Below are 288,358 nucleotides of genomic sequence, written 5' to 3'. Positions count from 1 at the left end.
AACAAACTGGAAGCTCATTTCAAAGTAATTAAAAAGTACAACAAAAACACATATTAAACACATCAGACACTTTTCTACACTTTCTTTATTATTTTACTTGTCAGTTGATGATTTATTTTTGCCTTATTTTGCATCACAAATTAAAATATTAGCTTGGGAAAAAGAAAAATGTTCGTAAAATTTGCGCGCAAAAGGTTTAAAACTGTTTTATAGTCGATGTTTTGCTCTTGTCGATGATACGACTACTAACATTCGGGTCGACTTCGATTATTCCGTGGCTTTATCGACATTTTCGACTTTTTCCTTAACATGAAAATGAACGGAATCGACGAAACTAAAACTGCACGTAATTAGCTGTTACAACATCGGCACCATAAACACCATTCGCAATTTCAGCGGTCTGACTTGCTTTTGTCAAAGAAAAACTGTAAAGTGTACCGAATTTATTCTTCGTTGACTTCAATTGTTAACACCCTGTAACTGAATAGAACAAACAAGAACAGCAAACTAATTTTTTTAGTGTAAAATGTCAACGAGCATAAACTTTAAATTATTTGATCGATACTTTTCGAGAAAATAATGAATTTTTCCCCCCGTTTATCGGTGGTACAAAATGTTCTCAGAAGGCTAAGAAGATGTGAACGACGAAAAGCGTGGCAGACGCCCGAGCACTTCAACAACAGACGAAAAAATGTATGAAGTGAAGAAAATGGTTGTGGCCAATCGTCGAATCACCGTTAGAGAAATTGCTGAGGATCTAGACATATCGATTGGCTCGTGACATTCGATTTTTTTTCAATGATTTGGACATGATACGGGTCGCTGCAAAATTCGTACCAAAACTGCTCAATTTCGACCAGAAGTAGCATCGCATGAACATTGCTAATGAGATGTTGGACTCAGTCCGCGACGTCTCGAATTTGCTCCAGAGGGTCATAACTGGTGACGAATCGTGGGTTTATGGCTATGGCGTGGAAATCAAAGCTCAATCATCTCAATGGAAGCTGCCGCACGAACCAAAACCGAAAAAAGCGCGCCAAGTTCGTTCGAATGTAAAAGTTTTGCTTACCGTTTTCTTCGATTGCAGGGGCGTTGTGCATCATATGCTCTTGCCACAGGGTAAAACGATCAATAAAAAATATTACCTGCAAGTTATGCGCGGAGGAGCTGATTTTTTGAAGTTTTTCGAATATTGGAAAAAACGTTGGCACAAGTGCACAATATCTCATGGAGATTACTTTAAATGGGACAAAGTATCTAGATATTAATGAATAAATAAATAATTTCTGAAAAGCCCAAAATTCGCGATAATATTTGAACACACCTCGTATATAATGTCATAAATCGCGCTGAAAACGATGGCAGGCTCAAGCCAAAATGTTGGGGGGGTTCTAAACTAAAGATGTGCAGAGCGCTTATTGCTAGAGAGCAGGATAAAAATCCTCAGATTTCGACTAGAACTCTTACGAGAAAACTCAAGTAGTAGCACCAATAATGTTTCTCATGGAACTGTACCCTAGGTCATATTGCATCACAGACACTCTTCACGACCTGCACGAAAAAACCCATTGCTTTCTACACAAAATATTGAAAAGGACGCATCTTTTGTTACTATGTTAATATCTGACTAACCAATTGGCCATTAGGATGATGTCATATGTGACACGTCATGGTGAGATGAAAATGATATTATATTATATTACGACGACGAACCGAAAGGAATGTGGCGCAAAGCATTCTATTGGTAGGTAGGTCTGGTGGCTGCCAATATGACTCACTTGGACCTCTCGAGGTCCGTTGCGATACCACAAGAACTTCTTCCTTACGCTATAGGAACCCTTACGCTGCGGCTTTTATACACAAGCTTAACTTCGTTAGTTTACGATGCAGTATTTATATCCGCAACATATGTTAAAAATGCACTACCTAGCGTGTAAAGTCTTATTCTAGCGAATCATTCACACTAACAAAGGAGGTGCCTTCTGCAATAATCGTAGTATAGACCAAAGCATTAGCAGTATTAAAAAGTCGCAACGGAGTAGGGTACATATATAGAAAATACGATGGACTCGTGTTGGTAAATTTTGAACAGGCATTTGACGAACAGTCGTTTAAATTTGGACTGATTAGCAAAAACATACCGTATTTTAAGTTTCATCAAGACAACAATCAGAAGAATAACGAGCCTATGGTGCGGTTGTGGCATCTATATAACTGCGGCAAGGTGATGGAGGATAAGGTTGCTAAAAGACACCAAAAATTCTAACAGCACTTAAAACTGCAATACTGAAAGAATGGCAGGGCGTGCCAGCAATTATTATTATTATTTTTTTTTTTTTTTGTGGGTGAGGTAGGGTTCAAAATGCCTTCGCACTTACAGCGACCGTCGCCTACTGCCTCTTGTGGTGTGGTCACTAAAACAATCCCTCCTCTCCTACTGGGGAGACACCCTTCCCGGAACTGCTTTCTATACAACTTTGGGAGGCGCCAGAACGGCATCCATAAAGGACCAATTCTATTCACCCACGTCTGAGTCCACCATATTTGTAGCCAGCTTCCATGCTATAGGCTCGTCTTCTTCTGTCTCTATCTGTGCGTCTTCACCGTGTTGCACTGTGTCGATGTCAATATTTTTATTTCGTAGTACGTTCTCGATGTATTTCTTTACCGCGTTCCAGCTGTCCCCGCGTTCGAGCATTTTGCTGATTATGTTGCTCGATGCGATGTCGGCAATCTGCTCCCTCAGAGCATTTCTTTCCACGAGCCATCTGTCACAACTAAAAAACGTGTGTTCAGCGTCATCGCTCGGTGCTTCGTATACTTGGAATCGGTTACCTTGCCCATGCGTTATAGGTAACTCCGGAAGTATCCGTGGCCCGAGAGGAACTGAGTTAAGAAATAGTTCACTTCTCCGAAGTTTCTTTGCATCCATTTGTCAATTGATGGAATAAGTTTCGCCATCCATCTGCCACTCGGTTCAGTGTCCCACAGGCTTTGCCACCGCTGCATGGTTTAGCATCTCCATTCTGGGAAGCTAGTGATGACGTGTTTCTTCTTGGAGTCCCACGCATTCATTCGTTCCCGATGGGTATCTGACCGCTGATCACGAAAATTGCAGCGCCTGAGACAGTGCGATAGGCTGAGACAACTCTGAGTGCCGCTGTTCGTTGCAAAGCCTCCAGTGCTTTGCTCTTGGCTTTGCAGTTTAGCACAATTCCCCATACTTCGCTGCCGTACAGGAGAATTGAGCTTTTGCCCGCCATAATTAGCTTTCTTTTGCTCTGTGTTGCCCCACCGATGTTTGCCATTAATCCACTTAGCATACCTGTGATCTTTGCTGCTTTGGTACCGCATGCCGTATCTGGGCCCAGAAAGTAAGCCTGCAGTCAAGTTGAATACCTACTTTTTGGGTCACTAAGGACGTGTCGTCTATTTGCATGCTGACCTCGAGTGGCATGTGACCTCGTGTCATAAGGATGACTTCGGTTTTATGTTTGGCGAGTTCCAGGTCGTGGTATAGCAATTATGACCTGGCGAAGTTGGTTCATTCTGTGAAAAAACTCCTACAATTTATGATAGATGCTAAGAGTCCCGACACTAAGTATTAATTTTGTCACAAGGTCCAAGTCATTATTTGAAACCTTGCAAATAACATCACTTGCCATTACCTGGGAAAATAGTTATTTGACACCTAGAAAATGCAGAGATATTTATTCTTGTTGTATTTTATGTTTTTCTAGTGAGTTTTGGATTGTGTTTATGCAATTATCATAAAATGCTGTTTATAATTATAATTGAAACAAACACTAGGTTTTATAAAAATTGCAAAATAAAAAATTTGGATGCGAAAGTGGTAACACTGAGTTTATTTTTAATTTGTAAACTCATGCTTGACAAAGTGAAAAACTCCCTTGTATCACTTGTAAAACCCATAGGAAGCAGGAAAAATATTTGCAATATTCACAAGTCCGAGTGGGTATCTTGCTTTTATAGATTCTTGCATGGCCAATAAATTTCTTAAGGCTATAAAATTGAGTATCTACAATCTTAATGCTTGTATGTGTGTGTGTAAGCAGTTAATGTACAATGAAGCTCAGACTGAGCGGGGCTTGTGTGATGTTGTTTTCGATTTCAACACCAAACCAGTTCCCATTCAAAATACACATCCATCTAAACTCACATTGCGTATGTGTATGCACACTCGCACATATGGCCGAATGCAGGTTTTGCCATTTTTCCTTTTCTATGTTAGTGGTCAAGGTCTAAGGAGCAGACAACATAAAGGAATCGAAGAAACACGAGAAGGCATAAACATTTTAACTTATACATCTGCACATATGTATGTAAGTGCACTAGTAAAGGTGTATGTGTGGTGGTGGCACCAAGCCCAGCAGCGAAGTTATTACTTTCAACATTTAGTGCCACGATGACAAGGTAAGCGATATATTGACTCTCAAATAGCTTCCCGTCATGCAACAGTTCGTTCTTGGCAAAAGCGGCAAATTATGCTTTGAGCGATTGCCCACGGCACACACTTGCGATTTTTGTACAGAGATGCGGAAAAAAGTATACATCCCAAAAAATATTTACATTTTTACTACTAACGAAGTTGTATATATTTGTGTATGAAAAGAACATGTTTATAAACTATTTTTAAAAAAATTTTAAAAAACAATGTTTTTTTTTAATTCATAAATGTTTTTTTTTTATTCATATAAGCCAGCAAATATTTACGCACAGGATACATGTAAGTTCATAATTCTGAATTACCCTCAAAATGACAAAACAAAATTAAAAGTGTTTCGTTATCATTATGCACACACTAGAAAGCGTTTAGTTATTATCATTGCCAAAAAATAATCAGTGGCGCCTGGTGGCACCTGCAATTGATTAAAACTGAAAGAGACGCTATTAAGCAACACGTTGATACTAGTTTCTGACCGTAGGTAAATGTAGCTCAACTTGCAGGTCCAAGAATATGAAGGAATATGATTTTTTTTTTCGTAAAATTAATTATAAATAGAATTCAAATGCTTGTTCTTCCGGCTAAAATATATAAAAATATCGTACCCTAAATGAAAAATAAAAAATTGGAAGTCGGCTCAAGCAAAAGGAAAAAAAACACCTTGGGCTTTGAAGTTTTTTCTTAGTCAGTTCAATACTATAAAAAAATTATACTTATATATAAAAAAAAATGTAAGTCGGAGTTTAGTAATTCTTTTTGATTTTATTGTTGGTTCTATTCTGGAATTTAGAAATACCATTAAACATTGCGTAGGTGGTATGTTGCAAATTTTACTTTCTTCCGCTAAATCCCCAGTGTGCGGCACCAGTGGAGTTTCCAATACTAGAAGTATTTAGAATTTTATACCTGTTTACAAGTACTTTGAATGAAAATAGGGGAACCTATTTTAATTTTGCTTTTATAAAAACAGTTATATTATTTACTTATTTTGTCCAATGACTAGTCGTCAAGCCCATTTAGGCATTTACAATTTTTTTTTTCGCACTACCATACATCTGTGACTGTGAAATTTGTAAAATTTCTAATTGTATTACCGCATAGCGTTGCACAGGGTGGCAGAAATGTAGATTATCATTATGGCAATGGGCTGACGAACGCTTGATCGAAGGTGAGCATTTTTACCGGTGGGGAATTATTAAAGGGCATTAAATCATATTTAAGCACAAATGTTATGTAAGGATTCAGTCTCGAAAAGGAAGGATTAGTACTTTATAATCTAACTTCGAATAGCTTCATTAAAATTAACTTAGTTAAGGTTAAGGATTTTCCAAACACAGGTGTTATTTTGATATTGAAAGAAAATTGCTATTTTTTTAATATAAATGATCGGATGTTTATTTCATTATAAAGAGGAAGATATGCCGTTAATAGTGGAAAATAACATCAGGCAAATGACCACCACGACCACGCTTACAGTACAATATCCTTTTCATGAAATTGTTCATAACCGAATTGCAAACTGGCTGCCCTATGTCCTCGATAGCCTCACGAATTTCATCTTTGAGGTCTTGAATCGACCCTGGGCTGTTGGCGTAGATCTTCTCTTTCATGTGGCCCCAAAGAAAAAAGTCACAAGGTGTTAAATCACCAGATCTCAGTGGCCAATTGTGATCACCTCTTCGAGAGATAACACGGTCCGGAAACTTTTCCCGTAAAATATCAATGGTTTCGTTGCTTGTGTGGCACGTAGCGCCGTCTTGTTGATAATAAACGTTGTCCAGATCAATACCATCCAAATGACGATTATTCGGCACAAAAACAGACATTTTTACAAAACTAAAAGTATATGATACCAAAACAAAATCACTAATATATCGAAGCAGTTTGTTTACCATTTGTCTAAGCTTGGTTTATGACGTTTAAGTTATGTTAGAATCGACAAGCACAAGCTGCTGGCGGCATCTATTGACAAACAGCGAGAACTTAGTTGCGCACCTAATATTTTGGATGAGAAAAATATAATTTATTAAAAACTCAAAGGGAAGCGAAAATAATTCAATAGTAAAATGCCAAGAAAAAACTCTGTCATGTAGTCTGCATTGTAATTACGAGGCGCTAATGGCAATCGAGGTGTCAATGTTTTATTATCGATATGTAGATATATATCTCTCACAACTAAATTTTTAGCGATTTCAACTGTTTTTGAAATTAGCGCTAGTTATTGTAATAATTTACCGTATAAAATTATAAAAAAATTTGCACAGCAGAATCTTATCTTTTTGCACATTCACCTGTATAGGTTAGGTTAGGTTAGCCTGGTTGGCAATAAGTCACGCATGGACCTTTTGGTCCCTAGCGATACCAGATAGAGACCGACCTCTATGAATACCTAAAGTAGACATCATGTAGGATGTCAGCGCTTTTGGCGAATCTAAGTAGGGTTGGGAGTTCCGATTTTGAGACGTCTTCCAGACCCTCAAACAGTGGGGCTCCCAGGCATCTTAGTCGGGTTTTTAATAATCCCGGACAAACGCACAGAAGGTGTTCTAAAGTTTCCTCAACATCCTCTCTGCATTTCCTGCATTTGTCCGTGTTAGCAATCCCTATCTTGTACGCATGTGCAGCCAATAGATTGTGACCTGTTAGCATACCTATGATAGTTCTGCATTCCTTTCGCGAGAGCGTAAGTACGAATTGAGTCAGTTTTTTGTCGTTTGCATGTGGTCCGGTTAGTCCACCTAGCTTCCACTTGCCTTTTCATGTGGTCGTCCATTTCGTTGTATATTGTGTTTAGCGGTGTTGGTATGTCGTTTTCTTGATCAAATGGTAGCCTCACAGCACTTTTTGCTATCTCATCTACTATTTCGTTCCCCATAATGCCTTTGTGACCAGGTACCCAGTAGATATGCAGCCTAATGTTTCCGGCTAGCCTTTCTATGGCCTCCCTGCTCCGTCGAATATTTTTGGACTTAATACAATATGAGCTTATTGCTCTTATTGCTGCTTGACTATCCAAGTATATATTAATTGTTAAGTTCTTTCTTGTTCTAGTGTAGGCTAGCTCCGCAGCCTTCCCCTCAGCAAAAACTTCCGCTTGGAAAATACTGCTGTGGTCTGGCAGCTTGATAGGCTGCCTTATTCCTAGTTTTGAGCAGTAAATACCCGCTCCCACTCCGTCTGGAGTTTTCGAGCCGTCTGTACAGATGTGAAAAGTTCTATGGTCAGGCTTCATGCCTTTGTGCCATCCCTCCTCTTCAATTGTAGAGCGAAACCTTCTCTCCCAATTAAAGTACGGAGTCATGTAGTCCGTGCCACCTGAGCTCCACTTTCCTATTGAGCTGTGAATCGCAGCCATTAGCCTCCAAGCGGATTTCGCTGCCAGGTTTTCCGCCATGAGGTCAATAGGTGGCATGCTGAGTATCATTTCCGGCGCCGCCGTTGGAGTAGTCTTCATCGCTCCTGGTTTGCGCAGAGCAGGGAGTCGTTGAATCCCTTGTGCATCTGCATAAATATAAAGTAAATTAACCTTTGGATGTTCTATACCATACCAAAACCAGAATACCATGCGTACAAGGAAACCACGAATACTTTTTTGTATCAGAAACCAAACCTAATTTTTGTAGCAAATTTGCATAATAAACCTATTCAGAAGTTTCACAAAAATACAAAAATAAAATTTCGTGGGCATGCATTTTATTTATGATAAAACTGTAGCACCGTAGAGTCTTCACATTGAACATTTCTTCAAAAAAAGCATATTATAATATAGAATATTAAAAGGCCATTTTCAGAATCATTGATGGGACATGCGTAGAATGAGCTTTTGTACTACTCTTTGTCGTGTCCATATAAATTAACATAAACTGATGCCTAAGTTAAGCAGATAGGGCTTTTATTCTACTTATTGCAAAAAATACTTTAATAAAATAAGGCGAGTATGAATTATAAAAATTAACGCCAGGGATGTCGAGACTTTATTTTAACTATCGCGAAGTACTGGGACTGGTGCTGGAAATGATCGCTAAATATGCTAAATATGCAGCTCTAATACATAACATTTATTTGCGTACAGAATAATGCTTCTTAGCAAGCTGGTTTGGTAGAACTCACGCTTTGTTGTCAACAAAAAACGAAATGTAAGAAAACACTTCTTTCGAAAGATACAATACAATAAAGGCAGGCCTTAAACCATAAATTTCGATATCTGAGACACCGGGGCTGCTGCAATCTGACGGAGACTTGGCTTACGGCTACACTTGTTTCGGTGGCCAGAGCAATGGAGAATATTCGCTTTTTGCAGCAACTGTGACAGCGAAGTGCCCATATTTGTGGTTGCTGCTTTTTAATTGAATTTGTCCTTTTAGTTTTCTTTCGCTTTGCAAATGAAAACGAGATGGAATGCCATGATAGCGACGAAGGTTGTTTTGCAATTGTTGAACAGGTTCCTTTCGGCACATTCCTTGTTTTGTCGTTTTTCATAATTTTTGCTACACTTTTTGTAGCTTTCGTCATTTATGTATGTATGTGTATGTGTGTGGGTATGTATGCCTGCCACATCCACACATGTTTCGTTCGTTTATGTTAAGTATGCGCGAGCAGGTACTAGCACACATACATACATATATACATCTACGAAGTGTGGTGTATATATTTTCATTTTATTACCTGCCAATTTGGAGGAGAAACGGGGCAAAAAGCCAACTTTGCCGGCGTGGGGACAAGTTTGAATGGACGCAGTGGACGTGCGGTGCCCATCATTCCAATTTATGTATGTGTGTTTTATATTTAGACTATACCAGTCATATAATTTAACAAACATACAAACATACTTATTCACATAAGTACAAGTGCACACAAATTTCATGCTGTATGAAAGGCGAACAGTTGAGATATACATACCTTCATACATAAAAACATCCACACAGACACACTATTCAGATATTTGGAACAAAGCAGGTAGCCAGCATAATCTCACCTAATCCACTTGCGCGTATAAACAACTTAGTAATAATAAAAAAGAAATTAGTAAAAACAAAAGCGGATCGCCACTTACAAATCAAGAATTTCACTCCACAGCACGCGTCATTTCTAATGTAAATCCTCTCCAATTCACTCTGAACACCCGAGTTACAACTAAGTTCGAGTGCTGATATGGGATAATTTTTCGAACCGCTCGCTCCCCTTTCGACTTTGCACATTCCACTTATTTTCATTGCTAGGTTTTGGCAGTCAATTCTTTGTAATGAGTTTGTTTTTTTGAAAATAAATAATGTTATGAGCACGAAAAACTGGCAGATAGTCATGATAATATTTTTTGTTTAGTTCTTTCGTTGTTCGAAAATCAGCGACCGCCAATTTTTTTCGAGTTGTTGGTTGATTTTAATTAATTCACCAAAATTACATGGCCTATCGCGCTCACATCGCGTTTATCGCACGTATTTCCTTTACTTTGAGCTCGACATGTATATAAGTATGTGCTTGTACATATGTATGTGTACATGCAAGTTAGTGCGGGTCGATCTCTTCACTGCCTGTAAAAAGATCTCTACAGCTCATTTAAGATACTAAAGAAACTATTGCAGTCTATGACAAAGTGACAAAATGGAACCGGAATTTCTATCCTTTGAGCTAGTTTATTTTTGAGGAAATTGTATAGGGTGCGCCATCTTTTATGTCGGTATGTAAACGCTGAATAACTTTGTCATTTACCAACCGATCGACTTCAACATACATATTTTCGATACGTCAATTCAGTACAATTTCAACCATGGATCGCTTTGCACCGAAACAACGCGAAATAGTGACGCTATACATCGAAAATAGTCGTTCTATTGTTCTAACTCAACGCGCATATCGCAAAAAGTATCGCGGCAAACAGTTGTCGTCGTTTGGTGTCGAATTTTTTTGGTCACGAGACAGTAGGAGATCGTCAAGATGTGCCGTTCATCAACGACCAAGACGCTCCAATGAACTTGTTGAAGCAGTGAGGGAGAGCGTTGCCCAGGAGCCAACAGAGTCGTATCGTCGTCGCGCTCAGCATTTTGGCGTCAGTGAAACCACAATGCGGCGCATTTTAAAGGACGATTTAAATTTGTTTCTGTATAAAGTGCAATTGACACAAAGAATATTGCCGACAGACCATTCACGTCGCTTGCAATGCGGCTAAACAGTCGCTCGAATGATTGACACTGAACCCAATTTTTGAAGAAAATTTTAATGACTGACGAGGCACATTTTAACCTGTCTGGCAGCGTGAATAAACACAATTGCCACATTTGGGGAACTGAGAATCCACACGAGATCCATGAAACGCCATTGTATGACCGGAAAGTAACTATTTGGGCCGGCATTTGCGTTAAAACCATCATTGGACCATATTTTTACCGAGAAAACGAAACGGTCGATGGAAACCGATATCGATGGATGTTGACTCATTATGTCTGCCCGCAAATGCGTGAGAAAGGTTAAAGGGTTACTGGTTTCCACAAGACGGTGTGCCATGCCACACTGCCAATGCAACAATTGAATTTCTGCGACAAAAATTCCCGGGACGTCTGGGGTCAGAAAGAGGCGACATCAACTGGCCGCCCACTATTGACCAGCTCAAGGCAAACATTCGTGCCGAAATCGATGCTATAAAACCCGAAATGCTTGACAAGGTGATGACAAACGCAAAGAAAAGATCGCAGTTTGTGATTGCTAATAAAGGCTACCACTTGATTGATATTGCATTCCAAAAATAGTTTTTATAAATTGTATTGTAAATATACAAACAAAATAAAAATACCTCCCTTATATGTATGTACAAATCAGTACACTTGTACAATCGCATTCCACCTTTCGGTTCTTACAGCGATCATTTCATTATCGTTCCGCCCTAATGTACGCACAATCTCACATGCGAACAATGTTGCCCCTATCTCTGCTGCCACCTCTCCCAAAATCACTTGAGCGTACTTCCTTCCTTCGGTTGCCGTTAATACCAAGCGCTGCTCTATACAGCACCACGTCCAATGGTACTGCAACCACAACCGAAAACATTTTCCGCTTTCTTTTTCATGCTCTCGCATATTACATTAAATTCTGCTGTTTTGGCTGTCCTAACTTTTTGTTGTATTATTTCTTGACATTATTATAGCCCTGTAAAAGGTAGGTAATGATTTTTATTATTTCGTCAAGTGTGTGCCGCAGCATTAATTATTTTTAATGAAGGTGTTAAGTGGATTAGGTTGCGAAGCACAGGAAATACATTTTTTCTCACTTTGAGGATTTATAATTTTATTTAAACAACTGACAGTTTAACTGTGTGACTATTGCGATTATCCATTTAAAAAAAAGTAACATAGAGTGGTGATTCCGACAACTGGCTGATAGCTCGGGGGGTAACTATGCGCAGGCTTAAATGCCTGGGATGCGACGCTAATACTCGTAACACGCGCTTTGATTCTCGTTGCGATAGACACGGAGAAAATTTAACCACGGAATTTGGCTGTTGAAAAATCGTTAATCGCAAAAAAGTTTCCATTTGAAATGTCAGCGAAGGTTTGCTTTTACTTTGCTACTTTTCTATACGCACATCAATTATCTATCGTGGATATCCATTGATTCGGGGGCACTGCTTGCTGGGGCATGTCGCTTATACGTATTCCAAATACTATGTAGGGGAAAAAAGAGTTTTAAAATTTGCGTTTAAAACTTATGTTAAGAGAATATCTTTAAAACGTGCCGAAAGACAATTTTTTTGCTACATTTGAGCTATACTCCTTTTTTAAAAAGGTAGTTATGGTTTCTTCTGTATTATCTCGTATTTTTTAGTGTGTGTTTTTTTTACTATAACTGCACGTCTATGCCTTTAATTCATATTCAGTAAGCTGGAAGATCTTTTTAAAATTTATAAAAAGGGCTTAAACATTAAGAAGAGTTGAGTTCAAATATTCATGCGTAACCTCAAAAGAAGCAAAAAATGAGATTTGCACTTTCAAAACAACAAATTTTATAAGAGTCAACAATTTTTCAATAGCACTAAATTTTCTCAGCGTGGCCTTTTAGCCTTTTTCTAATTAAACAATTCTTTTTCTTAACTTACAGTTTTGGTAGCTTCAAATTAAAAAAATAAAGAAACACCAAACTCAAAAATTGCCGCATTTTGGGCATAAAAAAGCACCAAATTTATTGGCATGGACGCAATTTTGCTTCTATCATTCTCGTTTTAGAACATCATTCTCCAATTTTTCTCAGCAGAATTCGAAATGTGCATCTAAAAATTCTCTATGCCACTGCCGATTTCAACATCTAATCAGTTGCTGCAAATCATTCCGACTCTGTTAAGCTCGCATAAGATCACAAAAATGTTGCATTGTTTCCTTCCCTTATCCTTTTCTATTTTATTCATAATTGTCGATTAGCCACTACTAACCAGCGCTTTGAATTTGTATGTAACCATCATCTACTCATTCAAATATTTTTAAGAAATCTTTTCCAAATTTTTTTAAAAGTTGGCCTCGCAATTTTATTGCAAAAAGAGCAACTTAACACAAATTTGATTACAAAATATGACTTTCAGGTTAAAGATGTTTACATAAACTTTAATAAAAAATTATTTTTAACTAATAACTTATTTTTTTAGAAGTTAATAAATAATAAAAAATATACAGCTTTTCAAGGAAGTGTTTTGACATCTAGAGATCTGAAACATCACATCAGACATATTGCTCAATAATCTTTGGTTTAATTTGACTAATATACATAATTCATAACCCAATAAAGTAAAACACTCCAATAACAATAACACAAAAATAAAAAGCAAAAACAAAATATACTTAAAACACAGCTGTTAAGAAAAATGTTTTACCTTTGCAGTTTATAGCTTTAGGTTTAAAGAATAAAATGTGTATTTCATATCAGTATATCATAAAAATCAATATTTCATATGACTACACCGAGCGTTCATAACTCCTTGTACAACCAATTTTTGAACACCGTTGTCCTAGGGTATCTTGGGGCATCTCTCGAATATAACATTTTTGAGCTTTTCTCGACTTTTTGAATGTTTTTTGCAGCTTTATTCTATAAATATATTCACAAATTTTTTATTAGATTAATATCCGGGATTTGGGGCAATACTTTACTGCAATAAAAAGAAGCCACATTTTGACCATTAGAGCTTTATGTTTTGAATCATTGTATTGGTAAATTTATTTTTTTAAGTTTTTGTTTTTTTTTACTGTCACAATGAAGCTAAATTTTGTTGCACTATTTGTCAAATGCCATTGAAGAATATTCAAATATTATCGTGCATCCGTGACAGAAAGTTTGCCAAATTTCACTGTCGGTAAATATTCCACCTTTCTGTTTTTAATCGCTGCGTCTACACTTGAATGGGTCCGTCGTTGTAATGCAGCATGATTTTAGTGTCATCGCAGAATATAACATCATACCAGTAGCTATGAGGCTGGGCTAGGTACGTTCGAGTGAAAGATAACCGCTTTCCAATATGCTGCGTAGAGCAAAGGCTTCTGAAGAAGATGATTCCACCTCGTCCACATATAGCTTCTTCCATTGATAGAACTTAAAGCAATCCCAAGCCTCACCGCATGGACACCTAACGGAGAATGTCCGGTAAAGATATCAACCTCCCTCGAGCGCTCCTTACCTACTGTGGCCAGAAGGATCTTACGGCTTTGCGCGCTTGCGCTCTAGCCCAGCGCTCGCTGAGTTGACGTGAAGCCCATCTTTCCATCTAAATTTCAGCTTGATCGGAAGCTCCTCGCAGAATGCTCCCCCACCAACTCTTCCGTCCAACTTCGTGCCATCCGTAAACATGTTTGTCATGAACAATGGGATGAACTCAAAGTTTTTAATACTAGAGTGTCCGTAGCTTAAGTCTAGATTATGGCTCGAACACCTCTGATTGCGGCGTGTACAGCAACAAGCGGTGAGATGCCTATCTTTATACACCGGCAAAGTTCCGCCATTCCACATTGGCTGTGATTCACATCGCTAACAGAGCGCTCCTCGTAAGGTTCCCAAGATCTCTGAAGCTTAGACGGGCGAAGCAAAGCTTTTGTGAAAGTGGAAATGAGAGTTTGAAATACATACCTATGCACATACATATAATATAAAAAAAAAAATAATAATTGGCGCGTACACTTCTGTTAGGTGTTTGGCCGAGCTCCTCCTCCTATTTGTGGTGTGCGTCTTGGTGTTGTTCCACAAATGGAGGGACCTACAGTTTCAAGCCGACTCCGAACGGCAGATGTTTTTATGAGGAGCTTTTTCATGGCAGAAGTACACTCGGAGGTTTGCCATTGCCTGCCGAGGGGCGACCGCTATTAGAAAAATGTTTTTATTAATTTTGCTTTCACCGAGATTCGAACCAACGACCTCTCAGTGAATTCCGAATGGTGATCACGCACCAACCCATTCGGCTACGGCGGCTGCCATGCACATACATATAGGTTTGTATAAAATAAAGCCAACACTAGTATACTCGTACATATGCAAATTTACAAATATATGTACATACATATGTACGTAAACAACTTCCTCCAAAAGCAAAGTTTGGTATATTATATTAACATCTGAGGCCTTTTTAAATCTAAAATTGTTACTTACGCCTACATATGCGTGTGCTTATATATACATACATACAAACATACATATGACTGTATACTGATATGTAACTTGCCAGCCAGAAAACAATACAGTAGAATCCGGGTGGAGTAAACTAATTCGTGCAAGGCCTGCTCACTCAATCAGGATTGTTCATAGAACTCAAATCAGGAATGTAAAGACAATTTGAGTTAATTCATAAAGGCATTTTATTTAAAAAACAATATTACCTGCAAGCATTTTTATAATGTTTTTCCAAAAAAATCTTTAACATTTGTTTCCTCCTTTTCCCCTACAGAGTACTCAATGAAAGAAATTTGATGCTCACTCGATCGAGGAGTTCAGTTAAGCCGGGGGCTTACTGTATTTATTTGGAAGACCTTGAAATTTTATCGTATAAAATAATACCAATAAATGTCCAATATGATGCATTTTCAATATGAAACGTGATTGCAACTGATAACAACGTCACGATTTTGTGCAAATGAAAGAATTTCCAACAAAGAGGACAGGGAAAACAGAAGGGCGGTGAAGAGCTTAAAATAGCAAGGTGCAGAAAATAGTGAGTGCGACTAAGTTGCACACGCTTATACCACGAATGTGTGTAAGTGCTTGTGTAAACATTCTAGGCATAATGCATACAAATACAAAGAAATGGCAACATATTTCAATCGAGAGGTGAAGAAAATGGGAAAAAGCAGCAAGACAAACTCATACAATGGTTGGAATTTGGCTGGCGATAAAAATAATTAAACGCCTATTGTGTGCGGCCGTGGTCCAAGGTCCAAAGGTGCGGTGAAACCAATGCAAAAACGAAATGAAGAACAAGGTGTATGCATGTGGCACAAGCAACCCAACAACTCAGCTGAAGAGTTGCAGTGCAGCGATGAGTGAAGCACCGCGTTGATGTGGCGCAAAGCGGCTTCGTTGTGTGGTAACAATTGCCGACAAACCTCCTGCCTTACTTTAATCTCACTGCTCCTTTTTTTTTGTGCCACATGGCTCGCTTTTTTGTTCTTATTATAGGGCTGACATACTGCCACCACTGGGCCGTGGCCGTCACAGCGTCGTCGTCGCACCTATGAATGCATTTAACTTGGTACAATTGCATAGTTTCGCAACAATTTGGTCTGCTTGGATGTTGCGCAGTTGCTGCAGCTGCTGTGGCACTTTTTAGCAACACGAAGAGATTGTTGTGCAATCAACGAAGCATTGAAAAGTGAAAAAGTTCCGAAGTAAAGCAAATAAAATAAAAAGCGAAAACGAAAACGAGCAAACAATGAAATGGATCGAATGCCGCATCACTTCAAGCGAAACGCAATGTCGGGATCAGGGACGATGTGATGACCGTGACGAGTACGAAACACCGCCTCGTATTCCAGCGAATAGGGTAAAGTTTTGGCAAAAGTGGTGCGCGAACAAACCATGCCATGCGTCGTTAAAATAGGGCTGCCATATTCTTCCGTTTTCTGGGTATTTTGCCCCTACATTTCCGTCTACATCTATAAAGACTCCACCTAAAGCAATAGCCTTTTTTGAAAAAGGTGTCCTTCAATACCGAGTTAATCTACAAATTAGCCGCTGTTCATTAGATTACTTTCCACTGGCCATATAGCAAAATGAAAAATTGTTTTGTTTTATGTTAATTTTATGTGTTTGCTAAGCATTTTATGTACTACATTTCATTATTTCAGAAAATTATATCTGTGTTTTTTCAGTGGAAGTGGTGTAAGTGTCTCCGTTCTGAACTTGAGGCTTATAGCAGCCCTACGGCAGCAGTATTGATACACCGCTGCCACCGAGATAAAACCACTTTCCGCAACAAAATGCTATTTTCATTGCCCGAAGCAGCAGTGAGAAAATGTTGCTCCCACTACAATGATAACAGATGATATGTAAAAACTTGTTACTCTAGAAAAAGCTCTCAGGTGCGTACGACTTTGTGGCATTTCACTAACACTCTGGAAATTTACATCCATGCTTAGGGGCTTGCAGTGGCGGCCAATACACTTAACATTCTACATACACATACATACGTACTTTTACATACATCCAAGCTTATAAATTTACTTACATATAAACGAATGCACGTCTGCTTTTCTTTGGCGTTGCTGCACCATTCATCCGATTGCCAGGAAATCTTATTGCGTTGTTGCCGATATGGAATGGTTTGTAGGTTCAGTTAGATCAGCTAGGTGACGCTGAAGTCTGGAGGTTTATAAAAATCGCACTTACTGTCCAATTTGGCTCATATTCAGAGTGTATAATTTAGCGGCACAGGAGTAGAGAAAATTATAGAAATTTTGATTCGATTTAATTGGTCTTCAAGATATTAATTACAGAGGTACGTAGTAAATACTACTTTTTGCGAACATACATAGGCTCACTAAGTGATAGATATATGGTCCGAAATTGAGACTCTACTGCTGTGAACATGAAAAATAAGTATTCAGTATCGTCAATGGCAAAAAAAATGTTTAGCGCCTAGTGCCCTTTTTAGAATTTTTAGATTACTCAAACGCAATTTATATGCGTTTTTGATGTATAGATAAAAACATGAAATAAATATTCGCTAGATGTCAGTAGTGAATAAATCCTAGACGGTACCTTTTTTATTGTGTAATCTTTGACATTCGTCAAGTAGAAAGATATGAATTTTTATGCGATAGAACAACGCGTTGAAATTATTGAAACTTATCAAGAAAGTGGAAGATTTTTCAGAAAATAATATCGCGAAATTCGTAATTTTTTGGTAGAAATAGTGTCCGAATGTGTAGGCAATTTAAGGGTGTGGACAAAATGCCAAGAAACTGGTGCTGTCCAAAATAGGAAAAGAAGTAGCAGATCAAAAATTATACGTTCTGTTGAGAATATTGTTGCTGTGGCGCAAAGTGTTGTCGAACAACCTCCAGCATCGAAAAATCATCTCAAATGATTAACGAGTTTACACTTAAAAACCCTGCATAAAAATTAAAAAAAAAAATTCAATAACAGAATGAAATTGTTATATTTACCAAACATAAATAATTGGACAAGACGGGTTAATTTTGCGTAAAAATGGCGAGCAAAAGCTTTTCCGATAATGAATTAGAAGTCTAAGTCGGTCAAGATGTATCTTCCAAAATAGTCCAAAAGGGCATTGCTTTCATTCCATTAATTAAATTGTTAGCCATTTTTATGCAAATCTTATAAGCTTAAACTCCTCTTTAACTGAGGTTATTTTTTGGAAAAATTGTTTGATAACTAATTTCATTTATACAAACAACTAAGTTTTTGTGAGGTTCTGCTCACATAACATTTCAGAAATACATTTCTTTAGAAATACGTTGGTGGATGTCTTAAAATATAATACATTTTATATTTCCCGTGAAAAAACAAAACTTACCAAACCTAATTTACAATATGGTACAGAGAGATGGATAAATATAACAACGGGGAGTCTAATAGAAAAATTGCTTTCATTTTTGGACATGGAGAAGTCAAAAGGACGTTTAAGAATAAGCGGATAATCCCTGTAAAATTACCAGGAGTAGCAGCGAAAGGAATTGTGAAAAGAGCTAAAACAATTTCAAACTCAAACCCACTAACCTTAGCTCCGGAAATTCGTCCTAAATTTCAAAACGGCCGCCATAAGCTTCCTGCGACTCAAGCCACTCGGAAGATTTCACGAAGCTGGTAAACATGGACACATTGCAAAGGAAGTCCCATAATAAGCAAAGTGAATACGAAAAAGGAATGGCCTTTACCCAAACAAGCAGTAAGGCGACCACAATTCCGGATGAATGTGGTGGTGCATTATCGAGGTAAAAAGGTACCTTTTTTTCGCCAAAAGCCGGCCTTTCTCTAAAAAAATCATGAGAATGATGCCGTTCGCATTACAAAAAATTGTCGGCATGACCTTTCCGGCCGATGGGACTGTCTTCGCCATCTTTGGAACAGATTCACCGGGAGGAATCTATTGTTTTGATTGTTGTTTGGTTTCATCAAACACTATTGAAGCGCCCTCGTACTTTGAGCAGATGAATCAGCGGATAGGGTCGACTGTCTAATAAGAGCACTAAACCCACATTTAAGGCCGTTGAAAAGGGAGTTATGGTTAAGGGCAAATGGTCCAGGAAAAATAGTAATGTTGGAAGGAAAAGTAAGCACCGACATTTACTTAAAAACGTTGCAATAGCTGAAGGAATTTTTATACAACAGGACAACGGTACGATCCCTACCACCAACGAAATCCCAAAATATTCAGAGTAAATTTTAAAATGATTCGCTTGAGCAATTTATGATATTTTCTATGTGCAGCAAACACCTCAAAACTAAACAAATTGGAGAAGTGCATTCAACTTGGGAAAACATTTGTATACACTGGATGAATGTTAAAAGCTTATCAATGCGTCAAATAATCTTCCATTAATGGAGGCCATTGCATCTACTAATGTAAATGGCAATTTACTTATGTAACAAATTTCACGTGTCTTTTTGTTTATATTTAAATTTCTAGTAGTTTTAAATACAATGATGCTTATGAGTTTAATTAATCAAAATACATATCAATTCCTTCATGTATTAAAAAGGTATACATATATGTACATATATTTTAATGCATTTTGGGTTGGTGGAAACTTATTTATATGTTATACTGTGCATACCTGATTTACTTCTTATAACCTGCGCCTGTTCCGCACAGAATTTTTTCTAAGGCATTTGTGTTTAGTTGTAGTTTATTTGGTAGAATAATTGAGGGTTTATATTTCATGATTGCAGAATTAAAATGATATTCTTTTAAATACACAAAAAATGTGCATTTGTTTTTATTTCAAATTTTGTGTGTTATAAAATAGGCAACTTTCACTAAATTACGTATGTATATTTAGATTTATACCTACACAAATTATGGATATCTTATTTTAAAGCCAGCTAATTCGTTTAAGACCTCCAGCCTTAAGTAACAAACAAAGGAAAGCTCACTTAGCTACAGCTTCAAGTTTTGTCCCATTTTTATTTTCTTACATCAGCTTTGGTCTTTAAACATAGCTTTGTGCTAGTTTCCACCTCATTATTTCTATTTAAAATTTAAGATATTTGCTTTCACCCCTTTCAGTGTCAAATTTTTGCATTCATCTGTGCGCTATTCGAGAATTGTTTTTCTTTCTTCCATCCAAGCAGTTCTGAATTCAACGCCTTTTCCAAGCGTTTAACCCCATTCATCCAGTGACATATTTCCATGAAAAGTAGCCAAAAACTTTCATAAAAAACAACAAACAACTGACGTTGCTTGCGTCGCTCAACACGGCCTGGTGGCATATTTTCTCAATTAGGCCTTTTAAAGATTATCGTAATAAATCATTTTTATAGCGCGTTGAAATATAGGCGACGCACTGAAATAAGCAGAGGAAAATAAGTGCGAAGTAAAAATAGAGCGAAAGTAGAGGAAGATTGGCTTGCTCGTTCCACACTTTGCCGGCTTTAGTTGTTTTATGAAAGCCATCGAAATCCGTGTTTTTTGTACCAAATATGCAATTTTTGTGGAAAGATTGTCGCTTTAATTTTTAAAACTAATTTCTACGCGGCGTTTTACCCTTTGATGTGTTTGTATGTATGCGTGTGAATGGACCAAGTTGCTCAACCCTTCTAATGGAGTGGTGGCTACTCAGAAAAAATCAACCCTACCGAAATTGGTGTGATGCCAACTGACTTTTTGTTTTCTTTTTTTCGTTTCAGCAGGTTTGCTTTTCTTTAATTTGTTTTGTGTTTTGTATTTTTTTTTTCGGTAGAATTTCGATTTTTACACAATTTCCAAATTGAATTTTCATTTCAAGCCTACTTTTTTGCTGTTTACATTGTGTTTATAACGGCGAATGTTTAGTTGGCGGATAGCTGCGGGGGCTTATGTTGCTGCAGCGTACTTTGTTGCATGCCACACGACTAATTTGCAGCCAGCGCGTGTTATTTCTTGCTGAGGTAATTAAAAATGCGAAATTTTTATATGAAAAGGCAATAGAAAAAACGGAAAATAAGTTTCAACAGTGCAACTGTTGGTGACTAGGCAACAAAGGCAAGCCTTTACCTTTCGCTAACAGCAACACACAGCAGCATTGATGATGCAGTACATTTTCCACTTGAGGAAACCGCAAAAGTGCTGAATCTATAAATGAAAAAATGCCTGAATTTGCATTTGTCTGTTTAAAGCCCAAAAAAATGTATTTTAAATGCGACATTTTGTAAAACAAAATGTTGCTGCCACCCACCGTGCGCCAGAACGCCCAAAGGGAGTCGCAACAATTTGTCTCCTGGGTGTAATTCATCAAAAACAACATCAAAGTTGGTGCATTTTTTATGGAAGTATTTTATTTTTAATTGGAAACAGATACAAGGAAGGGTTAAACAAAAAGAGGTTAAAATAAAAAAATTCAAGAAAAATTTTATGCAAAATCGAAAGTGGCATTACACAAAAAAAATATTTCCGCTTGATTTCTTTCCTCAGAACAGCTGGCGCCACGCATGAAGGGGTGATTAAGAGGGGGACCTCGCTGTGCGTCTCTACTAAATCATTTTCTAATAAGCATTTGAAGCTAGAAAAAACATATTATTGCTTAACAAAATATTTCCTAATTAATTTATGGTCCAACTTGACACAGCGCTTTTATTGGTGTTTGATAAAATGTGTCAAAGCAGCTTTCGACAACTTAAGATTACAAAGAAATATGTATTTTTACAAACAACAGATACTCGCGTCCAAATCCATTTTTTTGCTTATGTGTGTGTGTGTATGCATGTGCTTGAGCCCCTCGCACAACAAACAGCTTTGTGTTTCTTCCATCCTCGACACATTTATAAGTACAAGTAAGCTGGATGTGTTTTTAATTCTCATTATTATTAATACCAGTATGTGCGAATGTGTGTGTGCGTGCGTATTATTCCATTCCTTTAATTTATTACGATTTTTAATGAGCTCCAACATGTATGTTTTCTGTCACTTGCTCAATGTGCCGATGCACATAGCTGCGGACATACATACACACATACATATGGTACATCCATACATATAATATGAACATACATACCAGCATATTTGCCACATGTTTCTCGTATCTTCCCGCCCAAGTGTCTGACCAAGTGTTGTTGATTCCAAGCTGCTTGGCGGCGCTGGAGTGTTGGATTGCGCGAGCGTTGGTGGCCTGGTGCCTGTCTGCTCTTTTTTGTGGCATGTCCGGATGGGCCAAACACATGTGACAGATTTCGAAATATCTCATTTGCCAATATATTTATATCTTCTCTGTATTTATTAATCTCTGTCTGTCCATGTAGTCAGAAGCAAAAAATACCAAAAGTCTCTTTACATTTGCATGACGTCATTTCCTCAAATCAATCGCAAATTCATTCCATATATGTATAAAAACGCAATTCAATGCCAATATATTAGTAAATATTTGAAACATAATGGATGATAGAATCTAATAAGTTAATCAATTTATATAAAACATTCAGTATATCCCATCCACACTCGAGTTGTTGATACTTTCCTTCACCCTTCCTGGCTATGAATTTATTTGCCTTTAACTTCTCGTTGTTTTAATGTTTCTAATTTAGCTTTATGTGGAATGCCTTTTTTAGCGGAATTTTATTCCAAGGATTTAATTTTAGAAATGGTTTCTTTAAGTTATATTAATATATTTTCTTCTTTTGTTTATTTGTAGACTAAAAGATTTTACTACGTGGCAGAATTAATCAGAAAAAAGAGTGGCGCATTACATTATCTGTAATTCATTATTTGTATTTTCAAGAAAAATATTTTACATTGGTTTTGGTGAAAAACTAGCAATTAAGTTCTTGTAAACAAGAAAACAGAAAGCACTAAAAAATGTAATTAATGACGAAATTTCCATTTTCAAACGTGAATCATTTATAAAAACATATTAAGTCATTTGAAATACAACAAATACTTATGCAGAAAACTTGCTTCAGTTTTTATAAAAGGAACTACTACGACAGACAATTCCCATATGAATGTGCTTATATATGTACTTAAATAGCTAAACATAAATTCGTCGTAAATATTTTTGCCTTGCTTTCCATTCTCCAAAAATGTCTTTTGTCTTTTACCACTTCGATCAAACAATTTTCGAAACAACCGCGAGGTGACGCCCCAAGTCAACTGATTTGAGTACTGTGTTTTTTTTTATTAACTTGCTACATCTGTGATTAATATTGCTACCAAAATTGTATGCATTTTACAATTTAAAAAATGGACTTGAGTTTCCAACAAAGAGTTTGTGTTAAATTTTGAGTTAAAGATCGATTCATTGGTGCGAAAACTTCAGAAATTACCAGTTGGGAAACTGTATCGGTACAGATATTTTAAAGAAAACAGACGTTTACGAGTGGCATGAACGCTTCAGAAGAGATCGTGAGTCCATCTAGAATCATGAGCGCCGTCGACAACGAAAACTGATGGAAACATCAATAAAGTTGATCAATAACCGCAAATGAACCATTAGACAACTGGCAGAGGACTTGAACATTGCATATGGATCCGTTCAGGACCTGGTAGTGAATGAGTTGGGTTTGCGTTCAAGTGGGTCCCAAAGGACCAAAGAATCTGAATTTCACACAAAACAGGGGCTACGTTGATATCGCCATAAACATGGTTTCCAAAGCCGACTCCGTCCCAACATTCAATCAAATGCATCATTACTGGAGACGAGACGTGGGCTTATGAGTACGACACGCAATCCAGAAATCCAGTTATGAGGCGAATGTGTGGGGAGCTCCGAATGAACCAAGACCAAAAGAACCACGTCGTTTTCAGTCAAAAAGAAGGGTCTCGTCTACTCTTCCTTTTCAAAGCAAGTAACTCCCCTTCCTTTTGTTCGTTTGTTCATGGGCTCTGACGACACAGCGAATTCCGAAAGCGCAACCATGTATTCTATCAGCCTTGGGTGTTGTACACCACGAACTTTTGCCAGAAGGCCAGTATGAGACGTTTATGTGAAGCAGTTCGCCAAAAGGGAAAGGATTTGTGGGAAAAGAACGCTTGTTTTACACCATGGCAACGCACCGTCGCAAACTGCCGTCATTATACGTGGAATTGTGACCAAGAACGAAACGAGTACCATCCACCCACTATAAAATTCGTCTAATATGGCTCCCTGCCATTTTTTCTGTTTGATCGAGTCAAAAAACCACTACGGGGAACAGGTTTTAACAGCCGAAAGGCTTTAATGGAGAAATTGGGCAAGGATATACCGAAAATAGAAATATAAAAATTTAAAAAATTATTCTAAAATAGTCTAATATTTCCATTCGTTGTTAAATGTTTCCTCTGAATATTTAAGAAATGGAAATTTGTTTTTTTCTAACTCTTATTCATTGCAGCACTTTTATTTTTTCTAGTTTTAATTAAAAAAAAAGAAGTTGTCTGTGAAGTCCGTTTACTGACCAAAGAAAATACTGATGTAATGGTTGCAATTTTCAAAAGAAAATTTTAATTAATAGGTCTATGAATAAGTTCGTGCGGTTTTTTTTCGAAATTTGAATTTCGGATCATTCCCATGGCTTTTAAACGTTTGGAAATGGTTGATTGATCAACTCCCAAAGTTTTTGCAACCTCTTCTTGCGTTTGAGCCGGATCTTGATCGAGCAATTCCTCCAATTCGGTATCCATGAACTTTGGCGGCGCGGCCAAAATCACCACTTTTAAAGCGTGCAAACCACTTCTGGCACGTTCGCTCAGCTAGAGCATGCTCACCATAAACTTCCACCAAGATACGATGACTTTCGGCTGCTTTTTTCTTCATATTAAAATAATGAAGAAGAATTCCCCGCAAAACACATTATTTGGCACGAAATTCGACATTTTCAAGTGTGGTAAAAATATTGTTGTTTACGCTTCAAATAAAAAACTTATACTGACGTTTGTGCCTTACGACAGTAGCTCTCCAATGAATGTTTGGAAATGTGGATCGATGGAATAATAATCAAGTTACGTCATCTGTTGTAAAACCGCACGAACTTATCCATATTATATTTGTTTGATAGATATTTTGTATGGATATAGGGAAGGAGGTAAATGGAATCGCAATGGAATTGATCAAGTTACATTTACACAAACGTGAAAAATGACGAGACATTTATCAAATTCATGAAAGATATGTTCAATTTCGATTGTGCATCAGACGTTAATAAGTCAACAACACTAAGAGGCAACATCACAGATTTGCCTTTTTCAAGACACATTACACTCAAAACACCCCCTTCATTTCCTACTTTCAAAAAGCATTGATAGAAATGGAAATGTAGTGATAGAAGTCCAAACACGGCGATCATTGTCTATTTTACCTCATTATGTTGAACAAATTTCTTGTCGGGTAATATAATAAGTCCTAAAAGAAACCTCAACGTTTCCAGGGAAGGTATTTTTAGAGTGAGAAATCAAACAGCTGCTAATAAAAGTCAAGAGCATTACATTCTATAGGAGTAGGAACTCAGCAAACCCTTCTGTGATACCACAATTAGCTAAACTATTCCTCCTTGAACCATCCAGTCTGCCCGATGCATCGCAACAGTTGATATCTACCCTCTGATTTAGACTGATTAAAAATGGAGCGCCGAGGAGGGACAACACAGGAGTTGGGAAATCGATCATTGCTCCTGCACTCGCAGGATCTTCGCAAAGGCACATCCAGTCTTTCTGCGTGCTTGCCTATTAAGCAATGTCCAGATATTTGCCTATTATTTTACCTGTTATCATACTCCTATAAAATGTCATTTGAAAGTCAGTTAGAAGGGATGTTTTTTTTTAATGTTGTATATGTGAGACCAGAAAGATAATTGCGATGTGAGACAGGATATAAGCTGGAAATAACACAATAACACACTTATCAGAGGTGTAAGTCTTATCAGATACGTTAATTCGCAAAGAATTCGATGGTGCGGTCAGATTCTGCGAATAGTAAAGATATAACTGTGAAAAAGATCTGCGAAACAAATCCACAAGGTGACAGAAGAGGTCGGCCGAGAAAAAGATGGAGAGATGACATAGAAGAAGGCACACGAACTATGGGCATACCTGTTGTCAAAAGAAAGACGTAATGACGTAGGCAAATTGTAAAGGAAGCAATGGTTCGCCCCGAACTGTGATGCTATGATGATGTTGATATGTATGTACAGGCCAAACACTTAGGAACAATTCCACAGGATGCCTCAAAAACACTCAATACCAAAAATTTATTTTAATTTAACGAAATAATCTTGTACTCATATAAAATGCCCATACGTATGAAGTTACGATTTTCAGAAGTCTTGAATTATTGGAGTTCATTTATCGAATATTTGCACTCATGGCACGAAATTTCGATGTCAGGAATGAAAGAACTCTGGCAGCTCGACAGCCGTGCAGTCGCTCAATCGTCTCAGAATCGGCAAACTGCTGGCCGACAGAGGGATCAAAAAAACGACAGCCCCAATGATGATGACGATACCATCACTTCATCACTTGACACACCACACCAGTTCCAAGAAGCACTACACCACACGAATCAATGCTTGTACGAGTACTCGAATGCGTGTGTGTGTTTGAATAAATATTTGATTAGTGGTGTGCAGCATAAAAGCGGTTTGGCCTTGAAAATGCACAAATACAGTACTTTTTGCAATGCCATTTTCAGCTGAGCGAACGCATGAATGCCCAAGCAGATATATTTTTACACATACATACATACATGCTCATGCGAATACCCTGCAGAAAAAAATAAGAGAAAGACACTGGTGATATAATGCGGAATGTGATGTATTCTCGTGGAGTCAATATTTTCCCCAGTCCGTGAGGCTTACTAAAAATGTTAAGGTTTTGTTGATTGTAGATGCTCCGTGTATTTATTATTAAAAAATTAAAATTAGTGTGTAATCGTACAAAAATTAATACTTGCGGGAATTCCGTTAGAGCCATCGAATCAAATACTTGTCGCAAACTATTGGCAAAATCATGCATCAGATGGACAACTGGCGCTGGCAGAATATCGTACATGGATATAATTCATTAGCAGGTATCATAGTAGTGTTGCCACTTTGTTTCTTTTGGAGCTAAATTTATATTTTTTTTATTTATAGCTGTATTCAATTGCGTTAGCTATCTTAGGCTCCCAAATTTTAAAGTAAACCTATATTTTGCAATCCACGAGCTTTTCAATTGACTTGTTTAGGGCTTCCATCAAACTTTACTCTAGTTTGTCTGTGAACAATGATGTGGCAGTGCAAGGAAACATAAAATAGAAAGGTAAGCGTATGCTTCCAAGTATTTTAAGGCATCATTTTTTACATATATTGGACAACACATCCAGCTAAGTGCAAGCAACAGCAAAATGTGATGAAGTACAGAAAACAAAATAAAGCGGTGAAAGCTACGAGCTATACTCTAAAGGTTATGATCCTGATGATGAAAATGCTCCGAATGAGAAAAACCATTATAGAGGAATACAATAAGACTTCTTCAAGACGAGCCCGAATTAGTGAAGTTTAATTTTTTATTAAGGATTTAAATTAACAAATACTTTATAATTTTAGAAATTATAGTACGAATTTCTACGTGCACACTGTTTTTTTTTTATTTCCTGTTCTTATTAATTTTTAGAAGCGCATAAAATAATAGTAAAGGATACTAATAATCAATTTCCCTTTGATTATTTAACTTGTTTTAGGAAGCCTTTTACAACATAATCGCTACTCCCTCTCCCTAATAGCTTCCGGGACACGCTCAAATTAATACTTGAACAAAAATAATGTTAATATCGTTCCGCAAGCACCGTATTCGCCTGATATGGCTCCATGTGACTTTTTCCTGTTTCCCAAGCTCAAGTTGCCGCTCCGTGGAAAACATTTTGAGACAATTGAAGTCATAAAAGAGAATTCGAAGAACACACTCGAGCTTGACTTATTTACAGTAGCACAGAAAACAAACTATGTGACATATCTCGCTGAAATTTGCCATGGAAGCTTACAACAGTCCTACCAAAAAACAAAAAATTTATTTTTGCCATATGTCATCCGCGAACCGTTTTATTGATAACGTCTCGTTCATATTTGAGCAGAAGCTATATAAACTGCGGAGCTATAAGGCCTGCTACCGCCTATCTTTGAGAAGAATTCAGCTGAAGTAAGCTGGATGCTGCATCGTGGCATGATTTTTTAGTCCCTGTTTGTGAGTTATGACAAATTACGTTAAATTCGTTACTTCTGCCACAGTTGGTAGGTCAAAATTGCGATAAAGGTGTACATACTATACTCTGCAGGATTTTGCTTTGCAGACGTTGGATAGAGTTGCATCCCCAAAATTGTATACCGAAAGCCCAAACTGGTATTAACGATTAGTTGTGCACAAGCTTAAGCGCCTACCAATGAGGAAATTTAGCTTATTTAATTTCAAGTCCAGCTCTTCTCATTTTTTCTTTGCATCTACTTTCCAGCGCAGTTTGGCATCAAATGTTATGCCCAGATATTTGGCCCTGTCGACGTATGGGATTATCGGAGCTCTTCGCAGTACTGAGTTGGCAGCATGACCTTGAGCCCTTCGTGCCATGCTTTGTCGAAAGCTGGCGATACATCAAGAAAAACTGTTGAACGTGTTTTTTTTCTTTTCGACTCTGTGATTTTGATCGAGTATTAAATAATGCTTCTGAAACCAAATTGGTGAAAGGGAATCACATGTATATTTTCAATGAGTGTAGATGTTTAAAAAAACAAAAAAAAGAGTGTTTGAGAGAAAGATTCTGCGTAAGATTTTTGGACCCTTGCACGTTGGCAACGGCGAATATCGCATACGATGGAACGATTAGCTGTATGAGCTTTACGACGACATAGACATAGCGCAGCGAATAAAGATCCAGCGGCTACGTTGGCTGGCTCTTGTCGTTCGAATGGATACAAACGCTCCGGCTCTGAAAGTATTCGATGCGGTACCAGCTGGTGCTAGTAGAGGAAGAGGAAGACCTCCTCTGCGTTGGAAAGATCAGGTGGAGAAGGACTTGGCTTCACTTGGTGTGTCCAATTCGCGCCGGTTAGCACCATAGCACTTAGTTGCGTACGACTCTGTGATTTTGATCGGGTATTAAATGATGTTTTCTAAAACCAAATTGGTGAAAGGGAATCAGATGTCTATTTTCAATGAGTGTAGATTTTAAAAGTATTGTTTCATAAAGCTACGATATGGTACATGAAACATCGTTTTGAATGTGAATATAATAATAAAATGAAATATAATGCAATTGTTGTTGGACACTTTTGTCAACTTTTGTGCTTCAGAATATTTTAGAGTTCATTTTAAACTACATTCGTATTCACCCCACCAAATTTCTTCTCATTTTCCGTAGAATTGATTCAAATTGTCACGATTGGATCACTCTAATTATGAGTACCCCTTCAGATCCAAATTATCCGAAACACGCGCGAGATTCGTGGCTTGCGGCAAAACCGTGTAACATGACATATGTACACACAGATATGCATGTATCTTTAATAAAAAGTTATCTTAAACAAAAAAATTGTGAGGGCTACGTTTAACACCCAATAAATACATCTAACCGTCAGAGATCCCCGAAACCACTTAACCATAAGCAGCTCCTTTCTTTAACTACATTGCGTGTTAATATATATATGTATACATGCACACATGTGTATTGATTTTTAACGAAAAAAGAAAATTTCGCGCCAACACCAACGCCCGTGGACACCGTCATTGTTTCATAAGCGAACACATTCGCATTCTGTGTGGCGTCGATGCATTTGAAAAAGTAAGAATGCCATTCTTCTGCGCTGTACTTTGCAAGCCTTTCTTGTGCTTTTAATTTTTTATGCAAACGTCCAGGCGACTGCAATTGTGACTGCGACCGCAACGACTTGTTGCCGCCAGAGCAATTCTTCTTACTTGAACACATTTGAGCGCGCTGCAACAATCAAGATAAGAACCATCACAAAAGCTGTGTGGCAAATGCGAAAAGTCGGCGTGGACGGCATATTCGGCAAGACATTTTCACAGCATTTCGCAGCCAAACTCCTTGGCTGCAAGATCGCAAAAATGATTTATGCCCACAAAGCCGCAGAACGACTGACTGGTTGCACCGAGACCGCAGCAGACTGAGTGCAGCAGCAAACAACCATCTCAAGCCACACACATACACACATTCGACAGCGCGTACTCGTACGTGGGCGGGCTGAGCAACACTCCAAACACCAAATTCGGTGTACTGCGGCGCAATTGTGAATAGTTAGAAGGAACTTTGTTCGTAGGGCTGTTTACGGCATGGAGCAGCACGAAAATCAGCAAAAGTTTCCATTGTCAAACGAAAACGAACTCTGGATCGTCGCCACATCTCTGTGCGAGTATGCAAAATGATTTGTGAGTGCGATGGAATCAGTTAATTAGAATTTATTATGTCACAGCAGATATCGAAAAATGTTCCTTTGAGGGACGACAATGATCAGCAAGCAGGAAAAAATAAAAATATGAAAGAGAACTACCAATATTGAACTACAAATATAAGCAAAAATCAAGCAAAATATCTGTCTGTGCAATTGACGAAATAACAAAATGTTAAGATTTGTATCAAACCAATAGATTTTTCTTATTCTGCGCAAATATTGATGAATCTGAAAGCTTTAGGGCGTAGCGCTCTTCCTTACACTGTGGTAAAGATGTTTAGTATGGAATACAGTCCTCTACAACGTAAGTAAATATGAGTAAAACGATGAGTTTTTAGTTAAATATAAAACAACATTTACAGGGAATCAAAACACGATCATCACGTCAAACAAAAACTTTGCATAAACACTCGACGAAAATAGATCACATACAAACTTCTTAAGTAATTGGCAATATATCTATTTTCGTAATTTCTTCTTTATTTAACAACAACAATAAAAATCAAATATCTTCTTCCATTTTCGCAAAATAGTTTACCCAACTTAGTAAAATAATCAAATAGTGACAATTTACCAAGAAATGAGTTTCCTATTTATGGCACAGAATACCGAAATCTTTATAAAAATTAATCTTGGTAAAAAAAAACAATATGTGGAATTTTGCAAGTGTGCGTGAGGGTGTTTGTATGTACATAACTTGATAAAATTATATACAGACCAGGATTTTTTCCAAGGATTTTGTTTAATTTCCTTTAAATCCCCTAAATAAGAAAGCTATAATAAACCAAAAAACGAAAAATAAAAATCCAAACCACAATGCAACAAAGCCGCATGAAAACAATCACAAAAACTATAATTTAATGTCGACTCGTCACTTGTTTTCAGCAAATGATTACCCATCTCCCATGTCGTCAGTATCTAAATTATTTGAAAAAATTGTTAAAAAAAAATACGTATTTTGCAGTTAAAAGTATCATATCTCCATACCAGCATGGCTCTGTTTGGTAGATCCACTGTTTCCATTTTTTGTTGCTTTCTCAGCAATGCAGCAAGTCGACTAGGTTTATGCCAACTTCTCGAAAAGCGTCCGATTCACCTATAACTGGGGTTTCTCTCAGTTTTTCTAGTTTGGATGCGATCTTACTTATGTAACAAACTTTTTGTAGTTTCGTTTGATGGCGCCTCGTCTGCACCTTTTCCGCAACCTCTGGTGTATTTCAAGTAAGTATACGAGGCCCTCTGCTTTTTGTTTTATTTATTACTAACGCCCTCTTCGTAACTTACTTCTGTTCTATGGGGATAATGTGAGAACTAACTATTCTCTCTTATCGCAAGTATGTTCGTGACTTTGACGCCATTAGTAATAGTGTCTTCCTTGACTTTTCTGTTTGAAGAGCAGCTTTTTTTAATATTTTCAATTCCGCCTTTTAGTTTTTTAAATTATTACATCCAATTAGTTCTATGTTGCGTTCTGATATTCGCAGTCTGTAAAATTGTAAATTCTTAGAATAAATAAATAAATAAAAACTTAATAAAAATTGGCAAAAAGAAGGGTGTTGCGTTTCATCAAAACAATGCCGTCTCGTTCATATATCTAACGACGCAAGCTTGAGTTGCTCGCTCGGCCGACTTTACTTTTGCCGAAACAGCAAAAGGACAGAAATCTTTGAATTTAAATTAATTTTGAAATATTGTTAACTCATAGAAAAATCACACTGTGGCGGCGTTTTATAGACATTGCAAAATCATTTCTTTCTAAATTATAGCAGTATTGGTCTTCTCCAATAAAATTTCAATTTTAGTCGATACCAAAATTTGTGCAAACTCGCATGCTTAAGCAAATATAATAGATTAATTATAACAGGGCACACATGAATGAGTGTTACATATACATATGTACATATCCCATGTCATATAAGCCTTACAAAAAGCAACTACTATTTTTCAACAACACATCAACCTGATCAACAAATAATCAAACGAAAAAATAAGACAAAAACTGCTGCGAGTAAGGGGAAAAAATTTGAAAGCGCAGCAAACAACGATCCACTGTCAACTTGCTCGATATATCTGACCTTAATCTGCATTGACATTTTCTGAAATTAGATAACCACCAAGGAATACAAACATACGCGGCAGCAAATTGTACTACCAAAAACCATTTATACTCAGAACTAGCCCATTTGAGTACTGTACTGGTCCCCGCTAAATCTCCAGCAAAAGCGTTTAATGTACGCATAAGTGCATTTATATTCGAATGCACATATATACATACGTATACCCGTATGTATGTATGTATATCACTGACAAAATACTCGTAGGTTGAATATTTGGCGAGCATCACAGGATAGAAAATGCCGGCAATGCCAAATCTCCGAGTGCATTTGTGACCTGAAACAGCTTCTCATAAAAACTAATCCACCGTTTGGAGGCGACACCTATTTGTTTGAAACTATTGCACCCCCTCTTGTATGGAATGCTCGGCCAAAATCAAAAAAGTCAGCATGCGCCAATTACAAATACAGCAGAAATGTACGTAATTAAATTATTCCTACTTCGACGTGGTGGAATTTATGACGAAAGACAGTTACAACTTGGCCATACGCAAATATTGCGAAAAGTAAAGATACCAGGTGTCAAACTCGAAAAACTCGAGTGAAAAAAGTTGTTTCCTTCAAGAAAAGTATCGAGTATTTAATTGCTTATACTTTTTAAGCACAAATACACAAAGAGTAACGCCTTCAAATGGAAGTAACCTAAAAACCATCAGCAGATATTCCTTTTATGATGGATAGGTACTTGTATGCATTGAGATTGTATGTATGAGTGAATTCTAATTCTTCAGAAGTGGTGCCCTTAGTTACATGGCCTGTTACCATGCAAAACTCTTGGCCGAATATTTGAAAGAGTATTTAGGAATTCTGTGCGCAACCTAATTTACTATTGGGTTAGTTTTATATGCTGCTGCTCAACCAGAAATGCGCGTGCGTGCGCGTAACCCCCCAACAAATGTGACTTACACATGCGTGGCAGCGTCGGACTGAATTTAAAGCCGTGCCCATACAAAAGGCCGCTTTTATGCGGCAGCATCTACAACAATAACATATGAACTTTATAGGTAAATTTCAACTAATAGATACGCATTTTGTTATGTCTTCTTTCAGCGCTTACCTTTTTTGCTGAGTGCAGCTCATGTATTTACTTTATAGAGCAGCTGGGACTTTGCCATACCAAGCATAAATTAATCCAATTAATAAGAGTGGGGCCATTTGCTCATAAAGAAACGTTTTAAATTGTTTTTTGTATCTTTTTCCATATTTGTGCTTATCGCCGAACACAACGAGGGGTGAAGATAAATTACAAATACGCAATAGAATATCGAAGAGCTTATGGGACGGTTTAGAAAAATTAGAAATTTCAAAATAGTTTATGTATAAGTATATATAGTCAATAGTTCCTAGATGGTACCTTAGTTTTATGACTTCTTTCACATTTGTCAAGTAGGCGATATACAATTTTAAGCGACAGAAAAACGCGTTAAAATTATTGAAACTTATAAAGAAAATGGTCGATCTTTAAGAACAGAATATTGCGAAATTCGTGCCTTTTTTTGTGGAAATAATCGGTCGGATGAGTTGACAAGTTAAAGGTTAGAGGAAAAATTTCAAGAAAATGGTCCTGTCGAGGATAGAAAAAAGACCGACCAAAAACTGAATGTTCTACTGAGAATATTGCTGCTGTAGCGCAAAGTATTGCTGAACAACTCACAGCATCGATATCTCGACGTTCTCCACTATTAGACATCCATGAATTGACTGTATGGCGGATTTTATTTGTAGACGTGCTTATGGTGGACATCTAATGATTTCATTTTTCACATATAATTGTTAACAGCCGTATTTTGAATACAAAATTAAGATACAAATAGAATAATTCAAATTAGAGTTAAAAGCGTGGGATGCATTTTGCTACTGTCGAATCTAAATGAGGAGACATCTGGTACCAATACATGCACCAATTTTAGTCCATTCTTCAAACCTTTTTTGGGGTCGGTATTTTATTTTTCCGGGTACATCCGTTGCTCGAACTATGAGTACCTTTGCTTTTTTTAAAGAAATATCGAGTACTTTTTTTTGTAAAGTGTATATGGTTATTGACCGATTTCGCCTATTTACAATAGCAAACTACCATAGCCAAACAGTGATGCGCCAATTTCAATGTATTTTGAGTTATTCATGTTTGCTCGAGCTAAGATGAAATACTTTCGATGTTGCGCAGAAAAAAACATGCGTAAATATTTTCCTAAAGACAAGACCGAGCTTGACTTGTTTACAGTAGCACAGAAAACAAACTATGTGACATATCACGCTGAAATTTGCCATGTAAGCTTATAACAGTCCTACCAAAAAAACAAAAAATTTATTTTTGCCATATATCATCCGCGGACCGTTTTATTAATACCGTCTCGTTCATATTTGAGCAGAAGTTACAACCGTTAACTGGGCAATACTGTGATACCACTTTGAAAAAACGTGCTGAAAATTTAAAACAAAAAGTTCAAAATAACAAATCCAATTCTTAAAGCAGTAATTACAATAATTTTATTTAACTCAATATAATATACTTGAAAATGCAAAGGTAATTTTGAAATACTTATTTTAATTAAATACCATTAAAATTATTAAAAAAAATATATAAAGCAAATATAAAAAGGACTGAAAAAGCAAAACTTTTAAGAGTATTTATTACATTTTATAAAACAAGCATCGTTTATGGCTATAAAGTTATCTCTCTAAAAAAAAATGTGTATTATATTGACGTATGTTTATGTACATATATAATTAACTGCAACTGAGACTGCTGAATTTTTTGAAAAATTCGCTTTCATCCTCATTATCTATAAAATGCCACATCGGTGGGATGTGAGTTTTGCGACATACATACATGCCTATATACATATAATATGTATACATGCATATTTACATACACGCATACATACTCGTATATATGCAAGTACGTGTTCTCAAATACTTATTCATTTATTTAGTCTATTTAGCAACTTTAATGCGAACTCGACGAACAGACGTTTGAAAATGAAAAGTCAATAACTCTTAGAAAAACCGAGAAGCTGAGCAAACATCCAAACGCATATGCTCGTACATATATAAATACATACACGCACACATACGCCTATCAACCCAACACCCCATTGAGGCATCCGCCCAGCAACGACCGTGGCAAGCCAAAGCAAACACCACAAAGTAATTACATCTTAAATAGGGGCATCGAGCCAATACGGCTGGTGAGGCAGCTGAACGGCTGGAGCAGCGGGAGGTTGAAGAAAATTATATGTGACACGGTTCATGCACCGGCCACACTCAGGAAGCACAAATTGGCAACGCACTTGGCGTAGGCATAATTCCGCACCTACCACTAACGAGTTGCAAGAAAATGTACATGAATCCTCTTAGATTTATGCACTGGCGCACACATTCCTGCAGACTCGCATTTGCTTAGTTGATTCATTTGCATGCAGAGGCACATTTGCAACATGACATTAAATGGAAAAGTGTATTTTTGTTTGCTTGTGTACTCATGCATATACAAGTGCTGCGTTCATACGTTGCTGAGGCGTCCACCCAGCCGTGCAGACCCAGCAGCATGAATTTGAGCAGCCTCGTGAACGGGCTAGTTCCGCACTACATCTGCAAAACTCCACTCTAAAACTAAGTTTTGTATCAGGTATTTGATAAAGTCCTTCATTTTAAGCCCAAGATGTATTATCTTTATTTCCAACGACAAGTTTTCTTTTCTACTTTATTAGCGATCTGATTGTTTTTATGGAAAAATTATTAGAAAGAATTTCCAAATAAATTAAGGCTTACCTTAAAGGGGATTTGGGTGTGAAGTGGGTTTTAGGTGGGGTGTTAAGGGGGGTTTTTGAGGAATAAGAAGTTTTGGGGTATAAAGGGGTTTTACAAATGCTGAGCTAGCTGCTACCAGCAATCTAATTCCTCTATTCCTACTTTCACCTCCCTGAGGTACATCCTGGTAACCCGAGCAACCATAAGGAAGATGAGGTAACCCAGCCATATGGGAGGTACGTTGAGGGCGAGGGACGAGAGAAGAAGCTTCCGGAGGCCTAATTCATTATATATGGTTTAAAAGTTCCCCGAAGTTTTGCAACGTCTATCTGGGAGTAAGCGGCTGCAAAAGGCGCCAGTTCCTCAGGTTAGAGGCGGCTTCTTTTTATAGATTATCTGGTTATTTTATAGCTGGAGCTTACCAGATGCTACGGCAGCATGCACATCGAAATTGGAGGTGCAAAATTCATGCTCAAAAGGAAATGGAATTGGTCGGAGATGACAGGAGTTGAGAAGAAGAAGTAAAATAAGACATTTCAAGCGATTATCGATCAACTATTTTTTATGAATGTTTTCCCTACCTTGGCAGCCAATTAAGCTCCTTCGGGGTATAAAATAACTGAAAGGAATAAAGAATTGCAGCCCTGAGAATCTACAATGCCTATGCCAGGATCATCCAAATTTCACCAAACACGAAAAACACTTCACTTCAATCGTGAGTCTTAATAAATACATTTCTAAATTAAGATATTTTCGTATAACCTTTACGATGTGGCAAAAAAACGATACATACATTTTTTCCTATTAATGTATATTTAAGAAAATTCAAAGGGAGACATGGTGGACTAGTGTTGCCTATCACAACTTTGCAACGGTGGGTAGCATTGCATATAAACTTTCGTTGCAAAGAAAAAATATCGATTGCCAAAATATGTTATTACTTTAATACAACGCAAATTTTTTCGGAGCGTACAATTTTGCAGTGGTTAAGGAAAATGGCCGCGACTTGGCTACTATAATTTATTACGTTAAAACAACGATGTTGCCACATGTTGCTTTTACGAATGCCGTTCTCTTGTGGGCCTTGCAGTGTTGCCATCGAATTTACGCAAATATTTTAAGTGTCTCGAGAGATCGCGTTATGGGTGCGTATGGTTTTTTTTTTTTTTTTGTATTGGTTGCTGCTGTTTGCGGTGGCATCGTTACACCAAATGTTGCAACATACATACAAATATAATATATAAGTATAACAATTGAAAGAGCAGACTAAAAGCATACCCACCTACATCCATGCGAGTCATATTAAAAATAAACCGAAAAAAATAAAAACAAAAACCAAAAACATTAACAATAACAACTGCAACTGCAACAACATTAACATTCGTAAGACCAACAAAAGGGACAGCAAACATTAATGGATGCAACCACAACAATTGCATTGTGAGCAACAACTGCAAAAACAGCAGAGAGTACAACAATTGCAATAATGCAATAACAATAGCTCGCTGTCATTGTCTTTGACGTTGACCATGAAAAGTTTATGCACCCCAACAGCAGCGACAGCTTAACAACTCCAACATCGCCGCGGCCGTTCGCATTAGGTGCGGAATAGACAGAAAACGGAGATATGCACATAAGCCCACAGACTTTCATTGCCTTGTTGAGCTTCGTGGAGCAGACTATCCACGGCCTCGTCGTTGCCGTACACGTAATAGACAAAATTGTTGTTGGCTTAGAAGCATTGACGACCTCTAAGTGCAACAACGCCAATACATTTAACGACAGCAAATTAAACAAAAACGAAGTACTAAAGAAAACGAGGCAGAGCGCTAGTTTGTTCATGTGTATTATGCGCGCTGTTGTTGTGAAGTGAAAAGTGCATTGGATATCAACTTTGCTTCGACTGTTCGCTCGAACAACTATTGTTGTTCTTATTGGTGAGATAATTTGTTGACAACTGGCAATTTGTCAATGAGCAAACACCGAAGACAAACGAAGGTGGGTCAAGTCTCATTGGGAAATGGATAAAAGCATGATTTTATGACTTAAAACCCATACATATATACATGCGTTAGTATGTATGTGCATATCTATTTGTGTCTAATTGTACTCGTACTTCATTCAGGATATACCGTCGAATTCCAATGAGTTTGGCACAAACATTCATATAACAAAAAATGTGTACCGAATACAAGAGCAATTCCATGTCAAGGCACGCAAGTATTTTGCGCATTGCCGTATACGAGTATTTTCCTGAAAATTTGGTATAGAGCTTCGTAAAGTGAATTATTTTTGGTTCTTTTTAACAGTTTTACATTTTTTCTTTGGAATTTTATAAAATAAAGTACGTTGTTGTTGTTGCTGTCGAAGAGTAGTTTTTTTGTTTTTTGAGTCAGATCCATTTTGTGAGCTTCAAGTAAAGCAGCAAACTTTTTATCTCTATGCCCGAGATTTCATAAATTTTCTGTAAGAAAGGCTTACCGAAAAAGCGAAGTCTGGATCTAATTAGACCAGGAAATTCGCAAGATAATGTATACTTTTAAAAAAATTTTTTGGAGAACATTTAGTTTTTTCGCTCAAAATGTATGAGAAAAAAATTTTTTTTTATAAATCCCATCTTAATATTTTCATGAAGTGCACTGTTTCGCTGTACGTATTTGAATTCGAAAAGTTATAGAAATTGCGCTATATAATTTTCAGGAATTATTAACCATAATCACAGTTATTAATTAAAAAAATTAACTCATTGCGGGCCATTCCTGTTCACACTTTTTTAAACGACTTCTTTAACCATTTTAAATTGCAAACTGTTTAATGTTTGTGGACTACATAAACTCGTCCAAGAGGTAAATAACTTGACAGATAGTCAAAATATACAGTCGGATACAGATTGCCTTTCAAAATTGGTGTTTATCAAACCATTTATTTCTGAATGTCAATAAAGAAAGCCAAATTTCTTTTCTCCTAACTATAATCAATTGAATTCTAAGTCGGAAGTGACAAATGAAGTATATTTGTATCAATTTTGATACTACTTATACTTATACTTATACTTATACTTTTGCATACTTATACTTTTCCATTTGTAAATTTGGTTCGATGGTTTATCCCAGAATAATATATGCTTATCCAGCCAAAGAGCTAACTCGCCAGATTGGACTTATGGAGCGATGTTGACGATGGATCTCCTGAAGTGAAACCAGAGGATTTGGATCGCATGTGAAAGGAAAGCCATTGCATTAAAATCTGTGTATGAAGCTAAATGAAGTCATTCACGGCATGGCTTGGGTTAATTTTGACACTCTGTAAAACGCTGCCACAGCCAAGTGAGAGGTTAATTTGTTTGAAAGTTATTTTGACTAGTATAGCGCAGATGTGTTGAGTGAAAATTTTTTTTATAAAATTGTAATATTTATATACATATGTACATATAAATATAAAGTTCCTAGTGATAAGTGCAATGATAAACCTATTGCTTTACTTTTAGTTCAAACTTCGCTTCTTACTATAATATAATTTTCACCCTGTCCATATAAATCCGTGATCTCCTCCTGGAAAAGCTACTTATTTTTTCAGAGTAAATTCTAAAGAAAAAGTTCTCAAAATCATAGAAATGAAAACTTGTGTGAAACTGTTTTCGTTGTGCCACAAATCGTGTACAAAAGGGGCTTTAAGTTTATTGATGCCGCGGCACTTCATTAAAACCAGGCGGCAAAGTTTGCGAGATTAAATCAGATCGAATTTCGAGATAGGATCAAATCGGATACAGGCGAAGTTGTCTAGTGATGTTGCTCCGATGCCTATCGGAATTTTGCATTACTACAATGAGCCTGAGACGTTTCACCTTTTGGTTGACGCTGCTACGCAAACTGAGTAAATCCTTTTTTCATTCAAAAGTGTAGTTTTATTTAAACGAATTGTGATTTTCATCATATACTGATGTGTTTCACCTGGAAAAAGCATTGGCCCTTCTTAAGAACGACTTGTGAAACTGGATAAATTGAAATCCCAAGTCAATCAATTCTTTCTGTCGGGCATATTAAAAAGTTGGAAGGTCCTACTAAAACAATTCATTGAGCTGGTCTGATAGGGCCCAGTCCATTTCCAAAATTCGTACATGGATTAACAAGGGATTTGTGAGAATGGGAAAAATATATTTTATTGTGGGAAACTTTTAGTTTTTAAAATAGAGGTTGTCAAAGCTTTTGCGAAACATACCGAAAGTTGCAGATTGTTAATATGTGAAAAATTCACGAGAACCATTTATAAAACAATTATATAATTTGAAACTGAAATTTGAAAAGGTCGAGGCAAGGAGCACCAGAAGGTTTGGTGGCTCTAAAACACTCAGGCTAAAAAGCCCATTGTATTTAAAACTCTGGAAAGGGGGTAGATAGCCAAGGAGGGAAGGAGAAACGTATGAGAGAAAGAGATAGGAAAGAATAGAGAATTATATAATTACTCTATGGGGATAAACTTATGGCCCTTTTCCCCTTACTTTCAAATTACTTCAATGGATTAAGTAGCATCTGAAATCAGTTGTCAAAACTTTACACAACCTTTTATTATTGAATCATGACTCAAACCTACAAAAAACTCAATTTTCAGAAAAATGTGCGACGATGCCGGAATACTTGGTTCATTTGACAAGTAATCACCTCTGTGAATGAACTTTACAGTTTTTAACAACTGTTGGGATCCCTCTATTTTGGCAACTGCAATACTCTGTATTCTTGCAGCACGGAATTGAAGGCAGTTCCGGAATACATAGTTATTCTTTCTTATGAGAATGTGCCAACTTCAATGCAGGCATTATAAGGCCACCGGGTGACGACTGTGAGTTATGGCATTCAAAACGCCTCAACACTGCACGCCGATATTTGTATCGGAAATTATATATGGCTATGCGTTTGTATGTATGTATGTATGTATGTATGTATATGCCGTATATTTGCTGCTGCCTATCTTTATGACAAAAAACGTTTAAAGAAATATAATATTTGCGAACAATTTTATTTATTTATTAACAGATATTGAAACTGATAATGATTGTCTGATGCGACTTTTAAGCGATTAGAGCTTTTATCAATGCCAGTGTAAATCAAATTGAAAATGCCCAGGCATGCACCTACATACATACACACACAAGTACGTATTATAAATCTAGCAGGCCTTGAGTATGAAGTGAGGGCGTTGAATTTTAGAAGGTTTCCTCAATAATTTAATTCAATAAATATGCACACTTACATACATATGTATGCGTGCATGTACTTTTACGTTGTTTGCAATATTTGAAATTATCAGTCAAAAATGAAAATACAAATTTTCACAAGAAGCAGACTACCGTTCGTGTATGTATGTGTGGATAAGTAGATTCGCATGCATAGCAATGACGAAAAGTGTATCTTTCACATGCTAAATGCCTGCCAATTGAATAGTTATTTTAACTTCACAAGAACTATTTTTCTGGGAATTTCGTCAATCCTCAAAAATTAATAAAAAAAACGCAGGCAAGCAGCAAACTTCCTATTAATAAATTAAAGTCTATTAAAAATTCTGCTTGGATAGCGAGGTCTTCATAGTTTGTTTTTGTTGTTATGTTATTCTGGTATGCCATTAAAAAAAGGTCACGTTCTCAGCACAAAATGTACAATGCCAAGCTAAATTATTGTATTTATATGCAAAGATTACACAAAAGCGGCATTTATTAAGAAGAAAAGTGAAACAAGGCGATTGCTGATAGTTTTTCGTGCTTCTCGGGTTTTTTTTTTGTGGAACCTACACACCCACACCTACTTATACAAATAAAAATATTTTTTGGATATGTGTGACACACACACATACATACATATGTAAATGTGGTAAAATGGGTCCGCTTCAATAAAACTATGGATGATACAATTTGTTAATTTATTTTTTAATAGGCAATGCGAATTAAAAACTGTTGAAAGAAATGAATTAAAGGAGTCCCATACCTAGCGTACGATGCGGTCAAAGTCGTCAAGCTCAGCTTGTTGAATGGGCAATGGGCAATGCAAGATATGGGAGCTCAGATTTATCGTATGCGTGAGAGGTTGGGGATAGATCGCGGTCACCAATTACCTACTACGTATGATTGTATATAAGCATGTATGTATGTATGTATGCATATACAGGCAAATGGTACATAAAATGTAGATTTTTCCATGCGATTACGCCAACTCTGCCGATCTCTTATGAATTTAAATTTATGAAGCATTCAGCATTTGTATGATTTACGAGTATTTGTCGAATTAAAAATGCTTACAACATCTCAAACAGCTAAGGGAACCAGCCAACAGCGGAGAGTTGTTGAAAGTTAACAAAACGAAAAAGTTGTAAATGCCGTCATATGTACCTACTTATGACCAGTTGAATGAAGGCGAAAAAATTGAACCAAATAATATGGAATACATAAATACTAATTGTCTTTAAACACAGCCCAGCAGGAAAATGCGCAGGCTCCAAAGTGATTATTCACCCATACAAATCATTGATGAATTTTGCATGCAGTGACACAAAGTCAAAATACAGTTTCAATGTTGTCTACTTAGCTCGAAGTTTTTCAGTCTGCATAGACACATTGACGAATAAGTTGGTCGTAGTGGCGTATGAATTGCCACTTTGATATTGAATTATGCAGGCCTTTAGGAAAAAGCTTAAATTACATGGCAAAACACAAAAAAACAAATACTTTTATACTCTCTTACCCCCTCAATTGTAAAAGCGGAATATTTTGAATTTCAAAATACATAGGGATAGAACTCCGGCCTGCTTCACTTCTGATGAAATAGGCAATCTTTTTCATGAGGTTTGTTGATTCGTGAGCGGTCACTCGGAAATGATCTAATCCTTTAGCTGTAAACTGAATTGGGGCCGTCCTTTTTGGGATCAAAGATCAAATCTCTTGGATCTTGCTGCTTTTCCAGTAATTGCTCCAATAATTTGACCACATTTTCAGAACTATTTAATACATTGCGATGAATGTTACAGGATGTTGAATACTTCTGCCTGTTTTTTGAAAGCACTTCTTGCCCATTCCTTTCTTCACTTGAGGGTAATTGTTGTATAGACCTGATCGACATATATAGCAATTACAGACATCAGAATTTGTTCGTAGTTGGCATAGTCTGTAAAAGTTTATTATTTATTTGTTTATTTACAGACGTGAAATAATAATACAATTATGCTTACATGAAAAAAAGGATCACTGGCTGCCAGGACCTTCGGCTCGCTGATGTAAAAGTAACAGATAGTTAGCTTAAAGGTCTTACATGTAAAACGAGACTAGAAAACTTAATTAATTAAGACTATGGTAAAAATATAAATAGTAACTATGTTAGAGGAGCAAACATTTTTGACGTGATAACGTCTTATAATTCGATTTAACAGGCTGCACGCACGAAAAAATGTGTCGTTACCTTGCTCATTTGTCGTTACCTTACTCATTGCCGTTAACTTGAATGAACTGCAAGCGAAAGCGCGGAACGAACGACAAAGCAAACAAAGCAAACGAAAGGCAACGTTCGACATCTTCCTCTCTCCTACTTAAGTGAGCGTATAAATGTATGTATATGCGCATTTGTATATAAATTCACATACTTGTATTTGCATATGCCTTCTTCCTGTGTGCATGGTAATGAACCATTTCTCTGTTGAGAATAAACGGTGATAGGGAAAATAGGAAATGAAAGGGAGTGTTTCAAGTGTAAAGTGTCTTGAGAAAGTCAAATCGATGATGATGCCTCTTAGTGTTGTTGACTTATTAACGTCTGATGCACAATCGAAATTGAAGATATCTTTCATGAATTTGATAAATGTTTCGTCATTTTTCACGTTTGTGTAAAGGTAACTTGACCTATTCCATTGCAATTCCATTTACCTCCTCCTCTATATCCATACAAAATATCTATCAAACAAATAAAATTAAAATTTTCTTTTGAAAATTGCAACCATTCCATCAGTATTTTCTTATGACGTTGTCACGTTAAACTATCGTCAGTAAGCCGACTTTACAGACAACCTCTTTTTTTTTGAATCCTGATTTAACTAGAAATTCTAAAATGTTTCTTATATTTTCTGAGGAAGTAGTTCTTAAGAGTGTAGAAGGTCTTTGGTTTCGGAAGATACTTTTCCTGACTTGTTCAAAATGTGGGCAGTCGTCGAGTAGGTGGCAGACCGTTAAAGATGGTGAGTGACAGTGTTGGGAGCATGGAAGGCTGGAACCATTAAAGACGTATGAATGTGTGGCGATTGTGTGCCCTAGACGAAGGCAGACAAATGATTTGATATAGTTGCAACGGTAATTTAATGGGTAGTTTGAATTTATCCTGTTTGGATTATTTACGATATAATGATGGGAAGAGGATAAAAGTTTATTAAATGCTTTCTTTTCTAGGTCAAGAAGAGCTAGTCGATAAAATCCGCATGTACCCAATGGAAATTAGGAATTCGTAGTACAAAACTTTGTATTAATAAACTTCTTGGTCAGCTTTTCACATTTGTGATAATAGATTGCGATTTTTGTGTACCAAAGTTAATTTTTCGGCCACACGGAGCGCACACTTTTAATCTATTCGCTTTGTGATCATATTTATGCATTACGTCGCCTATTGTCGGATGAATTTTATGCACCTACTGATGCTGTACTTGTTCAGTAAATTGAGAGAATAATGATGAAAAATGATGATTAAAATTCTGACAATATAAATTATTTTTAATTTCGAACAGTACGAAATATTCGTCATTTTTGGGTTTTCACAAAAAATTAGATATTTTGAGTTGAGATGTGCGTAGAATTTCAAACTAAACTGATTTCACATATATGTGTAGCCGGTATCAAAGCCCCGTTGGCCGTTTCGTATGATTAATTGGGTGGATTAAATATCAGGTCAGTCCATAGGTTCGTGCGTTTTTTAAAGGTGGTTTCAAAATTAATATATCTTCCTTCATTACTTACAATGTCTTCCCAACGTTTAGACAAATTTTTAATACCCTGTTAAAATTTTTATTTCTTGGAGCCAAAATACGCTTCGATATCCCTTTTTATAGCTTCTTTTGAGGAGCAGTTCTTGTTACTCATATGGGATTGCAGTCCGAGGGAAAGGTGATAATCACAAGGTACAATATTCGGAGAGTATGGTGGATGCGGCATTAGCTCCCACCCGCGCTCGTTCAGCTTGCCTAATGTTTGCCTTGCTGTATGAGGTCTTGCGTTGTCGTGGTGAAACAAAACTTTGCGTATATTCACTAAAGACGGTCGATTTTTGTTAAGTGCCTCATTCAGGTTTGATAGCTGGTGGAAATAATAATCAGCAGTTATCGTCTGGTTTGGTTCCATAAGTTCATAATAAACAATACCACCCATATCCCACCAAATAGACTGGAGAATCTTCTTGGGGTGAAGGGCATCTCTAGGGGTCGGTTCTGGTGTTTCATCTTTATCTAACCATTGGTGTTTGCGAACAGGATTATTGTAAAGGACCCATTTTTCATTATCAGTAACGATACGGTTAAAAACACTTTCATTTTCAAGCCGCTGCAGCAGCTGAGAACACACACTTACTCTCTGCTGAAGGTTGGCGACGGAAAGTATATGCGGAAGCCATTTTCCCAGCTTTGAAATCTTTCCCAACTGAACCAGGTGATTGTGAACTGTTCCCAGCTTCCACGAGTTCGAGCAAGGCGTCGGAGTTAAATACTTCAGGACGACCAGCGCGCGGGGCATCCTCCACGTCGCAATTACCACTTCGGAATTTTGAAAACCACTTTTGCGCAGTTCTTACACTTACGGTATCCTCTCCGTGAACAGTGTTTATATCTGCAGCAGGAGTTGTTGCATTTTTACCACTTTTATAAAGAAATACAAAATATGCCTCTTATACGCCTTCGAAGATTCCATTTTATTTTTTCACAACACGTGCTTCTATCCGCGATTAAAATCACTTGTTGAATGCACAATATATCAAAGAAAATATAAATAGTTCCGTTATATTCCGCGGAAAGATCTTTTGGTGAGCCATCCTAATGTGGCATAACTAATGTATGCAATATCCATACGCCATAGCATTTATTTCTCCCTCTCATTTCTCTGATTTCAAAAAAATTTTTTTTTTTATTTCTCGCTTTATATATGTATGGAAGCAGTTATGTGTGTATGTATGCGCACACATTAGAGCCCGAATACATTTTGAAGTCGAAAACTACATATTTTTTATAGTTTTTATTTCACCTGCTCTCATCTAAAATAACACCGTTAAAATTTCCTCATATAATTGCCAATCGGGTTAGTGCGAAAGTTTTATGTGTTTTCTTTCCTTTCTCCTTTGGGAACCATTACCATAGCATTTTCACTCCGTTTGCGGTTATTAGTTCTCATCAACGGACGGTCATGGTCTGATTACATTGCTGGTCAACACATTTTGCGTGACCACAAAAAACTGCATGTACGTAGTTGGTTTCACCGCATTTTTTGGAAGGGTTGCTTTGACGAAATTTGCGCCGGCGATACAAAAGCGGTGCCTACGACTACTGCAGCAAAGGACTGGCTAGTCGGCTGTTTGGCGTTTTTTATTGTTGGACCAATGATGCCAGCGGTGACCAGCAACGGATGTAACGGTTGACAAACAATGCACTAAATGGACGGATTGCTTGGTTCGCAGCCATTGCAGGACGGCAACCATCCACGCCATGCACTTGATTCGCTCCAGCGCGATGTGAAATTTTCGCAAACAAAAGTCCAAATCAACTCTTCTACTTCGGTTGATGTAATTTATTTTTAGTTTTTTCTTTTGTTGTGTGGTATTAATGCAATCTTTTTAATTGTCATTGTTTGCTGTGCATTTTAATGCAAAATATTGCATTTATTCATCCAATTGCACAGTTCAGTGCGTTACGAGGTGAGCTTTCATACATACATACGCACACGTGTTAATGCCCAATATTGTATGTGTGTGGGTTTGCGTTTAGTCAAATCGTACGGCTGAAATTTGGTTAATTTCTCTGAAAAACTGTCGAGTCATAAAATACAAATAATTCTGCTTTTAGTTTTTTATGATTTCCGCTATTCTCTGTAGATTCGGGAGATTCCAGGTATAGTCCAATTTAAGAACTTGGTATTATAAATATGATACATACATATGATAAGAATGAATGGGAAGGCATCTGAAGATCTATGCCCCACTCAAGACGAATGTTTACTCTGGACAAGGCCGCAATAGAGAAAATCACCACCCGGAAACCCACTCCCATTTAACCAGACGTATAAATATTAATTAAATAATAACTCTCTTTTATTTCTTATACTCTTCTGCAAGAATATGAGTATCGAAATTGATTTCCAGGATCTTGATCGCCATTGCCCATTGATCATTTTTCTTTTAGGTTAGTAAACCAATCCATTCGTTTATGCCCCTTTTCCATGGCAATTATTCGGACACAAAGCAGTGAATTTTGACATAAAAAATAGAGCTTTAGGCACAAGTATTTGCATGGGCAGATACCTTTAAAAGCTCTTGCTCCGCTAAATGGCCTGAAAACAGGAATCACAAATCCACAAACAAACTTCTAACGCAAATATGAAAGAAGGTGAGATTAACTAAGACTGCAGGCATAGGCCGACTGAGCAGGCAAGCACTGGAAACGGAGTTAGAACTATAGTTAGCCAGTTAGTCAGTCAGTATGTGGAATCGTCAGACAGCAATCTGCCGTGGAATGGAGTGAGAACACATCCAGTTAACAGCACGAGCATTTATAGCCAGCATACAGATACAAAAAGCTGCAATCAGCCCCCTTCCCCTTCAATACTCTGGAATAGGATGTTGCTGCCATTGATTGAGCCCAACTCTCCAAGCCACATCATCGATCCCCTCAAACCGCCAAATCTGCTGGAGCACATGCACACATTTAAGCACACATACACATACACACAAATGTGCACCAACACTAGCAAGTATTTATAATGGTAAATGCCCCATAAGCTGCGCGGAAGCCGTACAAAAGTCTCACCATAATTAGAAACCGAAGAGGAAACCAGCGTGGCTGAAAAGAAAAACATAAAACACTGGGCATGTAAACACACAAACGAGCCTGCAGCAAAATGAAGAAGAAGAGTAGGCCAGAAGAAAAGTGAGTAGCAAATATAAATGGTCGTGCAGAAAAACGCAAAGTTCTATGGCTGAGCGTGGAGTCAGTGCGAACTCGCTACTTCATGCAACCCCAAATGCAACAATAATGGCACCAACGCCACCACCTTCATCATTATCGTTAACACGAGAGATCCGGGACGCCAGCAAATCCATTAAAACTCCACTTTGCAGCGACGCCGGCGATGACGGAGCAAAACAATTTCCCTTTTACTTGCTGCAGTGCAGCAAAAATTCACGAACACGAGTACTCCGCACATCGACGCAATTGAAGTTATGCACTTGTGGTGGTGTTGCTGCAGCCGGCGGTGGCATGCCACCAGCCATGCGAGTATGTATAACAATTTCAAGGTTTCAAGGCCCAGTAGCATAGAAACTCACGATCGAGAACATGGAAAGTTTGCAGCCGACAAGCACAGACACAATAACAGCAACAACAGCAACAACTGCAAGAACAACCAACATGCCACATCGACGGCAGTCAGGGATGTGGCCGTATGTTCATGGCCATGGCAGTGGCAATGATATTGATAATGCCTTACTTTGTTGGTGGCAAGCACGCAGCACTTGGCAGTCGTCCGTTGGCGAAACAAGTCGTTTGTAGCCCGGCGTGTGAGGTGTGGCAACTGCAGAAGTAGCAGCTCCGCTGGAGCTCGTCGTGCGCTATGCGACTTCTGCACAGACTCTATTACGTTCCCAGCAACCAAGTGAAGTAACAAATATGTGCATATGATTGCATGGGTGCATATAGATGTGTGCTGGTGTTGCATGCAATGCGTTTGCGCAATGAGAGTGCGGTATGCTCTCATCACGTTCTCAAGTCGACAATTATGTTGCATGCAATGCAGACACACACACACATATATGTATATATATATATATGCACATGTGTATGTGTGTTCGACTAGACTGTTCTAGTATATAGACTAGCGAAATGGTACTACTACCACCAATTCGAGACCTTTAATGCACGACTGTGTGTAAGTGTTGCGCTGCAAGTGAAACTTTAGAAAAAAACTATTTTAAAATGACCCAAAATTGATAGATTAGATATGTTGGAGCTGCGAAAACGCATGGCCTGATATACCTACCTAAGAGTCTGTGTAGTTTAGAGTAGCATCCTTGCGGCAAGTGGTACATAGGACTCGGAAAACGTGAACTTACACACATACATATGTACATATGTAACTAGTTACATTAGAATGCAACTGATTACGTCAACATATTTAGCTTGAATTTCAGGCTCAAATATCCCAAAAATTCCGGGAATCAATGAACACTTTTAGGTTAAGGGAATTGTAACAAATTGTGGTTTGGGAAAGTTTTGCAATTTAATCTGTATAATGGTTGCGGTTGCGCCTAGTTGAAGGTCTGGGTTTTTATTCAGTAACTACATCAATTTTATGGCATCTAAATTATATATTGCGATGGGCTGTTTGCTTCGAAATAGTTTTACTTTAAGAGATTGCTGCACTCTGAAATTACTCTATACATCTTTTGTTTGTGCAAAGCTTGAATATGCTGCAATCAAATATGCCCTTTCTTCTCAAAATTTCTCCACTCCCATTCCTCTGTACAATTCCCGCCCCTTTTGATTAGTCTTAAGTCCCTCGAAAGCAGAAGCGCTGTGCTTTCCTTGTGTTTTGTGCATGGCCATGTAAGTGGTGTAATCGATTGTCCCGCATTACCTTCAGCTATTCAATTTCTATTCATGCGAGAACACTTCGTTTTAATGTTACTTTTTGCCTCAAATTCCTCACTGCGAATTACGCAAGAAATACCCCTATCTGTGGATCCACTTCCAGAACTCAACGAGACTTCGAATTCTAATGTGGTTGATTTTTCTTTGCCTAAGAATGTGTTTTCTAAATTATTGAATTCAATTTTATTTGTGTGCTTTCTGCACTTTAGTTCTAAGTTAGCGTTTTAGGCAGTAAAAGCCTTTGTAGTTTATTGACGTTTTGAAATAAATAAGAAATAAAGGCCACCTGACTACTGCAGCTGGTGCTAATACACTTTAGTTCGGGTTTCCGGAGCCTCGAGCGGATCTTTCGGAACATATTGCTGAAGGCGAGACTCGAAATCAGCTAAACAACTGCTGAACACGTATGTAGATATATATTTAATTTTTGCTTACGATTTAAGCTTTAAGCTTGATAATATGCAACAAGAGTACAGAGTCGATAGTTCATTTATGTATTCAATAATTCATCCGTTAAAGTACAACTCAAATACAGTAGACTACTAAAGCTTAATTACAATATAAGCAATACGGCGAGATGCATTAGTCACAATTCCAAAAGTGTATCTCCAGATTAAGTTTTGACTTAAAACTGTCTCGTGAGTTAGAAATGTTTAAATTTGTAAAAAAGTGGTTTGTAAAGGTAAATGGAACATATTTCTGGGTCTAAAGTTTCGAGTAGTGCAATCGAAAAGTATTAGCTCCAGCAAGAAGTGACATTTGATATGAGTCGTGGTTATGTCCCTTGTAAACATAAATGGTCAATTTTTTCTCCGCATTCCTAGTTTTGGTAATGCTAACAAAAGTCATTTACTTTTATAAGCAGGCAAACTACAAGGCCAACGAAGGGAATGAACTGCAAATATAGTGAAACGTTTTTGCCCCTCCTCAATTTTTAAAGATGAACCCGTGTAAAATTTCATCCTAGACTATGCCCAAATACTCGACGTTTGTTCTAACAAGAGAAAAATACAAATTCTTCAGCATTGAAAGATCCTTAAACTCTTTTGGATTTCTTACTACAAACCCGAGCGTAGATCCAGATTTGGCAGTCATAACGTCTATTAGAACAGCATTTTCGATGCAAATATTATATACCCCCAAAGAATTTTTCTTTATAAATTTTTGTGAGGGCGGTAGTGCCAACTTGTAATCGAAATCAAACGCAACTTTGCGTCTACTGAAGGACAAGTGGTGGCATTTACCAGCATTAAGAGGTGAGGAGTTATCATCACACCAAGCTTCCAATCTTCTTAAGCAGTCTTGAAGTCTCATGCAGTCAGCTACGTCCTCTATACGACTGTGAATTTGTAAGTCCTCTGAATACATAAGACAACGCGATGGGAAGAAAACTTCTGGAATATCAGTACCAAAGATTAAGAACAATAATGGCCCAAGCTGGCTGCCTTGAGGTATACCAGAGGTAACTTTGATGACGCTAAATTTTATATTGTTAATACGAACGAATTGAGTTCCATAGCCGAATGGTTATTGCGTGACTACCATTCAGAGTACGTAGGCTCGAATCTCCGTGCATGACATACCAAAATGAAGAACAAGCGTTTTCTAAAAGCAGGCAATGACAAAGCTCCGAGTGTATTTCTGCCATAGAAAAGCCCCTCATAAAAAATATCTGCCGTTTGACTAGGCTTAAAACTGTATGCCCCACCATTTGTGGAACAACACCAAGACGCACACCACAACTAGAAGGAGGAGCTCGGCCAAGCACCTAAAGAAGTGTACACGTCAATTATTTACTTCGTCAGACTCTATAGAACGCTTTCGAAAAGTCCGTGAATATGACCGACCTCCAATTGATGGCCTGTTTCAAATTCTTTAAAGACGAAATTTGCAAATAAACTTAAATTCGTAGCAACAGACCTACCCTTAACAATGCCGAGCTGATAGGTGATATGAGATGGGAGAGATCAAATCATACACCAGTTTCCAAAAAGTGTAGATATACTAAAGATTTTGCAGGCCGGGCGATAATTTTGACAACCGACTTGCTTCCAGACTTATGTAGCGATATGATAAAAGATTTCTTCCAATTATGTAAAAATCCAACCAGAAGCCAGCGATTTATTAAAGATTATGGCTAACGGATGGGCCAACGACGTAGCACAGTTTTTTAATAAAATAGGAGGGAAGCCGCCTTCTCCAGGAGTCGGGTTATTTGTAAAGGCCGAAAGGCCGCCTAGTACATCATTAAATGAGAGCTGGAAACCTTTCAATGACAGTGCGCTGTTAAAAGTTGTATGAAATTCAGTTAGAAATTAATGAATTTTCTGTTTGAAACCTAAAATTTTATCCAGGTGGAGTTTCCAGTTAAAAGAAGGTTAGTTTAGGCTAACTTGGCTATTCAGCAATGACCCCATGACATACAAAAACTGGTTCCTAGTACTTATTGCGAAGAGAGAATACAAAAGCCAAGACTTCGGAAGCTTTAAATTACAGCAGGTTCTTTGATCTTGACCTGCTAAATACTAGGGGTAGCCCAGGAGCTGCTACATGTCATACATGTCGATTTTTTTTGCTCAACAAACATCAAATACGGATTTTGAAACCTCTGCTTCTCTCGAAAATGCTCACCTCTTTTCCATGTTGCCTCTTTCCAGTAATCGCGTACATTATCTTAATTTTACGTAGACGAGTTCATGAAAATCTCAGAGCTGTAGTTGTTGTAAAAGTTCTGCATTATTAAAATTTCAACATACATAATTCTTAAAATCTTATTTTTTAATCCTTTCAAGCAGCTCGCCAAGGATAAAATTATCCGAAAGCGAAAATTTCGAATGAATTTTTCCAATTACTCAATAAATTTGTTGGCAAGTTGCATAAATGGCTCAGCGCAAATGCGAAAATTGCATAAATAATTAAGGAAGAAAAACACGTTTCAGAAATTGCATAAAGCGGTTGAGCAAGAATGCAACAACAAAAACTCCACCAGCAACAATTTCATGACCAAACAACTTTGCTAACCACCAGTGTGGACGGAAAAAAATGCAAGAACAGGAAAAGTGGGCGACTAAGTGACATAAAAATGCAAGAAAAAGATGAAGAAAAATCGAAAACAAAAAAGAGCAAAAGGCAAAACCAGAAGAGTTAAGTATGTAAGAAGGATGCAGAAATTGTTCACTGAGGCCATGAAAACCACTTCTTTCCCTCTGCTGCACCGAAAGAGCAAAAGTAAAACTGGCATTTGCCTATATGTACACATACATGTGCATATGTCCATATGTATGCAGCAAGAGGCGCGGTGAGGTTAGCAGAGGAAAAAGAACTGCAAAGCAGTCGCACAGTCGAAAGTATCCAGATGAAGCCGCAGTGCCAACTGCAGCAAATGAGTTTGTAAATTTGTGTGTATTATAAAATTACAGATAGACTGGGTTGCAGGCACAGAGCGCGCAGCAGAGAGCACGCTGCAAATACACAAATGCACACGCACACCAATGCAGTGGCCACGAAGTAGCTGCCGCTTCGTACATAGTGGAGATGCAAGTTGTCATTGTTGTTGTGGCGGTTGTCGTTGTTTGTTGTACATAAGCAGAAGTGGTTTTCAAGGTCTGGGTCCGCATGTTGCAAGCTGGTTTCGTGCAGCATTCTAGACGCGCATTGCCGTCGCCGTTCTGTATGTGGCAGCATGAACTAGCAGCTTCGCCAGCAGCAACTGCGGCAGCAACATTCATGTTGTGCAACCAACTGCAAAAGGCATGCAGAAGTGAAAAAGTTCGTTGCAAGTGGAGTTGCGGCGAGTTGTGGCGAGTTGCGCCACCGCCTTGCCCTTGGACTTGCACTTGAATTTATGACTCGTTTGTTTTTTGCACTTTCAACTGCAGCTACATACATACATACACACATTTACGTGTACGGATTTACATATACAACAACGACCGTAGTTGTTGCAACATGTCACCGCGCAGCAGAAGCCGAGGAAGCATCGTCGTCAAACACGTTTCATGCTGCATGCGCGCTTGTGGCTGCTCGTTGCGTTGCCACTTTGTAGTTGTTGGGTTTTTGTTTTAATGGCAGCTGTTCCCATGGATAAGGATGAGGTGCAGTCGTGCGACGCTGCTTTTCCTTTGGCTGCACAGCATGTGTTGTTTGTTGCCAGTGAAGTGGGCTGGCGAGGAGTGGAACGGCGGTAGGGCAAGTGGGTGGAGAGCTGGAGAGCAGGAGGGTCGGCTGGTGAGGATTATGGTTTTATGCCTTTTGCTTCCTGCTTTGCCTACACAAGTACTTTGGCAGGCGAACGAACGCAATGAATAAGCGTCTGACTGACTATCTGACTCTCTCGCTGTGCGACTCAACCTTCCGCCCTCCCCAAACTCTCGACCGCCGTCCAATTCCAATTGTTCTGCCATATCGGCCTATCACCCTGCCGCAGTGTTGCTGGAAGAAGTCAGCATGCAAAGGATGGCAGCGCGGGCAGCCGGTATTAAACATGCGAAATTTCGTGTTGGTGTGAAGTGAAGTGTATCTACCATACATACAAGCAGAGTTCTGTATGCCCATACACAAACACACACGCATATATATTGTATATTAAAGGGCGTGTGAATGTGTTTAGATACATTTCACCCGGCATAGGCTGCCAGCGCGCTTGGTGCGGGCAATGGTGTTGCAATTGTTGAATTGCTGCTTGTTCTAGCTACTCTTATTTGCATTGCTCTCCTGAAGCAGCAGCAAAAATAAAATCGGCGTAGAGTTAAAGGCGTAGAGGCGATATTCAAGCGATAGGTGGCTCAACTCAAACTCAAAGAATTGGTGTTTTACTAACTTTCCTCACTTTTCAAAAATTTTCCCACTTTTGATTTATTTTTTTTTTGGTGTTAGAGTTCCTGTTTTATGTACATAAATACACATACATGCATATGTATAAATGTATGTATGTGTGTTAGTATGTATATAAATCTATAAATTTAGCCTCCAGTTTCCTTGTTCGACATACTCGTATTACATAATTTGATGTTGAAGGTCAATTTTTTTATAATTTTGTAAAAGCCTATACAAACATACATAAATACATAGGCACATAAGTACATACATATATGCCGTGATAGGTCTCCTCGTTTTTCAAGGCTTTTGGTTATACTCAGAGTTCTCTCTTTGCGGTACTGAACTTGGAATGACACTTACACTGACTTTCAGTCTGGGGGGTATTTGAATTTAATTTATTTACAATTCTCATTTTACCCGGTATTTTTTACACGGTTGAGTAATACATTTTTTTACACGAAATTGTCGTTTTTGCACGAATCTCAAATCAAAAAAATTTTTTCTGACCAAAAAATAATTGCTAAGAGAACGCCTTATTAAGTAACAATTTCGTATAAGATTCCGTAAAGATACATTCATATGTACATAAGGTTAGGTACTTATGATTGCCCAGAGAGTGGGCCCACTTGGTCGAAGAAGTTTGGTTCATCCTTTGTGATACCATTGCAAAAGGGGGAAAAGAGGTGAAGGAAAAAAGAGGACGAAAGGGAAAGGGATGGGGAAGGTTGAGTGTTTGTAGACTACGAACGGTGTCTAGTCTGCGGTTGTGTTAACCTCTTTATGTTGCTGATGAAGTTCATCAGATTTTTGTTTGTAATATCTGCTATATCAGCAGGTGCAGAAAAGAAGTGAGAACCAATATGCTTGAATCTTAGTCCCGCAAGAGCTGGGCAGCTCCATACAGCTGACGCAAAAAGGACTCGAAGTAATTGCGAGTCTCACGGCATGTATACCCCGCGGACAGTGTCTTGTGAGGATACCCACGAAGTTTGAGAGATGAGATTTTATCATCCTCAGAATATCCCTCGAACGTCTCCTATCCAAACGTGGCCAGAAGGACTTCGCGACCTTACACGTTCGTGTAACTAACCAAGTCCGACTGTGCATTAAATTTTCAACGTAATACTTAGGTCGCACGCAGCTGAATAATAAATATTGTACCAGGTGGCGCTAAATTAATCCCCCAGTTCTTTTAACAAATTTTTGTACTGAATGAAAAAAAATTATTTTTAAATAAAAAATATTATTTTGAGTAATGGAAATCTTTATTTGACCTTTACGCGCTCCATTCCTTATCTGTTTCTATACTGCAGCTGTCTGCTTCACAAGGGTCACATAAGGCTCAATTTGCAAAAATTATAAATATTCCGATAGGGTTATTAATTTTGCGTCACCTTGTATCAGTCGCGAATAACAGAATTTTTACAACGAAAAAACCAACAGAAGCCGTTAAAGATCTGAATAAAACCCGACTGATCTGACATATTTACTGATGATAGCAGTTTTGGTCCAGTCCGCGTGAACGCTGGTTACCAAGAAGCTATGAATGGTTGCAAAATTGATTATTTTTCCTTGAATTTTTATATGTTTCGTGCTTATGGATTGAATTTTGACTCACTTTTCACTCATTTTAATTTTTTTGTAGTAAAAATTGTTTTTGTTTTATAAATACTTAGGTAATATATCGCTCCAAATTAGTCAGGACATTCATTCATTCTGAGCTTCTCTACCAATTCGAGGATTCCGACTGGGTGTTACCCTGCAAATGGAGGAGTTTATTCCGGGGCTATTTGCTTTCGATTTCGAACGCCAAATGGTATTCGCGGGAAGCTTTTACATGGAAGAAATGTAGTCGCAGGCATGTCATTACCTAGGCGAACGTTACTAGAAACAACTCTTTCTATCATTTAATATTTCGTGTTCACAGGGAGTTTCGAACCACTGAATGGCAATTACGCTCAAACCCATTCGGCTACGGCGGTTGCCATAACGTCCCATATTTGTATGTATATACATACATAAATACAGGTGTAGCTGTGTATTTCCTGGAATCACTGCATTATCAATATGCAACACAAGACAGCTTATTTTGATACCGTACACCAACAATGCCATTACCTACTCTTTGGCGCAACCGATACTCTCTAGAATATTTGGCATTTCTGTCAAATCCGACACTGTTTGTGGTAAATATTTGTATTCAAGCATCAAAACACTGCCAATATGATGTTTATGAGCGTATATGTATATGTGTGTGTAAATGTGCAAGAATATTTCGAGATTAATACCGTTTCTGTACAGACACCACCTCGAAATATTTGCTTTCCCCAAATGTAACTATGTATAATATATATGTATGTATGCACGTGCATATGCATGGAAACAAGTAGCTGCGTTTATAGTATGTCTTGAACTGCAAACCAATGCACATATATATCTACATACATACATACATACATGGACATGGCATGGTCGTGATAATCGTATGCTTTGACGAGCTTTAATAGTGCGGGCATACATGAATAGTTCGCCTATGAACGTACACATATGCCTGTGCGTATGTATGTATGAAAGCAGGATTGGTATCAATTAGTTGCAGTCTATGTAGATATGTATGTATGTATGTATGTAGGGGTCCTCACTAGACAGAAACTGCATATTCCGACGCATTATTAGGTGTAAACATCACACAACAGAGTAACTAATTTGAAAAAATGATTTTCTAAAATTCATCAAAGATCAAAATTCAGGAGCTTTATCGACATACATACATACATGCTCTTGAGAACACATATAATAATTAACTGCTTGAAGTACAACTTTTACAGCATTCGCTATACATATTTTTCTTGTTACATTTATTCGTTAATTTTTATGAAAATGTTGTGTACATGTACTCGTATATACGTATATACGTATAGTATATGAACATGCATCACCGTCATCATTGTTAGATCAGCAACCCAGTCCGGGTTTTGGCTTGCTGTAATATTTGTCTGCAGTTCGATTTATCCCTCGCTTGAGTTCTCCAACAAAGTATATCTAGTAAATAACTCACCGTCTCGATCTATGCCATCCAACCAACGGACTTTTTGTTTACGTACGCAGTAGGAACCCAACGTACACGACCAAGCTTTATTGTCGCGACAATATCCGAGTGCTTATTCAGTCTTTGAAGCTCGTGATTGAATCGTATTCTCCATGCCGTTTTCACAAACAGCACCAAATATTTTTCGTAAGATTTTATGTTCAAAAGTTTGAGTTTTTGCTCATCAGCCCTGTTTAGTGTCTAATAAGAATACAGTAATTTGTTATTTTGGCTGGTCTTCCAAGAATGCGACATTCTAGGTGTCTTTGTAATACAATGGCAAGTATTATTTGATCAATTTCCGCCGTATGTACATACATATAAAACAAAGAAACTTATAAATCAATGTTCCAAACTTTGTACAAAATTTACAAAAATTTAAAAAATTTCAGAAAGCATTCATCAACATTTTCAACTTTTTAATCAGAATTCATAGCCAACTAAACTTTAGTTAATATAATAAATGTTTAGGTAGGTAGGTTTGGCAGCCGCATCGCACATAGACACAACGATGCCACTTAAACCACGGAATAGGTCCGTTGTGAGCCGCGGGGGCTGGGCTAGGATTTTAAAACTCGGTTTCTGCTTCTGGCTAGAGCCGGGCATGTGCAAAAAAGGTGTTGAATTGTTTCCAATTCCTCCTCATTTCTGCAGCTACGACAGAAATCATGCGTGTATACGCCTAATCTCCTTGCATGATTTCCTATGAGACAATGTCCTGTGAGGGCCCCTACTAAGGTCCTGATTTGAAGTCTACTCAGTTTTATAATACTCTTGGACAGACGTAAATTTAGCCTTGGCCATGTTTGCCTAGCAATTTCGCAGGTGTTAGCGCTAATCCATCTCTGATTTGCAGAATTGATTAGTGCGTCCTTAATGAGAAGCTTACAAGTTGCGAGAGGTGTCTCCATAAAATTACTTATGTCTGGCATACAGGTACCTTCTCTTGCAAGTTGGTCTGCCCTACAGTTCCCTGGTATATCTCTGTGGCCTGGGACCCAGCATAATATTATACGATATTGTTTGGCCATCTCATTTAGAGATTGGCGACAACGTAAGACACTCCTTGATGTTGTTTGGAATGCATCCAGGGCTCGTAAGGCAGCTTGACTGTCTGATAGAAAGCAGATATCCGTTGATGATATTCTGTTTATCTTTAACCATTTTAAGGCTTCATGAATAGCGTTTATTTCCGCTCGAAAAACGCTACAGTGATCCGGTAATTTAAAGCATTCACTAATAGAAAGCTCTTCGCAAAATAACCCTGATCCTACACCAGTGTCCATTTTAGATCCGTCCGTGTAGATCTTAACGGGTGTGTTGGGTGTTGGATCTTCTTCCAGCCATTCCAGTCTAGAAGGGATTTTCATTAGGAAATTCCTTTCGAAGCAAAGAATGGGAGGGTGATAATCACAGTCGCTGGGTATATCTGTGTACGAGTCTAAAATGGTTGAATGTCCATGTGTGACAGTTCTCCATTGTGAGCTCGCTTTGAGCCTTAAAGCGGCGCAGGCCGCTGAGTATTTGCAGAAGAGATCTAGGGGTGGCAGATATAGCATGATGTCCAAAGCCATGGATGGCGTGGTTTTCATGGCGCCACATATTGCTAGTTCCGCTGATCTCTGCACCTTATTCAATAAATTAGAATAGGTTTTTTTCTGCATAGCACACCACCAGACAACATTTCCATATAGAAGAATGGGTCTGACGACAGCAGTGTAGAGCCAATGAGCAACCTTAGGTTTAATTTCCCAGGTCTTACCTAAAGCTCTCTTACAGGCCCACCGATTCCTGTATTAACAGAAGTTTATTTACAACTTTTTTTTTTTTAATCAAAGTGTATAAATAAAGTGTGCCTAACTCGCATTACGCCTTCTTTTGTTTCTGACAAAAAACATCAAATTTTAAATATTTTTGTCAACGCTTTCGCAATGGCCAGGAAACTAAGTTACTTTTGGGTTAAATGACTCAGCCACCTCGTTAAGAAATGGGCGCCATTTCACGGGGGGGCTCGTGAACCTCGTTATCGCAGGCAAAGTCTACCAGTCCGAGAAGCTTCAAAATAAAGTTAAGATAATATCGCGGCCGCGGCCCGTGTCTTGCTATCTATTTAAGGTGTTCTATGTTATTGCAAAACTGCAAGTGAAAGGCGTATTTTGCCTTTAGATCTTCTGGAAGGAGGTTTAGATTTCATAATCCTTTCGATGGCGTTTGTTTTCGTTTTTCGTTTTCGTTTTGGCATTACACCGGTTATGAGAACAGTCCACACCCTTCTTAAAGACATTCTGCCACACCATAGTATAAAATTGGCCTAACTACCGCTGTTTAGAGCCAGGGTTTTATTCTGGGTTGCATCCCTCATTTTTTTCCTAATTGACCTGCTGTTCACCGCCATCATTGCTTTGGGTGCTCTATCTACAACTTTCCTATCCAGCCTTTTCCTTTAATCTAAGGGGTTTTTCCGCTAGGTATACTTGTTCAAAAACAGGTATTTTATGTCTCCTGTTAAAAAGCCGGCAGCTTTTAAGAAGAGGGTATTTGTTTTGGCTCAGAGGGTCATTTAACCGAAGCGAAAGGTAATACACAAGTCTAATTGGTCGCGAGTAGTTGATCTATGTATCATCTGCATACGGGTGATTGTTAGCATTTTGTTTGCAGTTGACAATGTCGTTTTCAAAAATACTATTTTAATAGTATCTTGAGCAAAAATTCCATACTAAGCATTCAAGAAGTGATGGCTTTCAATGCTTTATTCAATTAACAAATCTAATAGCCATAGCGACGGGATTGCTTAGTATGGAGTTCTAGTTGTATGCTTTCTTGTAGGAAGTACCTGTGCAAGTATGTCGAGTTCTAAAGATCGGTTTCAAGCCCACTAACATTGAACAAGTACATTTATGTACGAAGAAAACAATTGATCTGAAGTTATATGGAATGCAGGTTTTTAAATAATTTTTTTAAGTTAATATCAACGTCCCCATCTGTGGAAGTATTGAACTGCTACTATTTTTACTTATATTATTATTATATTATTCGTCAACAATAGCAACAAAATTCTCTCCAGCATAAGACTCCATTGCTTAATTTTGTTACTCCATATAGGTATCTTCGCAGACCAATAAATGTAGGTATATCTACCTTTTCCACAGCGTATGTACTTAAGTAGGTGCATAAATATGTATGTATGTATATACAGCCATGGTCATATAAATAGCACATTTAGACTTTGAAAGCAAAGAGTTGAATATGTTTTTAAATAATTACTTTTTACTGGGAAAAAAGCAACATAAACAATAAAAAACTTATTTACTTCCACTTTAAAACAAAAAAATGGTCAAAAGGACACATAAATAGTACATCCCAAAAAATTCCAAATAAAAGCAAAAATAGCAAACAAATCAGATAGTTAAGTAATAATATTGTTTTACCAGATTAGTATTTTGTACTATATCCACCGTTTTTGATTACTTTTCCGTCGCTCCATGCTTTCTACAAGTTTGTGGCATCTTTCCTTTGGAATCGAGTACCAAGCCTCCTCAGCTGCGGCCCACAAATCATCAAAATTTTTAAACTTTTTGTTAGCGATTTTGACCTTAACGTCATTCCAAATATTTGGTATTGGATTGAGATCAGGGCTCTGCGCCGGCCAATCCAGTACATAAATTTTTTCTTTTCTGAGCCATTGCTTCACTGTTTTTGCGGTATGCTGTGGATCATTGTCCTGCATAATTGTCCAATTTAATGGCATAAACTCAAACACAAATGGCTTCATTTTATTCTGGAGTATATCCATTTTACCAATCACGCGAATAATCGGCCCAGCACCATGCCAGGGAATAGCTCCCCAAACCTTGATGCTTCCGCCGCCGTGTTTAATCGTCTTTTTTGTACGTCAAAGTACGTTTTTTCAAAACTGAATAGATTTGTCTTTGTGGGCTTTTGCAAAGGCAAGTCGGTGTTTGATATGTGTTTTTGAGAGGAGCGTTTTTTTCTGCCTATGCGGCCAAGCAGCTGGGCTTCGTTAAGTCGCCTTTCCACAAGCTTTCTGGATACCTGTAGACCAGATTCTTGGTTCATTTCAAACATTATTTGCCGCACCGGCTTAAAAGGATCTGCTTTGCTATTGCGTATTATAGTACCGTCCAGATTAACATCAGTTTTTCGCGGCTTTGGTTTTCTTTCCGTTTTTTGCTTAGATGGGATGAATCTTTCTTACCTAATTTAATAGCATTGTAAACCATTTCCCGAGAGCACATCATCATTTCAGCTATTTCTGCATAGCTTTTTCCGTTTTGACTCATACGGTATATAAGAGCTCTTTTCTCCGGCGTGCAATGTTTTCCACGTCCCATTTTTAGTAATTACTTTAAAATTTTATTTAAGAAACAAAAAATTATACTAAAACTCGCTGAAATAACATCAAAGTTTTACTCTCCGCTGCACAAGTTAAAATGTGCTATTTTTGTGTCCACTTCAAAACAAACAAATTTAGTTGATCAAAGCAGAGTTCGTACTAAAAACTTAACTTAACAAATAAGGTTCACATTTGTGCCATTTATCTATCCATGGCTGTACATCACTAAACTGAAAACTATCATTCATGTACTATATACATACATATGTATGTATGCATGCAGGTATTTACCTATCTAGCAAAATCCAACAAATGAGGAATCCATCCTTTGGCATTCTGTTACACACTTCGTTGCTGCTGTTGGTGTAATTTTAAGCAGGTTATGCTGGCAACGCATAGATAAAAGGATATTGTGGGCGGAGTTTTTGTTAATGACATTGAAAAGGATGTGATCGCTATGTAAACAAACATGTTTATACGTACGTGCTTAGATGTGTGTATGTATGTGTGCAGGAATATTTATGTAGGGTGAACAAGTATATAGGGAACATTCGCATGCATACAAAATTGAATGGGCAGGTGGCATTTACAGCATACATACACACACACATACATACACACATATTACATGTGAGTATATACATCGAGTGACTCGAGAGAGAAACACGTGCCGGAGCATGATGCGCACCGCTGCACGCCAAAAGAGAGCGGCAAAAATAGAGAGTTGAAGAAGGTGTTACAAAAATCGAAAGTACTCTCATTAAGATAGAGTTTAGGGAAGGAAAGCAGTCAAAAGTGGTTTTTTTTTAATAACTGATTTCTAACTAAAATATGTATTCTTCGATTCTCTATTATTTCGTTGCTTCTTACCGTTATTGGATATTGCTCAAAATTTTTTCAGAGCAAAAAAAAATATATATATATATTGATATAAAAACTTAACTTATGTTCGTATGTATATTTACTTCAGAAACTACAAAAAATAAAACCATAAATACCATAAATAAAAAACCATTTATAAAATATATAAACCATAATATAAAACCAATACATAAGCTGTGAATATTAAATAAATTTTAACTCTAGAATTGTATTCGATCCTTTCTCGTAACAACCCCAAATTGACTGCAAATTATTGGAGAATTGGGTGATTTAAATTTATTTATCTCATAGTCTTATCAGCTTTCTACCAGTTCTGTTAAAAGTTTGAAAAAGTCTCTTAAACATTTAATGGTTGCTATTGAACGCAAGCAAACAGTTCCAAAACATCAGTTTGTTTCAGGATGGTTCCATAGACTCGTCGGAAAAATACGAACAGCACTTGACCAAAAATAATATTTTTCAGCATTTTTTTCTTGGACATATCAAAAACGTTCGTACGGGGTTGGCTCTAATGTCTACTCTATAAACCCGTGCCTGTTCTATAAAAACATGAATATGCATGCACCAATTTACAATACTTCAAAGTTGGGGTCCCACGATGCGGAATATTAGGTCCAGTTTTGTACCAAATTTTTACGAACGACCTGCCAACCACAAATGGTAGAACACCGGCACTTTTGCTGCTGATTCTGCTGTTATGACGAAAGCTCTACATCGGCATAAATAAAATCTCCAAATGTATGCGGAGCTAGCCTTGAAAGTGAACGAAAATAAATGTAACCTTCACCACAAGGAGAACCAATTGGCCACAAATCGACTAAAATCCTACCTCGACCCTGCAGTGTGATTTGGATAAACACCTTAGGTGAAAAACGCATATCTTTGACAGAAGGCAAGCCCTAGGATTAATATTTGGGAGCATAAATTGGCTGTTAAACCTTAAAGCCCCCCCTCTCAATGGGCAACAAGCTTACCCTTCACAAATCTGTGTTCAAACCAGTCTGGACTTATGTTATCCCATTGTGAGGCACAGCATCAAATTCAAATTTGGAAATTCTACAACGCTTTAAGTCCAAGACCTTACCCACCCGTGTTACGTGATGAATGCCAAATTTATCGAGAATTAAAAATTCCTTTAATAAAAGAGGAAATAAAAAATCCAATCAGCAATACCAAGATAGTCTTCAGTCGCACCCAACTAAACTGGTCTCTACTCTCATGTAACTCCCATCCAACTCATTTAAGAGCTTATCTACAAAATATTATAATTGTTGACTAGAATGGATATATCACAGTATACAGAAAATATCCTGTTACTTAAATTAATGCCTTTTCTTAAATGAATTCAAATATTTGTAAAAGGTCTTCTATGAAGTATAGACAGGATACAAAATAAAGTTTAAATAGAAAAGATAAATAAATAAATAAAAATATATTTACATAGTTATATATATGTACATACATACATACAGAAGAGAAAAATATTGGTGGAAATATAAATTAGTATTAAAGAAATTTTAGTTGTATTACTCTACCAAACACCCTGTATAAACACATTTTACATATATGTCTGAGTTACATGGTGGTAAGTACACAACTACACACACTTCCAGGCCTTGTGTTCGTGTATACGTGTGTATGTATACGCCCTAATGTTTATCACCCGCAGAAATCGCCGCCATAGACAGCGGGCAAGTCGAAAGTATCCCTCGCTTTTGTAACAGTCCACACACACATTGACAGGAAAGGAAGCGAATGGAAAGTGCGTGAGCCTGTCAGAGATACCCTCAAAAGCGGTCGAAAGACAGTTAAAGCAGCCAGGAGTTAGGCAGGCAGTCAGGCAGACCGATAAACAAAGACAAAGTCAAAATGAAAATGAAAACGAAAATGAAATGCGATTTGGAAAAACGATAACAATAACTACAAGGCAACAAAACACTGAGCCAAGAGCAAGAAAGAAAGTCCTTTTTCCTTTTCCTTTGCTCGTGCGTTTGACTGAGTGAAAGCGATGTCAAAAACCCACACATATGTACATACGTATGTGCATGTTTGTAGCTGTATACAGGACAACCCGGGCAAAGCAGGCAGAGCTACGTAAATGGAATGGAAAACAGCCACCATTGAAATGTAGCCGCAGCAAATGAAATACAAACCCACACACACAAGCATATATTTCAATACATATGTACACAAATGTGCGTGACTCGCGTGTATATGTGTATGTTTTCCTTTCATTTTTTTTTTACTTCTTTTTCTTTCTTACTTTCTCAATTTTTATATGGTGGCAATACAAAGGTATATCTGAAAAAAAAAAGAAAATGATTTTCACATTTTCCGCCCAGCGTATCTTTAATGGCAGATGCCTGGACTAATGCGTTCCTTGTCGCTCCTGCGCTGCTCAAACCCGCAGTGCGTGCAAAGGTAGCGAGGCAGTGAAGAGTATGGGAGGCGTGGAAAAAACTGCTATAAAATGTGGGTGTCTAGTTTTCGTGCACGGAAATAATATATAAGACTCTTATGATTTTTGGAGTTCGGCTGCGCGTGTGAATGTATGCGTGTGTATATACGTAGCGTGCATAGAAATGCAAGTCAGTCGCACAAGCTCGCAAGAAGAAAGTTAATTGTATGCAATGGTGTATGTATGTATATATGCATGTAAGTTTACAGGGAAAAGTATTCCAGACTTCAAATGTGATTGTATAGGTGCGCATTATGTTCCACTCATTTTCAAATATCGTAAATGGCTTTTTCCGCTTCGATATTCGTAAATTCGTTTATGTATGTAAATACAGCAAATGGGTATGTAGGCCATCTCATGCTTTGTTTCGCGTTCCACATTAAAAAGCTAACCTAAAAATATACTTACATATTTACCCAGCGAGTATGTACGTCTATGCACGTGTATGAGTTGGTATATAGGTATATGCACATATAAGGGCGGATATTTATGTATTCTGCAAACCCCTTTTGCTTACCAAAATTTTCCACACTCCCAACCAAGTACTCGCCTCAAATCACACATGCCGAGAAAATGGCATTCGCAGCAAAAGAAAAAAGTTGCAATAAAAGTGGCCTGCTTAGCAGCTTACGCCGCCGCTCCGTCACCATGGCAGCAAAAACATGGAGTTTGAGTTTTGACATCATTTCAGCTGTGGCCAAATAAAATTACAACACCCTCTAGCAATGTTATAAAAACGACCCGCAACGGCAAGGCTCTCCGCACCGACCCATCATTCGGCGGCCGTAATTTACTATGGCGATCGCCGTTTCGTCGCATCGTCTGTCGTCATATTAGTGCGAGTATGTCGGCAAAGTCTAATATTGCGTTGGGTTTTTGGGTTTCAAAGCGGCTTTCTGATTGGGCCGTCTTTGTGGTATGGGAAATTAAAAAAATTGTGGGCTACGCATCCCAATTCGTACTTATGTGACTATAAGCATTGGACACACATACATATATACATGCCATATGTATATATGCGCATACACGTGCGTAAATATGTACATCTTGTATATTTGTATGGAGTTGCGTGTAGTGGGTTATGCAAAGACTCGCTTAGATACATATTTTTTGCGTAGAAGATTCCAGACTCACACACACAAATATTCACTTCAATAAAAATTATTTCGGCAGAGTATTTACGACGCACATTTATGCGAATGGACATATTTACATATAGAGACTGGCATAGAAACCATTTTATTAGTTTTTACACTGATACATACAAATCCACAATACATACATACATACAAATGTTCATAGGTGCATAGTCGTACTATGTTTACGGAATGAACAGGGCTGACTTGATTTCTCGTGCGTGAACATTGAATTTCCTAATTCTTTTGTTTGATTGGTCTAAAAGTAGAATGGGAATGGAGAGAGTTTGGTATTGGATTGGCGTAAGTTGCTTACCTACTTGGAAAAGTTACCAAGGCGTAATTTTGATAAACAATTTTACACTAAATTTCGAGTAGCAACGATGAGCTCCCACCAAAAAATACGCTTTGTGCGTTTACAACGGTTGGGTCCACAGATTGTCAAAAAGTGGGCTGAATAAGCCTTACGGTGGTATACGATCTTGATCAAAAACTTCCCGAAATATATTCAGAAAACTCAAAGTTCAAGTGCATTTCTCCAAAGTGGTATAATCGCCTACAAAGTACTCTTCAACAACTGCAACGCATTGATGCCAGGGTTTGATCCAGCTCTCGAAACAAGTCTGAAACTATATTTGCGGTACATCCATCAGAGCCGTCTTCGATTTTTCCATTACTTTCGGCTATTAAAATGCATTCCCCGTATAGGATTTTCGGCTCAATCAAACAGAAAAAATGGCAAGGGCTCATATCAGGTAAATTCGATATCGATGACTGTTAGATATAGGGTTCGGTATCCGAAGCGTATCCAACTTCAGACCGCTCGCGTGACTGGATGGCTGGAAAATCGCGATTGTTCGTGAGCTCAAGCACCTTAAAGTAAGTAAAGATAAAAGTACTCATTACAATTATACTGGTAGCACCACGAAACGTCATAGAGGTGCAACGTCACGTGAAATGATTCAAAAATTGAAGAAACGACTTAAGCGAAATCCCCGACGAAGTAACTGTTAAATGGCGAAAGAATTGAAAAATGATCTCAAAGTCAAGCCTTACAAAATCCAAAAGGCGCATGATTTCACACCAAAGCAGCAACAAGTCAGACTTGAGAGAGCGAAGGAGTTGCTCCGCTTGGCCGAAAGCGGTAAATTACCGAAAATTGTGTTTTTTGACGAGAAAATTTTCTAAGTTGAGCAATTCGTAAACTCCCAAAACGATAGGGTTTATCTGACCGACCGTTCATGTGAGAATTTGAGACATCGATTGGCCACCAGGAGGCAGCACCCGCCACATGTAATGGTTTTGGCAGTTGTAACCACAGATCGTTTTCATCGAGCCTAGCGTCAAGGTAAATGTGAAATAATATCGGGAAAGTATTCTGGAGGTTGCTTTGAAGCCGTGGGGAGGCAAACATTTCGGTGGCAGACCAGGGCCGCTTCGACAGGACTCGGCACGTCTCGTCAGGACTCGTTCCGAACTTCATAACACCCACACTATGGCTATCAAATGCACCAGACGCGAACCCGATGCATTATTCGCTTTGGACCATTTGGAGAGCAAAATCCGAACTAAAAGATTCACCAGTCGGCGCTGAAAAAAGCCATTGTCCGCGAGTGGACCAAAATACCTGCAAGTCACATTCGAGCAGCTTCCGATTCGTTTCTGGACCGCCTGAAAGCCATAGTCAAGGAAAAGGTATTATGTGTTGTATTATTTTTACACATTTTTTACTTTTAATTGAATAAAAGTAATTTTCCAAATTAAATTTATGACCTTTTTAATTAGTTACACTTCGAGTGCGGACCCTGTAGCATTCGTTTTGTTCTTGGCCAAAAATTAACTGATAATAATGGCGCTCTGCGACGGTGCGTTGTCATGGTGTAAAATCCGTGAGCTGTTTTCCCACAAATCTTTTCTTTTTTTAGCGAACTGCTTCACGTAAACGTCTCATAATGCCCAAATAATAGTCCCTATTAACTGTCTGACCTTCTGACAAAAGTTCGTGGTGTATAATACCGCTGTAATCCCCAAACCCATGAGTATCGCTTTCTTATTTGACTGAAAGTCTGAACAGCGTAATGATGCGTTTGATGATTGTTGGAGCACCTGATGAAGGTTCAGCCTTGGATATTATGTATTTTTAAATATCAATGCGGTCATTTTTTTGCATAAAATTCAGGTAATTTGGGACCAACTTTGCAGCAACACGGCGCAAGCCCAAATCATTAACAGCCATGTCCTGAACGGATCCAAAAGCAATGTTGAAGGCCGCCAACTCTCCGAATTTGCAGTTACTGATACATTTTTCTTTCGCTTTCATTAGTTTTCGATGTCGACGACCTGCCTCTATGTTTGTGATCCTCGATGGGTTCACGATCTCTTCGGAAGCGTTCAAGCTACTCGCCAACGACACCTTTTCTAAGGTTTTCGCCATTGAATTCATTTTTAACTCAAAATTTAATACAAACTCGTTGTTACAAATTCAACTCCATTTTTAAAACTGTCAAACTCGAAAACACGTGCAGAAGTAGATTTACTCAAGACGGCGTAACTTCAAAAGAGGAACTTGACTTAACTAAACGCGTCCAATTGATGCAAATTTGGTCAATTAGTCATCTGTAAAAAGATAAATGAAATATTACTTAAGTGATAAATATATTTTCTAGTATCTTACCTTAGATGGCTTAAAAACTGAAAACGACAGAAATGTCAATAATACACAAAAGTAGTTTTGCTAGTACCGCACCTGGTTGAAAATTCGGCGAATAACTATTCCTGTGGTAATTTCTAGTTGATTTATCTTTACCTTTACCTCCTCATTTTTATCTCTATCCCTCCTATAATCACTATCTTAGTCTCTGTTTATATCCCGTTCTTTATCTTTACCTTTTTCGTCTTGTCTTTATTTTTAATATTTTCCTTATATTCCGTATTTAAATTTTCCCTTATCTTTGTCTTTATCTTTAGGTATATTTTCTTTTTATTTTTACCATTACCTTTATCCTTATCCTGTTCTTTATTTATCTATTCACCTTTACTTTTTACCGTTTTATTAATTTCCATCAAAATGTTATTTAATTCAGTGTCAACAATAAAGGATACATTTAGGAGGCATATTTACATACATGTTTCGGCATTTGAATTAGTGTCATTTTTGAATTGAATGTTTCACTTCATATTGAACTAAAGGGTTTTCCAATAACAGGTGTTATTTATATATATAAAAGGCTATCGAGATATGATTCACGATTTTTTACGGCCGGAATTGGATGGTATTGATCTGGACAACGTTTATTTTCAACAAGACGGCGCTACTTGCCACACAAGCAACGAAATCATTGATCTTTTACGGGAAAAGTTTCCGGACCGTGTTATCTCTCGAAGAGGTGATCACAATTGGCCACACCTTGTGACTTTTTTCTTTGGGGCCACGTGAAAGAGAAGATCTACGCCAACAGCCCAGGGCCGATTCAAGACCTCAAAGATGAAATTCGTGAGGCTATCGAGGACATGGGGCAGCCAGTTTGCAATTCCGTTATGAACAATTTCATGAAAAGGATATTGTCCTGTAAGCGTGGTTGTGGTGGTCATTTGCCTGATGTTATTTTCCACTATTAGCGGCGTACCTTCCTCTTTATAATGAAATAAACATCCGATCATTTATATTAAAAAATATCATTTTTCTTTGAACATTTTGAACCTTTCGAATGATATATAATTCAATAGTCCTTAGAAATATAATACGAAAATAAGATATATTTACATAGCTAACGTCCTAAGCTTGACCAATCCGTCTACAATTCGTTAAGTGCCACATCAAATTTGTAGAAGAAGCTCTGCTAGTCACGCACGCCCAATTGCACATTCTGCTTAAAGAAATACCTGAAATTGGTCAACAAAACAAGAAATATTAATTTTTTCACTCATTTAAATTTAATCAAGTGCCCCTTTTGACAATATAAACGAATACATTTAAGTGTTACATTTAAGTGATAATTATACTTATAGTTATAGAAAGGGAAAAAAGGCGACCGGAGACATATAAAGTGAATGCGTGTGTTCGATGATATTTCAGAACCAGAATGATAGCCTTTCTTGACACTTTCTTGAGTGTATACGTATAAGTGAAAATTAACTTAGGATGCCACAAAGCGCAAGATGTGGATTCGTAGGGGTCGTATCACCAGTCACCAGAAATCCGAAATACATCTTAACAAAAAAACGATTTTCGAGGGTCTAAAAATACTTATCGGATGTTTTTTAACTCCTTGAGAAGTATAGATATCGATGACTCTGATTTGACGGCTGAGAATGGCAAACTGTGTTGACATTTCTGTTCAGTAAGGTGTGGCAAGAAATAAAACTAAATCTGTTCGCTAAGTTCGAAGAACGCTGGCGGCATCATCGATTTTTTTGGGTATCGTACGGGTCGGAATTAATTTTCGTTGAAAGAGCAGTGATACATAACATATACGATTATGAAGGATTAACAAGAATTATTAATTCTAAAAATAAATACAGGTGGGGTGGTTGATAGTAGGCATACGACCGCAAAGGGTTGATCAGCTAAACATCGATGACATTTGGTTGCAACAAGACCGCGCAACTCGCCATACAGCGCGCTTAACAATCGATTTATTGCAATATTCAAGCTACCATTGACGCCACACGGCCTTACGGTAGTAAAAAATTGGACTTACTGAATGGACCATGTAACTCGTAGCCGCGGCGAACATACATATGTCGGATATCATATTCGAAAATAATATGATAAAGTATAATAAAGTAATACAAAAATAATAATTGCAATAAAAAAATCAATCCAACATTTCTGTTGATATGCCACTAAAAACTGATGAGTGCATAGATGCTCGCAACGGTATGTGGTTTTTATTTCAGTAAAATCGGAAGACTCAAACGTTTTAATTTTCACCCATTTTCGTGATTTTGACTTCAATCCGAGCTTTATTTTTATTTATTTAGAATATTTTGATTTATTCTTTAGGCTATTCAAATATTGTTGTAAGTGTAGTATTTTCTTACGTCCTAGAGTTTTTTAAATTTTTTAGAGAATTTGAAACCATAACTAATTATTTTCTAACTGTATGAAAATTCATGATATGACTTGTACGGTAGTCCGAAAATCACCGAAATACATTTAGGAGTTTATCCTCATGAATACCATAATTTATTTATTATACTAAAACATCACTTGCAACAATAGACAAATGTTGTTGTTGTTGTAGCAGCTGCTGAAGTGACAGTCCTTGGCCGGATATAAATCCGGGTCGTTCCGGTAACGTAGAACCGTCTGTCATGGGAACTACAATAGACCAATACTCTAATATGGTTCACTAATTAGGAACCCGTCTAGCCAAATTTACTCAAAGAGGCTGGAATATATTGAAACCAATTTTTAATTTGCCTTGAGGAATTTTCCAAAGAACTCGCTATATGATCTTCCCCCTTACAATGGTCGTTCATCAATCTTCATATTCTTGCTAGTCGTAGAAAAATGCTAAAAAGATTGAACCTTGTAGATCTCTTGTCCGTTTCTTTTGACGGAAGTTAACCTTAATGTTCTCTCATGAATTTCGAAAGCCCCTTAAACAGCTTCTCGAAAGAATGTAAAAGAAATTACAACCTTAATGAACCATTTCGTTTCTTATTTCAAGATTATAATTTTCATCCCAGTAAGATTTGTCGTACTCGATTTTAACTATTAAGAAGATTATGCTACACACATTGGTATATGTATGTAAATTTAAGTTCTTGTACGAGTATGGCTATGGTAGAAGTTGTCTAGATGAGGACAAGGAAGAGACAATCTCGCACTGTCCTGCTCTATCCAGACCCAGCCTCACTATTCTGGTTAACATTTTTTTTAATGAGTTGGAAGATCTCAGTTCTGCAGAAATCAGAGATATTCTAAAATTTTTGAAGAGCTCACACTGACTTTATTAGAGATAGGGACAATCTTCTCACGCGGTATCTCAATGAGCTATGAGCTAACCTAACCTATGGCTAACCTAACCTATCGTTTGAAAAATCCGCGTAAAAATAAAAACTTTTTTATTGTTTGGGATATACTTTTTTTATTTTTTGACATAGTCTCCTTTTAGGCTTATGCACTTCGCCCAACGCTATTCTAGTTTGTTTATCCCTTCCGAATAAAAGTAAATATTTGTCCAAGTCTGAAAAATAGCCATTCGTTTCTGTAATCACTTCCTCGTTTGAATGAAATATTTCTCCTGCAAGAGAATATGGGAGATGGGAATCGAGTTGGAACCCTATTTCCAATAATTTTGCGACTTCACCTGCTGAGCCGTGAGCTGATGGAATGAAGAAGACAATCACTCGACTTCTTCGTTTCTAACGAATGCCAAACACAAAGAAATAAACAGATCTGGCTGAAACTTAGTGTGTGTCCATCCAAGAGATGCTACTAGCTAAACATACCCTCCATACGCGCTAGTAGTGCCATCCCGCTGACTTTGCACGGTCTTCTCAAACGACCCTCGTACTTGCATATGTACATAAATATTCTGAGATACTCCCAAGCAAACAGTCAACAAAATTGGTATCGAATATAAAGAGTATACATCGGCTTTATTTCAATTCCTGTGCGTAAATTTGTGAGCATAAACATACATACATATATACACTAATATATATGTACATATGAACTACAAACAGATATATATACGCCCAAATTACACAAACTCTCCAAACAACCCTTAAAGAAAACCTAATCATATTTTATTCGCACTGGAATGAGGATCTATAGATGGATGAAAGCATGAGCTAAAATATTATACATATATACCTACATATACATACAAACATATGTATGTATTTTTCCAGCGTCAAATAAAACGCAAAAGCTTGTAAGCGTATTTATCTCAAGGTTGCGCAGTTTTATTGGAAAGGGACTGGAGGCCATAAGGGACAGTTTGCGAAGTTGTTTGGAAACTTGCGTCTTAGACGGTACAGCCCCAAAGAATACGGAAATGCTCACGGCAGCCGAAAGCTAAGACGCAATTTATCACGCAAACGCGAAGAAGAGGGAAAGGTTTTGAAGCCAAGCCACATCACACTCACGCAGGACTGGATAGCCAGGCACGCATAGGAAGACATAACGAATCGCAAAAACCAATGCGACACACATACATGCATACGAATATTTCTATCTACCACATACATATGTTTGTCATGTAGTGGCAGCAGAAGTGAGATGTGGGATATGGGATGTGACTAACAAAGTGGTGAGTCAATAGCTGCGTGCCAAAATTGTGGTTACGTTGCCGCATAGCCCACAGAGGCTGACAAATTTGTGCGCAGTTCACGAGCAAAAGCAATGGGAAGGAAAGAAAATTTTACTTTTATTTAATATGTATGAGCTATCGCAATTTTTTCTTAAAAGTTTTAATATGGGTAAACGTTGCTTAGGGCAGAATCTGATTTGTTTTGGCTCGCTCTTGGAAATGGCGTTAATTTAATCCCTAATCTCACTTCTCCAAGCTTTTCTTTAAAAGTACGATTCTGCACGATTTTGGGAGTCGAAAAATGGGAACAGCTGAATAGTAAATATGCATGCCACCGATCCTCATGCCACCTTTCTTCTTGCTGCCGTACGCACATCTCTGGTAAACTTTTAACGAAATGTAAAATTTTCATAATTCAATTTGGTTGTACCCAGTAATCAAATGAGTTTTTAGAGCGTGTCAAAAAATAATTAATGAATGATAATATAGTGCGCGTTCTTTTGCACATATGCATGTACGTGTATGTATATGTATGTATGTATGTATGTGTTAATATTTAGTGGGCGCTCGAGGGAGTCGACGGATGCGCAGCCGTTGTACGCAACTCTGACTGAGGGTTAAAACTTAAAAATGAATTGAAAACGCGCATGTGTATGTATGTGCACACGCATCTACATACATATATACATATTTTACATATACGATTGCATGCCCACATTTTAATATAACATAAAACTGGGATCTTCGCATGTCCTCTGAGAGTTGAGTCTTCAGCTGAAGGTGTTATTTTAATAAAACCGTCAATGACTTGTTCGAGTATCTACGAGTATGTAAAAATCTATGTATGTATGTAGATATGCACAACACCAACACATATAGAAGAATATTATATATACCTAGCGTTTACAGAGCAGAATAACAACTTTTTTATTAAACTTTTTGCAAAGGGTGCATAAATTTTTGCAGGTTTTGCATAAAAAATATCAATCCACGCACCCTTCCACACTTTCATACAGTTTCACGATAAATGGCACGCATATGCATTCTCATAGGCCTGCACACTCATGCGTACATATGTGTGAATGGCAAAAGTGTGTGCAATTCAGATTTGAAGGTCAAGCGCGTGAATCACCACTCCCTATCAGCTGCAAAAAGGGGTTGTATTTATAATGAGTTAAACTCTGCAGCATCTACGAAATACTGTAATTAAACGTGAAAGCTCATACTCCTAAAGTTATGTGTGTATATGAAACTCTGCGTCCCAGATAGCATCTGCGCCTGCTGCAACTTTATTTGTAATCAAGAATTGTAATAAAATGTGAATCACAGCTTTATTTGGAATTCAGAGCATTCCAGTTTTTGCGGGCAAGTGGGGCACTAAACCAATGAGAAGAGAACCTTTTTACTTTTAGGAATAATTTTACAATCTTGGATTGCTGCTTGCAGTAGAACAACAAAGAGATTGCGATATTTGTGTGATAGATTCCTTCGTGGGATCTCTTTGGTATTCTTTTGATTCTCGGTTGGATTCTTTAAACATATGTACGTAGTGAAAATAATATCTGCTAGTGAAGTGAAGTAAATAAATTTCTGTATTATTGTTAAGTGGTCCCGGTGGTCTGGAGAACTGCAGAGTATTTTCAGGAGTTTTTTTCAAAAAAAAAAAAAAAAATAAAAACGATATTTGAATTTTTAGGCTTTTTATTTAGCTTCTTCTACATACAAAAATGATTTTTTAATTTTAATAATTTTAAAAATGGCGCTGAAGTTGACCCTCCCGAAATATTGGACCTGGACGGTGTTGTCCATTTTGGCTCTTCTATTTATCTGAAACAAAAAAAGCAAAAAAATGATTAATCACTATGACTGTAGCTATGTTCCGTAGAATAAAAAAAAAAGAAAAAATTTGACAAAATGGAGCGGTTTTGAATTTGAGACTCTAAAAATCGGGGTTTTTTCAATTTTCTAATCAGAAAAATACGAAATAATTTAAATAATAATAGGATGCTAGTACGGGCGATAGCGATTGATGTTGCGAAGAACGCATTAAAATTACAGACGATTTGGTTGAATAGTTTTGTTTTTGACAACACCAGACCGAAAAAAGTGGTTTTTCCATTGATGCCGCCACGTGACGAACCTGACTCCACCTGCTAAAACGGCTGTAGAATTGAAAATACTGGGAATATCCTTCCAAAAATTTGGCAGTATATTCTTAAAAGCCTATACCTTTGAAATATAAAAAAAGCGGGAGCCCTTAATTTAGTTTTTCGGCTTCTAAATATTTTTTGGAGTGAGCACGTAAAAATGTCAAACCATCCTTTTTTGTTTGATATTTTGTATTTTATTTACTCTTTGAAACAATTCAAAGAAATACAATAATCAATTACAACCTGTGTTTCAAAATTGGTGTACAACTTTTAAGATGTGCAGCTTTTAGTTAGAGCATAGGGCAAAACAAACTGCAACAACCTAGGCTTCCACACTCAAGGTTATGCTGATTCACTCGCAGCATACGTAGTAGGCCGCTGTGAAGAAATCATCTCTATTCGCGTGCTGCAATCCCTTAGCAACATAAACAAGTGCACCAACCTGTCGAAATATCCTGTTCTAAATGAATCAATTCTTCAAGTCTCTACAGAGGCGAACATCTAATCACCAATCTTGATACTTCTCGTCTTGAGAAAGCACTGCGAAAGTCACAAGAGCATTCTTTGCCTGCACAAGGGTGTTTGAAAAACATGAGGACTGAGCAGAATGACTTACTGGACATTCACTACAGTTGTTAAACCCATAGTCACTTACGCTTCCCTAGCATGGTGGCCTAAAGTTAAGCAGCGAAAAGCGCTAAACGAACTCGATAAACTGTACCGGCTAATCTGTGTCGGTATAACAGAAGCAATGAAAACATGCCCAACTGACGTATTAGGTGTGCTCTTAAGCCTATCACCGCTTCCCACTTTTATTGAAAAAGAAGCTTGTCTGATCTTTAACGTGGGGATATGAAAGGGCATTTAAAGCTTAGCTGATACCTTAGCACCCAAACCCATTCCCTTCAGGAACTTTCAAGTTCTTACTAATGAACGTGTGGCAGGGAAAAATAATTCTATCATCTTAGAGCCTGGCTCCTAGATATGGTTTACTGATGGGTCGAAATTAGAATATTGAAGAACAGGGGCGGGAATCAGTGGGCCTAAATTTAAAAGTTTGATTCCAATGAGATTTTACCAATCAATTTTCCAGGCAGAAATACATGTATTCGATATAAGTGAAAGAGAATGTCTCTGTGGGAAAATGAGAGTCGACTTTGAAAGCCTTCTTTCTATCAACTCTAATGACCTAAAAAATTGTATATGACTGCCTAAGCCTTCTTAAGATGTTAGGGAACTTCAACACATTAGTTGTAGGTTGGATTCTTGGACATGAGAGATATGAAGGAATTGAAATGGCTGGTTATCTAACTATCATAAAAAAGGGGCTCACATTCGCTAATTGGTCCTAAGCCTTTCTGTGGACATACAAAATGCCACATTAACGAATTTGTAGGGGAAGAAATTCGGTGAACACTGGCGGAATTCTATCGGTCAGCGATAAGCAAAACAATTTCTAATGCCGAAGAGAGGAATTTCTAATAAGCTACTTTCGCTCAGCAGGGAAGGCTTAAGACTTTTAACTGCTTACTTTACAGGCCACTGCAGCCTGAAATATCACTTAAACAAAATTGGTCTATCTTCGGTCATCAACTGCCGATTCTATAAAATGAGCAAAATGTCTGCACTAGGTCTCAGAGTACAGTAGCCTAATAATAATAAATAGAACATAGGGCGGAAATAAAAGGTACGCTAGTATAGTACATTGAAAACTTATGTAAGGACGATAGTACAATTTTGACGCAGGCCCTCGCAGTCCAATGCGGACAGAACGAAACTTTAAAAGCTTTTTCTCGAAACTAAATTCTTTTTTCACTTTCGCTGAATTCATGACAAGCCTTGACTGAGAGCCTTGAAGTTTTCACTGCATATTCATTTTTACATTCGATAGAAGTGCAGATTTTTTCGATGTACATTTGTGTGTATATACTAAGGAGTTGCTCTAATAAAAGAATATTCTGATGATTTTTTTTTTAATTTTTTTTGAAAATGCTCTGTTGTTGTGAAAATCAATACATTTATAAGTGTTTATTTCTGCAATTCACATAAATTATTTTTTGCCGTAAAGAAGTTACTTATACAGACAGCTTGAATAATAAAAGATACCTTTCGGATTTTAATTTATTTTCTTGTCTCGGTGAACAAATTTTCATAATATCTTTATTTTTCGACATTACACTGGTCCAAACCTTTAAATCAAAGCATATATGTTGATTTTTCAGCATTAAATTCAAAGATGTATTTAAATACAAGCTAACCTAATTTGCTTCATATGCTTCAGAGAATTTATTTATTTTTGCAAGTCAACCCAAAATATATTTACTGTATGTTTCAATTTCAGGTGTAAGGTGATAAAATTTGTATTCCTTCATGTTTGACTCAATTTAATGTTGAAGCCACATAGAGAGCCACTTTTTTATCCATTCCATTTATATATATTTTATATATAGAGTCACTCATCATATTTTAGAGTCATCATCTTTCATGGCTTTTGTGCATCGGCATTTTTAATTGTTTACTTCTATTCTTCCGCTCAATGGAAACCATCAAACAACAAAAGAAGAAGTTCCCTTAATGAGTAAAACTCGTGAGTCCCCTAGTGCATTCTTTGCTGTTGTATGTATATACATATGTACACATATCCAAGCATACATATGCACGACTCTGAACCCCAATGAAAGGAGTGCAAGGTAGGTAAAAATTAGGTCAACCGTGGCAAGTAAATGCTGATAAACGCGTATGTTTGTATGTATTAACGCACACACATCAATGCAGAAGTATTTTTTACAGGTAACCCTTCAAGAAACTATGTTTACATTCAAGTATATATGACTAAATAGCGCACTTGCCACCTTCCAGCCATCGCTGCTATGTGGATCGCTTCCCTACTTAGACTGTCTTTTCCTAGATCCTTCATTCCAGCTGCTGCTTAAAGCTCGCGCGCTTTGGCCTCTGCGTTTGACGTTCAGTGGAACAAAGTTACGCAATTCGCTACCTGCCACGTTTGTTTATAAATGTGCAGAGAATCCCAAAGAAGTGTGGAAGAAAATAAAAAAGAAACATAGCACACACATACACACAAACGTACACAGAAACACATTAGAGGCAACTCGAAGCACTGCTAATTCATAGTCAGACAGATCGCTGCGCAGATGAGTTGAAAAGGCTGTCCCGAGTAAGTAGGATCTGCGCAGTTTGAAAACCTCCATAAAGTGCACCAATACGCAGATAGAAAAGTCAGCAGACGTGCATACCCGTAGAAGCCATTCGACTGGTTGTTATTATTTTATGTTAGCTCGATCGCAACTAATAAAAAATGATTTAAATTGAAAAGAAACAAAAAAACAAATGCAGAATAACGAGAAATGTAAAACCTGAATTTGCTATGACTTCAAGTCAGGATGGAATGATATAATCGCTCAAGCGTACTTCTGTGGTGGTGCCTTAACTGCTCTCCGCTTTGGTGGAGTATCCCCAAACTCAAAGAGAATTAATGAACGAGGATGAAAATATTGAATTTTGCATAAACATCTATTACCATATTTTTTTTATTAGTAAATTAATTAAATTCCGCAAATATCAGCGGAAATTCTTCATTCCCACATCGCCGCCGCCTGGAGCAAGGAAAAGCTGTCTCCGTCCTGGACAAAAGGCAGCAAAGGAAGCTGCCCAAAAAGGCGACCTGCTTGACTGTGGCAAATGGCGAGGAATAACTCTACTTAATACCATCTACAAAATTGTTGCCGTGACATACAAAGCAGGCTCAAAGATATCGAACGATCCTTAAGAGACGAGCAAGCTGGTTTTCGCCCTCACCGAAGCTGTGTCGACCAAGCCATCACACTTCGGATTATAGTAAAACAATCAGTTGAGTGGCGCTTCTCGCTCTACATGCTGTTCGTAGACTTCAAGATGGCGTTTGACACTATCAAAGGAGACCCAATGTGGATGGCAGGGAGTTCCAAGATAATCCGTCTCATCAAAGCCCTCTACGAGAACATCGAACTGGCAGTGCTTCACAAAGGCAATATCAGCGATGCCCTCACTACCAACGCAGGCGTAAGGCAAGGATGTCCTCTGTCGCCTCTTTTCTTCGCCATCGTACGTGATGACGTCATGCGCCAACTGACCCTGCACAAAAAAGGCATCGTAAGGAGTCGACTTTACTCGAATGTATGGCAGCGCTTTCCAGTGGAAGAATTCGTTGGTGCAACGTTCGCAAGTTGAGATAATTTTTATTTAGTAAGGCCAATAGTCTTAGCTAATAGTGCCCTTCGTTATGTAATAGAATTATTCATAATTATATTCCTAATAAATAAATAAAAACCAGTTGAAAGTAAATTCCAAAATTTATTTTTTGTCTGATATTTAGAATGAGGCCATGCAAGCTTCCTTTTCGAAATTTAGTGAAAAGTTTTTGGAATTTGAAAAAACTTTCTCAAACAAATTTCGGATATTCACAACAGGGCACCGCTAATAGGCAGACACGTGAGGATGGTCGTGCCAGCACATGACTTCTTCAGAAGCTGGCCAGATGAGAATGACTATCTGCGGCCAGTTTCACAAGTCATTCCTTAAGATGGGTCAATGCTTTTTCCATGTGAACGCGGCGACAGTCAGTATATAAGTATGGCCTAAATCAAAATACGTTTAAATAAAACTACACTTTTTAAACAAAAAAGGACTTACTCTGTTTGTGTAGAATGCCTTAACCAAAGGATGAGTCGTCTTCGGCTCATTCCAGCAATGCAAAATTTCGTTAAGCATCGGCAATGCATCGGTGGGCAACTTCGCCCTCTTCCGATCTCGCAATCCGTTGCCAAAAAGTAATACACGTCAACTTTTCGTCTGGTTCAATGGAGTACCGCACGACTTTACCCAAGAGGTCATCACGGACTCATTGAGTAGCTCAAAATGACTGGCATCGGGTGAAAATTGACAAAATATCATTTTTTGATATTTGACAAATAGAAATTACGCCATTAATAATAATGGAACGATACACGCTTAAACAAGGGATTGAAATTATTAAAATTCACTATAAAAATTATGAAAAATTGGCAGAGAAGGTTCGTAAAACTCGAACATTTTTGGGTCATCGTGAAGCACCGGCGGTCCGGTGACGCAATGCAATACAGAAATTGGTGCAAAAATCCGTGAACGTCGCTCAAGAACAGCCGAAAATATTGTTGTTGTAGCCCAAAAGTGTTGAAGAAAACCCAGGTTTGTCCATTCCTCGTCATTCTTTCGAATTAGGCATTCCACAAACGTCATTACACCGTATTTTGCATAAAGATTTGGATCTTAAGGCTTATAAAGTCCAGTTAACATAAGAACTCAAACCGGCCGATCATCAACAACGTCGTGTCTTTGCTGATTGGGTCGTTGAAATGATGAAAACTATCCGGAATTCCTTCGAAAAATCATCTTGAGTGATGAGGCCAATTTCCACCTCGGTGGCTTCGTCAACAAGTAAAATTGTCGGACCTGGGGCTCAGAAAATCCAGGAGTTATTGTTGAAAAGCCTCTCTATCCCCAACGTGTGACCGCACCAAACAGGTTTATAGTCCGGCGGAGTTATTGGACCTTACTTTTTCGAAAATAAAGCTGGAGCAACAGTTACGGTGAATGGATTGCGCTATTGAGAGATGATTGACGATTTTTTATGGACGGAATTGGATGGCATTGATCTGCACAACGTTTATTTTCAACAAGACGGCGCTACGTGCTACACAAGCAACGAAACCATTGATCTTTTATCAAAATAACATCTCTTATTGGAAAACCCTTTAGTATCCACGCAGTGTACGCTTTAGATTTAACATTTCATAAGCCCTTGGAGAAATCCAGCGATCAACTCAAAAATGAAAAGATAAAAAAACGCTACCTGCTGCATACTTACAGGCGGGAAGGAGTTTAAGCGGAAGTCGCTTGTAACATTTTTTCTTAAGTCAGAAGAAATTTCTAAATTTGGAGACAACTATGATTTCATCTTTCCTTTCTGTCCAATAGTTTTTTCCTCGTCCTTTTATAGACCGTCGCCACTCCACTACTCAATTGAGAAATAAGATTTAAGGTTTGTGTTACCGGCACTTCAGTGTACTTCAATTCTTTTTCGATGCCGATACCGGCACGCTTTCACCTTTTTATAAAACAGAAATATTTTGTTTTGTTGTAATTTAATAAAAATTACCCACTGCTGTGGGAGTACGAAAGCTTAAATTGTAAACTACAAAAGTTTCGCTTCGACAATAAATCCCGTTCAAGAATGTTACACGAAACCAGAGCAATGATAATAATAGATATATGACATACATATGTATGAGTATATGTATATATGCATGTGTATACAGATCGGCCGTGATCGCTATTCAGAACCGCTTGCACTGCATGTTTCTTAGTTTCTCTGCTTACTCCATTGGTTGTTCATATGTATGTATGTATATTTTAGTGTCTGTACAATCGAGGAGGAAATAATTGGCCTTGAGATCTGAGTTAAATGCTACTTACAGATGTACAGCCTTATATGCGCAGGGAAATACATAAATAAATGAAGCTAAGCTACATAGCCTAAATTTTTGAATTGCGATTAAGTGGAGACGTCCGTACGTGTATTAGAGTTGGAAGTATATACACATACATACATACACATATAGTTATTTATGCGGCGCAAAAAGTAAATTGCCAAAAACAACGAAACAAAATGAAAATTAAAAAACTGCAAATATGTTTTGGAAGTTTCACGTATTAACATTAAGTGACTGGTGCAGTGTGGCAGTGTGTAGGCATTTCTGCAACTTTTGTCATTTCGTCACCCCTATCTGTGCCTTCAGAATGGTGTTCTCCTCCATTAAGCGCATGAAGTTCCTTTCAACCAGACCGTCCAAGTACTCCATCACTTAAGCGAATTAATGACAGCAATTGTCGAAAAAACATGCTGGGTCACTCGGATGGCTCCATGACGTTGAAGTATTCATATGTATGTATGAGTAGATGTGCCTTCGGACTTACATATGTATGCGTGAATTTATGTGTTTCAAAAAATAAACGCGCTATAAATATTTATGTATAATTGAACTTACGTATGCATACATGGAATCGATGTTTGCTTGTATGTATGTATGCGTGTGTGTGTGTGTGTGTATACATATGCATTCGCTAAAACTGTTTGCGTTTTTACATTTTGGCACATACGTACATTTATTTGAACTAAAGTCATACACGTGCCCTTATTTGCAGCACTCCATACTCCGAGTAGATTCACAAATATACGTATTTTATATACATACATACACATACATATGTACATCGAAGACACTTTTAGCAGACGATCTCGAAAAGGAGTTACATTTTACTGTTAATACACAAATAATTTTTTGTTCCCACTTCTCCAGAATGGTTAAATCCATTTTAAAGTCAGTCATATTGTTTTTGTATTTAATTTTTATTTTGCCGTCATTGTGGCATTTTGGTTACCGCATATTCTCTGGGCATGTATGTATGTTTATGCATACCCTGTGTGGAAAACGGCACCTACTGAAACAAACTTCAATGTCGGAGCTGCTTTCATTTTTTCTTTGCTTCACTTCGAAAACTTCTATGGCCAAATGGCAGCTCTGAGCCCTGGATTTTTTCAAGGCTTTCGATAAAGTCTGTCACTCATCCTTAATCTCTAAGTTTTAGGTTTAAGCCAAGTTTTCAGTCGTGAATGTGTAGTCTTCTTATTCTTTTATTGGATCTTCCGCTGTCCTTCAGGGCAGCAGTCTAGATCCTTTGTTCTTTGTAATTATTATTGATGACATATTTCAAAATTTTTCAAACCGTATTAAACCTGTCTGATTCACACAATCTTCAATCAGATCTCAACAACGCCGTGGCTTGGTGTTATAGGAATCTTCTTCAACTAAATATTAAGAAATGTTCTCAAGTATTGTAAGTCTAAGCACTTAATATCTACCTTTTAATGAAATTTCTGATTTGGGAGTAATCTTTGATTTCACTTTTCGCTTTCTTAGTCATTTGAATTTCATCGTTGCTAAATCGTATCCTACACTAGCCTTCATTCGACGTTTTGCTTCCGATTTTCGGATCCATATCTTCTTCTTAATTGGCTTACGCGATTTTGGCCGACTTTAACAAAGCGCGCCAGTCTTTTCTTTCTCGTGCTAGCCGGCGCCAATTGGACACACCAAGTGAAACCAAGTCCTTCTCCACCTGATCTTTCCAACGCAGAGGAGGCCTTTCTCTTCCCCTGCTACCACCAGCTGGTACCGCATCGAATACTTACAAAGCCGGAACGTTTGTATTCATTCAGACGACATGACCCAGCCAACGTAGCCGCTGGATCTTTGTTTGCTGACTATGTCGTCGTCTGCGATATTCGCCGTTGCCAACGTGCAAAGGTCCAAAAACCTTACGCAGAATCTTTCTCTCAAACCCTCCAAGCGTCGCTTCATCGGATGTTATCATCGTCCAAGCTTCTGCGCCATACGTTAGGATGGGCATGATGAGAGCCTCGTAGAGTGTTAGTTTTGTTCGTCGAGAGAGGACTTTACTGCTCAATTACCTACTTAGTCCAAAGTAGCACTTGTTGGCAAGAGCCGACTGTTTGTTTCAAGACAGGAGGTACTTCGTTTTGTCGTCGTTCACCACCAGACCCATTCGCTTTGCTTCTTAATCCAATTTGGAGAAAGCAGAACTAACAGCGCGGTTGTTAAGGCCGATGATGTCAATATCATCGGCATACGCCAACAATTGTACGCTCTTATAAAAAATTGTGCCTGAGCGATGAAGTTCTGCGGCTCGTACGATGCTCTCCAACATCAGGTTAAAGAAGTCACACGACAGCGAGTCATCTTGTCTGAAACCTCGTATAGTATCAAACGGATCGGAGAGGTCCTTCCCAATTCTGACGGCATTGCTGGTGTTGAGCAACGTCATATTGCAACGTCATCGGATCCAAATACTTTGAAGTCAATATTTACTTCGCTCGCACGGTCTCAGTTGGAGTATGCCACATCAATAGACTTGAACGAATTCAACAGAAATTTCTTCACATTCCACTCAGATCTTTAAACTTCACTGGCTCGATTGGTTCATACAACGCAAAATGTGCGTTACTAAACTTAAAATCGTTGCAAACTAGAAGATATTTTCTTTCACTTAGCTTTGTTTGCGGTATTACAAATGGGTCAGTTGACTTCCATTACCCTAAAAAATAGAAGTAATGATTTATTCTTCCTATAACGGGCTAAGAAGAACTTTTGAGCTTCTATTTTTGGTTCGAAAGCACGTTTTATTAGAACATTGAATGAGTCTAAGCAGATTTCAAGGTTGATTTATTGCTACCTGAATATGATTTAAAATTGTCACTCCATAAATTTTTTAATTAGTTGAACCGAATACATTCCTCAATATGTAGATTGTTTCGCTTGCATGTGGCACAGTCTTGATTAGGCGTGATCATAGAATATTTCTGGGAAGGAAACACCATTCAACGGTATAGAGCGGCAATAACTTATTTTTGGATTTTTCGTTTCTGAAAAATAGCTAGCCAATTAAGCCTTAAGTCCGCAAAATACGCTGTTTGATTTTTGCTCAGAAACATATTTTACTCAAGATTTATTTTTTGCAAAATTATCGAATAAGATATTATATTAAAAACAAGTGATCGGTTTTGATCCAATTTATCGAAGCCATCACCGAAAGAGGGTTCCCACCGAAAGATTCCCTCTTCGATTGTAAATTTCATGTTCGCTTCGCCTTGCGTCGAGAATAACGCGAGTGTAGGCTGCAATGAACACTTTGAACTACAAAATGGGTAAACTTCATAATATATACATGAACTGAAAAGTCCCGGGCCCAATAAAGAAAACACTTCTTTTTTCGTTCAAAATTAGCTTTAATTATCAACGTAATTTCCATCAAGAACAGAGTAATCATTCCAGCGCCGCTCTAATATTTCAATACCACTTTTGCGGAACGAATAATTTTTTGCCTCAAAATAGGCTTCAGTTTCAGCGATTCGAGCGAAATATCTTACCGGGAAGCTTCTGGTGAATATTGTGGATATGGGAGCAATTCGAAGTTGCAACTATGTAGTTTTGCCATTGCTTAGAATCATCAACACGTTCTTGTGTTTGGTCACAGTGAGCAAGCGTGGCACCCACAGTCTCTCACAGTCAACGCTCATGCAATATAAACCCAACACATTCTCTGACATCTTTACGATGTCAGCTAATTCACGCAACTTCACTTTTGCGAAGAGTCAAAACGATTTTGTGGAGCTTTTGATGTTTTCTGGTGCATCATCGGTGTCTCTACGACCACATTTGAAGTCAGCAAACCATCGTTCTATTGTTGTTTCTGATGGAGCGGTGTCCCCATAACTGTTTTCAAGCCATTGCCTTGCTGGAATGGCATTTTTCCCCATCAAGAAGCAGTGTAAAGTTGAAACACGAAATTCATTTTGATCGATTGTGAACATTCGCTAAAAATCCGCGATGGGGGTGGTGCCGAATACACTGAATTTGACGGAATAGCTGTGAGTTGACGTCGCCTGTGTGCATTTTATTCGTATGATGTTTGGGTGCTTTCCTCTTCTTCTTCTTCTTACATTCTGGTTCGCATTTTCACATCTCTCTCATGCGACTGCACAGATGTGACGTCACGCACTCTCTGATGGCCGCAATCTTGTTTCCATCATTCTTGAGAAAATCCATTATTCAGAGACTTCGGATTTCCCTGCTGGGTTCGTATTAACATAAGTACATAACAAGCACACAAACTTACATACATACCATATATCGCAGCAGAAGAAGGCTTTACATACATACATACACACAAAAGTCCATGTAGAGAATCCTATCCGTCGATACAAGACCTCATCAGTCGTTCGGCTCTTGTTTTAGTTCCCTTTTTATGTTTCACTGTTTTTTCAACTTATATATTGCTTGTTATTTTTATTGTTGTTTTTTGTTGGTCTCATTCCTGTCTTTGAATTTACATGCATGTGTATGTGTGTTTGTGCATTATGCTGCATATTTGCGAACGTATTCGCATGTGGTATTTGTTGTTGTGCGCCATTGAAACTCACTCGTCCATGCTCCTCGAATACGTTTTGGGATTATATACCAGTTTCCGTTGCCGTCCCTGAATGTGTGTATGTACATATGTATGTGCACATATATCCATTATATTCCTTTTTTGTATTATATACTCGGCCAAGTACGCACTTCCACACATACACACCAACATGCACACCTTTATATATATGTATAGGTATACGTACAAATGCACACATGTATGCATGTATGTATGTATGTACATAGATCCAACCCGTCCTCTGCAACTTTTTTCATGCATTCAATTCATTAGTGCATTTGTATTTGTGCGCTTGGTTTCGTGGATGTGTTAGTACGCGTGTCGTCGACTGGTTCAGGCAATGGAAGGAAAAAATATAATAAAATAAAAATTGCAAACCATGACAATGTATGTTTACTGCGCAGGCTGTTTCAGAGTTGTTGCTCGCCGCGAATCCATAGGCAGCAGGCAGCCAGGCAGCCAAGCAGCCAGTACAGGGCATTGATCAAAGTAACGATTTATAAAATATCTGTGAATTTAGTCGGGACAGCAGCAGTAAAGCTCTAAACTATTCAGTTTTATGCTACATTTAAATGGCATATACATACATACTTACATAAATGGTGGGTAAGTGACAGCCTGGAATATGTATGAAAGTTTTTATTTTAAATAAATCACTAAAAAATATTAAGTTTTGAATGGAGGAGAGGTTGTGTGCTGCAAGATAGCTACAGCCTTGAATCGATTGCTTATCTTAAAAAAGTTATCTTCTATTCAACTATAAGGAAATCTCATTGTAGTTCAAATATCCTTGCCCCATTGGTTTGCCTGTGATTTTGAAGTTGAGCTCCTTGAGCGAAAAAACATCACAAAATGACTGCAAAGGCTAATTATATTTATCGCAAAAAGTACAATTTTTTTACCAGATTCAATTCTTAATCACCGCTACATTTTTCTCATGGAAAATTTGAGGAAAGTCTTTATTGAAGAGTAATACAAAAATGCATTATTAAAGCATCACTTTTTTATTTTATTTTATTTCATGAAATTGATATTCTACAAATAAGTCTCTGGCAACTGTAATTTCCATAAGAACACCCTGTACTATTGCCCAACCAAACATAAAATGATAAATATTTCTCTCCTTTTGGGTTTTGAAATTTTCATTATTCTGTTCAACTCTTCTACTTTTTGTCTTAAGTCTGGAAGTGTATAATTGAAATAAAACATTGCAAATAAGACTACGAGTTTGCACAAGTAAATATATGTGTAGGTGTGTGTGTACGTAGGCCTGTGCAAGTAAGTATACGATTTCTGTAGTAGAATCCCTGCAGGGAAATCCACTGGCTCCGAGCTTCTATTGAGTTTAGAGCTACTTGTAAGTATCTATCTGGAATGCACAGACCACCTGGATCCAAAAGGTCTCTAAACAACCGCCAAGTGACTAGAGCGTCAATTGGTTTGAGTTCTGTTTTTTTCTATAGTTTGCCACATAATTCCTACTTAATTATATCGCTATTGCTTGACATTTGTAAAAGCTACGCCGTCTTAAGTAAATCTACTTCTGCACTTGTTTTAATTTTTTTACAGTTTTAAAAATGGAATTAGATTTTGCAACAACGAGTTTGTATTAAATTTTGAGTTAAAAATGGATTTAATGGCGCGAAAAGCTATGAAATTGGCAGTTGGGAAACTATTTCGGTAATAATACTCTAAAGGAAACAACCGTTTACGAGTGGCACAAATGCTTCAGAAGAGATCGTGAATCCATCCCGGATGGTGGCAGGCCGTCAACATCGAAAACTGATGAAAACTTCAATAAAGTTAATCGATAACCGCAAATTAACCATTAGAAAACTGGCTGAGGACTTGAACCTTACCTATGGATCCGTTCATGACCTGGTAGTTAATGAGATAGGTTTATGTCGAAGTGGGTCCCAAAGGACCAAAGAATCTGAATTTCATACAAAACAGGGACCGCGTTGATATCGCCAAAGACAGCAAATTTGAATCCCCAGGATATGACGGAACCATAGGAAGGGTTCTACAGGAGTTACCTGACAAAGCCACTCTTTACTTAAGGGGGTAGTATGGTTAATTCGGTGTAAAACAAGCATATTTTTCGAAATTTTTTTTGTCGACACAGTTGATTTATTCAAAATTTTAAAATTACTTCATTATAAAGTCATATTTAAAGAATATTGTGTGAAATTTTCATTGATTTTTATGAAGAAATGAGTTGGTGGCAGCGAATCTTCACGGACGTCTCATAAAAAAGTTTTATTGCGGTGTCCCTCAGAACTCATTACTGGATCAACTAAAATCAAAAAACAAAATTGATTTCATCAGCTAATAAAGTTTCGCAGGTAACAACGTCGAATTTTTTTTTTTTTTTTTTAATTTTTTAAAGCGCTTTGAAGTCAAAACACCGATTTTTCATAAAAAAAACTTGAAAACTTTGTTGTTTTAAAATATGACAAAATTTAAAAAAAAAAAACTCGACGTCATTACCTCGTGAATAAAGTAAAGAAACAAAAAAACCAAATTTGAAAAGAGTCGGTGCAGTAGATATGAATCTACAGTGGACACCGACCGTAAAAAAGGCAAGTGTGAGAAAAACGCGTTTAAAGATTTTCGGCAGCGTGAAATCCGGTTGGAGAGGTAGATACTTAATCCTTTGTGTCTTTGTCAATTTTACTCTAATGCACTTCAAACTTTAACACAATAATCTTAAGATGTTATAGAATAATTTAAAAAAAAAAAAAATGAAAAAAAAAAAATACCATACTACCCCCTTAAGAAATATATTTAGCTCCGCATTACGAATGAAGTATTTTCCACTGCCTTGGAAAGTTGTCGAAATAATTTCAATACTCAAACCTAATAAAGACGCCTCTGAAGCTTCTTCATACAGACCAATCAGTTTATTACCATCATTATCCAAACTTTTTGAGCAGCTTATACTGGACCGCCTTGACCCCATACTACATTCGCGAAACTTATTTCCTTCACACCAATTCGGATTTCGTAGAAAACATTCAACAATAGAACAGGTACATAGAGTAACAAATAAAATATTATCAGAAATTGATAAAAGAAATGCCTGCGTCGCTGTGTAACTTGATGTAGCGAGAGCTTTCGACAGCGTGTGGCAAAAAGGTGATTTTCATTAAAATTATTTAAAATGAAGAAGTCAATATATATTTTTCAAAATTGGCATACAGTTTATTTATACATTAAAGTAATATAATTTTTTCTTTTTATTTCAATCATTTCAAATGTCGGATGTACACTCAATTCTTCCAGGAAGGTCGCATTGGGGCTTCTCAATCGGCGGGCATTGTAGCATCGGCGTCAGTGACCTAAATATGAAAAACAAAAAATTTTTTTGTTTAGCAATGTCATAATTTTTATATGAATTAAAAGCAAATGTAACAAAAAAATTGCGGAATAAAATGATTAAAAAAAAATGAATTTTGGGGAAATTAGGGGAATTCTATTTTTGCTTCGAAACAATTATTTTTTCGAAAAATTTTCGAAAACTTAAATTCACATAGAAAGTAATATCATAAAAAAGATGTGTGCAAAATTTCAGGGTTCGGTCAATAACTTTTCGAGTTATCGTGTACGCCAAATCGAAAAATATAGTTTTGAGAAAAACTCGTCTAAAGTTTGAATACATGAAATTTCCTCTCCCAGCGCTCGAACGCAAAGAATACAGTCGTCACGGCTGACGATCTATAAATAAGAAATACTTAAATTTACGTTCGAAAATTTTTTTGACATATTCTTAAAAGATTATATAAACATTTTATTAAAAAAATTTTGTTTTTTGAAATTTTACAGGTATCTGTCCGCTTAAAATTAAACAGTATCTTCCACTTGACTCCTATCTGATAATTATAATGAAAAGCTTTTTAGCAAACAGATACTTTTATGTAAAATATGGAGACAAATACTCTAATACCCATCTCATGGAAGCCGGTGTACCCCAGGGCAATGTACACAGCTGACATATCCGTGCCTGTAAGTATCGGCATGATGGTAACTTTGGCAGATGACACCGTCCCATTGGCAATTCATAAAACCTAAGAAGCAACAACAAACAAGTTACAGCAGATTTTGAACAAAACACTAACATGGTTTAATGCTTGGGGTATACAAATCGGGTATACAAATAGTGGCAAAACAATTCATGTAGTTTACTCTAACAAGAAAGTAGGACATAAGAATCTGACAATAAACAATTCACAAATCTCGATAGACACCAAAGCAAGACACCTCGGAATGACTATTGACTTTAAATGAGGTAAAAAACCAACCCCACCAACTATTTATATTGGCTACTTGGCAGGCACTCGAAACTGTCACTGCTGAATAAAATGAATAAAGAGATAGATCATGATTAAATTAATAATTTATCATTGAATTATATCGACTTGCTTTTTTTGTAATTGGGATCTTTCCTAAATGCCCATAGCGTGGCGGGGCGGCACTCATAGGAACGTTCAGGCGCTCACAGAAGGAAGCTATGGTCGCATCGCCCTTCTCTTATGTTTGGGGGGCATTGAACAAGATGTTCAGAAATCTCGCATTGATGCGGATTATTACGAATTTTGCGCTCCTTTACATGACAGCTGTAGTAGACGTCGCCAGGTCCTATGTTTTTCTTGCCTTGCCCCGTCCATCGCATCATCGCATCTCTTGAACGGCAGTGATATCAGTCTCTGTTCTTACGAGGACATCAACCAGCCGGGAGAGGCACCTTCCCCATTAAGGAACCGGATGTTCCAGGTGCATGCCTTCAACTCGTAGTATCTAATTTGTTCGCAGTAGTCGTCATCAGTGTAGGCAATTCTCATCCGAGGCTTTGTTCGAATTATCATTGGGGGGGGATTTTGGCTGGGGGATCTAGAGCCCAGCGCACAACCAGCTATCCTGGGTTGATTCGCCTTCTCACATTAGCTAGATCTCGAACGGGTGCTCGAAAGCTACCCAGAGGAACCTGAATTGAGCCCGGAACTTGTGAGCTGCTTGGACCATATGTATAAGAATCATCCTGGCCACACCCAACTGAATGGCAATCAGTGACTTTCCCCAGTTGCGTGGACTTATACAGATGGAGCCATCCTCCAATCATTTTAGACTTTACCTCTTCCAAGATCAAATCGTGCTAGAGCTTAAGCCTAGATTGTAAGCTTAAGATTACAATTAAGGTAAATATTTCGATGTAGCTTTTGGACGGATGAAGTCCATTTTCATTTAATTGGAAGTGTAAATAAGCAAAATTGATGGCATTCACTTCACAGCCCCAAAGTAATGGTTTGGTGTGCATTGTCAAGCAGTGGAATAATTGGACCAACTTTTTTTGAAAATCGTAGAGGAAAACCAATTTCTATGGATGCTGCGCATTCTAGTGATTATTTTCGGCCAATAATTAGGGAACATCATTCCTTCAGTGTACATAAATGGTTTAATTACGATGGAGCCACGCCGCATACGCCCAGAGAGGCGATGGTGTGACTGCGTGATTTCTTCCCAAACAAACTGATAAACAAATCCTGGCCACCCAAGTCGCCCGATCTTACCCCAATGGATTTTTCTGTGGTGATACTTCAAAAGGAAAGTATGGGAAAAAGACCGAGTAACCATCTCAGCACTAAACGGGGTTAATGACATCCGACATCTCTTCTCCAGCAAATGGCACGGAATTCGAAGACTAGATCCCAAGAATGTATCCAACGTAACGGACAAGATTTAGAGAAAATAAATTAAGAGAAAAAATTCGCACTTGTCTTCCTAATAATTTAATTAGGTGAAATAAACTTTTTTCATTAGGAATCCCTTTTTAATTTAGCGTTTAATTTCTAATTCTGCCACCGGACACTCTGTACAAGAATAAACATTGAAAATAATGAGACGAAGTATTAGACCGCCTATTTGTTATATACCGAGTGCAAACATACAACACCACCTAAAAAAGTGCTTATAGCGTTGTACACATAACAGAAGTGAAACTTTCAAGGCAGACAAAGAAAGAGGGAGAGACCCGAGAGAGAAAGAGAGAGAGAGAGAAAGCGAGAAAGGTTATGTATCTAAATAAATTCACAACATTTGGAGAGACTACAAATAGACAAAATTCACAAAAAACGGAGAAGGGTCGACCGGTATAGGTAAACGCCGGGCACAAACCGTGGCAACAACGCGCACTACTCCGAGCGTTTATCACCCGCACACCCGCCCCAAGGCAATCCAATAAATCCGACGCCGGAATGGATAGCACTTTATAGTACGCACAAGCACTAGCCAGGAAACGGAAATAAGCGCCAAAAAGTAGGCACCAAAAAAAGACGCCAAAAAATTGGGACCAAAAAACGCCCCAAACAGTAGGCACCAAGGAAATATAACGCCAAAAAGCAGGCACCAAAAATATATTTCCTACAAGTTTGCACCAATAAACAAGCGCCAAAAAGTAGGCAGTGTTATTTCTCAGTAGAAATTAGCAACAAGGAAAAACTCAGGAAAAATAGCTTAAAGTGTATCTCTCTCTTTTTCCTCTACGTTATATCTTTTTTCTCTCTCGCGGAACGAAAATGCCCAAAACGTTGCATGGCCTTGAAATTTTACTCTCCATCCTCACTCGTCCATCGACGCCTAAGAAGTTTCCTTTCAAAAAGGATTAGAGTGACAAGAAGAGGAGGTGAGACTAACAAAAGGCAGAATTGCACTTATGGCTCAACGAGACTACAATAAGAGTTCATAGCTATTGGATTAACGCTCCGCCCACAACTTCCCTCCAGTTTAACAAATTAGCAACGATCAGTTGTGCTTTCGAGTGAAGGTATGAGCATCCTTATACTGGGACTATTGCTGTCCATAATTATCCAAAAATCTTGCGCCAAAACTGGAGCTTGTAATTACTGATTAGTGGCAAAGCTCCCAATGTGGAATTTGTTAAATTATAAATGCCAGTACTGCATACAAATAAATGCAGCTAATGCGCGCTTCCCGTGCCGATTGCTTCCATTTTACCATCACAGCCAAGCATGCGCCCTTCATACCTACAGATTATTCCACTTTATTATTAGTGGGTCAGTGCAGACAATAGTCTTTTCATAACAATAATATTTACGAGCACTCGTACTCGTAGTTAGGTACATGGCATACAACGACGCTAGCCCATATGCGATTACAGCTGTCCTCCAGCTGTGATTCAATTCGAGTCCCACCCTCCCTGTCCGACGCTATCAAGGCTGTCTCAGTGCTTGTGACATGCCACATTTTCAATGTGCTCGAATACGGTAATATGCAATACTAGTTTTGAACCACTTTTGCCGCCGCTGCTGTCCTCGATGAGATCGCGTGCTCACAACAGTGGCAGTGGCGCTGGCAGTAGCCGTAATGTTGTTGCTGCAGCTTAAATGCATTTCTTCCAAACCGCATTTAGTCCTTCCTTAACCTCGTTGTGCCCCAAGCGTTCGTAATGGCTTCAATATTACTACATAAAGACTTGTACTTGCTGTTACGTGCATACATCTGTACATACACACACACATATGTGTATGTATTTAGTTGCAAGTACAAATGAATGCATAAGTCGACTGGCTTTCAGCAAATTTTACACTTTACATTGAGCCGCACAAAGTCATGTCTGACCCGATGTGTCCTAACAGGCCGAGCGGCCGAGTCGCACACAGTGTTTGTACAGACTTACATACGTATGCATGTATATATAGGTATATATATGTATATGTATAGGTATTTAGTTGTGCATATAAATGGACGCAATTTCCATTGTACGTTCACTTCGCTCTGCACAGTGGGACCAATTAGTTTACTACTATTATTGGAACGAGGTGAATTTTGAGTAGAGATAGGCGCGTGTGCCATTTTGCTCACACCCACGAACACTCAAGATAACGATTTCAAAAGTTAAACATATACTCTGCTTTATTGTTCTCCTACCTGTTTCACGCACTCTTTCCAGGACACTCTTTTTAGCCATCGAAATTTTATTTATTTAAATTTTACTTCACATAATTGAAGTTTTAGCACGCAATATTGTTAAGAATTCCTAAAATTATAAATAAGGTTTTTCACAAAGAGTACGCGCCATTAAATTTGCAAAGTCGTCGCTTTGGTTACCGGTGTTTGGGGGGACTTTTCTGGAAGAGACTTTCTCTGTGAATGTCCGGGTTTGGTAGCCAGACGATTAAGGTCACTGGTTGCTCCTTTCTTCAACAGCCTGGGCAGTGCTCCAACATAAATCCCATTATTCTTCTCCATTACATCAACAGTTCTGGCTGGCTGCAGATATCTGCCTCTTGGAAGTCTCATAATGGTACCAAAATGGCGCTTTAGTGCTACTTGTGCTACCTGCTCGAGATAGGAAATTAAATAAAACAGACCGTTAAAGTGATGTGTTTTATTTTCATATACATAAATATATTTGATGACAATTTGTTTGGAACATAATTTCGAGAAAATGCCCGGCGCAGTTTCGATGTAGAGGGCACATTCCAGATAACCACTTTTGGAAGACAGCCATTGATAGTGGGCGCAGCTCCTTGTACGTCCTCGAAAGAAATGGGACCGGCTATACCCACAGACCAAAATCCCTACCAAACTTTCATTGCTCCTAATAGGTATTTTTTTCTGGCTTAATCAGAAGGCAGCCGCAACACTAAGGATAATCACCTTTCAGAGCTCAGCGTAAATTTCATCAGCTGAATTTTTGAGGTTATCGCTTTTTTCCAGCTAAGTGCCGTCAATAAATTTCTAAACAGATCTATTCGCCTCAGTGCTTTTGTTGTTTTTTGTACCATAAAACGTATTTACCACAAATGTACATTCATAAGCAGTAAGACGTGATGTAGAGAAAAATCTAACTCATGCACGTTTACCAAGATTTCCGTTACGAACGATCTGTGACTCAGAACAGCAGGAAAAAGCGTGCCACACGGAACATGTCGTGTTTTATGCACCTCTAATTTCGACCTGGAACGTGGTCGAATATGCCTGGTCATTTCCTTGGTCACCCTACGAAATTAGAAAGCATTTTATAAGTTAAGCAACTTTCGTAGATATTTTCTATAATCTCTGTAGTAGGTTACTAAGTTCTATTAATAGTTACTACATAACCTGCACGGGAAAGTCTGAGGTGTTTGTGGAACAGAAGTGTCCTTTACCTCAATAAAGCCCTGACGAGTCGCGAAATAATGTCAACTGCAACACTACAGCTCTTAATTTTGATTCGGAAGCCCCGAGCTGAGTTCTACCCCTGTTTGTACCATTGTAAGACCGAGCATCCAGAATGCTGCTTTTCAAAAAAGACGCAACAAATTTCGTAAGAAGAACCCAAGCTAAGAAGTTGACCCTAGCAGGTTTACCATAGGGAATATTCGACGCTAGCACACCGCTCATTTGTCTTTGCTTCCCGGGTTATTTGGATCGATCTATGGGGGACATTTTGCAGATGCTCCCTACTAAGAAAAGGCTATATCTAACTACAGTAGGTTCTGTTTTTATGCGGTAGATACGTTCCGCAAGAAACAGCATAAAAAAAAACAGCATAAAAAAAGCTACTAGTTCTATAGTAAAACTATAGATACGTTTCAAATGCTAAAACCGCATAAATCTGAAATAATGTAATAAAATCGCATAAAAAAGGGCACTAGTCCCATATTATAACTATAGATACGTTCCATAGGCCGAATGAATCTGTGATGAGTTTTTGCTTAGCTGGTTTAGAATCTTGTTTATATGTACAATTCCCGATAGGTCGACATGCATTTTGTAATTTAAAAAAAAACCGCACTATTTCAAAACCGCATAAAAAAAAGCCGCATAAAAACAGAACCTACTGTACTTAATATTTGAAATTGTATGTATTTACAGTCTCCATTTGGGGAATACCATTTAGTTTAGGGTGATGTACTATATATGTACCGAAAGTTTGAATTGTCGAGTTTGTGAAGGAATTGGATTTTGAGTTAGAAATATTTGATTTAAAGAAATGTTCCTAGCCTTCACCGCTGTCAAAACAGCGGCATTCTTACTTCTTTTATTATTCTGCAACGTATTATTTTTGCTCGCATTTTATTTCCTTGTTTATTTTCACAACTCTGAAGTTGCCCGGCTCACACGAACGTCATCGCCAACTTCCACTCAACCATCAACAACAGCTCCCCAATCACTGCCGTCCCTATTGCTGGAGCTGCTTGGTCTGCCGCCGTTGATGATGATTGCTGGCTGCTTTGTTTTGTTTGCTTGGCTGGTTCTAAAGCACACTGGCGTCGCCATTCCAGAGGCCTCTTCGGCATAGTGTAAATAGAATCCAACAAAAGGATCGGCCTGGAGGGTCGAGGTGGGTTAAATAAGAACACTAAAGCCATAACGAGCGACTGAATGGTAGAGGCAGTGGTAGAATATGCCATCCACTCCCATCTCCCTCCGCTCAGTTCAGCTCTCCACATACATACACTCACTTTGCTATGATCCTCAAGCGTTGGAGTCGAATTGCCAGCCACAATGATGGTTTTTCGTACTTATGTACATACATATGTATACACAAGTATGCAAGTTTGTAGTATGTATGTGTGTGTGTATGATATAATGGTATTGTACATATATGTATACATATGTATATAATTGACAACGAAAAGACACAGTTCTGAACTATGCCGAGTCGAAATGGAGAGTTCGTCCGTGGCACTGAAGTAGCTGCAGTGGGCTGAGAAGTGAGTTCATATACACATACAAACACACACACGCAATGGAGCAAGCGCTCAAGAGTTGGATAATGAAAAAAAAAATAATACAAATATATGTGCACACATACATATATACCATACATAAGTATTTAGTTATCCCAATGCCAATGCCATTATCAAGGCACGACTACGTCGTTGTTATTTCTCCATTGTTGTAGTTGTTATGCTTGTTGTTCTTGTTGGTTGGTTCTTTAGGAGGGCAGAATGGGCTCCATGGCTTTGGCGGATTTTAAAAAGTAGAAACATTCAGTGCGCCAACTTCCCTTGTTCTCAAGACTATTCAGTGCTACTGTCGTTGCCAATCCGATGCTCTGCTACCCCCACTGTGGCATGGATGATGGCAAAGTGGGTCTCGTGCCTGAGTTTGTTGAAATCCAAAAGCAGCAGAGACTGAAAATTGTTAGGTTTTGCTGTTTATGCTTGGATGCATGGACGACAAGAAATATATGTATATATGTATGAATGTGTTCATCTACTGATTCCCACACCTATTAGTTCTTATAAACATTGTGTGTATGTATGTATGTAGGTGCATAAGTATGTGTACGCATATATTTGACTCTTGTGTACGCCTGAATTGGAATGATTTTTAATACCTTAATGCCTTTTACTGTGTCTAGTCGCCTTTACTATGTACAAATGTATATGCGCGCATAGAAGTATGCACCTACACATTTACAACAGATTTTTATATATGTATATGTATGAATGTTCTTAACTAATACTTGTGTAATTCATGTTCGAAATGATATAAAATGGATCCCGCTTCTGGAAGAAGCTCTCTGGGCAGAAGTACAGATTGTCTATAGCTTATCGCCCGATAACTCTCCTTTATCCAGTAGTAAAGGCTCTGGAAGCCCTCCGATTCCCACTCTACACGAAACATTGACGCACATCAACATGGTTTCCCCAGAGTGCACAGTACCACACAAACACTCAGGCAAACCGTGGGCTCACCCAAAATCGCCTCTACGAGAGGACTGTTCTAGTAGTAGCGGATCTGAAGAAGGCTTTTGACGTGGTCAGCAACTCCACGCTACTAGATGACATTCTACAGTTGTTGTTGTTGTTGTAGCAGTATCTTCGCCCTGTCAGTGTAGAGTAATTACCGGTCGTCTTCGTCTAGCTCATCTAACGGTAGGTCCAGGAAACTAGCTGTTTCGACGGGTTGGGTCCAGAGGGAGAGAGGTGTTAGATGGGGTATGTGAAAAGGTGGTTAGTGTCGTGCGCGGTGCCTTCACATGCCGGACATATGTTGAGTATGTCGGGGTCGATTCTGGATAAGTAGGAGTTTAACCTGCTACAGTATCCAGAACGTAATTGTGCCAAGGTTACGCGGGACTCTTGGGGAAGCTGGAGCTCTTCGTCTGCAATAGGTGGTAGTTGGACTCCGATAACGGCATTCGGGGGTCGGGAGCTTAGGAAGGTGGTAAGGGTCTCCCGATGAATGTCGTTTATGGCCTGCCTGTATACTGTCTGATCTTGGAGTGGTCTGTCTGTTTTGTCCTGGATCGCTTCCACGTAGTTGAGGAAGTGTCTCCTGATGTGCCTGGGTGGTGGCTCAGGCTCAAGCAGGTGTCTGCATGGGTGAGGCCTACGGTGACACCCTAGCAAAAACCGCTTGCCGAGCATTTTGTTATGCTCCTTTACAGGAAGCATGTGAGCCTCGTCATGCAAGTGTTGAATTAGGGACATCAGGAGACATCCTGCCGCGGTCTGGAGCTTCGTCCACTGCGTATCACTGGTTCCAGGCGACCAGACAGGCGCAGCATAGTTAAGAACCAGTCGGCCTATTCTTTGAAGGTCGACAGCAACATTTCTTTGTCTTTGCCCCAAGTGCTGCCGGCGAGCGACTTGAGGGCCTTGTTGCGATTCTGTACTCTCGTTGCAATAGCGGTTGTGTGCGCGGAGAAGGAGAGCAAGCTTTCAAAGGTGACTCCCAATATTCTGGGGTTATTTACCATCGGTATTGGGGTATGATCGACGTGCACTTGAAGTTGCAGCTAGACCTCCTTTGTCCAGGTGGTAAAAGGGTCGCCGTGGATTTAGTGGGAGAAAGTTTTAAGTTTCTCGCAGTGAAGAAGCGAGAAAGGCGGGCGAGGTAGTCGTTTACTTTGGTGCATAGGCCATCAATGTCATTGCCCGACGCCATTATCGTGCAGTCGTCGGGAGTTTCGAAATGTAGAAATTAGAAAGCAAGGGTGAAAGTACACCACCCTGCGGTACTCCTTGCTTTATTTTTCTCTGTTTTGAAGTTTGGTCTCGAAATATCACCGACGAGTGACGACCACTCAGGTAGTTCGCGGTCCACCTCTTCAGCCCTGGCGGGAGTGTCGACTGTAAAATGTCATGTAGTAGCGTGGCGTGGCTGACTGTATCGAAAGCCTTTTGCAGGTCCAACGCTACTAGGACAGTCCTCTCGCAGGGGCGGTTTGGTTTAGTCCACGGTTTACCTGAATGTTTATGACGGTGAGTGCCGTGGTGGTGCTGTGCACTCTTCGGAAACCATGCTGGTGTGAGGCTGGAGTCAGGTGTTCTGTGAGGAGTGGGTGTAGAAGGGCTTCAAGCGTCTTCACTTTTACAGTCGACTCTCCCGCCGGGACTGAAGAGGTAATCCGCAACCTATATGAGTGGTTGGCATTTGTCAGTCATATTCCGAGATCAACACAGAAGAGAATAAAGCAAGGTGTACCGTAAGATGGTGTCCGTTCTCATTTGATTTTCAACTTCTACATCTCGAAGCTTCCCCAACAACCAGAGGAAGTCTCACTGGTCTCTTATGCTGAAGATTGTTCGATATTGGCGTTGGGCAGTCTTTCTCGCTTTTTTACTGCGAGGAATCTCCAACTTTCTCCCGCTTATCTGTAAATAGAAAATACAAGCTTTATAAGATAGATCTATTTGAAGGATTCTCAGGTGAAAATAAGAATAAAAAACACTTACAAATGTGTCCCTGTTTGCTTTATTAATTGCACTGTCCAAATGTTCAAGTTTCCTCCAAAGTACTTATTGCGCAAAAGCTGGGAGGCTCACAGATGTCTTTTTCTCATTGAATATTTTTCAAAACGGCGGTTTACTCTGAAAATGTTTGCAACCCACAAAAAATGTTTCCTTATAAGAACTTGCAATTGAGAAAAACAGCTGATCGCAAAGTAAAAATAAACACGAATTAAAAATTTGTGAATTGCAATTGCTAATCGAGTTTTCTTCTTCAGCGATGATGAAATGGGACAAATTTTTGTGGCCAAAATAAAATCATGTGATTCCGAAGCTCGTTATTTTGCATTTTATTAGCTTTATTTTTTTTTTAGGTAATACGAGGTAGCTCAAGTGAAAATTTGTTTAATTTTTGTGATTTTTCCTGGCAAAAATTTAATCAGCTGTTCGTAAAACTTGCAAATTGTTACTGGTTTTGCTTCATGCACTTTGTTTTGATATTATAAATTAAATAAATAATATTAAACTAAATAAATAAATAAAATTTTCTCTTTCAGGGAGAATTCTCGGAAATTAAGTTACTGGATAATTTTTACATGAACAGACCTATAGTTAAATACAAAACTCAATTGCAAATAAGTTTATTTAGTTTAATTGGAAAAAATTATATTCGTTTTTAACTATCTGCATATGCAAATTTGTTTGGTGCTGGTGCGTTTTATATAAAACGAAATTTGTCTCAATACTACAGGTATTCTCTGCTTACATACAGCTGTTGACAGCTAATTAGAAACGATACTCATTTCAAAATAAATTTTCCATTTTCCTTTTAAACACGTATTTTCATAACTTTTTGCCAATTTTATTTAAACATATGATAAACTTAAAAACTAGTGGAAAACAATTTAATCCCAATTCTTTATTAAATATATATATATTTTTTAAAGCATGTGAAATGCATGATTTGGATAGGGCAACTAATTAGAAACAGTAATGTATTATCAGATCAACATAAAGATTATGTTTGTATTTGGTTCCATAACCCTTTTGCTTCAACACTGCCTCACATCGATTGCGCATTGATGTAATGAGATTCTGACAGCGCGCCACAGGTATTGCTTGCCATGCCGTTTTTACTTCGGCAAAAAGGACATCCATATTTGGGATATTTTTGGCACTCACGGCTTTTTTAACGTCACCCCAGAGATGCTCTATTGGGTTTAAGTCCGGACTGGATGATGGCCATTCCAAAACATTGATGGAATTTTCGTCGAAAAACTGTTTCGTCAACTTTGCCGGGTGCTTTGGATCATTATCCTGTTGAAACTTCCATATAACAGGCAAATTCTCCTCAGCCCACGGCAACATTACATTTTTTAGTATATCGACGTATTTCTCCTTATTTAAAATTCGATAAATTCTATGGATTGGGCCCACACCATTTCACCAGAAACATCCCCATACCATGATTGATCCTCCACAATGCTTCACTAGCCATGAAACGTAGCGAGGATTGAATTCTTGGATGATTGGCCGTCGAACATACCTTCTACCATCTGGGCCTATGCGATTTATCTTGGTTCCATCGCTCCAAACGATATATTTCCATTGATTTGGAGTCCATTACCAATGGGATCTCGCAAAGACTACTCGCCGTCTCCTTTGTATCTTGGTTAGAATGGGCTTCTTGCGTGCTGCTCTTCCATGCAGTCCAGATTCGACCAGACGCCGAGCAATTGTCCTCTTGGATATTTCGAAATTATATTGATCCTGAATTCCCCGTTGGATGTCAGTGGAAGTCTTTTTTGGGTCTCTTTTGGAGATGATTGCTATCTTGCGGTCAATTTCTGCTGAAGTTTTCCGGAGCCATTGTCAACAGTCTTAAAAAGTTGGATATGCTTTAAGGCGTTAAAAACCATTTTTTTTGGGCATTTGACTTGCTTAAAAATTTCACTGTACGACTTTCCCATGCACTGCGTTGGATAATATTAACGGTACTTCAATTTCACAACTACAAAACTAGGCGCATTGGGTAGCAAATAGAGTAACAAAAGCAATGCAAATGATTTGAAAAAGTAACGGTAAATTTAAACAGTTTAATATTATGCTCATCAAGCGTTTATCAAAAGGGAGCGTTTCTAATTAGTTGACAACAGCTGTATATACACGTACATATAATATACATATGTACATTTATATAATTTTCATGTACGTATGTATGCACGTATGTATGTATATACACAAATGCATTGTGCAAAGAAATATGCTGCTTTCGTCCATTCTGCTTGTTCATCGATCAGACTTTTTATTTTGCTCAGGGCATTCTTAATTCTCTTTGCTTGACTGTTCTAGATATTTTTACATTATCGTCCCATTTTTTATATGCTTATATGCATGCATCTTTATGTATGCATGTATGTACGTATGTATGTATGTATGTATATGCATTGATGCCCTTGAAGCTAAGTTCTCTTATTTCTACTTCAGCTGCACTCCTTAATTCATACTACCGGGTACAACTCCGGCAAAAATTAAGGTTTACTATGATATACAAATTTATAGTGAATGATGTGACACTGAAAGGTGCAAATAAGGAACTACTTTATGTAATAGTAAATGTACAATTCATTTTATTCCTACAACCAAAAAAGTGTTGATGTAAACATTTGTACATACATACATACATTCATACATACATACATATGTACATATATGCAGTACATTTCGATTATATTGGAACGATCGCGAATTTGCTGGCCCTTTACCCGCAGTTGCTTAGTCAATTTGACTTTATCAGCGAATTCTAACTACTTTCTATGAAAACATTTCACCCGGTTTGTGGGTAAATTTTTAAGCTAATGTTTGCGAAATTCTTTCTTGCGCTGAAATAAACCGTTTATACATACATACATACTACATATGTACGTGGTATTTATTTACGTGAGATGGTGGCACCAGCAACTGCATTGAAAGGGAAAATTATAGTTGTCGGTTGCACTTCGCCAGAATGCAAAACATTTTAATGGAGACACATAGAAATGGTTCCTAGGCCGCAGGACCAACATCAATTTGCAGAGATTCAGCCGCATGGAAAAAAGGTTGCCTGCGCAATCATGAAATACTTGGTAAAAGAAACTGTGACACCTAAACTAAATGCATCATTGAAACTTATTTTAATAAATACGAAATTAATTACCCAAATCCAAGTATTTTATTCCAATTTTTGCTCAAAACGCGTAATATAACATGTACATACATACATATTTTTTAAATTTACTGCACAGAATTTTGCATCACGCCAACTTTGAGCAGCTTTGAGTACGTCGCTGCTGCTGCAAATAAAAGCGAAAAATGCAGCCGACGTCAGTATTAATGTCAACTGCTGCGCTTTAGCTGTTCTTTCGCTGCAACGAGTCCGTGCCGTCATGGCAATCAAGGCAAGTGAATACGAAGGAAGAGTATAAACAAAAAATGCAGCCTGCAAAACTTAGCAAGCAAAACAAAATAATCATATAGACATTTGTAAATACATACATACATACATATTTTCTGCACAATTCGGCAGTCGTTGTTGTTGGATGGTTCGTCAGCACCGTACCGAATCGGAGTGAGTCTGATTGGAATCATTTGCCGTGGAGTATACATTCATACATATGAATACTTTTATATATTCTATGTTCGCTGCGTTAGCCTATGGTTGTGACGTAGTATACTATTTATGTATTAAAACAATTTCGTCGACTTCATCACAGCTTCGGTAGACATACATATAAACACATATACTCGTTGTGCCGGCAAGCCAAATTTTTTTTGCTGTTACATTTTTGCCGGTTACGCTTTGTGCATTAGTTTGTAAACGATAAACGAACAGAGTATTGGTTGTCTCGCTTGCACCGCACTCAAATTGGTGTGACATACATGGTTGATACGTACGTGTTGGTTGTCGAAGTTCGATGCAACACAACGACGAACGAAAGCAATCGTCGTTATTGTGATTATAATCGTTCGACGACTCAGTGCTGCTTGCGGTTGTGTTGTCATGCGCCTAGCCGTTTTCTGTTGTTGCCTTCCGATTGGTATTTGCAAGCTTGTTTGCTGTTGCTCCAAGCTCCAATAGTCCTGCTATATTTTCGCGCGCACACCAATACCAGAGATCTTTTCTCTGCCAATACGATAATGAATGTTTAGTATGTTCTCTGCTACTGCACTTGAAGCAGCGTCGCGTAAAGCAATAGCGTTGGTTCGTAGTTCGCTGTTGGCTGTTGCGTACGAACTTGTTGCTGGCGTGATTTGAACAGACCGCCTTGTCGTGGACGAAAGAAGCTCACGCCGACAAAGTTGCCAACAAATGGAAATAGTTTAAATTTCGCTTTCCGCTGAACAAGTTGACTTATTTGACAAGTTGTGTTATGAATTCGAGTGAATTTGAGTGACTTGTGTTGTTCATTCTGTGTGTCAGCAGAGTTGTAGCTGGAAAAACAAAAAATTAAAACTGCCAAGTGTAAATGAAATAAACAGTGAGTAAAGTGAATATAAATTCGCGAAATATTAAGAAAATTAACATTTAAAAGGAGCGAAAAAATAATCAACGAATTAAAACGACTTTTGGCGATAGGAAAATTATAGTGGCTTCGTGTGATGAAGAGCCGGCAAACCAAAAATTTGTGTAAGTTTTGTGCTGCATGAAAACGCAAGTAATGCACAAAAAACAGAACGATACACGTTCGTTGTGATGTGCTTCGGTGTTGGCATTTGAATTTTATAATTTTGGAGATACGACTTTGAATATCTTTGCTTATTTCGGAATATTTCCCGTTTGAATTGCGCAGAACTACAACGGCAACAAGCATTATGATTGCAAGCGCGAACAAGCGAAAGTGAATTTGAAGAAGTGTCAAACATCGAAATTTGCTTTCACGGTTGGATTTTTCAATCGTCTAAATATTATAATTCTGATGGGTATGCTTTCTTGCATCAGTAGAACTTCGGGATAAGGAATTATTTCATCACGTTTGGGAATTGCTGCAGTTTAAACTCAAATTCAAATAAAAAACTAATCTAAATAATTGAATAAAACTCAGGAATCTATTTGAATATAATTAAAGCACTTTATGAAACTCATTAAAGACTAATTTAAAGATATACACATTATATAAAAAAAAATCCACAAAACGTGATTTTGTCATCAAAAACAGCTAAAACTATAGGTATAACAAAGCCAATATTTATACGTAAAAAACGCATACATTTAAGTGTGTAATGAATAATAGACATTTTTGGTGCGCGAGTAATTATATAAACATACAATTTTTGATAAGAAACACGTAAGAAACTAAATATCAGAAAAATATATGCAACTAGGCTTAGTATTTCTACAGATTTTTGGAACATTGAGCAATAGAAAAACGTTTTTACAATCAAAACGAACCAATCGCTTTACCTACATTTTAATTGTACGTGTAATATTACACTCGAGCTTGTCGCCTAAAAACTTAAAATGTAATTAGAGTGAACGAAACAATTTTCACAACTTTAAAGAGCTGTGAAAATTTTGGATCCTTCTAAAAATGAAAGTATTTAACACCAAATAATAACATTCAGTATCAAAACAAAAGAAAGAAACTAATGAAAAAATTCTAACAATTTGACGCTCAAAAACTTATCAAAATCAAATTCTAAAAGCGTCGCCGCCAATCCAAATGCTACTTATGGCGCCACGAGGTGACAGCAATAGCGCCAACAGCAACTCCAGCATTTTAATTCAGCATCAAATTCAACAGCAACAACCTCAGCAAGTCCAGCAGCAGCCACACGCATTTCTGTACTCCTCATCGTTATTCAGCAGGGCCACTTTGCTTGAGCCCACTAACGGCACCACCGCGATCACTAACAGTAGCAACGATAGTCTTATCACCAACAGCAGCAACTTAAATAACAGTAACAACAACACCGTTATCATGCCGCCCATGCAAACGGGTAATCTGGCACATGCAACGCTGAATGGGGCTGCTTCTGGCGGTTCGACCTCGGTCACCCAGAATGGGCATCATCAACATCATGTCGGCAACATCAGCAACATCAGCAACATCAGCAACAATAACAACATTAATAATAATATAAATGGCAATAGTAATATTAATATTCAGGATCAATTCACCCGGTGTTGCTATCCCAATGGGGAATGCTTGAAATTGGATGCCTCCCTTATTGTGCTGGACGACCTCAGCGATGTTGTGCGCGTACTTTGCAATAATGAGAATTGCAACATGGGCCAATACATGCACCGTGAATGCTTCGATGCGTGGGAGCAATCCGTGTTGGCCACACTGAAGTCAATGGGGCGCGCACGTACGTGGTCCGATCGCCAGCGCAGTCAAAATTTGTGGACAAAGAAAGGATATGATTTGGTTTATAAGGCATGTGTGTGCAAATGTGGGCACGGTCACATCCGTAAGGATCTGGATTGGACGCCACCAGTGCAGATAGCAGGCGCTAAGTCTAGTGCAACGATAAATGGCGGGCAATATGGAAATGTAAATGGTGGGCTAGTAGCTGGCGGTGTGAACCAGCAGCGCCTGCTGGTGGTCAATGGCGCCAACGGCAATGGCATAGGCGGCAGCACCGCCGAGGAAGATGACAAAAAGAAAAAGAAGAAAAGAAATCGTAATAATAATGGGTCGAAACCAACTCTGGTGTCTGTAAATTCTAATAGCCATGCTGCAAATGGACAACCACAGCAAGGTCAAATGCCACAATCGCCTGTACAGGCCCAACAGACTTTGCAACAACAACCATCGGAAGTTGCTCAACAGCAGTCAGGAAATGCCTTGCTAAACGGACAGCAGAGTAGTGGAAGCAATATTAGCAATGGGATCAGCGCCATATGCACACCCAACAACACCAACAAAACCGCTGGCAACGCAATTATCGCGAATAATCCCAACAATACGCTAATTTGCAGCAGCAATAACAACAACCAGCTCAGCGCAATAACCAATTCGAGTGTTGGAGTTATAGGCTCCGGTCTGCACAACAGCAGCAACCAACAACAGCCACAGCAGGTACAGGGTCAACAGCAGCAACAACAACAGGGTGTTACCGCTTTGAATAATATTTTGGGCGTAGATTTGCGTGCTCGAGCTGGCAGTTTGTCGTCGAGCGGCGGTGGCAGCGGCTCCACATCGCCATCAGCCTCCCACTCGAGTGGCGACATTTCCATTTCGCCCATACATCACAATCCACAACAGCAACACCAACAACAACAACATCATATGCAATTGCAACAATACCAGCAGAGTTTGTTGCAACAGAATGGCTTATCGAAGAGTATCTTAAACGGAGCACTAAACGGCTGCGTCGATACCATTCAGCGCAATGCTGCGCTATTGGCAGCACAGCAGCAGCCCACGGGCACTCCGATTGTGGGTGGCATTGGCACCGCTAACGGATTAAATGGGTTAAAACAATTGAGTATTTATGATCAGCATTTGGTGCAGCAGCAAAAGAACAAGGAGGTGGAGCTCTATTCGGAGCGTGTACGGTGAGTGCATACAACAGGCTTTCCTTATTTTCCAAATACCTACGTTTAAATATATTTACTTAAAGTGAAGATCGAACTGAAAGTTACTTTAAAACGAGTAAATTATTAAAATCATTTTTAGTGTAATAACGCCGAGATAAATGAATAAAAAAAATTCTCTACATTGCCATTACCTTAATAAAATAAAATATGTGAATCTTTTTGAAGCAAGCTGATGTTGTTACATTGATTTAAGATTTTTTGTGGAAAATTCTTTGCGATTCATATTTTGAAAAAGGAGTTGGATTGTGATAACTTAAAGTAATCGTCTTCCCAAATAAATAAAACAAATTGAAATGATGCTTTCTCATTAACTATAGATTTTTAGTAATAAATTAGTTGCGGAAAAAACTCAAACTTTAAAATGTGTAAAAAAAAAAAATCCTTTAATATGTCCACTTTGCACTACTAACCATAAGTACAAATTTCTTTTAGACCACAAATGTACCGCTGAACATCTGCAATTAAAACTTGTTTCATAAGGTGTAGTGCTCACTACATAGAAGTTTTTTTATATTTATAAATACTCCATTGAATTACTAAATTAAATAGTTGTTGTATATTACAATCATAAATATAGAAAAATACAATCAATAATAATAAAATAATAGTCTGGCGCATAAGACATTGAAAGCTTAGGGTCAGGCTTCATCTCCAAAACCCATATGTTTTTTTAAATAAAGCTTTCTCATTCAAGAAATCAATCCAAGGTTAGCCGCTTATTCACATATATGTGTGTATACACACATCTACATGTGCATAATCTCAAGCCACTTATATAACCTCAATAAATATCACATTTTTTTCACTTATGTAGCTTTTTCCTCTTGCTGTATTTTTAAATAAAACAAACAGCTGAAAAAATATCACCCGCGATAAAAAAGTATTTTTGTTGCAAATTTCTTGCCTTGATTCCGATAATAAAAACGAGAACAATTCCGTGTTTGTATTTCGCTTTTTTGCAACACAATCCTCATTTTGTTCGCACGTGTTTGTAAATTAAGCTTCTTAATTCGTACTGAATCTCTACATTGAACTTCCTTTGCTGCTCTTTATCGATGAGTTGTAGGCTACTGTTAATGGTGTTATAGAGAATACCCCTGATGCTGTTGTCACAACATAAATATTCCCCAGTAATCAAATGTGGTTTACACAGTGCTTTTGCTTGGATATTTGTTTTTAATTGTGCCCGCAATGCAAATAATTGTTACGTTTGTCAAATCGGTGTGCGAAAACTCGCAAAAAATTGCAAGACGAAAAACAGCTGATTGGCATGTGGTTGTGTTTTTGTCATTTGAGCAACACTTTAAACTACTTCTTTAAATGAGTACTAGAGTAATTTCTCATTCAAATATTTCCTTATTAATGGACCAATTTGATGCTTTGAATGAATGGACGCGGCGAGGGTTTCATCAATTAATCAATTCCATCAATATTTTGACCAATTTTGACTATTTTTCTTTTTTCATATAACTCTCTCCATATAACGAATGTACGACTTATTTTTCTATATGGAGAAAATGCGCAACACCGTCAGGCAAAAAAAAAAAATTGAAGAAAATTAAGGGGATTTTTCAGCAACTTAAAATTTCAACTTTATTATATTAAAATTTATATAAATTATGAAACTTCCTGCGAGAATTTTTCCACAAATCCTAATTAAAAACCGTAAATTGGAATGAAAAGTTGGTGGAAACTGGTTTTTGAAATGTTGGTGCCACTAAAATATTATAATATATGTGGCAGGTTCCAGTGAAATTAGAAAAAAGTACTCGAAGCGTTTAAAGTACGTTAACATATGTTGCTTGCTCTAAAACGTTTCTTCTATTCACATGGATCCCCGTTTAAATTTACCTTTGTTCTGTACTCAAAATATATTCAGCGAAAGATAATAAAAAAAAAAATACTTTTAGCAAAATGAAACTCTTGAAGTGTTTCAAGATTTCAATCCTACGATTTGCAGAACCTGCACATAAATGTAAATCCCATTTGCCAACCGCAGCATTACGTTCAACTGTACAGCATATCCATGATAGAAAGATGCAGCATATCTCTCTGAGAGAATCTTTTATGTCGCTGTGTAATACAAAAAAGATCTGAGATTAACAGAAATCGTTTTACGGTTAACAGTTATTTTAGAGCCCTCTTTTATGTAATATGTCAATTCTACACCTTTTATGGAGAGATTACGCCACCGCATCGAAATTTGTCTAGAAACAAATTTTTTTGCGTTGTTTGTAAATAATTTTTCAATATTTCGGAAAAAAATTGTGTGTAGCTTGATAGTCGCGCCATATTTCAGACTTGGGTCGATTGCGAAGTGATATCGAGCACCAACTTGTCTACGAAGCCCTATAAATTTTTGCATTCAAATTAGTGGAACTGACTAAACAAATCCACCACAATTTTTTCTTTCTTTTTTTACTGTAGGCGATCTTTATACATTTGGCGCCGTCTAAGTTTATAATATAATTTTATATAACAACTGTTGACAGCAGCCTAAAGTATTCTAAATACCCAAAGTGGAATCAGCTGCTCTACTGCTACTACTTTGTTGGTGTGCCATGGTACACAGAATATTTGCTCACATTTGGTATGACGAGGGATATCTATGTACATACATATATGATTTTCGAAGAGGGGAAAAAAGTGCATTAAATTTAATAGGGACTGTTTGTGCTCCAATTTTTAACATACACCTCACTTACAAATTACTATAAATTTTCGGTTCGCTCCTACTTGGACACTTTATCCTTTTTTGAACTTACTTTCACTTCATTTATGTATATATTTTTTATTTTGATCTTATATACGCCAAAGTTTCAAGTTTGACTTGGTTTCATATTTCCATATTTTTTATTGCTGCCGTAGTTGTTTATTTTTTTTTTGTGATAATTTTTTAAAAGATAAGAAGTAAGAAGCGTGGCAGTGTGGCCAGTCAATCGGAATTTGTTTTTGTTGACAAAAGGTAGGGTGGGGTTTTGCAGCAGTTTTTATTTGAATTATTTTATCGCTTTTTGTTTCCTTTTGCTTGTATAATTTTTAATGAATCAATTTATTAAAGGAATAATTTATAAAATTACAAAATAAAAAATAATCAAAAACCGGAAAACAAAAAATGAAATGAGCAATGCTTCAATCTCTTTTCACCTTTGCCATGCGCATTTGTTTGAATGGATTCACTCACATGTAATTAAATTAAATTTATGATTAAAGCCTTTGTGCCAAATTGTTAAAGTGACACTTGTATGTTACTCAATGGGCTTAAATTCCCTTTTCGCATATAAAATATGTATGTATGTATGTGGATTATGTTAAATACATAAATAAATACTTACAGTACACATAAATCATGTGCGTCAGTTAATACATTCTAAAAAATTTTGTTTTTGTTTCCACAAAATACAAGCAAACAAACAAATAAATAAATAATGCCTCAATACTTGTAATCTTCTATTCCATTCATTGTTGTTATTGCTTGCTTCCTCTCTATTAGACACGTATTTAACTAAAGAAATAACAAATAATAGAAATGGCAGAATAATATTTTTCTGTCTTCTCTTTAAAATTTTGATGATGCCATAATACTTCACATTGCCAACAACAGTCCCCTCAACAACGGTGTCTTTAGCAGTAGCTTGCTGATTGCCATGGTTACAGTTTGTTGCTGTTAGTGTTGTTATCGGTTTCCCACCCACAACAGCCTTTGATGCTAAGCGCTCTCCAGCTGTAAAAGATCGTTTATGCTGTCGTTTTCTGTTCCAGCTGCAAACGATCTTCGCTAGAGCCACCCCACATACAGCCATACACACACAAGCAATTTTCGTTATTTCGCCTATTGAACAACATTCCCTTGAATAATATGGATGTGTAGTATTTTTCTTTGCTGCCTTTATATACTCGCTTTCTTTTTTATTTATTATGCTTTTGTGTATTTTTGGTTGCCTACTATTCAAGAAGTCGAGTGCAAAAAAAAACTACGGACAGAAATTAATTCCATTCTGATTTTATTTTATTATATTTTTTGCTTCGTGCTTCGGTGCGTCCGCCTGGTTTGATTATTGTTTTCAATGTTTTGGTGTTTCTTTTGTACGTTCATACTAGTAAAAAAAAAAACAACAGAAAAGAAGAAACGGGCCTAGAATTGCAAAACCTGATAAAAGTTTTGTTGTGCTTTGTTGTCCCATTCTGCGCTCTACAATTTCTAAGTATGTATGCGTGCGTTATTTCGACTTATTTCGCCAATGAATTCAAGGCCATTTGTTTTTCTTTTTACTATTTTAAGTATTTACAAATGTTTTCGGTTTCACTAATTTCGTTATTTCATTTTTAGAGACACTTTGTGTCTCTTTATGGAGATACTTGGACAAATGTTAAAGAAAGCTTTGGTGGGAAGCGGGAGGGGTTTTAGGGGTTTTCTATGCGAACGCTGAAAGTATGAAAAGGTAAGAGAAAAGTTGCCGATGTTCAATTTAAATTGAAAAGGTGCTGAACTCAAAAATCTTAAAATTAGGAAATATTTACTAAAACTCTGGGACCTTTTAAGATTCTTGAGTATTCTAAAAATATTTCAAAACATATGTATGTATGTGCATCCGTCCAAAACAGCACGCACACATATGCATGTATTTCTCTACAAACTCAAATGATGTGTGGCAATAGATTCTAGCTGCTTCTTTTAGTTATATTGATTTTAGTAAACTCTGAGATAAAATGAGTTTAATTAACGGAGAACTGAAATAAATACTAGATGCCAACATCGAACTGGAACATACGGGCGACATGCCCACACACACATACACATATATATATACACACCATACATCTCTATTTACTCACGGACTATATTTGCGACTATCAATTAAAAATTGATCTAACTAGAAAGCCAATTAAATTCCCACAATACCCCACCGTCATTGTCTATGTCGCCCCATAAGCCGCCGATCAGCGAAAACTCATTTGTTCTTACTTCGACAAAATGTACGAAATGTATGTATGCACTGCATGGGTGTGTATGTATCTGCATTGAAATTGGAACAATACAGAGAAGATTATTCATGCGCCCGAGCGCCTAGCGTGAATTTCTTCTCGTTATGTGAACTCTATCACGTTCTCCCCACTCACGTTTATACGATCACAGCAACAAAGAGTGTTTATTGTTGTGTTATTGTGTCCACACTCGAATTCGTAGAAAAGAATAATTTTAAATAAATTGTTTATGTTGATTGCTGGATTTTGTTTTGAAAACGTTTCTTTAAGTTTAAAGTGGCTCAAAATTTGCGTCGATTTTGGATAATTTTTTTTGACACGTCTTTTAAATTTTGAGACCAAATTTCGTTGGACGTGTGTAGCACGTCCAAATAGCGCAAGAGGTTAAATTTTGGGGTTTTATCAGATTGCGTTTTTCTTATTTCTGTTTTTCTCATTTTGATATTTTTATTTTTTATTTTTAAAACAGCAGCGTATCAATAAATGTAACTCAATTCACAAATATTTTACACTTACTTTGTTAAACCATTTCTTTCTCCACATCTCTGTGCTTTTACCTTCACCGTTACTCTTGATCTCCTTAGTCCTGTCGACCTGCTCCTAAACTTAGGCGCCAGAACTAAAGCGCAACTAATTCCAAATTAATATATTTTTCTCAATTTTTGTTATTTATTTCTCTCGCATATTTGTATGTATGTTTGTATGCAAATCGTTCTCCTTCGTATCGTTCTATAAACCATCCCCTTATTACTTAATTTTATCAAATAAGTTCGTGAATTTCCTTTATTTAATACACTGATACTTTTAAGCTTCAATTTCTCTTCTTCGCTCTTTTAATTTCTTACTGTTGTTGTGCATTGCCTGAGCAGCTGATAAAAAATGCTTTTGTTGATAAACAAAACGTGTCGCATAAAGTCAAAATGTTCAAGGTGTGAGAGCGGCGCATAGGTACTATTGTTGTTATACTTTTTTTTTAATTTCGCTTCTCATGTGGTATGCAATTGTTGTTGTTTTTCCTACTGATTAGCTGTTGGGTCGCAGGCTGCAGTGTTTGGGTCTTTTAAGTTTTCTGTTTTGTGTTTTTATTTAAAAAATACCACCTCAGTTTGCTTATGTATTTGCTGGTGTGGGTGATGTGATGATATTCATTTATTTTATTTTTATTATTTTCTACAATTCACTGCCAAGGTCATTGTTGGCGATAGCAACAGCGAAAAACTATGATCAATTATGATTGCTGATTTTGTTTTTGCTTTCGTTGTTGTTCACATGGCTGCCTCATTTTCTAAGTTTCACATGGCCTTTTGGAATTTGAGAAGTGAAAAATGGAGATTAAGGCTGCAACCACTGAAAAGTGCTACCATAATTTTCCAATTCTGCCAGATAATTGCCGAGTGACGCTAAGCACTTGAGTGTTTTTGAAATTTGTTGTTATCTGTTGATTGTTTCTGTTTAATGCAGATGTGCATACGTTTTTACTAATATGGTGTTATGATGAAACAAATTAAGTTATCTCTCCTATGGTAGGATCCACATTTTTTTGGTGATGCTCTGAAAGTAAAGTATTACAGCCGTTCAGCACAGCCAGAAACTCACCTTTTTTCCATTTATTTCTACTAAATATTTAACGTAAATGTATGGCAAAGGAAATTTTCCAGTTACAAAACAAGTTCGTTTTTCAAAAATAGCAAATTATTATTAGAAGCTTTCAACATTTTTTGGAGAAGTTCGTCTAAATTTAATGCGTGAACCATAATTCTACCTCCGAAAACGTGGATTTGCTTAGTGACTTAAACAAATAACTGCATTAAAATAATAATCAAAATCGATATAATTTTTGCGATTTTTTCACAATTCAAATTTATGAAGGAATAAGCTAAATAAATGTTTTTGACAAAATGGCGGTTTCTCAAAAAACAAAAATCGATTTTTGACGAAAATTTCGGCCTTAAATTGTTTATAAAAGAAAAAATATTTATCGGTGAGAAAAAATCTTCGATTAATTACTAAAAAATATATTTAAGAAGCTCGTTGAGACTAATCAGTTTAGCCGTTTTCTAGTAATGTTGGTCACCTCACCGACCTTGAAAAAACCATTTTGAGAAAAAAGCGTTTAAAGTTTGAAAATCACTCTGAAACGCCTTTTCAAATTTGCGCGTAACTTTGAAATTATTTAACAGAACGATATTAAATTTTCTGTGGTTATTCTTAGACAAATTTTCTTCAAAATTTTAAACTTTTTAATGAGAATTTCTGAAAAAATTGTCCCGCTGCAGATTTTAATGGCCACTTCCTGTTTATTCATGAATCAAAAAGTGTCCGACGAACGCACAGCATAAATCAATTGCAGTGACTTCATTTAAATATAAATACGTTTTCTACACACGGAGCTTTAAACCTAAGAGTTACAAAAGAGAAACTTTAATCAAAGAGTGACAATTGCAACATGCAATTTTATAGCTCATCAAATATATTAAATTGGTATAGTAAAGTGCAAATTTCGAGTAGGTCATAAATCACATTAAGTTTTGAGAATTTTTCTTTTGTCGCGATTTGCATTTTGCCATTTTTTTTATATGAAAGAAAACGTCCAAGACCAGCAGTAGTAGAAATGTAAAAAATCAATGCGATGATCTATAAAATTGCACACCCGAATTTTTTCTAAAAATTCTGAGTAAAAAGCTTGAAATTTCGATGAAAATTTGCGGAATTTTATAAATTTTATACAAAGTTCGAAACTTTGCTTTATATCTTTTCTATTGCAGTATGAACTATATTTTTAACAAAAAAATTTTGAAATTACAAGGTAAATAAATAAATAGAAAAAAATTATCAATGTGTGGTGTGCACTTTCTTTTGACGCTAACTGTATATAAAACAAAGTGCACTAATTACGTATAATTGTTTTATTTATGATTATTTATATAGCAAAAAAATGTTCGCGTAACTCTTACAAGAATAAATACAATACATTTAAGACCGACGAGGAGGGGGTCTATTTGTTTTGTATCAAAACGTACATCAAGGGGCAGATCCATGCGCATTCTGAAACAACACTGATAAATTTTGTAATTTTTCAAAGTTTGTGTTTTTAAATTTTTTTCTTTTGTGGAAAAAGTTCTTTTATAAGCAGTTGCAGTGAATGCAATTGCACTGAACTAGCAAATATTATTTCAAAATCTTCGCGCTTTTTTAATAAGTCATTGCACCTAACATTTGCAGCGGTCCTACATTTCCGGAAGGACCCGACTTGTATAAATAATAAAAATATGATTAATTTATGAAGGGCACAGAACCGACTTGATATTCTTAATAGTAGTCAAATGGGACCACAAATACGAGTTTTAGAAATGTCGCGCCAACAGCGCCACCTGGCGGATACAAACAAACATTAACGGGCTTAAATACACCAGATCAGCGGTTTCGAGGTTTATTGGCTGCGTGCAAATTAATTCAAATTTACTATTTGTTAAAATATGTGTTGTTTTTGTTTGTAAAATAGTTTTATAAATGCTTTTTGTAATACTACTCTGCGTGGCTGGCAACCAAATCATAATCCAATCGGCAACCAAACTATTAGGACTTGAGCGAACCCGCCAACATCAAATGATCCAATCAACCATGCAGCGAGCCTGTGTTTCGTTTCATTTGGTCGTTGTTGTTTTTGTTTTTGCTATTGCTATTGTGTGCTTTGTATTATGCCAAAAAGGCATCGTTTGTGATGGAAAACTGACAAGAAAATGATTTTTATAACAATTTACCTCGAACTGGTGGATTGTGTTGTTGTTGTTGTTGTTGCTATACGCATATGCCTGGCAGCCAGCCATAATTGCCAGTGTCGTTGGTGTCGGCGCCGTTATCGTTACAGCATCATCATCAGTTCGTCGCTGCTGCTGCTGTTGAGATGCAACTTTTAATTAAAAAATACTCCCACAGTCCCACAGAAACTCGCTCATTCAGTCGCACAGACTGGTAGCCGCCCAGTGCACATGCACTTGCACATAGTAATGCAAGCCACAGTGCAACAGACAGACGAATTCAGCTACTTAGAAGTGGATAAGTTTGAAATCTGCGCACTTTTCTCTATTTGCTTGCACACACATACATGCGTACAGTGGCTGACTGCTTATTTCGAGTGATCCTTTATTTCAAAGGATATGCATACCATTTCTTATTTAAGATATATTAAAAAAAAAAAAAAATACCAGTCTAACGGTTAGACGCGATAGAAGTGAAACCTTCCGTAAAACAAACTGAGAGAGAATAAGACGAAAGCAGCATTAGGAGCGGGATAATTATAGGTTCATTATAATATTGCTATAAAGTTCATATTTTATTTTCTTCATTTTATTATTATTCATCCTCAATGTTTTCAATTTCAACAAATGATACGAGTGGCTTATGATAGATAAAATATGATACAAATGCTTTGGTTTCGATGTTGTCAACATATCTTTGAAATACCGCGTCAATGGTTGTTTTTGATTGTGTTGTCGATTCAGTGCGATTGTTACACATTTTTAAATTAAATGTTGTATTGAGAACGTCAATTAAAGGAACCGCTGTGTCCAATGCAAAATTTACGTTAAAATCGCCACTTAAAATCATTGGAACTTTATTGTAATCTTTTCTAAGTATCCGCGATACTTCTGGTGTATACTTTATTAAATTTTCGTGAATGAATTCCGTGATGCTATTTATTGATTTTTTTCTGTCGATACTCACGACACTTTTCTGTATTATTTTTCGGCATAATTGCGGTAAATATTTAAAAATGAAAATATTTACGAATATAAAAATACACACGCGGTTGCTATTATGAGCGTCCCCAGCAAAACCTGCGTGACCGAAACTCTAACACAATTACATATTTTTGAATGTTACAAACACATATGCACGCAGGTTTTGCTGGGGCGTGACCGAAACTCTATGCACTCGTATTTGTTTGAAAATCGACTTTTTTTTTTGGTTCTCCGTCACCTTTGGAAAACGTGTAAACAGTAAGCAAACTTTATTCATATATTTTTCCTCATTTTTGCATCAGTAAAATTAAACAAACGCCGTAGCCGAATGGGTTGGTGCGTGACTACTATTCAGAATTCACAGAGAGAACGTCAGTTCGAATCTCGGTGAAAACACCAAAATTAAGGAAAACTATTTTTCTAATAGCGCTCACCCCTCAGCAGGCAATGGCAAAACACCGAGTGTATTTCTGCCATGAAAAAAAGCTCCTCATAAACATATCATAAAATAAAATAAAATAACTGTATAAAAAAATTTTTTTTCTTGTGATTCGAACCAAGGATTTTGGATCGGAAGCTCACATTGTTAGCCACTCGGCTATCGCGCCATGCTGTCGGCGCTGGCCTAAAAGTTATTTAGTTCGTCGCTACGTTTATATGTAATATTCGTAGCCAAGAGTGTCGCTTTTTTCGTTTCACTTTTTCTCAAATCACTCCCAACGATTCTAAAGAAGTTTTCACTTCAAAAACGTGCGTAATTTTGAACTATAAACGTCATTTCAGGATTCGAAGTAACTGTAATATAAGAAGAATATTTACAACAAACAAAAACAAAACACTGTGTAAAACCATAGTGAAAAAATTAAGAAGTTGTGGCCAAGATTAGGCTGTTAACCGGCTGCCGTCACCGGGATCATGACAGCGGTTTGTCCAAGAAAAAACTTAGGTTCTGTTGGATGTACGAAAAAAATCAACGTATCCAATACCCATGCTGCTTCGTTGCCCTCTGAACATCGACTGGTTGGACGAGTGGGTGGATGCGTGCGCAATGAGCGGATAGAATTCGGCTGCCGAGTACCAGAAGTTGCTCGCACAATTTTGTTTTTTTTTTTTTTTTTGCCATAGCAGATTGGACAAACCTGGTAATTTGTTATTCTCCGAGTAAAACCACCTCTTAGCTTATTTCGTGGGTGAACTCTTAACGTTATTAGCGCCAATATTCCGATTTGTAAACTGTGATTGGCTATTTTTTTTTTTTTTGAATGTTACTCTAAATCATTTATTAGGACGATAGCCATATTGTGAGGGATCGGACGCGAATATAAACTCTAATATACGTGCTGGGTCGCCGAGCGTCTGTAGAAATGCGCCAATTAGTGTTTCAGCTCTTTAAAACTGGTAATTAGCACCTACACCGTTCAGTACATAATACAATGCTTTGTCCGTGAAAATAGAGTGGTTGACAGCGGTCACGAGGCCACAAATAAAATTTGTACAGTGGCTGACGAAAGATGGTTATAGAGGAAAATCAAGAAAGCATTTGGAAAATAAGTTCAGCTGATACACGGAAAGTCTTGTACTCCGGAAACTAAACGAAGAATAGTCCGTAATGTCGATTTCCACAGAAGAACAGCTCGAAACAAACCATTTGTTAGTCCAGATTTTGTAGTTGCCAAAAGTAATGTTGATAGGGACGACGAAATCTTTCGGAATGCCGTTATTTTTGCTGATGAAAGCAAATTCAATAATTTTGGATCCGATGGAGGGACGTTTATCTCGCGCCAACCTATTTCTGCGTTGCAGCCGAAGAACCTGCGAGACACTGTAAAACACAGTCGGGACTACAGTTTGGGGTTGTATGATATGTCATCAGCAGGAGTCGGGAATTTAGCTTTCATAGAGGAAACTTATTTAAGTTTAATGAAAAACAATTCATTGCAAAGAGCTGGAAAGTTGCGTATTCGTTATGGATTTTGATTCCATTAAATCAAATCAAAATACAAAAAACCCTATATAAAGCAAAGTTTCGAACTTTGTAAAAAATTTGTAAAACTTCGCCAAATTTTCATAAAAATTTGAAACTTTTTACTCAAAGCTTTTAAAAGTTGTTTGGTAAAGTGAAAGTTTCAAGTGGTTCAAAAATCGCGGTGAGTTTTGACTACCTTTTCTTCTAAGTGTTTTGCTACATATAAAACAAAAAAATGTGGTGTACGCAAGAAAAAGCAAAACGCGACCGAAAAGTTATAAAAAATTAGTGCCTATTTTGACCTTCTTGAAACTTGCGCTTCACTATACCAAAATTTTATGAGCTATAAAATTGTATAACTATATTTTTTCAAAAATTCTAATTTAAAAGTTTGAAATTTTGATGAAAATTTAGCGAATTTTTATAAATTTTTAAACTTAATTAATTAAAACTAAAAAATAAATAAATAAAAACTCAGAAACTTGTCAATATATGATAAAGTGCACAACTTTTTACGTTGACTGGATATTAGATTATGCATTTAAGTTTTTGAAAATGTAGCTTACTATATAAAAAATAATATATTTTCTTTGAAATAAATGAAGAAACGAAGTAAGTTGTGAGCCACTGTATGTACCCATGTGTGTATTTATTTATACCCATTCATGGCGCGCTGCTTTGAATTTCTGCTTCGCTTGGCTAGCAGTCAGTTCGACTGATAGTTTCATTCACAAAATCTGAATCTCACATTCATACGTAATTGTACCTTGACATTGTCCAATAAAGCTTATCTTCGGAAAATGCTTTAAAAATACTGCAAATTTTCCCAACTAGTGAAAGCTCCACCTAGTCTGAATTGTGGTCTGAATAGTGGTCTGATACATACACAATGCTTTTCACAATGTTTTAATATCATTTCAATATCAAATCCTCTCTTTGTGCGCTTCTATCCAAATATTGCTTCTGCATATATGCACTGAGATAATCGCTCTTATTGCCAGTGAGCGAGTGAGTGACATTGAACGAGACCCAGACAACAGCGAAATATTACATGCACAGAAATTGACTGCATAACTTGGCGAAAGGCATTGGAGAGCAGCGAACTGAATTCAAAATTTGTTTGCATATTTAAAAGAGAAATGCGTGTAGGTGTGTTCGTATATGTGTATTATCTATTGTTGTTTTCAAATCAGAAAACCAAACGCAGAAAATTAACTACTGTTAGCGCTTTTAAAATCTTTTTCTCTGTTAAATGTGCTGTCAGCCACTAAATGTTAACAAATCATTGAAAGAGAAAATATGTGTGTGAGAATCACCAGGACGCTTGCGCGGGCGACGCTGACTAAAAGGCCGTTTTGGTTGCATGGACAAATACATAGAAGTAGCCAGCATGGTGAGGAGGGGAGAGAACAGGACTTCAAAATGGAGAAATTTAATTAAATCTCAATGGTGGAAAGTAGCAGCTTTCCGTGTTGCGAGTTTTTGTGCCAAATGAGCAAGCAAAAATTGGGTTAAACATAACGTTTTTTTTTGTTGTTGCCATTTTCTGCAACATTTTTCTGTCCAACAATTCCTAAGTACATTTGTTTTTTCGTTTGCCTTTGCTTTTGGCGGCGATTATGCCGATAGCCATCGCCAATGGCGGAGGAAAAGCTGCGTTCGAGACACAAAAGCTGACCGGCAAGGGGTAACATGCAAATGCAAAGGGTCCAACGGCAATGGTCGTAAATCACCCGAGAGGAACAGCAACCATTGACATTCGACATGCCGGCTCGCCAGTTCGTATAAACGCATAAACACATACACTCCAGCTGTCGATGCAGGGCACAGCGGGTCGCCACGTCAATGCATGCATGCATGTTGCAAGTGCGATACATGAACTTGCTGGCACTGCATGTTGCTGCCACAAAACAGTAACTATGTGCAAACAACAGTAATCCAGACAATTTCCATATTCAAGTTCAGTGTCCAATCAAAGTGGCATTGAGTACTAAGTGTGTGTGTGTATGTGCATGTGTGTTTTGGAAACACAACTGGGGGTGTTGTTGTTGGTGGCATGCAATGGAGATATTAAACGTCCAAATAGCTGCCATAACAACGAGCGCCAAGCAGCAAGTTTGCTAACCAAATTCTCTGAACCACAGTGCTGGAGTGGATCATTAGGACGTCGGTGTCGGCGTCGGCGTCGGCTGCGGAGTAGAAACAGGCGCTTGGCAAAATGCAACTTTATGAAACTCGCAAACATAAACACATCGCATAACCACTCCAATATTCACACGCATACGAACACACACGACGCACGCCTGCACTTATGGCGCCGACTCCCACACATCCATCTGCCCACAGTCATTCATTTGTTCGTTCGTTTCATTTCGTTTCGCACTAAAAGGGCTCACTTTAATAGATTTCAAATGGGGTGTGTTGCAGCAATGGCAAATTCTCGTTCTCGTTTTTATGCCTCAAGTTGTCTGTCATTCTTGCTGTTTGTTCCAGCGGCCTCTCTCACCAGTTTTAAATGTTTGTTTGGCGGTTTATCTGTCTGACTATGTGCGAGTATACCCCTGGCATTTTTCTGCAGCTGGAGTTGCATTCTGTTGCCCAGTGAGCTTTTAAAACTGAAATTCGTTTTGCCAAATAATTCCCTCACTTCCCACTCAGTTTTGGAATCCTCAATGAAGATATGTTTATGATATTATTTTTTTATTCTGGCGTTGCACTTCTCGGAGGCTCGATAAAAGACCATTTCATTAAGGAATATTGGAACGATTTCTGCGGATTTTGCGATCAATCTGTCGGTGTTTTTAGCGGTTTAAGTAATGAAAACAGTTTCATGAATCTTTGAAAAAGCTCTTAGTTGTATGCGCTGATCGGCTAGTGCGTTCCTGCTTAATCGCCGAGACTTTTACCAGATGCCACCTATTGGTTTACTGGGTACCAGCGACTTTTATTGCAGCTGCTTCAAGCGCTCTTCGTGTGTATGTGTATGTATGTATATATATGTGTTATTGCAACATAAATGAGGAAATTGGATAAATGCAACATACAAAACTGTCGTTTTTTTATTGCCGCTTTTTTATGCAGTATATATATTAGTTTTATAGGTATATTTATATTTTGTTGCCTTGTCCCAGCATTGCATGTATTACGGGCCTACACTTACCAGCGCAACGCACACATGCAACCGCTAGTGTATGGAGTTGCCAGCAAAAGTTGCCTGCCTCTCCTGCCATTGTCGACTTGAATGGTGTGTGTGTGTGTGTGTGCGCATGCATGTATGTACTTGCATAGGTATTATTACTGTCACTGCAGTAGTTGTTGTTCGTCGAGACACAATATTGATTGCAATTTTCTGGCAGGCACAGCAACACGCTATGGAAGCTTAAAGGCACCCACACACGCACGCACCCATTCACAGGAGGGTAAACGCACATACATACATACATACATACGCCTACATAGAAACATTTCGCAGGACGCCTCCGACGTGCACCCCGAACTGCTCTGTAAATGCGAGTGCGCGGGTGTGTGGCGGACATAAACGGTAGTCAGTCGGCGGATCCGGGCAGGTCGCACAAAGCCGCTTATGCATACAACTGCACCAAAACGCTGAATAAAAATGTTGTTAATAAAAGCGAAAGAGTGCAGCTTTGGCGCAGCGTAAAGTCTTTCAAGTGCCAGCGCAAATGGTAGTGCATGGAAGTTTTGGTGGTCGGGGGAGTTGTAAACGTGGCATTGTCTGTTGGCAATGAAAATGGCTCGTGCATACATACTATACACCAACACATATGCATGCAATATGTGCAAACATACGTGTAAATGTGCATTGGCAGTGCAAAGGCCGCCGCATAGGTTGCATGCGGCAAGCAACACGAGAGCCTATAAATATCTGCTACTACTGCCGCTGCCACCACCTAACCAGCGAACCAGCCAACCACTGACTACTACCACTGCCACTGTGACTTTGCGATTGTGACTAGCTGCCATTGTTGCCACAATAGTTGCCCATCGTTTCTAGACAGCCATCGTTAAATCCGGCCGAATGTGTGCCTGTATGCTGCAATATCGCCGTTGTTGTTATTATTGTAATCCTTGCGGCTTGAACTTCAACAAATTTTCCTCCACTTCACTCCACGCATGGAAGATATGCTGAGCTGCCCGATACTTTTCATTTTCATCACCGAACATCCACCCACACACCCATGTAAAGCCCACAGACTAGTGGTTTGACTGGCCCATTTTGGTAGGGTGCCAGTTTTCGCAATAGCCTTCAATGAACACTTTTGTGGGACACAAATTGCAGACTTAGGTTAGGTTCGATGATTGATTTGTTTTATGAAATAACTTTTTTTTTTTTAATAATTTTTTTTAAATAACTTTTTTTTATAAATGAATTCTGTTTTTATAAAATAAGTGTTTTTTATAAAATTATTTTTTATTGTAAAATTATTTTTTTTATAAAATATTTTTTTTTATAAAATATTTTTTTTTTTATATAATAATGTCTGTTGTTAAAAACTAATTTTTTTAATAAATTTGTTTTTTATAAAATAATTTTTTTTTATAAAATATTTTTTTGTTTTTTTTATTATTACATATATTCTTCCACTTACATTTTGTGGATTATTGAATTGAAAGTAACTACCAGAAAATTTCTTCAATGGGGACAATTCGAGAGGCAACTATTGTCATGCAGTGGACGAGCGACATTGGGCCTGGAAATTGGGAGTTTTTCAATTGGCAATTTTTCCACACTGCATCCGTTCTGAACCGGTTTGAAGACAGTTGTGTGACGCTAGCACAGCTCCAATTTGCACTGGCAACATCGTGTGTTTTCTGTTATTTTGTTGCATGCAATGTTTGTAGCACATTTTAATTTGTGCTGCCATCCATCGGCTCCACCGCAACTACATGCACTGTACATTGTGCTATTTCTTTTGTGTCCGTGTTCGCAAGTGTGGGTGCCGATTACCCTTTCGTCCTCCTTGTAGTTAATACAATGCCCCATATCGGTCTCCATTGAATTCGCTCACCATTGTGGCACGGCACGGCATGCATATTTATTAGCATATTCATTTATTCATACAAATCCAGCGCTGCGTAGGGCGTAGTATTTTTGCACAAAAAAAAAAAAAAAATAAAGCTACACAAAGTTAAACATTATTGTAAATGCTGGCAAACTTTTTAATTATATTTACTATTCGGTTGAAATATTCAAATATTTTATAAAGGAAGTATCCCCGCCTTCCCCAGGGATATTTCAGTCTCACCTCGTTAATATTGGAAATGGTTTGTGGGGCCTTTTCAAAGACCAAATATCGTCTGTATTAAGATTAAGGTTTTTAATATTTTTTTTTGTGTGTAAGGTTTGGGTATGCGAATTTGGGTATGAATTATAAAAAAATTAATGTTTTTTCATATCCTTTTTTTTTAAATTAAGTGACTTGAGCTTGCGATTTGTATTGGTATCTTCAAAATGTCCCTAAACGCCAGTTCGTCAGTGCGCTTGGCAGCCTGCTTTTGAATTTTCTAAATTACCGAATCCCCAAAATAATAAAATTTTACACAATCGTAAAAACGCATTCGAGTGCAATTATTTTTGGCTTATTTTTTCAACACATCAAAGCTGTTCGAAACTGGGCTTAAAATGTCTGACTGCGTTAAAAAATTATTCTCTTCATGTGGCAAAACCACGGGCAAACCAAAGCATGACGGCGATGAACTGGCGAATTTATATTTTACTTAATGATGATGCATTTGCAAAACAAAAAAATGTATACACTTATGTATGCATCTACAGTACTGGCAAAAACTAAGGCATACCATTCGTGATAATTTAAAGGTAATACGAGGATTGTCGTTTTTGCTTTGCGCCCAATAATCAAAACACAGTAAAATATTAATGAGAATGGCTATGTTGTTTTTCAAAATATTCTCCTTGGAATTCAATACACTGCCGCATTCGCTTGAACCAGCTTCCAAAGCACTTTTGCCACTCAGAAGTGGATACCTCCAAAACGAAGCCTTTCATTCAACAGCTTATCCAGGCTTTGAAAAAGTTAACTTCGCATTTTATTTTTGTTGTTCGCGAAAAAGCAAAAAAGTCATTAAACGCCAAATCAGTGCTGTAAGGCGGATGACCTGTTTCAAAAACTTTTCTATGAGTCGGTACGAGAGACCTCGCATTGTCTGTGTGAAGGATGATTTGTCGTCGGCGGTTAGTTATCCTTAATTCTGCGAAAACTTCTGGCAAACAAGAGCTTGTGCACAACTCAGCATTGACTGTTTTAAGTTTCTCTAGCGGTACAGTGGTGACATGACCAGATTTTCCGAAGAAACGGGCAACCATTTGCTTTGAGGTGTTTCTTCTGCGAACAACTTTTGTTGGATTAAGATCGCTTGGGAACACCCTCACTGTACGCGTATGTAAACAGTTTTATTTTATTATGTACAATCATTTCAATCAAACACTATCGTGGCATAGGTGAAGAGGGCTAAAGTGGTAGAGTGTGAAAAAGTGCCTAAGAAAGGTGACATAAGAATATGGAATACATAGGATATGGGCATTCTATCAGCTTCAAAAACATTTCAAACTCTCCACACTCCTTCGCATTCATTGCAGAGCTTCTGTCAACTAAGCTCAACTGAAGCAACTGAAAATTATTTGGTTCGACATTTACTAGATATTTACTCGGTATGAAGCAAGTGCTTTTTAATGATTCTGTGCAAGTTTATGGTAAAATATAGCAGACTTTCGGATGGCGCCTGCCAAGATTAGAAGTGCTCAAGACCAGAAATGTAAAAAGTAATCCTTGTATTTCATATTCGCGTCTGATGCTTTAAAGCCCTTTTCTAAAAGTAATTCATTCCCGCGCAAGTGGAAACAGATGCTGAATAGGACCACCACATTTCAATAATATTTTTTTTCATATTATAAATACATTTTTTTCAATGTTGCTTCTGTTTTTTGTATGTAAAATTAAGATTTAAATTGTCTTAATTTTCCGTCAAATTCCTCACTGTAATTTCTTCATATTTATTTGCATGCCATTTAAATTGTCTGAAATTCGAAGTCATCACTGACGCACTTCATCATCATCAATGTCAGCACCAACGACTCCAGTAAGCCAATAGTGGCAAGACAAGTAACAGAGCAACATCTGATCGCCAGAAGGCAGACAAATGAATGAGTGACTGACTAAGCGGCTGGTTGGCGCGTTGACTGACGACAACAACAGCCCACATAAATCTCCAAAAGAAGCAAACACGAATGATACGCAAGTCGAGTAAAATATATTACTGCAACAGAGGGCAACAACTTCAGTATCACTGCGCGCGTATAATTATGCCAACTTGCTTCATCTGCTCGTCAGTGCCAGTCGCAGCCGTCTCAGCCTAGCCTAGATTTAGTCTGGGCAGCTTTTGCAGTGAAGACTTCGCACTTATACACAATTACAAGTCAAAAGGGAACTAGTTCTATAGTAGTTATTTTGAGACTGTATTCAAACCAGCGCAAAGCGGATGCGGATGCGGAATATAAGAATCTGCGCGCACATAACGACATTAACAGAGTCGACCACTGCGTCTAATGATAGAGGAGGCATGAAGTTATAGTTCTCAAAGCTGCTTTTAACTATGGAAAATAAATTGCCTCGAAAAATATGTGAATTATAAAATTCTCAAATCGTTTCACAGTATCTGTGCTCTCAATTATGTACGCGTTGCGATGACAGCACCAGCATTTGTTCCTGGTTTTGTATAGAATTAATTTTAATCGCGGATATGGAGTAGAGGCCGACCCAAAACTAGTTCAAAATGGTTGGCAAAGCGTACTAGTACGAAATTAATCAGTAAGACACTAGTCTAGAAAGCCCCGATTTACTGCCGAGATATTGCCAAGCCATGCTGGTAACCGCAGACGCTGCTCTGGAATCTTCCGAATTCATTTGGTTGCTTGGCTGGTTCGCTGCTTGTAAGACTTCCGTTGGCTTGTATTTCGCGTTCATTCGCTTTTTGTTAATTTAACTGAATTATTGTTTTTGTAATTTGGTGAGCTGCAGTTTTTATGCCGCAAATTGATGTTGATTGCCTGGGTGCTGCGTCGCTTTTTGTCGCTTGTCGGTCACCAGCAAGCGGTATTGAGTTGCGCTACTTGTCCTCAGTTCGGTTGAAGTTCAATGCAGTTGCAGCGGGGCGAGTAATTTGAATGATAGCGGAAAAGTGTCACGCATTTACCCTTGGCGAACCAAACTTCTCCTAGGATTTAAAGTGTAGATGCGGCTTATTTTCGCCCTTATAGTGTTATGAAGCCTGCGAATAAAATATCACAGAGCTCTCGGTCTGCATGACACAAGGCTGCAGGAGCATTTGACTTCGATTACTGCTGCAGCAGATTAAAAGATTCCCCAAAGTTTTCGGGAAGTGATGCTGATGCGACACAAAGAAACCACAGTAGTTGTTGTAGAAGCATAAACTGCTGGAGTGACCGTACTCGGCCGGATGTGAATCCAGGTCGTTCCGGCTACGTAGAACCGACTGTGGTGGGAACGACCATCGTCGAACGCGGCTACGGTGGCTGCAATGTTTGTATGGTTTGTAAAAATACCTCCGAAGAGCCACTTATTGTGTGCTAAAAATTGGATTAAGATGCCCCACTAGCCATCTGAGCTGAGCTACCGAGTTACTGAGTCTATGGAGGATGATCTTCCTTACCGGCCACACATCAGCCAATTAAACTTTGCAGCAGGCAAACACGTTCGGGCGACATAGCCGCTAAAACCACAAAAGCGACAGCAGCATTTCGTGGTAATAAAAACGAAAATGTCATTCAAAACGAATAAAGAAAGTAAAAGGGGAAAACGAAAGCTGCTTGTCGAAATACACAAATGCAAATTATTGCTTTGCTCTGCTCCCGTCCGTTTGCACTCGGCATCCCACATGGCGCTGGCAGTTGCACTTTTTGTGTAAGCGTATGTTTGTTGTTGTTGTGGCCTGCACGTTTTCTCTTTTTCGGCAGCAGTACTGAAATTAATAAATTTCATGCAACTGACACATTTTGCTTCAAGTAGCCGTTAAGTTTGCTGGGGACAACAAAACAGCGTTAACAGCAGCGGCAGTTGCAAGTTGTTGATGTAACTGTCAGTAGCCCCTTTTTTATGGCCAGCGATTAGTTGAGATGCACAGCAGCGGTTGCTGTTTACGGCCAGCTGTGGCCTTTGCTTCGTTTTTGCTGCTTTGTATTTGTCGGCGCACGTTGCCTTCCGTTCAATTTGCCTGAGCAGTTCAAACTTTTTCAAAACTCAGGTACTTTAATTTCGAATTTTTAACAGTCGTGTATGCAGTGTCTATGTATGTGTACGGATTGGTGCTTCAGGCCAGAGTTGCATTGCAATACATTTACGTGCGCCGTTTGCCAAAGTATTCCTACACAACTGACGTAAAAACTTTGGAAGCGGGGGAAACGCGCCGCTTAAAAAAAAAAAATAAATAAACAAAGTAAAAAACATCTTTGGTTGCATTAAATGAATAAAAATATATTTATATAATTTCGGTCCATCGGTGAAAATATGACGAAATGCATTAATGGCCGGTGCGAATCAGCACTCCACGCACATTATATAAATAGCCCCTAAACTAGCGGTACATGACAGTTTTCCCATCAGCACAAAACCGATTTTTTAGTTGAAATAAATTAAACCAAAAAAAACCGATAAGTTTTCGCGCATAATAAATATTCGCACAAAAACTGTAAACGATAACTTTCACTTTTATAAATTTATCAAAACGAGTAAAATATGAAAGAGCATACATACATACACACATGCATACATATGTATATGTACAGATGTATGTATTTGAACTCGTACGAAAATCGCTGCGCAACGCATCATTGCCGTTCCTCAGCGCCACACTAAATGTGGGCATACTTAAGTACATACATACATACACACATGCACGTGTGCAAAGGCAAACATCGGCACATTCACACATAACCGCCAGGCAAACCGGCAGCCAGGCCAGCGGATTTTCAAAATTGAGTTTAAGCTTTAAAAGCAAGAAATAAATAAAATAAAACAAAAATGTGTTGTAACTCAATAACTTTAGCCAACGAACAATATCACAAAAACAACAGTTGCAGCTATAGCAACATATTCGTCATCACCAGCCAGTTGTTGCTGTCATATAAGGCGGCTCTGTAATTCTGTAATTGCAGTTGCTGCCTTCGTCGATGACAGCATCTCTCTCGCCTTTTAGAGCGTGTTGCAATACTGCAACATTGCACTGCTGCTCTGCCGTTCCAGTAGTGAGGCCTTCGTATGTTATCGGCGCCACGCCGTCAATGTTGCAAAATGAAAAAAAAAATACTACAGTACAAAAATAAAATACAGTAAAAGGAGGAGGGAGGCGGCTAAGCGCCTGGGACTAGCTTGCAACACATAAAATTGCACTCACACAGCCCGATTTGCTGCTGCTCAAATCCATAAGGAGCTGTTAAAAGCTTTTCGTCAGTTTACTTATGTCTTCGCGTGGTTGAATGCGTTGCGATGCCGAACAAATGAAGACATCACGCTGAGAGTAATAAAACACTGAAAACAGAGTGCGAGATGTGACAAAAACAATTAGACAAAACCGCTCAAAACAAAATAAATATTTATTGTTATATGGCGACGATTAACCAACTCAAATTAATCGATTTGAAATCCCGGCGGAATTAATATGTTGTTGATGTTGAAACACCTGGGTCCATTGGGAGTAGGATATCTCGCAAAAGTATCCAACCAACTACCTGAGTGGTCAGCACTCATCAGTAAGTTTTCGAACCAAAGCTCAAAACGGAGGAGGATAAAGCAAGGTGTACCACAGGGTGGTGTCCTATCATCCTTGCTTTTCAACTTGTACAAGTCGGGGCACCACCAACCACCAGAGGGACTCTCACTGGTCTTCTATGCTGACGATTGTGCGATAATGGCGTCCGACAATGACGTCGATGACTTTTGTTCAAAAGTGAAAATCTATTTCGCTTTTTTACTGCGAGGAACCTCCAACTTTCCTCCACTAAATCCATGGCGACCCTCTTTACCACCTGGCCCAAGGAGGTCAAACTGCGGGTGTCATTTTCGACAGTTTGCCCTCCTTTTCAGTGCATACAACCGTAATTTGCCAAATCGCTAGCCGGCAGTGATGCAAAGAAAAAGAAATGTTGCTAACGGCATTTAAAGCAATTGGCGGGCTGGTACTATATTAAGCTGCGCCCATGTGGTCGCCCGGCACTAGTGATTCGCAGTGGACAAAGTTCGAGACCTGTCAAAATGTTGCTATCGGGACAGCCACGGGATGCCTCCTGTTCCCTCCTCTAGAACACCTTCACAACGAGGCTTCCACGCTCCCTACCGCAGGAATCACCGCTGAAGACATTTGCTGGAGCCGGGAACCTGAAAACGGAATAATTATTTTAGTGAACAATATTTATCGGGGCATGGGTTGTATATTTAGTAGCATTTGCAGGCCAAATTCTTGACAATTTAGTCCACTACCTTTGATCTGTGACGTAATATAATACTTTGGGAATGAACTCACCTCTCTCATTTTCGGAAATTGATGCCCTTGCACATTTTTCTCCCCAACACAAAACTATTTTTGTGACTCCAGAAGTATCACAAAGTATGCACGTATGCACGTATGACCTCTTCATATTCCCATGTTAACATTCGCATTACACTTACCGTTATCATTATCGTTAAAAACGCATTACACCAGCAGCTCGCGCGCAACACCCCAACAATACAAACTTTCAACGCCCAATTTCATTTCATTTCACTCGATTGCAGCAACACATGCTTTTACCGTTACTTTTTCTCCTCCCTCAAAATCTGATTTTTACCTACGCACTCCGCAATTTGTTGCGGTTTACAAATCAGCACTTTTCGTTGGCGAAATTTTACTGGCAAACTAAGTAGTGAGATTTTGCCCGAAAAAGAAAAAAACACTAAACTTTCGTACAAAGCGCCCATCTGTTTTTTTGTCTCTGAAGTAATACGCAATGAAGCTTGAATTTTAATCGCTAAAAATTTTTCACACCCTGCTCTGCCATATTCAGTTGTCTATGAGTTGCCACCTTTTATGGCTCTCTATATATTTTTTACTTTGAATTTTTTCGTAACTTTTGCGCATTCACTTTAAGCGATCCACCCACCCATTCATTGGAGTTGCATTGGTAAGTATTTTTTTACATTGCTTCATCAGCGCCTCTATCAGAGCACCATCTCCATTCTGCGCGACACCCATCAGTGCCCATCATCTGTAGCGCCACCGACGTTTTCACCACCTACCGCCTTGCTTCGGGCGTTACAATAAATACTTTCTCAAGTCTTCCATACTCGAAATGATCTCCTCAAACGCATCGTTCCATCGTTCGAAGTCATTAGGTTTTATGATTATTAGCTTGTTTAGCTCCTCAAGTGTTGCAGCAGTCAGTCAGACTTTCTTGTGGAGTAGCTTTGTGTCTCAGCATACTCTGCGAACTGTGATAGTTTTTGATGTTTGCTCTTCTTTTTTTATCATTTCTTCTTTTGCATGTTTCCATTTATTGTAAATTTGTATTTTTTCTTTTTCATAAATATGTACGCGCCAGTTTATTTTGTTGGGCTCTCGCTCAGGGATGATGTTTGCTTAGTTGGATTGCTGTCAGCTGTATCGCCATATGTTTGCTTTTGTTGTTTTATACTTTTTCCCTAATTTTTTTGGTTTTTTCTATTAGCAAACTTATCTTTTTGTCATAACAATTTCATGGCTGTTGCTCTTGCAACGTACATATGTTTTCTTACCTTTCTTTCGGAGTTTTTCGATCTTTTCTGTTTGCTTGTTTTTGGATTTTTTGGTTTGTTTGTTATGGCTGGACTTTATGGACCTTATAAGCTGTTTGTAAGTACTTAAGTCCGGTTTAATTTTATTGACATTCCTTAGTGAGTTGGGGTGGAGCAAGCGCCTAATTGAATAGATATTATGACTCCTACGATTGCCCATTCGTAAAATAGATGTCCTGTAAACACAAATAAGTGAAGCGCATGAAAAATTGTTGTTTAAGTTATGTATTTGCTTGTGGGAAATTTTTCAAACTATTCATCACTCAATAGCCGCAGTAACTAAAGATTACACTTATTGTTATTTATTGGCAATTAGGAAAATATCTTCCTCGGAGAGTCGAATAGTCGAGAGTTTAATATCATCTAGGAGCATAGAATGACTGACTAGATAGGATAGGAATCATGCCTGCAGGCACTTGCTTCAAGCTGAGCCACCTCTGAGGTACATCAGCAGGCGTCTGCTTGACTTAACTGACGTGATCCAGGACTTGACCTACCCACGGAACCTACCAGTTTACAAATAGGCTACAAAATGCATTCCACGGGAGTCTCTTAAAACTCCCGTCTCCGAATGTCGACATTGATGAGTTCGACGACGATGACCGGCAGTGCTTGCTGAACTGTTACCGTTTTGGACACAATGAGAATTGCTTGAGAAACGTGGCATTGCCGGACTTGCATTTCACAATTTTACAAATTATGCCGAATTCATAGTAAATTTTGTAGGCAATTCAAATTATATTAGATGAAATGGAACGCAAAAAGGAAGTAAGTAAGTACGAGTTAGTAAATGGGACTTATTAGTGGGATCGTTTAATGGAAGGGAATAGTTTTCTAAGAAGCTTATAGTAAATAATATCTATAGCACATTTCATATTGTTTGAACGAAGAATTGTATCTCTTTATCAGCTCTTAGTACATAAATTCGACTATAAACTTCCGAGCTTGTATTATACCTTGGAATCAACGGATATGAAGTAAATTCCCCCAAGTGAATCTGTTTTCTTTACTAAGCTCCGGTTTTGTGTTTGTCAAACGCTCACACTTCACTCCAATTTCTCAATCTTCAATATATTTTCTCTGAAAAAACTGTAATTTCAAATATTAATAAATTATTCTTTCTTTTTTCAGGTAAGTTTCCAATTTCTGCAGTTATCAATTCATTCTAAGTTGTTGGTAAGTAGGAATAAGACTACAGTCAGTACCATATTTATTATGATTTCTTGCGATACCCAAAAATCGGCAACGAAGTTTACACTCGAGTGTTTTTTTATAAACGCTCCCTAAAGGACTATAAACTATGAAATTATGAGCACTTGAGCGCTCACTTCCACTTTCTTCCTGCATAAACTATTCTCAAGTCGTTCGCTCGCCGTGGATGTGCAACTTAGCAATTCAAGCAACTAATGAATATTCATAAACCACAGCACGGTCACTGCGGCGAGGAGACGGGGGATGGTACATGGTACGGCAGCACCACTTCAAAAGAAATTTTGAAGTTTTAAAAAGATTTGCGCTGCATTGAAGCACAACAGCGAAAGTTACAAGGAGCGCAGTTACATGCAGACTGGAGTGAATTAGCATTTTGTGGATTTTTTATTCTAATGGAGCTGCTGCTGAAAAGAAACGAAACGAGCTGCTGTTCTTTAAGTACCGTAACGCTAATTAGCAGCACTTTGCACTTCTTTACATATTCCATTATTTACACTTATGGCTTATGACTTATGTATGTATGTATGTATGTATGTATGTGCATGTGTACGTGTCAACTGAGGAAAGCGCAACCGAAGAAATTCCTATTAACAACAAGCATTTCACTTCTAAAAAACAAAAACAAAAAACGAATTATTCGGCGAGTACACAAAATATTTTCCCCTTAACCCATTCGTCTTGGTTGCGGTGTGCGAAAGTATTTGCAAGGAAAATTAAAACATGTTGCAAGTGGCTCTTGAAATTTTTTTAGGGAATTGAAAAATATTTCATGAAAGATCTTTTTAGCCAAAAAAGTAAAACGAGGTACCAGGCGTTGAAATTGCGGGGTTGATTAACTCGCACTTTCATTAAATTTTTGGTTCTGAAAAGTTCTAATGCTTGAACTAGCACTTATTCTATAATAGTTTTATTCCCTGTCTTACTAAAAAGAAAATTCTGTTATTGTAAATTTTCAAGTGAAACTCAGCACTCAAAATGGTTAAATAACATACAGTTTGCTATAAAAGTGTTTTCACGAGGGGAAAAGGTATGTTTTTGCGTTTTCTTTTGTAAATAAGTTTTCGGTTTATTAATTTATTTTTATTTAAATTTTTTTATTTTTTTTTGTTTTTTATTTTTTTTGTTGTTTTTTATTTTATTTTTTTTTAATTTTTGTTTAATTTTAAATAAGTTTTCGGTTTATTAATTTGTTTTTATTTAAATTTTTTTATTTAATTTTTTTATTTATTTTTTGTTGTTTTTAATTTTTTTTTTTAATTTTTTTTTTTAATTTTTTTTAAATTTTTTTTATTTTTATTTTTTATAATTTTTTTTATTTGAATTTTTTTAATAATTTTTTTTTTTTTAATTCTGTTTTTCGAAATTATTACATATCCAGACTAATATTATAAAGAGGAAAACTTTGTTTGTTTGTTTGTTTGTTTGTAACGAATAGGCTCAAAAACTACTGGACCGATTTTAAAAATTCTTTCACCATTCGAAAACTACATTATCCACGAGTAACATGGATTACATTTTATTTTGGAAAAAAATAGGGTTCCGTAAGATATTTGGATTTTTCGGACACAAACTGAAAAAAATCTTATATATATTGTAATATAAAATAAAGTCAACTTTTTGTGTGTGTTCGCTAACCGGCCGTGTCTGCACCGAATTAAACCAAACTTACACACATTGTTAAGAAGGTATTGAACATGGTTTCCGTATAGTTTGGATACCTATTGGTGGATAGGGTTCGAGATATAGGTCAAAACGTGGACCCAGGTAACCTTCGGATGTGTATGTACAATATGGGTATCAAATTGAAGCTGTGGGTGAATACTTTAGCACGGAGTGTTTTTCATGCCGCTCCGTGACTAGGGTCTCGAGATAGAGACCAAAACGTGGAGCCTAGAATGTGTTTGTACAATATGGATATCAAATTGAAGCTGTTGGTGAATGCCTTAGTACAGAGTATTTTTCATGCCGCTACGTGACTGGGGTCTCGAGATATAGGTCAAAACGTGGACCCGGGTAACCTTTGGTTGTGTATGTACAATATGGGTATCAAATTAAAGCTGTTGATAAGTGCTTTAATACGGGGTAATTTTCATACCTATTGATGACTAGGGTCTCGAAATATATGCCAAAACGTGGACCCGCCGTGTCTTTGCACCGAATTAAACCAAACTTATGCACATTGTTAAGTAAGTATTGAAAATGGGTTTCGTAAAGTTTGGTTGTAATTCGGAGCAGTGGCAACGGGTACAGCGTTCTTTTGAGCCAGCCATAATGTCGCTTACTTTTTTAACGCTTGGGGCGGAACTGAACTGTCAAATTGACAGTGTGAGTTACAATGTGTCAATATTTCTTTCTGATTTGGATGCCATAAGGAAAAAACGTAAGTGCAACATGTAAAAATTGTTTGTGAATTTTTTTGGAGTGGATTTTGGAACAGTGAATAATTTCTTACGAAATTTGAGAATTTAATGTGAAATCCGAGTGAAATTATGTGTTCGTGGAAAAAACAATTTTTTTCGTTCTTTTTTTTTTGAAAAATATAAATGGATAATGGTTTAAAAAGCTCCAATGCTTAATAAAACATATAAATTGAAACGAAAAATTCATGGATGATCAGGAAAAAAGACGATTGTTTATTCATATGCGTTGCTTTGAAATTTAAAAACAATCTTCTTTTTTCCTGATTTTCAATTTATATTTTATATTTACTCAAAAACAAATAGAAAAACAAAAAATATTGTTTATGCCAAAGCGCTTGAATAAAGAATAAAGAAATAAATAATATGAAAACCATATATTTTCTGTTCTAAACCATATCTATTCTATTTTAGTGTGCCCAGCGAAGGGGGCCGGGTTTGCTAGTAGTGTATAAAAACTTCCACATAATACCTCACATGTGAAGAAAGTGTCAACAAAGTATTTTTACAATAACATTTTACAAAGTTATAGCACAAAAAATTTATTAAAAATCTTATTAAGAACTAGACAGCCTAATGAAAGTATTCATGTATGAAATAATGCAGTTTAAATAATGCACGGATGGCGACTGCGCAATGCACCCCATCAGACGCCGAGCAATCAATACCTCCAAAGGGGATAAGCCGTACCGCACTGATGTACGCTTATGAGCTATAGAGCTCTAATGAATAAACCCGTAGCTCCAGTAATATTCACTGAATCCTCATGTCCCCCACTCTCTAAGCAAATAGTTTGTATAATTGCTTTTGGCAGCCCCCATAAATATTTATCCGAAAGTGAATAAAATTTCTTTCAGATGTCCACCATTTCCCAAATGCACCCACTTCCACCCTCGCCTGCTGTTGGGGTACTTTGAATTTCATATCATTCTTCCAATATCGCCCAAATTAATTTTGTTAATTCTGCCACTTTTCCTGCAAATGGGGCCACAAAATATTTATGTAGTTGAGGTCCTTTTTCTTGGCTGGTGTAGGGATCATTTTCCCAAAATTTTATTATACTTCAGAACTTTTTATTTGACATAGTAATCTTAGAGAGTTTCGAGGCCGGCCTGCTGCTCTAAAAACTTGAAAATATTACTGCACTTTTTGTCAAAAGGGAAGCATATATCCACCATGCGGCATCATCAACACCAAAAGTTGAACGTTTAAGCCAAGTCGAAAGTCATAGAAAATAACCACATCACATCTTCTTGCTTTAATTTTATTCCATGACTAAGATGAATATTTTAATCATTCAGACAGGGCCCGTACGAAAAAAAAATTGCATTGGTGTTAGGATAGAATAGGATAAATGCTTGCCCACACGTGGGGCCCACAAATAATCAAATTCGTCCTTTGTGATGTCACGCAGAGGAAATAAAGAGGAAGGTGCTTTGTATTGGAGGATGACGGCCAGCGATGGCCACTTACACTTGTATTAACCGCTTCGAGCTACTGATGAAATTCACTAGGTGCAAGATATTTAAACCGGCTGTAGCTGCAGGTGCAGCAAAAAAGTGAGAGCCCACTTGTCTGAATCTTAGCCTGACAAGAGCAGGGAAGCTGAGTAGCAGGTACTGAGATGATTCCACGTCATCCTCTAGACAGCTTCTGCAGAAAGGACTTGAAGCAGCCCGCGTAGCTAACTAACGGACAAAGCCCGGTAAGGACACCCACAAAATTCGAGAGTTGCGGTTTTGCTGGCCTTAGAAGTTCCCTCGAGGTCCCCCGATCTACCTGTGCCCAGAAGGATATCACGACTTTGCACGTTTGCGCACTAACCAAGCGCACAATGGTGTTGTCATATCTCAAAAATCAACTGAGCTCCGTGAAAAGTTCTGATTTTTGCCTATTTTTACTTTTTACACATTATGTTTAAAAAAAATCATGGAATTCAAATTCTGAAATATCAATGAGAGCAAAGCAAAGGAAGAGGAGGTTCGAGTTCCTAACTAAAGGAGTTATAATAACACTTTGCTGACACCTAGAAATTTATTTGTATTCATTGTTTTATGTCCCATGATACATTATTTTTCATAGCTATGCAGATCCAAATTTTTTAGGTAGATTTACTTAAAAATAATAATAATAATTTCAATAAACCAATAATTTATTCAAAAAAGCAAACTTAAAAATTTATGCTTTCCCCCTGGTGTAAACACTTTCTTGACAAACTGTATTGTATCGCTTGGTTGGCTAGTTGAGCGCAACCTTCCTTTGAAACTGCGAAACTAAAAGTAATTTTCCTGTAACTTCGTGGCATTTTTGAATAATTGCAGCGGAGGTTAAGTGGCCCAGTCAAGCTGCCTTCTTGCATCCTCGCTGCATCCCAGCTTTGAACTTCAGTTCTTACTTGACATTCACGCTTAAGTTTCGTTAAATTTGAAATGCTTGCAGACGGCACAAGTAAATAGTTTTACAAGTTGTTGTTGGAGATGCTCAACGGCTTTGCCTGCACTTGCTTGGCTTTACACTCGAAGATCCTTTTTATCGCGCTGTGCACGTTGCTGTTTTTTATTTATGTAATTTTTTTTTATATAACCCCTGCGTTGCTAGGGCTTACTATAGTTTCTCGCTTGTATCCTTAAACGCTTAGTGTAGTACCACGTTGCCAATTAACTGAGACTGATTTCGCAATATGCTACCACTTTAAGCGGCTTACTTGATGTTGTCTTTTGCATATGCAGCTCCACGTCCTCAATCCTGAATCCTCCAACCGCCTAACCCCCACCAGCTGTCTGATTATAATATTTGGCTCTTGGCAGTAGCTTACATTTTCCGGTAAAGAATTCTACGCATTTGCTGCTGTATTTTCTCACAATTCTCACAAGTAAAACTGTCTTAACCGCATGAGTTGATTGCCTTTAAAATGAAAACTAAGGTCCCTTCCCAAAGTCCTTGTTTTCCTTTTTCTTTTTAAAACGGTCTCTTTCTTAGGAGTTTTACTTAATTTTTTGGCAAACTTTTGCGCCACACTCTTTCTTTGTGTTTGGCTATGAATTATAACAAACATCCTTCGTTGCGTCTTTTTGTCTGCTCCACACATTCGCACGCAGCTCGGGATGCCCTCATAATTGCAAATTCTACGTTGCTACGTTTCGTTTTAAGTGCTTGTTTTGCGGTTGCCGCTCTTGTCGGAGCATTAATGTGCTTTATAATGTTGAAGGCGTGATTTTCATGCAGCAGCACCAGCACCCCTCCGCCAAGCCATAAATGCTTGGGTGTATGTGCAGGCAGTCAAGTACCGCTGCTGTGCTCCTATTCTCTACGGATCAATTTCTGAAATATGCAGAGCCAGTTAAGCATCACTTTTTGCTGGTATTGATGTTGCTGCGCTTATATATGTGTGTGTGTAATACGTATAAGTACTTCCTTGGCTTGGTTACGCTGACTGCGGCGGAGTTGGTTCACCGAAAAGTGCAGCGAACTTGCACTTGTGGCACTTGCGGTTATTATTGTCGATTATTTATGCAGTTTATGGCTTTTGAACAAAAGCTCTGCAGCAAAAGCAAAAACATACACCCATTTTTAACGGTTGTCGTCTTGCCCAACGAAATAGAGTGAGAATGTTCCATTGCAGCTGGCAGTTCGTAAATGATTTCCACAAAAATGATGTGAAAGATTATTTTCGATTCGCTGTGGCATTTAAAGTGGTAAAAAGTTAGTTGAATTATGGGAGTGGTTTTAAGGGGCACTGTTCAGTGCAAGTTTTCTTAAGTCCTTGTTTCATTAAAGTAAAAATTTTAGTAAACTGCAATTTTAATAATAAATTTTTTGCTCTCCCGCTAACTGCAGCCGTTAAAAAAATGTAGTGTGGCCGCTAGAGAGGCTATCTTAAGCTTAATAAGGGACCTGGATTTCGAAGAGGTGCTGTGATGAGTAGAGGGCACAAAGGACCGTAACATCGAAGTGCAAGTTTCAAATCTATCTATCTGTCTGATGGTTTTGGAGATATGGCAAGTTATTCTTTTCTGGAATATTTATTCCCAATGACCTGTTTTTTGTGACGTACAAACACAAAACAAAAGAATCGAAGTTACATAAGAAGTTCAAAATGTCCAGCTTCCGTTTTCAAACAGGCACAACACCTTTGCCTGAGATATTCGAACTCTTTCTAGAGCCCCTGCAGTGGCTCGAATTTGCTGGCATTTTTGATTAATTTGTAACTTCTGCTCTTCAAGTCTATTTACAGGATTACCATAGACTAATATTAAAAAAGAACTAAATCTGGAGGGTTTCAATTAGGCGATGTCGCAGGTCATACTACTGCTTCGCCTGCTTCAACCCATTTATGTTAAAAAAGTCGGTGCAAATGTTCTCTAATGGGAATGGAAAAATGAGTTGAAGCACCGCCATGCTGGAATAATTTATTTTGTCTCCCGTTAAAAGGCATGTCGTCCTTTGAAATGTAAACCATCGAAATTATTTGAAACTATTTTTTGGGATGGTGAATTGAAGGCTTGAGGAACACTTAATGCAAATGTTGCTGGTTGGTGCATCTATTACTCTTGATAGTTCGTGAAAATCGCTTTCTTCGAATTCAACTCAAATAATTTCGCGAATTATCAGCCAGTAAAAGAAAAAAACAAAAAAATGTGTAAGCATCTTCAAAGCGAGTAAATAATAAGCCTTTTTTGCTTCTTTTGGTACAAGCTACTGTCGCGTTAAATATTTTATTTATTTTATTATGTTTTAACGCCCTGCATATATATCTAAATATTTTTGTTTTTATAAATTTTTGACAAACCCTCTAGAATCCATACACTGTGGCCTTCTCAGACATTTATTCCCTGCTTCTTATCTATTACGTATTTTATTCAAACGTTAAGCAATAAATCTCTTGCACAATTGCATAGTGTGTCCACGCTCGTATCTATTTCATGTCATTCTTTAATTTTATCTCATTGGCGATTATTTGATATGGCCATGCACTGTCTCCGGTCTCCTGACTGCTGTCCCTTGTTCAATGAACGACAACTCGCAGGATATTTCGTTCTGCCAATTTATCTTTTATTCTTTTTGATTGTTTCCTCTATCATTTGCTTGTTTTTGTTTTATGTTCAGGTCAATAAAAATTACGCCAATAAATATAAACTCTTTCCTTTCTCTTCTTATTAGAAGCTATCAATTTTCATTTCTCGATTGTTCTCCTGTATCGAATGTCGCATGTCAATAGTTGCAGTTGCTCTACGCGCTGCTCATCTATTCGCTTTATTTAAAGTAAACGATGCAAGTAATTCTACCGTTATTTTGAATGTGGACTAGACAATACCAAAACATCAGCATACTCAGATAGTGCAACATGTCTATTTTTGGTGACGCAAGTTGAGTAATGCAATTGATTGTTGTTTTTGCCCCACAAAAGGCAGTTCAGTTGTACCGCCGAAAGCTTAGAAGCTGAGCTGTAGAATTTCATTTTCACGTTTTAATTTAATGCCTTCTTTAATCACCGTGACAATCCGTTGGCATTTAAGGTTTTTTCATTTTCTCTCTGCTTACCAAACATTTCAAAGCACCGCCTCACCCTAGCCGTTGCTTTTCATAAACTTTACTTTTAATTAATTTGCAACAATGGACCAGACAACAACATTCCATCATCATTTTGCTTTATGTCATAATTAACTTGGCAGCTGCCGTCTCGACTCTGGCTGACGAATTTATTTTGAGCATTTCTTTTTAGTTGTTTTTATTATTCCTCCATTTCATTTCATACTTTTTCTTTTCCTTATTTGGTTTCCTTTTCCATTCTGCACAAAAAAAGCAATAAAATTTACGAGTTCAAGTGCATGCTCGCATCCTTTCCTTCATAGACATTCAGGTTCGCTGGGGAAATGGGCACTTTGTGTCAGACGGTCTGGCCTTGCGTCTCCCTTTCGGTCCGCTTAAAATGCATTCGTAACTTTTATTTTTCAGCTTTAACCTTTTCTCAAAGCAATATTCGAGTGAGGTGGAGTTAGGGTTGCCAAATTGTTTTCACTAAAAATATGCCTTTTAACTCTTTCAGTCAGGTTTTATAGAGGCAAATGATCTAAAAGTGTTAAATTTGTTTTGGCAATATTTTCGGTTTAAAAAGGAGAAAAATCACCTAACCTCCAAGACGACAGCTAGCCGGTAGGACTTCGGGCGAAGACAATGAATTGTTGCTGGTGGCATTTGAAGCAATTGACCGGTCGGCTGTAAATTACGCTACGCCCGTCTGGTCACCTAGTACTAGTGATTCTTAGTGAATAAAGCTTAAGACCTGTCGAAATCCTGCATAACAGCCGCGGGATGCCTTCTGATGTCTCCCCTGCCAAGTAGCACAGTAGAACGCTCAGCAAACAATTCCTGCTAGGGTGTTACCGCAGGAATCTCCACTGTAGACAGTTGCTAGATCCTGATCATTTCTTCTACTACACCGACGAGATCCAGGACCACGGCACTCCCACGACAGTCGGTTCTGCGTTACGGAATGGACTGACCAAGACTCGTCTCCCCAGCATCATTTCACGTACACGTATTGGTAATGTTTATGCTGCTACAACAACAGACATGAAGTGACGGACATCGGCCCAACCACCACCCTTGCAGACGAAGAGCTTCAGCTGCCTCGTCAGATCCGCGTAACTTTAGCTCATTTACAGTCTGGATATTGTAAACTCCTACCCATCCAGAATCGATCCTATTCTAAAAGCCCCCGAACCTTGCACATTTAACCATTAAATATTTAATTTTAACTAAGTGAACTTTCTTCTTCAGCACCGTTTGAACCTTCCTGTTAGTGCAACCACTCGCCGCTAGATGGCTCGAATCTGAATCTAAAATAAGTGATTAGCGTCATTAGCCACAAATCTTGCAACATAAGCTCAGTTCCCATAGCAAAAAAGTGCTAGCAATTTCTAACTGCAAGCTTTCACTATCAATCCATCATCATTTCGTAATAGTTGGCAAGCATTTGCTAGTTGTTGCCTAATTCTGTATATTTTTGCAAATTCATTGCTGTGTCGGCATTATCCTTCGCAATTTTATGGTTTGTTGTCGCAATTTCGCTTCCCCTCTCCTTTGGCTGCTCACTTTTTGTGCTGTTGACTTTGGTTTGTTTTTGTTTTGACTTGTCTTTCTGCTGGTACGTGACTGCGTCAGCTTCAGTTCAGCTTCACCAGCGATTTGTTTGTTTGTCATATACTTACATCTATACTTTTCGATAAATTGCTGGCAACATTTTGGATTTTGTGAATGGCGCGAGTTGGTGGCGACCCGCACAACCGCATTCAGAGCTAAAGTGTTGTTGTGTTGCTGCTTTACTCTGCTGTACCTTTTCTGGCGAAGCGATTTTAGCCGCTTATCTTCGTCGTTTATATTGTGTTTGTGTCATTTCGCTTTCGCTCCTGCTGCGGCGTCGAGCGCGCTCTTCCTGTCGCCAATGAAACAATAGCGCCCGGCAAATGGAAACAGGAATTAAAATTTGCTGTTTATTTTTTATTTTTTTTTCATTGTTGGTTGTCTGGCTCTAGTCTGTTGCTGATGCTACTTTGCGCATAGAATCAGATTTGCTTATAATTTCGTCGACATTTTGGAGTAGTGGTATCGACGCGACAACCAGCCAACACTACCCTGAGTTTGTATTTGCATAGGTCACCCGGTTCCTCGGCGCGGTGAGGGTGGGGTCACTAGCACTGTTGGCCAAAGTAGACATTTAATCGCTGTTGCCAGGTTTTCTGCGCTAAATGTGGAATGGTGGCCCGTAGAGAGAGTGCAGCCAGGGCGTAGTTGAATGCAGCAGAGCTTTGCTCGATTACGGCGCCGATTCTCTCACTACTAAAATTTGCTGATGTTGCCCGTTGGAATGATTGTATCCTACATCTGTATGTGTGTGTGCAAGCATGCTTGTTTACCAATTTCAGTGTAGCTGTCATTTCTGTGACATTTATTTTGGAATTTTTTTTCGTGTGCTTGCAAATGTCGCAATTAAGCAGCTGCCTTTAATCATTTCGCTCGCCAGTCATCCCCTTGTCGAAGAAATAATATTCAAGTGCTGATTTAATGGTGAATTATTGCAGCGATGCAGTGGCAGCGAGCGCTGAAAATAAGTTTCATAAACTCAGTTTAACCAAAAGCAGTTTTTAGTGGATTTGTCACTTAAATTCTCTGCTCACTTCAAGCAAATTTTTTGCGCTACACAATTTTAGTTTTATCCTAAATTAGAAAGCAAGTGTATCAATCCCCTCACCCAAACTCCAAAAATGGCCGCTTGCCAAAAAAGTCAACTATTTTCTATGCTTCTTCTTCGCATGATGCTGCGGCATCTCAACTTACTTTAATATCTTCGCCGTGTTTTTGTGCTGCCATGTGCGTGCATAAATGCATAAAGCAACAACAATCTCAACTGGCAGAAATGTTTTGATAGCAGCAAGCAACAACACTTCTGTGCAACGAGTTCGTAAGTACCGATTTGTGTATTTGGCATGGGCAAATTTGGCTAAAACAAGCAAAGGCGCGACAAATGCTGTTGCCGCAACTATCGTTTGCTGTTGTTTCGGTCGCTTGCAAACTGCGGACACCCAGCAAGCGCAAATAAATATTTCGCATACGTTAATTATATTTGTGGCCGTTAAACATATTTGCGCCTCTCGTAGCCGAATGGGCTGGAGCTCAGGTTGGTAGCATTCCCTAGTGCACGGGTTGGAAACCCCGGCGTGAAACACAAAGTGATCGAACAACATTTTCCTAATAGTGCTTGCCTCTCGGCGGGCAACGGCAAACCTTCGAGTGTATTTCTGCCATGAGAAAGCTCATGAAAATCATCTGCCGTTCAGAGGCGGCATAAAGCCGTAGGTCCCTCCATTTGTGGATAAACATCAAAACGCACAACACAAACAGGAGGTCAAAACGTCCAATAAAGGGACGGATATAATATTTATGACACCTTTTTTCCATTCTAATATAATCGATGAATCGCTTGAGCGACAATTCTAACTTCAGATCGAAATATTTTGAGAAAATAATCTGACTCAAAATTAAGTTTACGTTCCTGGGTTTATTTTGTGTCATTTAAGAATTTAATGATAAGTTATTAGTTAAGAAAAATGGAAAATAAAAAAAATGCTTAAAAAAAATATTAAATTTCGATTCAAATCCTTTAACGTGTTTTTTTGTAACTAAGTTCCGGTTCAAATTTAATTCAACAACCTTTCGATTGATGTGAATTAAATTGCAAAACAGCTCTCCGAAAGCGTAAAAACTCTTACCTTATCAAAAGAATTTTGGCTTGTTGAAAACTTCAATTTTTACTTACTTTGCGAATTTTCAAAAACAACATCAGTACTGACCGATAGAATATTATTTTGCATATGTTTGAATGTAGGTATACTAGTAAAACGTTTTGATATCCACCGCAAATCACTATTTGTGAGAGGAGTGGGTAGAACAAAGTTGACTGAAACTTAGTCCGAATGTTTTTTAATTTTTTTTTTTTTTAATTTAGTGAAGTCAAGTGAAAGCATTATATAAAACACTTAATTGCTGTAGACAAGAATTTATCGAAAGTAAAAAAACAAATTCCTGCACAACAGTGTTTCCTATATGGTAAAATGCACAACACCGTCAGGGGGAAAAATGATAAAAAATCAACGAAAATCAAAAATGAAAATTGTGAGCCACTTTAAGCTGGGGCTTTGCTGTTACCAAAATTTTAACTAAAAATTCTTAAAAAAGGGTGAAAATTTGTTGAGTTTTTATAATGTTAAAAAAGTCTGTAATGTGAATTTATATGGTATTTCTTATACAATGAGCTACACTTTCATAAAAAAATCATAAGCAATAAATAAGCAAAAGAAAAATAGCCGAACTGGTCAAAATGTTGCTGGCTTATTGGGCACAGTTGCGGCAACGAACACCAATCTAGACATACACACACACATACGCATATATTTATTGGCACATGCATGCTTAGGCGCGTACGTCATGCGTGCACGCTCTTAAGCACATATGGATTTTGTTAAGTTTCGTTAGCGGCTGCTTGCTTTTGCTTAGCAAACAGCCCGAAAGGTAAATGCACTTTACGGTGCTGTGGCTGTTGCTGTTGCTGCCGTTGTTGCAGCCGCTGCTGCAGTGCTTGCAATTATTGTTGTTATTGCTTTTGGTTTCGTTGCTGCATTTGACGTTTATTGATCGTTTACAGTGCGCCGCATTGGTTTTCAATTAACCGCCTTGATTTTCATTTCAACTGAAGTGCCTTGTAGCAGCAGGCAGTCGCACAGAGCTGGGCTAAGCGCCAAGGCACCCAAAACCCAACCTAGGCAGCGTGAGTGTATGCGTTTACTTTGCGTTGCGTTATGTGACATTTACGACCACATAACTCACACTCGGTGCGGCTGTTGGGTGGTAAACATTTTTTCAATTTTATAGATTTCTATCGGTGACACGCATTTCCTCTTCAGTACTGAGTAATTTTTAAAATGCAATAACTAAAAATACAAAATACGAAAATAACTGGTTTTCATATTCGCTTCCAGTTTGTTTTATTTCACAGCGATGCACAACCTTAAACTCATTGACTAGCTGAGCGCTACTAAGCGCCAACAACAAATGCCTAGTAGCTCCACCACAACGTATTGGAAAGCTCGCTGGAGTGTCTACAATACCCTTCGAGTTGGCGTAGGTTCAGCAGCACTTGCATAAGTATTGCGATGAGTAATTCTCTGGCTGGTTGTAGTTAGCAGTTTTAGTATTTATTTTCCTTTATTACTTCAAAGCTGTCGTGACACGCAAAACTTTCCACCATTGGTGTATGATTCATTCACAAAGCGTCATGAAAACTAAAGCCTACCAACACACATACATACGTATGTAAGGCTTAAACTGTAATAATTGCATGCTTTATTTAGTATTACTGAAAGCAAATAAATGTTAATAAAAAACAAAAAAAAATAATTAAACAATATACATACATAAATAGAAAATAAAAAGGATACAAATAAATGAAGTAAATAAATAAATGAATAAAAAATTATATATTATATAAAATAACTGTGTGTAACTAAAAGAAAATAAATGTAAGTAAGAAAAACTAAAATAATAAATAAGCAAATAAAAAAAATAGCAATAAATTCATAAATAAAGATAAATACAAATAAATAAATAATAAAAAAAAATATATTACATATAATATTATTGAAAAAGAAGCTAACATAGTAAGCACTGGCAATCCGAATACAGTAGGTTCTGTTTTTATGCGGTAGATACGTTCCGCAAGAAACAGCATAAAGAAAAAACAGCATAAAAAAAGCTACTAGCTCTATAGTAAAACTATAGATACGTTTCAAATGCTAAAACCGCATAAATCTGAAATAATCGCATAAAAAAGGGCACTAGTCCCATATTATTACTATAGATACGTTCCATAGACCGCATGAATCTGAAATAATTAAATAAAATCGCATAAACAAAATATTGTATCTTTGAAAATTATATCTTTATATATCTTCCATACTTGTAGGGTTAGCATTTCTGATGCAATCTGTGATGAGTTTTTGCTTAGCTGGTTTAGAATCTTGTTTATATATACAATTCCCCATAGGTCGACATGCATTTTGTAATTTAAAAAAAAACCGCACTATTTCAAAACCGCATAAAAAAAAGCCGCATAAAAACAGAACCTACTGTATATGATTTTTGAATTTGCCTATTTTCCTTTTGTTACATATTCTTATAGTTAGTCGTTTATAATAAAGCTGTAAAGTAACACACTGCGTTTAATGACAAACAAAAACCCAAAAAAAAAAATAATTTTCAAAAATTAATTAAAAATAAATAAATATATACAAAAAATAAATTTAATAAAACAAAAAAATTTATTATTTCAAAATTTTCAACTAAAAACAAATGTAATAGATTCATTCATTCCAAAACGGATAAAAGTAAATTTACTTTAGAGAGGAAATAGTAAATTATAGCGTAGTTGGAAAATGAAGTAAAATACTAAGCTTAGAAAGAGAAAGCAAATCAATTAGAATTAAATTGAAAAACGCCGCTGGCTTTGTCTCTTCACCGCCGTTTGTCCAGATGCAGACTGATCATTGGAGATATCATAACACGACCTTTGCCAGCGATATCACAAATGAATATGTGTTAGTAAACTGCTACAACAACAACAACTTAATATGTAAAAATAAACCATTTGAGCGCTAAATAATTTTCTCCAATATTAATCTTTATTAACAAATCTAGGAGTTTTCAAATTACTTAAATTTTGTTTAGTATTTCCACTTCTACTTTTTTATTGTTTTGCATTCGCTTACTTCATGCCCGCTTACTCTTCTTTTAATGAAGAGTTTTAATGACTCGGAGCAAATTTCTGTGATTTAACGCAGTTTTGCCGTTTTGCCGCTAAGGTCACTCGTGTGTTGACAAACGATTAACACCTTCAGCGCTTGGCCATGATCGGCCCCTCAGTTCCTTATACTCCATACTCACTTGCTTGAAAAGTCATAAATTGCGAAATATACATGCGCTTCTTCGCGATTCTTTGTTTGTTTTTGTAATACAACAATACTCAAGTACGACTGGTCGACAGTAAATTTAGTGCGAAATAACGAATAGTAAACAGATTTACGAATCACCACCACCAATGTGCGCTCGTATGGAGAAATCTTCTTCTCAATGAATTTATACAAAGTGACTAAGAAGATTTCTTGAATCGCGTATGCTACGCTACTGCATTCTCTTCTTCTTTTTCTTGCCTTTTGATTACTTCATTAATTTTTTATTTCCTCCGTTGTTGAGCTACTGATGGCCGCACCTTGGCCGATGATCGTGGAAATAATAAAGTTTGTTTATGAATATATTACGTACATATGTATGCATGTACATATATGTGTATGTGTGTTCTTTAATCAACACTTTATGGAGACAGTAGAGAAGGCCCGCCCTCCCTCTTGGTTGCTTCAAGTAGACCTTGATGGGCCGATCTCTTTCTTCTTGCTTCAATAGAGGCCGTTCAAAAATTATGATGCACTTAGAATTTGAATGCATTTACTGAAAATATTTGTATGCTGCACTGATAAATATTTTGTGGTATTCATTGCTAAAAGCTACTTGAAAAGTTGTGTTCAGCTGATTGCGGAAATCAGCCAAGTCAGCGCCGGATAAAATTACAAAAAAAAGAAACATATTTTTCCAACTTTTCGGTTTTTCGGTTTCAATTTTTTTCAAAATACACAGAATATATACATACATATACGTACTACATAAACACATACATTCACAGCTATTTTCCGATAGATGGATTAATGTATTTTACTTCCCTCTGACCCTTTTGCATGGAATGTTTGCCCAGTTTCTTAGTTCTCTTTTCTGCAAGCCTTTCATACTTGCATATAATATATATCAGATATATGTATGTATGTATGCATGTATGTCTGTACATATGTCAGTAGTTCACTAGCAACAAACTAGAAAATCCGTTGTAAATCATTAGTTTTGCTTTTTTATTACTCCGCTGATTCTCGACTTGTGCGCGTTCTTGACATTCCTTACTCAGTTCGTGTTATTGCACTCCCAGCAGCAATCGAACTATACATGGCTCCCCACTTGTGTATGTATGTGTGTATGTGAGTACGAGTAGATATTAGCTTTTCACATTGTGCCTTGTTCATTGCCTCAATTTGTATATGTATATGCATGTGTGCGTATGTGTGTGTGTACAATTGCATTTTGCTGCTGCTCGCCTCTTTTTTGCTGCATTCGCGTGTTGCATATTCCAAAGCGCCCCGGCATTCGCAACGACAGTGAAATCTACTGTGCAACGTTATGTGTTGTTGTAATGCCTTCTTGCTGCATTTGCTTCTCTATTTTAATGCATTTGTCCTTGGCTGAGTGCATTGCCGGTGTGCGAGGTAAAACAGCCAACCAACCGGCCGATCAACTGACTGCTCGATGCATTGGTGGACTGGCCGGTCGGCCGACGAAGCAACTGGCCAGCCGAGTGAACAGCTGGCTGCCGGACTGACTGGTTGCCTGACTGCCTGGTCATTTGCTGATCTCTAGTATAAATCGCTTTTGTCTGCCTATGTCTGTCTATTTGTTTGCCTAGTGAATTTACCAGCCGTTTTGCTTAGTTGAATGTTCTAGCCGACTGGCTGACTAACTGAGGCACTGCCGGTAGCCAGCTCGGATTGCAACTTGAAACGATCGTTTTATTATTTTTATTTTATTTTTTGTTAGTTCTGTTTGCAGCTACTTTAATCGCTCGCTACGGTTATAAAGCGCGCAAGTTTGTTTATGTGCTATTATTATTTATTGTTGTTTCGTTTGCTGATAGTAAAATTAGTTGCGCCTATTTTATTGCTGCTGTTTTTTGTTTTCATTTCTGTTCACTTCACTTCATTTTATTTTATTGTTTAAGTAATTGAAGTGAAGTGACGTGTTGATTGCCTCTGGGTTGCTTGGTGCCCAACTACTGTTGGCAGTGTGAAAGGTCAGTAAAGATCAGATATCAGATGCCGATCGTGGCAGCGTTTAGTACGGAGTGACCGACCAGATATCTTTTGTTGCCAACAGTTGTTATAATTGCTATTGTTTTATTGAGGTCCGTTGTGGGTAGTATTGTTTCAAGTAAGTTATCTGTTTTTGAGTAAATTTATATGAGAATACCTAAGCGCAATTAATCAAAACTAAAATAGTTTAATCATTAAAAGACTGTTAAAATCGTCAAATAATTTGCAATTCTTCTTAACGACTCCCGTTGTTTTTCGCCATCCATTCCACAACAAGTATGACCTCAAAAATTCTCAACCGCAAATAAATGAACTGCGCTTATAGCTTTGAGCTCATGAGCTGTGTCATGTTGGAGATAAGATTTTGTGCTCACAGTCCAAAAAAAAAAGACAAATCGACCTTGTCCAAAAAGTTTCGAAAAATAAAAAAAAATATGCAATATATTTTAAAGACGATCGGCCTAACCACTTCAACGATCTTTAACTCACATCCCAGCAATCTATGACTACGATGGTGGTTTGAAAAGTCCGTGCAAAACTACTTAATTATTTGCGGTAAACCATTTCCATTTTTCGACCTAATCTCCATTTAGGCTACACACTTCGTCTAACGCTGTTCTACTTTATTGATCCCTTACGAAAAATAGTATTTGCCCAAATAAAAAAAATGAGAACTAGCCATTCGTTTCTGCAATCACTTCCTCGTTTCAATAAAAGCTTTTTCCCCCTAACCATTTCTTCAAATTGGGGAACAAATAGGTTATAAGGGAGCAAGTCTGCAGAATAGGGAGATGTGAAATGAGTTTGCACCCTATTTTCTATTAATTTGCGATCACAACTGCTGCCGCACTAGCCGTAAGGGGGAAAAAATCACTCGATTTTCTCGATTCAGACGAATGACAAACATAGACCGAAATACCCCGATCCGGCTGAATCTGGCTGTGTGTTCTTCCAAGAGAACCTTAATTACAACCCAATTTATCATATCATATAAAAACTCAAATAAAAAAAAAAATTAATATTTAATTAGCAAATAAATTTGTGTCAGATTCTTTATGCAAACTTCTCAAATAAAAAACAAATTGACATAAAATAGAAAGGCATTTAAATTAAATAGACAAAAAAAAAATAAAGATGACGAACAAAATTTATCCAGAGTAAATTTAAACAAGTTCCTTAATAATACAAATTTTGCTTTCTCAGCGACCTTTGAGTTGTATTTTGTTCTAATGGGGCAGCAGCAGCAGCAATAACTGCTGCCTTCTTAAACTACGAGCAATTGGTAGGTCGTCCTTCTTTTTTGCTGAACAAAGCCAATCTGCAATCAAAACCCGACTACAAACTAATAAAAGACGTTTTGGAGCTAGGTTTTTCTCCATTCTCCTCAAACGGCATTTTTCAGAAACAAAATTAAAACACTTTCAGCTGTCAAATACTAATTGTGTAAGGCAAAATGTGCATATGTGTGAGAACACCAAACTCCATGACGCAGTTTAAAGCTAATTGCCTCAGCTGATTGGTCTGCTCGAACAACCACAAAACATAAATAAGTAGGGGGAGTGATAGGAGCGTCAGGGCTCACGAGTTCCATAGTTATAGCGTCATAATCACGCCTAAAACAAAGGATCTATTAATTGGTAGTGTACCCCTTTTTATCATTTAAATCCACAATCTTTGTAATATATGTGTTGGTGTGGTGTGAGGGTGATTATTTGCTTCCACGCCTATCAAAATCAGTAGGGCCCAAGTATCTTGGCAAATACGGAGTACGCACCCGCCCCTTCAGCTCCGCGCAAGTAAATAATTGCGATTGCAGACTTGTAATTAAGCGAAAAAATAAATGATTGGGCGTAGAGAGGATGTAGAGGGAATGATAAGCGGAAGAGCGAAAGCGCGAAGTGACAAAAATAAACATTGTTGTGTATTTACAATTTATTTATTTGTATTTGTACTTTTTTTCTGTCTTTTTTTTAGTTGGACAGCTGATAAAACAGACATGCACACGCTTCCACACATACATACAAACATACGTACGGCGCAGCCAACACTCCGATTACTCAGGCACTTGGGCACTTGAGCTCATGCATATGTAAACACTCGATGCTTGAAAGTGAACGCTTGCTTCGCCGATTGCGCGAGCTTGCCTCGATTGCGATTCATTAGCTGGCATTGCATGCAGGTCAACGCGGCCAATCAGCTGTGCAATAAAAGTGATAAATAAAGAAATCTCCGCGCACAGAATTGCAGTATTGATTCTTTTGCGAAAGTTATGAGCGCAGATACTTTTTGCAGTACAAGTTTTTCAAATTTTTAGTCAGCTTCAGAGTTTAAACGCCTTTTTAATGCTTTACTTCACTGAATTTAGGTTTAGTGCCTTTTTTTTCAAAATTACAGCTGATTGATCGTCAGTATTTGAGTGTTTCCAAACAGCAACACTTCTGCTGTTTATAATTTAGTTTTTGAAACTACAATACCAATTTTCCTCAGATTGTCTCCCATAATGCCTCGCTATCACCCACCCCACCAGCTTCATGCAACTGATCGTCAAGCGTGCTGTTAAGTGCTTACGTACTTACGCACTAACTCAGCTTGCATATTTGTTTTAATTCAGTGGGTTCTGTGAGTTCAGCCATTGGCCCCACCGACCCGTATAAATATGTACATACGTACATATATACTCGCTTCGAAGGCACAAAGCTTCTCTTTGTTTGCACGGGTAATTCATACTTTTACGCTTTCCCTCAACGTCGTTTACAAAAATAAAAGTAAATACGCGTAAAAAAACATGAAAAAATTGGAAACAAATAAATAAATATAGCCGGCCAATGAAACACTCACTTTTTGTTTTTGTAAAATAAGTGATACTTTGCGGTTTCTTCGTTTTTAAATCGTTTTTTTTTTTAATTTATGTAACTTAAAGATTTATTCCGCTTTGCTTGAGTGGTTCTTGCAATCTTTGAAGGCAATTCTCGGAATATGACGATGGCATTGTATTAAATGACGACATGACTATACAAATATAAACCAATGCATGTAGGTATGGATGTGGAGCAGTACTTAAGCGTGCACACAGGGTCTCTCAAGTTCGAGTTTATTGTTAAGCAATGTTTCGTTTCCAGCTATCACAGTTATATTGTGTAAAATGTTCCTAAATTTCTTAGAAGTAGTTTCAAAAGTAATTTAATTTTGTTTTTTTTTTTGCATTTCATTTTCCGCATTGAAGAGAGCTAACAAATTATTTAATAATTTTTTTTCGATTATTTTTTAAATTACACTAAGGAACCGTAAATGGAATTGAAGTAAAAAATATATGTATCATTTCCATTCAATGGAGTTGGAGAGCATTGATTGAGCAAATTTCTTTCAAAGTACTTGAAAAAAAATAGCACATAAATAATTTCGGTTACAAATTCCTTCAGAAGAAACAAATTTGAAGAAATTGAAGAAAGAACTTTCTTTTTTTCAAATTACTTTAAGGAATTGAAAAGTAATTAATTTCTTGAAATTTTTAATTGATGCCACCCAGCCATCGAAATAATCAGTTTAGTGCAAAAGAATTTTGCCGTCGAGATCGCCCATTTTAACACTCCTCCTTGTTGTTCCTCCTTGGAGCTATAGGAAATAACAATAATCTAAAATCTACAGTTCTGAATTTTAGACTCTTTGCTAGGCAAAATATGTCGATGAACAGATAGTCCATTTCCATCGAAAACATGACTTTAATTTGAAAATCGAACCTTAACACCTTCCGGTAAAATGACGAGTCCAGTTCGTCATTGGTTTTTCATGACATATCGCACAATGACGAGCTACACTGAATATGATAATTAATTTAGTTTCAAAATTTCTAGTGTACTGAATTTGGCAACACCTTTTTTACTTGTGGAAATATCACAGATGCCTACCACATAGTGTTTACCGTTAAAATTTGTTGGTACAAGTCTCGGGCGAATTGTTGTTAGTGTTAATAAAATTGTTATTTCATGCACTCTTTTATTATTAAATCATACCGGAATGATGGATGACTAATTTTGCGCCACCTTGTGCCTAAATACTAAATATGGATATTCTTACACAAAAGGAGTGGATTTTGTATTGAGTTATATTTTTAAAACGGTTTTGCGATGCTTTACTGTAATTGCAGTTTTGAGTAAATTTTTATTAAAACTTCGCTCCATTTTTCGCTATGAGTTGCATGTAAGTCCCAACATCTATTACGTGTTTCTATCATAAATGTAAATATATAATAAACTACCATTTCCCAGTGGGCTTCGCACCACCATACATAAAATTTTTTTTTTATATCGCAAGAAATTTTTCATACTTAGTTTTCTTTATAGAACTCGTAAAATGTTTAAACAGTTGAATTAGTTGATTTTTTTCATTCAACATGCTTTCTAAAGATGTCACAATAGCCTTTTCTGTACTTTTTTAAAATTTGATTGTGGTGGTCACTATATACAGGTAAGGTGAAAGAGCCGATAAAAACTTGTAATTAAACTTTGATTCTTTAATCTCCATTTCAATTTTTTACGCTAAATAAATTATGCTAAAATAAATAAAGTTAAAAATGTTTTTCCAGTTCCTTGAATGCTCCAGTTTTTATTATATTTTCGTCCAAAATTAATATTAACATAATACACTTACAACCACAACAGTACAACAGAAACGCTCATAAGCGGCTGTGTATTTGTTGTTGTTTTTCCCATACAGGCATTTCGTATGAGAGGAAACCATTACTCACATAAAATGTCATAACTGAGGAACGGCTGCGCCGATTTCAATCAAACTTCACACAAACCACCTCCTCAAAGATAGAAAAGAGCTCTGAAATTTTTGTGTTAATCGGTACGGCGGTTCTGGAGTTATAAGATTACCAAGGAAATGTAACTTATTTTTATATATATAGATTTTTCATCCATTTTAAACTAAATGTAATGAAAAAAGGAAAAAATGTAGAGGGAAACTATTTGATTTTTTTTTTCAATATTTTTGTGGCAAATCTTTTCCGAGAAATAAAAAAGAAAGTGTGTGGTAGTTCACGGAACCCGCACGATTGAAGTGAAACTTCCTTTATCAACAAATCAATAATTTAACTATTATTTCAATATAATGCATGCAGAAGTCATGGAAAGCATGGAATGGAATTTTATTAAACAGAATTATTTATTTATTTTAATATAAAAAGAAATGAATTTATTGTACTCAATTACATTTGGTTCTCGGCATTGTCATTATCATTATTGGATTCGTTTTCCAAAAATGAAACAAGGGCTTTATGGTAACTGAAATACGTAAAAAATGATCTACATTCTAATCTATCAAGGTATCGATGAAATACTGCATCAATGGTAGTTCCGCATCTTGTTGTTGGTACTACAAATTATCACTTATCGTACAACCGGAGGATTCCCTGTCACGGTGTTCAACAGTAGCTCTTAATTTTTTACGCTCCAAATACTCACGTTGCCGTTCAGCACCTGTTTTCGGTTTCCGTTTTTGTTGATTTGATGCCATATTTAACAGAAATCAATCAACAAAACAAAATATGTTTGTAAGATTTGCTCAAAACTACACACACACTCTATGACGCGTCTCGCGTTACTAATAATATTGTGTTTGGGATAACTGTCAACTGTTTCCACCGAAATGCGTTCGCAAAGTGTATGGTCTTTGGTATGGTAAACAGATTTATGATACATTATTTTGCGGCGACAGCACAGCGCGATAGCCCAGCGGCTAGCAATGTGGGCTTCCGATCCGAAATCCTTGGTTCGAATCACAAGAAAATTGTTTTTTTTTTTTTTATACATTTATTTCATTTTGTTTTATGATATGTTTATGAGCAGATTTTTTTCATGGCAGAAATACACTCGGAGGTTTGCCATTGCCTGCCGAGGGGCGACCGCTATTAGAAAAATGTTTTCATTAATTTTGCTTTCACCGAGATTCGAACCAACGACCTCTCTGTGAATTCCGAATGGTGATCACGCACCAACCCACTCGGCTACGGCGGCCGTCAATCAAATGTCATATTTACAAATTACATTCGATAAGAATGCAATAATAAACGACCGCATTACATTCACGACGACACGCCACGCCAGTCTTTTAACAGATGGCGCTGGCATAGCGTGAGTTTTACGTAGTTTAGCGTAGTTTTACTCCTCACAGCGTTTCATCCACGCCACGCTTTTAACAGATGGCGCTGGCGTAGCGTCACATATCGATGAAACGCTATGGTTTTACTCCTCACAGCGTTTCATCCTTCGAGACAAAAGAAGTTTCACTTCAAAAATTAGCAAATGCTCGGCTAAAGTTCGATCTTTATTGCGTTTTTCTGTTTTTTTATTTTTTGTTTTTTCAAAACCGAACTTGCAGGCTAACATTGCCGAAACTGAACTTCTGTCGTTCGCTGAGAAACAATGTTTTTTCGTCATTTCGGCGTTCCATGCCCAAAAATCCTGAGTTGTTGCCTAAACATCCCAATATGGATGGATGAAGGCGATAAGGAAAATCCGCTATGGCTTAGTTTTATTTATTACTAGCTCTAACGCGCGGTCCCGCTCGCATAGCAGTAGTTTTGAGGGATTTAGGATATGTATATAAAAGAATTACAAAGAATAATTTCATAGAAAATAATTTTTTATTACAATAATAACCATAATATTACAATACCCGGCATCCGTTACTATGCCTCGTTGAATAAAATCAAAACAATCAATCAGAAAAATATCAAGCAAAATTATTTTTATTAATTTTCTATCTCAAACCGTTTTTGAACTTTGCATTTGGGTCATAGTTGAACAGCTTATGCGGATTATGAAGTCTGGAGTGTGCTATAAATAGTGGAAAATAGGAAAAACTAAGATTTTTTAGATTAAATTTAAGCAAATATTCGATTATTAGTGACGAATGAGAGTGGTGGCGCGGCCTGGGGGCTGTGGGAAGGGAGTTCCATCATAAAAACATGCCTATAACCTTCATTGGGTGAAAATATGAATGTATAAAAATGTTTACGTCATTTGGTGTTGTCGTTTCGTAGTGATGCGCGGACAACGTACAGACATTCACCTTTACAGTATAGATTTTTTTAGGCAAGGGCGATTGGCTCGCTGAACGATTTGTTTGCTCATTTTTTTCTCTCCAATTCAACCACCTCTTACACTTCAGGGTTGCGTCTGTTAATCTCTAAAGCGCAAGTTGGCAGTTTTGTCGGTTTGCGGTTTTTTAAAAAAACCGCAAGCGCAACGAGGTTCGCAAAAATCTAGAAACGAGGAATGAGTATATGAATGTATGCATGTGTGTATATGTATGCACTGACTGACATATCGCTATCGGACTGTGCCTATTACTCGCACGAAACCTAAAATGTGCTTCACTTTCGTGAGCTGCTGTCAAACTGTATACTTTCACGTACGCCAGCCAAAGAACGTCGCTTACTCGCATAACTCAGAAAGTACAAAAGCAGTTATAAAAACTGAAATTACATCATGCAATTATCAGACACCCACTGACGATCGCCGTTGACACCGCAACCACAACCGCCACCCCACCACTGCGCCGCTACTTCTGACTGCGAGACTGCGAGCTGTGTACTTAATTTAATTTTAAATGTGTTTTATTTTCTTTATATAAAACAATAGTTCGATCGCTTTGCATATTTTGCAAATATGGAAATTTATTTATTAAAATGCATTTTTTATACAGTTGTTTATGTTTTTGCTGCATTTTTATGGCGGGCATTTGTTCCGCTTTTGTGTGTGTATTTTTCGTTACTTAAAAGTGTTGGTATGTTCGCACGTATGGATGTATGCATGCATGTGCATGAATCGGTGTATGTGTGTGTACTTGACAGAAAGTTATACAATGCAGTGCCTTTATAACGGGTATATTTATTTCATTTTATGACTGCTGTTGGCGAAAACTTGTTTCAACATTTGATTGTCGCTTACTTAATTATTCATTTATTTATTTCATTTCCTCGTGCTTAGATCCCACGCACACATTTGTATGTCTGTGCAGTTCAAATGAATTTTTTTTTTTGTTTTTGGAATTTCATTGTTTTTTTAATTTTTCAATTTGTATTCACCCTTTTCCTATTTACTTTATAATTTTTCTGTTTTAGTTCTCTTTTGTATTAAATGATTCTAACCTGGTAATATTTTCATTAGCATTGCTTTCAAATTATCCATTCTAATTTTTATATAGTTTTTAGATATAAAAATTATTTTTCTAGAAAATTCGTGTTCGGTATTAGTAGCCGAAATAAAAATAGCCGCCGCGACAAACATGTCGGCCTGTTCGTTTGCCCTAGAAAGGTAAACCGCTTAGAAGTTGCGTTATGAGTAAACCTCTTAAATTTTACAACTCCTCCGGTTTTGTATCTGATTTAGAAACCTATAATCGCTTTTATATTTCCAAGTATGCAATTTTATTAATTTTATTATATAAGTCCATTTCTCTTTTGATTATTTGCTTTGAAAAGAGTTGGAAATTCTCAGTGCAGTTATTCCGAAGTCTAGCACGATTTTCAGACTAATTGAAAACATTTACGAGGTTCGTCTTTCTAATTTGCAAGGTACTTTCTACGTTGATTCGCCGACGATAAGAAATTGCAACTAATATCGGTTGATGACGGTTCTTCTTGGCGAGCTTTTTTTTTAATTTCAATATCGGCATAATTGCTGTTCAAAAAGTACCGGGACATTGTAAAAATTTAAGAGTTGAACTGCTGCTGTTTGCATCCAGCACCGTTTTTGGGTTGACCTATTTAGTGTTTGCAAAAACAGCTTTGCACTGCTGTCCTTAAAGCAATTTTTTTATTGGCAAAATGCACCTGAAATCATCTTTGCCGGCTACGAGGCATGTGCAATCATCTCAGACGAGCCGCAACCTAAAATCTACGACAAATTCTATCCACAATCCAGGATAAGTTTATCGTTTTCATTGAGTGACGTGGCATGGACCATCCGCAAGATTCGCATGCAAATCCTAGTTTCACGGCACCAGTGACCACTTCGCAGACAACGTTCCGAGGTGACGGGGAGAGTAGAGGAGAATTGCAGAATCTATTTTGGAAAAGTTTTATGTAAGTGTGTTGGTTGAGAACAGATTTACTATGGATACCAATAAATTAGTGCAGCGTTTTTGTTTTGCTGACAAATTCAGGTTGATTTTTGAACAGAAGTTGCACATGTGGGCGAAAAATGAATGCGATGTTTGAGTAAAGCTTGTCCGCAAATGATTTAAAACTGTTTTGGGGTCGATCTTTAGCTCCTGCGCGACGCTACGACTACTAACATGCCAATTAACTTCGATTATTTCTATGAAATTATTAACATTTTCTTTAACATCAAAAATACCTGAACGGAATCGACGAAACTAAAATTGCACGAAATGGTTACAGTATCGGCACCATAAACACCATTCGCAATTTCAACGCTCCTTTATCAAAGAAAAACTGCAAAATGTACCGAATTTTCTCTTGGTTGACTTCCATTGTTAACATCCAGTAACCCACAACTGAGCAATCAAAAAACAGCAAAAGAAAAGTAAGAGAAAATAATTGATTTCTTTTTCCCAAACCAAATATATGAAATACTTGTTAATTTTGTTATAATTTTTTTGATGCTAGTCCCTTTTTAAAAATAGTCTCACGCTGCTCCGTCGGAACAAATGTAAATAATAGAAAAAAATGGAAAAGAAATAAAATATCAAGAGTTTCGATTACCGCGTTCTTACTGTGTTTGCATTGCAGTACAGACCGAGCGTAATGCAACAAATAATAATTTCTTTAGAACATAGCTTTAGAACTCTTCACATTTTAGTAAAGCAAAAACCTAACGAGAAATGGAGGAGAAAATAAAAATAAATAAAAAAAACCCAATTCTACTTTTTCAAGAGCTGCCTCTAAGTTTATTTGAGGCGTAACTAATTGGCTGAATGGAAAAGTGATCGACGAGTGCAAAGCACAGCTGCCTGAACGTCTGAATAACTCGTAAATAACTTTCATCCCCACTCAACAGCTGACAGTGAGTGAATTCGGAATACTCGTTTTGCGAAATAATCGTGATGTAAGCGCGCAGTTCAGAGAATCAGCAGTTCCTGCCCTCTGCTTCCCCATCTTCACTGTTCTGGATTGCAACTTGAGTTTTTCATCCCCGCTGTCGTGTAGGCGTTCAAGCTGTTCTCCATTTTTCCTTGCCCCATTCGCTTTTATTGATTGCAAAGGAAATGTTGCTCGCAAATTACCTTTTCTGATTGCCGTTACGCCATTAATGATCGCGCTCGAATCAATTACAATGCCACTACCCAACCCACCCATAGCAGATTAGTTGTAAATTATTGATTAGATTGGGAATATCAATTTTTTATCTACTTGTACTTTCAGTTTTGTTGGTGATTGATTGTTTACATACGTACATATGTGATGAAAAGTTCTTAAGATTCCAAATCTAGAGTAGGCTGATTATTTTTCGTTATTCGGTTTTCCGTTTTCATTCAGAAGCCACCCACGCTTAGATTGTATTGAATTTCGGGCACGCTAAGAGTTCAACAACATTTCAGCGCCAAAACAAAAACAATTAAATAATCTTTCAACGCAATGCGCACTGATTAATTCTGCAGAAAACTCAACAAAAAATCATTCTTCTCGGTCGGCATTATTCATTACATAGATGAACATTAACTTCAGGCTCCCAATGCCTATGCATTTGTGTATGTAACATCATTATCGCCTGGCGAGCACGTTGAGGTAGATCAGTGCTGGTCGGCATCTATTTCGTTTCATTCCTCAAACAACAAAACAAATCATGAAATTCGCCTAAGCGTGCCGCATGCAACGAGGGTACAGCAAAAACAAAAACGAAAACATGTAATAGGGTACGTATACCTCTAGGAAACAAGCCAACGTGATCGTGGCAAACGTCAGCCGTCGTCCGGTGTTGGCGTGTTTGCTTTTAGCTTTTGGTTGCTTTGTTGTTTCTTGTCTGATCTCATGATTTTTGATTACATTTTATTTGCATTTTTTCTAAACTTTTTATATTCCCTCTTTGTACATTTTTCTGTAATAGTTGTAGGTAGGTTAGGGTAAAAATAGCGCAAATAAACATTTGGGCGAAAATTGCAGGGGCAAGCCTAGTAGGAAAAATATGCTGTTGATCTCTGTGATTACCCAATAGAAAACTGCACTGGTTCCGAAATACATTGGGAACTTATGAGGTAATATTACAAGTTCGCTGTCCTTATCTTTTCTACAAAAGTAGCAGTCAATCAGAAATTAGTGCTCTATTTTAATAATCGTGACCTAAGAAATATAGAAGATATTTAGGTAAACAGGGATTTTCTTATTATCATATCTATATGTTTTCTCCATTTCTACCCTGTTCTACTACAGCTAGGCACGCCTTGTGAAGTACCCTTTAGTTTTTTGTCATTTATATGTAAGCTGTATGAAAATATGTGGACCAGAGGTTTTCAAAAACCACAAACAGATTTTTTAATGTTTTCTGCGTTTACTTCGGACAGGAGTTCTTCTATTGTGGAGGTTGGTGCTGATTGCCTTATTGAATGCAATGCTTCACAATTTTTAACGATGAGTTTGATAGAAAGTATCTCTTCGTTGCAGAATTGACAAACGTGGTTTTGTGGATTGTTGCTGTGAAAGAGGTTGCTGTGGGTCGGGCGTGTATGTCCAAGACGAAAACGGGTATATATAATCGTGTTTCGCTTTGTGGTTGTTGCTGGGAAGATTGGAGGGATGAAGCTTGGATGAATGTATTTATAATAATGGTTTATGTTTTGCCATCGTTGTGACATTTGTTGTTGATTTGCTGTATGTTGTGTGTAACGGCGATTTGGTGCCAAGATTTACTGCTGCGTCTGCTAGTGTGTTTCCACGTATTCCAATATGGCTAGGGATCCAAAACAATGGCTTATACATAGATGGCAGTTGCTTCGGCTGTGAAAACGGATGCATAATATGGTAATAAGGCGGAAGAGAGTGTTGCATTCTCGTTAACAACGCTGAAGACGAGTACATCTTCATATTTGGAGCCGTCAGTATATAGTGTGGACCAATTATGGTAATTGTTGCGTATGCGTTGAAAGTTTTGCAGAAATAAGGATACCGGAGTTTTTTCTTTTTTATATTGTGTTAACTGCAGTAGAATGCTGTTCGTCGGTAATGCCCATGGAGGATTTTTTTATGTTGGTGGTGATCTTGTTTTCCAACTTCATGCCAAGGTGTTTCGCTGTCTCTATTAGCCTTTCTATTGCTGGTTTTTTACGTGATTTTCGTTTTCGTTTCAGCCTGTTTTTTATTATCGATTTTAAGGCAGTGTCATCATTTTGTGTTAGTTTGATTGCCGTTCGTCAGGATATGTTACTGATTCTATCTTTGATTAGCGGGAATCCCGCTTCGGCGAGAATGTTGAGGGTGGGAGCGGTGCGAAAAGCGCCTAACGCCAGACGAATCGCAGAATGGTAGATGAAATTTTTGAAAGATTTGTTTGTGATGTAGCGCCGTATAGAGATAATCCATTTTTAATTTCTCGGAATTTCAAAAATCATAAATCAGACACGAGCTGAGGTTTTCCTACAGGGCACTTTGAATTTACAAGCATGCACAATTGAATTTGCACTGCGAAGTATTTTATTATATTTCGCATTACCGTTTCAACTGCTTTTGCTCGGAAATGCGCCGTAAATTTCTCAAATAAAACAGTTTTGCAGCCACTTCTTTCCAGGTTCCAACACCTTCGGCACAGTGTGTTGCGTAGTCGCCAATACACCTAAGCCCAACAACAAAAGCCCCATTCGTATTTCAAACATCCACCGTCGCCGCACAAATTTTGTAATGAAACTAAAAACACTTTCCATTTCATCATTGGTAGCCGGTTCGTTTATTTCTTGGCTACCGTCTGCTAAGTTGGGTTAGGTTCGGTTGAGTTGTATGACTGCATATGCACAAGCAGTCGTCATATTGCTACAACAACACTAATTACAAAGCAAAAAATAAATAAATGCAAGTGTTTTGCAAGAAATTACATGCGATTACCCAGTGAGGTTTGCTGTTTGCTCACTTTGCCAACACTTGGGTCGCGGAATGTACGCTAGTGTGTGTGTGTGTGTGTGTGTGTGTGTAGAGAAATGTTGCAAATGTACATCTGATCACTTATGCACATACTCGCATACACCAACAATTGTAAATCAAGGTGCGAAATTACTGGCAATGGCGCTGCTACTGAGGACAAGTAAATTTTCTTCTGGGATTTCACATTTTAGAGTAATTTATACCGTTTACTTATGCTGCACCGAATTGCGGTTTAAACGGAAATTTTTTCACAAGCAATTTTTCGGACTTTGCCTTAACGATGTGACAGCTCTAGCCTGACACATTTCGAACACACCTTTTGAAAAACACCGCCAATTGTGTGTATGTAGATTCAAATTGAGTTTAGTGTCCGAGTGATGACGGGAAAAATATTGCCCGGAATACATTTCCGAACTATCCGGTGCTCGCTGTTATCGAGGCAGTACTGTACGTGTAATTTCCCATCAACTTTACACTTGTAAAATTCATACATTTCACAATTAGTCAATCACATCTAATCTCATACTCACTACGGCTCAGATCTTATTTGGCGCCACAGCTGACCTCCAGGCGACCACCACCCGAATCGGGGAAGGTCTTGCGAAAATCCTCAGCTTTCCCACGAATTTGCTTAGCTTCAGCTATTTCGGTCAATTCGGTCATGATTTTATTTATTTTCCGATGATCTACCCAGTGCTCTGTTATTATGCGACTTATGCGCCAATATTTATGTATGTGTGTACGTATGCATCTAGTAAGTATACTGAATGTTTATATCTTTTTTGGGATATTTGTTTTTGTAGTATTTTGTGGGTTTATTAATGTGCAATTAATTGGCATGCAAAGGTGGTACGTGCCGAAAATTTCTGTGTGGCAGGCATAGAAATGATTCGGGTAGCGAAGTGGAATATCCGTTTCGTTTTTGATTTTGTTCAGAATGTATACGACAGCGCCACCCAATGGGTGAAGTAAATCGAGAAAGTGTTCAAAAGCCAAGCGTCAGAAAACAAAAATTACATCTAAAATTTAAAAGCCGATGGTGTGTCGGTGTCGGTAGATCATTATCGGCGCAACAAATAAGCGCAAAAAGTGCGTTCACAGACTACAAATGGCAAAAATGTTCACCTACTGATACACATCCTGAATTTATATTACACACATACGCACATACATCGCTCGTTCCACCGTCTTTCGGGCATTGATAAAAACGCGCGATAACACAGAAACCATTCGACAATACCTGACGATCAGCAGACAAGAAAATATATACACGTTTAAAAAAAATAGAAACCAAAAACGCCAAATTAATAATCATAAATACTGAAACAAAAAATAGTAAAGTAAGGCAAAACACGTCGCTCAAACGGCACTCCCAAAAATATGTCAAAGATCAACAGGCAACTCTCAATGGCAGCACTGAGACGCAGTTTGAAATGAAATATATGTAAATATGTAACTGCACACGTACTCGTATGTATTCCAAATGAAACACTTGTTGAAAAAATTTTCGTTTGCAAAAAGCAAATCGCAATTATGAATATGAAAATAAAACAGCTCTTAATAGCTCCACTGGGCAGCTGGCCCGCCAGACACGACTGTCATAAGAATAACAATTAAAAATTATACGAAAACAATTTAAAATTGACTCCTACAAACAACAACAAATTTATATTTTATGAAGTGGGTGGCGGCCTCTTCCGAAAGCAAATCGAGCGCTGAATTCAAGCAAGCGTTGAGCTACACTTGCGTGCGAAAGTCGTGTGGATGAAAATGGAGGATTTTAGGCATGGAGTTATTCGATTTATTTCTTCTTTTCATACTGCTTTATTTACGTCATTCCCTATTTTGGACTCGGCCGGCTTTGCTTTTCGCATGAGATCAAACAAATCTTCCTCACTCAGCACACTATACAGCGCTAGTTCACTGGGGTGGCAGGCCTTGCTCGGAAGAAAACGCGAGTCATTCCGGTACGTGAAACCAGCTACCTTGGGAATCCCTAATCGATCTCGACATACTCAATATATGTCCGGAATGTGAAGGTACCCCGCACGATACTAACCACTTATTCATTTGGCCTTTTAAACACACTCATGTAACACCTCACTCCCTCTGGACTCAGCCCGTCTGAACAGCATCTTTTCCAGGCCTACGTTGGATGAGATAGACGATGACGATCGCGGACTACGCCGCACCGGCAGGGCTTGTTGAACTGGTGCAACAGTGACGATAGACGAGTAGTTTATGTGTAGAATGTAAAATTCGTTAAATGTCCGCCTAGTTTTGTGAGTCTTTTCCACGAAATTTTCGATGATATTTGGGTAAAAGTGTAAGTTCTGTAATTTACTTCCGAGTGAATTCCATTGAAATTTGTTGGCAACTACATTGCCTTCATTATTCAGAGCTCGTCTTTTTGTTATTGGCACGCATCTTGCCTTTCAAAATCAAAAATCTAGTAAAAAGGGTTCCAGTTCGGTCGCCCAATTCACATCGCTGTTGCGCGAGTTCAATCTCAATTTTCCAACTGGCGCTGAATTCAAAGTAAACGGTCTTAATAAGGCACCCATTACTTGAATAACATACAAGGGCGAAAAAGCAAATCTTATTTGGAAACACCTTCCAAATCACACAGCTTCATTTCAGACACTGTGCCAGCTCGCAAATATTCAGGTTTTGAAATTTACTTTCGAATGAGTTTTTCTGTTGCAAGATGATGGCGAGTGTAGTAAACACAGTTTTTAACGCTCATAAAAACTAATTAAAGTGAAGAACCACAAAAATAAAATGAAAGCCATTTTCAAAAATAAAATTCAGGAGGCAATTTTCAGCAATTAATCAAAATTGAATGTGTAGATGCATTATAAAATACTTTTTCTTCGTATCCTTATATTTTTCGGATTTATTTTTCTGTATGCATACTCACACATACATACTTATGCATATGCATTTAAAATAAAATAAAAAGTTATGCATTTACGTGCAACGAATTTCAAAATGGAAAACACGAAAGCTGAAGTGAAATGAAATTAAATCATATGTAAATGAAGCTAAAAAGCAAAAAGCCAAAAATAAAAAAAAAACTGAGATGAAGGCCCACACCAAATGCACTTGCAATCTATAAAGTGCGCACAATAAAGGAAAGAAAACAAGAGAACGTCATACCCATGTGCAATAAAAATGATAAAAAATTGTATGAACAAAAAACCGCACAATGCGAGTATTAACCAAATAATCACACGAGTCGCATGGAGCTGCAGGTGCGGCCATTCAATTTACTTTCTTATTTTATTTTTCGCATTTTATTTTAGATATTCAAAGTAATATTTATGCTATAGTTCGTAGGTTTACGGCCGCAAAAAGCAAATGCAGCACAACAGTAATTGAATTAAAAAAGCAATAAATATAAATAATAAATAAATGGAACAAAAAATGACAAAGAAAAAATGAAATGAAAAACAAAAGCTGGTAATCGCTTCTCAAAATCATAGCCATTAAATTGGTAACCACACCTCGGTCGCGCATCAGATAGGCCGTTACGCCGACTCACCAACGCCGTCAAGTCAACCACCCGCCTGCAGCTGCGACTGACTGATAGGCTACCGGTCTCTTTGGTGCAGTGGTGTAATGAACTATTGCATTAAAGGAACTACATGGCGGAGCGCGAAATGGGCGAGCGGATGAAGGGCAGAGAGCAGTAAGCAGCGACCTGCGAAACAATTAACTAACTGTCTGCTAGCCAGCGAGTGGTTTCGGGTTGGTGTGGCGCAAATGGTGTTGGCCGATACAGATCTGCTAAAGAATGGTGCTTTAACTTAGTAGATACTTGCTTGCCAAATTTTGTGGCAAGTGCGAGCTGCACACGAACTCCAATGCAAATGCATTATTTTTTATGGCACTCGTAAATCAACAACGAAAACGTGAGAATCTAGGAAACGTGAACGTGATGGCCGGCTGGCAACTGGTCGGTGTGCAGATGGGATTTTATATAAAATCAAAAAATAAAAAGCTGGGGAAAAAAGGTGCCACCTATTCGAGTACAAAAACAGATTTAAATTAAATGCCAAACTTTGGCTTAGGCCGCTAAAACTTCTTATTCGAATTTGTACAGCTACATTTACACGAAAAGGGTCTGCAATTTATCTACACGCAGTATGCAGATTTCTATCGATTTTGGAACAATGCAATGTTAAATTAGAAAATTCACTCTATTTTGTTTGAAAGTTGGGCGCATAAACTTAATGGTGTGGTATGGCTCCATCCATGTGCGTGTTTCCATGTTGTCGGAGTTTGAAGTTGCCTTACGCTTTTGGAGTTGAATAAATTGTATAAAAACGCAAGTGTAGAATTTGTAGAGTCCTTTGGATGAAACACAATTAGCTGCATTTGAAGCCCCGATGTCGAGTATATCGGTGAAATGGAAGTGATACCCGACATGATAAAAAACGGAAGTGGTTTCAGTGTACACGTCAAAAAAAAAGTCAAAATTATGGCAGTCTTGAGGGGTTATGAGCCGAAATGGCCCAGTAGACGAGGCTCCCAAATATATTTTATAAGTTAATTATAATTTGTTATAATTATTTATAAAATATAAATTTAATAAATAAATAAATAAAATATAATATCGGGCACGACAGATTTTGCCCTAATAAAACATTTTGGCAAACATTTTTTTTATTGCCTCAAATGGCATTGTAGAGATGTTTAAAAATAAATGCATAGAGGAGAGAAAGGACGCAGAATATAGTGAAGCACTGGCTTGCAAAGAATCCTGCGATCTGCAACCTCTCGACAGCCGCCACTCTTAAAATAAGCAATGAGGAAGCAGCCGTGTAAATATCCATAGTTTAAGTGAATGAAAATGCCATAGTCTCAGATGGATTTAGTTATAATTTTTATTTCCCAATATCTTTTTCATATTTTGCGGTTAGTCATTAATCCAAAATCGTGATGCGACTGATTCCCTTGTGAACTGAGCAGCTCCACCCTCCGCAAATAATTACGCTTAATTACAATAGGCGCATTCCAAGTAACATACAAACATATGCACCCATACACACACACACTTGGGCACTAGGCAAAAATTCTCAGGCGCGTTAACTGTAGAATACAATTTTCTTAATTTTTTTTACATATTTATAGATTTTTCGAATATTTATGACGGCAGAGCGAGGGGCTTTTCAAGGCGGCACTAAAATTCTATGTTATTAAAATTAACATAGCGCTATCGTTTTTCAAATTTCATTTGTGTGGAATATGCCACAGAAAGCTAAGTAGAAATGCACACACACACGCAAGTATTTTCTTCGTATATGTGCATACTTGTATGATAACCAAAAGAGAAGTACAGTAAAGGGAAATCAGCTAGGCAAACAATTGAGCGAGCGCACTTCATTAGCCGCTTCGAATAATAGAAATAAAAATCATAACATCTAATGAAATAAAAGCATGGGTTACGAAAGTCATATGACTGTATCGAAATAACATTAGCGCAAAATAAACATTTACTTTTTTCGTTTCTCTTAAAAAATGAAGCCGATTGTTTTTTGTGACCTAATAAGCTTCAAACGTCCGTCATTTGCACAGCGGGGCTGCCGATTAACAGCTGCTTCCGAAAAACGTGTCTCCTTAAGTAGGGAAAAGCAAAGGGGCTTTAAAGAAATTGAAAAAAATTGAATGCCTGAAGATAGCGCTATACGCACTCGTATTATTACTAAACTATTTATTACTTATCACTCACTCAGCAGCCCCATTTGCATGTACAATAAATAAACAAATCTAAAAGCCAAACAGTCGCCATTTGCTGCTGTAAAAAGTTTTAATTTTTCATGCCCACCCAAGAGCCTACGAAAATATTTATGTATGCAAATACATATGTAAATATGCATACGACTTCCCCTTGAAATATCAGGCCTCAACATTTTGCTGAACTGATTATTTTTATTGACTTTGTGAGTGGGCGATGATATCAGCCCAGCTGTACACGCCAGGCAACGCACGCAACCTCTCGATTTCAAATGATTCCCCTTTTTTGTGTAAAGACCGAGAACTTTTCTATTTATAGTTTAGTGTAATTTACATGCACTTTCTTGCAAAATGAGTGCACTCATTTAATTTAATTTTTCGCTTGGAAATGGGGAAATAAGTTGTGGCTATGATAGGATCTTTACTCTTTACAAAAAAAAAAATATAATTTTAATTCACTTTCTATCGCTCTTTTCATACCAAACACCAATTTGGCGGGGCTTTAATAGAGCTGCGGCAAATTTCAAACCCAAGTATTTCAATTACTCATACGAATACGCAGGTATTACCGGTATCCCATGATGCCTGCGACCTTAATGATTTCTCACCAAGTATTTTGGAATACATGGAAATAAAACTTCAACTTACTAAGGATTTTAAATAAATTTGACTTTAACTTGCTCGTATATCTTAAATTATAGCGTATCAAAAATATATTATATTTTAAGAAGTCCTTGGCTTACTTCTTTACTACCTAAAAAAGTTAAATTAGTGAAAGCTCTTATCGTTCCTCGAATTTCCTACCTTGAATTGGTCTACTGTAAGCTAAGTTAGGATTCTAAAAATAAATTGCGTTTTTTCAATGCCAAAGTAGGCCACCCTTATTTACTTATATAATTTATTTCAAAGCAAGTCAATAAAATACAAAGGTTCTTATTGACTAAAACAATAACTTCGAACTAAAGTGCAGAAAGCACTAACATAAAGTCGGATTTTAAATTGAAATAAAACAACGAAAATTCAAATTGATTGAGCAATCTTTCTTATTTTTGTGTAGAAGATAATCCCTTTCAAAAGTTAGCCCCTACTGCGTCTTAATTTGGCCATCCGGAAACACCAAGTTTGAATCACTCTTTGGAGAGCTTTGATCGGTATCTCGAGAATAACTTTAGGAATGTTGACTTCCAGTGCCTCAATCGAAACTGGATTATCAAAAAGCATTTAAACTTTTCATAACCCCACAAAACAAAGATCAAAGGTGTGATATCACACAATCTTGGTGGCCAATCCACTGGTCCGAGACGAGAGATAAATTGCTGACCGAAACGACGATGCACTGCTTCACGGGCTGTATGACAAGTAGCGCCGCCCGGCGTCTTGTTGGAACTAAATGTTGTGGAGATCACGGGCTTCAATTTCCGGCGTGAAAACATGTTTATCATGGCGCGATAGCGTTCGCCATTCATTGTTTCCTTGGGGTCAGTCTCGTCTTTGAAGAAATATGGACCTATGATTCCTCCAGCCCATAGGCCGCATCAAACGGTTGTTTTCAATGGTTGTAATGGTTGTTCTTGGATCGCTTCGGGTGGCTCTTCAGCCTAAATACGGCAATTTGGCTTATTGGCGTAGCTATTAAGCCAAAAAAAAGCATCATCACTGAACACCATAAGTTGTCCTGAGCGCCCGATGAACACTTTTCACAGCGTGTCGATTTCCGTAATACAATTGTACGATTTGTAAACGTAAGTGTTTCCATGATGAAATGTCAATGAATACTGAAAAAAGTATGTATTTAGTTTGACAGTAGTCACGCGTGATCTGTCCAAAACAGCATATTGGAAAAAGTATCTCCAATCTGATCACCCTTTACTTACTATGTAATTATACGGACATATCTGTAGCAATAAACGCGGCAAATGAAGCTTTATTCGCTCACTTAAAGCTATTCAAATATGGACTATTATCAAGAGCTCAAAAGATGAAAATTTATTTGAAGTAAGGACCGTTCTAGAATACAGCATCGAGGTATGGATAGCTGCGACTGGATGGCGGAACATATCAAATTAGATTTAATGACGAGCTCTATACGTGGATACATCAAGAGCTTGGATTACATACATAGTGGAGGACCGATCGAAGTGGAGAGCTGTCGTTGCAGAAGCAATGCTCGGCACAAGATTGTAATGCTACTGATGATGATGATGATGATTCTCTGTCTGAAATCCATATTACAGTCCGTGCATTTAAATATGTTTACCTTTTGATGAGTCTTTATTTAAATCCCCAACGTACTCTTCTGGTGGGCGCCGTAGCCGAATGGGTTGGTGCGTGATTACCATTAACTTCACAGAGAGAACGTTGATTCGAATCTCGGTGAAACACCAAAATTAAGAAAAAAAAAATTTTTAATAGTGGTCGCAGGCAATGGCAAACCTTCGAGTGTATTTCTGCCATGAAAAAGCTCCTCCTGTAGTTCCTCCTGTAGGTCCCTCCATTTGTGTAACAACATCAAGACGCACACCACAAATAGGAGGAAGAGCTCGGCGAAACACCCAAAAAGGGTGTATGCGCCAATTATATATATATATATAACGTCCTCTTCTGAGCACTTCATGCGTTTAGGTGTAATCATGTCTGCTTAAACCCCAACTAGTCATGTCCCTCGCCAGCTCAAAGCACTTGCCGCAAATACACTTAAGATTTAGTCACACTTTTATTCAACTAAAGTACTCATTTCGAACCCACGTTTTATAGTAATTTTTATTTTATTTTGTTGATTTCCTCTTTCTGTTATAATTACTCGATTTTCTTAATGGTTTTCTAAGTAAATACATTTATTGCCTCACAATTTTTTCGGACCGTTTACAATTGGGCGTCGATTGGATTCCCCTATTCGTTTGAACCGCAACACCTACGTTAAATGTTTTTTATCTCACTTTCTTAGTTTCCCATTAACAATTTTTTTTTAATTTGTCATCTAATGTAACTTTTCTAATTTTTCATTTTTTGATTTTCTTTTATCATTTCTGAATCTTGACATCGCTGCTTTGCATATTTTTTCAATTTGCTTTTAACAAAAACAAACAAACAAAAACAACCACTGTCACTCTTCATCTGCAGGTACGCGACGCGGTGTTCCCATTTTCACTTCTCTGAAGGATCTTAATTGTTTTCTGCCTTGGTTTTCGGTGAATCGGCGGTAAAATATAGGTCACCACAGTTGAACCGGCCAGTCAGTGTAGCATAAAACATTTAATTGTGATTATATCAGGCTGTCGGCTGTCTTATTGTGGCACATTAACTTGCCACAACAAGGTGTTAAGCTGCTTGGTTGCACTTGCCGCCGGCGTGCCACCACCAACTGTTAACATCGTTATCAGGTGCTTAGATGCGGTTGGTGGCTTTTTAATGATTGCGATGTTTTTCTTTTAGCTTATCATACCTTCCACGCACATGAATGGTATAGTAGATTTTTCGCGATGGTTGTACGCGCAGAGGGAAGCGAAGCAGAAATCGAATACCGGCAAGATCAGGGCGATCAGTTGGCGTGGATTGGGCCAAGTCCAGCTGTCTCAGTAGGTTATCTGTTCCTCAAATTAATGTATCACAAATTGCTATCCAGAGCAGGGGAGCGAGACATGAACCGTGGGCGGAATAAAAGTATGAGTGGCGAGCAGAAACTCACCTGCATTTTAGAGCAATGAAAAAGAAAAATAAACATCACACTTCTCACAAAGACTACCGCCAGAGTGATGATGTTTGCGGGCAGTTGTGACGTTTTGGTGAGGGTGCAGTCAATTGGCCGCTCGGTTGGCTGGTTAGTTGAGTGCCTTTTGACGCATCGTTAGGGTTTTGGTAACAAGAAATGAGAGACACTTGTGCACAGAGTGCCTGGTTTATTTGCTGCTGTTGTATGAGAAAAAATGGTGGCTGCTGGTTGTTGGACTAATTATGTTGCTCCTACAACATTTACAGCAAATTTGATGGTCAACTTCTATTGTTTTTCATTATTATTATTATTATTTTTGTTTTTCTTTTATCTTTTTTTCGTGTTTCACCATTTTTAATGAGTTTTAATTGCGCACACATGTGCACTGATAAAACCGATTACCGAGGTCCAAAGCCAGATGGGATTAAGCAGTAGTAGATTAGGCAAAAGAGCGGTGGAGAAGAGTGCCGGCAAGCGTACAACCCCAAACTCAAAACCACTACTGATAAAACATGCTGGTTTCCAGCCGTATTGTTATTCATTCCGTTGGTGCCATTGTCCGCATTCGGCTGGAAAGTGAAGTTTCCGACAACTAAAAAGTTTCCTGCTTAATATTGTTTTTTGTTTTTATGTTTGTAAGCCAAATGAGTTACGTTGGGCGCACGTCTGTCAAATAAATTTTGAAAATTAATTTTTCAAAACACAACAATTTTTTCTGCGTTTTTTTTCTCTTCCTACAACAATCCAGTTTACTATTTGTGGCGTTAATTTGTTAATGTAAAGCAACTCTATTTTCTGTGAGTTGAGTGTGCTGCGATTAACGCAAGCGGCAATTTTTGTTTGGTATTACATATACGCGTACTCGTACATACTTTTGTGGCTAGGCATATTTTCTATTGTAGGTAGGCTGTGACGTATTTATATGCTCTACTCTACTATGCAAACGTCTATTCTGCGGTGGCAACGAAATTTTTGTCTAAAAATTGTAAACGTCTTGCCTTTTGAAATTAAAGATATTTAGCCTTTGATTTGAACTTTTGTAATAGTTATTATTACCAAGCCCATTGCGATGGATAGTTCATGTCCGGCACTTTTCTGTTTTTTGATTTTCCTAGGAGAATTACACGCGTAGGAGGGGTCATCTCCACTGCTAATCCTAGGAATACTCAGACAAAATTTAGTTTGTGATTAGAGATTAGGTAGATTTCTAATTCAGTTTGTGTGGAAATGCCCGAGCGATATGTTTTGATTAGGGTTATTTTTTATGTATTAGGTAATTATTCTAGCGTTCCAGTATTTCTTAATATAAAGTTTCTACTCTATTTAAATTTTATGATTTTTGTGATTTGATTCTTAAAAAGCTGTTTGAAAGACAATTCTTACAAACTGTCCATGGTGTGTTTGAGGGTTATTTTTAGAAAAAAAAAGTTTTATGTTTCTTCTTCCTGTGAAAATAAACAAGAGAAATTTCTGTATGATTCTGGTGACTAGTTGTTTTTGTTGTTGTTGTTGTAGCACCTTAAACGGTTTCGTTCCGGTTACGAAGAACCGACTGTCGTGGGAACGTCTGGTGACTAGTTGTTCATATTGCTGAATCAGCTCGTGTCAAAACATTTTCAAGAAGTGAAAGTTGTGGATAAAAATCATCTCTGGGAAAGCAAATGAATTACTATCGATTTCTTATTTCTCTCAAAAGCCTTCTTAGAGCAGGCATACATACAATTTTGCTTGTTTGTTGTTTCTTGGTTGTGTGGTTAGTTTTGATTTATAAACTTAATTGGGTACCTTGTGACGTCACCGGGGTCATGACAGCGGTTTGTTTGTGAGATTGTGTTGGTGATATACGAAACAAATCAACCAATGACACTTCGTTGCCGCCTGAACAGCGACTGATTCGAAGAGTGTGTCAATTTCACGTGCATATTTCAGCTGCCGACTACCCAAGTGACATGGCAGTCCAAGTTCCCCTAACAATTTTCTTTTTCACCATATGTAGTTAAATAGCAAACCTGGTAATCTCTCATCCTTCGCAAAATTCTGCAGCCGAGTACCTGGTAACGTGGCAGGCAAAGTTACTCGTTCAATTTCGTTTTCACCATAGCTGAAAGCCAAACCTGATAATCTATCTTCCTTGGTTGCATAACACTTACCGATTTTCTAGCGGTACCTTATCTTTTACATTTTTTCTAAGAATTTTGCAATTTTCAACTTTTTAAAGATATTCTGTACTGGGAATAGTGAATTTGCACTTCACTGGTGCTATGTTCACCTCTCTGCGAATAAGAGGGCAAATCAAATTTGGGGGAAATAATCGTTTATTTTCGTTGTATATACAGATGGCCCTCAAAGAGAAAAAAATCAAGTTTTAGAATAATTTATTCATTAATATTTTTAAATGATTTTCTGTGGTTTTTTTCATCTGCTTTTCAATAATTTTCTATGCCTTAATTTTGGATTCTCATTAGCCGTTATTGATGATTTTGACAAATCAAGGCTCGCTGGTGCTAATGCTATTTAAATATACCAGCTAATAAATGCTTATTGTAAATAGCGCCTGCTTCTTTGGCGTGAAAACTTTTGACAATAAAGAAATGACTTAATGCAAAACAACAACAACAACGAAATCGCAAAGAAGAAGTAATGAGGCTAATATTCGCTGGCTGACAACTGGCTGCCAAAACGTCAAAAACCGGTTTCAAGCGCATGACCAAATTTATTTCCATAAACAAAAGCACAATAAGAGATTTGGAGGGGCGGACGGCTGCACGGATAGAGGACGGACGGTATTATCAACTGATGTATTCAATGATGACTAAATACGGCAAAATGTTTTTGTCATATGTGCATATATACATACATACATATATATGTACTGACACATATACATATAAGCTCGGCTCATCTATTTATTGTTGCTGTTGACTGTTTGCCACGGATTTTTGTTTGCTTTTTGCACAATTTGATTTCTTAATACGTTTTTGGTTGATTTTTGAGTGTTTTGGTGTCTGTTTAGTCAGGCGATGGCGGCGATTTGTTTGATTTTCTTTGAATCTTCACGGCATTTGTAATTTTCAATTTTATTAACTATTGATTTTATTACAACTGACCATCTGCACACCGAGATTTCCCAACTTTCAATTCTCAATTTATTTTTGCAGCTCAATTATTGATGAGTATGCAAACTTCTTTTTGAAAAAATTAACATAAATTTTTTAAACTAAAATTAATTAGAAACAAATGTTTGTAAACGCCTTTATAAATTTACGCGCGCACATGCATACATTTGTAGGTATTTGAATGTTAATTTTTAAGTTATTAAGCAGTCTTAGCGAGCCGTACGGTCATCTGACTGACCGTTTATTCGCTGGCACAGCTGCGCCAATTAAAAATTTAAAAGATTCGTAACACATTGAGAAGGTTCAAAGTTGATTGGATGCGCAATAAAATTGGTATTTATGAGTTTGCCAGCCGCAGATTCTCCGCCCCCAACGCGCCGAGAGAAGCCTCCAACCGCAGATGTCTTTCGGTCGAATAAAAAGTAATTTTTAATGAATAATAAATAAAGCAAATTTGTTTAACAAATGTACACTGAATTACATGTGTATATGTATAATATTTGTATGTGTTTATGTATCTACATATGTGTGTACGTATACATGAATTTTCGAAAAAAAAATTATTTGTTATATGAAACTTCTTAAGAAATTTTTACGAATAGTGAGACAAAATTTTGCCAAGCACAAATTGTAAGTGGAAAATATTTTTATAAACCTCCTGAGTATTCTAATACAAAATGCAAAAAACTTGTAATGAAACTAATGGCGTCACTTTGTTTCCAGGCACCAGTGTTTGTGTGCCATGCCGGGATAACTGAGCCGCCCCAACTCTCAGCAGCAAAAAGTTCTGTCGTAACATCCATGCAAACCCGATAATGGTCCATTTCGAAAGAGTATCTTTCCGCACTCAATCTCCACAAATGCACACAATTTGGCCTAGTTTTAGGCAAGCAATTTTTGTTAGTGGCTTTTTCATGGTACAAAGGCACCATTTTTTTTTTTTTTGCTTTCACTTTATGTAGTTATCAAAATTCAAAATTCTTTAAAGATACTGTCCGACACATAGATAAGAAATAGTGCGCTATAGTCCCCAATAATTGTGTCGATTTTTTCCGGTCGCGTAATTTCCCATATCGGTGATTTGGTATGGCCAGCAAGATTGCCCAATTGACCATTGCAAACTTATTTATTTGCAGCTACTTGAAGCCGCGGGTTTATGCCAACAAACCTCAGACAATTGCGGCCGTGAAAGAGAATGCGAACAGTTTTCACCGAAAATCGTGCGTAGAGTCATCGAAAGTGTGATAAAAAATGATGTACCAATACTGGCGTCAGGATCTTCACGGATAGCATCTTTCCCATATAACAAAAAAGTGCAAGGGCTCAAATTAAGGTTTTCAGTTCTGAAAATCATGTTTCTTTATTTATTAAAAAAAGAGTGATTATTTTTGCGCCACCTGCTATTTAAGAGTGACAAATATTGAATGATACCCTTTGAGACTGTCTGTCCTTTTCCAACACTAGCTTGCAGTACTGCTTTCCATCCTGCTTAGCAACAACGGCGAATGAGGAATACCAGAACTATTTGAGCGACTAACTTCACCTTTTGTGTTTTCCTTTATTTTGTTGCTGTTTTGCACTCTTCATTATGTGTAACTTGTTGCGGCATTTTGCTTACTTTTATGTGCATTTGCAGTTAACGCAGATGAATATCTAAATATTTGTTCGATGTGGAAATGAGTTGTTGTTGCTTTTTTTTGTCTTCGTTCTTGGTTTTGCTTTTGTTTAATTCGAGTTCAACGCTGCACGTGTTGCTATTGTTCATGCAAACACACAAGCGTACAAACCAAGAATCATAAAATTGCATTATGGGAATTCTGCGGCATTTGATTAACAACGTGAGCTGCGGTTTCGTCGCTTCTGCGGGGGCAGCACTAAATGAAATACAGTTATAATACTCAAATGAGCACACAAGTATGCATGTATGTATGTATGCATAAATTAAGTTGCACATGCGCGTAGTCATGCATCACATGCACATACACACTTACATATGCGAACATGGAGCAAAACAAAAACACGCATCAGCAGTAGAAAATTCTTCTAATACTTTGATGAAAGTAAGTGCGAATTAGTCAGCTTATTAAAGTTATAAGTTCGTCGGTTGGGCTGGTCACATAAAACACTTCCTAAGCGCCAGTTTGCGTTTCCCACGCGACTACGCTAGCGATGCGAAAATATGTGAAATTTTTCGGTTTTAAAATGATAATTGCCCCTTCAAATATTGAAAATATATTGAGGATATTATTTAGATTTTTCTTTAAGAGCTTGAAGCCATACTAATTTTTACTTCTTCTGTTTCTTTTTTTTGCAGGTAAGTCACCATTCTTAACTTGTGTTAATTTGAAAGTAAATAAATCAGGTAAGCGCGAAATTCTTAAAATTTATAAAGCCATGGCATTACTACTCTCCAGCGACCAACTTCGCATTAGCACTAGCAGCCTTTTATTGTTTTTCACGCCTAAATATTATATAATTAATATTTTTAAATATAAAATAAAAATTAACACGGAAAATGCAAACACATAAGTGTATGTATAAGTATTTACATGTGTACATATGCATTTTATTCTACGAGTAACGTTTTTGCGGAAAGTGGACAAAATCTTATCGAATTTTTCCTATCATTTACGTTGCACTAGGCATACCAAGTACATGGCTGACAGATTGACTAACTCAGGACTGAATGAGTGAACAAACAAAAGAGGGAACAAGAAAAAAAAAACACTTGTTAATTCGCATACAGTCAATATTTATGAAGTTGATTAAAAATTTAACAGAATTTTTGTTTGATATTTGCTTATTTTTACGAACCCACAATGCCAAAATGTCAATGGAAAAATAAAAGTAAAGAGGTGGACCAAGGAGAACGAGAATTCAAGGGGCGATATTAATTTTATATATATATGTGGGGTTATTATTTTAAGACGATAGAATTCATTATAACGAAGCGATAATGCACTTGAATTAATGTTTCTTTATGTGAAATGTTTATTAATGAATATGTTTGAAAACTTATAACTATGAAAATACAAATGATTAACTCAATATAATTGGATTCAATTTTAGCGACAACCAAACGTTTACAAAACTCAAAGAGGAAGATCAAAAAATCGTGTTAGTTCTTTCTTTTTCATCGATATATTACTATTGACAACAGAGTTGCATTGTCGATAAATGTTTATTAGTAAACTTGACCACTTCTAGTCTTTTTACCGATTCCTACATTCGGCCATCCTGACGCTTCGTTCGACTCGAATGAACCATTTTCCAAATCAACCCACTTCTTCATAAATTCCGCCACAGTTGTGGTTTTACCTGGGCCTTCATGTTCTCCAACTTTTTCCACATCGTATCTACCGTGTGCCCTAATCTTTGTAATTTTATAAGGACCAAAATATTTAGGTTTTATCTTTAGTCCGGTACCATATTGAGTACGTTTAATAGCTACTAGCTCATTTAAAATGTACTTTAATTCTTTCTTGCGATTTTTATTAAATGTCCTACGATTTTCCTGTTGTATCTTTGCAATATTTTCCAGTGCTTCTTTTCGAACTTCTTCCCTCTCTTGATTTATTTCACTAATTATTTGTTCATCTAAAAATTCTTGTAAGTCCGGTATTTTGTTTAATCTCATTTCAAAACCTGTAAGCAATCTAAACGGAGATATTTTAGTACTTCTAGGCGACGTGTTGTTTATTGTCTGTTGTACGGAATCAACGTGCTTATACCAATTACAAGGATTTTCGTGACATAATTTGGTCAACATTGGTATAACGATTTTATGGATGCGTTCTACTTGTCCGTTACCGCGAGGAACTCCAGTAGCTATCATCAAGTGTTGTATACCCTGCCCTTGACAATATTCCTTAAATTGGTTCGAAACGAATGCTGCTCCTCTATCTGAGATTATGCGCTTTGGATTACCAAACACTCCTGCCTGCCTCTTAAGACGATCTACAACTGCATCTGCCGCTGTATTCTTGGTTGGATAAAGCCAAACGAATTTCGAGAAAGCATCCACTACTACTAAAATATAGTTGTAATTTTTGCTAGTTTGCTCTATTGGGCCAACATGATCTATATGATAAGTACCTAACGGCTTATCTTCTTTGTTGATCGGTGTTAGAAATCCCTCCTTCTTTCCTGCTTTACTATCCGAGACAATGCATTCAACGCAACTCTTGACAATTTTAGGCACTTTCGTTGATAGTTGTGGAATAAAGAATGTTTTTTCTACTGCTTCTTGAGTCCGTTTTGCTGAGAAATGCCCTTGCTTATGAGCTAATCGAATAATTTCCTCTTCCATAAGCGATGGTACAACTATAAGTTCCTTAATGGGATCTTTATATAAAACACCATGCTTAATATAGAAATCTTCGTACGTGCTGCTATCTAAGACTGTCATCACTGCTCGGACCCAATCATCCATTGTTTGTGCCTGCTTAAGTCTATGATGCATTGAATCTTCTAGCATAAGACAAGATACACGACTCAGAGCATCAACATGTCTCATTTTGCTTCCACTTCTATGTTCGATTTCAAAATTAAAATCTTGTAAAAATAGTGCCCAACGCGAAACTCTTAGAGGAATATCACCTCGCTTTTTCATTGTCATTGCGAAAGCATTACAATCTGTGATTATTTTGAATTTAATACCAAGAAGATAGACTCGCCATTTCTTCAACGCCTCGACAATTGCCAACACCTCAAGCTCATAAGAATGGTATTTTTCTTCTGCTGGTTTGGTTTTGCGACTAAGGTATTGAATTGGATGATAAAGTTGATCATCAGCATTCTTTTGCAGAAGTACACCACCATAGCCATGCATAGAAGCATCTGTGTGTACCTCGGTTTCTGCTTTTGGATTGTATAAGCTCAGTACTGGAGCGCTTACTAATGCTGACTTTAACTGACTAAACGCAACCAGTTGGTGTTCGACAAATTGAAATTTTGCATCTTTACGAAGTAGATCTGACAAGGGTTTAGCTACTAAAGCATACGATTCTATAAACCTTCTAAAATATGAAGTCAAGCCAAGGAATCGCTGTAAGCTTTTTCTATCGTTTGGTATGGGAAAATTTTGAACGGCTAATGTTTTTGCCTTGGATGGTTTTATTGTGCCATTTTCAATTATATATCCCAAAAAATCAACTTTTTCCATTAGAAACTGACACTTGCTCCACTTAATTTGCAAACCAAACTCTGCGGCTCTAGCTAAAACACGTCTCAATTTTTGAATGCCTTCATCCGTATCCTTAGAGGGAATAATGAGGTCATCCATATAAGTAACTACTGTTCCATCTTGTACCAAATCTATTAGAACTGCGTGAACATAGCGTGAAAACACAGCTGGTGAATTCGATATGCCGAAAGGAACGAAAAGAAACTCAAATTGACCACTATGAGTCACAAAAGCTGTATATTTCCTTGAACTCGGCTCGACTGGAACATGAAAGAATCCATTCGCAAGATCAAGCGTTGTGAATACCCTATGACCCTGCAATCTTTCAACTACGTCATCTAGCAATGGCATTGGAAAGTTATCCCTTACAATTTTAGCATTCAAGCGTCTGTAGTCACAACATAGTCTTTTATTACCATCCTTTTTGGGAACGAGAACAATGGGAGAAGCATACTCCGATGAGCTGGGTTGAATTATTTTATCGTCTAGCCATTTTTGAACTTGAGTGTCAACGATACACTTGTCAGAGTATGACATACGTCTTGGACGTTCAAACACGGGAAACTCATCACTGAGCAATATTTTCATTTCAACAGGGCTTTTCTTTTTGTTTTCTGGTAAATATGTACTAATGAGGGTTTTGATTGTCTCGACTAAAGGTTTATCAAGATGAGATAAATCAATCTCAGCATCTTGCGTTGCAGCAAATAAGCATAAGTCTTTATACTCTTGAAATAGTTCGAAGTCTTGTTCTGCAACTTTATCTGACAACTCTAGTGTACTTATTTTCTCTAACTCGTCGGTTCCTTTGTGGCGAAATTGTACTGAATTTTTGGAAACAACTAAGTCTACAACGTCCAACACACTATTTCCGATGACTGCTGAGTATTTAATATCATTCTTGCTTGTGACATGAAAGGTAATTTCCAAAAGCTTACCATCAACCTCAACTTCTGTAACAAAGCTTCCTAGTGTTTTTAATTGACTGTTGCAAATACCTATTAGACAATGCTGTTCATTTTGTAATTCGACATTTCCCAATTTTTCAACAATATCATCTCGGATCAAACAAAGGTCACATCCTGTATCTATCAACGCTGAGAAAAGTACATTCTTGCAGGTAATATCTTTGGAAATACATTTTCCACTACTATTGTTTGAAAGAGTGCTTGCATTGTTGATTTCTTGCTTGACTACAACTCGTGGTCCTGAACAATCTGCTGCTTTGTGCCCTGGCTGATCACACTTGAAGCATTTTGCAGGTTTTTTACAAGCGTTTGCCAAATGGGACGGATCACCGCACTTAAAACACTTTTTAGGCTGTCCCTTGTTGTTGTCACCTATTTTTCCCTTATTTTCACCTTGAGACTTTTCTGAAGAAGATGCTTGAGGGCGACTATTTCGGATTTTCTCATACACTTTAATCTGTTCTTTTAACTGCTGAACTGTCTTGGCCTGATACAAATTACTCTTGTTGCTTCTCGAATCTGGTATGCCTTCTATGAAATATTCAATCAAACTTGTCTCATCCAATCTAACGGGCTTTCCAATTTCCATTAAGCTATACAGATACTCGCGATAGTCCTCATTCTGTCGTTTACGCCTATTTCTCAACATACGATGTACTTCTATTGCAGAAACTTCTGTACCAAACTCTGAAAGTAACGCTGACTTTAATGACATCCAATCGCAAATGCCACTTTGACTACGGACATATATTTTTGCTGCACCCTTCAACAGTTGTTTTGAATATATGAATTTTTGAAGACCACTCCACTGCACAGCGGAAGCGCTGTCTTCAAGTTCCTCAATCCATTGTTCAACAGATGGCTGACCTGATCCATTAAACTGTGAAAGCGAATCCTCAATATCACGTAAAGTAAAAGTTGATCGTACTGCTCCTACAGCCTCTACTGAACTATCAAGGATTTCATCATCGACTTGCAACTCATAATGCTCTAATAATCGGTCTTGCAATGATTGTTTTCTACCGGTTGTTGATAAATTTAATGCCGACAACTTCTCTTTTAACTCGTTAACTGTACACGCCAATATTTCGTCTCTGTTCATTTTGTGCTCGTTTGTGCTTGTGCTTTACATGTACTGAAATATTAAATTATTTTTATAAACAGTTTTATAAATGCTTAACTTAAAGGTTTTTGCTATGATAGTTTTGTTAAATGTTTAGTTGGAATTTTTTATAAAATGTATGTACTTCAAATAGGAATTCAAATTCAATTCCACAACTGTTAAGGTTATGTTAACTTTTTCCAACTAGACTCTCAATTTATATGTAATGTTAACATTTGCCGATGCTAATTCGAAACCATCAAGTTGATATTTACGTTACGTTAATTTTCAAGTATTTCATTTAGTTTTAACAGTATTATCAAATCAATATTTAAACTTTAAAATATCTTCGGATAAAATTTCAATACGATTTTTTTCAACACCTTACACGTGTTTTGGTGTTACCACTCCAATTTCTTCCTCTTATTTTTCTTCTCTTTGCACACGCTCTGCATTCGCTGCTGACGTCACCGATCTGCTTTCCTCTAAGTGTCGCACCAAGTTGAGACGTCCTCCGATGATTTTGCTTACAAATTTTCGTTTCCAGCCTCTGCCACGTAAAATTTGCAAATTTGTAAGATACTGCGATATCAGCCTTTGCCACGCAAAATTTGCAGTTTCTCCTTTTGTTCGTGCTTCCCAGCCAAATGCCAACACGACTAGTTGTCTCTCTCTCTCTCCCAGTTTGCTTCGTTGCCACTGCCACAATTGCATAAAATTTCGCATTTTCTTAAAAGTTTAACGATTTATAAGAAATGCTTCACAAATATATCTAGCAATATCCTCGGCAATTTTTGTTCGACGGTCTTGTATGTTTTAGTTTTCAATATTCATTTTTTTTAAGTTTTCCACGATTTCATCGTCAATCCCACTTCTGACACCAAATTTGTGGGGTTATTATTTTAAGACGATAGAATTCATTATAACGAAGCGATAATGCACTTGAATTAATGTTTCTTTATGTGAAATGTTTATTAATGAATATGTTTGAAAACTTATAACTATGAAAATACAAATGATTAACTCAATATAATTGGATTCAATTTTAGCGACAACCAAACGTTTACAAAACTCAAAGAGGAAGATCAAAAAATCGTGTTAGTTCTTTCTTTTTCATCGATATATTACTATTGACAACAGAGTTGCATTGTCGATAAATGTTTATTAGTAAACTTGACCACTTCTAGTCTTTTTACCGATTCCTACATATATGTATATATAATTGGCGCGTACACCCTTTTTGGGTGTTTGGCCGAGCTCCTCCTCCTATTTGTGGTGTGCGTCTTGATGTTGTTACACAAATGGAGGGACCTACAGTTTCAAGCCGACTCCGAACGGCAGATATTTTTATGAGGAGCTTTTTCATGGCAGAAATACACTCGGAGGTTTGCCATTGCCTGTCGAGGGGCGACCGCTATTACAAAAATGTTTTTCTTAATTTTGGTGCCAAAATTGGAACCAACGTTCTCTCTGTTAATTCCGAATGGTAGTCACGCACCAACCCATTCGGCTACAGCGATATAATTTTTTTACTATTTGATTTTCTCGTCTAACCAATGTTTTTATTTAGGAGGTGAAAAAACTCGTCCGATGTCTCTTGACTTCAGTGCGACGGTAACTGACGGTTGGTATTAAATGAAAAATGGATTGCCTCGTTTCACCCAATATATCTGTAAGTTTTTGTTGCGTCTGAGAGCTTCTTCATGGCAGCAATTAAAGGTTTGCACTGCCTGCCAAGGGGATACAGTTTTAATATACAAATTTTCTATTACCTTTTTTGATATTTCATGTCTGCAATAATTACGCAATATCGATATATTCTGGGTAAAAAAATGAACTACAAGGTTTGATTGATAAGTAATGAGCCTTCCCGCGCGGAGCGTCTGCCAAGCTATCAACCGAATCGGCTGGTGGGGGAAAATGATCGTTGGATCTTCCCCTTCCACTAGAAACCGGTCCCAGTTCGCTGGCAACAGCGGTGCAGTCAACATCGCTCCGCGCGTGAAAGCTGTTTTAAAAGTGTATTAGGATTTTGCAGTGGCGAAAATGCAGCGATCGTTGGAGCAACGTTATTCGATCAAATTTTGCGTAAAGCTAAACAAAACGAGTACCGAAACCATTGGGCTACTCAAGGAGGCTTACGGGGACCAATCTCTGCCCAGTGCCCAGGTAAAACCGCGTCGCCCGGGTTCGGCCCGACCTCGTCAACAATTGGAGCCTTCATCACGACAATGCGCCGGTGCACACCGCCTTCCTCTGCACCTCTACATTTGCCAAGATTGGGGTTTCTATGCTTCCCCAGCCTCCCTACAGCCCAGACCTGTCCCCTCCGGACTTCTTCTTGTTCCCGCGCCTGAAGCTGAAGGGGAGGCGTTTCGTCTCCATCGAGGCGATCCAAAAACCGTGACAGCCGAATTGAACGCGATTCCGGCGGATGAGTTTAAAAAATGTTTCCTGCAGTGGAAGGACCGCTACCAGCGGCGTATTGACGCTCAAGGGTCCTATTTTGAAGAATATTAGTTGTATAAGCCAAAAGGTTTAATAAAACTGCTTAAAAAAATAAGGCTCATTACTTTTCAATCAAACCCTGTATATGACACCGATTGAAGTTCGCAACATTTGCGAGTGAAAAATTTATACTTTTCTGCTCTGTATTTTTTAACATTCATTTACCGCTGACGTCAAATCTTTGTGTACACCTAATATACAAAAACAATTTCATATGTGTGTGCTCCTATCAATTGTCGAAATCCTTTCAATAAGTGCAATTACTTGTCAAATGGAAATTTAGAGGAGGAATTAACAATCCGAGTTACAGAAATTTAGAAATGAAATGATTTCCGCTTTTGTAATTAGTTTCCAAAGTATCCTCGCGTTCATCCTGTTATCGCTTATCCAGGTTTACCAAAAGTGTAAAGGAAAAATAAGTAATAAAAAATGATCTATATTCATTGCGAATAGTGAAATTTTTGATTTTTTGCCCATTTTTTTACTGCTATATAAAGGCAAAATAAATATTTACACAGGAAATACCCAGTCGGCACTTGAAAAACATTAAAAAAATTATTCAACAAAAGGTTTACTTATTTATTTAACTACGAGTATTTTTTTCCGCCAAAAACTTGCATACCTGGCGTTGCCTGAGTGTCCTGTCGTCAGCAGTCTTCTCGTAAATATAAAAATGTGGTATTGACTTTAGTTTGTAAAAAAAAAACGTAAATATGGTTAATTGCCTTTGGTTGCTTACATACAGCGCCATGCTAACTAACAATACACTTTCACATACACACACAGGTATCGTATACGAGTACACACACCAATGTGATTTCGGCCATTCAGCAACCAATTCCACTTTCATTGCAAAGTCTGTCGCGTGGCTGGTGTTAGGTGGAGAGCCGAATGTGAGAACGCAATTGTGACGGGATCATCTTGCATTATGCGTAAATATATATGATGCTTGGAGTGAAGACCAGTCGAGTTGGAAAAAGGGTGAAAGGGAAATTAAAAAGTTGCAAGTGAACGCTTTTCATTCTGGTCTCATGAAGATAGGAACCTAAATACGCAGTATTATCTTGAAAAATTGAAAGAGACGCAGATATAAATAGTTTATAAATATATTTTTCAGTTTCCTCGAAAAAATTAAAATAAAATGAAAAACCTGTGTATAAATCAGCGTTTCAAAAATAATGCTTACCTAAATTAGTTGGCGTCTTCATACCTGGCTATGATAGTGGATGTGACGATGTTTCAGGAATTCAGGTTCAACAATCGTTGAAGGGTATCAGCACAGATGGAGTGACTTGTGGGTCATAGAGAGTCCTTGAGAAAACTCCTGCTTTTCGTATGCAGATAGAGTTCACTGTATCACCAGCAAAAAAAAGAGTTTAGAACCTCTGTAGTCAACGCCTCCAATGCTTGCTCTTGTTGGCGTAACATTTTAGTCACCAGTTATAGTCTCTTAATCGCGATTCTCGCTCAAATGTGGAACAAGTAATATAGTTGGGCAATTCTCATATTCTACATATTTTTTCGTATTCCCACGTGCTCCGCTACTACTTCTCTTTATTAATTTAAAATAAATAAACGTAGCACTGACATGGAAATTTATGGACAATTAGTTATTTAATGTGTCTGTCTGATCGTGCTAGGTTAGCTAATCGGGGGAACCGGTGAAGGGTATGGATGGTTGCTGATGTTTGAATTTGCATAATTTTAGTTTGCTAGTCACAATTTTCGCTTATCTTTTGTTGCTTCCAATCACGTAACTACAGCTGCTCTGAGCTGGACTATATTTGTGTATTTTTAAGCAGCAAATTTTGTGACATTATGAATGGTGATGGATCGACATCGGCGAGGACGTGACTTTGGCCCGGACGTAACTATGCACCAATGTCAAATCTTTTTTCGGTACGAATCATCAAATGCTGAGTAAAGCTGCAAGAGGAAATGACAGCAAAGCAAAAAGGGTATTGCTAGTTCTAGTTTTAGCAAGCCGAGATAAAATTTAATGAAAAAGTTCAGCTCGCCTGGTTCGGTACAAAACTTAAAAACATCGTTAAAGATATTGAAACTTATTATGAAAATGGTCGATCTTTTACAACAAATTATCGCAAATTTTCTGGTTTTTTGTTTGGTGTAAATAATCGTCCGAATGAGTCGACAATTTACAAGTTAGTGAAAAAATTTTAAGAATGTGTTTCTGTCGAAGAGACCAAAAACTGGGCGATCTGTTGAGAATATTGCTGCTGTGACTCAAAGTGTTGCTGAACAACCTTCAACATCGATATCTCGACGTTCTCAACAATTGGGCATTCATAAATCGACTGTTTGGTGGATTTCACCGCACAGACGTGCGAATGGTGGACTTATAAAACATGCCATTTTTTCACACATAATTGTTAAGCACCGTATTTTGAATAAAAATAGTGAAACCTGAAAGCGTCTAAATTTTTACATGTTTTAATTTAAAACAAAATTTAGGCGCGTCGTTCGAAAGACCCTTTATATAAAAGTATGTTAGTTTTTAGCATACAAAATATTAGTTTCAAATTAATTTTTATTTAATTTAGTTACGTTTGACTACTAATTGTTTGTTATTGTTATATTTTTTATTGTTTTTTTTTATTGTTGTATTGCTTTTTTGGTTTTGTTCTTTCCATATGTGTTATCGTTGTGTATGACTTCCTTTGTACATCAATTATTCATCAAACAACAACAATAAACCAAACACTAACCAAGTTTTAGTCTCCCCGACTGCTTTGAATTCGCTTTCAAAACCGTTTCACAAAATAAAATTCAAAACAAAACGCGAAAATAGCAGAGCATCATTAACTGGCATAGAAAAAATAATAACCATAATAGATTCTGTATCTCTGAAAATTTGAATAAAACGTGCTTGCCAACGCCACTCAGGCAAACTAGCGCACTAACTAGCCAACATAAGCGGCAGCCTTAACCGGCGCTGGCGGCGGCTCACTCACTTTCGTATGCGACAAGATCTGGCTTTCAATTAGCTTGCGAAAAACGCTACATATGCCCGTGTGTACCTTAACGAATCTATGTGTGTGTGTGTGTGTTTGCTAATAGTAGAGCTAATATTAGGTCATTGTTAGGATGCCAGCCAGCCATTCAGTTAGCCACTCAGTCAATCAGCTCGCGAGCATGTCAGCCAGCTGGTCTGCGCATAAATCACTTCCGTCAATGAGACAGACGTACACATGCGCACAAGTCTTTGAATCGCCGTTCTGAGAAATACCGAAAACATTTCCTCAATCTATTCATAAATAAATTTAAAATATAAAACCATAATTCTATGTATTCGTGTTTGTGAACTAATGTGAATTCTGAGTGCGTACACTCCCACATCATATCTCGCTGACTGACAGACGCTCAAATGTATCGGTTATGGTACATATCGCAGAACATTTTGCCATCAATCCCTGCAGGAATATTCCTGCCTCTGCACTAATGCTGTTCTACTTCATTTGAAACTATACCCAGTTTCCATGCGCGCTTTTCCCCAGTAGTAGTAAGTAGCTGTTGAATTTGAACGCTGGATGTAGCAGAAAAAATAACTGAGTACACACCCGTTGCTATGGTATTTCGAATTAGTGCTAAATGTGTCGTACAATAAGGGGTTTCAATAGGGGCACGCGTAACTTTTGCAAACCCACGCCAGAGAAGTCTTGGTATTGATCAAGATGCTTTACTTACTAGTTGATGCCGTAAAAATATAGGCTAAAATGCGGCACAATGTGAAGAGTAACATTCCCACCCTGTGAACGGCATGTTATCGTTACTGTGGCACTTAATGAACAGCGACTGATTGGGCGAGTGTGAAATGATCGTGCAGAGTTCGGCTGAATCTCCCAAGTGAAGTGGCAGCCGAAGTTCCCCTAACAATTTTCTGTTTTACCATAGTTAAAGAGCAAAACTGTCATCGTTGGTTTACAGGACGGCAAGGAAGTGTCATTGGTTGGTTTATTTTTTCGTATATCACGAACACAATCTCAGTTGTTTTGTAAACACAACCCAAGTGACGTCAGCTCATCAGCTGATTCTGTCAAATTCACTCAGAGCGGGATAAGGGTGTGTTAAGAAGCACACTTCTAAAAATTTATTATTCAACTTTATTCAACTTATTATTTCAACTTTTTTGGCTAATTTTTCACCGAAGTTCTACTTGCGACTGCGATAGACTGCGTTATTTTGATAGGTGCGTTGGCTCACTGGGACAGGAACATTCAAGAGCGAATAACCAGCACATTTACTCTGGTGATAACAGGTAGAACGATCGAGAATTAGTGCAAGCGATCTTTCAGTTGAAACTAACGACACATAATTCTTGTACTCTGATCTTTAGCATGATAAAAATTTTTAATTAGCTGACTATAAAAAATCGTAAGTAAATCGAAAGCAATATTTGTCACAATTCGGTCTATTTTCAAACTAGTGCTGATCTAGTCACTAGCGCACTAGTTCGTATTTATTCCAGTAGTGAGGCAGCAATGTTTACTTACCAAAATTTTCCTCTCAGGGATCCATTTTTCTCCTTCCAAGCCGGGTTTTATGGTTGTTGTAATTTTTTTTGGTGCGCAGATTATATTATTATTATTAGTCTTTTTTTCAGCAGAGTGAGTTATAAATCGCCGACTGTCAGCCTGGCATATGATTTATTTTTTAATTAAAGTTTGATAAAGTTGTGAATTGAATGTAAATTTTTATTAAATTGGGCGATACAAATTTTTAAATAAAAATAAAAGCGAATTACGCAAAATAGCTTCTCCTACGTGGTATAGTGGCAAATGTAATGTTTAGACTTATTTATCAGCATATCTTAGCCATTCTCGCTGCCTTTTCTCCCTACAAATTCAGTTTCGGCGCCTCAGATCACATTTGCGAATTGTAATGAAGCCGACTTGAAAAACTGAATTTATAATTTTTTTTTTTTCAACAAATAAAAGTATAAATTTGGAATTTTTGGACTTAAAGATAACTGCCAGTATGGCGCTTGATAATTTTTGAAAGTTTCGTTGAAAATACCGAAATTATTTGATTCAGTCTGAATTTCTCATTAATTTGCGCAAATTAAATTGCTCACTACAACCAAGCCCCAAAATTGAATTGCATAGAGAAAAGCCAAAGTTGAAGCCGCCGCAAGCGCTCGACCGCCAGCATCCAGCACCCAGCTGCCATGCTGATTGTGATTTCTCCATTAAAGCCTGTAATTGGTTTACAAACATCATACGTCTGGGTATGCCCATGTATGGGTACTTAAACATACGTTTTTATTAGTTTAGGTGGCGCGCCATGCTAACTTTATTTTAAGTTTTATTTCGGCGCGATTTAACTAATTTCTTATGACTAATATTTTGAAGTTATTTTTTTTATTGCTTTCTCCGCTTTCCGTGCAATTTATACAAATTTAACGAGTTTATCTCTTTATCGCCCATATTTTATTTTTTTATTGCAAACTGCTAATCTCTGATTTCGTCCAACGTGTGCACACTTTATTCGCCGTTGTGATTCGCCCCTGCGACATACATGAATACCTGCAAATATACTCGACCGCTGCCGCATGATAATTTTCACTTTCATTTTCGCTACCAATTACCAAACCGCTAAACCAAACCATAAATCAAATGCTACCATCTTTTACGTGCAACATCCACCTGAGAGCGAGCGCTGGTAAATGCGAACGACGATTGCCTGGCAGCCAGCAGTGAGTTTCTGTGAGTTTGTTTGCAACTGCAACAATGCAAATGTTGCTGCCGCCGCCATCGCCACCTTTGTAGCTTGCGGACTTTAATCGAAAGGAGTGGCCGGCAAATGTTTTTGCTGCTGGCAGGCACTTTGTGGTATTTCGAGGATTTTTTTCGTTTTTTATTTGGATTTGCTGTATCGTAGTGAAAAGTGTAACTACTGCAGCTACTAAATTTCTGTATCAAAAAAGTAAAAATAAAAATAAAAGGCCGCGGGCGTTGCTGGTGCTAACTACCTGTATGTCGTTGCTGCTGTTTGGCATTTGTTGCTCTGGCACTCACCCACACAGTTTATTAACTCATTGCAATTTCCCTGGAGGCGAATGGAATGAAAAATGTGGTGAACTGTGTTTAAGCCGCCGACTAACCATTAATAGTGAATAGTGTCTGAAATGATGCTCAACATACATACATACATACATACATACATATTTACATATATTTGTACTGCCAAACTTTACCAAAATATTTCACCCAAATATTTGAACCGGCGTAGTTTTTGACGCTCCCCCACATCATTTTAGCTTATTAATTTTATGATTAGAGAAATACTTGAATATCGCAATGTATAATCGCACATTTTCCATTTCCAGTAATTACATTTGTCTGTTCGCTCATTTAATCCGCGTTCCACTATCAAATTCAGTTATTTGATATTTTTATCATGATGTCGAGGTAAGTTACAGTTATTTTAAACTTGTAACGGTATTTGTGTAATTAGGCATTTTAATGGTGATGCCAGATAATTGAAAAGTGTGCAAGTCTAAAGTAAATTTATAAGTTACGAACACCCATAAAGCTGATAAAAAATTACCATGAAGAAGTAAAAACTCTTAAACAAACAACGAAGAATCATCGAAATAAAAATATAGGAACAAAAAAATAACCCGAAGCCTGTGAGTTGGAGATTATATAGTAAATTTCAAAAAATGAATATACCTTTTCTAATAACGACATTCGAATTTGCCATTTAGGTTGAGTTAGGTTAGGCAGGTTGCTTGAGAAAATACACTTGGTGGTCCTAAGCCCCATCTTTTTAAAAAGGCAACTAGTCCCTCCAGTGAGACTTTTTCAAATTTCCCAGTCTTGAAAGAAATAATCGCCAAGATATTTGGCACGGCGTATTTAAAGTGCAGGGCATTCACAGAGGAGTTGTTGTACCGACTCAACTTCTTCTTCATCTCCATAGCTCCTGCAGAAGTCATTGTGAGGTGCATTCGACTGGTTGGGGTGCCAATAGTGCAGTGACCCCTTATAACCCCTTTGAGAACGCTGTTAGTTGATTTGTTGAATCCGAGCAGGCATTTTGCCCTTTAATTCAGTTTTGCCCAGTTTTGCTTTGGGTATCCTTAGTTTCCGCGGTTACGCTCAAGTCAATCGCAGTGTATAGTTCGTTTAGAGGAATGCTTATGTCCTCTACCACTCGCTCAATGCCAGGCTTAGAGCCTTTCCTTGCATACTCATCCGCTCTTTCATTTCCCTCCACTCCAGAGTAACCGGGGATCCAACTAAGTGTGGTGTTGTGTTGTTTGATAAGCGAGAGCGATCTCCTGCATTCTTTAGCACTTCTTGAATTGACGCGCGTTCAGGCCAGTGCTTGGATAGCTGCTTGCCTATCAACAAAAATGGTAACGTTTGCTGGCGGTTAGGTCATTAGTCTTATCGTTTTTGCTGCTTTTCCCATGGGGTAGATCTCAGCTTGGAGGGCGCTACACCAGTCTGGGAGTCTAAAGGGGCAATTTAAGGATGATTGTTCTGAGCACACTCTCGATCCATTGCCATTGTCCATCTTTGAACCGTCAGTATAGATATGGAGGCCACTGGTGGGGTATTCTTTTGGTAAGCCTGCATTACAAGCTTTCTTCATCCTTTCCTCGGTGCTCGTTTTCCAAGACAGCTTTGAGTCTAGACGTATGCCAAGATACTTTACTTCGTTCGATAGGGTTAGAGTTACTTCAACTGCAGACGGTAACTGAAAACTCGGTATCTTACATCTTCTAATGAACAAAACTACTTCGGGCGTAGACCGTTTGGGGTTGCCCATTTATGGTATCGAGCTTCCTTAACGATCGAGGGAAGCTTCCCTGTCATCAAGATGTCTATCGTCCGCATGCGTAACTATCTTGATCCTTTTCTTGCTCATGGTAATAAGCAATTCATTTAAGATTGGGTAACGGCGAGATACCAAAATATAAAAGATGATAGTAGATGAGTAGGAGTTTAACTCTAAGTCTTCGGCTGGGTAAAAGTCTCGCAGGTATTGCGCATTTTAAAAACAACTATGAAACCAGCGTTTACAATTGCTTTCAATTCTTCCTTTCATTGGCTTCGGCTATACTTCGGCTGCGATAATTGAAGCTGCGAAAGCAAACAATACCGAAAATCGCGTAGCGAGAGCAGCGATCTATAAAAAGCCAGAGTTTTGCTGCGGCTATTGCTGTTGAATTGCTTTCTTTATGCTGCCGTAACTGCTATTGCTTTGATTTTGTGTTACTTTGGGGTCTCTGCTCGTCTTTGGAGAAATTTACCCTTATAAATTAAATGTATAAAAGGGAACTTGCGCTTCAGACATAAATTGCTTCCTTACCTTGCCCAATATTGCTGAATGTACTCATATATTTTCGGATTCTTTCAATTGATCCCAATTAATCGCTACTACCACGACTACTATTTTTTTAATCTTTTTTCTTTAATACTTTCTACAACTTCAACTTTTGTACTACTAACTATAATTTTAATACTAATTTTTTTGTTAGTTTTTTTGCCTGGGATCTAATTATATTAGCTATTATTTAGGCCAATCATTGTAGAAAGAACCTATGGTTGTATGTAATGAAAAGAAGGATGGACACAGATTGTTTTGAGTTCGAGCAGATAGTTGAGGGACGAGGCTTGCAAAGTTCCAAACAATGAATGCATTTTGGTTTTTTCGACTTCTGCTGCGCTATACCGTTCCTCTGCAGCTAAACCCACAGTATATTCATACAAGCTGTGCGCTATTTCAAACAGATAAGTCGCAGCGCAGCTAAATGAAAAACCGATTTGTGCTGTGCTGCAGCTTCGGCTGTTAAAACGTGCGCAGCATAGCAAAGCCAAAATTGTATTCACAAAAATTATTGTTCCACACCAGCCTAGCCCTGCATTTTAGTGCTGTCGCTGTTATACTGTAAGTTTTTCAAACGCTGTGTAAAACTATTCGCTCAAAGAGCTTGGAAAAGGTTAAATATGAGACTGACCCTGACATTTGAATAGAAACAAGAGCCTGGTGTATGTAACTCAGTTGTTAGTCTGGCAACGCATGCAGCCTGATTATGACTATGCGGCAACCGGCGTTGTACGCCTCGCGAATAATTTTCAACCAGCTTGTGCTATTTATGTGCATACATAGTTATGTAGTTATGTATGTGTATCAACCTCCTGGAATGTATGTGAATTTATGCAGTTTCTCGCTTTACAGGCAACATGAATGATTTCGTTTTCATTTCAGCTGGTATATTTTATTTTTCAGCTTTGAAAATATTCGTTTGCAACGTCGCGTGCGTCCTGACTATCGCAGCAGTTAGCTCGTACTAAATAATAGTTTAGCTGCAGTAGCACGTGGGTGGTGCACCGTTCGATTGCTTGCCCGAGTTAATTTGCACGTAAATATGTAGCACAAGATCTTTATCGGCCTTTCAAGCGTTGATGCAGTGCTTTGCGAGATACAAAACGTATATTAAATTTTTCATTTTATAATATTATCTCGTATTAGATGAGTGCTTAAGGCAATTTTGCTTATTTGCCATAAATCAGTATGTGGCTTTTCGCTTACTTTTGCCAGCAAATTGATTAATGAGTTTGCGATTGTACGTTTCGTAGCAAAAAACCCAGCGACTAAAATGAAAATCATTTCACAATGTAAGCCGACACTCCATTCTGCCTGTGTGCCAAGCAATTTTCGGCCTAAGCTCCCCTGCAGCCACTGCTTTTTCACAGATGTCTGCGTTGTAGTTGCTGCCGCAATTTTTTCATCATTGCATTTATTTACTGATATTGGCTATGCGCTCGCTCTCCAAGCGCTTTAATTAATAATCTCTATTTAATATTGCAACTCGTAAGCTTTACGCTGCCTTACATGGCTCCCTCCAATACTTATCGCAATTAACCGATCTATTTAAGCGATCTGCTCCCAAGTCTTGCGGCCTGGTCTGCCTTGCTGTCTGTCTCCCAGCTCACCAGCGCACCAGCTCACATCTGAGTTCATATATCGCCGTTGCATTCTATTGTGTTGTTGTTGTTGCTGTTTATATTGCCATTAGTAGCTGCCAAGTGTGGCGCACACTCAATTTGTTCCCAATTTGTTTATTAATAGCGACATAAATAAATTAGAAAAAAAAATGGTTGAATCTAATCTGTCTTTTTGTTTTCGGTTTGCTTTTCTGCATTGCGCAACTAATTTGTATTTCCCATTGTTTACTCATCGCTGCTTAACCTTTAATGTTGGCGTTGTTTTGTAATATTTTTTATTTCATTAAACTTTTTAGTTCGACTTATTGAAACTTTTGTGTAAGTTTTTAGCATTTATTTTTTTCCCATCGATTGGCCGGCCGCTGCCAATGTTGCACTTAAATAAATAATTACTAATTAGTTCGCTGCATTTGTATTCAGTTCGTGTCTGCAGCGGCGCCATGCTGTTGGTGGCATTTCAACAACTTTTTCATGCAATAATGCCGCACTCACACACACCCATACACTTATGGGCACTATACACTTATGTATGGATGTATGTAAATTCGAGTGTGTGTGTGTGTGTTGGGCGAATGAAATTTTGTGCTAATATGCTCTACCTGTTCGCCTCCCCTATCCACCCTCGGCTGCTTCCGGAGCGCGCTGCTGATTTATTTGCACCAGCACGCCACATATGAGGTTATTGCACCAGTGTTGCATGCAGCAGCTCGGAGCACAATGCTCCGTTAGCTTTAGTATGTTGTCCTTTTGCGCAAATACACCTTAATTATCTAATATACTTGCGTTTATTAGATGCTTGTTAATTAGCGCTCAGCGGCAGCAGCATTTTACTCCAGTTTTTATTGCGGCCGTTGCAACTTTTTTGCTCTCGAAAATTTGCGCACCTCGTACTCGTATTGCCAAAGTTGAAGTTCGTGCTTGTGCAACAACCGCAGCGATGGTTCTAAAAGGTTGCTGGCTTTGTGTGTTTATTGTTTTATTAGTTTGCCACAAACAATACATGAAGTTGCTAGTTACACGCTGTGTGTGTGCGTGTGTGTCTATGGTTAATGGATTTGCCATCACCCCGACTTCTGTGATATTGAGTGCTCTGTATTGCTGACACGCTTGCGCCGGCAAGTGTTTGAGGCGCCACCGCATCACGCTTTTGCTACAATTAAGTTGCCACTTCCTCCGCTGCTTCGGTCACAGTTCATGTGCGCAGTTGACAATCACGTTTTATGCAAAAATTCCCATTCATTCATTCGCTCATTCACGCAATCAGAGCCACTCCACTTACTAGCGATTGAGTCACGTTTTGTGCAAAGCGATGTTTTTGTTTTTATGCGCATGTATTTGTCTCATTCGAAGCTTCGATGTGCTTCGATTTGATTTGAATTTCAATTTGAATTCGTTTATTAGCAAATGCGCCAGTTAGTGAGCGCACGTTCTCGCCAAATGTCACAGCTGTCAAATGTGCCACTAAGTATGAGCTATCAGCGCATGATGCTGGGTCCAGAGAGAGGGAGAGAGTTGATGAGGGAGGGGTGGTTGCAGTAAGACAAGGTGTGTGCCACAATTATGTCGTTGATTTTCATTTATTGTTGCTAAATAGGTTAATTCAGGCTAAACTTATTTTTTTCTCATAGCTTCTCTCTTTTTAAGCGTTTTTTTCGTTATTAATCATTATTTCGTACTTTCATGTTTGTGCGTTTAACTTTTTACATTTTCAAGTGTGGCTCAATTAGTTCGCCTGTTTCATCGCATTTGACTTTATAATTCGTTGTTGTCACTTGCTGCTCTCTGCCTCTTTGCTGCGTGGCATTTAACCTTTTATTCGCATGTCGGCTTTGTTAACTTGTTGCCATTTGAGGTTGTTGTTGTGGTGGTTCTCTCGGCTGATTGGCGTTTCTTTTCTGTATTTTTTAAAACAATTATGATTTATGTTGCACGTTTATTGTGATTTCATTCGCCATACTCGCGGCGGGCATTCCTCGCAAACAGCTTTATTAATTTATTGCGTTCTTCGCAAATTCGCTGGTAGTTGCAGTATGTGGCCGCAGTGTGCAACTGCTTATCTGCTACTGTACTGTACTGCGTTTTTTGTTAGAGGTTGTGGGCAGCACTTAATTTACAAGTCGTCCTTAAAACACTTTTCGCCATTTGGGCACATTTATGTTATTATTTATTTGTGGAAAATCGCATGTTTCGAGTGATTTATTTGAAAAATGCGTTTTTTTCTTAAATTAATTATAGTCAATAAAATTAGTGAAGTTGTTCTTATATGGTGTTCGACAATTTGTTGTAATTTGCTTATACACTATTTTACTGCTGTTTATTTTTATTGACCTACAGTGAGTGGGGAAATTTTCCCAGTGATTTTGTTTTGTTGTACAATATTCACAATGTTTTTGCAGTGGACATTTTTTTCGTTAATTTTGTATCGAAATATATTTGTTAGTTTAATAGAAGCAAAATGCACCGAAGTTTAAAACTTTGTGCCGAATATAAAAAATACATGAAATTTTCATTCCACACGTCTTGCTCAGAATTTTAAACTTTTTTCCAGTATGTAATTTAATAGCTCACCTAATTGAAGTTTTAAATTGCCGAAAAAAACCCGTTGGTTATTCTGTGGACGGTCCCCTCAAGCGCTCAAGAGTTGTATGGAAAAATATGTACAAGAATAGAAGACCGTCAGCAAAACAAAGTATTAGAAATCAATGGGAGTTTTCAGAAAAAAATGTGTGCGAACAAAAAAGTGCGCGGGAAAATAGCGTAATCGTACGCAAAATAAGAGCAAATCCTAAGATAAGTGTCTACAAATTGACATCTAGAATGAGAACTGAAATTGGAAAGCAATGTAGTGCCCCAACTATCCGTCGAGTATTGTACAGCGCTGGTATCGTAATATTAGAACGAGGCTTTTGAGTAGTGGGAATAGGATCGCATTCGCAAAAGATCATCTTTTTATTATAGTTTGTGGTATTTCGAAGAACTAAGAAGTTTTATTATCTGTAAAGAACTTCCTTGAAACACTCTAAGCTATGAGAATGCCAATAAAGTCTTAATTTAATTAAACTCGGCATTAGCGTGTTAATTAGCTGTTATTTTTATCCAAGGACCACGATTGTTCCCAACCTCAGTCCTGCTTAACTATGTCAAATATTTAGCACCATTTATTTTTGTTTTTGCTTTTTGTTTATTGACAGTAATTATCCCCTAAAAATAAATAACGCGATTTGATTTGCTTATTTTTGTTTGTACTGATATTTGTTTGCAGTTTCACACGCCTGCACGGATGTTCGTATTTGCCTAAATATATTTACTTTTCAATTGAGAAATATCTACCTAAATATAATTTTCAAACACCTTGGCCAATTATCGTTAAGTTTGCTGTTCCCACTCGCCTACAAATTCTCTACTCTTCGAGGCATGTTTTCACCAACAAACCCATGTGTATGTAAGTACAGCGCAGTGGATATATGTATGTATGTGTAAATACATATGTATGTAATCGCCTTGTTGCTTTAATTTTTTATTTATTTTTGTTTGCCCAGCCAATTCTACCGCTTGTTCCCCCAATCGTATGAATGAGCTTTTGTTTTGCCACTGTCGATTTTGCCTGCAAATTTTTTATTACCCTCTTAATTTTCTGAAGGTCAAAGTCAACCAGTGGAACCGCTGGCCATAAATTCGCGCTTACAACCTGCTGCCTACACTGGTTGAGCAAATGGCCTACTGACTGCCAAAAAATGTTATTTCTATTTATTCCAACATACTCACCTAGACTTTCGTTAGATCTTTTTGTGTTTATTTCCGCGTTTAAGAATCCAAGCAGAATTTTGTGAAACAGAGCTTTTCCGATTTCGCCAACAATTAAAATTCGGTGGCTGAATATTTTTTACTAAAACATACATTTTTTTGTTATTTTTTTTTTAATTGGTGGAGCCTTCAAATTTTTCTGTTGTTGTAATTATTTTTATCGAAGTAATTGCTGCCTATTTGTAGGTGCTCCTCAGAAATTTTGTTTTCATTTTTGCTTTCAATACCTTCTGCGGCGTTCGACATTAAGATAAGTATAGGGTTTCTGATAGGGCTGTATAATAGAGATATGTCGATGTTGACAGGCCGTGGCTGCCATGTAGTTTGTGCGGGGCTGCTAGATGTGGATTTTGAACCAGTGACGTCATTGGTCCGTACTTCTTTGAAGACAAAGTTAGGGAGATCCTCACCGTCAGCGGCAAGCCCTGATATGTAGCGCTAGAACCAAATTCTTTTAGCCCAAATTGAGCACTGTGTATGTGGTTAACATACGGCCTCAGCAGCGAACGCCTCGGTAAATATTCTGTATGATCGATTAAAAGGATTTTTCATTGTCTGGTTTTCTAAAGTCGCAGGGCTATCCGTGCCCACATTTGAACGCCATTAGTTTTATACACAACACCTCACACAGTTCTGATTTTATTTCAAAACAGGGCCGGCGAAAGAGGAAAATTCCGAGTATTGGGCTAGCGAACTGTAGGGCAACGCGATGAGCAAGCATTTTTTTTGGGAATCAGTAGAGATATTTTGAACGTTGTTGCTTTTGACATTTCGCAGCAGATAAAGGGCCTCTGTACTTTCTTTGTGTAATGCAGATGCTATGTGTTTTCTCATAGCCGGAGCAGCATTGCTCCATTTCGAAAATCCGCACTCTACCCAAGCCTTTTTGGACTTCAAAACTCGAGAATCTAGTGCATTAATCAATTTTTTATCACATGCTTGTGTGCAAATGGAACAAAAAGCATTGCCATTTTTGAATTCCAACCAATGATTTTCCCCTTTCCAACGTTCCAATTCTGAAAAAAGATTCGATTGTGATTCAAAAAAATTATTTCAAAAATCGATAATTTTCTACATGAATTCGTATCCTCAATTTAATAAGAATTAGAAAATTTTTAGAATAGCAATTATGCATAATCACGTACACTTACGAGTCTTATGATCCTCTTTAACATTTTTCTCTTGATTGAAGTCTGCTTTGTTGGCACTTTCACTCGGTGATGCCGAATTTTTATTTGATTGGGAAAAATTCGGATTATTTTCGTCTTTTTTATATTTGATGGGGTATTTGACCATTTTATCGGATTTTCCGGTGCACAAGTAGCACTCAATTTCAAAGAATTTTACCGGCAATGCAATTCGTGATGACCATATAGACCAGATATACGCATACAGAGAAACAGAGAGGCTTGCGAATTTACGCTTGTTCAACAAAGGTGCTGCTTTTAGCTAGGTTAAGTAACATGGAGGGACATTTGAAATGTACAATTTTGAGAAAATGTTATAGTTTGTTTTGGATTTTATTAAATTTATAGTTATTCACATAAAAATTGACCTTTGTTTCAAGACTCCGGGTATTGGATACATTACTCGGTGAATTTCGAGTATTGGACACCCTATACTAACAACATATCTTTTGTCGGCCCTGTTTCCAATTGATACGTCCGTATTAGATAACCCTATATAACAAATACTATTGCTTTACCTTAATGTTTTTACTTTTAGTTGTATTCTGTTCTTTATTATTATTCTTTGTCTTCATGTTTCTCTCGTTTTTTTGTAAATCGTACGCAGTTGTGCGTCAGCTTTTTCAGGTATGTTTTGTTTTAATTTACGTGATTTGTCTTATTATCGAAAAAGTCAACGCAACAGATCATAAACAATTTCGAAAATGGTCAATAATCAGCATTGAAACCCAAATGCACATTATCAAATACATACATACATACATACATACTGACACACATATAATGAGTGCGGCTTAATTTCGAGCAAGCACGAATGATGACGATATGGCCACCAGCTGTTTGTGATTCTATAGTTAAGCTAAGGGAAAGCTCATCGAATTTTAAGCGAATTAAGTATAGAAGCAACAAAAATGAGAACAGTGAATACAACATTTTCTCAATAATTTATTTTCGGCTGTCAATTTGCAAAAAAAAAAAAAGCAATTATGAAATAAAGTGAAAAATAAAATTCCGCCTTAAAAAGCTCTAGAACCAAAACAAGCAAATATAGATTACTCATAAATTGAATGAATTAATCCGGTGTTTGTTTAGAACACTTGGTATTGAAATTTCTGTATGTGCGAATGCTTACATCCGAGCAGCGTTTGCACATTGTATAAATTTATTTTAAAACTGTTTTCCAAAAAAAAAAACAAAAAAAAAAGGATAAAATTCAATCCACGACATTGTGTGCAGTTTTGAAGCTCAATTAGAAATGAGCAAAATTAACGCATTTTGAGCTTCACTAATCTTTTGCTGACTTATCAAACATAGTGGTTAAATGAAGACTCTCGATATCTAAGAAGTTGCAACATTGCATGCATCGCTTGAAGCGAAATTTTGGTGACCGTGAACCTAGATAAAGGGTCATCCAAACGAGACGGCTAGATCTCAGTAGTGAATAATTCCTAGAAGTTACCGTTATTTTATCATCTTTGGCATTTGTCAAGTAGACAGACGTAAAATTTTACACCAAAGAGCAACGCGTTAAAATTGCTGAAACATATAAGAAAATTGTCAATATACATTTGAAAAAAACATATCGCAAAATTCATCAAATTTTGTGTGAAAATAATCGTTCGAATGAATCGACAATTCATAGGTTGGTAAAAAAATTTCAAGAAGCTGGTAATGTCGAGTATAGACAAATGGCTGCTGAACAATCTCCAACATCCATATCTCGAAGTAATTTTTCACGTATAATTTTTAACAGCCGTATTTTGAATAAAAATAGTAAACCCGAATGAATCAAAATTTTTACATATTTTATTTTAAACCAACATCTAAGCGTGTCTTTTGCAAGACCCTTTACAAATTGCAACTAATGTGATTAGCGAGCAAAGGTCGATTGTGTGCTGGGAAGGTAGTCCAACATTGAACCAACCGGATTGCATTCATAAAGCGTAGAGATAACCTTATGCCGGAAGTTATTACGAACACATGCAATAAAAAAAAACAAAATTCAACCCAAATAGTAATTTATTATTATTGTAATTTTTTTTTTGTGAAAACAGAAAATTCTACGCCTCTAACAAAAACACCCGTTGTTGCATATGTAGATGGGCATACTGTAAGTGTCGCTGTTATTGCCTAGATCGCATCACAAGTGGTCAATTTGGCGAATTTATTTATTTTAGATATGAACAATTCAAACTCTTTCTGTCTTTCTTTGCGGTTCTTTTCTAACGTTTATTAATATTGGTGAGAGCGGCACAGGCCAGATTCCTTCGCTACAATCCAATTTGAACTTAATTATCTATGCACGACTTGAGTGGCATGTTGATGGTATGTAGCATGGCGTCTGCTAAAAATAAACGTGCATACGTGCATACATACATACATACATGTGTCTGTATGTATATTCAATGCCAAGGTTAAATGGTATTTAATTTAAATTTTTGTTGTTTCCTTCATTTTGGCACCGAATTTCGTCGGCTGTATTTGTACTGCCTGGTTTGTCCGAGTTTTTACTTTTCCGTCTTCATTCTCACCGTAAGCTGATAAGTAAATTTGCTTGAAAATTACTCAACACCTCAGCGGGTAGCGCGCTTCTCACACGTTTGCATTGTATTCATGTTTTTGGTTTTTTTTTTGTGCAAGTTATTTTTTTATTTATTTTGCTTTTGTATTGTTAACGTTTTTAATTTCCCCACTCAATCTCTTGCGCTGATATTTCTTTGACGTTTTGTTGTGTCACGCTCTTTTGCACACATTATTTATTTACTTAATTTTTTTTGCTGTTGTTTAGAACACTTTAAACTTTTAATTTCCTTTGGTTTATTTTCTTGTTTACCAAATTTTTTGAGAACGTTTCTATTTTGTTTATATTACGCTCACATTCTCGCGTTCACATACATACGTGGGTATGCACATACATACATACATACATACAAATATTACTCCATACAAATGGGCTTCCTCATGTGAATTGCTCTTTCTTTGCAATGCATTTTGTTTTTGTTGGTTATGATTTGGATTTACGCCTCTTAGGTAAGGAGTTCATATTAATGTACACACACATACCAACATATATGTATGTAAGTATGAACCATTTATTGCGAAATTAGTATAAGTCCATTATTTTTGTTTCGACGTATGTATATACATACATGTATGTATTTATATGTTAGCTTTATTCTTTTGCAACCGACGAAACTGCAAACGAACGCTGGAAGTGAAGAATCGTTGGTAAATATATTTTTCTCAAATAAATAAAATATTTGGTTAATATATTTGTTATATTCTGAAATATTAATAATATTTTATTCGATATTTTTATAAGAAAATAAAAAAAAAATATCCCCCTTATGAATTTTCATACGACAGATGATCAACTTGTAGGCATATCGTAAAAAATGATTTTTTCTTTTGACCTTCACACACCTGATAGATGTACTATTGCGATAGATTTGCTATAAGTTGTTACATTTGTTGTTGTCTAGCTGAAATATTTTCAAAGCAGTAATTTTCTACCTAGCCAAACTTTCCATAAAAGACAAAGAAATGAAGAGGAAGTATTGTTTATTTAATCTCAGTTGCGCTTTTTGTTTTTTTTTTTTATAAATGAGTTTTTTATAAATTCAGTAGTGTTTGGTCATAGATCTCGTCTCTGTATTCGAAGGGATCCTCATGATTTGCCTAGCTGGTGGCTCAGGGTCTTGCAGGCGTGACTTCTACGGTAACACTAATCGTAAATCCTAGATAACTAAATTCTAGGGTAACTAATCCTAATCGAAAATTTGACAGCTCTAGCAGTAGACGGAATAAATGTGACATTGTTGCGAGAAATGAAAACGCTCTTAGTTTCACAATGAAGTGAATTTTGAAGTTGATCATAAATGGCCATTTCGAATGTGAATTTTTTGTAAAAGAGAAATGCGCTCACGTAATTAAATAAGTGAATTATTTGATTTTTTTGTTTGTTTGCTGTATGGACTTACGCCACTTTTAAAATAAATGGTTCATGTAGTCAGCGCTCACATTGTTAGTCCAAATTAAAAGCAAAGAGGAAGTGTAGTAAAATTCCTCGATTTCAATCTTAACAGATGACTATAAAATTTATGATTAAGGCAAAAATGTTCAAAGAAAACAAAAAAAAATTACAAAGTGGCTAAATACAATAACTTTTGTGTATTATTTTTATTTTTTATTTATATTGTGGCTGCAATTAAAAACGTGAAGCCGTAACCCGCCAGTTGGCTTTTCGCGCGCTTTGTGTCTGAATTGGTGAGCGGCGCGCTGCCGGTTTATTTTAAGAAGATTCCACTAATTTTAGATTTTTGTTAAAACATTTTTTATGAGCTGTTTGAGCTTTTACGGCTGTTTTTGTTTTTATTTATTTTTGTATTTTTGTATTTTTTTGTTTCTTGTTTTTTTTTTTTTTGCTCTGATTGATGTTGACTTTAAGTAATTTAGAAAACATGATGCTTTTTATTAATTTATTGCTTCCAATTGTCAACTTTGCGCTTTTCGTACATTCATAAAATTTACTCATTTATTGTTTGTTTATTTTTTGTCCTTGCAGTTTAACATCAGGCTGTAATGGCATATTTTCGCGTCGCTTGGATTTTTCATCATTCAATTTGTTGCCGAAGACCCGCTTGAATTCCTATCAAGTCAAGGTAAGTGAAACTAAGAACTATCAGATTTTGCATATGCAGTCCTAGGAACAGCTGTTTTAATATTGCACACCGTAGCAGATTCTTCTTAGGCGATCAAGACTGCACGAACATCTCCGAATACGGGAGTATTTTCTCTCAAATCTTAGACAGAAAAAGATATAAATGCGGTAACGTAGATCCAACTGTCATGAGAACTAAGCTCTTGGTAAACTGGTTAACTTTCTTTCCCCCCTTTCCTATCATTTTGGCCCTGTATTTGTCTAAGTAGGGCCCTTTAAAATTAGGAATAGTTATTGAGTCGGTTAGTAAATCTCACTTTATTGAGTAGATGACAATACTTGCGTCTTGAACGATCCTTTCGTCCGAAACCGAGCTGAAATTGTGCGTCCGAACTTGATCCAAGCCAAAGCCGAGGTCGAAGCTCGGTTGTTTTCTATTTAAGGCACCTTTCTGGTCTAGAGACGTGAAAATTGAAGGCGTTGAAAATTGAAGAAAAAATCGGTATCAACAGAAAATCGTTCTTATTCATTAGATCCATACTTTATTTACAAAAATAATATTTTTTCAATTACAATAATAAAACGAATTTCAATATAAAAATTTGCAGGTATACCTATTTTTAGAGTATAAACTATTATAACCTGAAAAAAAAAATCGATTTTTTTCGAAATTCTAGACCAGAAAGCTGCCTTAAATACTGGCTATCCCATCTAAAGCTTACTTGGGTATTCAACCAACAGTTGCATTTCGAACAATGGTGTAAATATTTTAATATCCATATTAAATAATTAAAATAAAATTAAAATTGTAAATTGTAATATTTTATAAAATATAAAATTAAATAAAAATATTTGAATATATACTTTATTGAAATTACTTAGAATTACTATAAGAATTAATATGAAATTATTAAAATAAAATAAATTTAATTAGTGTACTAGATAACAAAACAGATCGAATTTTCTATTAGATTTTTTTTATAAAAATTAAACGCAAATCACACAAAATTATCCGGTTCTGTGGATTTGCCCACATGCCATCTTAAACAAAACACTTTTGGCATTCGGAATATTTGTAAACATATTTTTTACTATTTTTTCTTGCTTTAATTTTTCCACTGACGAGGGCGTGAAATTTCTCAGCACTCAGCATTTCTCCCTACTGAATGCGATCAGCAGATGCTTAAATCTTCCACACATGACACCGAGGCTCTCGTACAAAACGGCATTGCTTGGGTAGAAGTTCCTGGAAGTTCGTTTATGTATGTATGTAGATGTTATGCACATATGTGTGTGTGTTACATATCGTCTATTGTTTTGAAAACTTTACACCGCAAAATTGGAGCATTCAGCATCACTTCACTTCCAAGTGATATTCTCTTGAAGTCGTTGTTTGTTTCATTCATACTTTTTTTGCAATTGCTAAAGTTCCGAGAATCGTTTTTATTTTCTTGTTTTTGTTTTCTCGCCATGTGAAGCTATTAGGTGACTTTCAGCTGACTGAAATCGTAGTACAAATATTTTCATAGTAACATTCGAATGTGTATTTAAGCTCAAAGATCAGCTTATTCAAGTTCTTTTTATTTACTCCTTTGAGTATTTGGTGCTGAGCAGTAACAATTCTAAATTTGCTTTTAGACCAAGTGCATGAAAGTTCAGATTAGAGAATGTCATGCAATATGCATAGTATGTTAGCTTGGACATCGGCCATATAACTTTTTTCGGTCATATGTATTTCTTTTTCTATTACTCTTTATTGGTCTGCTGAACTCTTTTTGATGCAACATTTGATGGCAGGTCTAAACGCATTCAGATTTTTGGATTGATAGGTGAAATTAAATTAAAATTTTCCGCTTCATCCCTCACGCGCTCCAAATCATTCAATTCCTTCTCATCCTTCTTTCGGTTTCATCATTCAAGCCATACGAAAATTGTTTCGAGTGCCACCGTCAACAGTTAGGACAACAAAACTTTTCGTGGCATAGCCATGACAATGGCATTGAACGAAAACTTAGTTACCTGACGCTTTTTGCTTTTCCTTCTTGCTTTGTTTTTGTCTGTCTCGTTAGTTATTGATGCTGAACCGGCGTGGGGCCACCCGCATTGAAATAAAACAAAAGTTATGACATGTGTAATATCCTCTAGGAAGCATCTGCGGCAGCAAGAGCGCAAATGTAGAGTTTCCTTGGCAGACCGAATATGTGATGAGTTTAGTGTCGAAAGTAGATTGAAGTAGTCGGTAAACCAGCCATAGCCGGCGTAATACTATTTCACCTTCAAGTGAGAACATCCGCGTTTCCCTTTTCTATTGCAAACCAGACTCATTTGCTATCACAACTTTACTGAAAATAAAGGGATTCTGACAGTTAGCCAAACCATTTGCCATATGCAGATTTATCCATTAGAGTTGTTTTAACCTTAAATTTGAATAATACAATTGTTTGCCATTCTATTGGGTAGGGAATAAAACGCCTACTAGAGGGCTGGGTAGTTATTGCGTTGAGTCGTCCACATCAATTGGATTCGATATCACTAAATATATTTGGGTATTCACGAAGATGTCGGAAGTGCCTTATTGTTATCGGACATTAAATGATCTATAATTAGAAGCTGCGGCTTCAACAGTGTCGGTCTTTAAATAGCCTGCATATACCCGTACACATTTTAAGATTTTCTTAATAAACCAAGGTTTTTTTACTTTAGTCGAAATTTTAGGACTCGGCTCTAATATAAAACACCTTCTGTTGCTAAAAAAATTAAACAGGAGAAGTTTGCGATTTTATCACTTACTTACTCTTAGCCACTACTGGGTTATCCTCCTATTCCTTTCGAAGTCAACCATAGGAAGCGTAACAAAACAGTTCTATTAAGCGAAATGCGTTCGAATGGAACTATACATGCATAGCTTGCACGCCAAAATACACGCTATAAAATCAGACCATCTCCTGGCGCCACGGCGTACGCCACCTTATTCTCTACCTTCTTTATCCTTAAGCAGATTTACGCGAAAATATGTATTTTATTTTCGGTTTGGTAGAAGCATACCGACCGTCATTGTTGCAACAGGGAAATAGTTGAAAATAGTTTTAGGAGCAGCGTGAGTTATCTTCCTTGTTGGCTGGCTGGCAACATTTGCAAATTGTATTGAATTTATAAATATTTAATTCGTTTTCAAATACACAAAATTTCCATTCACAGCCAAAATAATAAAATGCAATATAATAGAATGTGCGCTGCTGCTGCTGCTGCCACCACTGCGGAAGAAATATAGAAATAATTTGAAAGTACTGAACTGCTGCAGCTGTACGAATGATTTCAGCAAAGGCAGCGTGGCAGCTGAGCGTAAAGCCGTAGCGGCACTTGTGTCATGTCGTTGCCTATGGGAATGGCAGGCTGCTGCAGCTTGTTGAAGCTGATACTATGAGCTACCCAGCCATATTTTGGCTCGCGCCCGTCTTTCTATTGCAACAATCCCTTCCGCCGCTCTCGATAGTCTGGCTGGCGCACCGCTTTTGATGTCAAGATTTCTTTCCTTTTGCCTTCTGAGTATTCCAAAGCATATTTTGTATACGCCTTTCACTTCTTCTTGCTTCGTTCTTGTGGATCGAATTTTTCCGTCTTGAAAGTTGTCCGCTTCCCATCGCCGAGGAGAAAAATACATTTTGTGCTTATTAAACTTTTTCATCCGTTCGCGTATTTGGATATTCGATTGTGCAGCAGATCAGCAGGATGCTTTTTGTGTAGCTTGCAGCGCATTAAGTTATTACAGCTTTGTTGCAACGAATATTTCGCTTATTTCTATCCGCTTTCGTCCTGCACACTTTGAACACGAAATCCTATGCAATTACGAAAAATATGCGCAAAAGTTATTTGATTATTGAAATTCCTTTGAGGGAGAACTTTGATTAGTTTTATGCATTCAAAAATTAAACCTTTGCTCGCTTTCGGCTTCTTTCGATTTCTATTTTTTTTTGCTGAGCTTTACTTTTTGTTTAAATATTGAAGATATCCAAATAAGCACCATATGTCACTACCGCGCCGCCTCGAGTATTTTGCTGCAGTTCGTATTTACCTATGGACTGGTAATTAGCGTTTGCGTAAACACCTCCCGCCAGAAAACGAAACCCAATTAGCAGCGACAAGTCAATTTCATGTGTTCATCATTAATCCCTTTAAAAATCGTTTACCATAGACATTTGTTTTTTACTTTTAATTCGGACTAATCAAATTTTGAAAGTCGCGAAAGGGTTGAATTTGAATGAAACGCATAGCTGTTTATTTTTTGTTTATTGTTTCTACGCATATCCTTTGGCGACATCATCTGTCAACATTTATATTTAATTTCTTTCTCTGCTGAAGTTAACTATCGCGGAAGGGTAGTTGGTCGTAAATCCAATCATCGTTAATAATTAAAAATACTGGGTTTTGAGGAAGGGATAATTATTTTTTTTTTTATTTTAATGTGAGGGCTTTTGCGAGTTTACTACGGGGATACATTAATATTCTCCTTGCTTTTTGTGTATTTCTTTTCATTTTTCTTTCGGTAGTCACTGTTGATGTTTCAATCAATTTATAATGTTTCCTCATGTAATCATATTTCCATTGAAACATTCATACATTTTTTCTCATTCTTCCAGAAATATTACGGTTCAACACTCTCTATGATTGATGATGTTGAAAGTGTATTACTGCGTTGCATCTCGGTAGGGTCTAAACTCCTCTCTTTTTTTGTGATTGCTTATTTAGTTTTGGCTTCTGACAAGGATTTGGAAATGTTCTGTCATGAATTTCTTCTCTTTTTCTTACCATCTGTGGCCTGATGGAAGTAGGAAAGTCATTTATAGCAGGGAAGAAAAGAAATTTGGTTTCTGTGATGAGTTTCTGTCTTTTTAAACCAAAAAGCAACAACCATATTTGAGTTCACACTTATTCTTAAAATTTCAAATGAATATTTTAGCAATTTTTAGTTGGAGTCCAAAGCTGATATATTTTTTTGTAAGTTTTTTTTCAGTTTTTAAATTTTTTTTTTTTGTATTTTTTTATTTTTTTATTTTTTTTTTTGTATTTTTTTATTTTTTTTTGTATTTTATTATTTATGTAAATGGAGGTGTGACCAGCCGAGTGTGTACTAAGTATTAAAGTGGAGGTTGTGGTTTCGTTCAAACTTCTCGTGTAGAAAATGTTCAAAATTATGCAAAAGTTCTTCCCAATATAGTTCGCCAATCGACATGGAACAAGAGTTCTGTTTCAAAAAAGGTACTCAAACTGCATGCTCAGAAGCCTTGAATAAGACAAGCTCGAAACAGTACTATTTCAAAAATTGTTGACGCACTGAATCCCAATCGGAACGCAGATTAGCTGAGAAAATTTACGTAGAAAAATTGCGTTTTTTACGTCATATTCTAGTGTATCCAATATCGTGAAATATTTCATGTTTAAATGATTGTTTCAAAATGCAACTCTACGCCTTCTCAACCATTTTTGTTTGCTCCTGAGATCCACGACTGTATGATTGCTACTTTCTAAAGATAGAAACGACTCGTTATTACTAATACAGATAAAAAAGTCGTCCCTCTGACGTACGAATTAAGACAAATATAAATTGGTTTGTCAAATTTTTGCATTTTAATATTTTTATCGCTAAGACACATACATGCCCCTCCCTTGAAAAATAATATCCACTGTAGTTTTTGGCCTAAAGCTAAGCCGAAATCAACGCGAAAGCTGGTGGACAGCCAACTGAGTTTTAAACTTAGTTTCGGTTGTTTTGTACGAGTTGTGTCATTTTCATTTCAGAAATTTGGCTGCTGGCATCCGCCTGAGTTCTTATCTGCCTCTTATCAGGCGGCATTTGCTGAACGTGTGCTCGGTGCTGTCGCGTGTGGCAAGCAGATACTGTCGCTACAGATGGTGAGAGAGTGACAGCTTTGGTCTGCTTTGTTGGCTATCAAATACTTTGTTGACTCGCAGCCGTATCAGGCGTTTGCATTGCCACAACAACACCAACAAAACCGTTGCATGTTGCACATCACATGTGGCCAAATTTCAATTGAGTGCATTTTCACTTTTGTGTTGGATTGCTCGCGATTCTTTACCTATTGGATTTTTTCCAGCTGTGCCAGCTACTGTTCGCTACTGTTGTAGCTCCTACAACATTTCTGCACCTACTTTGCCACTTCGGAGCACCTACATCCGTGCATTCTTCGCCCATACATTTGTTGTTCTTTCTATTATATTATGAGACTAGTTGCACATTTTTGAGATTTTTGCATTTGGTTACGCTTTTATTTTTCGGGCGTTGTGTGACATTTATTGCTACCAGCTGACAATAGCAATCAAATACACTAAAACAACAACAATACACTTGCATGCATTCGTTTTATTGCTCGCCCCACCTCTGCCGCCATATCCATCCACAGCTTCAGCAGAGCTCCAGAGCTGGTATTCTTCTCCTCAATATTATTATCAACGTTAGCGCAGCCAGCAGCAAACCGCGGCACCGCTTTGTCACTGCCACGGCTACTGATTTCTTACTTTTACTTGCAACAATTGCCGGTTATTGCTGTGGTTGCTGCCTGCCTTTTGCCTTGCTTTTCTTTGCTGCTGTCAGTGTTTTTGATGTGTTGCCTGCCATTACCGGCGACGTTGCTGACGTGCTGTCAACTGCGGCCGATAGTTATGTTGCTTTGTTGCCTTTCAGTTTCTCGGTATTCCGCTGTCTACTGTGGCTGCCGGCTTGGCTAGCGTTGGCTGTCAATGCTGGCTGCTAGACAGGTTGGCTGGTGGCTGCTCTGCTACCAGCAGTTTTTCCCATTCAAATTGTCTGTACTCGTATTGCTACAACAATTATTGTTTCAGCTATAGACTGCTAAAGTATGCGATTTCCTTGTGGTTCCCATATTTTATTTTTGTTTTTGTGTTCCCCGTCTACCGGACTCATTTGAAAATTTCAAGTTCAATGCTGAGATTGCGAGCATGAAAATAAATGAAGAAAGAAATAAGAATCGCAAAACACCGATTATGTATTAAACTGAATTTATTTATTTATAAAATATGTAAAGAAATATCTGTGCTGCAATATTTTCTAAATGTACATTCGATTCGCATCGCTTTGGTGGATCTAACGGTCGCTAGATTTCAACTTTGAAGTTGCTAGTTGGTCTCATAACTTCCAGACCGTCTTCTTGTCATGCAAATGAAATTAATTTTCTGTGTAAGCCACCGCGCTGCCGCTGTACTCGTACATGATTTCGGCTGCTCAGTGTATCTGCCAATTTTGGTTCGCAAACTGGCCTCTCTACAGCGCAATCACTTCCATTGGCCTTTTATGATTTTCATTCAGAGTCATAAGAAATATTCCTTCGCAAATGCGATTACAAAGTTTAATTTAATGTTTGCCATTTTCGGCTGTTCGTTTAAATGGTGTTGCGCGGAAGAGTCCAATGGCTCCTAGGTTCAGAGGCGCGCGTGCAACTTGAAAAAAGTTCTAGCTGCGCTTTGATGTCAGTGCATTTAAAGAAGTTCGTGGTTAATGTGGCGAGATGTGTATTGTTTTTGTTATTGTTATTTTGGCTTCAAGGGCTATTGACCTTTTGTTTGCCACTTAATTGCGTTTTTCCTTGCGACATAAAACTGTAGGTCCCTCCATTTGTGAAAAACAACAAAAAAAAAACACCACAAATAGGATGAGGAACTCGGTCAAACACCCAACAAAGGATGTAAACGCGAATTATATATCATTATTAATCCCTAGAGTTACAAGGCGGAGCACAGGGCAACAGTTAATTTTTTCCGTTTGGGTTTGTTTTGCGTCAATCCTTTAACTTCATTCCAGGTGAGGCGTATGACACGGATTTCTGTCTCCAGCAGTCGTCTCCAGGTGTTCGCTGGTTTTCCTGGCCTTGGGGGTTCCAGTCAATCGCGGCCTTTGCTACATCGCCTCTTTCCCTCCGCGGTACTTGACCGATCCAGCTCCATTTTCTCTTTCGGACTTCTAGCGGCTCTGGCTTTTGTTGTGTTCTGGCCCACAAGTCAGCCATCCACGTATATGATTTTAAGTAGTGTTATACGACTCGCGAGCGAAATATAATTAAATAAAATAGTTAAAAGAAACGCCATCGAACTCTGCCCACTGTCAACCGAAAACATTTCGAAAGACAAACTCAAACTTGCGTGACCCTTTATATTTACTATGACTGCTTTTAAATTATGTCTGGCCAATGCATACCTCAATGACTTTCATTTTGAATTACGCTTCAGCAAATAATACTTGAGGCAGGGTTGAAATTTTATTGACTTTTGAGCTGCTTGCTCGCTTGCCTGTAAATCCGCAAGGCGTAATTGAAATCGCCAACAATAGCAAAAACACAAGATTAGCGCAACGTCACACATTAGACGCCTACATAAGAAAAATATACTTAAAAAACTATAAAAACAATAAAGCAAAACATTGCAACGCCACAGAAGTGGCGCTGAGTAAGCGAAACAACATCCGCAGCAAGAAAATGAAATGTTATGGTGTTGCACCCATAATGGGTAACTCATTTTTCAATTACTCACAATACCTTTTAGTTCTTCTATTATTCAAGATATCTCAGCTGTTTTGCGAAATATCGACGATTATTTTAAACTAGGATTGGTTTTTTATGCAACAGGAAACATCTTAAGACAGTTGACACATCTCGGCCAATTGCAATCAGAAAGGCAGCTCTATCCTAAATTCAATAAGAGAATAGGGTTTCGATGGGGCACTGAGATGAGTAGAGGGCACAAAAGCCCTTGAGACCGAAGTGCAAACCTAGAATCAAATCTGTCTGTCTAAACATTTTAAGATATACGAGTATGTCCTAAAAATGCCGCTGTTGATTGTCATTGAGTAATGGGTGTCAAAAATAGAGAATAGAAATCGAAGTACGATAATTTCTACTTTATTTGAAAAAAATTGATGCTTGGGTAATTCCGGATTTGATTTGGCGCAGTTTAGATGACATCGAGGCATTGCTTACCTCCCTAAAATACAAGCAAATTTTAACATACGCAGCATATTTTCAAAATAACCATAAATAAGTACAGTCAATAAACGCCCACCAGTCGTTGAAACTGTCGTTGTTGTAAGTGAGAGAAGTAAAGCCAACGCTGAGTCTTAAGTAATTCGATGCAGAAGGTTTTTAGTGCTTTTGATTTGTTTTGATTTTTTTCTGCATTTGTTTACATTCCTCAGCATTGAAATTAATGATGTCTGCCTGCTGCATATGACGGCAGAGGACATTGAAAACCAATTCCATGCGTAGGAATAAGAAAAACTGAAAAAGCGGCATAAAGTCAATAACAATAACGAAAAAATGGGGTCAATACGGCGCGACAATATTTATATTTATTTCTGATTTTCCTTAGACATATTGCTTCCACAGTCGGACTGCCGGCTGGAAAGCATCTAACTCCGCCCAAATATTCAAATATGCAATTTTTTTTTTCATTTAAAATCGGCCTGCATGCAACAAATTAATATTCACATACAAATTTTCAAAAAAAATTGCACTTCTTAAAAAGCTTTTAAAAGCCTTCTTGAAAAGCTTTAAATTTCATATGCAGTGCGTTTAACAACTAAACCACAGGAACTTATTGATGAAGTTTGTTTAGACAAATTTCAAGTATGCAAGGTAATGCTCATTGAAGTTTGGTTCAAGTTTGAGATGCTCAAAAAAATGTTAGCTTTTCAAATTTTTTTCTCGTCATCAAAACATGTATTTCCTTTCTCGCTCAGAATAAGTTTTATGTAGTTTTAGTTTTTCCTGTACGAAAACTATCGATATTAATAACTAAGGTTTGACAGCAGTGTTGGCATTGGTGAAAATTTACTTTGAAAAAAAAAAAAAAATTATAAATCTCTTTGCCATTTTACGTGTGGATTACACGCTCACAGCATCATCTGCCCTTTTCCTTTCTAAATGAATGGTGACTGATTTCCGTTTTCCAAAAATTAATCAGCTAAACCTCTACGTTTTGTTCTAACAAGACGGGGCAACTTGTCATACAGCGCACTTAACTATCGATTTGTTGGACTGACCGGATACCATATTGCAATGTGTGCTACAATGTGGCTCAAATTTTATATAGCTTTTCGTTTTGTAAAATGTGTGCACATTTCATTAGCTTGTTGCTAGCGTTTTTCTTTAAAAACGAAAAAAAAAAAAATTTTTACAAATTATAGAAAACTTTTAAACTTGATTGAAATACTCAAAATTTAAATACATATAAAATTAGGTATCACTAAGCAATGGGATTACAAACTCTGTGGTAATTCGAATCTAAAACATATCAAATTTCAAATGGTGGCGGTGCGATATTCAAGGGTATATTTATTCAAAAAATATAATTTTGGGTTGTAAGTACTCGCCCTAAATTTTCTGTATGTTATGAGGTCTTGCGCGACTAATAATAAACTTCAAGATATTTGTAAACAACAAAGGCCAGAATTTTGGCGAGACAACACTTGGTGTTTGCAGCTCGATGATGTGCCTTCTAACGCAGCATGTAAAAAAATTAAAAAAAATATTTATCTTGGCTTTCCTTTGCTCTCTTTTATTTATATTGCCCCCTATTTTTTATCTTTATTGTTTTACACTAAAACTTCTTAATAGAATTTTGTAAAACCAAACGCTCAACTTCAGTACCTCATCCAATTAGAAACTTAAATATTACTTACTAACTTAAATTCTCTGCAACTGCGATATATACCGTTAAGTAGCATAATGAGACAGTTGCAAGTGCAGTCAAATGCCACTCGAAGAGGTGAGCTCACTCACAGATTGAAATAAAGCCATTTCTAATGTCAGCGGAGTTACCTGCACTTCCGCATTAATTGTTTTCAACAACCCCATTAGCATATAACAAGGGCTACCCAAAGGTCTCATCCACATCTTTCAATTTTGTTGTTTTTTTGCTTTTGTCGAGCGATTCGCATTATATTGTTTTCAAAGTTCTCGTTATTCGTACGATTGTCACATCACTGAAAGTCAGCGGCGCATTGGCCGGAGCAACGAACACTCGTCGTCCGTCACTTGATGCTAATGACTTTAATGACGCTATACAAAATCAATCAAAATCAGTTGTGCGCGAGATATTTGCTCATTCTTTTTTAAATATACATAAGCAAATATCTTTAGTCGATTTTTAATTTTATTTTTCATTTTACTTTGAGCCACAAGTGCGTTGTGCATTAAGTCACCGCTAAATGCTTGAGAATATTTATTTTTTTTCAAGTTAAATTATAATTGATGTCTGGAGCTTTGAAATGTTCCTTATTTGTAAAATTTACAGAGGCACTCACTCACACTCGCACAGCCACACATACATGCACACGTATGTGTACCATTAACGACAGCGGATGACTTAATTTTTGGGTAGTCAATCAGTGCGCTGACTGGCTGACTGACGCACTGACGAAAGTGAATGCACATAAATGCAAATATTGGAATATTTACTTTGCTTATTTTCTCTCTTTGCATATCTATCTACCCCTGCTCTGGGTGGTACTTCATATATTATATTATATATTATTTCTGATACCCGAAAGCTAATAAGGATAAACAGTTCATTTTTAACTCGTGTTAAATACTGTGCAGATTCAGACTTACATCAGCGCCACTTCTTCCGTTTTAAATTTTAAGGAGCTGATCTGATGAGATACCCGAGCTAAAATTTCTTCCGTTGTAGAGAATTGCGTACTTTCAGCTCGAGTAGACCTCTTAGCTCGATGTAATCGTACCTCAGACAAAATATGGATAGTAGAAAATTGTGCAAGGCAATGAGCGAATTCGGCTAAAGTAAACCTTAAGCTGCACAACGAATATCAAATGTGAAATTAAAATCAGTGATTATCTTCAAGACTTATCGGTTGTTTCAAAACTCTAGCCCTGAACGTAATTGTGCTATATTATTAATTACCGAAACATTGCAACCCTGTCGGTTGATGCTGATAATCTGCAGAAACTGTTGTAAACAGAAAATTATGTTTGGATCTTTGAAAATTTCGTCTTGTTTAATAACTGATTAGATAGGCGGAAAAAGGCGGTGATAAAATACGACAAAAAAAAAATTTATAAGTTGCAAATTAGAGTATCAATTTCCATATTTGTCCCAACGAATCGACTATTTTTTTTTTGTTCCAAATCAAACTCACCTCTAAAGGTCATTTAACACCAGACTCACAACTTGGTTTCACTTGCACAAAATTTTTCGGTGAGAATAGTAAAAGAGCTGTGAGAAATATTAAAATATCATTCATTACTAACTTCAGTTACTTTTCATTCAGAAATTTTCGTACGACGTTTCGCTAAAGTTGAATAACAGATTGTCAGAATTTTGTTAAAACGTGATGCAGCCTAAGAAAAAGTAGCACCGCCGCCACTATTGAAGCTCGTTCAAGCTCATCATTAATGCAAATCATCAGTATCAGATTTCTAAATCAAAGGAGATTAAAATGTTTTATATAGCAACTAGGGTGGGAAACTAGTTTACAGTTTACTAGTTTAGTGGTACCTCTGCTTTAACCTTAAGCGGTGGTGGAAACTTTTCATAAAACAAATACTTGATTCTTGGCGCAGTTGATCTGTCATATGAAGCAACGCCAGTGGGGGAAGACGTGGTCGGTCGGGGTGCATTCGAAGATAAGATCTCATCGCACCTATCAATGAGTGATGAGGAACGCTTGCTTTGGCTTGTCCACGCTAGGGATGTTCGATCTCCAAATATAAAAAGCAACCCTCGTATATTTGCATTGCATATTATGCATATCAAATGTGTACAATAAAAACAATAGAGAATGAGCAACATCGCAGACGAAACAACAAGAGCCGTAATAAATTCAAATTAGGTTAAATATGTAGCGTAATAAAATTTACAACTGCAACCTACACAGACGAGCAACAACTAAAACAACAAAAACAAAACAAAAAAAAAAACAGGCAAAGCAGAACAAAAACAAGCACAATTCCATAGAACCTAAGCGAAATGCATAACACAAAACAACAAGTGCGCCGAGCTGAAAATAGTAAAAGAACTGCGAAAAATAAAGCAAAATAAAAAATAAAATAAAATGACCCGCTACTACTCTTCTGGCGCATTCGCTCGTAAAAACTTTAGAAACATAGAAAAATATAAACTAAAAACTGAAAACAAAATACAAACGAACAAAAACAACACTTGTAACAATACACTTAAAATAACATAACAACAATAACAATAACAACAACATGTGAACTTAACAACGACGCAACAACCGTAGGTTGTGGAATGCTCGCCAATATATTTTCGCCTCAAATAGAAATATACCAACAAAATGAAATGCGCAATTTTACTAATTAAAATTTTAGTGTTTGCCGCTTAAGAGAAGCAATAAAAAGAATTTAAATCAGAAAAACGCTTAAAATGACTAGGTGCGTTGCCTCAACTCGTTTCTCCTTGTCGTTGCGATTGTCGGCCTAGTTATTGCGCAACCTGCTCGCCATCCACCCAGCTGGCCGACCTGACCAACCCCACTACTCTATATGTACTATGAGCACACGTACGTGCGGTGGCATGTACTTGAAACTGGACACGCGCGCACGTACATACACAGACGCATATGTATGTATGTAAAGCAGGTTGAACTAATGAATTTTGCAAAGTGGCAAATCGAAAAATCAAAAAACAAAAGCCAAAAAATTCAGTAAATTACAATAGAAAAGTGTTTTAAAATAAATTATAGCTACTACGTATTTTTATTGCAATGTAACTAGCGGAGTTTTGTTTGCTGCTTTGTAAATGTGTGTTGCAAGTTGTGGTGTATGTGGAGCGTGGCGCATGGAGCGTTTTGTGGCAGCGAGCGCCAGTGCTTGCTCAACGCACTCGCCCATGAATGACACAACCGTCCGAAAAGCGCCAAAACTGCGTTGAAAAATAATAAATCAAGCAAACAACGCGCTGCAATGACTAACAGACAGCAACAAAAACGGAGCAAAACGGCACAAAAAGCAAAGTACGGAGCAGCAATTCAAATGAAACGTTTAAATATTTACCCCGAAAAAGCGTCTAATTGGAAATATTTTTAATCCATTAAACGCACGTTGCTGCATGTAATTGAGGGGAGGCAGAGGTTGGGTGCTCAAAATTAAGCAGTTTGCTTTAATTAACAACAACAGCTCTGTATTTGGATAGTAAAATTGTAAAAGACAATAATTCATTTGACGCCTTCGTGAGTCTGAAACGCGTGCGCCTTCCAAGTGTCTGAGAATGTTTTGAATGCGTTGAATGCGACCATAGGAATGACACGAAAAGAGGGCAAAGAGCAGCAGTCGGTGTTGGTGACAACAGGCGCCTAAGCGTACGACGACGTTTCATAAATTATTTGTAGCTCAAGTTGGACGCCTATGGTGGTACCCCGGCTGCGGACGGAGGTGTTGACATGTCTATTTTGCCTCGGGTGACAGAAAGTGGGCTTTGGTATGGCAGTTAAATAAATTGAAAATATGTTTTTATATAACGGTATTACTTTTGCAAGCATGCAAATATTTTTCAACAGAAGTAAGGAACGAACACTTAACTAAAAGTTAAAAATAAAAGTATTGCGAAAATTTGCATATAAAATCATTTTACAACAATTAAAGGCACAGGAATTTTGTGTTGAAAAAAAAAAACAAATACAACTTTACATAGGGAATTGAATATAACTCACGTTTGCTGCGCGCGATTCTTTGAGGCCAATTTTCCGTCACTCTTCCATATATGCCGGCCGGAGAGTTGGCAATTTCACTTTCGATGCTGTTGGTTTGATGGTGTTTGGCCTGTTGAGGTAATACAAAGATTTTTGATAACCCTATAAAAAAATCCGATGACATTAAATCGCAAAAGTAATAAGGCCATTTGGTCCTTGGAAAAAGTTCAATTACTTTGTGACGTGTGGCACTATCTTATAAATATCACAAATAAGGGGTGACAGGTTGCAGGTGCTTCCAATTACGGCCAAAATTAGTCTTCTTACAAATGAAAGCAGCATCTGAAGTTATTGTAGACCGGCTGTTGTCCAGCAATGCACATTTTTCTTATTGAAAAACAGAACAGCTAAAAATCGGTTTTACCGCTGAAGATGTTTTTCGAATTGTGGACACCTACTCAGATCTTCAGTAGTAAATAATTTCCAAACTTTGTTGGTTTGTGCACTTCACCGTGAAAAAAAAGTAAACCTCCAAAAATATTTTGACGCTGTCAGATCACCGACAATTTCAAGGCTCCGTTTGTATATCACTTCAAAATATTTATGACTTTTATGCAAGAAACCTTTACATATTCCGGCTTGTTATGGCATCACCTTGGCTTGCACACCTGAAAAAGTTCACCGGGGCTCGTTAATTCTAGCAGCAATTTGTTTACCACTAAATACGCGATACATTTGTTTATTCACTTGTTCGATTCTTAACTGAATCGACCTCCCTTCGAACTTAGCACTCGCGCATACGTTCGAGCTGTGCAAATTTCCAATCTTTCTTTCTTATTTTGAAAAATTAGCAATTTTTAAACATTACTACACGACTTGCAGCAGCTGCCACCAATTTTTACCCCTCATAGCATTTTATCTCGCAAATCTGTTGTGTGTCATCTGCAAAGCGACGAAAGTCCGCACTATCTCTTCTTGGCCCGTCTCAATTGAACTCAGCCAAGAGCACAACTGTGGCAAGTGGCAGTCGCATTGTCAGCAGCGCCAATGCCATTGACAGTTGAATTGTGTAGCCCTCCTTGAACAATGCACACACACACACACATACGCAGCATAAGACTGTCTGGCGTTTGTAAATATGTTCCTGGTTACTCTTCTTCGCAGACACTATCGATGTAATACTTTAAGCTTTATTTTATTACAGTCATTATTGGTTGTGAGATGAGATACTTAGTGCGCGAAGATGGTTTTTTCTTCTTACAATTTACTACATATTTTCATTTTTTATTTCGTTGCACCATATCGATTCCCCACTTTTTAGCTAGCAAGGCGTAAAAAAGGAAAATTTCGAGTTTAGGGGTTTGACTGTAATTCGATGAACATAAAACTTAAGACACTTTTTCAATTTTGCACACAGCTTTTATGGGTAATTTCAGTGAGTAAGAAAACATGTTGACGCCATTTCGGTGGGTAAATTGGCAATAAGCGGTGATCTTGAAACTAACGAAAACAGTAGCAAGGAATTATAGTGAGAGGAAGCACATTGCACATTTGGGTGGATTTACTAATAGAAAAGTTGGGCTGATTCTTTTGATTTAAGAGTTTATAAATACTGAAAATAGCATACATAATTCTGAATATATCTGCTCGTGGCTTTCTTAACAACTCGTTAATTCTGGATTTGTTGAAATTGGCCCATGTTTGTGTACTTTTTTTGCAGGTATCCGTGTTAGTCCATCTGTCAACGGCCTGCGTCTGGAGTAGCAAGAAGCTCTTCCTTTTGCGCATGGCTTGGTGACAGCCTATTTCTACCGCTTCTGATTCGTTATAGGATGTCTTGTCAGTTTATCAGCTTTCTCATTTCGTTTTATGTTTCTGTGGTCAGGTACCCAGATGAGAATGGTGTTTGATGCTTTTAAATATCTTGCAAGCTGCCCTTATCTAGAGAGCTTCTGCTTGAAAAATACTATTCCAGTTCCCCCAGGTGAAAAGACTTCCCCAGGGGGAGACGGCGCAGTCAATCTTGGATCCGTTAGTGTATAATGCAGTTATATTCTTTTTGATTTGACTGATTTAAAATCCCATTCCTTTCGCGTGGGAAACTTTACCTTAAACTCTAATCTTAAGTCTAGGGCAGCGGTAGTGAAATCTGCTGAGTTGCTGTTAAGCCTTTGGCTCTCAAAGATAACACCATGACCAAACATCCTAGCATTCCAAAAACCACCTTCTTTTATTCTGGAGACGGTACTCGTTGCTGTTAGCTGTAGTTGTAAGTCTCTCGGTAACAGGTAGAGCATGACATTACGTGCACCCGCTAGGCACGATTTCATAGCCCGCTGTGAATACGAGATATATAGTCCATGTTATCAGCCAATTTTTCACTACTTTTTTCAATAAATCTGCCTGTATGGCGGCAATGGTGGCATTGGTGACGTCGATGTTCGCCATTCACCGTAACGGCTGCTCCTTCTTCATATCGAAAGAAATAAGGAGCGATGATGCCGCCAGTGTTCTATGAATTTCGCAAGCAGATTTATTTTTTTCAAAGTAAATTTCCACAATTTGGAAGCGTAGTTCTGGCGTTAAACCATTCATGATGACTTGGCAAACCTTTCTGAACAGACCGGTCAACAAAGTTTGACTTCTAGTTTAGTTATCTATAACGATAGATGTCATGCAGAACTAAGTTTTTTCCTTGTAAAAAAGTCCTAAAAGAAACGCTATTTTGAAGTCTCCTAAAGCAGCCTCCTCTCCTTCAGTCAGAGTATTAAGTGCGTAAAAATAAATTTATTCACAAAGTAAGATTAACTTAAATTTCTCGCTCTCACATAAAAACTTCTCAATGAAATATTTATTCCGAATTCTTGCATTTTATTTGAAACGCTGCGTTTACTTAAGTGCAACTCGCATTATCCCTTTAGCACACAATGAAAGGGCTTTCGTAGACTCAATTCCATGAATAAGTAAATATGTGAGTTCCTAAGCTGAAATTTTAGTCGGTATGTGCGTTTGTGCTACTTGTAGTAAATAAGTAAATTTTTAATGGCACAAAAGGCAAAACAGATTGTCAGTCACCCGGTGGAAAAAAGGTTATAATAATAGCACATAAAAGTCATGCAACCAACTTTGCTCGTTGATAGATGAAAGCGCCTTGTGTTCACGACCGCTCGTCATCCCCCGCTTGATGGCAAAATTTGCCATTTTATTTGCACCACAACTCCAGCTGCTCTTGTACTCCGTTTTTTGTCATGCCGGCTGCCATAAGTGCCACTGACCTTTCACATTTAAATACCTGAATGCAACAAATATTACCCCTCGACTGGCACTTTGCTCTTCGAAGTGTCCTATTGTGCGCATGTGGATGTGAGTGTAGGAAGACAATAAAGTAAACACCTGTCGTTGCTGCAGACAGTGGCACGCACACCCACACGTATTCACCGCTGCGACCCTTGGAAATTTCAGTTAGTCGCGTTCTGAACTACAGAAAACCAATCAAAAAGTCCTTTCAACTTAACTGACGGCGAAGCATTTATTTGTAAATGTTTATTAGGAAACAACAAAAAAAAATTATAAAGAAAAAACATGGAAAATGCAAATTCCCAATGTGCTGTTCCAAAAATTAGCTCCGCTTAATGGCTTGTTCAAGCGTGTGAAATTTGGTGGTTTGTACTGCTTGAATTCGAAATTATATTTTACGCATTTGTTTCTTGTGGTTTTTGTTATTTTCACATTATTTGCACCCTATTCTTAGCGCTTCATTGAAATTGAGTTGATTGCTGCTCAGAAATACTTCGCGCGCACGTTTCGTATATTTAACTGTAACTCATCCGCCACAACGCATTGGCTGGATGGCTGGCAGCCTGGCTGCACAGTTTAAGCCGCTTTGGCAATGTGTTCGCTATTGCTTCTCTGAGTTCAAAAACCTTATTAGTAGGCTCGTAGCAGAGAGGTATTTTCAATTTGAGTGTCTGCCTCTTGCCCCGCTATCTACTCGCACAGCTCTTGCAGGAGGTTATCACAGGGCACACATTGATTTGTAACGGTAGATATTAAAAACAATAAGTGGCGCACAATTTGTGCAGTGAATTGTGAAAGAAAATGTTAATAAAAACACACCGAACACTCAACACGGCCTCTTCCCGCTTGCCCAAATGCCATATATTTTCACGCTCACAAAAAAAACCACAAAAACAATGCTGGAGATGAATGGAACACATTTAAGTGGAATATGGAAACATGCGCCCAGGAGGTAGGCGACAGGTGGCATGCCGCAAATAAACTAAATGCTTAAACGAAGAGTACAAACAATTTGCGTTGGCGTTTGTATCGAGGACAAGGTCATGGCTCCCAAAATAACACAAAATTGAGTGAGAAAGAGGGAAAAGGGGAAAAATATAATAAAATGCTTTCACAACATTCATTCCCACCGCTGAGCTTACAAAGCAATCTTTAAATCTCGTGCTTGCTAAGCGCCTCATAAAAAGTGCCATGGATCCAAAATTTCATTGTAGCCTACACGCACAACCTCAAAAATTGCTTCCACACCGCAGTGAGTCTGCTGCGGCTAGCGGAATGGGTCGATACAACTTTTCGTTTATTTTTCTTGTATATATTTTATCATTCTCTTCTTGCTGCCCGGTTTGTGTATGCCTTTGCGTGCACAAGTTTATTAACATTTGCCCGAAAAGGTAAATAACACCTAATAAACTTCTGTATACTGCTGCTCGAGCTTCTTGTGCACACTTTGCTTGCCCACCGCTCCGAATTGCTGTGCGCCCAGCAAATATCCCTAGAAAAGTATACGTCAACTGCCGGTAGGCCTTGAAATATTTCGAAATGTAAGAATGTCAGCACAAAAGAAAGGAAGCCTTGAATAAGGGCAACTGCAAGGACATTCAACGCACAAGCAAGAATGTTAAGTATACGCACTGCTGTACATTGTATTTCAGAGCTGCAGACACTCATGACCATGAACATAATTCTCACGGTCATAATGCAATATTTTTCCTCCTGTAGTGTGAGCTTAAGCTGCGCGTACTCGTGCTCCTGCTCCTGTTTGGTGCTAATCTTTCTGCCCACTATTAGTCTCTCTTGGCCTATAGCAGTCATTGCCATGGCCATGGTCATGGTGAATGTCATCAGTTGGCACGTGCTGCTCACTCGCGTGACGGCGAACTCACTGATGTTGGATGAGTATAGTATAATTCTTGCGTAGTTAGATTTTAGGCGCATAATACCGATTTTCGCATCTAAAACATTCGCACTCACACTCACCACTCCGCTCGAGTAGAGGTCGTTTACTCTCGCTTACGAGCAACTTTACTTGTTTGCGTACGTTGCAGTAGGCTGTTTGTTGCTACTTCAAAGGCCTTCAGCTACTGCGCATGGCACTGCTGGGCAATACATCGGCTCGACTCGGCTCCTCTTCAGGCGGCCCAGCTACGTACGTATTCGCGTCGCTGTTTATCCTTACCGGTGTTGTTAGTTTGCTGGATGTCGTTGCCTGCACTTTTCATAGGCGCCCAGTTCAATGACCTCAATACTCGTCGACTGCAAGCAAGTTTGCGCACTGTCTGTCGGGCGGTTGCCAGAAACGACCACAGACAGAACGCCTATACACACACACTCGTGTATGTGTAATCGTATACATATTTTCTGTTATACCAACTGCTGTGCATTCAAAAGCCGTATAGTAGTAGGCGCTCAATGGCCTCGCCTTGCCTCAACCTCAACGCTTGCGAAGTTGGGATAGGCGTAGTTGTTGTTGGGGGGCATGAGTTTGATTGCTGCTATTTGTTTGTTTGTTTTCGATTCAAGAGCGAGAAAAAGGAAAATCAAATCGCTCTTTGGGGCCTTTAAAATTTTCATGACTAATGTCAAGGATAAACTTGTGAGACTTTCAATGCGAGTGTGTTTGCCTTGAACTGTCTGCGATTTAATTTTGATACTTTTTTCGCGACTTTTAAATTTTTTATTGCCATTTCGCGGAGTTTTCATTTTTCCTTACAGAATTTCTGCATTTCTAATTTCGTTTATTTTCGCCCTTTTACTTTTGTTTGTTTTCTTTTCGCGAGCTCGACATGTTTTTATGGCCTTTGGTTGGCACAGTCACAGTCCAGTCCCCTCTGGCTATTGAGCTTTCCAATGCGAGTTGGCTCGTTGTCACACAACATCTGGTACGCGCTTAGTCATTTTATAGATTTAAATTCTTTCTCCATATTTCTTTTTTCTTGTTTACTTCACTGCTATTTGTAATTTCTATTGCTTGTTTTCTTAGTCTATTTGCGGTCACTTGGCTGGTGTGTTGGTATGAGCCTGAGCCGAGTCCTGCCATGTGTATTTTTCTTATCTTGTTTTGTTATGATTTATGACTAATGCCATTCATGAATTTATTACCTAAAACAGAGAAATGATGGTGCTTTCTAAGGAAAAGTATGATATTATAAGAAAAAACTTTCATTTGTTAAATATGAATCGGAATTTGAACTCAAAATAGCCCGAATACGCTAGGTTTGAAGCTAAAATCTTAAAAATTATAATTCTGGTATATAAAACTAGCCTTGATTGACCTCGAGATATCTTCTCTTGAATTTACAACTTAGATTCGCAAGTAACAGTAAATGAGTAAATACTCTAAATTCAGTAGAGGATATCTCAGAGAGAAAGAACAATTGTTTGTTTATGAAAATTGGTTTAGAAGGGAAAGATTTGCACTTTGGGCTATGCTACGCCCTTTAAAATATCTCATGATGTTAAATACATAACCTCAACATAACCTTTCTCAGTTGCAAAGGCAATATCATTTACGCCAGCATCTTGGCTGAACGTTTTTGTTGTAATTGTTAAATGAAGCTTGCTACCGACTCAAATTATTCTTTTGTCGCTTTGTATTTGTGGTTGGCAAGTTTTTGCTCGCTTCACCAATCATTGAAGTCGCAGCAGCAATAATTTCTTGTAGCATTCCAAACTATGTTTTAACTACTTAACGGAATCACAAGTGTCATTTTCAAAGAAAGCATATGATTTTCTTTCTAATTTTTGTATAAACTTTTTTCCAATTTTGAATTTATTTATGTGTTTTTAACTACCATTGGACTTCGTGAAAGCGACCGCCGTTTAATGTCGCGTACTGCATGGCTGCATTTTTTACATTTCGTTTTTGTTTTGCAAATTTCAGCACACAATTCAGGCCCTGCTCTCTGCATTGAAACTATTTACCTTCGGTGCCACTTTTCTTGGTCCACGTTAAAATGCACTTTAATTATATAAAATGAAAAATTCGCTCATTAAAGCGTCAAATATAAGTGACGGCAAAAACTAAATGCAAAAGCAGAAGAAAAAAGTAAGCTTGGAAAAATGCAGTAATGAGTAGACGGAGAGACAAAAAATTGCGCACACTTGACAATGATAAAGCGAGTAATTGCATGGATCTGCGTCAATAAATTGAATGAAAGTGAACGTGATTTTGATTGCATTGCTTTTTTTAGTTGATATTTTTTATGCTGCGGTGTGTCTGCTACCACTTGAGTATTTGTGTTGCCAACCGTCGCCATTGGCTGTGGATGGCTGATTGGTCGATTGGTTGTTGGTTGTTGGCTGGTTGGTAGGTTGGTTGAATTGCTGATGCTCTCGGCGGCAGGAATTAATTGCATTGATACGCAACAATTATTTGCCATTAATGACTTTAACGGTGACAGAGGGCACAGAGCTGTAACAAAAAATGTTGAGGGCAGAAAAAGTAACGAGACAAGTTAAATAAATTAAAATATAATAAAAGCGAAATGAAATAAAAATACATATCGATTGAACGCACAATGGCACATACACAGACATATTTATAAAGTATAATGCATTGGGAAAAATGTGGCATGTGCAAATAAGGTTTAATAAAAAAGCGCACGCAAACAGGATTAAAAACAAATGGTGAAAATAGTTAAAAATAAGTAAAAAGCTGTTTATAGGTAGACGTTCGTGTATTTGGTTTAATATTAAACTAGCAGTGTGAAGATATTCATAGATAAAATCAACTTAGTTAATATAATCCGATTTTGATCAATCATCGGATTCGGAAGCTTGTGCCCATTTCGAAGGTAACTTTATAGATCCGCGATTGAAGAAAAGCTCCTCTGAAACTTGTTTTGTACCATTAAAAACCTCGTGCAACTGCTTGAAAATGAAAAGCTAAAAATCGCTTGGTACCTGGCCTGAGTTATACGGCGAATGCAATAGAACCTCCTAACCAAACTCAGATCTTCTGTCACGTCATTGAAGGCGTGCGCGGCTGGGCGCAATTCTGATGCAACACTGGACGTTCACATTACCAGGATTGAATCAGTGGAGTATCCTCTTGGGTGTTGCCTTTTTCGCCTTGCTGCCTGTTTCGATTTCTCACCTTGTTCATAGATGCACTGAACAATGTATGAAAACTTCAGTTTATAGTTTACAGGCAGTAAGCGACAATTCATCGGGGATCTCAACAACGAACTTAACTTCACTTTTTTAACTTAATTTTGGAATGCTGCAACACACAACCGACTTCTACAAGCACAAAACTGCCACAGAGTTTATTTTTTGGAAGCTAATGCCACTTTCAAATCACGATATAATATGACCTGACGACTGCAAACCAATCAATCAAAAGATTAGGTTAGGCTATAGTGATAGTCGGTTTGTACGACCAACTCAGTTAGTCCCTACAGATCCGTTGTGATACCACTGTGCGACGCGGGAACCTCAATTATTTTTCTTAGTGAAACAATTTTGTGGCTCTTATGAAGTGTAGGATTGGTTCAATCCCCAGCCAATCAATAGTTGGCAGTAATTCGTAGCAATGATTGAGATTCCATAAGTCACTCAACCATTCGAAGAGCTTCGTTCCCACGACAGTCGGTTCTACGTTACCGGAATGATCCGGATTTATATTCGGCCAAGGAGTTGTAACGCCAGCATCAGTCCTGGTACTTGTATGGGGGATGCTTATGCTGCTACAACAACCCGATCCAATATAGAGCTCGTGAGATATGGCCCACTTTAGACAGCAGGGAGAAAATGAACAGACCTTGTAATATAAGCGTGCATGTGAATATACATAACTTCATATGGAACTGAAGAACGATTTTCACTGTTTTGCAGCAAAGATTTTTATTTAACGTTTTACCTTGGCTTTATTTCTCACACACGTACCTATATATACTATATGTATGTGTCTATGTGTGTGTGTCTTTACTCCACTTGCCATGCAGTAGCAATCTCTGACATTTTGATAAATGACCCCTGCAATCTACCAACTCCAGTCGTGCGAGTGACGATTACCCTGAACATGTTCTTTCACAGTTTAGGAATACAAATGAAAAAAAAAACCTAAGGGGAATCAAATAAGACTTCAGTTTGAGTTTCGAGCGAAAATATGTAAGATTTACCATTTTTAAAACGAGGAAAAAGGGAGGGAAAATTAAAATAAATATTAGTGAATAAAACTTGTATCGGTCATCATTCATTCCTTTTATTACCCCCATTTGACAGTGTGTTTGGGGTGCGTTTCCACCCAGCACTGATATGTCCCTGTGTCGCTGCGGTCATCATAATTTAATTAATGGTTGTCGTCACGATGATAAAGACGCTAGATCGGTTTACAGAGTAAATATTTAGAAAAAACGTAAAAGAATATAGAATATAATTATATTGGAAAAACGAAATGTGTAAATGAAAAATTTCGGTAGGTTGAGTAAGAAAAGTACAGTAAAAAATGCTTTGATTAATTTCTCGTTTTCCTGTGGTTAGCCATTCAGTTATTTACGCGTTGATGATTGTTTTCTTTTTTTTCTTACTTTTTTATGATGTTTTGCGCTGACAGGTCTCATTCCTAGTAATTCACTATTTGTGGTTCACTCATACCTCATTTAACTTTTTTAATTGTGATAAATGAATGGTGGTTTGCATAAATTTGCATACAGAATGTCAGCCGACACACCCTGCACACCCGCAGGCTGCTAATCTGTGTGTATAAGTCATAATGGGAGACTGCTTTACCTAAAAAATTTTCAATTTTATAATATGTCGTGATTTTGTTATTGTTGTAGAAGCATAAACATTCCCAATACATATATGCGGAATGCTGCTGAAGTGACAGAATGGGCTCTGAGGCCATCTTCCTTGGCCCGGAGGCCGTTCTGCCACTCCCTTCTACAGCCATCAAAGCCATGGTTAGCAAACGGGTTTCTCTAACCCACAAGCGAGCTTGGCAGGCTGAGAGCGGCTGCAGATGGACAAAACTGACCGACCGACTGTCGCAATTCCTCCTGTCACTAAACAGAGGGGACTGTGGGAGGCTGGTTGGACTGATGACGGGCATCTGAGACAGTGCACTCTGCCCAGTATGTGGAGAGGAGGGTGAGACGGCGGACCACTTTCTGTACATCTGCCCCGTCTTCGCTCGAATCAGGCTTGAGGTCTTTGTCACTGATGTGTTAAGAAGCAATCACCTTGGCTCCGTGGCGTCACAAGATCCACTCAGATTTCTTCGGAGGTCGAATAGATTTACAGAAAATTAACAAGGGAATCCGAGTGCAGTATAATGGACTTAATTGTGTCTGAGTCTGAGTCTGTCCCGACAAAAAACAGAAAAAAGGGTCCTTCGCCGGATATAAAAGCGGGTCGCTCCGATAACGTAGAACCGACAGTCTTGGAAAGGATAATATAGCTTGCGCATCCGCGTCTCTTCTTTTGAAATAGCCGAGATAGCAAAAACGCTGAAAGTCCCGAAGTAGTTTCCTCTATCGAAAGCTCTAACATTTATTTCAGCTCAAAAACACATCGAAATATTGGATATGAATTTGAAGTGGTTCCATTGGAATATAAATTCATTTCCGAATTTACCTCGAAAATCGTCCATCTGTCTGCTAAAGATTTTATGTGGCACGGCGTCTCATTAATTACCAGTCCTTTTTCACAGCTTCCCTTTCTGTTATTTACTAATTTATTTTCTTGAATTTTTCATTGAATTTCGTCGCGTAGTTATTCTCCAATATTTATTTACATAAACCCATTACGTTTCTATCTGCTAACTGTTTACTCAGAATTGCATAATTTTAATGAAATTTCTTCTCCAGCTGCTTCGCTAAAGTAATTAATCATATTTTCTTCACTTTTTCATGTTGTTGTATTTTCTATAAATTTTTTCTACCCCCATTAATTGATTCCTTGACAGTTTGGCGTTGAAAACTAGATATTGACGCTTGAACACAGGTATTGAAATAAATTAAAGAAAATAATTTAGTAAACTGCAGAAAATACAATGTTACTCATTAAATACATTCACTTTTTAAGTAAATAAATGTTGCCTCCAGTTTGCCTGCCGCGCTCTCTTCACCCCATTTCGGCTGTGCATTTGCGCGTGATTTTTATAGCTTCCACTTCAGCGCGCCTTTTCTGAGCAGCAACACAGTATTAAATGCCACTTGTGTATATTTTCCCTTTATTGTCAGAAAGCAATACGAATTTTCGTGCATCTCACATTGAAATTAACCTTTTAACAAGGATTCCCCGCATTTTTTTTCAATTCTGTTGCACTCGAACCATTTTTGAAGCGCTAGTGGGAGGGAGGCTGTCTTAGTTTGTTGTACCGTTATATTGTTTTGTTGCTTGCGTATGGCGTCTTCATGTGCTTTTGTGCAAAATTTGGGTTTAGTTGACGCTTTTGATCCAAAGCGTTGGACTGTAAACTTTGAGATATTCGCCACTGGATGGCTACTTCCAGAGGAGAGGTTAGACTTCGTGCTGCACAGGTGGTAAGCCTGAGTTGATATAGTCGTATATTTATTTAGCAGCTCCAGTGACTGTGTATTAGGTTTTGTGCCACATGAAATGTTGCAAACACTTCGAATGGACCTTAATTTGGTTTGGAATTATAAGTAAGTGGCTGCGAGGAATACTCGTGCATGCATGTATGAGTGTGGGTGTTTGATTTGATATAAGGAAAATACATCATGCGTTGATTGGCGTCGGTGTGCTTGCCACTTTTCACACGCTCTTCGACGCGACGGCTTGTCGCTACAGTGCACTTCACTCCATTCGGCGCCAATAGGCACCCACTCCCCTCCGCTGATTCACTCCAACGCGCATTCAACTCACACTCCACTCGATTTGACTTGATTTACATACATACATACATATGTGTAACAGTGTGTGTGTGTGCAGCGACACAGCTGTATTTGTTTGTGTTTCCGCACGTCTGTCTGACTGCTTTTGCTCAATAATAAATTTTATTTGCAAATGTTTATCCTTTCGCTTTTCGTTTTTTTTGCCTTTTTTTGTTTTTTTTTGCTTTTTTTTATTGTACTCACTCTGCGTGCGTGTATGTGTATGCATGCATGTTTTTCAGCGCATAACTATCCCTGCAACATTTTCACATCTGTGTGCCATGTCAGTCGCCTGTCGCCTGTCGTCTCAGCTGCACAATCGCAATGCAATAAACTCTTCCACACCTCATTTCAATTGCAAAATGATGATAGACATTACTGAAATTGTTATGATGGCTCTTAACAAGTTCGTTTACACCGAAGTGTCAGCCACAGTCGAGGCGGCGGGCACAGCAAAGTCAGTAGCAACGAAAACGACAAAACCAAAAATGGAGTAGTTGGTCCTTATTCAGCTCTCCTATATGCAGAGGTATGTAACTCCATCGAAACCATGTTATGTTGGTAGTTCGCCTTTAAGTATGCTACCATATGCGTGTATGTGTGAATGGATGTGAAATTGTTGGGTTGGTCTGGCAGTTGCTTGATTTGTTCGCAATCAAAACTATCAAGTACGGTGTGAAAAACGAATCCAAATACAACTAACACAGCACATATCAAAGAGCATATGCAAAAATGGAGAAAATACAAATATTTGTTATGCCATTATAATAAAATCTGGAGTAATAAAAAATGAAGTGAGTGAAACTACTATTGAACGAAATATAAATGCATAAAAATTGGTTAAAGTGGAAGTTATCAACCCTCACAGACAACAAACATGGGAAATGAGTTATGTCGCCCTAACTTCTATTGAGTTTTGTTTAAGCTGATTTTCGGTCTTCCATCACGGAGTGCTGGCACTGTGGCTCTTGTCAGGCTAAAATATCAGAAAGCTCTCTTATTATTTTATAGATTTCATTGCCAGCCCGTTTGCTTGCCTTTATAAAGACCTCTCAGCTCCTTAGTCTGAGATGAAGCATCATTCAGTTAAAGTCTTTTATTTTTATTAAAATGATAATACAAAACAGAAATATTGTTGGAATGAATTATAATCTGGTAGATAATTTCGTGGGATTTATGTTTTGGTCCATTCGATCAGCCCAATTCGTGACAACTTTTGCCAATATCTTTGATTAACAAATCTAATTAATGCGTCGCAAAAGTTGGTCATTTGAATTCAATTCTTGTACGAACTGTATTTTATAGGCACGTAAGCCGAGAACATTACGTAAAATTTTCCACGTAGTTGAAGCACAAAGGCCAACAAGTTGAGAATGGGCACGAATCGACATTTCGGCGTATTAACTTCGGGACCATATTTTTTTTTTTTTTTTCGAAGTAAATTTCCACAATTCGGAAGCGTTGTTCTGATCGTTTATCAAAACGGTTTTCCGCTTCTCAGCTTCAAACCATGGTTGTTGATATCAATAGCTCTCATGCAGCTAAAAAACACCCGCTAGAAGCAGCACCCATGCAAACTTATTGAGCAGGTGTGGCGCTCTCCTACCTTCCAATCTAAATTAAAATTAAATTAAATTAATTCTATACAACTACATCTATACTTGTAGTTTTTTCCGCACAAGAAGCCTCCACACAATATATCCGGAATTTAGGAATTTTAAATTTTAGTCTGAGGCCACTTTGCTTCGACATAACAGCCATTCTTACTTGATCCGTATATTAATCATAGTAGCCGATGTCCATCGCCCGTGACTTGGTTTTGTATTTACATGCACACCCACACAGTATTTGTTTATGTGAAACTTCCGTATCCACTGTCTGCTACGAGTTCATTGAACGCTGTCTTATTGTCACCTCACACACATACCCACACCCGTAAGTGCACATGCGGGTAAAGTCGCTTAGGATATGCCCAGAACTGCGGGCGACAGTTGCCTGCTTGTGGGAGCCCCAGTCACCAGCGACGGTTTTCTTATCACCGTCCACTATTGGGTCTTGTTTGCCGTGTTGCTTTTGTGTTTTTGTTTTTTGGCCATTCTTTGCAGCTGTCAACTATGCGCCTGGCTATCTTCATGAGCATCTCTATGGGTACTTTTTCTTTGAAATACTGATGCTCTCTGCCATTTAGTAACTCGACTTGCTTGTCTACTTTGCCATTGAAGGCACTTTTTATTGCGATATTGGAATTTTGATAATAGTAAATGACTGCTTGTTTGTTAGAAATTTTGCGCTCAGGTGGAAATGCAAGACACAGATTGGACATAAAGAGAATGGTGTGACGTTTCCTTTCAGAGAAATAAAGTTTTTAGAATATTACAAAGCATGTCCAAAATAACGACTGTAAACCGAAAATTATTGGCATGAGATTTCTAAAATATTCATATGCATTGGTATTGGTGTATGTGTGCATCCTTTATTTTGCAATATAAATATTTTTCAATTTAAAATATTTACCTTAGATGCTTAAAGCTTCAACGCTTCAATCGCTTCCTATACCAGCCAATACCGACATATTTCTTCCTCTTTCTGGAATAAGTGAAAATACGAAGGAAGAAGTAGGCATGCAGTTTTGCAGTGCAACAGCAGGAGTCTAAAGTAATTTCTCACTTGGCAACCACAAATCAATATCCATTAGTTGAATGAAACCTTCAAATCCCCTAAGAAAATGAAACTAATTACGTTTTCCGTTTCCGTCCTCAACTTGCCATTTTGTTAATTAAACTTTTGTACTCATCCTCTCCAATTGTTGGTAATCATGTGTGGTAAACACAAATACACAAGCAGAAATGTTCATACAGATTCACGAAATTTGTTCCCATGAAAGGTTATTCGCGAGAAAAAGTAAGCGCAAATGGAGCGCTGCTTATTAATTTTACTCTCTGCAGAGTACTTTTATAACCGAACTTTTCTAAAAGTGACTATTGAGGCAAAAGAATTCTCGAGTTCATGAGGCAAGTAATTTTCACAGTGTATTTTCTTCCTGCGCGGCAGTTAAGTACTTCTAACGCAACCGATTCCCAAGTCTCCCGGTGAGTGTGTGAAAAGGATTTGTTGGTGCTTTTTATAAATATGTACCATATATACCTATGAATGTGTGTGAGTGCTAGACATTTTAACAGTTTTGCTTTCAATTTAATTTCTATTAAAATTAACTTCTTTTCGTGGCCTTTGTAGTGCGCTGCTGATTGTGTGGTAACGAAGGACCCAGCGCCAATGCGTTCAGCTTCCAAAAACAAAATTATATACACACCTACTTGCAACTAACCGTGAATAAAAAATAGTTGGTTCTAAAGTAATTGAAGACCGCAAAATGAAGAAAACTGAAGTTGCTCTGAGTGCGGCAGGCGGCCATAGACCAGCTAACGAAATAAGTTGGCAAATAAGTGTTCAAAATTTTTTCCACCATTTACCTTCAAGTTGAAAACTACAAGTAGCTATGTCTCCAATGTCTGTACTGTTGTTGTAGTTGTTGTTGCTGCAGACGGCAAAGTTTTATGGAGCGTACGATGCATATTTAAGGCAACTAACTAAACTAAACTAGCCAAGGAGGAGTGGCGTTTGCTGGCTTGTTTGTTTTGCATTAAAAGTAAAAGTAGTGAGAGTTTTAGAAGTGAATAACTTCAAGGGAAGCGAGGAGTCGAAACTTTTGCTAGAATAAACTGTATTCTTGGTTGGGATATTTGCTATTGGAGCTTCCGAGAAACTGTTAATTTGCATTTTGTTTATTTTTTGCAACTTTTTTTCTGATTTATGAAAAGTTTCAAAAAATGTTTGGAACTTAAAAATTATTAACCAAAAACGCTTTTTAAACCGCTTATTGCTAAGCGTAATAGTCATGACTTCAGGGATTAGGATTAGTCAGAGGCCTGAAGAAATAAGTATTTTTAGTAATTCTTTCGACAATAATTTAATTTGTCCTATAAAGCTAAAATGCGGAAATATTAAACTTTAAATTGTTTCAATCAATTAAACAAAAGAATAGAATAGTTTAAGAAATGGGGCAGAGCCATCTTTGTTGGATGCCTTCTCACAAGTAGTGAATTGCGGTGACCACGAAAATTTTGTAATGGTTTATCAAAATTGAGTTAAACAAAAAGAATCTTTTTTTTAATAGAAAATGTTGAAAATAGTTTTTTATGTTTTTGTTTTTAAGTTTGAAAAATCAGTTTCGAGAATTATCCATAGAAAGTTTTCGTCATTAACATCGAAGGTCTGAAAACCTCTGACTAACCGTCAAAAAACAAAGAAACAAGAAAAAAAATTGGTTTAGTCTGAATGTCACCTTACAACAAGCATAAATTTTAAGTTGTTTGATCGATACTTTACGAAATGTCGATCACTTCAACCATCTACCGAAATGTAATGAATTTATTTTTCTCTAAACTAATATACATAAAAAAAATAGATGTGCACTCATTGAATCGTAAAGATAATTTACCCGCTCAAATTAGGTGTGGGAGCGCCACACTTTGTTTCCACACAATTATTTCTTTGAGAGTGAACTAAATAAACTAAATAAGTTTTGAAATTAAATTTCATTTTCGTTGGAATTGTGTCGATTCACTTTTGAATTACCGGAAAAAGGACTTTAGCCTTACACATATTCTTATTTAGGATTTTGTCTTCTAAATTCTGGAAATTAATTAATTTAATCTAACCTCTTGGGCTTCTTTTACTCAGGTACTCCGTAAAGTAAGCAAACTTATTAAAATCAGAAGTTTGCCTATACTTTTAATTTTTTAATCCTAATCGTAAATTGCCCATGGCTTGCCCATATCACTTCTCCAAAGCACGCGCGCTTTTGTTTTTATTGTTTCTGCATCGCTTGCGCTTACAGCATCGCATCGTCTGTCTGATGTAAAACATATTTATTCGGTAAGATTTTCCAAGATGACTAATCTTCGTGTACTTTTTGTCCTTTTGCCATTCAATTCTATATTGCGGTTACAATTGCCAAGATTCACTATGTTGCAACATTGATTTATTTTGCACTAATAATTCTTTGACATGATGACACTGGCACAGATAAGCGAAGAGAATACGTTTGTGCCATTTAGAATGGCTTCGGACCTGGATAGTTACCATATTTCAGAGATACCTGATATGGAAAACAAAATAAATGATTTAGCGCTAAGGTTTTGCAGCGTCAGCGTTTGGAGTTTGGCGAAATTTCATCTTAAGTACTTCTGTGTCCTGTCCCTTGCCATTCCCGCTTGCATGTCAAATGCCATGTTACTGCACACCGATATGCCACGCCAACACCCACTCACACTGGAACATTCTTAATACTGTGCAGCAGCTCAACTAGAACCATTTAGGAGTATGCAACAACTACTACAATTGCATGGATAATTCCTCGACATCGACTCAATAATAAATGTGGTCCTTTGTCAGGATTATTGTTTCATTTGTAGCTGATCGAAATGGTTATTGTAGCAGCAAAAGATTGCGGGCATTGGCTTGCATCCCGCAGCAGAGATTTCCATTATCCAACTGCTCCCTGTCTCCATTTGCTCTCTGTCCCTGGCCTGACTGTGCTTTAAGTGCTTTGGTCGTAATAAATCGCACCTGGACGTGGAATTGACGTGTGCACTCAACACCGTCGCGTACAACGTAGTCAAGTGGTATTTACTCCACAACAACAAAAACAATAACGACGAGAATAACGGCACTTAATAACGAAATTAAATAAACGTTGGCTGGACAGGCGCATCAGTGAGTTGCCCCTATAGGGCACGAAGGTACAAGTGGATGTAGGGACTTTGGAATGTTAAAGCGTTTTTCTCATGTTTTTTTTTGTTGTTAACGTTGTTACGCTATTCAACAGCTGAAGCAATGCTTTAAGTGGAAGAATTTATTTTAAGAGTACAAAATTTGTAACCCAAGAGAATCTCCTTCTTTTGATGCAATGATGTATTTCGTTTTATTTCTTTTTTTTTCATTGAAATGTTTTTACCCTTCTTAGGGATACTCAAAATTCGGCAGTTTTTTATTTTTTATTTTTTTATTTGTAATTTTTTTGATTTTGTTGTTTTTTGCACTTTGGTGTGTACCTTCCCGCACACATTCACTCCGTCTGCCAGCGACCGAACGACCGACGTGTTTCCGGTTGGCTTTTCAGGAAATATTTGGCACTTGTTCATTGCATTATTTATTTTCCGGTTTTAATGCAATACATGCCACAACAACAACACCAATTGCTGCTGCAATAACAAAGTCTCCCAACAAAATGCAGACATGCCAAAATACAAGTGGCATTTTGTGGCAGCCACACATTCGCATGAATATCCTCGTACATGCATGCACACATATGCAGAATTGCAAGCGCAGCTGGTGAATTACATGGTATGCATACATTTAATATGTATGTGAGTACATATGCGCATATGTATGTGTGCTTGTGTGCACATACCTACATTAGTACATTTTCGGGGTTTGCGTTTTTGTTTGTCTGCCACTGCCAATGTCACGTGAAATGCAGACACAGCAATGCATGGGATTTCTGTTTCTTTTTAACCTCTCAACCTATTGCCACTTTTGTCGAATTTTTGTGGCATGTTGCAGACGAAAACGTGAACACGCCGCATAACTCAAAACAAGTGAAGGAAAAAGTTGTATAAGCAAAGTACAGCAGCAGCAGCAGCAAGCAAGTGAAAGGGAAGAGGGAGCAAGCAAGCAAATAAACTATAGCTTAAGCGGAAGCGCCTGCTTTTTTCAGCGTCGCCGCCTGGAAGTGGAAAAAGCGCTATTTCCGACTGCTGTCTGCCAGCAGCTGGCTTGCTCACGGCGCACCGACAAGGAGATGGCATGCAAGTAACAGCTACAACAGCAAACTATAAAATAAAGTATAACTTGTTTGCAGTGAGTTTTATTTCTTGTCTGCCCGTGCCATTGCGCCAAGATGTATGCTATGAAATTTTTAAAGCTTTCAACTGCTTGCCTTTTTCCGCTTATGCTGGCCACAAATAGGTGTTGAAACACCTAGAAAGACACACTCGTATGCATATGTGCTACTCTGTGTGTGGGCGTGTAATTTATTATGTTAGAAACTTGGTTGCAGTCGGTGTTGACGTTAGGGGTCAATGTGACTGCTCTGTTCACTCTGTGCGTGTATGTGTATGTGTGGCGGTGTGTCGCCCTCTGCTTTCTCGGCGTAATCTAAAAATAATAGTATCGAAAATTGCATTGGGGAATGTAATATTCCGCAAAATGTTTAACTTGCCAGGCTATTTTTCACCAAAACCAACATCCTTTTCGGTAACTTTTTCCCCAAGCGTGTGTGGCAAGTTGCACCTTGCATCTGGCAACTTGTTTCATTCATTCTTTTCTTTATTATTTTTCTGTGTTGTTTGCTCAATTTTGTACTTCCCTGGCGACGTTTCATAATTTGTGCGTCTGCAGCAAGAAATTTATGTGGCCAGTCTAACTGCAATTTTCCTTAACTTGCCTTAGTCTCATACAACCACATTCCTCTACCTACTAAGCCTTCGTTATTTACTTGCATAAAATAATATTTTTTTATGTTTCTATTTCTATTTGCAGGTATGTGTCGCTACTAAAACTAAATTACTTACATTTTTGGCCAGAAATTACGGTGAGTCTGCATCCGAGCATAAGACATAAATAAGCACAAATATTTTCATAGCTCTGCACCTATGTGCATTTGTGTTGCCTTCATTCAATTCAGTCGTGCAACGTGCACTCAGTCACATCATAAATACCGCAGAAATCACAAAACCGCGTGTAAATCGTGCAAAAGGGTCATTGCGAGTGCGATAAAAATTCTTACAACACACTTTGCCAATGCACATATCCAAACATAATATGGATGTGCGCACATATATAGGTATGCATATTAATATGAGTATGTGTGGGTTTTACGAGTATTTATATTTATAATCGCGTCTATTCAGTTCTGCTGTGCTTCTGGAAGTGTTCCGCATGCATGCATAAGCACGCAAGTATAAGTAGTGCATGTGTCTGTTCACACTTCTGTATGCAACTGTAGCGGACGTGTGAGAAACTCGTAAAAACTAATTCAATTGGTTGTCATCGTCTTTCTCACCAGCATTACCGCACCTACAATTCCCACCTCCCTCATTCAAAAGTTATTAACTAAAAGGCATCTCTTCGCGCAGCCAGTTGTCAGCCGTGTGTCATAAACTTCTGCACACTCTTGCTCTAGAAATTTCCAGAGAGCTCTAAGCAACGTATTCCAACTGTTTGCTCATAAAAAGCATACGAGTGTTTCGCTTGCTTTCTTCTCAGCCCAGCTGCATCTAGAAAACTGTATCTTTATATGGAATTCTTCTGGGACGACGCTGAAAATACCAAATTATTGGAGGCTATTGAATAATGTATGTATGTATGTGTGCTTGTAGGTGTGCGTTACCATTAATCTAAATATTTGCCAGTTCGAACATAATTAGGTGCTGCCAGGTTCATTTCAGTCAATGAGTTTGTATGAAAAAATGTATAACAGGTGTACTTTTAGAGACTTAGCTTATTTAATTATTTTTTTTTATTGGTTTTTTTTTTTTCAAATAAAACGCTGACAATCAATGAGATATATTAGAGATGAGATATATGAGAATATTTTGCATTTTCATTCACTTGCCAATTGTATGGCACTAAGAGTTTATAAATAATTTCGAGCTTCCAGTAACCTCGACTGCTTCTCATTTATAACATCCATTTTCATACCACCTTTTCCAGCATAATTTGTTGTTGTTGCTGTTGTACCAGCAGAAACATTCCCAATACATGTACGGCGAATGCTGCTGGAGTGACAGTCCGTAGCCGGATGTAAATCCCGGTCCTTCCGTATAACCGACTACCGTGCGAACTGGTTGAAATTGGTCCTGTTTGCCAGTAATTTGACCTACCTCCAGAAAAATTAGTTTAAGTGAGTGGAATCACAAACAGAAAATAGATCCTCTGCAGGTTTCAAAATGTATGCGTCAATGATCCGCTACCATGAACTATAGAACCAGGGATGAGTATGACGCAAACTGGTCGCAACTTGGAGCATTTTTTTAGTGGACTCAATTTGGTTATTTGTCAGAGTTTACTGGCCCAAATTGCCTAACTGAAATATATCACATTATTCTATTCACCGTAATCGAGGAGCTTGTCGAAATTACACTTTATAGCGATTGATGTGTGATGCACAGACATTTTTTCTTCTTTCTTATTAAAATTAGAAAACATTCTTTTCCGAGATTTTGTAAGCCCACTCAAGCAACTAATTAACACAATCAGCATCTTTCTAACTCTTTACAAGTCAAATTATAATTTGAATTCAATTTTTATGCACATACCGGTTTTAGGTCAGATTATATAAATATTATATAATATATCGGGTGTTTTTTAAGAGCTTGGTAACTTAAAATGATAATTGAAGACAGAAATTTTGTTGGAATGATTTTTTTATTATAATCTAGTAGATAATTTAATGACATTTTTTTCTTGAATATGATATATGCGCCAATCACCGCCAGCTCCTTCCTTATTTCGAAAGAAAAAACATCCGATGCAGCTTCTCCCACTATTGGTGGTGTATTTTTCGTTCGAGGTGCTTTTCATGGCAGAAATACACACGGAGGTTTTCGATTGCCTGCGGAGGGAACAACGCTATTAGAAAAACGTTTCCTATCTTTTGGTGCTTCACAACCGAGATTTCGAGCGTGTGCACTAGCAAATGGTAGTCACTTACCAACGCATTCGGTTGCTGCTGTACCATCTGAGATTAATTATTCAATCTGAGCTTAGAACTGCTAAATTTTTAATGGTGGATCTTATATGAAGAAGGAAAATCATTGAAACAGAACACATTCGGCGACGGCGGCCGCCTAATATATGGGCTACTTTACGTTATTATTGAAAAGCTACTCTTTAAAATATTTTTTCAAAGATCAATTGTGATGTCCAGAAAAGATTTTTTAAATCTCAAATAGGACTAGGGTCATGATTTAGTCAGTAAATATACTAATTGTTTTATTGTACTGAGAAGAACTATTGTACTACTAAGAACCCGATATCAGTACGCAAACTCTACTGAGTTTCTACGTTTGCACTGATTATTACATTCATAACTATCGAGAAATCGTAAGGCGGGGTTCCGAACTGAATCTAGTGTCCAGGTACATACAAGTATGCAAATAGTATATTGGTTCTTAGATCTTTCGGTAATTATATTGATCTTTCTTCGACAAAATAAACGAGTTACGCTGCAGGTGCCCATCTTAGTCCGCTTGCTGCTGGTAGCTTATCTAGCCTTTTCAACCAGTAAAAAATATTTTCTTACATTGTCCATAAATAGCGACGGTCTTTGGGGATAGAAAGGACTAAAGTGAAGCGATTAATGTACATCTATACATACATACATGGTGAAAATTGCAAAAGAAAATGTTTTCTCTTTTCAAAGAATTCCCAGGACTTTTAGTACAGCTTGGAGCCATCTTACGACGGTGAGCGTCAGTTATACCACCTATCCACAAATTCATATACTACATCATAAAAGTACGAGTCCATTACTCTATTAAGGACATCTGAGACTGTGAGAAGGTAAAGAGAGCAATTGAACCACACATGCAGACACACGCACGCGCCTCTTCGCACAAAAAGCGCGAATATAAATGTCAAACGGTTTATTCACCTTACACACCTTGTCTTGAGCAAAACAAGAACAATAAATAACGACAAACAACAGCAATAAAAATGCATTAAAGTAAAAATGTAATAAACAACACAACAAAAGGACATTTATGTATGTGCGGCATGTGTGTGCGTTATTATTGTAGTTGTTCAGTGCACAAACTAAGGTTGTCATAAAATGGCAATGAAGTAAAATAGGTTTCAAGCGATTTCACGTGGAAAATTTAAAAATAAAACAAAAAGCTGAATCAGAATGCTAAATAAAAAACAAAAACAAAAAGACGTGCGACAAACATAAATGCGCAATTGCACCTTTGCTACGTTACGGGACTCTATTGAGAGCAATTTGTCTATGCGCTCGAAGACTCTTTAAAATTTCCTAATTTCCGCAGTGCAACACAACACCGCCGCTGCTGCTGCTAATGGCAGTGAGTAGTAAATAGTGAGCACTCACGCATGCACCTGCACACGCACACAGCTCATGCAGATAATAAAGTTTTTAGCGCTTTCCCAATGTGGCCATAGCATAAGTTATGACCAATAGCCTGCACTCGTTCACCTCCCCCTACCGATTTCTCTAAAATTTTACTAACCTGCAGCCGAGCTGCTTTTGCTTTCTATTAGGTTTGCGCGGCACATCGCAAAAGTTTGCACTAAAAACTCTAAAATCGCAACGATGAGCAGGTTTTTATTAAGCGAATTTATGTTGCGAATAAACAACAGCAACAGCAGCAGCAGCAGCCAGTCAGTCATCCATCTCCAGTGACTAATTCACTGCCCTCTGTAGCGAGCGAAAGCAAAAGTTTGCAATTTTGTAGTGTTGTTGTTGTTGTTGAGCGCGTGCACATGGATATAAAATTTCGTAGCATGCAATACGTGTTTGTGGCACAAATGAATTGTGGCATAAAAATGAAATGCACTTATGACAGCCGAAACAGCTACGCCAACTATTTGGCATTGCAAAAGAGCTGCAACAACAATTGCTGAGCAAAAAAGACACTGTCTCAAAGTATTTTTGTTTTTTACTCTTTACGTTGAAAAGTTTTGCGTGAAGTGAGCAATTTTTGAAAATTCAAGAGACTTGATGGAATTTTCTCGCCATTGTTGGCGAGAGGGCAGACGAAGAGACTTCAAAGCGAGCGAGCGAGTTTGTGAAAAGTAGGTATCGTCATTTCCAACTAACGACGGGCGTATCCGCCTCCGCTGCAATTTAAGCAAATGAAATTGTGAGGGCGCGCAAATGTTGTTCTTGGAACCATAAAAGTAAAAAGTTCAAATTTGAAATTTGGTTGAATGCTGCAGTTTGTGAAATATCATCAAAGAAATTATGAGTTGTGGTGTGATGAATTAAGCGACGGACAGATCGTCGTTACTGTTGATGATAATTGTATTTCAAACCAAATTATCAACCTTTTGGAATGCTGAAGACGGATTCACGCTTCCTAGGCGGACACCTTTTTTTTCTCTTGCCACTCTGTTTCAATTAGAGTGCAACGAAAATGTGCTAAACACTTTGTTGAAATCAAAGTGGTTTGGATTTTCTGTTCGAACGACTCGATGATAAGAATTATCATTATCTCTTTTACTATGCAACTGCATTTTATAGCAACTGCATGAAGCAAAACCGAAATCTCTCTCTTTTCCTAACAGTTTCAATGCCTTTGACTTCAGAGAAGGTAGCCTTCCTGGTTACTGGATCCTTCGATCGCCGAAAGCTTATTTAAAATAGTCGCACAATTCGCTGTGTCCAAGTAATATCATAAGATAAGAGAGGTGCTTATACATATGTCGCTCATTCACTGCAAGAGCGGCATAAACCAAAAATTTTTAAATGTTGAGAAACCCGGTTTCAAAGCTTTCAATTAACTATGCCTCCTTAACTTAAAGTAAAAACAGATTGTCATCTAATAGGATACTGTTAATACATTTAGCCATGAATTTTATTAATGTAATTAAACGATGTGTGTATAATGAGACCTTATGGAGGCCCAGCAGGTGTGGCCAAGATCAAACCGTCAACCGGCTCCCAGCGGATTTGAAAGAATCAGCTTATTGGCTGACGTAACCGGGGTCACGATATCGGTTTGCTTACGAAAAAACTGAGATTGTGTTGGTAAAATATGAATCATCACCATCCCCGCTCATGTTGCCTCGCTGCCCTCTGAAGAACATCTGATTGGACAAGTGTGTGAATACGATGACGTTCGCTCTATTTTGTTTTTCACCATAGCTGAAGGCCAAACCAGGCAATCTATCATCCTTGTGTGCAAAAGATAAGTAGCGCTAACCTGTTTTCAAAGTTCTTTGTTTTTTTTTATATTTTCATTCATTCTCTGCATCCAGTGATCATTTAAACTGATTCCTTCGTTAGTACCGATTTAATGGGCCCAGGTTTTGGATTTTCTTATTGTCAATTTGTTATACATACATGCAAATACATACATACATGTGTGTACATGTATGCTACTACGCACATGACACCATGTGAAGCAAGTCAAGTTGTAAATTACGCATTTCGATCAAGAAAAGCAGAAGCGGTAACGGAGAATATCAAAAGCATGAAGTTGTAGCAAATAATAATAAAAAATACATACAAAATGCAAACCCTTGCATGAAAAATACAAAAGGCATCAAAGAGAACATTTCATTTTAAATATACCGCGCAAAAACTAAATACATGCAAACAAATACATATGTATGTAAATGCATATGTATGCTTATAAAAAAACTACGATTTCACAAACATGCACCTATTTGTGAGAGGCATGGAAATTGCAGTGTTACCCTTAAAAGCAAGCCTCCATTGTTTATCCGTTCGTGGTTCCTTTGCGGCTGTGTGTGTGTCTGTGTTATTTACCAGAAAGATTAAGCAAAAGCAGAACTTGCGTCCCTTCTCCATTCAATATATTTGCTAAAGTGGGTTTCAAGGCATACATTTCATTTCTGAAGATTTTGCGTTCATGTTTTGAAGAGACCACAAAGAGGTATTTTTTGTTTTTACAAACTTAGAGGACACGTGGTGACGAGTAGTAGTTATAAAGACTACAGGTATGTAGAAAACTGCTTACGATACCTCTATGCATATTTACATATAAATTAATATACATATGTATGTGTGTATGTTTGTATGTGACTTTAGTAAAAATATAATTTTGTCACATCCAAACTGGGAAGTTTTAGTACTTCTCATTCAATTTTGTCATAGCTTCATCAAGATCGATATAAAATTCCTGTGAATTGGTTTATTAGTTTACGCATTTGACCCTTAATTTGAAGGCTTAGTGCCTGAATTTTATATTTCTTAGTCTTAAAGTGTAGGCGGAACCAAAAGTCAATTTACTATAATTTAATTACGACCTAAAATAAGGGACATCATCCTTGTCTAACTTCTCTGAAACATGTAAAAAAATCGTTTATTTATTGCCATAATAATAAAGTAGAGTATCCCAATACCTATTTGTTTTATACAAACTCACACTACAAATGCCAGTATGTTTTAAATATTTATTTTTTAATAATATTTTGCAATGAATTCTTAATAAAAAAGTTTCCCTTCTCTGAAGTCGAATTGCCCTCTCGAGTGAGTAAAGCCACCCTGCGGGCTTGCAACTTCTTTGAAGTATCAGAGCAATTCATATTTATAAAGATGTTAACCGGATCTACAAAACAGTTTGACAATCCAACCAACTCAACTTCTCCTAATGCATCCACTTTTTCTCTTCTTAAGGGGGTCTTCTACCGTCGCGCCTTAATCTCGGGCCTATTTTTGGGAATTAATTACAAAGCAACCACTTGAGATAATGAAATCAGATTTTTTTTATTTAATTTGCACAAGTTTGCACTATTTAAAAATATATTTTTCAAATCGAATTCTTTGGCCCTGTGTCCTTGAACCGTCCTCGAGGTTGCCCTTGTAAAAATGTCCTAGGCGACTTTGTGGCACGCGATCGACCATTTTACTTATCTGAAATCAAAAAAAATTTTTTTTTTATCATAAAGTGTAGCGTTGACTATGTTTTCCCAGTGGCGATTTTAAATATTTTGAAATTTGTAAAAAATGCGTGATTTTAAAAAAAAAGTTTGAAAATTTCCTCTTTTTTTTACACTTTAGAGGCCCGCAAAATTAAACTAATCAAAAATTGAAAAAAGTGGTCTGGGAAAACATAGCGAGATGTTCACTGAATAACTGGAAAAAAGATGGAATGAATTCGACAAATATTTATAGTAGATGTGTGACCAGAAAGTTGAAAAAAGTCAACTTTCGGGAAAAGGCGTTTAAAGATAAAGTTTGGTATAACACATGATTGCAGCATGCATGTATTCTCCCCGAAATGCTCATGAAGGAACATGTTTTTCATAAAACCCTCTTTATAGCATACTCTTAACATTAGTAGCTTTTAAAAAATCTAAAAAAAAAAAAATCGATTTTTTCAAACCGTGACGGTAGAAGACCCCCTTAAGTAACCATCGTCATTGTTGACGTGACGGTCCGGGTTGAACCTTAGCCTCCCTCAATAACTTCGTCAGTAACTGTGTCAATGCATGTTTTCCTTGGGCGAATCTTTTTACTAGGCACATACAGCTTACTGTTGTAGATCTTTTTGAAATTTCTCTTGGGTCCATCCTCATAACATGTCCATCCCACTTAAGACGCTGAAGCTTAATGTAGTCGGGAATTTGGAATTCGTTTAACTCAGCTAGGCATTCTTCGTTGTAACGTAGACCATAGTTAACATCGGTCCACGGACGCGGCGTAGGATTTTTCACACAAGCTTTTCTTCATCCGTCTTACGCATCTCCCAGGTTTCAGAAGCATAAGTAACGTAAGGCCGAATTATTGTTGTGTAGACTTCCAGCTACGTTCGGTTAGAAAGAAACGACGAATCGAGAGCTTTGTGTAGCGAAAAGAAATCCACGTTCCAAGCCAGAGCCTCGCGATAACTTCCTGTTTGAATGTTTAGGTGTTGCGTCTGCTGAGATAATAGATCCAAGATATTTGAACGACGCTATCGCTCAAAAACGGTGGTAGGTATTTTCAAATATTCTTTTATTATTTTTTTGTTGTAGGTTTTGCCAACAACTGCGAGTAATTCCAAAAGTTACTCCATAATAATTTATACAATCCAAAAAAAATTATGCTTGAAAAATAGTCAAGTGAATTATCGCACGTCGGTGCTCAAAACCGAAAAAGCATATCTGAGAATAGCAGAAACTAAAAAATAAAGTAAAAAAGTATTTTAAGAAAAATGAGTATTGCATGCATCTAGTAAAAGTAAGATGAATTTAAATGAGCGCTGATAAATCTGCGAAACGAGTACTGCTGGTAGTTCCTGCTTGTACCACCCACTTGGCGACACGCACAACAAGATAACCAAATGGCCGTCAAATGTGTTGCTAACCAAAAAAAAACACACACAAAATAAAAGAAAAGCAAAATGTCGCCAACGAGCACTTGCAGATTATCAGCTCGCCAACACCATCTCACAAAAATTTGCGCATCGAGGCAGCGATTCTTGGCTTCAGATTTTACTTCTGTTTTCCTTCCATCGCTCTCAATACGAATAGAAAGAAATTTTTTTTTATTTTTTTAGTGAAAAATTTTCGTTGACATCCGCATGCTTCCTCGGTGCAAAATGCACTTCATCAATGCAGTGCTTTGTGTAGTTTTATTTCTTCCTTCTCACTCGTTCAGTGGAAGTGTTGAATTGTATGGACAACATTTTCGAGAATTTGGTTTTCGTTGTAAAACTTAATCTTTGCGGCATGACTTTTGGCACTACCACACATTCGCCCTCCTCCCCACCAATGAACGATTTCAGCATGCTTTGCTATTTTGCGTTTTCAATTTAACTCTGTAATGGTGAAGCAAGCAAAGGAGGCAGAAGGAGTCTGCATTGTTTTGTACTGCTCCGCTAGTGTTCCGAAAAGTTTAGCTGTGCAGTGTTGCCATCTATCTGCCTCCGTCCAACTATCGCTCATTGTGGTTGTGGTGTCTGCAAGTTTCGCTGTCTGTCTGTCTGCCGCTTGTCTCGTTCACTTTTCAAGATTAGTTTTTGATAAAGTGCATTTGAAGTTAATGCAAATGACAGCAAGCCACAGAGACACCAACAGCGGCAACACAAATACACGACCACTACGAATTCTTAGTTTCAAAAGAAAAACAAATATACAAAATATCGAAGACATTGAAGGATTTGCCGTGTTTTTGTAACTAACAACAACAACTAGTTCTACAATAAGTTGATGCATTTTCAAAGTGATGGGCACAGATTTGCCTTTTGAAAGTTTAAATTAATACATAGTAAAATGGCGTGAAATTCTGAGGTTATACATTTTTTTAACCTATTTATCCTAAAAAATTAAAACAAACTAGGAAAATATTAAAAATAACCGAAGATATTTAATTAGAAACCAACTTATCAAAATGTCCACCTACTTTTTCAGTTATCTTCTTTACATGCAAGCATACAAATATACCACTTTTTACAAGAATTGCCTTCTTTGCCCAAATACCTGGATAACTTGACATGGAATCGCTCATTGATGGGACGATACGCAAAAATTCTGGACATACTGACTTTTTTTTATGGACGTAAAAATTTGCCTCGTGAATTTATTTGTTTTGAAATCAAAGATTTAAAAAACGTGGAAATTGAAAAGCCTTCTTTTGGCCGTGTTCGACAAAGCGGGCCAATTGTGCCGCTTGATCTTTATTCGCTGCACTATATCTATGGCGTCTTAAAGCTCATACAGCTCATTGTTCCGTATTCGCCGTCGCCAGCGTGCAAAGGTCCAAAAATCATCCGCAGAATATAATCTCATGAGACGGAATGGACGTGGATGGTTCCATAAGTTGAAGGCCACGCAAGTGGGAGTGGCCAGGACGAACATCTGTTCGGGAGCGAGCTAATGTGAGAAGGCGAAACAGCCGAGGATATGTATGTATATATATTGTGCGTTGGGTTTGGGACCAGCGACGTAAGAACCTCCCTCAATGAAAAAGGAAGCAAAGCCTCGGATGAGAGCTGCCTACTCTTAATTTAAAAGCCCACAGCTTTCACAATCTTCTAACAGAACTTGCGGCTGTACTAAGTCGCTACAAAATCCAAATAAATAAATAATTAGTGCGTACCTTTCTGTTAAGTGTTTGGCCGAGTTCCTCCTCCTCTTTGTGGTGTGCGTCTTGATGTTGTTCTACAAATGGAGGGTCCTACAGTTTTAAGCCGACTTCGAACGGCAAATGGTTTTTATGAGAAGTTTTTCATGATAGAAATACAAAAACCAATTAAAAATAAAAAAAAGGCTCAGAATGCCGACCAGTTTTGAATGAAAATTAATTTGCTTGCACTTTTCTGTTGTATTTAATGCGCAAATATTAAAGAACTCTAATTGCATTGATACCCCAAGAACCACCGCTCTTTTTACGAAATATTCTGTTATTATTTTTCATTTTTCTTATTTTTTATTGCAATGCCGCTATCCTCCTTCAGCGAAAGGGTTGCTTCTATCGACTTTGTATACGGGATGAAAGCGCTTCCTTGAAAGCTGCATGGCAACGGCGGGGCACAAATCAATGGCAGTACGAGTACTCGTTGCCAAACGTGCATGTCAGTGATATTTTTTCCTGGATCGTTATGGCGAATGCAGATTAATTTTTATTAATTTGTGCTTTTATTTAATACTATTTTTAATGTCTCTCTTTTCTGTTTCCATTAATGGGTTCCAAAAATAATTTTACTGTTAAAGCCTTCTTAATTGAGCTTTGCGCGGATTTTGTTTTACCCTAAAAGAGTTGAGCTTCAGAGAGTTTCAGTTAAGCGATTAAAATACTATTGTTTGTATTTATGAGTATGGAAAATCCACTAGAAGAGTTACTGGCGCACAAAAGCCTTAAAGTTGAAGATTTTTGTATTCATAATTTCCATAAAGGGAATTTACGCATCCGCTTTCACTTCACAGAAATACGCATTCATTTCTCTTGGACGCTCCAAGTGGAATAAATCATAGTAAGCTTCTAGCAGTGTTGCAATTCATTGGGATTAATGCGGTAAAGCCATTAAAAAGGGTTAAAAAGTGCCTAAGTCGACCTTAATGGGATATTTTATGCATAAGATGTGGAAATTATGTGTTGCTGCAACATAATGATAACTGCAATAAAAAGTGTGTATGTGAAGGGAAACCTGAAAATGCCCGAGTTTTAAAGATTCAACCTTTTTCAGGTAAAAAATAAAGCTTACGTACATACATAATTACATATTTTTTTAATAGGCATCATAGTTTTCTCATACCTGGTTTTTGCATATGGCATTATTTTTGTGCACTCCAAATGTTTTGTGGCTCCTAATGGCTTCGCCAATTTATGGCTTCTCTGTTCCCAAAAAATTAAATTTTTAGTAATTTTGTAATGGCATGCCACAAAATTCCTGATTTTGCATGCCGCTACTATAGCAAATCAATAATGGCTCTCTGATTATCGCCATGCAACCGAAATTGCATTTTTTTCACTTAACAATTTAATGAAAATAAGACTGCAAACAATTTATGGCGCGACCGCCAGCCATAAAAAGTGAATATGCAATATGAAAAAACCCAAATTGATATGATTAGCTTGAATAAGGCTTCTGCTGCCTTCTTTTTTGTGTGTTTGTGTTTTGGTCATTTCACGCTTCTGCCGCTTTGACATCAAATTGGCGCAATGCTGCTGGGTAGCACGTTGCAAGTAGCCAACTCGAGTTGGCCTGGCCTTACCTATGTTGAATCTGTCTCGTACACACACACATACATATATACTGTGACTCGCTTCGGCGGCACATATTGAATTACTGATATATTTTTTTATTGCCTTCACTGTATTGAATTCGTTGGAATCGCAATGGAAAAGCATTTGGGAGCAGCGTGGCAATATTGCGGCGCATTGTGTCATATTTCGGTCGATCGAGCGCGTCGTGGATAGGCTCCAGAGGCGTTCATTCTTTTTGAGCGGTGGTTTGAATTTTTTCTTCTTTCGTTTTTCTCTTAAAGAAATATGCCACGCTGCAACACAATTGCCATTGTTTTCACCTGCATAAAACAAAAGAAAAACAACAACAAAGTATAAAAGGAGCGCAACTGCCTACTGCGCCTTTGCTACCGCATTTCTTGCTTCGCTCGTTTTTCATTGTTGCGCTCCTGTCTCCTTTCTTTTCTTAGGGTCTTATGCTATATACACAGTGATTCACAGCACTCTTCCCCTTCATCTTCACAGTTTGCTGCGGTTCTTATAGGTAAGTATACAGTCAGCGTCAAAAGAAAGTTTGCACCACATGTTGATGAATTTTGACTATTTTTTATTTATTTATTTACTTTTTAATTTCAATTATACTTTTGCAAAAACACAGGTCACAATTAAAGAAAAACCATATAAAGCAAAGTCTCAAGCTTTGTACAAAATTTGTAAGATTTCACCAGATTTTCATCAAAATTTCAAACTTTTTGCTCTGTATGAAAAATTTCAAATATGCAATTTTATAGCACATTTGCATTTTGGTTTTTCGGTCGCGCTCTTGTACATTTTCTTCATTCAACGGCTAGTCCACATATTTTTATATAGAAAAAAACGCCCAACACCGTCAGCAGAAAAAATTGTAAAAATTAGCACGATTTTTGAGTCTCTTGAAACTTGCACTTTATTATACCAAAATTTTACGATCTATAAGACTGCAAACCCGATATTTTTCTAAAAGTCCTGGTTAAAAAGGTGAAATTTTAATGAAAATTTGAAATTTTCATGGAAATGAAAAAATGTGTTTTATATGGTTTTTGTTGTAGTATGACCCATATTTTTATAACAAAATAATAGAAATTGCAAAATAAGTAAATAAATAGTCAAAACTTATCACTATGTGGTGTACACCGACTTTTGACGTTGACTATATGTATCGGCTTACCTGCTGCCCTGTGGCTGAGGTTCGCTCGCGCATGCGACTCTCGTAATATCAGAAATCTTATCAAATTACGTAATGTGACATAATTAATTTCCATTCAGTAACATACAAATAAACCGGCAATGAGCAGGCCGATCGACTGAGCATTTCTGTTTCTTTTGAATTATCGTAGCTTGGTTAACATTTGTTTCTGTTGAAAGCTGAAAGGCTTAGTTTATATGTTTTTTTGTCATTTGAATACAGGCAGGAAAAAGTTATCTGCCCAATTCTCGAAATTTTCGTGATTCGCATCTCTGAAACCACACATGCGTACACACATAGCTAAACAAAACTAAACACCAATTGGATTAGACGGATTTCCATACATCGTTTCTGTGGGAGTTTTTGAGTTCTGCAACTTTGTTATTTGTTGGTTGCCCACCAAAACACTTTTCGTTGTTCAAAATATGAAAATTTACTCCGTACCATCTACCCATAAATTACGTTTCTCATGCACATCCACATTTAGGCAGAAACGAGGTAACTGTTTTAGTTGTTGAGTTATTTGTGACACAGTTTCTTAGCGATAATGGCGACTATCATAACAAAACATCTGAAAAATTTTCTAATAAAATTATAATGGCTGGACGTATGTTTCGGACTTACATAATTGCTGTAGTTACGTGTAATTTATGTATCTCAGCCACATGGATTCGAAGTACATGGATTTCGAAAATAGCTTCACCAGAAAGTTTTTCATTTGATGTTCATGTCCCAATTGTGAGACAGAAACTAACATGCCAATGTATGTATGTACATATGCATGTGTATTGCATGCTTATCTCTCTGCTGAAAATCTCCAGTTGTTTTTTTTAAATTCCTGTAATTCAAATTTTAATGGCTCAAAAATGTATCCTACTGCAATATGTAAATTCGCTGCCTGGCTTAATGGTAAGGCACAGCTGAGATGCACAAGGGTATGTACCTGTGTATGGGCACACATAGACCGTATTTCTGTATAAATCTTATCCGAAAATACGCGTGCTGGCATGCATTTGTTTTTTATACAAAGTAAACATAAATATTTTTTGTGGCTGCGCTTCTTCATAATAATAAGAAAAAGAAAATACAACACTCACTTAATTTTCTCCAAAAGACTCTCTCGATGATTTTTATTTAGGGTTATTTAATAAATGTCATAGGAAAATAGAAAAGAAAAAGTTTACAACAGTCTGCCGTGACCAAATCTAATTTAGCTAATAAGTCATTGATGTTTGCGGTAATACAACAAATAAGCAAATAAATACAGAATAAACAAAATATTTAATATTTAAGGGTTTTAAGTGCAACAGTCTAAATAAATTGTGAATACATACATACACGTACATACATATGTGCATATGTATGTATGCACTTATGTTCTTGTGTGTGTGTGTGTTTGTACGCGTGTACTTATTTGATTTAATGTTTTTGCGGCCATATCTCTCCGTCCTCTTCTCAGCTTATAAATAAAGTTCAAAAAGCGCAATAAATATATTTTATTGCATTTATCAACCAAATTGAATCGGATTCATTGTACTGTCACGCGCGTGCCCAAAAAGAGCATTTACCGCGTGAACTTCGCACATGCAAGCGTGCTTTATAGCAGCAACAACAGTAACAACCTCGTAAAGCCAACAAACTGCGTTTCAGTGCTGCGTGTCGCCACTTTTGGGCAATTCAGCGCAAAGGTATAAGAAGTTTTTGGTGCGCCCGATTTAAGACAACGATTTTTTTTTAACAGATTAGCAGATTTTATATAGTTAAATAAATAAATTTTCATAATTTTCATCGAACGGTGAAAAATGGTTTGCCCATTGGGGTACTGTGAGTTTTTGTCATTCAAGAGCTCGCAATTCGGAACAGAAATTCGTTACGTCGAAAAAGGAAATCTGACTTGGCGTTATATGCATTTTCAAAATTGTGTGCTTATTTTCATAGATATGATTATTTTACTAAATTTTTTAAATTTTTTCTTTTTTCAAATAAAGCCGTGGCTATACTGAAATTTTGTTTGGCAAACGCTGTGCAATCATGTCTATGTTATCTCAATGGATTTTCAGGTGTAGGAAAATTTAGAAACATGAAAATTTCAAAATGCGATATCTCAGCGAAAAAAAATGATATTTGAGCAAACTCAACGCCATTTGAAAAAAGAAGGCTTGTATTTAAAGATGCCATCCTTTAATTTTGGTAAAAGAAAACATCTGCAAGGCTACATAACCTCAAATATGGGCAAAAAGGGTGTTTTGTGCACTTTTAGGTTAGGATATCTCGAAAACCAGAGCTGATAGACCAATTTTAAGGCCAGATTTGGATTCAGCGCATCATAAACCTTCGGAAATATATAGTCTGGTTTCTGGTTCTGAATGTTGGTTAAATTTTGTCGGCCTGTGTTATTAAAGATCACATCATAAAGCAATGAGGGCAAAGTAAATGTCGTGTAGGAAAAAAGTAGTCAATAATTTATTACACAAGATTGCAAGAAACTTTAACTGGCGCGCCAACTAACTGTGTGATATGGTCTAGCGCGTATGCGATATTTTTTCTGTGGTCTCCTGTCCAAAATATGACATTAGGCATCTTCGATTAACCACTTCTCTGCTTACTATCTTTGGGCTCTGCGCACAATGTTGAATAAATCGCAGGTTTACATTAAATAAACTGAAAATAATTGGGACTTTTAAATTGCGTTTTATGCAAATTGCTCTTCTAGACAACTGCTTTAATACGTCAGGGATGATAGATACATATATTATTAGGTTTGGCCAATCTGATATGCCGAAAAGCAAGCATTATGGAAATAACTTCCGAGGCCTCGTCAGCGGGTACTCGGCAGCAGCATTCTGCCCGCTCATTTCATACGTTTTCACCCACTCGTCCAACCAGTCGTTCTTCAGACGAAGCAACATGTGCGAAGATGGATGGATTTTTTTTCTTATATCACCAACATAATGTTAGTTTTATCGTAAGAAGTCGATGTCATAACCGCGGTGACGTCAGCCAATCAGCTGATATTTTCAAAGTTGGTGAGAGCCGGTTAACGGTCTGATCTTGACACACCTTAATTCTCTTCACCATGCCATTAGATAGTTGTTGTTGTGTTTGTTATAATATTAAAAACATTCCCCCTAAAACTTTCGGGATATATTCCAGATAATTCAATTAGAATAATTCATAATGGCTGTTGGACTAAAAAACCTTTGACGACCATAACTTTTTCACGTTGTTTCAGATCATTCAATTGGTTCATCACTGCTTTCTGTAATGTTAGGCATCGGCTTGTTTCGAATCCAATTTACGATATCTGGTTTAGTGAAGTTATATTCTGGACAAACTTCTACTAAAAATTCAGTAATCGTTAAAAGGTTTTCATTTTCTTAGGCCGATGGGGGCAGAAAAATTATTCGTTAATATGAAATTCTGTCGCAAGGATAAATTTTTGTTCCAAAGTTTGGCCTTTTCGCAATCACCAAATAAGGCCCAGCTACTCTGCACTCTTTGTTTTAATTTGAAAATTTTCCTTTGAAGTTTTATGACCTAAGCAATTATTATAAAGATTTTAAAATATTGTGTTTGGATCTGACTATCGCCAAATATGCGGAATTGTTTCTGGTAATATATTATTACGATATACTTCGGCGAATGTTTATGCGAACATATTTATAGGATACCAACTGATTGAAAAGTCTTTCCTAACAGCTATCGTTCCTCAGCGTGTACTTTTATGTCATAAAAAACCATCTACTGTAACCTGCCACACCACAAAGTAGCTTAACCGAACACAACAAAAATACATACGAGCTTATTATATGCATACATACATACAAATGTATTATTCATATCAGGTCAGTTTTTCCAAAGCAAATAATAACCAGGCAACATTCATTAAGAAGACCAAATTAAAAATTTACTTGCACTTCATAAAACGAACATAAAGCGGCAATGTATAAGTTTATTATCTACTTATACAATTTTGATTTTCTTATTGATTTAATTATAATTTCTAATGTAGCGATGCGATGCACTGCCTATTATTGTCTTGCAACATTGTATCAGATCTCAAAATCAGTTCAATATTATCATCTCATTCAGTTGCGCATTTAGTGGGTAAGGCTGCCCCATATTGAACAGAGCAGAATGCCAATACGCAGTTGTTCAGGAAGGCGTGAAACGGTAAAAGTAGTAATTTTTCTACATTTTGATTTTGAATAATTTCCAAAGCCATAAATGTTAATTGCCCTTAAAGTGGGCGATAGTAGAAAATTGTGAACTGGCGAGTGTGTATATGTGCATATGTATGTGTGGGTGCATGTTCTTATTTACTTTCAAAAGCTCATGTGCAATATTGCCAGAATTACGTACTGGGTTGAGTCAGCAGTAAAGGTAATTAATTGTTGTAAAAATTAAAATTTAAAAATTAGAGAAGCTTAAAATGCTATGTGCTACAATGTTGCACAGACGCTGTCGTACACATACACACACCACCACATATTGCGCCGAGTACTTGTACTCGTACATGTTTTATGTGCATTTGGTGCCACTAGAAATTATTGTAAATTACGCTTAGTGAATTGGAATGAATACTTCATGGCGCTCATAATGCATAAATATATATTTATGTAAATGTTTGTGAAAGTGTGTGTCAAGATTTTATAGCTGGACTGCGGTGGCGGCATATCGCGTTGGCTGCGGTCATGATTTTATGAGACGTGGTGCGTGACTTTCGGCAAATTGTTGCTGCCATTTCGTATCAGTTGTGAACCTTGGAAATGTTATTAAACAAATACTAGAAATATGCAATAAAATCGTTGACTGAGTCTTATTGCGTTTTAAGTTGGTAGCAGGAAGTGAAAAACCAGGGAAAGGCATAACCGTGAAATGTAACAATTCACGAAATTGTTATTCCCTTTTTTTGTTTTTGGTTTCTAAATATATTTTTATTCTTAAATATTTCCAACTGCAAATGACGCGGGCGGCGAGGCGCGAATTTTCTGCCAATATATTGATTTCCGCGAACAACTGAATATTTTACCACTAATGGGGCGCAAAAGCTGCGCACAGTGGAGTAGTTAGTGTGGATGAATTAAAAAAATTAAGGGGTAACACCACTGTACACGCGTAAAAAACACGATTTTTAAAGAATTTTTTTGTATAGAAGGAAAGGGGAAACAATCACTCTGATTTGGGAAGTTATTACTTATATACTAAAATACAAAACTACAAAGTTTGATCGAAAAATTTTACAAAATGGCGGCATTGGAGACATTTTTGTAATGTGGTTTCTCTTGAAGGAGCTCCGCGGCACGCAGCACAGAGGGTGCAAATTTTAATCTGGAACAAAGAAACATTTTTTTTCTTCATCTAGATAAGAATAGCTAGAGAAACACGTAGGGGATTTAAAAAATATTTATTTTTGTGGAATTAGCAAGCATTTGAAGGAAAAAACTCTATTTTGGACTAAAAAAACGGCACTTAAATAATTATAACAATCGTTTAAATTAATCTATCGAAAATCCCCTACGCTCTTCTCTTAAGAAGGTTATTATACAGACGTAGTGAAAAACCTGATTAAAAATATTTAAAATTGTTTGAGTTATGCTGCGTGCCAATTTCAGAAAACGTGTTTTGAGAAAAACGCGTTTAAAGTTTGGAAATTTGGAGAAGTCGTTAGGTAGCAGTCACTAACGCTTGGTTAAAAGCTTAAAATATTTATGAAATAGACTTCGGTAACGTATAAAACTTTTTGTTCTGTATTTTAAAAGGTTCAAAGAATTTTTTAAGCTTATAAAAAAAAATCAATTTTTTGAAATTTCTACAGTGGTGTTACCCCTTAAATGCAAATATTTTAATGTTATTTGGTTCCGAGAAAATTAGGTAAAATTGTTCAGCGGGTAAAAAAGTTCTGTGTGTAACGGTATCGTCATAGTGTACTTTATAATATGCGTAGGTATTTATTGTTCCGCTGTGTGCAGAGCGCTTTAAGCACTGCGCTGTGACTTCAAGTAATATTTTCAAAAAAGGATGGGCTAAAAATCATATTTTTGTTATTGAGCACATAACTCTAGACACTTTTGAACGAAACTTCTTAACAGATTTTTTTTTTTCAATTTATACAATTTATATATTTTTTGTTGTTTGTGATGGCCTTAAAAGTGTAAGTATTTCAATGAAATTGGTGGGAATATAATGGCTTAGATAGTATAAAGTGGTAATATATTTTTATAAAATATGCATAATAGTCTATTCTTCTTCGTGATTGGCGCGATACACACTGGGGATTTTTGTACTGAGATGCGGAAAAAAGTATACATACCAAAAAATATTTACATTTTTACTACTAACGAAGTTGTATATATTTGTGTATGAAAGGAACATGTTTAAAAACATTATTTTTTAAAACTATTTTAAAAAAAAAAAAATTTTTTAAATTTAAAAAAATAATGTTTTTTAAAGTTCATAAATTTTATTTTTAAAAATATATGGAAAGAACATGATTTAAAACAATGTTTAAAAACTGTTTTAAAAAAATGTTGAAAATCAATGTTTTTTCCATATAGAAATATATACTACTGCGTTATTTGTAAAAATATGAAAATTTTTATATGGACTGCCGACAAGTGAATAAATAATGAACAAATATTTATTTTTAATGATGTCATACATACACAAATTATACACATTACATATTCATATAAAACATATTTTTTTGCAAATTTTATTCTTGTAAAAGCGCAATTACTTCCTTGCTTAAATCACTGTGCTTTTTCTTATTGAAAGAAGGTGTCAAATGTGATATCAACGGGTCTGATGTCACCATCATTCGGTGCATGATGTCTTGATTCGTGGCAATTCTGCTGCATTTTCTGGAGTGTCTGGGTCTATCCTTTTTGTAGTCTTTGTTTCGACATTCCTGAGCCTCTTCAGACAATTACCCACAGGGAAAATACAATTTTCCATTATATCCTTACCGTGTATGAGAATTTTATAGAGAGTAGTTGGCATATTGTACCATTCATACAAAGTAACAAACTTTTTTGCTGTCTCCATACAAAAATCTCCAAATTTTGTTGGGTTCACTGGCTCACGTATGGTTATGGCTTCAAGAATAACAGCAAATCTTTTAATTAAATCTTCGTCCAAACCTGTTATTTCAGAAACTAAGGTTGGATTGGCAAAGAATCTTCGTGACGTGTTTCCGGAATTTGTTGTGCCGGATCCTTGCTTGACAGTATCAACTTGTATCCCAATTTTATCTTTTAGCTCTCGTTTTATCAATTGTTTTCTGGCTTTTTTTATTGGGCGAGTATGTGAGTCGACTCGTCCTCGTTTAAATTCCATATTATAGGCTACATGCAGAAGACACTCCATCAGCTTGATACGAGCATGGAGAGGTGACATGCCGAATTTCAGTGCTTCTTCATTTACGGGCCTGGATTGAACTTCTTCAATTTTATTCATAGTGCTAATGAAAACCATTAACAAAATTATTGCCGCAGATTTTTTTTTTTTTTGTTGCCCTGTGTTATCATTGCCAAAAAAAGGCAGTGGCGCCTGGTGGCACCTGCAATTGATTAAAACTGAAAGAGACGATATTAAGGAACACGTTGATACTAGTTTCTGACCGTAGGTAAATGTAGCTCAACTTGCAGATCCAAGAATATGAAGGAATATGATTTTTTTTTTTTGTTTTTGTAAAATTAATTATAAATAGATAATCAAATGCTTCACAGCCTTTGTTCTTCCGGCTAAAATATATAAAAATATCGTACCCTAAATGAAAAATAAAAAATTCGAAGTCGGCTCAAGCAAAAGGAAAAAAAACACCTTGGGCTTTGAGGTTTTTTCTTAGTCAGTTCAATACTATAAAACAATTATACTTTTCACATATCTATAAAAAAAAAACTGTAAGTCGGAATTTAGTAATTCTTTTTGATTTTATTGTTGGTTCTATTCTGGAATTTAGAAATACCATTAAACATTGCGTAGGTGGTATGTTGGAAATTTGACTTTTTTCCGCAAAATCCCCACTGTGCGATACCCGCTTACGCGATTTTTGTCGTGAAGCCAAGTACTTCTCCACCTGGTCATTTTAACGATCATTTATTTTATATTATTTATTGCATTTATGCCTAAATAAGACGTCTTTGTAATCTTACACATAACATTCAATAACCTTAAAATTAAGAGTTGTTAGAGAACAGGTGTTAAGGCTTAGGAAAAAAGTGTAGAGTAAGCAGTTAATTTGAACCCAAAACTTGCTTTAGATCTTTTCAATCCGCCAGTAGTAAGAAATTTAAACAATAATACAAATTTCCAGGAGGGCTAGTTGTGCTGATATTGAACGGAATGATAACGAGGATGATGGAAATTATTTTATTATCATTATTTATTTTAATTTTGTTTTGTACTATTGCCTAAAATATGAACAAAAAACAAGAGATTTTTTTGTCGTATTTGATTGCACATTCTGCCTTTCTATAAAAAATAATCACTAAACATTCGTTCCTCTGGCTCAGGTGAACTGATCGCTATTTTCAGGGGTCAATACACCACTGTGCGACGCGCACTTTTTTGTAATTATGAGCTTTACAAAAGTACAAATCTTTATAAATATTCTGAAACAAAATACTGCATTTGATTGCTTTGGATTGAACTGCACGCACATGCCACTAAATATAATTCATAGGCACTAATACTAAGTGCTTACGGTTTGGCCACCAAAATAACCGCGCCACGCTGTGTCGAGTTACGTCGCATAGCTCAAATTATAATTATAATGCAAACTGCATGCATATGTATATACATACATACATCTATTTGAACAAAACAAAATGCATTATTACTTCATACTTGAACTCGAAGCGCTGCAGCCGGCGCGCTTGGTCTGTAAGTAACTAAATACAAGTAGCGCTTGACGATGCTGCCACGCACTGCATGCAATGACGCGCGCGGCTCCGTACCGCACTGTTTGCATTACCTTGCATGTGCCTATGCGCGCGCGTTCGTGGGTTGCCGCGCGCCGTATCAACCGCCTCGAGTTCATCGCTCCAATTCAATGATAGTTGATCGCCGCCGCCGCCGTCGTCCGTCGTTGCCGCTGGGCGCGTGCATAAGTAAATGCACATTCACACGCACACCCGTGCAAGCTGCAGCTGCTGGCCCACTTGGCTGGTAGTATTGCTGCACCGTGCACCGTGTGCCGCACCATCCGCCACACAGATTATTTACTCGCTTGCATTTTGTCTGCGGCGCTGCATTCAGTTCGTTTGCTTTTATCGCTTTGCATAATATTAGCAACAATATTTGCGTAAAAATAAATGAAAAGTACTCAGCACTACCCACCACCGCTACCATTGGGAACTACCGCCGGCCGCTACCCGCTGTGCTGTGCGCTGTGTGGTGCGTCTGTTCGTCTGACATTCTGTCCGCTTGGCCGCTTTCGTATGCCGGTGTGCCGTGAATTTGTGCATTTTCGCAGCGTAACAAATGCAAATTTTTGCATGCGCTTGTGTAAGTCCATATACAGTGCCACAGTGGGATGAATTTGATAATTTTGATTAAATGAAATGAGTTAAATAAAAAAAAATTTGATGAAAAAACGGTTAATTAAATGAAATACTATTTTTCATTTAATTTCGTTTTATAATTTATTTTATTAAAATTTATTTGACTCAGCTGATAGCATATTTCATAACATTTTATTCTAGTTAAATTTATTATATTTTATTTTCTAATTTTTTAATTTTAATTCTTCTTTCTACTTCTCTTAACATTTTCGTTTTGTTAATATTTTGTTTTTTGTTAATTTTTTATTTTATTGCAACTTAAGGGGTTAGGGGTAGTCAGAGGCCCGAAAAAATGAAGATTTTCACGAATTTTTTTTTGCTACTTAATTAATTTATTTAACAAAAATAAAAACATATTATAAAAACATCATGTTTTAACTTGACTTCACCAAAATTTCAAAAAAAAAAATTAATAATTGCAAAAGTTATCGCTGTTTGTGTGAAGCCCATTTCTCCAGAAGTCCCTTGCGGTGAACATCACAAGTCCTTGCAGATTCATCTAAAACCAATCGGATAAGAAAAATTAGTTTTATTAATAGATAATCTTCTGCCTGATCGAAGCTTTTTTTTTTTCAAAATGAACAAAATGGCGGCCTCAGAAAATTTTTTCCAGATTTTAGAGCAAAAAACCAACAGTTAATTGTTAAAAAAAAATCGAAATTTTTGAAAAAAAAAAAAAATCCTTCGATCAGGCATAAGTTTTTTATGTTTTTCAAAAGCTGTATAAATTTTATTGAAATCTACGTAGCGGTTTTTAAGTTACAGTGTTCACCAGTTTGAAAAACATAGTTTTGAGAAAAACGCATTTAAAGTTTTGCTATCGGCTCCGGAGCGGCCGAGCGCCCTTTGTTAATTGTTGAATAACTTGAAAAGTATTTGTCGGATTCACTTCAAATTTTTACACAATATTTTTAAAACATTATACTTTAAGAAAATGCAAAAAAAAAAATCAATTTTTTGAAAATTCTGACTACCCCTAACCCCTTAAATGATTAGGCTTTAATTTATTTTAATATTTTTCTTATAAATCAAAAATTTTTTCAATTTATTTAGATTGATCTTATTTTATTTAAATGTTTTTTGCTTTGAAAATAAAAACTTTTATTTCATTTTATTTAAATTCACTTTATTTTAATTAAGTTTTCTTTGTTTAAAAATACACATTTTTATTTCATTTTATTTTGATTGATTGATTTTATTTTATTTACATTTTTTTGTTTAAGAATAAACATTATTATTTCATTTTATTTAAATCTATTTTATTTAAACTTCTTTTGTTAAAACAAAAAAAAAAATGTTTCATTTTATTTAGATTGATATTATTTTACTTAATTTTTTTTTTAAATAAAAATTTTTTTTTTCGTTTTTTTAAACGGTTTTATTTTATTTTATCTTGTCCTCTTTTTTAATAAAGAAATATCTTAATTTATTGTAATTTTGTAAATTTTTAATAATTTCAAAAATACGTTTTTATTGCACTTAATTTTTTTTTTTTTAATTTTTCTTTTTATACATAAATGATGTAATTTCATGTTTTTTTTATTATATTATTTTTTAATAAAGAATATTTTACTTTTGTTTTTGATTAACAATTAAATTTTTTGAGCATTTTTCTACCTTTTTAAATAAATAATATTCATTTAATTTTATTAGAGTTTATTTTATTCTATGTACAGTTTTTGCTTTCACGTGCCACTGCGCGCCCACTCATGCTCGTTCTGTTGTGCCACTGCACTTTTGCATTGATTGCGGCCACACATCGCAGCTACATTGTTGTTGTCAATAAGAAATATTTCGTACTTTTTTGCTCGCATTTAGGTGTAATTTACTTTTCATGTTATTGCTAATACAACGTGCGTGCGTGTGCTTGCGTGTGAGTGTATGGGCAAAATGTTCTAAAGCGTGAATTATGGCAGCTGATAAATGTTGGCTGTTTCTCTAATTGTTGTATTTCAGGTTTTACTCTCAGTGTGATATTATGCTGGAAATACATGAACCTATCATAAAATACATCCATACCAATATTTTTGTACGTAGATGTGTTTGTAAATACACAGAGGCATTAAGTAATTTGACTATTTCATTTGTTTGCGTTTAGTTAGAAATTAATTTTCTAATTGATTTAACATTGCGCTGCTGCAGAGATCAATAAAGCAAACTACATCGAATAAATTTGAATGAATGCCTTACTCTCTCATTAACTAATTACATAAAATCCAAGCGGAATTTCCACTTGTTGTTGCTACCTTTTATCTCTAGAAGCCACAAGTCGGAGATCCAAAAGTTGTCAACATTTTTATAGCCGGTTGCGGTGATGTTGGCGCTGCTGTAGAATTAGAGCCGCTGCATAGAGCAGCCGCCATCTCTCCACCTTTCGCTGTTACAAACTTCACTACCAAACGAACGCTGAACTTTCCTCGATTGTAACAAAATGATTATCAGCAATCCCGTTCACTCGCTGCCAATTGCAAGCGTGTTAATTAAGTTCACAACAAACGCTCCCATTGCAACTGCTGCACAAATGACAAAAATAAGTAAAAGAACAAGAAAATTGTCTAATCGCTTGTGTCCAGTGAACTCGCGCCACAATTTCATTTTTCTTTTTTTTCACGTTTACATCAAATGAAAATCCGCCGGATGCGACCAGATGTGCCAGTAGCAGCAACAACAAGAGCGCAGCACTGGTGCCACCTCTTGCTTTTCGATATGCTCAGTCCACTTCTCTCCTGGCCGACATGTACTTTTACTGCACTTTCAAGCAACAAATATTTGCTTTCGTGTTGCCACTGAGTGAGTCAATCATTGCCAGCAATTCAAGCAAATAGCTTTGGGTTAGTAACTCGTTCGAGCAAGTTTTAGTAACTCCTTTATGCGCTTAAGTGCTTATGTGATAATAGTCTGCATTACTGTCAGCTATTGAGTGAAATTGCTTGGCTTTTCTCGCTTTAGCCCCTAATCCGATACGCAGGCAGCATCTGCCAATCACGCAACATGTTTCAGCAGCTCTTTGGATGCAACATCATCTTTCGATTCCATTTGATTTTTTTGCACTAATTTACTTTTTGTGTCTAATTAAAACTTGAATTTGCGTGCTATCCGCCTCCAGCTTTGCGGAGTGTCCCATTGCATTACCTCAACCACCACTGCGACCTTTTCATTTGCAAGTGATTTGGACTTCTTGGACAAGCCACAGCGAGTTTTTACTACCACTTAGCATTCAAATGTTTTAAGAAAATGGTTCCGTAGTGGACTGCGGTGATGATGCCGTTAGATATGCTGTGAGTGAAGGCCGCGCTAATATCGTCTTTTAGTTCAGAAATTATACGGTGATGCACATTTTCAGTGGACTTAAATTGATAATCCCGCATACCAACCGGCATATTTTCTCGAAAGCCTAAGATTCTGCATTAAGTGAACTGCGTTTCATAAGCTTAGCAGACTGTGGCGATCTCGCACCGTGCCACTAAACACAAAACTTAAAACCTTCAATACCAGCGTTAAATCTGCTCTCCTATATGGTTCTGAGGCCTGGCTTGTGTCTGGCCACGTAAGTCGACATCATCAAACGTTCGTCAACAAATGTGTTAGAATTATATGCCCCACTTTTTGACCGAAAACAATCTCCACTATGGACCTTCTTCTGCTTACTAAAAGCTTCCCAATTAATTTCGAATTAAAAAGATGAAAACTAGATGGACTATGAATAAGTTCGTGCGGTTTTTTTTCGAAATTTGAAACTTTATTGACGTAAAATGGTTACAAATTTAATATTCAAAGTATTGTCCATCGCTTACTACTACTTTTTCCCATCTTTCTGGCAATTCACGGATTCCCTTTGTGAAAAATTCGGTCGGTTTTGCCGCAATCCACGAATCGATCCATTTTTTGACTTCATCGTAATTACGGAAGTGCTGGTCAGCCAGGCCATGTTGCATCGATCGGAAGAGATAGTAATCGGATGGCGCAAGGTCTGGACTATACGGCGGGTGGGGTAGGACATCCCATTTGAGCGTTTCTAAGTATGTTTTGACCACTTGTGCAACATGTGGCCGAGCATTGTCATGTTGCAAAATAACTTTGTCGTGTCTATCGGCGTATTGCGGCCGTTTTTCTCGCAGTGCTCGGCTCAAACGCATCAATTGTCGTCGGTAGACATCCCCCGTAATCGTTTCATTCGGTTTCAGTAGCTCATAATACACAACACCCAGCTGGTCCCACCAGATACACAGCATAACCTTCAGGCCATGAATATTCTGCGCCGACGTCGATGTTGAAGCATGGCCAGGGTATCCATACGTTGCCCGACGTTTTGGATTGTCGTAATGGACCCACTTTTCATCGCCAGTCACAATTCGATGCAAAAAACCCTTTCTTTTGTGCCGTTGAAGCAGTTGTTCGCATGCCATAAAACGGCGTTCAACGTCTCTTGGCTTCAATTCATACGGCACCCAATGGCCTACCTTTCGGATCATTCCCATGGCTTTTAAACGTTTGGAAATGGTTGATTGATCAACTCCCAAAGTTTTTGCAACCTCTTCTTGCGTTTGAGCCGGATCTTGATCGAGCAATTCCTCCAATTCGGTATCCATGAACTTTGGCGGCGCACCCTCGCGTTCTTCGTCTTCCAAGCCAAAATCACCACTTTTAAAGCGTGCAAACCACTTCTGGCACGTTCGCTCAGCTAGAGCATGCTCACCATAAACTTCCACCAAGATACGATGACTTTCGGCTGCTTTTTTCTTCATATTAAAATAATGAAGAAGAATTCTCCGCAAAAACACATTATTTGGCACGAAATTCGACATTTTCAAGTGTGGTAAAAATATTGTTGTTTACGCTTCAAATAAAAAACTTATACTGACGTTTGTGCCTTACGACAGTAGCTCTCCAATGAATGTTTGGAAATGTGGATCGATGGAATAATAATCAAGTTACGCCATCTGTTGTAAAACCGCACGAACTTATTCATAGTCCTATTAAATTGAATTGAACATACTTTTCGGAGGGAAGACGGTAATGTTGCTAAAATGGCTTTTCAATGGAATCCTTAAGGAAGTCGACCACATGGAACTTGCATATGCACAATCTTCCACGAGAGTGCTTCAACCACCACCTGGAACAACTGTTTCCGCCCAATGTTGCCATCTAAATGTATATTTTCTCAAGGAACAAAAACAACAAAAAGGTTTAAATACGTCTGCCTAAAATACCTACTTTTGGCTCTCCTGACTAACCGCATCTATCACTCTAATTTTTAACGGCCTTTGGTGGAAATAGTGTCACCAGTTATTCTGGGAAGTTCTATACTTCAACCAACATAACAGAAGAAGAAAAAGCGAATTGTATTCCAGCACCAAATTGTCATTTGTTTTGTCTGAATGCATTCGCTTGACGCATGACTTCGATAACAATTTTCGCATTTACTCTGAATACCAAATTCAGTGTATGTGAATTTTAATTTAATTTTAGAACAATTCCTTAAGAAAGGGGATCCATAGATTCAGGGGTTAAGTATGGCAATTCATAATTCCCTAAGTAATTGTCATGACTAATAACTGCGATTTCAATATAATACTAACACCGCTTACAGGATTATCAATGCAAATTCAATGATCATCCAAAAGTAATCGTCGTCGTTATCATCACCATTCACCTCATTTTGGTAGTCATTGCTGATTGAATAGAGACGACACAAATATTTTATGTTTTACCCACAAAATGTAAAAACGACAGCAAACAGCCAAATAGACAAACAGACAGCAGCAACCAGCAACCAACTGAATGAGCAAACAAATGCGAAATTATGGGCAATCGGACCAGTCAACGGGCGGACGAACGGACGAGCGCCGACTAATCGAACGACGGACAGCGGACAGCGCACGGCGGACTTTGCCGATGAATAGAGACAAGCATCTGAAAAAACAGCAGAGAAGCAGCGTAACGGGGTGGAGCGAGTGGTGGCTGCGTACGATGTTGCTCGACGTAGACGGTCAGTGGTATGTTGCATGCATGTAAATGTGTAAATACGTACATTTGTATGCGCTAAGCAGTTGCTTGCGAACGAATGGCCAAGACCGAGTGATTGAAGAAAAATAATAAAATAAAATAAAAATTACGTAAAAAGAAGAAAAAGTGAAAAACGTTGTGAATGGGTTACAAAGCGTAATTCAACTGTTGCTATTCGCGCGCTGCCTACCGTTGTTGTGCTGCTATTATTCTTGTTGCTGGTTGCTGGTTGTTGCTCAGTTGCATTTGCAATCATTGTCGTTGATACTCTGCTTGCTGGCTGCTTAGTAGTGTGCGTGGTGCATTGACCGACGCCAGCTGCAGTCATCCACGGCGGCGGCGAAAATGCAAAAATTGGTTACGCGAATTACGTTTGCTACGAATGCGCTGATAATAACGACGGCGACGGTGACGGTGGCGACAACTAACAACTGCCTGCCAGCCAGCCAGTCGACGAGTCAGCCAACCAACCATTTACTGATTACTTGCTGCCGATAATGTTCTTGTTGCTGTTGGTGTTGTTGTCATTGTCGCTGGTCAATAGAAATGTGTTTGCGATAGGTCTGGGCATTTTTAGTTGTGCTGAGCACACCGACGCAGTTTGCATTGTATTTGTTTTTGCTATTCGTTCGTATTCTGAAATTGCATGCTGTTATTGCTCGACAGCTGTTGTGCCATTGTTGTTGCCATTTTACTATTCTGCACTGCTCCTCCTCCTTCTTCTCGTCTTCCTCTATTCACTCGGCATTTATTTGGTTGTTGTCTATTTTTCTATTTTTAATTGCTCACTCGTCAGCGTTAAAAGCTGCCTTAGAGTGTTGCTGTTGTTGTTCTCGCAACTCGCTTCTATTTGCATTGCTGATAGTAGCTGCCTGTAGCCGTAGCCGGCTTCTTCTTTTGCGTTTCATTTGCCATTTGTGTTCACGCTGGCCCAACACTTTTGCTTATTGGCTTTGTGTTTTGCGGCTGTGTGTTGATTTTTGCGAAATGTTTTTTATTTGTTTGTATATTCCTTTGCTGTGTGCGCTGCGCTGCCCCCGCAGCCTTCTTAAACAGATATCTCGTATTTTGTTGTTGCTTTCGCGTTAATTGTTGCTATTTTTGTTGCAAATAACTGCTCTTCTGATTACGGCAGCAGCATTTTATGTGTGTTTGTTTTTATTGTAGATATTTTGTTTGTACTTACCTCCAGTGCAGTGTTGTTGCAATGTTATTGTTGTTGCCTGCGCAGGAACAAGTTTAATGACCGCCTACAACGCGCTCTCCATATCTACCGCAACAACAATAGCACAACACTAAATGTAGTAACTACAACAGCAAACATCATAATTTGTTGTTTGCCTTTTGCTTCTCTGGGGCTGCCGCTGTCAAGTTGCAACAAAGCGTTACAAGCTGTAATTGTATTTTTTTAATTACCAATTCGAATTCAATTTGCAATTTTACAACTAAAAACCAGCGGAAGTGGACCATGGCTAAAGCTTCATCAGAAGGTGTGGGTTTGGGGGGAAAAATGAAATCAATCGATTTTTCTGCAATGACTCACGAATTAATGTACACAAATACTTAAGTGATTACGAGTATCCAGTAATCGTACCGATCCAAAGGTGGGGGGGGAGTGATGCTACCTTCTGTCTCCTTAAATATGGTTAAAAATGTTTGTACACAATTTTACTGAAAAATATTTGAGAAGCATTAGCAATAAATCAATCATCAGTATTACGCCAACCGCCGTAGCCGAATGGGTATAGCAGCGGTTCAAAACCCATTGCGGGCATACAACATAAAATGACAAAAAATGTTTGCTTTGAGTACGTTCGCATATGCAGTGATTAGCAATAAATCCACAAAACTTAATGTACCCGTTCACATATGGCAGATTAGCTGCAAAATTGACAATCAGCAGTCAGGTTTGAAAGTCAAATACCTAAAAAAGGGTGTATGTACAATTTAAATAATTTAAATAATTTCTTAGAGGCGCAGGAGCCTACATTTTTTATTTTTATTTAATTTATTTATTTAAATCAAACATACAACCATAGGTTATTTTTTCAATGATGGACCTTAAGCTTACATAATTAAATCCTAGATCAAAGAATTAGCGACAAATTTAAAATTATAGTTTTTGGTAAAGAATTTTAAGTTATAGAAGGAGATAAAGGCGTTGTCAATGGAAATAAAAACACAAATATGCTTTAAAATTATAAATTTGTCCTGTAGATTATTAATCCTCCAAATGTGTAAATTATGTTTTTTTAGTGGCATAGGCATTTAACCACAAGTTTGCTTCATCTCCGAACAAAATTTTCAAAGGAAATTGTGGGTTAATAAAAAGTTTCCTTCGGTGCTGAGTCTAATCGTGTTGAGTTGCCAATCAGAACCAACATTAACAACAACAAAAAGTTTCTGTTTCAGCCTGTCAACAAGCGGTCACATATGAAGTTTTTTTTTTTAGAAATATCTCATTACTGTCGTAGTGTCGTAGTAATTAATTGATTTCCAGAATTCTGCCGCTATTTTATATTTGTATGGACAGTTCAACTTACTTCACCTCCTTATGCTACGCTCTTAATTACTTCATAAATATTTTCGCCATTCTCGCGCGTCTAGTTAAGTCATTTGGTGCAACATTGACGCGGCAATGGCAAAGCTATATGAAAGGCAATTGACTGATTATGAATGCTATTGAGGCGCCCATAGCAGCGATTTGATAGCCCCAGGAAAACAAGTCACGATCAAAGCTGGCAATTAAAAGTGCAAAAGAATGAAAATAATAATAAAAAAGATCTTAATCTAACCGCCATAGAGCCGCAAATAGCTGTTTTTGGCTGCTCTACAGCAAAAAAATTCAAATTCAGGTTCATGTCACTGCAGCTGCATTTTTAATAATCATCACCGACTACAGACACACACACATTTGTGCAAATATATTTTATGACAAACAAAGTAGCAATTTCAATTAAGTTGTGTGCACAATTTGTAAGTATCCCGCCGCTGTTGGCAGCCGAGTCTTTGGCCATAAACAGAATTCAATTAATTTTGCATTCGTTGACCGATCAATGATGTAGACGTTCACACATGCCCATTCACAGCATGGATATTGTACTTTATGTGAGTGTATTGGTGGAATATTTAGATTGCCTTATGGCTCCACTTTTGGCTAGGCCATCAACCACCTCTCGATGTGCCAGCTACTTACTTCACAGCACAACAGCAGTTCAATGTTAATTGCCAGCATTAATGTCAACCTTTGCCAAAAACCGCAACATGTTGCCGCCGCTTACGTATGATGAGTGGCAACATTTTACAACACTCAAGAACATTTAGCAACAATTTGCCTTTTTATTGCCGCTCACAAAATGGCCAATAAAGTTAGTAGCTTAATTTGAGATATTTATTGATTTATTTAGCATTTGGTATTGATCGAATTGGAGAATGTATGGACCTTGTTTTAATGCTTCCTAGCGGCGTTAATTGGAAGCATAGATAGCAGGATTTACTAGATTTCGCCGGTGAGCGAGATAGATAATAACTGTCCAAGAACTTGATATCAAAGATGCATTTAATGTGAAATAGCTTTTCTCAAATCTCCAAAACTAATTCTCAACAAGCAAACTATAGCGTCATCACCTTAGAAGGCACTTTTTAATTAAAAATTTTCTTATTTATTAACTTGTACAGCGCCTCCCAAAGGTATTCGGAAATCTAATCCAATAACTTTATCTTAGGTCAACATTTAAAAACTTATTTTTAATCATTTTTGCAAACACTAAGCTTTATCTTTAAAGCTATAATTAAAAATTTGGAGGAAAGAAAAATAATTTTTAATTTACGAAATGAAGAAAAACATTAAAAGAGATATCAAATTCCACAAAGTGAAACATTTCTACAGGATTTTACCAAAGATTTCGTTAAACTCAGGACAGCGATCAGGAAGGCCTGAAAAATTTAAGTCCCCCGATAAGTTCGTTATTATTTTAAAAATTAAGAGAAATCCATGCACTTCTGCCACAGAAATTAATAGGAATCTCGCGAGATTAGCAGAATAAACGTTAGGGGGGAAATTGTGCGAAGAACGCTTAGGGTTTAGGTTAAAGGGTTTTTCAATAAGGGCGGGTAGATGTTGAAATGGAATAAAATGGCGTTTGCTGTGTGGCACGTAGCGCCGTCCTGCTGGAACCACATGTCGTCTAGGTGCATATGGTTCAATATGGGCCATAAGAAATTGGAAGGGCCACCACGTCTACCGAAAAATGGGCGCAATGCGCGCAACGTTTGCGTTAATGAACACTCATTTTGATAATAAAGTTTTATCATTTGAACGTGCTGTTCAATCGTGTAACTTGCCATGATGATTTGGCATAAACAACTGAATAATAAACAAAAGATTTGACAGATATCACCAAAACAAAATGGCCGCCACAGGGCGCCAAAATCGACCCGCGCCAATTGAAAACCCCTTTAGCTACTGGGTACAATGGGCGAATACCCCGCATTAAGTGAAAAAAAACCGAAAAAAACGTTTGGAATTCGTAAAAAGTACATTTATCGTAAAAACGAGTTTTGGTCAAATGTAGTAAGCTTTAAATTTTGTAAAGATACGCTTGTCTGTATGATTGTTCATATATGACAAAGTTCAGCGACTTTATTTTAATTCAATGTCATGATTAGCCGTTGATTTAAATTCATTATTCAACCTTATAGCAATCGAAAAATTGATTTCCATAGAATTTGATCCTCCCGAATACTCCTAATTGCATGTGTTTATCACACAAATATACCAAATGGATAAACACTAGTTTGGAAAAGCTTTATTGCGCACTCATCTTAAACCCGTACGAGTTTTCCTTCTGCAATAACACCCACTAAAATTTGTTTCAATATTTCTTTGGAACACTTGAGTTTAATTAGCTTTCATCACAAATGGTTTGATAAAGGGTTAAAAAGCCTTTTTATGTTAGTTAGAAGATTAAAATGAACTAGAAAAAGCCCCTCGCTAAATTACAGTACCGAGGACCGAAATTATATTGAAGTTGCTTTTTAATTAATATTTTGATAATTTTAATTTATTTTAACAATTTGAAAACTTTATCTTAATCAACTGTTGCTATTCGCGCGCTGCCTACCGTTGTTGTGCTGCTATTATTCTTGTTGCTGGTTGCTGGTTGTTGCTCAGTTGCATTTGCAATCATTGTCGTTGATACTCTGCTTGCTGGCTGCTTAGTAGTGTGCGTGGTGCATTGACCGACGCCAGCTGCAGTCATCCACGGCGGCGGCGAAAATGCAAAAATTGGTTACGCGAATTACGTTTGCTACGAATGCGCTGATAATAACGACGGCGACGGTGACGGTGGCGACAACTAACAACTGCCTGCCAGCCAGCCAGTCGACGAGTCAGCCAACCAACCATTTACTGATTACTTGCTGCCGATAATGTTCTTGTTGCTGTTGGTGTTGTTGTCATTGTCGCTGGTCAATAGAAATGTGTTTGCGATAGGTCTGGGCATTTTTAGTTGTGCTGAGCACACCGACGCAGTTTGCATTGTATTTGTTTTTGCTATTCGTTCGTATTCTGAAATTGCATGCTGTTATTGCTCGACAGCTGTTGTGCCATTGTTGTTGCCATTTTACTATTCTGCACTGCTCCTCCTCCTTCTTCTCGTCTTCCTCTATTCACTCGGCATTTATTTGGTTGTTGTCTATTTTTCTATTTTTAATTGCTCACTCGTCAGCGTTAAAAGCTGCCTTAGAGTGTTGCTGTTGTTGTTCTCGCAACTCGCTTCTATTTGCATTGCTGATAGTAGCTGCCTGTAGCCGTAGCCGGCTTCTTCTTTTGCGTTTCATTTGCCATTTGTGTTCACGCTGGCCCAACACTTTTGCTTATTGGCTTTGTGTTTTGCGGCTGTGTGTTGATTTTTGCGAAATGTTTTTTATTTGTTTGTATATTCCTTTGCTGTGTGCGCTGCGCTGCCCCCGCAGCCTTCTTAAACAGATATCTCGTATTTTGTTGTTGCTTTCGCGTTAATTGTTGCTATTTTTGTTGCAAATAACTGCTCTTCTGATTACGGCAGCAGCATTTTATGTGTGTTTGTTTTTATTGTAGATATTTTGTTTGTACTTACCTCCAGTGCAGTGTTGTTGCAATGTTATTGTTGTTGCCTGCGCAGGAACAAGTTTAATGACCGCCTACAACGCGCTCTCCATATCTACCGCAACAACAATAGCACAACACTAAATGTAGTAACTACAACAGCAAACATCATAATTTGTTGTTTGCCTTTTGCTTCTCTGGGGCTGCCGCTGTCAAGTTGCAACAAAGCGTTACAAGCTGTAATTGTATTTTTTTAATTACCAATTCGAATTCAATTTGCAATTTTACAACTAAAAACCAGCGGAAGTGGACCATGGCTAAAGCTTCATCAGAAGGTGTGGGTTTGGGGGGAAAAATGAAATCAATCGATTTTTCTGCAATGACTCACGAATTAATGTACACAAATACTTAAGTGATTACGAGTATCCAGTAATCGTACCGATCCAAAGGTGGGGGGGGAGTGATGCTACCTTCTGTCTCCTTAAATATGGTTAAAAATGTTTGTACACAATTTTACTGAAAAATATTTGAGAAGCATTAGCAATAAATCAATCATCAGTATTACGCCAACCGCCGTAGCCGAATGGGTATAGCAGCGGTTCAAAACCCATTGCGGGCATACAACATAAAATGACAAAAAATGTTTGCTTTGAGTACGTTCGCATATGCAGTGATTAGCAATAAATCCACAAAACTTAATGTACCCGTTCACATATGGCAGATTAGCTGCAAAATTGACAATCAGCAGTCAGGTTTGAAAGTCAAATACCTAAAAAAGGGTGTATGTACAATTTAAATAATTTAAATAATTTCTTAGAGGCGCAGGAGCCTACATTTTTTATTTTTATTTAATTTATTTATTTAAATCAAACATACAACCATAGGTTATTTTTTCAATGATGGACCTTAAGCTTACATAATTAAATCCTAGATCAAAGAATTAGCGACAAATTTAAAATTATAGTTTTTGGTAAAGAATTTTAAGTTATAGAAGGAGATAAAGGCGTTGTCAATGGAAATAAAAACACAAATATGCTTTAAAATTATAAATTTGTCCTGTAGATTATTAATCCTCCAAATGTGTAAATTATGTTTTTTTAGTGGCATAGGCATTTAACCACAAGTTTGCTTCATCTCCGAACAAAATTTTCAAAGGAAATTGTGGGTTAATAAAAAGTTTCCTTCGGTGCTGAGTCTAATCGTGTTGAGTTGCCAATCAGAACCAACATTAACAACAACAAAAAGTTTCTGTTTCAGCCTGTCAACAAGCGGTCACATATGAAGTTTTTTTTTTTAGAAATATCTCATTACTGTCGTAGTGTCGTAGTAATTAATTGATTTCCAGAATTCTGCCGCTATTTTATATTTGTATGGACAGTTCAACTTACTTCACCTCCTTATGCTACGCTCTTAATTACTTCATAAATATTTTCGCCATTCTCGCGCGTCTAGTTAAGTCATTTGGTGCAACATTGACGCGGCAATGGCAAAGCTATATGAAAGGCAATTGACTGATTATGAATGCTATTGAGGCGCCCATAGCAGCGATTTGATAGCCCCAGGAAAACAAGTCACGATCAAAGCTGGCAATTAAAAGTGCAAAAGAATGAAAATAATAATAAAAAAGATCTTAATCTAACCGCCATAGAGCCGCAAATAGCTGTTTTTGGCTGCTCTACAGCAAAAAAATTCAAATTCAGGTTCATGTCACTGCAGCTGCATTTTTAATAATCATCACCGACTACAGACACACACACATTTGTGCAAATATATTTTATGACAAACAAAGTAGCAATTTCAATTAAGTTGTGTGCACAATTTGTAAGTATCCCGCCGCTGTTGGCAGCCGAGTCTTTGGCCATAAACAGAATTCAATTAATTTTGCATTCGTTGACCGATCAATGATGTAGACGTTCACACATGCCCATTCACAGCATGGATATTGTACTTTATGTGAGTGTATTGGTGGAATATTTAGATTGCCTTATGGCTCCACTTTTGGCTAGGCCATCAACCACCTCTCGATGTGCCAGCTACTTACTTCACAGCACAACAGCAGTTCAATGTTAATTGCCAGCATTAATGTCAACCTTTGCCAAAAACCGCAACATGTTGCCGCCGCTTACGTATGATGAGTGGCAACATTTTACAACACTCAAGAACATTTAGCAACAATTTGCCTTTTTATTGCCGCTCACAAAATGGCCAATAAAGTTAGTAGCTTAATTTGAGATATTTATTGATTTATTTAGCATTTGGTATTGATCGAATTGGAGAATGTATGGACCTTGTTTTAATGCTTCCTAGCGGCGTTAATTGGAAGCATAGATAGCAGGATTTACTAGATTTCGCCGGTGAGCGAGATAGATAATAACTGTCCAAGAACTTGATATCAAAGATGCATTTAATGTGAAATAGCTTTTCTCAAATCTCCAAAACTAATTCTCAACAAGCAAACTATAGCGTCATCACCTTAGAAGGCACTTTTTAATTAAAAATTTTCTTATTTATTAACTTGTACAGCGCCTCCCAAAGGTATTCGGAAATCTAATCCAATAACTTTATCTTAGGTCAACATTTAAAAACTTATTTTTAATCATTTTTGCAAACACTAAGCTTTATCTTTAAAGCTATAATTAAAAATTTGGAGGAAAGAAAAATAATTTTTAATTTACGAAATGAAGAAAAACATTAAAAGAGATATCAAATTCCACAAAGTGAAACATTTCTACAGGATTTTACCAAAGATTTCGTTAAACTCAGGACAGCGATCAGGAAGGCCTGAAAAATTTAAGTCCCCCGATAAGTTCGTTATTATTTTAAAAATTAAGAGAAATCCATGCACTTCTGCCACAGAAATTAATAGGAATCTCGCGAGATTAGCAGAATAAACGTTAGGGGGGAAATTGTGCGAAGAACGCTTAGGGTTTAGGTTAAAGGGTTTTTCAATAAGGGCGGGTAGATGTTGAAATGGAATAAAATGGCGTTTGCTGTGTGGCACGTAGCGCCGTCCTGCTGGAACCACATGTCGTCTAGGTGCATATGGTTCAATATGGGCCATAAGAAATTGGAAGGGCCACCACGTCTACCGAAAAATGGGCGCAATGCGCGCAACGTTTGCGTTAATGAACACTCATTTTGATAATAAAGTTTTATCATTTGAACGTGCTGTTCAATCGTGTAACTTGCCATGATGATTTGGCATAAACAACTGAATAATAAACAAAAGATTTGACAGATATCACCAAAACAAAATGGCCGCCACAGGGCGCCAAAATCGACCCGCGCCAATTGAAAACCCCTTTAGCTACTGGGTACAATGGGCGAATACCCCGCATTAAGTGAAAAAAAACCGAAAAAAACGTTTGGAATTCGTAAAAAGTACATTTATCGTAAAAACGAGTTTTGGTCAAATGTAGTAAGCTTTAAATTTTGTAAAGATACGCTTGTCTGTATGATTGTTCATATATGACAAAGTTCAGCGACTTTATTTTAATTCAATGTCATGATTAGCCGTTGATTTAAATTCATTATTCAACCTTATAGCAATCGAAAAATTGATTTCCATAGAATTTGATCCTCCCGAATACTCCTAATTGCATGTGTTTATCACACAAATATACCAAATGGATAAACACTAGTTTGGAAAAGCTTTATTGCGCACTCATCTTAAACCCGTACGAGTTTTCCTTCTGCAATAACACCCACTAAAATTTGTTTCAATATTTCTTTGGAACACTTGAGTTTAATTAGCTTTCATCACAAATGGTTTGATAAAGGGTTAAAAAGCCTTTTTATGTTAGTTAGAAGATTAAAATGAACTAGAAAAAGCCCCTCGCTAAATTACAGTACCGAGGACCGAAATTATATTGAAGTTGCTTTTTAATTAATATTTTGATAATTTTAATTTATTTTAACAATTTGAAAACTTTATCTTAATCACCCGTAAAAAAATTAAAAAAAAAAATCGGGCCATCTGCACTGAGTTAATTCTTTGACAACTATTAGCGTTTGTGCGTGTTAAGTGACCAGAGTTAGGCAGCATCGCCGATAAAAAAATCTAATTTTTGGTTGTATTAATCATTCACTATTAAACGCTTGTGTCACTACAAATTGCCGTCTTTCAGCAACCTTAAATTAATGTATAGTAAGTAAGCAAACATTTTTCAATGCAAATACTCATTTTCTGATTTAAATGAGCAAACCTGATTTGCATATTTGGCAAATAGCAGCGAACTAACATTTCAGGCAAAGTAAGCGCAGAACTACGAGTCAGCACTCATGGCTTCAGTAGCGAGTTAATAGACATACTCGGCGTCTACATACACACATGTAAGTGCAAAAAACCTTTTTACATCACAGGCTGTCTAAGCACTGTCTGCCACAGGCAGTGGCCGCCGTACACTAGCACCTACAACCCGCGACGAAACTATAGCATTTTTACCAAATTTGACTTTCCATTTAAATCTTTGAAAGCTTTTTGTAACAATTGTACAATTTTAAAATTTTAGTATAGTAAAGTGAGGCCCTATGCTCCACTGGGAGAGAAGAATAGCATTAAGTAAGTAGAGTACAAGTTTGGAGATGATTTTTTATAATCTTTTAGGTGACGAGGTTATGCAATCTCTTCCAAAAAATTGCTCTAAAATGTGTTTTCGAAATGTTGAAGTGCTATCGTTTTGTCGCGGGCTGTATGTACCCACATAGCCATGCATGCGGTGTCAAAGGAACATACATATATATGTGCATGCATACATTCAGAAAAAAAATAATTTCATATTTAAATGTCTGTGCATTTTGTCGCCACACAAAGATTTCGGTTTGCAGCCCACACAGTGACGGACGTCTGAAAGAAATCACCGAATAGGTATTTGTTAATATTTCTCATATTTTTACTTAAAGTATTCTGTCGTAAATCCCGCTCTAACGTTCTATACTTCAAATAGGTTTTAATAGTTGATTATAAATCAAATGACTCGCTGCGATTGCCGGCGTGCCAACATTTGTTTGCGGTGTTGAAAAGTTGCTCAAACGTTTTGCTGTCAGTGCACATTTTTCTTGTGTTGTATTGTTTTTAGTAATTTTTTTTTACTAGATTTTATTTTTTATATAATTCACTACATTTTTCTAGGTCAATACTAGTCATTAGCCTCATGGCTGCCAGCCAAGTTTGCTTTGGTTTGATTGTTTTTTCTTGGCAGGCTTTTAATATTTAAAGCTTCTATCAAGTGGACGTTTAATTTTGCAGTCGTTAAGCTTTTCTTACTTGACTCAAGTGAATTCGTATACATTTTTTTGGCTTTACAGTCGCGCTTGCGTGTTAGCTGTCTTCTCAAATGACATTTATTTACACTTTACATCGCATTAGGCATTGTTTTGGCGGGAATAGTAATCAGGAACAGATGGTCATGAAGAAGGCATGGACAGGTGTTTATTTGTAGATATACCTGTATACCTTTTTCTTCTTATGGTATAATGATATAGTTGTTGGATTTGTTAGCTTGCAAATTTTATATCTTTTGGTATTTGTGAACTATTTTAGAAGATTTAGGATCCTCAGCACTAAGTCTCTTATGAAGACCATCTAGTCGGTGCGATTTTGCGCCGCTTTTTCCCGCATATCTGGACGTACCTTGCCAAGAGTAGCTGGTTTATCAACGAAAACCAAGGACCACAAATCGTAGTCCAAAGGGTGAAATAAAAGACTTATGATGATCAAATTACAGACCAAATTCTTATAATGGTTTGGCCACCAAAAGTTTGTCCCAATAAAGTCAGGGAATGAATAGCAATACGTGTAATCAATAACTTGCGAACGATTTACCCGTAGCGCTTTCCAGTAATGTTGGCTGGCTGCATCTTCAAACAACGACATTTCGAACGTCTCGTGAGGATTACTTTCATTCGAAGTATGTCAAATTTGTTTATACGGATATCTGGCCAGCTCGTCCGCTTCGCAGTTTCCCCTAACGTCGCTATGACGAGGTCGTAAAACAACAATAAGAAGGTCGTAATATGGGCGAAGTGTTCTGTAACTTTGCCACACAGGGCGTGAATTTTGGAAATAAACTCCAACCATTTGCGAATGTGGTTCGTGTAATTTGTGGTCAGTGTTTATAATAGTAACATAAAAGTCGCCTAAGGTGGAGAAATATATTTTAAATTTACAAATTCCATTTTGTCATCAAAATATGCTAACCACTGTCATGGTTCTATAAACACTCCAAGTGTTGTATTTTTAACTAGAGTTATAATAAATGCACGAAACCTTAAAAGAACCTAAAAACATAAATTTTATCGTCACATTTAGTGATTATAATCTTGTCCTAAGAGCCTATAAACCTCACTTTAAATGAGTTACGGCGCTGTGCATTGAGGTCAGCTTCTTCGGCTGTGTGAGTTAAACAGGCATTAAGGAAACATCGACATTCATACATACTCGCATAACACACAGGAGTTACCTGCATAGTTCTAAGCATCAATGTACGTACGTACGAGGGTCGTTTGAAAAGTCCGTGCAAAAATAAAAACTAATTCATTTCTTGGGGAAAACCTTTCTTATTTTTCGATATTGTTTCCACTAAGGCTTATAAACTTCGTATAACGCTGTTCTAGTTTGTTGATTCCTTCCGAATTTGGATTTGTACAAGTCTGAAAAATAACCATTTTTTTCGCAATCAGCTCCTCGTTTAAAACAACCCCTTTTGCTGCCTCCCCATTTCTTGAAATTGGGGAACAAATAGTAATCCTAGGGATATGGGGAAGCCAAGTTTGGAGAATAGGGGATGTGAAGCGAGTTGGAGCCCTATTTCCACTGGGTACGGATTTATTTGAGAAAGTATTTGCATGTTAAACGGATTTAATTTTTGGCTGCTTAGAGTACATTTTACGTAAGAATTCATATTAATTTCCCAAAAATAAAATATTAAAGATATTAGCGATTAGTGCATATTTGAATATTGTCTTAACTCGAATGACGTCTTAGACACGCATGACGTGTATCAGAGTCAAATGTACCCAAGGAGTTCATTTTGCGGGCAGAACTGCTGAGGCGTGCGCTGGTGCGTTGTCTTGATGGAAAAGGAAAATCACTCGACTTCTTCGTATCTAACGAATGCCAAACACAAAGAAATATACCGATCTGGCTGAAACTTAGTGTGTGTTCTTCCAAGAAATGCTACTAACTAAACATAATCTCTATACGCACCAGTAGTGCCATCTCTCAGACTTTGCACGGACTTTTCCAACGACCCTCGTGAGTATGCATGTTCACATATGTCCACACCACCATCTGTGCACATAGGATTTTACTAAGTTTATAGCCACAAACATTCAAATAATAACAAAGATTTCACAAATTGTCTAATAAGCTACTGTCCAACTATCAGTGGTGAAAATCTATTTGCTAGCCACAGCGATCGCTTTGTCCAGGTTACCTAAGTGATCGTAAGAGTTGGGGTTTCCGATTCTTGGTTTTGTTTATCTGCTTAAACTTTTTTCTCTACTTTTAGTGCATTTGTTTCGCTTTTAATGTCATCATTTTTCAACTAATATCACGATCAAATTTTTATAGTCATAATATTTTTCCACGGACGTGCTTAATATTTTATCAGTGATTTTCCCACTTTTTCATTTTTAATAGTTGTCGGCGTCTGCAATAAATTTCTTTTACAACGAAGTGAATTTAATCTAAGTATATAATCACACGAAATGCTGCTTTATTTGGGTGAATGCTTCAGACCATTTGTTCAGCTGAATCTCTGGTTTCAAGCTTCCGCACCAAGCAACTGCATCTTCAATGGGCAAACAGCAAGCAGTCAGCAATATTGTTCGGCAATTTGTATATATCAATTTTCCTTGAATGCCTTTTGCTTTTTGTTTGCGTATTTCTGCTGGTGGCAACATTTGTCTTGGATATGAGCATCTGAATAGATGATAGTTCAGAAAAGTTCGTCGGCTGGCCACATATGCGATTTATAATTCTTGTGAAAAAAATGTTTGTAGCCAGCAACCAACACACTTTGAGTTCTTACTTGCAACGCAATGTAGCTTTGAAAGTTGGCGATTTATATTTGCAGCAGCTTCTTTGCCTGATTTATTGAATCCATTAGTTTGGCTGACACTTTCAAAAGACGCGTATTTGTACACTCGCTTATGTGCGATTCATTTTCATATCAAAATCAATTCCCTCAGCAAATATGCGTCTGCTGGTTTGCTGCCTTTAGCTTTTCAGCTTTTCCACTTAAACAATAGTTCCTATTATACCAAACCTTATTTTTATTTCAGCTACGCACGCGAATATTTACACACTTGCGATATGTATGTATGCGTGTATATAGGTATATGTACATATGTAGGTACTCACATGTCGCTCTCAGTTCGCATTAGCATAATAAAGCAATAATTTCCCTTTTCATTAAAAACAACACAACAATAACATATAATTTTGTACTACGAGTATATTTTTATTCTATTTTTTTGTTTTCTTTTCAGGTATGTGCGCTTCCATTCCAGACAATATCGTTTTGTACGCCTCTGCCTTTTTCCATTGAATTCCCAGGTGTGCATGTAAGTATGTATGAGCTGCTGGGCTATGGATTTCCTGTCGAAAATGGTGTTAAATCGTCTGTTCGAAAGAAATCTAGCATGGTACACTAGCAAAGCACACTCGAAAAAATTATGTTGCATGAAATTATGAAATAAATGACGATAACATCAATGGCGTTGGGGGGAAAAATAATAATTGGAAAAAGGGAAGTCTGGGAACAAATTGTGAAAAACCAATCAGTCTATGGTATTAATAGTTTATAGTTAACTGATGAGCTGTGGTCTTAGGGAGGGAAAATTAGTTGAGCTTTCAAATCTGTTAGCGCTGCTCAACCCCATTTTTTTGAGGTTAAACTTCTTAGGCGTAGATGGACGAGCGAGAATGGAGAGTAAAATTTCAAGGCCATGCAACGTTTTGGGCAATTTCGTTCCGCGAGAGAGAAAAAAGATATAACGTAGGGGAAAAAGGAGAGAGAGAGCTATACCTTATATATATGTATCTTAGATACACTTTAGGCTATTTTTCCTGAGTTTTTCCTTGTGGTTGCTAATTTTTAGTGAGAAATAACACTGCCTACTTTTTGGCGCTTGTTGGTGCAAACTTGTAGGAAATATAATTATTTCTGGTGCCTACTTTTTGGCGTTATATTTCCTTGGTGCCTACTGTTTGGGACGGTTTTTGGTCCCAATTTTTTTGGGGCTTTTTTTTTGGTGCCATCTTTTTGGCGCTAATTTCCGTTTCCTGGCTAGTGCTTGTACGTACTATAAAGTGCTATCCATTCCGGCGTCCTTCCGCTAATTTGTGCCGTTGCTACGGCGTGTGATAAACGCCCGGAGTAGTGCGCATTGTTGCCACGGTTTGTGTCCGGCGGTTACCTACACCGGTCGACCTTTCTCCGTTTTTTGTAAATTTTGTCTATTTGTATTCTCTGCAACTGTTGTGAATTTAGTTAGATATATATTCTTTCTCTCTCTCTCTCTCTCTCATTCTCTCTCGGGTCTCTCCCTCTTACTTTGTCGGGCTTGAAAGTTTCACTTCTGTTATGTGTACTACGCTAAACACACTTTTTTGTGTTCTTTTTTGTTTTTGTTTTGCGCTGACGGTGAGTTTTTCACTTGAATCATTACATCTGCTCTAGAAGTGTCTAGTTTAGATTTCATGCCATCTGGCCCTTCTCTTTGGTCTCTTTAAAGGCTTACTTGTGGCCGAATTAGGCAACAATGCTAAAAAACTTGTACGAAAGAACATTTATATTAATGAATACTGAAGTTAACATTATTGAAAACCATTTCTTTACACTTTTATCACTTTTGAATATTTAATTTTTTTATATCTTTGTTCACTCCGCTCGGGAGCATAGGACCTCGACAAGACTCTTCCATCCTACGCGTTTCTGGGCTGTTGTTTTTGCGCCACCCCATGTGAGGTCGGCATCTGCTAGTTCGCGCCACATCGACCTGCGCCAAGTTATCATTGGCCGACCGCGACCTCTGCTCCCTTGCGGTTTCCAGCCCAGTGCCATTGTCGTGTTGCTATCTGGTGGTTTTCTAAGCGTGTGACCTATCCATCGCCACTTCATAATTCCACTCTTGTATTACTCAGCAAAGCATCAAAAGGCGTTAACTGAAATATCGGCTGTTTTTTCTTACCGCAAACAGTTCCGTGTGAAAATCTTTGAAGGCGTCCACTTACCTTTTCGCAGTGTCTTTTACAGTGTCGTTTTTTTCTGGTCAAGGTTTACAGCTAAATAGCAGTTAATGCATACGAAATTAATTATATGGTAAACTCATTTGCTTTTGCCTTTCCGTATGTGTCTCGAATAATCGTTTATGTGTATATGTATGTCCATATATATCTCGTACGTGCGGCAAATATGATCTGTATATGGCTGCATATGTGAACCAAATCTAAATTAGCATAATATTCTCGGCAGCTTTTAATTATGGAGAATAGAAAAACTACATTTATCGCTAAACGCCACCGCATTATTTAGATGTTGTCGGTACGTACATACATTCATATGTGAAACGGATTAGCTTGGCGCTCGAGATCAAAAGTTCAAGATAGTAAAACACTTTTGCTACTAATTTTTTGTTTTTCGTTGGTATGTCTTCGTTATTCGACTACTTCCCAATGTTTTTTCTTCACTCCGTTTCCTTAATATTTCATTTTATTTCCCCCCACACCTTCAATTGAAATGCCGACGCCAGCCATCAGCTATAACCCACAGACACCGATTTGTGGAAATTATTTGTCTTAACCAACTTAGCTGGAATTTATTTAAACGGTCTCTAAGTGCCATTTGCGATTTGCGAGTTAGGTGAGTAGGTGGGATGCTTCTGGGGTTCTCGTTGGCTACCTGCGGTGGCAGGAAGGACGGCTTACCTGTATTTGCTGGCGTTTGCTTAATCATTTGTTTGTCTTCATGCCTTGCCTTATACAAACAATGTAGTAATAAGAAACACAACAACTACATATTTCCGGAGTCTAAATGGCAACATTGATTAAAAGTATACTTAACATTCGTAGGCTAAAGCGTTCATTGGGGCTAGCATTACTGAGAAATATTTCTATTAACTCATTTTTGAATTGCTGTTTTTTCTACTTATTCAATTACAGCTAGAATTTTCTGTTCGCTTTTTTTCTTTACGTAGATTGATATGTTATTGTTCGGTTACACGATTTACAGCCCTGCGCGCTTTGTGGAGACGCAGTAAATTTATTGCTACAGTAAGCTTACGGTAGCGTGAGCTATTTTGATGGCAGTTTGCGCAGCCACCTGCACAGTACTGGGATATGGTTCACTGACTTTGGCCGTTGAAACAACCAGTCCCCGGCAGCTCCAATACACCTTCTTCTTAAATGCAGCGCGAAGAAGGCTGAGACATCTCGGCCAATGTACGCTCAGCCCAACCCAGCTGTATCTAAAGTTTAATAAAGAACTGGGTGTGGTACTGTGATGAGTAGAGGGCGCAAAAGACCACGAGGTCAAAGTGCAGACCTCAAATCAAATCTATTTATATATCTCTCGAACGTGAACTTATTAAAACAAATATAATTCACATTTGAGAAAATCAAAGGACTTCCGATTGCGGAAATGAACGAATCTTTAGAAACTGTTGAAGAAACTTGACCGATTTAGAACTTCTCAAATCACTTGCAAATAAACTTTTGTGAATATTTAGAAATTTTGCACAAATTAAATTTCATTTTTATGTATCGCTACAAGGTATTCTAAACTTATTTTTGATATGCACTGCTGGATGATTTTGATGTTAGGTTGTGCTCGCTTAATGCTGTGTTCACATTATCGGGATCGCACTGTAAATGCAAAATCAACATTTTTATGGTGTTATACCATTAGTTCATATTTATTTACACTTTACACTTATTCATCTATTTATAGTTTTGAATACCATTTTTACGTGATTTCGTCGTTGTTTTGTTTTTCATTCGTCTGCCCTCGTCCGTAAAAGCGCCATTAAATTCGTCTGGCTGACTTTATTTTCTGTTATACAATGAAACTGAGTATTTGCTATATACATTTATAATATTATATGTATGAATATCTGAACTTTTGACAAGACAACTTAAATCGACTTGGCGCTTTCCCTGCCAACAACAAATCACTGGGTGCCAATGCAATATTTAAGTTATTAATCGTTCGTAGAAGTTGCTTAAGAATCAGTTTTAATAAAAAATGTGTTAAAATATAGTCTGTTTAGGAAATAACAGCACTATTGAACTAAAAGCCAAAAGTGCTAAAGTGAATTATCTCACTTTGTCAGACGTATTTGTATTTTGCTTATAGTTTTATAACCAAAAAGGTATTGTTTCTGTCGCGCTTTCAATGTTAGATGCATTTCGTGTTACGTACCTTATTCTGTATGTATGTATGTTTGTATATATAGGCGCCACTTTTTTGTCTCGATCTACATGGGAGACAAATTTGTAATACGCGATATAATTAAATTAAATTAATTATTCTTTTTCTTGGTTGCCGCAATAACTGCTTAAGCGATTTTGACCGAATTTAACAAAGCGCGCCAGCCGTTTATTACGCTAACCGACGCCAGATGGATGCACGAAGTGAAGCCGAGTCCTTCTCGATAGGATTTTTCCAATGCAAAAGAGGCCTTCCTCTACCTCTGCTTTTCCACCAGCCGGTACTGT

General features: G+C 37.4%; 1 protein-coding gene across 1 annotated transcript; it reads left to right on the top strand.

Moving 5' to 3' along the window:
- Nucleotides 1-105,148: 105,148 nt before the first annotated feature.
- Nucleotides 105,149-245,020, top strand: LOC129238916 (headcase protein-like). Its single transcript, XM_054874152.1, has 4 exons — nucleotides 105,149-108,693; nucleotides 206,393-206,489; nucleotides 244,426-244,461; nucleotides 244,718-245,020. Exons 1-4 carry the CDS (start codon nucleotides 106,853-106,855, stop codon nucleotides 245,018-245,020), a joined length of 2,277 nt encoding a protein of 758 aa, XP_054730127.1. The 5' UTR covers nucleotides 105,149-106,852.
- The last annotated feature ends 43,338 nt before the right edge of the window (nucleotides 245,021-288,358 follow it).

Source organism: Anastrepha obliqua, chromosome 1, assembly GCF_027943255.1.
Source record: "Anastrepha obliqua isolate idAnaObli1 chromosome 1, idAnaObli1_1.0, whole genome shotgun sequence".
NCBI lineage: Eukaryota > Metazoa > Arthropoda > Insecta > Diptera > Tephritidae > Anastrepha > Anastrepha obliqua.
The sequence above is the reverse complement of the archived record's forward strand: the minus strand, read 5'-3'. Positions and strand labels throughout refer to the sequence as shown.

Coding starts and splice junctions, on each gene's coding strand:
- LOC129238916 (XM_054874152.1), top strand. CDS start 106,853: ATGCTACTTATGGCGCCACGAGGTGACAGCAATAGCGCCAACAGCAAC. Junction 108,694..206,392: donor CTCTATTCGGAGCGTGTACG/GTGAGTGCATAC, acceptor TTGTCCTTGCAG/TTTAACATCAGGCTGTAATG. Junction 244,462..244,717: donor CGCTGCTGCTGCTAATGGCA/GTGAGTAGTAAA, acceptor AACGATGAGCAG/GTTTTTATTAAGCGAATTTA.